The sequence below is a fragment of the Sciurus vulgaris genome (assembly GCF_902686455.1).
Source record: "Sciurus vulgaris genome assembly, chromosome: 5".
NCBI classification, from domain to species: domain Eukaryota; kingdom Metazoa; phylum Chordata; class Mammalia; order Rodentia; family Sciuridae; genus Sciurus; species Sciurus vulgaris.
Window position 1 is genome coordinate 92764789 of NC_136465.1, and position 288358 is coordinate 93053146.

The 288358-nt window shown below is 35.9% G+C and overlaps 4 protein-coding genes across 17 annotated transcripts; 2 read left to right on the forward strand and 2 right to left on the reverse strand.

The window, feature by feature from the left end:
- Window positions 1-7514: 7514 nt before the first annotated feature.
- Window positions 7515-138304, forward strand: IRAG2 (inositol 1,4,5-triphosphate receptor associated 2). Its single transcript, XM_079139884.1, is given in 41 exon segments — window positions 7515-7522; window positions 14417-15018; window positions 16472-16582; window positions 51235-51415; window positions 53634-53704; window positions 53801-53879; window positions 54930-55088; window positions 58951-59068; window positions 61035-61085; window positions 63910-63987; window positions 66062-66118; window positions 67364-67423; window positions 67515-67579; window positions 68578-68677; window positions 71030-71164; window positions 72087-72188; window positions 73102-73265; window positions 83842-83965; window positions 84398-84560; window positions 91180-91241; window positions 92357-92437; window positions 93193-93286; window positions 95095-95242; window positions 96319-96394; window positions 105291-105337; window positions 105437-105501; window positions 105646-105767; window positions 110356-110413; window positions 110965-110989; window positions 111979-112006; window positions 112270-112356; window positions 112358-112387; window positions 112389-112412; window positions 116753-116887; window positions 131776-131923; window positions 132767-132810; window positions 134681-134743; window positions 134841-134890; window positions 135173-135274; window positions 136892-136999; window positions 137798-138304. Coding segments are annotated over 40 exon segments (4233 nt in total). The 5' UTR covers window positions 7515-7522; window positions 14417-14444; the 3' UTR covers window positions 138042-138304.
- On the reverse strand, window positions 138190-219280 carry DNAI7 (dynein axonemal intermediate chain 7). Of its 10 annotated transcripts, XM_079139353.1 has the most exons (17): window positions 219186-219208; window positions 216420-216437; window positions 205245-205349; window positions 200914-201034; window positions 199662-199753; window positions 197522-197623; window positions 189170-189307; window positions 181997-182143; window positions 178840-178943; window positions 176799-177195; window positions 152226-152286; window positions 149761-149921; window positions 147384-147540; window positions 142884-143098; window positions 141088-141255; window positions 139521-139634; window positions 138190-138775 (listed from the first exon to the last, which is right to left on the reverse strand). In XM_079139353.1, the coding sequence occupies exons 4-17, from the start codon at window positions 200933-200935 to the stop codon at window positions 138500-138502; spliced, it is 2154 nt and encodes a 717-aa protein (XP_078995479.1). In that variant the 5' UTR covers window positions 200936-201034; window positions 205245-205349; window positions 216420-216437; window positions 219186-219208; the 3' UTR covers window positions 138190-138499. The 10 variants fall into 10 exon arrangements, with proteins under 10 accessions (XP_078995479.1, XP_078995474.1, XP_078995477.1 ...); XM_079139348.1 differs by lacking the exon at window positions 205245-205349 and having other exon boundaries at window positions 200950-201034; window positions 219186-219280; XM_079139351.1 differs by lacking the exon at window positions 205245-205349 and having other exon boundaries at window positions 219081-219267.
- A 53-nt stretch (window positions 219281-219333) lies between these two features.
- ETFRF1 (electron transfer flavoprotein regulatory factor 1) lies at window positions 219334-228029 on the forward strand. 3 transcript variants are annotated; one of them, XM_079139483.1, is made up of 4 exons: window positions 219348-219532; window positions 223576-223691; window positions 225888-225976; window positions 226058-228029. In XM_079139483.1, the coding sequence occupies exons 3-4, from the start codon at window positions 225926-225928 to the stop codon at window positions 226277-226279; spliced, it is 273 nt and encodes a 90-aa protein (XP_078995609.1). In that variant the 5' UTR covers window positions 219348-219532; window positions 223576-223691; window positions 225888-225925; the 3' UTR covers window positions 226280-228029. The 3 variants fall into 3 exon arrangements, with proteins under 3 accessions (XP_078995610.1, XP_078995609.1, XP_078995608.1); XM_079139484.1 differs by lacking the exon at window positions 223576-223691 and having other exon boundaries at window positions 219334-219467; XM_079139482.1 differs by lacking the exon at window positions 223576-223691 and having other exon boundaries at window positions 219350-219532.
- A 2890-nt stretch (window positions 228030-230919) lies between these two features.
- On the reverse strand, window positions 230920-265708 carry KRAS (KRAS proto-oncogene, GTPase). 3 transcript variants are annotated; one of them, XM_079139469.1, is made up of 6 exons: window positions 265292-265708; window positions 261460-261581; window positions 244856-245034; window positions 243015-243174; window positions 236026-236149; window positions 230920-231568 (listed from the first exon to the last, which is right to left on the reverse strand). In XM_079139469.1, the coding sequence occupies exons 2-5, from the start codon at window positions 261568-261570 to the stop codon at window positions 236030-236032; spliced, it is 570 nt and encodes a 189-aa protein (XP_078995595.1). In that variant the 5' UTR covers window positions 261571-261581; window positions 265292-265708; the 3' UTR covers window positions 230920-231568; window positions 236026-236029. The 3 variants fall into 3 exon arrangements, with proteins under 3 accessions (XP_078995595.1, XP_078995594.1, XP_078995596.1); XM_079139468.1 differs by having other exon boundaries at window positions 265305-265707; XM_079139470.1 differs by lacking the exon at window positions 236026-236149 and having other exon boundaries at window positions 265305-265690.
- Between the last annotated feature and the right edge of the window lie 22650 nt (window positions 265709-288358).

Genomic DNA, 288358 nt, shown 5'->3' on the forward strand with positions numbered 1-288358 from the left:
AACCATGACTTTTCATGCTGCTTTGATGCTAACCCCAAATCATACTGTGCTTCCCTAATTCGTTCTCTCTCGAATTCTCTCCTAGATTATTTTATACTTTCTCTTCTCCCTCAAATGGCTAATACTTCCTTTCTGTGGCTTTGCCAATGTTATTGAATGATGTTATTGAAACAATGAGAATAAATCATTCACAACTCTCTCCGCTTCTCTGCCTATGTGCCACACTCTGTCCTTCCCCTGTGCTGCTGGCTGAACCTGAGCCCTTCCTGTGCACCAGGCATTATCCTGTGAGGACACATTCAAGGACGGCTTCCATCATTACTGGCTCTCCCCTGCATCCTCCGTTTCTCCTCCTGATCGGTCTATTCCTGTAAACATGCTATTATTTCTTCCAACTAAAACAAACAAGCAAAAACTTTCTTAATTACACCTCTTTTTCTCTGCAAGTGTCCATTTCTTTCCCCCTTTTCACAGCACACCCTTAAAAGCTTTCTCCATGTTCACTGACTCTCTTCCCATTCACTTTTGAACACATTATAATGAGCTTGCTCTTATCAAGATCACCAGTTACCTGCTCTCTCATTATTAATCCAGAGTCACTTCCTAATCCTCACTTCCTCTTATCTGTGGCTGATCACCTTTTCCTCCAGCATAACTTTTCCACTGGGCTCCAAGATGCTGTGCTCACCTGATTTTCCACCTACTCTTCTGCTGTTCCTTTTCAGTCTCTTGCTGGTTCTTCCTCATCTTCTTATCCAGACTGGCTTGTGTTGAGGATTCTTCCTCTTTTCCACCCTCCTCTGTTTCTGGTGGGCGGCGGGGGAGGGTGCCTCAGTGACTCCCGTGTTACTAGCCACCCTCATGCTGAGGATGTCCAGATTTTCACCTCTAACTTGAACCCCTGCCTTCAATCTAGACAAATATCCAACTATCTGACACTGCTCCTTCCAAACTCACTCTTCATATTTATTTTTCTTTCTTTAGTATTTAAGGGTCTATAGATACTACACTTTTTGGTCAATTATTTAAATTTTTTGTCTTTTTCTCTAGGGAAAAGAAAACCTCTGTGAGAGCCGGAAGTTGCCCATTTTATTTTCTGGGTATCCAGGACCTGCCTGACAGCACACCGAGTACTCAGTATTTGGTAAGTGATGAATTACAATGGTGATGAACATGATAAACACATAGACTGACAAGGCACACATGTACAATGGAGCTTACTTTTGTACAAATTTTAAAGATAACTACTGTTAAAAATAGTTATGGGTTTTATCCTCAATATTCCTGCATTATCAAAAGTACATTTATGCATGCAGTGAAAACCTTAGAATGGTGGACTACTATGAAAATATGTGAATTCTGTAATTTAGGAAATTCCTACAGTGGCCTTTTAAAGTTGTGATATAAAATCTTACCATTCTTACAATACACTATTTGAGCATGTGATAGTAATCACAAAATTGAGCCAAAGATTTATCAGACTTTGGGGTCATTGATTTTCAGTCATTTACCAGCAGAGGGTGCTACTGATCCACTTTTTTTTTTTTTTTCGTAACATGCGTTTTTTGCTGAACTAAAGGACAGGTTTAAATACTTTACATGACATTATCTTACAAATCTATGTTATAGAAAGTTATAATTGTGTATTATGTGTATGTACATTTATGTGTATGTACATTTGTTTTGTGTTTGTATGTTTGTTTAAATCAGAAATGATACAGCACTATTCTTTAACTCAAGATTAAACATAACTTTGGAATTCAAATTTGGGTCTTACAGAATCTTTCTTTTCAACAGCTATATTGTATCTGGAAGTGTAAATGAATTGTTTTTTATGTAGTCAGTCCTCTCTTGAAAGATGCTGTTTGTTTTCAATATTTTGCCATTTAAAATTCTGTTATAATAAATGTATTTTTATGTTTATCTTTGTAAATATGTGCATGTCTATCTGGGGTAATTTCCTAGAGAAAATTTGGCATTTCCTGAAAAGGAAGGTGGAGCCCCCATCTCCCTATATGCCCAAATACTTTCCAAATGTACTGAATCATAAATGTACCAGAAAAAATTAAAACAAAACCAGAAAACCATGGGAGAATGTTTTCAGGATTTGGATTCAGGAAGACCTTTCTAAGGCTAACAAACTCAGAAACTCCATGAAAGAAGATTGATATGTAAACTGTATTTTAAGAAAATCTGGGCTAGAGATGTAGCTCAGTGGTATAGTGCTTGCTTAGCATTGCAAAATCCTGGATTTGATCCCTACCTCCTCAAAAAAAAACAAACAAACAAACAAAAAAAAAAAAAAAAAAAAAAACCCAAAACAACAACAAAAAAAACTTGTTCATCCCTCCCTCCCATGCTTTCCCCAGTCTCTGATAACTACTATTCTATTTCCAACATCTATGAGATAATTTTTTTTAGATACCACATATGAGTGAGATCATGTAGTTTTTGTTTTCCTGTGCCTGGTTTATTTTACTTAACAAGAAAAAAATGTGTGGGAAAAAAAAAAAAAAAAACTTGAACAAAACTATAAATGACACAATGTGAAAATGTATTTATAACACATATTATGAAGAACTAAATCCCATAATAAATAGCTTTTGTAACTGATAAAGTCTAGCTTTTATAGAAAAATGTCCAAAGAATACAAGCAAATAAGGCATGGAAATGGAAACACAAATGGCTTTAAACACATGGAACCATATTCATAATGGAAGAAATGCAAATTAAAATGATGACATGTCATATTTAGCTTATCAGATTGGCAAAGGTCAAACCATTGTGTTCATGAGGGTGTGGGGAACTAGGTAGACTCACAGATTGCTGGTGAGGCTACATTGGTACAACCTCTATGGAAACCAATTTGGCAACTGCCATCAAAAATTGAAAATGAAAGTGTGTAGTTTCTGTTTTTTTCTTTCCGTCAAATCTGCTTATTTGAATTAGCTGTAGGTAGTTTACAAATAAAGCAAGACATTAAAAATTTAAGACCGGTGTTATATCCTTTGTGTAATGTGAATGACAACCATTTTGAGCCATGGAAGTTAACATGACAATTGAAAGAAACCCAGAGTGTATTAGCTGAAGTCCTTTGGGGAACCTTCATGAAGACACAGGCAGGGTTAAGGGAAAAAACAAGAGAAGCCCTGGGGTGCTGGCTTATGATTTTAGGAAGTAATGACATCCCTAGCAAGGTGCCAGGGAGGGAACAGTTAGAGCCAGGCGGTGACCGCCACCTTAGGGGAGGGTGGCCTAACAGGAACTGTGGAGAGGTACGCATGGTCAGACCTGGCAGGATGGAGCCGGAAAAATGTCCAGGCTTCTCCTCCTCCTCCTGCCCGTGTGTCTTCTGCTGGTGGCTCTGACTGGACAAATGCAAAGGTAAATCAGGGACAAGAAGCCAGATATGTCCCATTTTCTGGGACAGGGAACAAGGACAGATAGACTTTGCTTTGTGTTCACAGGGTAGATCTGGGAGGCCAACGGATTATTTTCAATCAGTAAAAAATATATCTTGATAATATATTCAGGGCCTTACTTTGTTTCTACCCACCCCCCATTGCCATTTTCCCCCCAAAGTATTTCCTTTGTGTTTCTCCTTTTCAGAAGGAACCCTAGACCAGATTGCTAAGATTCCTAGCCCTTTCTTTCTGGGGCAGTATCTTTATGAAGATTGGCTTTATGAAGACATTGCATTTTCTAAAAAGAGCTTCATTAAAAGAGCAAAAATTAAATGTTAGTGGCACTTAGCATACAAGCACACTGAAGAAAACATTATAAGACATAGTGCACTTTCCCAGTTATCCCAGACCTTGGTTTACACCCAAAGATTTAAAATCAGCATACTACAGTAACATAGCCACATTGATGTTTATAGCAGCTCAATTCTCAATAGCTAAACTATGGAACCAACCTAGATGCCCTTCAACGGAAGAATGGATAAAGAAAATGTGGTACATATACACAATGGAATATTACTCAGCCTTAAAATTATGGCATTTGCAGGTAAATGGATGGAGTTAGAGAATATCATGCTAAGTGAAATAAGCCAATCCCCAAAAACCAAAGGCCAAATGTTTTCTCTGAGAAGTGGATGCTGATCCATACTGGGAGATGAGTTGGGAAGAATGAAGGAACTTTGGATTATTCAGAGGGGAGCGAGAAGAGGGATGGGTGGTGGGGATGGGAAGAATGGTAGAATGAGACAGACATTATTACCCTATATACATGTGTAAAAACAATTTAAATAATTAAAAAAAAAAGAAATAGTGCCTTTTACATGGAGTGGGTTTTGAAGAAAAGCACGTGTCAGGTTAGGTCACATGTATACTGGGAAAGGAGGAGTCTACATTTTTTTTTCTTTGTTCTTCCTTCCTTCTAACACCACCTCCAACATATGCTCCCTTCCTCCATCTATATTTGGCTGGACAGAATGGATCAATCATATTTTAATCCTGGTGATACCACCAGTATTTAAAGCTACTATCTTGATAGTCTAACATTGAAGATTGAATAATGGAGAAGAGCATATATGTTACCTATGTATAGGACACCTATAAAAACCTGTATAGAACTCTATATAGAGTATATGTGAATCTATATATAAATCTATGAATCTACATAGGTTTTTTTTATAGGTGTTCTATATATAGGAGTGAGACATAATGGGTTACACAGATTTTTTTTAACCTATTTACAAGATGAGATTTGATGTCTTTGAAATGCCATTCTGAAGACTGGGATAGGCATCCATTCAAGAGTCTCTCATTTTAACAACTCAGTTGCTTTCGGGTCTGGTAATATCAGGGATTCTGTCAGGTCTAGGCGATCCAAGGGAAATGACTTGGCAAGAAAACATGCTGTCATCAACTCTACCTATATTATGTCCAAAACATGAACCAATCTCTTGGGATGTTTTTAAACATTTGACCCCTTTGCACTTCTTCCTGTTGAAACCAAGCATACATGCAGGGTGGGAGAAGCAGTTTCAGTAGACATGTATGTTTCTGGTTGCCTTTGTGAGCACGTTCAGGAGTCACCAGCATCTGATGTCCAGGATATGCCCTCTTCCTTGACCGGGTGTTGTGGGTGTTCTATTAGACCCATCATGAAGTAAATATGAAATAAACAGTGAAATCACCTGTCCATTCAATTCTTTGCAGATCCACGGGGATTTATCGTTCAGGTAATTCCTTTCACTGCTCTGAGAAACATCAGGTACCCTACACTCATTTGAAGCGGGAAGTCCGAATTCGATTTCTCAGACAGGTGAAATGGTCTAGTGGATTTGGAATTTGAATATTATTTCTGGCTCCACCAGAAATAATATGACTAGGAGAGAGTCTCTCTGGGTGTTGCTAGTTTCGGTATCTGTGGATTGATAAGCAGTTCAAAAGCATGAATGTTACGCTAGTTCATTTCATGGGAAGCAAGCTCAGAGAGGAAGGGCCAATTGGTCATTTCTTTCTAGGCATTATATGGTGCTTTCAGAGGACATACAATATCTAAATATATTAAAGGAGTTCAGAAAGATAATTTCTCTCTCTCTCTCTCTATACTTGGGATTGAACCCAGGGGTGCTGCTCCATTGAGCCACACTCCCAGCTCTTTTTATTTTATTTTTTTTATTTTGAGATAGTGTCTCCCTAGGTTGCTGAGGCTGATCTCAACTTTCGATCTTCTTGCCTCAGCCTCCCAAGTTACTGGGATCTCAGGTGCGCACCACTGCACCCAGTCAGAAAGATCTGTAACACTAAACATTACAGTGTGCACACCATGTGCCGCACATTTCTGGTGGCTTTGCATGCATTATCTCATTCCATCCCTGCAGGGACATCATGGCATGATATTGACATAGTTTTACAGATGAAGAAACTGAGGCACAGAGACAAAATTTGTCTAAGATCACAAAGCTAGGAAGAGGCAGAGTTGGGATTTGAACTCAGGTTATTTGAACCCAGGGCCTCAACTTTTAACTACTGTATGCCCTTCCCTCTTATCTGGAGATAGAGATGCTGACCACAAGAATCAGACCATAGATACAAATCTAGATATTGGAAAAAGGAATTTTCAGAGAATCCCAGGTAAAGAAGGGAAGGGAAAGAAAAGGGGAAGAAGGGAGAAATCACCCCTGTTAAAGTCTGTGAGACACTGAAATAAGTACCCTAAGGGAGCTGGCTAGAGCAGCCCCAGGGTGTTATGCAAAACTGCCGATTTGAGAACAAAATGGTTCCAGGGAAGATGCTTCAGGCTATGTGTTTAGAACCCAGATCCTTGTTTGTTTTTTGTTTGTTTTATGGTAGATTTAGCTTTGTTTTTTTGTAGTATCTCTCTTCCAGCTGAACATTATTTCCTCTGGTGGGAACTGGCATTGTTCTGAATCTGTCTGAATTCTACCTATCTGATCTCACTTTCTTTTTTCTTCACTGTTCCACACCACACATCTGTCTCTGTTCCTTCAGACTGCTTCCCCAGGATGTCCAAACTTAGTCCCCCCACTGCACAGCTTTGCCTTAGCCCCCATCTATGCAAAATCAATCGTTATTTAAAGCCAAACTTATCTTCTTTACAAACCTTCAGAACCCACATTGAATTCCCCTATCCCATGGAGCTTAATTTATGCACTACTCATGCACTTCTTTGCTTAAATATTATACTTTGCAAAACTTAAATGCGTGTGTTCTAAACCTGATATGGTCAGGTAACATGCAGAAACAACGTCATTAATTTTTTTTTTTTAATTTTCATTTTTTGGTAGTACTTGGAATTGAACCCAGGGGTGCTCTACCACCAAGTTACATTCCCAGACCTTTTTAAAAATTTTATTTTGTTTTAGTTGTAGGTGGAAACAATGCCTTTATTTATTTATTTATTTAATGTGGTGTTGAGGATCGAACCCAGGGCCTCATATATGCCAGGCGAGTGCCCTACCACTGAACCACAACCCCAGCCCCAATTCCCAGTCCTTTTAAAAAACTTTTTGAGCAGGGTCTCACTAAGTCCTCAAGGCTGGCCCAGAACTTGCAATCCTCCTGCAAGTTTTCGAGTCCCTCAGCCTCCCCAGTTGCTAGGAAAACGGACGCGAGCCACGGCACCCGGCAATGTCATGGTCAATGTTTTAAAACCCAGATAGCACTTGGTTCAGGAGAAACTTTAGAAATTTAAAAAATGACTTTTATGTCATCCTGATCAGAGACTGCAATCCAGGCGATTTTCATCCTGCGGTTGTGACTGTGGAGAAGAGCACACCAACGAGGCACCCACAGCCCCCGCCTGATCTTCGTCCTTCCTACGCGCCCAGCCGCCGCCTCTTGCTCTCGGCCTCAGCTAGAACCCAGGCAGGTGCCGCTGATCAGTGGCCTCCTGCTTCTACCGCCCCGTGCCTTTCACTTCGCCCCACGCTGCCCGCGTCTATAAATTAGCTCCACCCACGCATCTGATCTGTTGGCCTCCCTCCTGTCTTTCTGGTTCTCAGATGATGGTCCTTGGTGCACCGGAAAAGTGAAGTGAAAATAAGTTGGTGAGTTTTCCCTAAGTAAATGACTGAATTTCGGCCCCTGCTGGCGCTCAGTTATTTGAGATCAAGAAAGTGCACCCCTAAATGAGAAAGGACAGGCCCAGATGTAAACTGCCCCGGAGCCTCCTGGCCTCAAACTCGAACTCAACATGTTTGTGGCCAAAACCAACCTCCAGTACCAGACTACAGCAGAGGTTCTAAGGAATAAGTTGAAACTGTGATGCCAGTCTAGAAAGGAGACACTGAAAAAATAGGGGGAGAGGCGATTAGAGGAGAGTAATAAAGCTACGCTCCCTAGGAACCTTGCCTTCTCCACGCGTCCATACAGCTGTTTCCCAATTGGCTTTCAGCAGATACACCATTGTCTTCCATGACCATTTCCAGGCTGATCATTCGGAAAGTGTTGTAGTTGACCGTGAGAACATGGGAACACCTGAATTCTTGGAATTAGAGAAATTTTTCTTCTATAAGAAGAAAACCAAACTTCACAAAACAAGAAGTGAAACAGACCATTACAGGCAGTTTTCAGAAGTGTATGTGTGACTGCTATTTCAGGAATTGTTCCAAAAAGATGGTCATAATGAGGTTTGCGTGACCCAGTCCAGAAGCTTAATATAACAAGGTTAAGGGAATGGTGGGCGGAGAGGTTTCTGGTCTATTCCGGTTTGCATTCATTACTAATCAGAAAAGTTTACACATGAGGAAGATACTGAGCATTTATTAAATCTGCGACTTGTGGTTTGCAAGTCATTTTGATTAACAGCTGCTGTCATTTATCCAAGAAAAGGCAGGAAAAAGCTACTATTTTATCACATAAAATACTAGTTACAATGAGACTGAAAACAGCTTCATTCTGACAAATATAAAAATCAGGGGTTAAGTAGAAAACCAGACTCTGCCCACCCACTCAGTTCACTAAAGATGGCTTTGCTGGGGCATCTCAGTGAACAGGTTTTTCTTAAGTTTGATGAAGAATTCAGTGGTATTTAATCACTAGTGAAAGGGCTGTTATGGCAAAAGGAATCCTTTATAATTGACCTACACATGCATCCAATTTTTTTATATTTATCAATTTAAATTTTTTGTTTTTAATTAAACCACTAAGTGGATTTCACTTAGGTGAGTTATGAAAAATTTGCCTGGATTTCATAATCAAGTATTGAATGATTTTTTAAAAATAATCCTATCAGATCTAAAGCTTGAAAGTTCAGTGTTTAAGAAGTAACATTAGTAAAGGAAGAGAAATATTAGATGGTAAAGGAAAAATAATTGTCTACATAATCTTTCTGAGTTAGATGCAGATGGCTTTCTAAAGAGCTTTTTGAATCATCATGAAATCTACCAACTTTTTCAATGATTCTACTTTTGTACCTCTGTAAAACTTGTGCCTTTTTTTTTTTTTTGCAATGAAATTCAACTGTTTCTTAGTAATTGAAGATAATGGATATTGATCAAACACAAATTATGTCTTTGCAAATGTTAGTATGTAACATTGCCTATATTGTACCTACGTGGTAGATTTTACTCATCCCAAGAAAAACTCCTTTTGGAAGTTAGAACAAATGTTAATTTCTATAAGTCTCAAAGAGTGCAAATGTCTTTGAAATTAATGTTGAACTCTGCAGTTACTCAATGGTGAAAATTGGATATCCTTTAACAAATAGCCTAACTTTAGGTCGGAAACAAATTAGGCTTATTTTATAGATGTGACCAGGCATCACAGACTCTAATTATTGCTTAACAATTTTGGATCAGGCTGAGAGTTGAAAATTGAAGATTCAAGAATTTTTACTATATATGACAATTCATGTATCAATAATAGAAGAGTATTATGTAAGCAAGAAAATGAAACATAGTCAATCAGTAGGAAGAATAAAAAATATTAGTGAAATAAGTAGTGTAATTTGGAACATTGTTTTACATTACATTTAGCTCATGTGAATCCACCTATGAATTCCTATATCAGATTTATAGTTCCACTTTAAAACTTTGTTTCTAACACTGAATTTAACAAACAATATATAGCAATATGCTCCATATATTACACAACAGATGCCCCTAAATGTTTCCCTGTTCTTCCCAAGCTGGGATAATCGCCTACTATATGCTCTCATAGGCCAGAGCTATGTAATTTAGATGTAGTCTTTCAGTTGCTATGTTTAGCTAATAACACACAACACCTAGTGACATTTGAATTTCAAATAAAATTTTTATTTTATTAAAATTTTTTTTTTTTTTTGGTTCCAGGGATTGAACTCGGGGGCACTTAAGTAACCACTGAACCATGTCTCCAGCCTTTTTATGTCTTATTTTGAGATAGGGTCTTGAGGAGTTGTTTAGGGCCTTGCCAGTTGCCAAGGCTGACTTTGACCTCCTGATCCTCCTGCCTCAACCTCCTGAGTCACAGGAATTACAGGCATGTTCACCACATCAAGCTTATTTAAACATTCTTTTCAATGTATCTTTTAAATAAATATATTTTTATTTTTAAATACATTTAAAATTTTTTCTGTGTAAGTATGACCCATGCAATATTTGGGATATACAAATTATAGACAATTAAAAAATTGTCATTGTTTTTCTAAAATTTTGTTGCCCATCTTGGATTTATTTTTATTTATTTTTTTCAAGTTCTTTTAATTTTTATTTTTTCAGGTTGCATTTTGATTCATTTTACACAAATGGGGTACAACTTTTCATTTGTATGGTTGTACATAGGGTAATACTGTCTGTCTTAGTCTACTATTTTTCCTCTCCCCACCTCCTTCTGCCCCATTTTCCTCTACACCATCCAAAGTTCGTCCATTCTTCTCTTGCTCCCCCCCCCCACACCCTCCTCCCCCATTAGGTACCATCAACCACTAATCAGAGAAAACATTTGGCTTTGGTTTTTTGGGTGTGGCTTATTTCATTTAGCATCATATTCTCCAACTCCATCCATGTATCAACAAATACAATAATTTTATTCTTCTTTATGGCTGAATAATATTCCATTGTGTATATATACCACAGTTTCTTTATCCATTCATCATTGAAGGGCATCTAGGTTGGTTCCACAATCTAGCCATTATGAATTGAGCAGCTATGAACATTGATGTGGCTGTATCTCTGTAGTATGCTGATTTTAAGTCCTTTGGGTATAGGCCAAGGAGTGGGATAGCTGGGTCAAAGGGTGGGTCCATTCCAGGTTTTCTGAGGATTCTCCACACTGCTTTCCAGAGTGGCTGCACCAATTTGCAACTCCATCAGCAATGTATGAGTGTACCTTTTTCCCCACATCCACGCCAACACTTATTATCGCTTGTGTTCTTGAGAATAGCCATTCTAATTGGATTTAGATGAAATCTTTGGGTGGTTTCAATTTGCATTTCTTTAATTACTAGGGATGATGAGCACTTTTTCATATATTTGTTGATCACCTGTTTATCTTCTTCTGTGGAGTGTCTGCCCAGTTCCTTAGCCCATTTATTGATTGGGTTCTTTGTCTTTTTGGTGTAAAGTTTAATTTCTTTATAAATTTTGGAAATTGGTGCTCTGTCTGAAGTATGTGTGGAAAACATTTTCTCCCACCCTGTAGGCCCATCTTGGATTTAATCTGGCAATCCTTGTAGTTTACTTTTCCACAGACTGCAAGTTTAGGAAGATCAGATGTTCTGTTTTGCTCATGCTGGTATTCCCTGTGTTTATACAGGTCTTAGCACTTAGTAGGTATTTAATACTGATTGTCTTCCTAAAGGAAGGTTATTAAAATATTTTAATTAAGAATATATAGAGGGGCTGGGGAGATAGCTCAGTCGGTAGAGTGCTTGCCTTGTAAGCACAAGGCCCTGGGTTCGATCCCCAGCACCCAAAAAAAAAAAAAAAAAAAAAAAAAAAAAAAAGAATATAGAATGCAATTGAGGATCAGAAAAGCAGTTCTTGACATTAGAACTTCTCCAAGTGTGTCAACCTTACATGGCAAATATTAAGTCAGCTAAAGCAAATAAGTAAGGGAGGGGATTTATTTTTTGAGATGGGATCTCACTGGCTTCAAACATTCCGATCCTTTTATCTCAGGTTCCCAAGTTGCTGGGATTATAGCTGAGTGCCACTGTGCCTGGCTCAGAGAAATTCCTTTTTAAAGAGAGTCCAAGCAACTACTTCTCCTAGTTAAATTTATTTCCAAGCTTTTAATTTTCAGTTAATGTTTTTTCAAAGGCAATTATTGTAGAAAGCAAGTTAGACTTGTATTTGTGAGTGTTATGGCAGACTGCAGCTAATATTTTCTACTGGGATCTAAAACTAGAAAAGAAGTCTAGACAGAAAAGGCAGGAGATGTTTCCAAGCCATACATGGTGACAGTGGACAAACCTGGCAATCTTTACCGTCCCATCTTGTTGAACTTCCACAAATATTCTGCTCTATATCAGAAAGAGCAAAACAAGTTAATCTTGTGAGGCTTTGTCAGGAGTCGGTGTCTTAAGTGTACTCATTAGGTTTAGCAAAGCAACTGCCAAGCAGGGCTCACATGGGTGAGTTGTGGAAGTTTAGAAAACAGGAGAAAAATGGCTTCAAAAAAGAAATCAAACTGTGTGTTTTATATGCTGAGAATGTTAATTTGGGTTGGGAACCAGTACCTGCAAAGCAAGGGCTCTCATCCTGACTTGGATGAGCAAGAACAGCAGTGTTCTGTGGTGTGAGGAGACGGGACTCGGGGTCCAGGATTCCAGTTCTAGAACCTCTCTTAGTGTCATGACAATCTGTTCCTCAACGCTCTGGCTCTAGAAGGGAGAATGGTCAATACACACTGAGAACGTTGAAAAATATGTAGCCAGTCTTTCTTAAGGCCCTTTGCTTGGCCTGGGGAAGTTGGATGCATCCCTGCAAAGTCGCCATCATAGTCAACACAGATAAATTATGCTGGGTTCACAGGGAATTCTCTTCTGTTATTACCACTGCTTAACGTCCACCCTACCCATTGCATAACTCCTGTTGGAATAAGAGGGAGTCCTCCAGGAGAAGAGGTAGCTGAAGGTAGTTGGGAGCTAACGATCATAGCAGCTAGGGAACAAGTCATCAAGCCTGGTAATTATGTGTATTATATATAATTGCAGGTTATCAATTGTGCCAACAATAATATATGAAAACCACATCATGATTTTTTTTGGTACTGGGGATTGAACTCAATGTCACTCAGTCACTGGGCCACATCCTCAGCCCTATTTTGTATTTTATTTAGAGACAGAGTCTCGCTGAGTTGCTTAGTGCCTTGCCTTTGCTGAGGCTGGCTTTGAACTCATGATTCTCCTGCCTCAGCCTCCTGAGCCACTGGAATTCAGGTGTGCACCGCCATACCCAGCCACATCATGACTTTTTTTTTTTTTTTTTTTTAACATCATGACTTTTGATTTCAAGATTTAGAAGTCTTTTTTAGGAAACAGCATGTATATCCATTTGAAACTATTCAATAATAGAAGACAAAATTTAATTACATGACAGAATTTACAATACAATTTTAAATTTTGGGAGACTTCAGAAAGAGTTGAGTCCAGTGAGAATTCAGAATTTCAGGAGAAAGATAAGCCTTGAATACACAGTATAATCAGGTCACAAAATAAAACTTTGGAGATGGACATTATACTAACTGGTAGGTTCTGTTGGTAGAAATGTCACTGGCTGGAGCTTGTGGTCCTCATATTGAAATAAGTCGAAGCCAGAATGAGAGGGCTTTGAGTGTCTTCTTAACAAACATCCCTGCCAATTATAGCTCTTTCAGTTTCTTTACTGTTTGTATATTGTCTGTTAGATTTTTATAAAGATCTATGAATGCAAATTTTTGTTTAGATGTTAAAAGTTATAATTTTCAAACTTCATAACTATTAAACTGTTTATACTATTTAGGTAAACTTTTGGATTTCTTTCCACATTCCCTAATTATTATCTTCTAAGTCAACTTGTGGTTTTTATTTAAGTCCACAGGTTTTGCTGTGAAACAAAACTACACTGGAGGGGTGGTGGGTGCAGCAAGGTAGTAGAGGGCATGCTCAGCATGAGTGAGGCCCTGGATCCAATCCCTGGCCCCAAACCAAACCTATGCTGAAGGTGCAGATGCTTTAGCTCACATCTTGGAGATATGACCATTAGCAAGTCACTTTACTTCTCTGTCTTATCTGAAAGAGAGTATGTCCTGCGTGGCATGACGGTGCATTCCTGAAATCCCAGCAACTTGAGAGGCTGAGGCAGGAGGATTGCAAGTTGAAAGCCAACCTCAGCACCTTAGTGAGACCCTTTCTCAAAATAAAAAGTAAAAAGGGCTAGAGATGTGGCTCAGTGGTAAAGTACCTCCCAATGCCCCCCTTTCTCCAAAAGGCATGTAAATATATCTGACAGGGTTTGTGTGATGTTTAGACACAATATTGTAAAATGCAGTAAGTTCTCAGTAAGTGAGAACCAGATCAGTGCCAATGATTGTCATTGAAATGAGAGTTGTTACCATCATTGGCATATTTGACATAAGTGAACAGAGATATAGTTAAGAGTTCAGTTTCTGAAACTGCATGTCCTGGGTTCAAATGTGGGCTGTGACACTCATCCGGGTGATTTTGAACGTGTACCTTATTCTCCTCTTGCATGAAAATGGAGATAGTCATAATGTTCACCTCAACCTTGTAAGGACAAGTTGATAAGTATAAAGAGCTTAGTGCCATGCCTGCACATGGTAAGGACTTCACATACATCATCTGTTGTTTTCTGGACAATTAAGTATCAAAGTTAAATGAATGGGAAGTTGTTTAGAGCGGTTGAACATTTTGTCATGATTTCCTCCCAAATCCACTTGAGAAAAAACAGCCTATTGCTAAATTATCACTAAGACGATACTAACTTTTAAAAATGTGTCTGCTTTTGCCTATGATTTAGGCACTTCTGTCCAACTGGTGGAGAGCCAATGATGACTTCTGCAAAGAAAGTAACAGAGAAGCGGCATAACCCGGTGGAAAGCATTTGCAGAAAAATCAAAGCCATTCAAAAGGGAGAAGCAATTTCAAATCCAGTGCGACAAATTATCAAATACCAGTCTAGCTGTTTTGATAGTCCACAGACTAATGCCAAGAAAAACTTTGAGGAGGTGCTAAGGAAGATGACTGCTACTCACATTCCTGTGCAGGATTCTCATTTTTCAAGTTCTGAGAAAGTGGCCACCTTCATTTCCTCTCCTGAAACAGCATCTCCAAGAACCCCATCCATCTCTGACCTGCACTCTCCCAAGAATGCCACGTACACTGTTGGTCTCACTGGTTCTGAAGACATTGCTAGGCTGAGATCACAGAACAGCCAGTGTGATACATCTTTGCTATCACAGGTTGGACCAGGGGAATTCTTCTCTAGCAAGGATTTGAGTAACTATTGCAGTGGAAATAACTCTTGTACCTTAACGCTTGGCTTTGATTCCACCTCTACTCAAAGCTCTAAGTTTTTTACTCAGGATTCAGTGGTGAGAAAACTATCTCTGAATGATGATGGTAAATAATCATTTTTTAATGTTTGTTCTTCTAGTAAATCAAAGAACATCTACTTTTAAAATATCTGAACTTAAAACTAAAATACATTATTAAAGTTTAGATGGACACATCTTTTTCTTTTCTTTTTTGCTTTTGGCCTCTTTATCCTACTAAATATATACAAATAGGGAAAATTGCATCAAGCCCTTAATTAACAGCAGTGAAGGATTTGCCCTAGTGTAACTTGCCTTGAGATTGCGGTATCTCCCCACACGGTAACTCTCAGCACTTACTTAAGCACTTTGGTTAGGTAATGACATGAGAGATTTTTTGGATGAAGGAATGAAGTTGAAAATTCCTATGCATCTCAACATTGCAGCAAGAGGGAGTCACCTTATAAGCCCCAGGAGGCTCATACTCCTGAATCTCAAAATGGAGATGACATCACTCATCTGTAGAACAAAGTGATGTGTTTGAAATATCTTAGACACTGCACAGGACGTGAATGTCAGACTCTTGGTGGGGAAGTATACTCGTAGGTAAACTAAGTGACGCAGACCTCACATTGGAGGGAAGACACCATAGTGGTGGCATAAAACAGGTTGTCCAGGTGAATGGTCCCAAACATTCAGGACACATCTTTTTCTAATTATGTTTGTATATACCCTCACCTTAAAAGAAAATCTGATATTTGAAATCTATTTTATATGCTTCTGATTAAATAAAATCCAGATAGAAATTCTGAATTGTATTTACATTTATATCATATGGTATTTCTCTACTGACCTGGAAGTCAACTTGAATGCCAAATTAGAATGTCATAAATATACAGGTATATGGAAGTTAAAATTCATATAGTTCCAGATGTCTTGCTGAAAGAACTCCTCACATTTGTTTGCATAAGAGTAAAAGAAACATGTAAGAATAAATGGGTTCTATTTCAGGAGCCAAGGAGGTAGACCAGGGAAGATGTAAATTTTTTTAGGCCAATGGAGACTGTTTAAAGAGTCCCTTGTGTAATAGGATCTGAAAAACAAAATATAAAATAGCACAGAATCTGTAGAGTTTCTGCTTTCCTTCTATTTTTCATGAATCTGTCCTACTAGTTGCATTTTTATAAGATACTTCTAGCAGTAAAGCAAAACTTTATTTCCTTCTCCATATATCTTGTTTCCTCCTTTTATAAATTTGTAAAGAAAAGGGGAAAAATAGGAAGAGATCTTTCAAGACAACTTTATGATGCTGGGGATTGGAACTTGGGGAGTTGTGCATGCTGACAGGTGTGCTACGACTGAGTTGCATCCTCAGCCCTCAAGACCACTTTTTTGATGGGTCCATTCCAGCTGAGTAATCAGTATTATGGGCTTCTGTTTATTAAAATAAGGTTTCTTTTGCTAAAATTAAATCCCCCAAATGAGAAGTGAATAATTTGTAGGCTGATAAGCACCTGTATTTGCACTTTTTCTTCTGATAGGATGGAAACTAGGAGCTGATGACGGCCAAGATGTAACATATAGCACCACTAGTGATTGGGAGGAACAGTTACTCACTGGAATCTTCCATGCCTGTGACACAAAATGCAGAGGTAAGTTGAAAACTATCTGCTTAAATGTTCAGGAGTCCTCATGTTACCTGTACTTTATTTTGTAAGAGAAAGGGGAATGGTTCTCCTAGGGGAGGGGGACTCTCTCTCCATGTCCACATATATGGTGGATGCCACCTAGCTTGGGTGTATGATTGGCTGTTCAGGTATTGATTATATCTTTATAATTATTTTTGTTTGTTTTAACAGTGACTTAGATGGTTTTATTGAGCTTACTTATTTTAACAGTGACTAAGATGGTTTTATTGAGTTTACCAGCTGAATTATCAACTCTAAGCATTACTTGGAACTCTTACAGGTCATAAAAGTTGCCTCACAAGAAATCTGTACTTCGGTATACAAAACCACTATCCAACTTTAGGTCAAAACTTAATTTTATATTTTCATTTGATTTTGAGATGTGTTCTTCTAAAAACTTCTGCAAGTGATCTTTAGTATGTAAATATTCATGCTCATTGTCATTTAATGTATTGATAAGTAAAAAGGAGAAAACTAGTCAGAAATTCTTTTGCCTGAGTAACCATTTAATGATTTTTTTATACATCTTTCCACAATTTCCTTTTGATATGACTTCAGATTAATTTTTAAAAACTATGGAAAACTTCAAACATGTAGAGGAGTGGAGAGAATAGTATGAAGATTGTTTATTATATGTGTCTACCAGTTATGTTTCATTTTAATCCCACCCATTTTCATCTCTGCTATTCTGTATTTTGAGGCAGATATTGGGTGTCACATTATTTCATTTGCAAATATTGAAGTAACTAAAATATATCTGATTCTAAACATAACCACAATGTCATGATTATGACTAAAATAACTTTATTATCAAATATTTTGTCACTATTCAAAACTTCTCATTTGTGTTAAATGTATCTTTTTTAAAAAAGTTTTATTGTTCAGCCTGGTGCAGTGGCACATGCCTGTAATTCCAGCAGCTCCAGAGGCTGAGGCAGGAGGATTGCCAGTTCAAAGCCAGCCTCAGCAATGACAAAGCACTAAGCAACTCAGTGGGACCCTGTCTCTAAATGAAATACAAATAGGGCTGGGAATGCGACTCATTGGTTGAGTGTCCCTGAGTTCAGTCCCAAAAATGATTTATTGTTCAAATCAATGTCCAAGAAAAGTCTCTCTTCATTGCAACTGGTTGTCTGCCTTATATGGGTGCTCTTTCTCTCTTTGCTTTTTAAGTTATTTGTTAAACAAAATGACTATTCTGTTCAGTAGAGTTCCCTACAACCTGAAGTTTGATGACTGTATATCCATAGGAACACTTAATTTATTCCTTCCATCCCTTATAGTTAGAGGTTTGAGCAGATACAAGTTTGGTGTTTTGCATTTTGATTTTTGGGAGGCAAGAATTCTACAGAGATGGCGCTACATGCATTTATCCTAAGGCAACAACTGAAGATGAAGACCTAGTTTAATTCTTTCATTAGGTGTTGCAAATGGTGATGTTCCATCATTCTGTCCTACTTTATCAGGTGCAGTACATCTATAATGAGAAACTCTGCCCTGTTTCATCAACTATTTAGCCTACCTAATCTGTGTCCTAAAGAAGCAGGATAAAAACTGGATTGTGTCCCTTTTCCTACCAGTTTTCATAATACTAATAGTGACCTCTAAAGGTTGCTCATGAGGGTATTTTTAAAATTCATTATCTCAGTATATTTGATGTTTTTTTCAGTACATTGTGATTTTTGTTACTGATGCTCATTTTAAAACTCTTTTTAGATATACATGACCATAGAGTATATTTTGACATATTTATGCAAACATGGAGCATATCTTATTCTAATTGGGATCTCCTCTTGTGGTTGTGCATGTTCTGGAGATTCATTATAATATATTCATATGTGCACATAGAAAAAGTCGTGTCAAAAAAATTCCACTGTCTTTCCTTTTCCTATCCCTCTTCCTTTCATCTTCCTATTAATGTCCATCATTGGACAATAGAAATCACCTCATGTTGGCTATAGTGTCATTTGTGGAAGTGGGGACAACTTTTCATTTTTGATATGATTTTAAACTCGAGAAAAGTACAAATAATTTGCACATGCTCTCTATCCAGATTCACCAATCATTTTCATTTGGTTTCATTTGTCTTATTTTTCGTGTATGTCTATTTTCTCAACCCCTTGAGAACAAATTGCAGACATATATTTAGTATCCCAGTACATCAACATGTATTTTCTATAGACAAGGGAATTTGCTAAGATGACCACAGCACAGTTATCAAAGTCAGAATATTTATTTAGCAGTGGTATAATACTATTAGCTAATTCACAATTCTGTATTCAAACATCAGTTGTCTCAATAGAATACGTCATAGTCCTGGGTCAAATCAAGAATCACACCTTGTATTTATTGTCCTGTCTCTTTAGTGTCCTTTAATCTTTAATCAGTAACAATTCCTTAGATTGTCTTTTATGATCTTAAAATGAAGAGAATGAGCCAGTAACTTTGTAGAATGTCTGGTATAGGTATATTTTCTTAATTAGAGTCAAGTTATTTATCAGGCATTCTAGAAGTGATGTTGTGTTCTTAGTACAATGTCAGGATTTTAAACTTTGATTCCTTAGTTACTGTGTTGTCTGCCTGGTTTCTCTGTTGCATAAAGTTATTTGTCCTTTGTAGTTAATAAGTATTATATTGGAAGATACATTCAGTCTACATAAATATTCTGTTTCTGATCAAACTTTTTTGTAGCACTCATTGATAATTCTTGCCTGAATCAATTATTAGGATGGTTACTAAACATTTTTCTTTCTCTACAATTGTTTCTATGTTTATTATTTCTCAATCTACCACATTCAGCCTTTAGGTTTTTGAGTTGGCTTATTTTGCTTAGCATGAGATTCTTCATTTACCAACAAATGCCATAATTTCACTCTTCTTTAAAGCTGAGTAATATTCCATTAAATAGGTAAACCACATTTTCTTTATTCATTCATCTGTTGAAGGGCACCTAGGTTGTTTCCATAGTTTAGCTATTGTGAGTTCAGCTGCTATAAACCTTGATGTGACTGCGTCATGGTAGTATGCTGATTTTAAGTCCTTTGGGTATAAACTGAGGAGTGGGATAACTGGGTCAAATGGTGGTTTCATTCCAAGTTTTCTTAGCAATCTCCATACTGCTTTCCATAGTGGTTGCACCATTTTGCATTCCCACCAGCAATGTATGAGTGAACCTTTTCCCCCACATCCTTGCCAACATTTATTGTTGCTTGTATTCTTGATAGTTACCATTCTGATTGGAGTGAGATGAAATCTTAGTGTGGTTTTGATTTGCATTTCTCTAATTGCTCTTTGATTTGCATCCTCTTATAGCTAATCATATTGAGCATTTTTTTCATATATTTCTTGGCCAGATGTATTTCTTCTTTTGAGAAGTGTCTATTCAGACCATTTGCACATTTTTAAAAGTTGGATTACTTAAGTTTTTTGAGTTTCCTTATATATTTTGAATATTAACCCTGTATCAGATGAATAGTTGTCAAGTATTTTCACCCAGTTTACAGGTTCTCTTCATTAAGTTATTGGTTGCTGTGTGGAAACTTCTAGTTTGAAGTAATCTCATTTGTCAATTTTTGCTTTTGTGTCCTACACTTTTGGGATCCTATCCAGAAAATTATTGCATGTATCAATGTCTTGAAATATTTGCCCTGTTTTCTTTTAGTAGTTTCCAAGTTTCAGGTGTTACTTTTATTAGGTCTTTGATTCATTTTGAGTTGATATTAGTAAGAGGAGAGATAAGGGTCCAGTTCCAAACTTCCGCATGTGGATATCCGGTTTTCCCAGCATCATTTGAAGAGGCTGTACTTTCTTCTGGATATGTTTGTGTTAGTCAACTTTGTGTCACTGTGACAAAAAGACCTGAAAAGAGCAACTTAGAAGAAGGAAAGTTTATTTTGGCTCACAGTTTCAGAGATGTAGGCCATTTTGGGCTGACTCCATTGTTCTGGGCCTGAGGTGAGGCAGCACATCAAGGTGGAAGGGCAAGGTGGAGGGAAGCTACTCAGGACATTGCCAGGAAGAAGAGAGAGGGAAGGGGCCACAGGGAAGAGGAATCCTTCCAGGGCATGCTGCCAATGACCCACCTCCTCCAGCCATGCCCCACTTGCCTTCGGTTACCACCTAGTCAGTCCATTCACACTAGGATGAACTGATTTAGATTATGACTCTCATAAACTCGTCATTTAAACTCTGAATGTTCCTGTGAGAGCACAGGGGATACCACACATCTAAACCACAACAGTGTTTTGGAAGACTTTGTATAGAATCAGTTTCTCTGGGATCTCTATTCAGTTTCATTGATCTATGTGTCTGTGTTTATGTCACTAGCATGGTGTTTTGGTGATCTTGGCTCTGTTGTATCTCTTGAAATCAGGTATTGTGATGCCTCTAACTTTTGTTTTGCCTAGTACTGCTGTGGTTATTATCTTGGTACTTCCATATGAATATTAGGTTTGCCTTTCCTAGTTCTGTGAAGAATGTTATTGAATGTGTAGATCCCTTTGGGTAGTATGGACACTGAAAAAATATTCTTCTAATCCATGAACATAGTCTATCCTTTAGTGTCTTCTTCAATTTTTTTTTCATCAGTATTTTTGTAATTTTCATTGCAGAGATCTTTCCTTAGTGTACTCCCTGATATTTTTGTAGCTGTTGTGAATAGGATTGTTATCATATTCCTATCTTAGCAAATTCATTATGGGTGCATAGAAATTCTAGTGATTTTTGCATGTTAATTTAGCACACTTCTACTTAATTTGTTTTAATAATTTAGTCTTTTGAAATCTTTAGATTTTTTATGGGTGATTTTAATCACCCCTATTTGAATGTATTTCACTTCTCTTACTTAACTGTTCTATTTAAAGCTTCTAGTACTATGTTCAGTAAGAGTGGTGAGAGTGACATCCTTATCCTGTTCTAATCTTAAAGGAAATGCTTTGTTTTTTACCTTTCAGTATGGTGTTGGCTGATCCTTTTCTACCTAACTTTTTTAGGGTTTGAAGGGATGTTGAATTTTATCAAATGGTTTTTTTGCATCTGTTGAGTTGATTTTGTTTTTTTTTTTTTTTATTCTGTTGACATGATATATTGTTGCTTATTGATTTGTGTTGAACTCTCTTTGTATACCTGGGGTGAAACCAACTTGATTATGGTATATGAACTTTTTGATGTGCTGTTCTTATAATACTAAACATAGAATCAGTTTGGAAGAGTTCCCTTACTTTCAATTCTATGGAATAATTAGAAAAATTGATGCTAGCTCTTCTTTAAAGGTTTGGGGAAATTCAGTAGTGAAGACATCCAGGTGTAGAGTTTTTGTTTTTGTTTTCCATTTTTCTTTGGGAGATGTTTATTGCTGATTCTATCTTATTACTGCCCAATTCAGGTTACTTTTGTCATGGTTCAGTCTTGGTTTTCTTCTAAGCTTTTCAGTTGTAACCACATTGCTTTTCATAATGATCCCTAATGATCCTTAGTATTTCTGTGGTATCGGTTGTAATGTCCCTTACTATCTCTAACTTTATTTGGGCTGTCTCTTTGTTTCTTGGTTAGTCTAGCTAAAAGTTTGTTAATTTTATCCTTTCAGGGAACCAACATTTTGTTTTGTTGATCTTTTATATTATTGTTGTGGTGTCTATTTCCTTTATTTGCTCTAATCTTTTTATTCTAACTTGGAGTTTGGTTGGTATGGATTTTTCCAAGTGTTAGAGATGTATTGCTATACTGTTTACTTGAAATATATCTGATTTATTTATTTAGACACTTGTTGCATGATACTTTTTAATATCCCTTTGCTGCAGCCCAGGTTTTGGGATATTGTGCTTCATTAGTCTTGATACAGTTTTAAATTTCTGGACTGACACTATTACCCTATATCCATGGATGATTACACTACTTGTGTGACTCTGCACCATATACAGAGGAATGAGAAGTTGTTCTCCATTTATGTACAGTGTGTCAAAATGCATTCTACTGTCATGTATAACCAATTAGACCAAATCAAAATATTAAAAAAATAAATTTCTGACTTCCTCAATGACCCACTGTTTTCTCAAAACTGTTGTTCACTCTCCATGCATTTGTATAATTTCTTAAATTTTTGTTGTTGACTTCCAGTTTTATTCCGTTGTGGTTAAAAAAAATAGCATATTATTGCAATGTTTTTGGATATTTTAAGACTTTTTGGGCCTCATTTATGCATATTCTAGAGAATTTCCATGTGCATATGAAAAGAACATATATTCTGCAGCCTTTGGATAAAAATGTTCGTAAATTCTGTGACATAAATTTAGTCTGTAGCATGGTTTAACTCTCTCTCTGTTGATCTTTTGTCTGGATTGCCTGTCAATTTATAAAAGTGGGATGTTGAACTCCCCACTACTATTGTATTGAAGCCGCTTTCTCCTTTTAGGTCTAATAGTGTTTTAAAAGTTGGTTGCACCGATATTAGGTGCATACAGATTTCTAACCAATGTATCATCTTATTCAATTGATCCCCTGATCATTATATACTGATCTTCTTTGTTTTGTCTTACTGTTTTTGTCTTAGTCTGTTTTGTCAGATATTTGTATATCTATTTCTCCTTGCCTTAGATTTCCATTTGCTTAGAATATTATTTTCTTTCACTTTCAGTCTGTATGTGTCTTTACTTGTACATGGGTTTCTTATTGACAGCATATTGTTGGGTTGTCTTTCTTTTCTTTCTTTTTTTTTTTTTTTTTTTTTTAATTCAGACAGTCTGTATTTACCAATTGGAAAGTGTAGTCCATTTGCATTCAAGGTTCTTATTGCTGGGGAAGGACTTATTCCTGTTGTCTTGATTTTCTTCTAGTTTTTAATATTTGTTCTTATTCATGTTTCTGTTTTGATATTTACAGAATTGATGCTGTTTGATTATATTTCTATTATGCATCTCTTCTTGTTGTGGGATTTGTATTTTCACATGATATGACAGTAGTTATATTTAAAGACTCTTAAGCATGTCTTATGAAGTGTGTCTGGTGGTCATGGATTCTCTCAGTTTCTGCTTGTCTTGGCGGGTCTTCATATTTCATTTCTTTTTTTTTTTTTTTTTTTTTTTACTTTGTACATTTTATTTCCCACAGAGTTAATAATTGTCTTTTTATTGCTTGGCTTTCTATGTCCTTAATTCAACCTCAGGTCCGCCACCAATTTTCTAATTCCCCTATTAAGGTGTTTGAGTCTATGAGACTTCCATCAGTTTCATGCTGGTGAAAGAGCTCTCTCTGGCCCTCTGCCAGCTGTGGACCAGCTGTCCTCGTGCCTGGTGCATGATGCCATCTGAAAGATCTTCCCACCATCATCCTGGGGATTCTCTCCTTTGGTTCTGTTTCAGTCCCACATCTCTTTCTTTATTGGTTGAACAAACTTCTAGGAGCCTTCTGAGGAACTGGGCAAGAGAATGCAAATGTTTTGAGGTCATGAATGTAGGAAAATGTCATTCTTTTACCCTTATCCTTTCTTAGTAATTTGGCTAAAAGCCTCAGCTGAAAATAACTTTCCTCTAAAACTTGAGGTCATCTCTTCATTGTCTCTTAGATTCCAGCATTGTTGTTAAGAAGCCCAAAGTCTTTATAAATCCTGATCCACTTTGTATAGACCATTTTTTTCCTCCTGGAAGAGTACAGGGGCTCTTTTGGCCAGGATGATGACATTTCAAGATTGTGAGTCTGCTCTTATCCGTTGGGTTGTATTTGGGGAGCACTTTATCCCTGGGAATCCTGGGGAAATTTTGGGGGTTGTTCCCTTGATATCTCTTCCTCATCTTTCTGTTATTACTTTTATGATTGGAATTTGGTCATCCAGAATCAGTCCTCTAATTTCTCTACTAGTTTTTTTTTTGTCTGGGGTTTTTTTTGTGGTGCTGGGGATTGAACCCAGGGCCTTGTGCATGTAAGGCAGGCACTCTACCAACTGAGCTATCTCCCTAGCCCCTCTACTAGTTTTTTTTTTTTTTTTTTGTTTTTGTTTTTTAATTTATTTTTATTGTAAACAGATGGGATACATGTTGTTTCTGTTTGTACATGGAATAACAGCATACCATTTGCATATTCATACATTTTCATAGAGTAATGATGTTTGATTCATTCCATTATTTTTTCCCTTCCCCCCACCCCTCCCACCTCTTCCCTCTATACAGTCCCTCCTTCCTCCATTCTTGCCCCCCTCCCACCCCCCATCATCCGTTTATCAGTGAGATCATTCGTCTTTTGGATTTTTGAGATTGGCTTATCTCACTTAACATGATATTCTCCAATTTCATCCATTTGCCTGCAAATGCCATAATTTTATTATTCTTTATAGCTGAGTAATATTCCATTGTATATATATACCACAGTTTCTTTATCCATTCATCAGTTGAAGGACATCTAGGTTGGTTCCACAGTCTGGCTATTGTGAATTGAGCAGCTATGAACATTGATGTGGCTGTATCTCTGTTGTATGCTGATTTTAAGTCCTTTGGGTATAGGCCGAGGAGTGGGATAGCTGGGTCAAATGGTAGGTCCATTCCAAGTTTTCTAAGGAATCTCCACACTGCTTTCCAGAGTGGCTGCACTAATTTGCAGCCCCACCAGCAATGTATGAGTGTACCCTTTTCCCCACATCCTCTCTAACACCTATTGTTGCTTGTATTCTTGATAATTGCCATTCTAATTGGGGTGAGATGGAATCTTAGGGTAGTTTTGATTTGCATTTCTCTTATTACTAAAGATGGTGAACATTTTTCCATATGTTTGTTGATTGCTTGTAGATCTTCTGTGAAGTGTCTGTTCACATCCTTAGCCCATTTGTTGATTGGGTTATTTGTATTCTTGGTGTAGAGTTTTTTGAGTTCTTTATATATTCTGGAAATTAGCACTCTATCAGAAGTATGAATGGTAAAGATATTCTCCCACTCTGTAGGCTCTCTCTTTGCAATGCTGATAGTTTCCTTTGCTGAGAGAAAGCTATTTAGTTTGAATCTATCCCAGTTATTGATTCTTGCTTTTATTTCTTGTACTATGGGAGTCCTGTTAAGAAAGTCTGATCCTAAGCCAACAAGTTGAAGATTTGGACCTACTTTTTCTTCTGTAAGATGCAGCTCTCTGGTCTGATTTCAAGGTCCTTGATCCATTGTGAGTTGATTTTTATGCAGGATGAGAGATAGGGGTTTAGTTTCATTCTGTTGCATATGGATTTCCAGTTTTCCCAGCACCATTTGTTGAAAAGGCTATCTTTTCTCGTATTTCATTTCTAAAGCATTGCTTTGCATAGGTTAGTAGTCATGGTCAGCTGTTATTTTCTTTCAGTACTAAATCAGTCATTCCATTTTATTTTGGCTTACAGAGTTTCTGTTTGAGAAATATTCTGTTAGTCTGATGGGGACATCTTTAAGTGTTCCTTGACACTCCTATAGATATTAAAGTTCTTTCTGTCTTACACTTTTGACAGTTTGACTATAATATACTATGTAGGGAAGATCTTTTCTGGTCATGTCTATTTGGGGTTTCTTGGATGTCCATGTCTTCCCTATGATTAGGAAAGTTTTCTGCTATTATTCTATTGACTAGGTTTTCTATGCTCTTAACTTTTTTCTCCTCACCTTCATGTAATCTGAAAATACAGATGTTTATTCATTTAATGATGCTGCAAAGATCTTAATATTTTCTTCTTTTGTCTAAATGGAATATTTCAAAAGACCTGTATTCAAGTTCAGATATTCTTTCTTCCACTTGATCTAGTTTGTTGCTGGAATTTTCAACTGTACCTTTTTAGTTCATTTTCTAAGCTTTTGTTTCCAAAATTTCTCTTTGGTTCTTTTCCAAATTTCTGTCACTTTGAATTTCTCATTCATATCTTAATGGCATTTTCCTAATTTCATCTGATTATCTGTATTCTCTTGAGTCTCATTGAACTTTTTTATAATCATGTAAGTGTTTCTTCAGAAAATATTATTTTTTATTGTGTTTAAATAGAGAAACACTACATGAATATTCTACCCATAAATAAAAATACATAATGGAAATTTAATGATTTCTGCCCCCAATATCTCCTTTTACTTCCTTCCCCTGAAGAGACACCTTTCACCCTATTTTGTTCATGGAAACATACATATACATATATTAAAAGGAATTGATTGGTACTGGGTTTTTATTTTGTTTTGCTTTTTTTGTGTACAAAGTAACAGGTTTCATTGGGATATACTCACACATGCACATAACCTAATTTGATCAGTTTTACTCACAAACTTCTCTTAACCCTCTGTTTCTCCAGCACCCACAATCCCATTTTTATACCCGAATGACTTCTTTCTGCTTTCATGACATCCTTTCTTGTTTATCCCTTCCCCTGTCCCCAAGCAGCTTCCACACATGGAGCAAAAACATTGATACTTTTCTGAGTCTGGATTATTTTCTTTAACATGAAACACTCTGGATTCATTCATTTTTCTGCAAATGAAATAATTTCTTTGTTATTTTTGACTGAACAAAAATTTGTTATAGGGGTTGGGATATAGCTCAGTGGTAGAGCATTGTGAGACCCTCGGTTCAATCCCCAAGACTGCATACACACACACACACACACACACACACACACACACACACACACACAAAAAGCAAAAGAAAAACCTCCTTTGTGTATACTTACCACATTTTCTTTACCAAGCCATCTGCTGATGGACACCTAGGCTGATTCCATTACTTGGAAATTGTGAATTGTTTGGTTAAACATGGGATGGGTATGCTTGTATCTCTAAAGTATGCTGATTTTTTAATTCTTTTGGATAAATACTGAGGAGTGTTCTAGCTGTGTCCTCTGATAGGTCTATTTTTAGTTTTTCGAGGAACCTCCGTACTGATCTCCATAGTTGTTGTACTAATTTACATTCCTACCAACAGTGTACAAGTTCCTTTTGCCCACATCCCTGCCAACATTTCTAATTATTTGTCTTCTTAATTGCCATTCAGACTGGAATTAGTTGGAATCTCATTGAAGTTTTGATTTGCATTCCCTAATAGCTAAAGACATTGAACATTGAACATTTTTTTAAATGTAATTTTTGACCATATGTACTTCTCTTAAAGTGTCCTTTAGTTCATTTACCCATTTATTGAATAGTTTGTGTTTTTTGGTTTTGAGTTGTTTAATGTCCTTTCTATATTCTGGATATAAATCCTCCATTGGAAGAGTAGGTGGCAAAAATTTTATTCCATTCTGTAGGCTCTGTCTTCATAGTGCTAATTGCTATGCAAAAGTTTTTAAATGGTTGCCATCCCATTTATTGATTCTTGATTTCCAAGCTTTCAGAGTCTTATTCAGGATGTTGTTTCCTGTGCTTATTTGTTGGAGTGTTTCCTGTATGTTTTCTTCTAGCAGTTGCAAAGTCTCAGGTATTATACCTAGGTCTTTAATCCATTTTGACTTTACTTTTGTATAAGATGAGAGATAGGCATCTACTTTCATTTTTCTAATATGGTGTTATGTTTAGATATGAGATGTCACCCCAAAACTCATGTGTTAATGCAGAAATGTTCAGAGGTAAAATGACTAGATTATTAGAGTTGTAACCTAATCAGTAGATTAACTCACTTGATGGATAAAAATAATTTGTAAAGCTACTGAATTGGATGGTAACTCTTGGCATGCTTCCTAATCACTGTGACTTGAGCATCTTTTCTCTGCCACACCCTTCTGCCACGATGTTCTGCTTTATCTTAGGCCCAGAGCATTGGAGATGTCCGACTATGGACCGAACCCCTGAAACTAAGCCCAAAGTAAACTTTTCTTCTTTTAAGTTGCTCTTGTCAGATATTTTGGTCACAGTAACAAAAAGTGAACTAATATACTTGGATATGTAGTTTTTACAGCATCATTTGTTAAAGAGGCTGCTTTTTCTCCAATGTATGTTTTTGGCACTTCTGTCAAGGACTAGATGACTGTAGCTGTGTGGGTCTGTGTCTGTATCTTCTATTATATTGGTGTATGTGTCTGTTTTTATGCCAGTACCACAATGTTTTTGTTATTATGACTTGGTAGTATAATTTGAAATTGGGTATTGTGATGCCTCCCACATTCCTCTTTTTACTCAGGATTGCTTCAGCTATTCTGAGTTTTTCTTCCACATGAATTTCAGGAATTTTTTTTCTAGTTCTGTGAAGAATGCCATTGGTAATTTGATGGGGATTGCATTGAATGTACAGATTGCTATTGGTAATATGGCTATTTTAACAATATCAATTCTACCTAACCATGAACAGGGGAGATCTTTGCATTTTATAGTGTAATTTAATTTTTTTAAGCATTCTGTAATTTTTCTTGGAGAGGTCCTTACTTCCTTGGTTAGATTTATTCCTAGGTATTTTTAAAAATGCTATTACCAATGGAAGAATAGAATTGTTTTTCTAATTTCTTTTTTGGTGGGTTTAGTATTGGTGTATAGAAAACTTACTGTTTTTTTTTTTTTTAATGTTGATTGTATATCCAACTTTGCTGAATTTGTTTTTCAGACGTAGAAGTGTTTTGGTATATCCTTAATCATCTTCTAATTATAGAATTGTATCATTTGAAAACCATGAAATTTGACTTCTTCCTTTTCTATTTGTGTCCCCTTTATTTTCTTTTCTTGCAGAATTGCTCTAAAATTTCAAGTTAGTGAATAGGAGTGGTGAGAATGGGCATACTGGTTCCTCATTTTAGAGGAAATTCATTCAGTTTTCCTCATTCAATATGATGATGGCTTTAGGTTAGTCTATAAGGTAACCTTTATGATGTTGAGGTGAATTCCTTCTGCCCTTAGTTTCTTCAGGGTTTTTAAAATTATGAAGGGGTGTTGAATGTTTTAAAAGTTTTTTTTTTCTACATCTATTGAGGTGATTGTGTGATTTCTGTCACTGATTCCATTTATGTAGTGATTTAATTGTTAATCACAAAATTTGAATATACTGAATCATCCTTGCATCCCTGGAATGAAATCAACTTAATCTTAATGTGTGATCTTCACATGTCTTTTTTTTTTTTTATTTTTTTTATTTTTTATTTTTTTTATTGTAAACAAATGGGATACATGTTGTTTCTCTGTTTGTACATGGCGTAAAGGCATACCATTTGTGTAATCATAAATTTACATAGAGCAATGTTGTTTGATTCATTCTGTTATTTTTTTCCCTTCCCCCCACCCCTCCCACCCCTCTTTACCCTCTATACAGTAGTTCCTTCCTCCATACTTGCCCCCCTCCCTAACCCTAACTCTAACCCTTCCCTCCCCCCCATTATGTGTCAACCTCCACTTATTAGCGATATCATTCGTCCTTTGGCTTTTTGAGATTGGCTTATCTCACTTAGCATGATATTCTCCAATTTCATCCATTTGCCTGCAAATGTCATAATTTTATCATTCTTTATGGCTGAGTAATATTCCATAGTATATATATACCACAGTTTCTTTATCCACTCATCAATTGAAGGGCATCTAGGTTGGTTCCACAGTCTGGCTATTGTGAATTGAGCAGCTATGAACATTGATGTGGCTGTATTTCTGTAGTATGCAGATTTTAAGTCCTTTGGGTATAGGCCAAGGAGTGGGATAGCTGGGTCAAATGGTGGTTCCATTCCAAGTTTTCTAAGGAATCTCCACACTGCTTTCCATAGTGGCTGCACTAATTTGCAGCCCCACCAGCAGTGTATGAGTGTACCTTTCTCCCCACATCCTCGCCAACACCTGTTGTTGCTCGTATTCTTGATAATCGCCATTCTAATTGGGGTGAGATGGAACCTTAGGGAGGTTTTGATTTGCATTTCTCTTATTACTAGAGATGTTGAACATTTTTCCATATGTTTGTTGATTGCTTGTAGATCTTCTTCTGTGAAGTGTCTATTCATTTCCTTAGCCCATTTGTTGACTGGACTGTTTGAATTCTTGGAGTAGAGTTTTTTGAGTTCTTTATAGGTTCTAGAAATTAGCGCTCTATCTGAAGTATGATTGGCAAAGATATTCTCCCACTCTGTAGGCTCTTTCTTCGCATTGCTGATAGTTTCCTTTGCTGAGAGAAAGCTTTTTAGTTTGAATCTATCCCAGTGGTTGATTCTAGCTTTTATTTCTTGTGCTATGGGAGTCCTGTTAAGGAAGTCTGGTCCTAGACCAACAAGTTGAAGATTTGGACCTACTTTTTCTTCTATAATCTGCAGGGTCTCTGGTCTGATTCCGAGGTCCTTAATCCATTTTGAGTTTAGTTTCGTGCATGGTGAGAGATATGGGTTTAGTTTCATTCTGTTGCATATGGATTTCCAATTCTCCCAGCACCATTTGTTGAAGAGGCTATCTTTTCTCCATTGCATATTTTTGGCCCCTTTGTCTAGTATGAGAAAATTGTATTTATTTGGGTTTGTGTCCGTGTCCTCTATTCTGTACCATTGATCTACCTTTCTATTTTGGTACCAATACCATGCCGTTTTTGTTACTATTGCTTTGTAGTAGAGTTGAAGATCTGGTATTGCAATACCCCCTGTTTCACTCTTCCTGCTAAGGATTGCTTTAGCTATTCTGGGTTTCTTATTCTTCCAGATGAATTTCATGATTGCCTGCTCTATTTCTGTAAGGTACGTCATTGGGATTTTAATTGGAATTGCATTGAATTTGTATAGCACTTTAGGTAGTATGGCCATTTTGACAATATTAATTCTTCCTATCCAAGAACATGGAAGATCTTTCCATCTTCTAAGGTGTTCTTTAATTTCTTTCTTTAGTGTTGTATAGTTCTCATTGTAGAGGTCTTTCACCTCTTTTGTGAGATTGATTCCCAAGTATTTTATTTTTTTCGAGGCTATTGTGAATGGGGTAGTTTTCCTAATTTCTCTTTCTGAAGATTCATCACTTATGTATAAAAATGCGTTGGATTTATGGGCATTGATCTTGTAACCTGCTACTTTACTGAAATCACTTATGAGTTCTAAGAGTTTTCTGGTGGAATTTCCAGGTTCCTCTAAATATATAATCATGTCATCAGCGAACAGGGATAGTTTGAGTTCTTCTTTTCCAATTCGTATCCCTTTAATTTCTTTGGTTTGTCTAATTGCTCTGGCCAGAGTCTCAAGAACGATGTTGAATAGAAGTGGTGAAAGAGGGCATCCCTGCCTTGTTCCAGTTTTTAGGGGGAATGCTTTCAGTTTTTCACCATTTAGAATGATATTAGCCATGGGCTTAGCATAAATGGCCTTTACAATATTAAGGAATGTTCCCACTATCCCTATTTTTTCTAGTGTTTTGAGCATGAAGGGGTGCTGTATTTTATCAAATGCTTTTTCTGCATCTATTGAAATAATCATGTGATTCTTGACTTTAAGTCTATTAATATGGTGAATTACATTTATTGATTTCCTGATGTTGAACCAACCTTGCATCCCTGGGATGAAACCCACTTGATCATGGTGCACTATCTTTTTAATATGTTTTTGTATGCGATTTGCTAAAATTTTGTTGAGAATTTTTGCGTCGATGTTCATTAAGGATATTGGTCTGAAATTTTCTTTCCTTGATGAGTCTCTGTCTGGTTTAGGTATCAGTGTGATATTGGCTTCATAGAATGAGTTTGGGAGGGTTCCCTCCTCTTCTATTTTATGGAATACTTTGAGAAGTATTGGAATGAGCTCTTCCTTAAAGGTTTTGTAGAACTCGGCTGAGAACCCATCTGGTCCCGGACTTTTCTTTGTTGGTAGGCTTTTGATGACTTCTTCTATTTCAGTACTTGAAATTGGTCTATTTAAATTGTTTATGTCCTCCTCATTCAGTTTAGGCAATTCATATGTCTCTAGAAACCTGTTGATGTCTTCGAAATTTTCTATTTTGTTGGAGTATAGATTTTCAAAATAGCTTCTAATTATGTTTTGTATTTCCATCCTGTCTGTAGTGATATTTCCTTGTTCATTCCGAATTTTAGTGATTTGGGTTTTCTCTCGTCTTCTCTTTGTTAGTGTGGCTAAAGGTTTATCAATTTTGTTTATTTTTTCGAAGAACCAACTATTTATTTTGTCAATTTTTTGTATTGTTTCTTTTGTTTCAATTTCATTGATTTCAGCTCTGAGTTTAACAATTTCCTGTCTTCTACTACTTTTGGTGCTGTTCTGTTCTTCTTTTTCTAAGGCTTTGAGCTGTAGTGTTAGGTTGTTTATTTGTTGAGTTTTACTTCTTTTATTAAATGCGCTCCATGAAATAAATTTCCCTCTAAGTACTGCTTTCATAGTGTCCCAGAGGTTTTGATATGATGTTTCTTTGTTCTCATTTACCTCTAAGAATTTTTTAATTTCCTTCCTAATATCTTCTGTTATCCATTCATCATATAATAGCATATTGTTTAATCTCCAGATGTTGGAATAGTTTCTGTGTTTTACTCTTTCATTTATTTCTAACTTGAATCCATTATGATCTGATAGAATACATGCTAGTGTCTCTATCTTCTTGTATTTGCTAACATTAGCTTTGTGGCATAATATATGGTCTATTTTAGAGAAGGATCCATGTGCTGCTGAGAAGAAAGTGTATTCACTCTTGGTTGGATGGAATATTCTATAAATGTCCGTTAAGTCTAAATTATTGATTGTGTTGTTGAGATCTATGGTTTCTTTGCTCAATTTTTGTCTGGAAGATCTGTCCAGTGGTGAGAGCGGCGTGTTAAAATCACCTAGTATTATTGTGTTGTGGTCTATTTGGTTTCTGAAATTGAGAAGGATTTGTTTGACATACATAGATGAGCCACTGTTTGGGGCATAGATGTTTATGATTGTTATATCTTGCTGATTTATGCTTCCCTTAAGCAGTATGAAATGACCTTCTTTATCCCTTCTGACTAACTTTGGCTTGAAGTCCACATTATCGGAAATGAGGATGGATACTCCAGCTTTTTTGCTGAGTCCATGTGCATGGTATGTTTTTCCCCATCCTTTCACCTTTAATCTATGGGTATCTTTTTCTATGAGGTGAGTCTCTTGCAGGCAACATATTGTTGGATCTTTCTTTTTAATCCAGGCTGCCAGTCTATGTCTTTTGATTGATGAATTCAGGCCATTAACGTTCAGGGTTATTATAGAGAAATGATTTGGTTTCCCGGTCATTTGGTTCATTTTTAAAATTTTGTTTATTTATTTGTTTGACACAACTTGTTTCCTCCTTTATTTGACAATTCCTTTAGGATAATTCCTCTCTTTGCTGATTTGCTTCTTTGTTCTTCATCTCTTCCTCATGGAATATTTTGTTGAGAATGTTCTGTAATGCTGGCTTTCTTTTTGTAAATTCTTTTAGCTTTTGTTTATCATGGAAGGATTTTATTTCATCATCAAATTTGAAGGTAAGTTTTGCTGGGTATAAGATTCTTGGTTGGCATCCATTTTCTTTCAGGGCTTGAAAAATGTTGTTCCAGGACCTTCTAGCTTTTAGGGTCTGGATTGAAAAATCTGCTGATATGCGTATTGGTTTCCCCCTGAATGTAATTTGGTTCTTTTCTCTCACAGCCTTTAAAATTCTGTCTTTATTTTGTATGTTAGGTATTTTCATTATAATGTGCCTTGGTGTGGGTCTGTTGTAATTTTGTGTATTTGGAGTCCTGTAAGCCTCTTGAACTTGATTTTCCATTTCATTCTTCAGATTTGGGAAATTTTCTGATATTATTTCATTGAATAGGTTGTTCATTCCTTTGGCTTGTTTCTCTAGGCCTTCCTCAATCCCAATAATTCTTAAATTTGGCCTTTTCATGATATCCCATAGTTCTTGTAGATTCTGTTCATGATTTCTTACCATCTTCTCTGTTTGTTCAGCTTTGTTTTCAAGGTTAAATATTTTGTCTTCAATGTCTGAGGTTCTGTCTTCCAGGTGTTCTATCCTATTGGATATGCTTTCTATGGAGTTCTTAATTTGGTTTATTGTTTCCTTCATGTCAAGGATTTCTGTTTGGTTTTTTTTCAATATCTCTAACTCTTTATTGAAATGATCTTTTGCTTCCTGTATTTGCTCTTTTAACTGTCGATTGGTGCGATCAATCAATGCTTGCATTTGCTCTTTCATCTCATCATTCAATGCTTGCATTTGCTCTTTCATCTCCTCGTTTGCTTCTCTGATCATTTTAATTATGTACATTCTGAACTCCTTTTCTGTCATTTCTTCTGCCATGCTGTCATTGGGTTTTATTGATGTAACATCTAGATTTGTTTGCAGCATTTTCTTTCCTTGTTTTCTCATGTTGTTCAGATATCAGTGGACCGCTGAGATATTGCAGATTTCCTCTGTTGATTTACAATGACCCTGAAGATTTCTATATATATCCCCTCTTAGCCTTCAGTAGGCTGAAGTCTTGGAGGAGGTTGATAATGCGGTGCTCCACAAGGAAGCTGCCTCTCTAGGAGTGGTGGCCTTCAGGTGGGGTATATTCCCTGCTAGTGGGCAGAGGTGCCTCCACTTGTTGACCAATGGTCATCCAAAGGGGACCTAGGCTGTGGGCTGAGGCAAGGCCTGTTTGGGCCTGAGTCTCTGGTTTTACCGTCCTTGTGGGAAACCTCACCCAGCAGGGAAGACTCACCTGGTGGGGAGGTCTCGCTGGTCAGTTTCCTCCTAGAGGTTCCCCTCAATTTACAGCTACTGCCTGGGCTGGGCTGCCTTCCTCTGCAAAGTTTCCAGGGGCCCGGCCCTACCTCCTGGGCCTGGGAGCCTCACCCTTCGCAGATGAATCTCCTTAGGCTGCCCCTCCTCAGAGAATTTGCCCATAGGCCTGGAACCTTCGCTCCGCCCTAAGCCTGTCTCTGTGCGGCTCTTCCACCCAGAAGCCTCCTAGATCCTGGGACCCTGTTCTGCACCTAATCGCCTGGCTGCGTGGCCCCTCCTCTGAGCAGCCACCTGTGGCCCCGAACAATCGCTCTGAGTCCCAGAGACCCGCCACAGGCCTCTTCCTCCAGACAGCCGCCCAGTATGCCGGTGCGGTCACTAGGAGTCCAAGAAACTCACTTCGTGCCTCCTCCTCCCACCAACCACCCGTAGCCCGGGGCAATCAATCACTCCGAGTCGAAGTGACCCTGCCCGTTCCTCCTCCTTCTCCAGATAACCCCCCGGGTGTTCAGGAGCAGTCCCTCTGAGTGGCTCTGAATCCACGTGACCCGCTGCACGGGTCCTCTGGGCAACCGCCTGGAGCTCTGGTGTGGTCCCTCAAGACCAAGCGTCCCACCACGCTTCTCCTCCAGGCAGCCCCCCTGTGTTCAGGAGCTGTCACTTTAAGACCAAACAACTCACCACTCGCCTTCTCCTCTGAGCAGCCGCCTGGAGCGCTAATGCAGTCACTGCGAGTCCAAAGGACCTGCCGCGCTCCTTCTCCTCCTTCTCCTACTCCTCCGGGCAGGCCCCGGGGTTCAGAAGTGGTCAGAGTCCAAACAGCTCGCCACGCAGCCCCTTCTCTGGCAACCGCCTGTAGTTCCCGTATAGTCACCCGAATCCAAGCGGCTGCTCCTCTTCCTCCTTGTCCTCAGGGCAGGCCCCGGGGTTCAGAAGCGTCGTTCTGATTCCAAACAGCTCGCCGCGCAGCTTCTCCTCTGGCAACCGCCTGCAGCTCCGGTGCAGTCTCTCCAAATCCAAGTGGCCACGCTCCTCTCCTCCTCCTCAGGGCAGGCCCCGGTGTCCTGAGTCCACACAGTTCTCCCCGCCACTCTTCCCCCGGGCAGCCGCCGGAGCCCCAGTGGCTGCTCCGAGTCCCAGCGCTGTGCCGAGCGGCCTCCTCTATGGCGCTCCAGCGGGGGGAGGGGCGTCTCGCCGGCAGTTCTACTTCACAAAGTTTCCTGCATTCCGGGACCCCCGTCCCATCCCGGATGCCCCCCCAGGGGGTGAGAGTCACCCGGCTACTTTGAGTTGGTCCCAAGCGTCTCAATATCTCCTCTCTTGAATCCTGAGTTCTGGAGCAACACGTAATGCAGCCACCCTCTAGGCCGCCATCTTGAAAACCTCCACATGTCTTTTTATTTTAATTTTTTTTTTTTTGATGCCAGGGATTGAACCCAGGGGTCCTTAACCTCTGAGTAACATCCTCAGCCCTTTTTAATATTTTATTTAGAGACAGAGTCTCACTGAATTGCTTAGACCTTGCTAAGTTGCTGAGGCTGGATTTGAGTTAGTGATCCTCCTGCCTCAGCCTCCTTAGCTGCTGAGATTAATAGGTGTATGCCACTGTATCCAGTGCTTCATACTGATTGAGGATTTTTATACCTACGTTCACCAAGGGCATTGGTCTATAGTCGTCTTTCTTGGACATGCCCTTATCTGATTTTGGAATCAGATTGATACTGGCTTTGTAGTTCCTAAAAGCTCGGCCCTTGTCCCCCAGCACCAATTCAGTAATGAAGACAAGGTTTTGAGAAAAGGAAAAAAGTTTACTGATTTGCTGGGAAAAGGGAAGCACAGGGAAGTCCTGTTCCAGAGGCCACAGTTCTACTGTCGGGGGAGTAGAGGACTTTTAAAGAGGTCATTCTAAGGCTGCATTTCAGCTGTGCCTCCTCAGGGACCTTAACTCTGGTAACTTTGAAAGATAGCCATTTCTTAGGTCTTGTGATGCCAGTCCCAAAGTCTGAATGTACTTCATTCCTGTAGTGTGTGTGCTTAATGTCAGGCATCTCAGTCTAGGAAGGAAAGAAGGGTAATCTTTGTCAAAGACAAGGTGACTGTATCTGTGTGTGTTTGTCTTTGTGTCATCTGTTCCTTTGGTTTTCATGTCTTTTTTTCTTTTCTTTTTCCCTTCCTTCCTTCCTTCCTTCCTTCCTTCCTTCCTTCCTTCCTTCCTTCCTTCCTTCCTTCCTTCCTTCCTTCCTTCTTTTTTTTTTAGTACCATGCTGTTTTTGTTACTGTAATTCTGTTGTATAACTTGAGGTCAGGCATTATGATGTCTCTAGCCTTGTTGTTATTTGGGATTGCTTCAGTTATTCTGGGTATTTTGAAAGTATTGTGTTAAATCTGTAGATCACTTCTGGTAATATAGTCATCTGATAATATTCTGCCTATTCAAGAACATAGGATGTTTTTAAAAGTCTTCTTCAATGTTCTGTAAATTTCATTATACTAATCTTTCACATCCTTACATTTATTCCCAAGTTCCTTTGAGTTTGTTTTGAATGGAATTGTTTTCTTGATTTTTTTTCCTCAGATTTATTATCAGAATATAGGACAGCTATTGATTTTTGTATGTTGATCATGTATGGATTTACTTTGCTTAATTTATCAGTTCTAGAAGTCCTCTGGTGGAGATTTTTAGGTTTTCTAAGTATAGATCATGTCATCAGGAAACAGATAATTCGATTCATTTTTTTCCTGTTTTAATTTCTTTTACTTTTCTTGCCTGATTGCTCTATCTAGAGTTTCAAAAACTATATTGAATAGGATTGGTGAAAGTGGACATCCTTGTTTTGTTACTGATTTCAGAAGAAATGCTTTTAGTTTTTTTTTTTTGTTGTTGTTGTTGTTGTTGTTCAGTAAGATGTTAAATTCCTTTTGTCCCTAGCTGTTTCAGTGCTTTTAATGTGAATGGGTGTTAAATCATGTTGAAGGTTCTTTCTGCATCTGTAGAGATGAATGTGCTATTTTTGTCCTTAATTATATTTACGTGATAAATTACATCTATTGATTTGCATATCTTGAATCAACCCTGCATCTCTAGGAGGGCAAAAACTTGATTATGGTATATAATCTTCTCAATTTGTTTTTGAATGTGGTTTGCTTATTTTTAAAGTATTTCTTGCATCTATGTTCATCAAGGATATTAGTCTACAGTTTTCTTTCCTTGATGTCTTTATCTGGTTTTGGTATTAGGGTGATACTGGCTTCATAGAGTTTGGAAGGGTTCCCTCCTTTTATATTTCATGGAATAATTTGAGGGAGACTGGTATTGGTTCTTCTTTGAAGGTTTGGAAGAACTCTGCTAAGAATCCATCTTGTTTTATAATTTTCTTTATTTGAAAGCTTTTTATCACTGTATCAATCTGTTTGATATTTGTTTAGATTTGGTAGAATCTCTTGGTTCAATCTTGGTAGAACATAAGAATCTAGAAATTTGACAATATCTTCTGGATTTTTATATTCAAATTACTTCCTAATGATCCTCTGAATTTCTGATATGTCTATGGTGATATCTCCCTTTTCATTTCTCATTTTGTTGGTTTGGTCCCCCCCCACCCCTTTTTCAGTTTGTTTGGTTAAGGGTTCATCAATTATCTTTATTGTTTCAAAGAACAAACTCTTTGTTGCATTGACCCTTTGCACATTTTTCTTCTCTGTTTCATTAATTTCAGGTCTGATCTTAATTATCTCCTGTCTTCCACTGATTTTGAAATTATTTTGTTCCTCCTTATCTAGGTCTTTGAGATGTAGCATTAGGTTTTTGTAACCTATTTTTAAATGTATTTTGTTTACATGGGCACTGAATACTATAAACTTTCCTTTTCAAACTACCTTCATAGTGACCCAAAGCTTTTGGTATGTTATATCACTATGTTTGATTCCAGGAATTTTAAAAATGCTATGATCTATTTCTTATTCAAAAGGGTATTATTCAATCTCCATGAGTTTATGTGGTTTCTAAAATTTGTCATGCTGTTGATAATCTAATTCCATTATGATCTATAAAAGATGCAAGGGATTATATCAATTATTTTGCCTTTGATGACTTTGTGATGTAAATTATGGTCTATTTTGGAAAGGGTTGATGAGCTGCTGAGAAGAAAGTGAATTCATTTATTGTAGGATGAAATATCCTATAAATGTCTATTGGGTCCATTGGATTTATAGTATTTACATCAAAAATTTATTTTTTTAAATCTGGGTGATCTGTGTAGTAGAGGCATGTATTGAAATCATCCAGTATTATTACATTGGGGTCTATTAGAGACTTGAAAGGGATTTGTTTTATGTAATTAGGTGTACTGACATTTGAGGCATAAATATTTACTGTTAAACTTATTTTGTGATTGTTCCCTTTACCAGTATGTAGTGACCCTGTTTGTCTCTTCTGATTAGTTTTTGCTTGAAATATGCTTCGTTGGATATAAGAATAGCTACTCCTATTGTTGTTGCACTCTATTTGCATGAAATATTTTGTTTTCCCATCCTTATTACTTTCAGCATGTGGATATCTTTGTCTATAAGGCAGGTCTCATGCAAATAGCATATATCTGGGTCTTGCTTTTTAAATTGACTCTGCTGGTCTGTCTTCTAATGGAGGAGTTGAGACCTTGTACATTCAGGGTTATTATGCAAAAAATATTTTTTCTTGTTATTTTGGTTCATTTCGTGTAATTAATTATCTTAATTTAAATTTGCTTAACTCCTAGTGTGCTTTATTAGTTCAGGAGCTCTGGTTTGTTTTTAGAAATTCTTTTGTGTTTACTATTTCCTTACATATTTTCTGGATTTTACAAAGTCAGAAATTGAGAAATCACAAGTTATTGGTTTAACTCTAAGTTTGACCTCATGTCTTTCTCTCCATGCTTTTAATAGTCTATCCATATTCTCTGTTAGGTATTTTGATTATGATATGTCTTAGGTTCTTTTTTGATCTTGTCCATTTGGGGTTCTATATACATCCTGTATGTGGATATCCATATCATTCTGAATTTTGGAAATTTTTCTGCTATTATTTCACTGAAAATGTTCTTAATGCCTTTCACCTGTGTTTTTATGCCTCCTTCAATACCAATGAATCTTAAATTTGATCTCTTAACATTCTCTCAGAGTTCTCATATGTTCTGACTATGGTCTTCTATTTATTTTTTTCTTTACTACTTACTGAGTATTCAAGTTCATGTACCCTGTCTTGGAGGCATGAAATTCTGTTTTCTACATAATCTAATTTGTTGGTGAAACTTTCAATTAAATATTTTATTTGCTTTATTGTTTCATTTCTAGGAGTTCTGACTGGTTTCTTTTCAGAATCTTAAAATTGTCTTTCATCCCCTGCATTTACTTAACTTAGTCCTTAGATTCTCTTTTATTTAGTTCAATAGTCATTTTAATAATCAATTTTTGGTGTCTTTCTCTGAAATTTCATGCCCTTCCTTAACTGTGGGTTATTTTATCGGAGAATTGTAAATATTTGTGGACTTGTTTGCCCATTTTCTCATGTTTTCAGAGTTCTTAGATTTTTGTATCTGTTGAGGTATTCCCCTTATTTTTATCAGGGACACTTTTGGTGAGTAGTTATCTCTATTGTAATAAGTCTTATGTTGTTGGTTTATCTTGGTTTCAACACATAGTTTCGGCATAATGCAAGTATTAATTTCACCCTCCAATGTCTGTTGACCATTTCATAACTGCTGACTTAATTCACTCTTGGAGAGCTGCTACAACATTGTGCATTATTCTGAGTCATTGTCTTAGAATCTGTTTTTGCCCAAGGAGTAGATGTCCATGAGTGGATCCTGGGGGACCCCTGCCTCAGTCGTTCCTACTTGAGGTCTGGTTGTATTTGAGGTTTTCTCTTTCCTTGTCTGTGTTAAAGTATTGTTGAAGCTCAAGAAGGATGAGTTTGTGTGGAGTAAAATGCACTATCTCTTGGTTGTGTTGTGGATGTAGCTGAGTATCAGAATCTCTACCTTGTGAGCCTGTATTGACTAAGTTACTTCCTGACACCTCTCAGAAAAGGGGGACATAAATAACAGCAATAACAGAAGCAAACAATATACAGCATTAAAATAAATGCCCAGTAAATTAGTGCAACACTAATTACCACAAAACGAAGAATGGCCGAGTCAGCAATTAAATCACAACAACAAATAGCCACAAACTAGATCCAGCAATAAAGTACACAGTAGGGGTCAACTATACCTTCTATAGTACTAATAACTGCAACAACATGAATGGTGGAGACAGGCATTATTTAAACTACTTATGGTTTATTAAGAGAAAAGAAAATGGGGAAGGCAGGCAAAACAAAGTTTAAAATATTCAAAAAGTAAACAGTAAGAGTTAAAAAATAACTATAAACAAGGAGAAAAAACAACTAAGATAAGCTGAATACAGAAAAAGAGAATCTGGTTATTAAAGAAGGAAGAAAGAGAGTAACAAGAAAAAGATAAATAAAACCGAAACCAACTAATCAATCAAATTCAAAACAAAACAACAAAAACCTTAACCCTCAAAAGATAAAGTAAAATAACAAATGAGTAAAAAATTAAAAAAAAAAAACCTTGTGTATGAACCAGTTAGCCCAGTAATCATGCACATACATACACACCCAGTGGAAAAGAAAAAAAAAAAAAAAATCTGGAAGGGATTGTTTCTGCCAAGGTAATCAGAATTGTTGACAAGGGTAGATTTTCACAGTCTTTATCAACCTGCTCTTTTCATTTCTTCTTGGGTTGTATACCCTCAGCACACAAGGGCTGAGGGTTGTTCTGTCCTTATTTTTGTTTTGTTCACCAAGCTGCCAGCTGTAGTAATCTGGAACTAAATCTGGTTGTAATAACTCTCAACTTCCCTTCTCACCAGCAGAGAGTGGGACAGAATGGGAAATTCTATCAAATGTAGTTTTGTCCAGGCAGACTAGATTGATGTAGTTCTACGGTGGGGCTGATGCAAGGTTCTAAATGGGAATTCCAGCAACTGGGATTTAGCTCTGATCAGACCTTTGAACTTTTTCAGGTGATGTGTGCTTCAGATAGATCAATACACCCTAGGGCCATGCAGATGCCAGTCTCTACTGGGCATCCAAATGTCGGGCGCCTCCTTAGAACTCTACTCATAGGGTGGGTAACCAACCCTCCAAAGGTCATGTATGCTCCACTGCCCATGAATGTTGTCTTTCCAGGATCAGACCCCAATTGCAATTGTGCCTGCCTATCTATCATCTGGACCCTCCATGACTGGTGCTGTGAGTCACCAGACCCAGAGGGAAAGTGAGCTGCACTTCCTTCCATATTTTAAACCTGAATCCTCCTGAGTATAATCCTCTCTATTTTCATTTCAGTTGGTCCCTGCTGGGCACATTCTAAGCCATATGGCAGGTGCTTTCCAGGACAGTTTGGCAATGCTTGCTATGATCTCCCAGGCTCCCACAGCAGGAAACCACAGCATGGCTGCTTTGAGATGACCTCCTGCCTCAGCCAGCTCTGCCCTCACCAGCTGAGAAACAGAGTACTTTTCAAACACCAGCTTCCTATGCAGTCTCTGGTTCAGTTCAGTCAGTTTCTGTATTCCACAAGTTATTCCATGCCAAATTTGTTCACTGTGTTTGTTCCTCTTCCTATCTCTGTCAGCCCTTCCCTCTGTGGTGAACTGGCACCACCAGCCTTGCTCCAAAGGGTTTGTTCTTGTTCTTTGTTTAGAGTTCTCAAATTTGCCTCTATGATCCTCTGTCTAATACTGAATTTCAGTGAATTCCCTCTGTCACCTACCTCCTTGAAAGCAGTAGTCCTGCTTCTAGAATTCCAAGTCACAGAGAGGAACTGGGAAGTGCACCCTCCCTCTAATCTGTCATCTTTCAGCTTCCTAGGCTTTATTTTTAAAAAAGTTGCCATTCTGTATTTTTAAATTGGAGAATTAAGACCATAAATATCCAGTGTTATTTTAGAAAGGTATGTATTACTTCCTATCATTTTGTTTATTTCTAATATTTGATTCATCCCTAGTCCTCATTTGCTTATCCACTCTTAATAAAATTTATTCTTTGCTAAGAAGTTAGTTATTGTTATTTTCTTTTGTGTGTACTATTCCTTTAAGTATCTTCTGCAGTGCTGGTTTGGTGGTCATGAATTGCTTTAAGTTCTATTTTTCTTGAAAGGGTTTTATTTCTCCTTTGATTCTGAGGTACATCTTTGCTGGATATAACAACCTAAATTTGGTAGGTATTTTCTTTCAGGGGTCGGAATACCATTCTATGCCTTCCTGGGCTTTAGAATTTCTACTGAGAAATCTGTTACTCTGATGGGATTCCCTTCATAAGTGACTTGGCACTTTTCTCTTAGAGCTTTTAAAATCCTTTATTCCAGATTTTTTACTTTTTAACTATAATATTCCATGGAAACGTTCTTTTCTGATTATATCTATTTGGAGTTCTAAGTCTCCAGTACTACATGACTATCTCATTACCAAGGGAAATTTTATGCTGTTATTTCATTGAATAAGTTTCATTTGCCATTAGCCCAAGTTTCTTTTTCCTCAATATTGGAATCCTAAATTTGTTCTTTTGATGTTCCAGAGCAATTGTAAATTCTGTTCATAGTTGCTTAGTTTTTCCCCTTACACTAGCTGAAAGGGGTAGTTTATCCACTGACTTTATTTGATTTATTTATTTTTTCATTTCCAATATTTCTGTTTGGTTCTTTTTCAGAATACCTATCTTTATTGAAATTCTTTTTCATCTCTTGTATTGTTTTCCTTAGTTCTTTCCTTAGTTATTTTTTGATTCTCTGGTCATTTTAACAATCAAAATTTTAAGATTATTTGGCATTTCCCCCACTCCAGTATGTATGAATTTGGTTACTAGGCAGTTATAAATTTTCAGAGGTGTATTGTCATCTCATTTTCTCATGTTCCCTATATTTCTATATTGATGTTGCCACCTCTGTTGGTATGGGATTCTCTTTCACTGTCATGTGAGGGTCTTTTTAATGAGTTACTTTCTCTTTACTATGTGCCCCAGGCTGGGGATAGATCTTAGTGTCAAAGCACATACTCTGGAACCACTTTTAGAGGGGAGAAATCATGACTAATAACAGTTACCTCTTACCTCTTGAAAGCATATCTTAACACATAATAACAACTTGTTTAAAATGTTCTCTATAATTCCAGTAACTACAGAAGAGAGGACAGAATAGGCTGAAAACTTGACAATAAAGAATGTAAAATTAAACTACATAGAACATATAAATAAATGGGAAAGAAGGAAAAGCAAAAGAAGAAATGAGACAAAATACAAAGAGTATATAAATGAGGAAGAATAGAAAAACAAATTAGCAGATTTAAGAAAAAGAGAGGGAAGTAATAATGAGAAGAGGAAGACAAAATGGAAGAGGGAATATAAAATGGGAAAGAAGAAAAAAGAATAAATGCAACTAATGAATTAGTGTAAAAAACTGTATGAGCACAAAATTTTATAAAAGAATGTAATAACAAAAAGGAATAAAAGCAACACAGACAATACAGACAAAATAAATTAGGTAAAAAATACTAAAATTCCTGTATGCCACGGTTTTTAAGGTGGATGGTCTTATTTCAGGGACTTGCAGATTCAAAATGTACCAGGTTTTGGGAGAGCTATGTGTTTACTTTCCCCACATGTAGATCAGCATCCTGCTTTGAGGGGGGAGAAAACAAAAACAGACCCCAAACCACATAGAACTCAGGCTCCAGAGTGTATCTTAGTTTTCAACCTGCTGAATGCTGGTCACACACATGTATGCCACTGTTAGTGTGGATTTCTACACCAGCTCATTATGCTTTCTGGTGGCACAAGAGAGGTATACCCTCTCTAGCATGGATGGCTGTTTGGGTGTTTGTCAGCCACCTACTGAAGATGATTACCATAGTCCATACTGCCAAAGTGACTTTGTGAGCTCCTCCAGGAGCCCAGGCAACTCAGACTCCTGCTTGAGTAGAGGTGACAGTGCTGGTGAGTTCTTGACCTTGGTTGGAGGCCTCCCTGGTGGGGGTGACAGGTGTGTGTGTGCTCACATCTGGGAGGATCTTGGTGTGCAGGGAGGAGAGTCCTGCTCCGAGCACCTGATTGCAACCTGCTGTACTTCCATCTCCAGTTGGGAATAGATCCCTCCTTCCTCCTGATAGAAGGGATCTCACTGTACATATTATTTGGAGGACTTTTTCAAAGGCAGTCCCCATGTGCTGCTATCTCCAGAGAAAAACATATGAGAATTTAAGTCTGTAAGCTTAAGCATGACCTTCATAAATGGCTTCCCACCACAACCCTCCGTTCACTATCTGAGATACCTGCTTCTCTTATCGGCCCTCTAGGCAGTGTCTGTATAAACTAAGTTCAGTCTGATTTTTCTTTCTTTGAAGCAATTTTTTCCCAACTTTGCCTCTTTTTTTCTTTTCCTTTTTAATTTTTTTTTATTTTTAGACTGCATTTTGATTCATTGTATACAAATGGGGTACAACTTTTTGTTTTTGTTTCTATGGTTGGTACAATATAGATTGATACCATTCGTGTAATCATATGTGTACATAGGGTATGATGTTTGTCTCATTCCACCATCTTTCCTACCCCTGGCCCCTCCTCCCTCTCATTTCCCTCTAAGTAATCTAAAGCTCCTCCATTCTTCTCTCACCCTCACCCCTCTACCCCCATTCTATATCATCATTCACTTATCAGGGAAAACATTCAGCCTTTGGTTTTTTGGGACTGGCTTATTTCACTTAGCATGATATTCTCTAATTCCATCCATTTATCTGCAAATGTCATAATATTATTATTCTTTATGACTGAGTAATATTCCATTGTATATATGTACCACATTTTTTTTATCCATTCATTGGTTAAAGGGCATCTAGGTTAGTTCCACAATCTAGCTATTGTGAATTAAGCTGCTATAAACTGATATGACTGGATCACTCTAGTATGCTAATTTTAAGTCCTTTGGGTATAGGCCAAGGAGTGGGATAGCTGGGTCAAATGGTGGGTCCAGTGCAAAATTTTTGAGGAATCTCCATACTGCTTTCTGGAGTGGCTACACCAATTTGCAATCCCACCAGCAATGTTTGAGTGTGCCATTTTTCCCACATCCACACCAGCATCTATTACTGCTTGTGTTCTTGATAATAGCCATTCTAATTGGAGTAAGATGAAATCTTAGAATTGTTTTAATTTGCATTCCTCTAATTACTAGAGATGTTGAACACTTTTTGAGCCAAAAACATACAATGGAGAAAAAATAGCCAGTTCAACAAATGGTACTGGGAAAACTGGAAATCCATAAGCAGTAAAATGAAACTAAACCCCTATCTCTCACCCTGCACAAAACTCAACTCAAAATGGATCAAGGACCTAGGAATCAGACAAGAGACCCTGCACCAAATAGAAGACAAAGTAGGCCCACATCTTCATCATGTTGGTTTAGGACCAGACTTAACAAGACCCCCAAAGCACAAGAAATCAAAGCAAGAATCAATAAATGGGATGGATTCAAACTAAAAAGCTTTTTCTCAGCAAAGGGTACAATCAATAATGTGAAAAGAGAGCCTACAGAGTGGGAGAAAATCTCTTCCACATGCACTTCAGATACAGTACTAATCTCCAAAATTTATAAAGACCTTAGAGAATTTTATACCAAAAATACAAAGAACCCAAAAAATGACCAAGGAACTGACAGACACTTTACAGAAGATGATACATAGGCAATTAATAAATATATGATAAAGTGGTCTTTTTCTCCTGTGTCCCCTCTTCTCCTGGCCTTGAGGAGTTAGGTTCAGAATGATACCATCCCTCTTGCTGTCTGTCCCAGTGACCAGAATCTGAATCTCTCCAAGTCTCTCAGTCTAATATTGAGTCTTAATGCATTCCCTTATTTATCCACCTTGCCACAAAGCTGTTCTCCAGCTGTTTCCAATTCTGAACTCTGGAGGATTTGGAACTCTTGGATGGCTTCTTCTCTGCCATCTTGATATCCCCCGTGTGCCCCCTGACATCAACTCTCACAACGAGCTATGTTTGGTGGTGCTGCACCTGTAGTTCCAGCTCCTCAGGAGAATCACTTGAGCCCAGGAAGCCAGGCCAGCCTGGGCAACATTAGTGAGACCCTGTTTAAAAAAAGCCTTCACAATTCCTTTTAACTTATTATGAGGGATTCCATCCATTTCAGTTTCTTTGGGCTCTGTTGTTAGAGAGTTGTTATGTTCTTTTGAAGGCATCATATTACCTTGTATTTTTTTCATATTTTTGGTCTCCTGTGTTGAGATTTGTACATAATCTGCCACTTGGGATGACCCTTCTAAGTGGCTTTCTCCTGAAGATATATCTTGGGGTATCAGTTTGGTCTGTAATATTGGTTTTTATTCTAACCGGGCACCTTAGTGTAGTCTTTCTGTAGTGTCCTTGGCTGTGATTAGTGACTCTGGGTGCAGGGCATACTGCGGCAGAGTTGAAACCCACTGTCTCTGTGGGCCATGTAAGGCTGAGGACATTCTAGTGTTCAGGAAGGTGTGGTATGGTCAGCAGAATATGGGTGGTGCTCCTTCCATGCCTGATCCTACAATGGGAGTGGTGACCCCTGTTGAGTGACAGGGTTTCACTGGGCACTGTTGATGCATTATGCCATTAGCAAGGGCTTCTGGCACTGGCAGCAATGGCAGTATTGTGGAGCTTGAAGAACTTGTCCTCTGATCGGAAGTGGTGTGGGCCCACATGCCACATGGGGAGAGGTGGTGGTGGGAACCACAGCACCCCCTCTGTGGGGCTCACATGAGAGAACCCGTGTGGTATTTTGTTTTTCTTTCTTTGCTGTTGTTCCAGGTCTCTGAATTTTGCAAGATTCTAGTCACTTCTGGTTTCCAGCATTCTTGCATAGTTACTCCTCTCAAAATGCCACCATATGATCAGAAAGGATGCAGGGTGGGGTGGCAGCAGGAATCATGGTGTTCTTCTCTGCTACTTTGTTGGTAATACCTTCCTGGGAGCATGACCTTGGGTGGAGCTGGTTATAGTTGCTCTCTGTGCTTCCTTTGACTGTGCATGCTTGAATCCTTGGAGTTCCTCAAAGCCTGTTCAGCATACCCCTGAGTTAACCAGCAGCAGGAACCATGGTGTTCCCTCCTTGCCTGTCAGTAATAGGCACCTAAGAGGGCAAACACCCTGATATCCCCTCCATTCCTTTCCATGTCACAACACCCATTCCCTACAGTGCAGGGCACCCAGGAGGCCTGGGGCAGATTCACTCTGCTGGGCCCATTTGGTACATGAGATAGTACCTGATGAGCCAGTGCAGTAGAATGTCTGTGGGGGTCTCAGAGATGGGAATAAGCAGGGGTTTCTGACCCTTAATGCTGTCCAAATTCATATGTCCCTTCTATGGTCTCTGTCTGTAGCACCCTGAGGGTTCTCTGGGAGGAGATATGAAATTCTTTTTCAAAGCAAGGCTACTATGCAGATTTCAGGTTACTTGTCTAAGTGGGCTACAAGCCTGTGGAGGTTGTGAAATTTTTGAGCAGCAGGGATTGCCAGTATCACACTGACAGGCATGTTTTTAACTCTTCTTACTCTTACCCCTGCAGAGGGGAAATTCTCCCTCTTCCTTCCAGAGAGCTGGGACAATCTATGCAACCCATGTGGTATTTTGTTTTTCTTTCTTTGCTGTTTTCCCAGGTCTCTGAATTTTGCAAGATTCTAGTCACTTCTGGTTTCCAGCATTCTTGCATAGTTACTCCTCTCAAAATGCTACCATACCTCTGTTACTTTGTAGAAGAGGTGAGTGCTGGGTGCCTGTTTATTCATCTGATTCTCCTAATAACCAATTTTCTTATACTTTTACAATGCATTTAACCAATCCACCTCAACTGGATATTATTATTTTTTCTCTACTATAAACAATACCATATGAACATTTCTTATAGCAAATTATTTGCCTATGTACTTATAGTGGGGCTTATATGTACCCAGAGAACCTGCTTTTACATGGTTTAAAGAATTATTTCTCTGAAGAAAATAAGGAATCATATATACTTATTAGAAATTGAGTCATGCAGTTATGGAGACTGGTCAGACCCAAAATCTGAAGGGTGAATCATAAATCTGGAGGCTCAAGAGAGACACTTCAGGTCATAATAGCTAGGTTCAAGTTTGGAGGTCTGAGAACTAGGAGAGTTGATGGTATAGCTCTAGTCTAAAAATTGGCAGGTTTAAGAGGAAGGAAGAGCCAATATTTTAGTTTGAATCCAAAGGCAGAAAAAACAAACCAGTGTCCCAATTTGAAGGCATTTTCTCATACTCTGGGGAGAGTAGGTCTTTTTGTTCCTATTAAGGCCTTCAAGGGATTGGATGACGCCCCACCTTCATTAGGGAGAACTATCTGTTTTACTTAATCTACAGGTTTAAATGTTACTCTTGTCCAAAAACGCACCATCACAGAAATGCCAATGTTTGACTAAATGTTCAAACACCTTTTCAGTTTTGAGGATAGAAGGTTTAGTGTTTTAGGAGAGGAAAATGATGTAAAGGTATTCTTGTTGGCATTCTAGGTTTTTACTCCCAATTCTACAAATAAGGAATAAAATCATCTCTCGGATTTGCATTAGCAATTATTAGATTATCATCACTGTGACCAAAATGTCTGGCAAGAAAAACTTAAGAGGAGAAAAAGTCTATTTTGGCTCATGGTTTCAGAGATTCAACCAATGGCCAACAGATTCCATTGCTGTGGACCTGAAGTGAGGTTGAACATCATGGCAGAAGGGTGGCAGAAGAAAGCTGCTCAGCTCACGGCAGTTCAGAAGCAGAAGGGTGGGGAGCCACAGACAGGATGTGCCCCCAAGGGCACACCCCCAGTGACCTAATTCCTCTAGCCAAGTCCCATCTGCCTACAGTTAATACCCAGGAGTCCATTCAAATTAAAATGGATTAATCCACTGATTAAGTTACAGCTTCCATAATCATTTCGCCTGGGAACATTGCTGCATTTGTGTGTTTGTTTTGTGTGTGTGGTGCTGGGGATTGAACCCAGGGCCTTGTTCATGCAAGGCAAGCACTCTACCAACTGAGCTATACCCCCAGCCCCAACATTGCATTTGGAGTCATGTTTCCAACACGTGAGCTTATTAGGACATGTCATATTCCAACTGACAGCAATCTTATTTCAGTTTCTAATACTTCCTATCACATCTGAATAACTTGTTACATTAAATTAATATTTCCAATTAATGTATTGTTTCTTTTACAATTTTCTCCTTCATAAGACATTTTCCTGTAGGTCACCATCTACACTTCCTCAAGAGAAGAAGCTTCAATCCTGTAACTTGTCAACCTTCTTCTTATTTTTCCCTCTTGCCAACATTTAGCCAAAGGCAGGCCTTGGACTGAAATAAGAGAGAAGTCTTATGTTTAAAGAAGATTGGTGCATCAGTTACTAACAATTGGATGATTTCAATTTCCATTGTGATGGTAGAATTCATTTAAGAATAACTTGCCCCCACCAAAGTCAAAGTTTTTACTTTAAAGTGAAATTTTATCTAGTGGAAATTTTCCTTCACTGAATGCCTTTTCAGGAAATAGAAAAACAAAACAAAACAAAACAAAACAAACCCCCAAAAAACAGGATTTTGCTCACTTTGTAATTATTAACTGCATATATTATCAATATTTAAGCCTCACAATAACTCTGTATGATTAGTGTCTTTATCCTAATTTCACAGATGAGAGACTGAGGCACTGAGAGAGAAGGAATTTTCCAGTCACATAGCTAGTAATTTCCAGAATCAAAATTTGACACTAGGCCCATTAGACTCCCACCGAAGACCAGTGATCTTTCCTCTGTATGTGCCTGCTTTACAGGGTTATATGATGTATCTCTAAGGTGCAAGGGGCCTAAAAGAGTTCAGCATCCCATTCACTAAAATGCATCTTTTCCCATCTTTCAAAACTAACTTGCCTTTCTTCTTCCTAAGGCTCAGTTGGAGTGAGCAAAATAATAGATTACTTGCAACAAACAACTAGCCAAGATTCTGAAGACATGAGCCTTGAAGAGTTATGGAGCATGCTCGATCCTGAAAAGAGAGACCCACAGGTGGATCTGGAAACATTCCATGCCATCATGAAAGAATGGATGGCTTTGCATAGAAATGAATGGTAATCAGAGTCCCAGCAGATTGTGTTTAAAGGTTCTGTTTTAACAATCCATTATAATTGGTAGCTAATCATTGTTTTCTGTGTCAGTGGAAATACTATAATCTGATGCTTTTAGAATCTCCTGAAAGATGTTAAGCTGATAGTTGGGCACCATCACCAGGATTCGGTATCTTTGTGGCAAAGTCTGATGATTTGTGTCCTAGCAAGTTTCCAGGTAAAATTGCTGCTGCTGCTGGAATGAGCAGTCTCTGAGGAGCACTGTTTTAATATGCTAATTCTGATTGACATTGTTCCTTTATTGTGACTGATGGGCAGCTCGTACTGTATTCTCACTAAGAATTGAGCTGACATGGGAGCCAAGTGAATTATTGATACGATGAAATCTGCAGGACATGCAAGAGTGGACTCTTCTTTTAGGGCAGTAGGGATATAGATGCAGGAAGGCTAAAGGGAAAAGGAAAGGACAGTGGGGCAGGAAAAGAAGGTTACAAAGAGAATGGTGCCCATGACTCAGATGCCCTGGCACATACTAGAGAAGTGTATTTGCTTTTTCAGGAAGCCAAGCTGCTGCTCCTCCTAGCCACCAATCTCCAGCTTTAACAAAAAACAAACGAACAACAACAAACCCTTCAAAACCCTTCAAAACCAAAAAGTAGCAATACTTGCTAGATTTCTGGTAAAGACTTAAGAAAATATGACTAAAATATTATCTGCCATACATAGATTAATAACAAAACCAAGATAAGTATATACAATTTTGCCCATCAATTTAAAGAAGATTTTAAAGGATAACTTTGTTTCATGGTGTGAGTAGGGAGAATAAACCCCCTTTCATGCATCGTTGGGAGAAGTGCAAGTTGGAACAGTTTTTAAAAAGCAATTCAAAATGTGTATCAAACTCTTAAAATATGAACTCTTGCATTGATAATGAAATGTGATAAAAGAATAAACCAAGTGCTTTAATATGTATTGACAGGTTATTTATGATAATGATAAATAGAAGCAACCTAAATATTTAAAAATTGAGTAGTAGATAAAATATATTCAAGCTCCACACACTGAAATCCTAAATAATCATTCAAAATTATAATTTGATTAATATTTGTCAAGAGAAATAGCCATATGGATTTATTTCAAATAATAAAACATAGATCTATATATGTAGCACAATTACATTTTTCTTAAATACAACTATTCATATAATGTTAGAATATGAAGACAGGATTATTTCTGCATGAATTTAAAATTTTTGTTCTCAAGAATTTTCTAATGTTTCTGAAATATGTAGGTTTGATTATATGATGAAAATATCAGTAACTCATGTATAAAACAGATGATAGCAAAAGTAAAAACTTTCATTTTTGTAACAAATTTTAAAATAAAACCATGGAGGGTATTAATACAAAAATATAAGAGCAGAAATTCAGAAAAGATGATGGCTGTGCACATGGGAATAGTCAGCTGGGTTTTGTCCGACCTTCTATCAGACATCTCACACTGAAAAACAATGCGATGTAGGTACAAATTCAGAAAATTTTGTGACTTCTTCAGAGATGGAGGCAAAGGAGTCTGGTGCTTAGAAAGATGTAGTAAAAAAACACAATATAAGGATTCTTTGAAAGGAAATGTTTGAAAATTTGATGTTTTGGGGGGGTTAAAGCTGGAGCTTGTGTACTAGGCAGAGGCCTGAACAGAGGGTGCCCCCGTTTTCAAGAACAATGTCCCAAGTACACTAAGTGTAGGTTCTACCTGATTCTGTGATAAAGGACAATGGCACCACCAGGATATAGCCCAGAGAACTGCTTGTCCGTGCTTCTCCAGCCAAATCTATTAAGGCCTGTGAGCTCGCTGCCTCCACAAGTCTCCATTTATCACTGGAGTCTCTGCCAACGTCCTCCTTCGTCGACATTCTCATTCCCCAACCATATGCTGTTGCTGTCACCTGCTCGTCTCTGTGGACATGTTTTTTTTTTTTTTTTTTTTTCCCCCCTTCCACATCTGATTAAAAGTTTGTGGATTCTGGAGATAATGCCTTCTGCTTCTTTTATATCACCCTAACTACAATATTGGGCACTAAGTAATTGAATGAATAGACGATTTTAAAACTCAGGGGGAAAAGAAAGCTGCATAGAAAGGTACAGAGCATGTCTTAAAAAAATGAACAAAACTTTGGTCTGACAAAGGATGCTAGCTCACTGGTTTTGTGTTTTGGATACAGGGGAGGAGTGAAGAGCAGATTAAGCATCATGGATGACTCTGTTTTTGAACAACAGGGCAGTACGAATTCAGGTGGGTGAGTGTGGATATGTTTCTTCAGGATTGTTCTGCTACTTTCTTGTGGATTAGAGAAAATGGACTTTTTGTTAACTCTCTTGTATATTTCAGTTAAGGTGACCAGAGATACAACAGATTCCATACCTGGAAGCTTTGAGGGTCTGGGTGGAGGCTTGTCCAGTGGAATCTTGTAAGTGTTCTTATGATGCTTTTGAAGTGCCTCAACTTTACTTATTTTCTTATTTATTTCATAGATGCCCATTTTTACTTAAAGTCACTTAACTCTTATTTTTTTAGGAAAGCTAAAATAATTTAAAAAAATTTAAACAATGCTAAACCATCTGCATTAGAACCAATTCCACTAGGAACATGAATTCTTTTAAGACTAGTAATCCAAAACTACCATTTGCCCACTCATGAAAGCCTTCTCCATTAACTTCATAGGTTTTCCATAAAAAAACAAGTCCCATTTGAAGTATAGTTATGATACTAACCTCAAGTTCTTTTGGGGATTATTTTTAAAGCAATCCTTTAATACACTTTAGACATGCGTGGCATGGGCAATTTTATTTTTCACTGACTATGTGAATCTTACATATTAAAGAGGTGTTCCTGTCTCTCCCTTATTTTATCCAACAAAAATGTGGAGTAGGAACCATTTATCTAGCCTAAGAACTGAGAAAAGATAGCAAAGAGAAAGAGGAGTCCTGGCATTCCATGGAACATGCAGTCCACAGTTTCTAAAGGATTAGGAGCTGATGTTGAGGGCAAGAGGGAAACATATATTAACAAAATAATGGGAAAGACAAGTACTACACCGTGCTTACAGGTTGCACATGTAAGATCTAGGAATTTTTTTCCTAGTTAAAGGCCTACTGAAACCCTCTGAGATCCTTTGAAGGAGTATTGCATTTTAAAAGTTCAAGATCTTCCATATCCCAGGTGGAAACAAATGCTTTGGTGTAGAAGGAGGCAAATGTTGGTGGAAAGAAAGAAAGTTGTGGAAGTTGATTTCACAAATGGCAAATACTGAATACCTGACAATTCTGGACAAATTTCTGATGTTATCAGAATATAAATATAAATACTTGTATGAGTAACTACATTTGTGATGATGGTATTTTTGAGGGTAGACGATTTCATAAGAACATTTAAATCTGTTTGGGCTTAACCATATGCCTTATTTCTGATGGGAAGACAAGAGAGATGTTGAGGATTATCCTCATTCTTTCACCTGCAGAGAGATGTCTGACTTCATCACCTATGTAGCAGACCTGCATTTCAACAAACAGAAATTGGAAGTGGAAAATCAGAGGTTTAAGTTGGCATTAGAAACCTTGGAAGAGGCTAACAGCCAGTTAGCAGATGATTGCACTGAGTTGCGTCTTCAGATAAAAAGGTGGGTTACAGCGGGTGGGGGGGTCATACTGGGGGCTTTTGGTTCTCTGTGTTTTCAATCTTTTATTGATATAAAATTCACAAGGCATAAAACTCATCTATTAAAAGTGTACAATTCTGGGTTTTCTGCATATTTAGAAGGTTGTGCGTTCATTACTATTATCTAATTCAAGGTCATTTTCAACACTCAGAAAAGAAACCCAACACCCATTAGCAGCCACTCCTATTTCCTCTCCCCCTCCCTCACTCCCCAGCCACTATAAATCTACTCTGTGTCTCTCTCTCCTACTGGACATTTCACATAAATGGAATTATTAACTTATACACGTGACCTTTTATGTCTGGCTTCTTCCACTTGGCGTAAAGCTTCCCAGGTTCATTCATGTTCTGGTGGTATTGCTGCTTCAGGCCTTCTCATGGCAGAATATTCTTCTATTTTACAGATGTACCACATTTTTTATCCATTCTTCAGATGATGGACTTACTTACACTTTTTGGTTATTATGACTATAATGGCCATGAACATCTGTGTACAGATTTCTGTGTATACTTATGTTTTTAGTTCTCTTTGGTCTATGTGTAGGAGTAGAATTTACTGGGGCATGTAGTTACCTATATTTAGCATTTCAAGAAGTCACCAATCTGTTTTGCATAGAAAGTATTCCATTTTACATTCCTACCAGAGATATTTGGTCATTTCTAGCAATAATGTTCTATTATTGATATCATCTGAGATAGTGTTTTCTAAGACCAGTAGACTTAGGAACCAAGTGTGCATTTGTCCAAACCATTCTATCTGTCAGTTATAATCTTACTCTATGCAAAGTCCTGCACTAATACCATGAGGGATTCATGAGTGATCCAGGCTTAAAATGTGCCTGCCCTCAGGTTCCTACAGCCTAGAAAAATAAGACATGAAAACTTGTTGCTTGATAAAAAGGGCAAAGAACATAAGAGACATTACTGGAAAAAAGTGTTGAACACTGGTAACATGGGTTGGGGGTCATGCTTGAGGGTCAGGAGAAAAGCAACAAACTTCTTACAAAGACTTATGTTTACAGTTGTAGGTGCTAAAATTTTGAACAGCAAAATTCTAGGTTAACTTGGAATGAAAATAACGTACTCCCGCCATAGTTATTCTCACTCTCAAAAGTTTTGGCCATTCATCTGTTGAAGGGCAAAATGGATGGAATTGGAGAGTATCATGCTAAGTGAAATAAGTCAACCTAAAAAATCAAAGGCTGAATGTTTTCCCTGATAAGTGGATGATGATATAGAATGGGGGTTAAGCGGCTGGGGAGTGAGAGAAGAATGGAGGAACTTTAGATTATGTAGAAGGAAATGAGAGGGAGGGGGTATGAAAAATGGTGGAATGAGACAGACATCACTACCCTATGTACATGTATGATTACACGAATGGTACGAATCTACATAGTGCACAACCATAGAAATGAAATGATGTACCCCATTTGTGTACAGTGAATCAAAATACAGTCTGTAAAAAATAAAAAAATAATAATTAAAAAAAATTTTTTGACCAGGCTGGACTAGATCAGGTCAAAGTTTTTGAGGACAAGAATACTGATGTATGTGTGTGTGCATGTATACATGTGTGTACACTCTGTGTATGTATGTATGTGAATAATTACCTCAAGTTCTCTCCACAGTTGGCTTGTTTACTCTATTCATCTATATATAATTCAAATTTGCTTTCTTAAAAGGAAAAACCTATTCTTTGGAGGAGTGTACCAGTCAGAGTTTTGGTTGCAAGCACTAGAAACTGATTGTGATTAACTTGCATGATCAAGAAACAGGTTAGAAAGGATTCAAATAACCCAGAATGAACAGACAGACCGGAGAATCTGCAGGCAGTCATTGTTAAATTGAGCCTAGTATCAACGCTTTTCTCCTTCTTCTAAGCCTTTACAAACAGCCTTGTTCCTTTGGCCTTTCACAGCTTATTTTTGATATTGGATGTTGCCAATAAGCCAGAAACCATTCTTTAATTTTTTCCTCCCCCAGTCTTCCCTCTTACAATAAGAGACTCAGTTAATATTATTGACTTTGTAGTTCTCAAAAGATTGACGTCTGTCCAGTCTTACATCTACCACTTAATTCAAGCCAGCTTTCTTTCACCTGAATCACTACAACAGCCTCCTGACTGGGCTTCTTGTCTTCTGTAAGATGTGTCATGCTGGCAGGAATGTTCTTTGCAGATGCCAGTTTAACCACATCATGCCTCTGCTGTAAACACTTGATGGATCCCTACTGCAATTAGGATAAAAATCTAAATCCCTTCACCAGTTCACAAAGCCTGTTATGATGGGGCTCTGCTACCTAGCTTCTACTCCCCATTTCTACTTTATACTGCACCAATATCTGCCTGCCTGTAGACCCCCGATGAACTTTTGCTTGTGTGCAACGTACACTCTTTCACTGCCTAAGTTATCTGCCTTCTATGCAGTGCCCACAGAAATTGGGTCCACTCCAGCCCTGGTTCTCATTGCGTTGCACAGTAATTGTAACTGTTTTTCCTAGTAGACTGTAAACTCAGTGAGGGAACATTCACATGGCTGGGTACACTTTTTCCTTCTTTAATATCCTGCACAATACCTGGCACAGATTTAGAGCTCCATAATTTACTAAATGATCCATGTAATTCCTTTATTTTTATTTTTTGTTCTAATCAGTTATACATGACAGGAGAATATATTTTGACAATATATTTATACTCCATATTTAAATGGAGTATAACTTTTCTCATTTTTCTGGTTGCACAGAATGTAGAGTTTCACCGGTCATATAATCATATATGCACATAGGGTAATAATGTCAGATTCATTCTACTATCATTTCTACGCCCAAACCCCTTCCCTACCCTTCACTCCCCTCTAATTCAAAGTACCTCTGTTCTTCCCTAGCCCTCCCCCTTATTGTAAGTTAGCATCTGCATGTCGGAGAAAATATTCAATCTCTGGTTATTTGGCATTGGCTTATTTCACTTAGCATGATCTTCTCCAGCTCCATCCATATACTGGCAAGTGCCATAATTTCATTCTTCTTTAAGGCTTAGTAGTAGTCCATTGCGTGCATATATACCACGACCTCTTTTTTCCCCACAATTTCTTTATCCATTCATCTGTTGAAGGGCACCTAGGTTGGTTCCCTAGTTGAGCTATCAATGCAATTTCTTAGGAAGGAAAATATTATACCTTCTTTGAGGCCCTCAGAGAATAGTTTACAATTGGATGAGAGATACGAATGGGTGATTCCATGGCATGGATTGCCAACATTCATTTAAGTCTGTTTCCTGGTGGTGATCATCTAGGTTGTTTCCAATTTTTGCTCTTATGAAAAATGCCCTAATGAACTTTTCTGTGGAATATAGCATGTAGAGACAACTTGTGTTTGTTTAGCTGTTCACCTCCATTAAGGTATGTAAGATTGCTAAGGGCAAAGATCATGTCTCTCTTGTCTTTCATGTTAGCCCTCATACAGGGTACAACACCTGAAATGTAGTATTCAGTAAATACTCATAAAATTGTGTTAACTAATATTACAACTATTTAGGAGTAGGAAAGAACCTTGCTGTTCAGCCAATGATGGATTTCAAAGGAATTCTCTAAATCTTTAGTTTCAGGGATATATTTATATTCCCTCTATTCCCCCTCCCCCATTATACGCTTTCCGATTTCCTTGCTTTTCCAAGGACTGAACAATTAGGTGTATTTTTACTACTGTGGACATCTGATTTAAGTCTTTTGTGGTTTTCAGCTTGGTCCAAAATTAGTTCTTGACTTTCCTTGGTGTCTTTGACGGTTATATTTGAGGCTTTGCTCATTGCCTTTCCCCCACCCCCACAGTGCCCACCAAGCTGTTATGAGAACAAGTCTGTTAAAAGAAGAACTGGAGGAACTGAAAATTAGTATGAGTGCATCAGAAGAGCAGAAGACCTTAATTTTAGCCCAGAAAAAACAATTAGTAAGTCATCAAGTACTGTGAAATTGGTATATAGTTTATATAACTGAAATTCAAGATAGTTTGGGGCAAAAATAAGAAGACAATAAGCTGATAAGTCACTGGTGAAATCTTAGGAAAGTATAAACAAGTAGGATTAAAAATTGCTTTTCTTTTCAATCAAGATTAAATTTCTTTACAAGTGTCTATCATGTTCATAATGGGTTGTAAAGATCTAGATAACCTCTAGAATGTCTCCCGAGGCTGATGGGGAGTTCATAAACATCTGATATCAAAACAAAACTTTAGCAACACAAAAAAGGTTGAATTAAAAAACATTCTGCCAAACTTTCACCTTTTTCTTAGTTCTCTCAGGACTTCCAGGTTAGTGAGAAACTTCGTAAGTCCTTCCTTCCACTAAATAAGCACAGTCCTGTATTTTCAGATCAAGAAGTCATTCAGACTAAACTTTAGCTCAGATGCCAGAGAAATGATTGTTTTTACTGAGAATGTTAGCATTGGTGATAATCTTCAAAATCCTGATAAATTCTAGCATTACTGATGATAGTAAAGGCAGCTGAAAGTCATACAGACTTATTAGTTCTTACCTATTTGTTGAAAAGCGATTTTTAGAGTCTGTAAGTCATTGGGAGGCTTGGTTTTCAGACTGGTCAGATTCTTGTGACCTCCCATAACAAGCACTGCTTCGTTTATCTGAGCTCTAGTCCTAGTAGGAAGATGTGAGGACCAGATTCAATGAGTATCATATGGACTGTGAAAGTCTGAGTGCCTTCTAGGGAAGACAGTATGGGACCACTGGGGAGCTCCTAAGCTGAGGCATCATGGGGAAATGATCACGAGCCCCCCTGGGGAGTGTTCAAGCCCCAACTCCAAGGACTGTGTGACTCCAGGCAAGCCATGGAACTAACCTAAGCCTCAGGGTCTCCCCTAGATACATGGAGGTGACTACCCTACCTACCCTAGGGCTAGGAGAGAGGGATAAGCTTAACACATGTACCATAATCTCCTGTTGTTCTGGGGTCCGTGAATGTTAACTACTACTGGTAAAGATGCAGAGTCCTAGATATAAAATCCTAATTCTTTGTATTTTATAGTGTTTTGTAATGTTGAAATAATTTTTACTATTTTACCTCATTGCTAATCATAGAAATTCTGTGAGATAGAAAAAGAAGTTGCTATATCTTTATATCTTTTAAAAATTTACTAAAGTGATAAAAGTTCAGGTACATCTTGATTGCTCAAAGTCGAGTGTGTAATAAATGGTATAGAATTGAGCTCCAATCTTATGCCAAATACATGGTGTGCATGCATATGTGTTCCTGTGTTCTGATGTCGGTGAAATCCTAGCCTGAGATGTTCTTCCCTTGTTATAAAGGCAATACTTGTTCACTTTATTTTTATAAACAAAGAAATGCATGTTAACAAAGAAAGAATAAAATTCCATAAAATCCTTACCTTAACGTACCCACAAGATTTACTGTTAACATTTTATAAATACACCGTCCTCAAATAGTTTTTCTTCTGATGCTTCTGAATTTGAGGATGTTAATTATAGAAGTTCCTGATGTCCACATGTTGTGGTAACGTTGAATCTGGAAATATCTTGAGCTTCAGATAGGAAGCTGAAACTCATTGTGGTTTCAAGGTGCAATTTAACTTGTTGTGTTGGCAGCTATCTATCATAAATGGATGGTGCTAAAGTAGCAGGGAAAGAAGCCAGGTTGTTCCTTTTATAGTTTTTCATCTTTTTCTCAACTGCTATTCCAACGAATTAGGGAGAAGAGTGACTTCTTTCAGTTCTTTAAGAAACTGCAAGCCAAGGCTTAACCCCATACTTTTAGACTAGGCTCAGTTGTGACATATGAATACCACATTTAAAGTTGATAAAGGAAAATAATGTTAATAGTCTTGGAGGTAAGTATGTGGAATTTTTATAAAACTCTTAAATATTTAACATTTTTTTTTTCAGGAGACAGAAAACCAGGCTCTGATTCTTAAGATCAAGATTCTACAGGAAGAGGTATGTTGAAATCATTAAACACAGGCATAGGTAAACATATGGAAATCAAATGCTCATGGGTTATTGCCATGAGTTAAATAAAAATCATGTGACTCTTCAGGTCCCTCTGGGCCAAAAAGTGGGGTAACATGTCAAATTACAAGTGGAGAAAAGTGGAAGGATTTTCATGTTAAGACAGAGGTGTCTTATTACTTTTGTAATTAACCTTGGAGAAGTGGGATTTAAGAAATTCAGATTTAAGGTAGAATGAAATGAACTCACCTTAAAAATACAAATCAAGAAGGAAAGCTTGGGTTTTTCTAAATTTTTATTACCTTGAATGAGGTGGAAAGATTCTCGAGTCTCACATCTAGATCTTAAATTCACTGAAAGCACTGCCTGGGGAAAACTGTCTTTTCTGGACTAAAAATATTTATTTCACAGGCTTGTTTTGGAGATAATTGATGTGAAGCCATTTATACATACAGTACATATGTTGGGAAGTATTAGTATAATCTCTGGAAAAAAGTATAGTTAAAATATGTGTTTTTAAGCAAAAGAGTTAAAGCAGTGAAAGAACAGATAACTAGTAAATTACTATTTTACAGGGGGAAATTCCATCTAGATATCTTTTGAATATCAGGTATCATGTAAATTTTTTGTTTTGGCTTTATATGAGGCTGTCAAACGTTTATTAAGCCATGCTGAATCTATCTGGAGAGTAAAAATATAAACCATGTGGATATTAAACAAATTCATAATAGGTTGTAAAAGAATGATAATACTGTAAAGAATCCTATATCACTTTCAGAAATGTTACACCTACAAGGCCAGGCATTTGTGAAACTAGTACTTTCCAGTTACATTCCCAATGTAAGAGGTTTATCTTATTGTACCTAAATGAGTGACAGCATTGAAGAATTGTACCAAACCAGTTTAGGATTGAGATGGAAGATTTAAACCTCTTCCTCATGAGATTGCATTGCAACTGTTGAACTATACTAGGATATTCATACAAATGATCCTCCCTATCAAGGTTCCTTTAGGAGGTAAAAATCTGTGACAGTATGAAGAATAACAGCAAAAATGGTTTGGGTCGTGGCCCACATTCATTCACCACATAGGTATTGGGAGTCTTCTATGGGTATGTTTCATTCAAAGTGTTGAGTATACAGACTTAAGCAAAATAGCTCAAGAACTTGTGTCTTTGACAATTTCTCTATGGAGAAAGAAAGGCAAACAGAATTGAGGGAGAGAGGAATGCAATTTAAACTAGATGCTCAGGAGAAGCAGCGTTGCAAAATTAATGCTTTGGTTAAAAACTGGAAAGGAGACTTATCTGTGAAAGCATTCCAGGCAGAGGAAGCAACATACTCTCCAGGTAGCGAGGCTGCAGCCTGCCTGCTATTTTGGAGGGGCAGCAAGGCCAGTGTGTCTGGAGCAGAGTTATGGCAGAGAGCTACATGGCGCCTCATGCTGGCAGTGTAAGGACTCTGGCTTTTATTTTATTACTTAAAAAAATTTTTTTTAAACACAGAGATGGCAATCATTGGAGGGTTTTGAGTAAATAAACATAATCTACTTTGTTTTAAGACCATAATTCTGGCTGCTGGGTCTCTAATCTATTGCAGTGGGGCAAAGAAAAAAGCCAGAAAACTAATTATGAGGCTTGAAGTGATCCAGTCAAGGCTGGTGGTGGTCTTCGATTGAAGCAGTAACCGTGGGGTAGGCCAGAATTGTTCAAATCAGGAAATGCTTTATAATGTAGCCACAGATATTTGTTTTGTATTCAGGAAATAGAGAAAGTGTCTCCTGATTATTTCTAATGTCTCAGTGAAATACAAAGCAAAATCGTTCCCTGAGAGGGAGGATGTTGGAGGAGTTACTGGAAATTTAAGGAAAGAGAAGGGATAAAATACCCTGGGGTTGGATTTTTTTTTTTTTTTTTAATAGAGGATCAGAGAGTATTTTTAGACTTTGCTTTCTGAGGGCCTTTGTCCATTACTCACCTCTGCCCATGTACTATGAAAGCAGCTATAGACAATATGTAAACAAATGGGCAGAGCTGTGCACAAATGAAACTTTATTTATAGAAAAGTGATCAGCTAGACTTCGCCTTTGGGGGATGGGTGGTGGCCGTCATTTGCTAACCCTTGATTTCAGCAAATGGCGGTGTGAATATACCAGGGTTATATGATTTGATCACCAGGAAACATGGAGGCTAAAGGTCATGAACTTAAATTTTGACCAGCCGATTGATTCATTCTTTTGCCATATTTATCCTGAAAGGTGTTGGCCTCAGGTGGGTGGCAAGCTCATTTAATACTAAGACCCAAGGGATGGGCACGGGAACTGAGGCATGTGGAAAGTAGGGATTATAATGATTGTGGAAGAATTTAAATTTGGTAGAGGTTATAAGTTCATGAAACATTTGAAGGGTAATGAAAAGGCAGTAGGATTAATGGGTAGCAGGTTCCAATGGGGACTGCAGGTTTGTTGGTGCTGGAGAAGGTAATCTGGAAGGACAAGAGGTGGCAGTTGAAGAGTGAGGTGCTTCAATCAAGCCTCACAAGGTCACGGTAACTGGAAATAACAAGTTTGAAGCTATGACTATGAGAGTGAGTGGCTGAGGTGGAGTGGCGGATAAAAATGCACTTCTGAGAGTTCTCCAGGATGGTTGTGTTCAAAGGATCATGCTGTCTCCGGAGAACCTCAGCTTTTGTCCCTTAGTTTAAGATGGATTACGATGCTGAAGGTGAAAATACCACCTGCTAAAAGATACTGATTGTGATTCTCTTATTTTCCTTGGTGCCAAATCTAAGAATACCATCTTCTTTTACATTAGAATATTAAGAACATTATGGATATAGATAGACTGGAAAAGAAGATTGAGGAATTGTCTAAAGCTGAGACAGAGCATCAAGTAAGCACTTCTCAAATACTGGTAAAATATTTTCTTCTGTCAAACCAATATTATTCTATGCGGGTGTATGTGACTCAAAGACACAATAACCTGTGGTTATAAGTTCCGAAATTTGCGCTCCTTGAAATTTCTGAATTCTATAAAAGGCAGTTTCGTTTTTTCATTTTTTGGCAACAGCTTTACTGTTATATAATTCATGTACCACAGAATTCATCCACTTGAAGTATACATGTCAATGGTTTTTAGTATATTCGGAGTTGTATAACCATAAGCAAAAGTAAGCTTAAAACATTTTCATCACCCCAAAATAAACCCTTTTTACAGTTATTTCAGTCCTAGGCAACCACTAAATCTATTTTCTGTCTCTCTAGAGTTTTCTGCTCTGGACATTTCATATATAAATGGAACCATAGAATGTATGTTCTTTTATGATTGGCTTCTTCCACTTAATATAATGTTTTTAAGGTTAATCCATGTTATCAGTACCCCGTATGTAAGTACTCTATTTTTTATTGCTGAGTAATATTCTGTTGTATGACTATATCATATTTTGTTTATATGTTCATCATTGATGGACATTTGAGCCATTTCCATTTTGGGACAATAATGAGCCATGCTGTTATAAACATTTGTGTACATGTTTGTTGACCATACTTTTACTTCTCTTTATTATTTACTTAAGAGTGGAAGTACTGGGTCATATGGTGAGTCTATGTTTAACATTTTAAGTAACTGCCAGGCCACTTTACATTCCACCAGCATTGTATGAGGGTGCACACTTTGCCTTCTTGCCAACACTTACTTATCTTTTTAAGTACAGTGTGCTTTCTAATTTAATAGCTTCTGTTTTTTAAAATCCCTAAGTTGGGGAAGATTTCAGATATTGTATATTCTTAATGCTGAAAATGAGAAATAGGAAAAATCTATCCCTGATTAAGAAATGGTACCTTACAAAAATACCTATCTTAGATCTATAAAGTCTGCTTAGTACATACTTTTGTTATCTGCCATATATTCTTATCAGGAAATGGAATCTATCAATAAATTCATGAATATGTCATCATCTCAATAGTTTTTTTGAGCAGTATTGTTTGTTGTTTATGTCTGAACTGATGTACTTCAATTTCCTGTCATTTTCAAGTTTTCTAGCAGAAACCCAAATTTTGTGTGTGAGAATATATATATCATCAAATGCATATATTACAGCTGTTATAATTTCGACATTAAAATTAATTCTACACTAGGAATGGCTACTTGGAAAATGCAATGTGATAAATAGTAGAAAGAGTCAAAAGACATGGGTTCAGACCCTATCTTTTCTACTTGAAAGCTTTATTATATCAAGCAAATAGTTACCCTCCTTGTATCAAGTTTCTCACCTGTTAAATGGAAATCTTTACCTACTCCACACGTTTTTGTGTATTTTTTAAAATTTGGAGGATTATGTGAAAATACTGTTAGAACTATAGAAAGAAATTGAAGTATATAATCAGGATGATGATTCTGCTTTTGGCTTTGCCAATTATTTTTCCAGGTTCTCAATTCAGTCATTATATGTATTTGTCAATTCCATTCTATTTAGAAGTATATGCTACAAGTTTGCTTTTGGTTTTAATAAATTGGTATATTCTTCTTATTTACTTTGCTAAAAGCAATCTTGAACATTACAAAATTGTTTTTAAGAGTTTTCTATATGTCCTTATGGAATCTGTTCATGTCCTATCTAGATTTTCATTTTCACTGAAAAAGTAGACTTTTTACATCCTCTCATGTGTGGAACAGAGGGAAGGGCACTTCTCTGAAGCTTGGACTCACATTCTGGGATCAGCTGACTGTGGCCTTGGGCAAATCTAAATAGTGGTGAACTTTGGCTTTCTTGCTGGTGATGTGAGGTCAATGACCCCTACCTCTAGGGTTGTAAGGCTGGATGTGGAAGTTTGTTGTAAAGTGAAAAACACATGCTCATCATTAAAGATGCTTCAGAAACATGTCTCCCTTACTGAAATCATTTTATGGCACTGTCTTTTTCACAAAACAAAGTCCCAATGGCCTTCCCTAAATTGTTTCTTTTCAGATGCAATTGCACACCTATGAAAATATGTTGCTTAATAAAGATGCAAGAATGCAGAAGGTTGGTATCCCTTCCATTTGAGAATCCTGTGTGGTTGACTAGCTTTCTCCAAATTGTGAGGGAGATGGTCATTTGTATAACTTCACTCCTATGAAAAGATTTTGTTATTATGTCTTAAGACTTTTCCTAAAGTACTTCACAAAAATGTTTGAGTGAAGAATATGGGTGGCTTTTTTATCTGGGCTAAGTATGAACAAATCCTTTCTAAACTCTGGCAGTATTGATCCATATATGCAACAATATCAGTGTGTCAATCTACCAGTGCCTGGTTAGATACTGATGAGACAGTTTTGACTCACAACAGCACAGATGAGTGTGCAGCCATTCATTTTAGGGAAAAGGAATATATTAAAATTATTTGCTACCAAAGTTGATTGATAGATAATATATATCAATAGGTATTCTCTTTATCCTTATATCCTGTGACCATAGCTCATCTGGTAACAAAGGATATCAACAAAGTTGCTGGTTTTGTGTTTTTAAGAGACACAGGAACCACATAGCCTAAGGGAACAAACTTGCACTGTCTTAAGACAGGGAAGTAAAGAAAGAGCAATATTTGTCACTCTTTATTTCCCATCTACATTATGAAGTTTCAGAGGAGATGTTCATAACTTGTTACCTGTGACTGGGATACTGCCCTAATTTTATCCTTCTTCATGCCAGTTCTCTGTCTTCTATGTAATGACATTGGTGGTGGTGGCCGCTCAGTTCCTCCATGACACTGGTCTTTCCACCATTCTTCATTCCTGCCCAGCGTTCATTAGGTATTGATTGAGCACTTCCCATGTGCCAGGTCCCATGCCAGCCTTTGGATAAAATGATAGATCACTAGGCATTCACTACCTGGACTTTCTGATCTTGTGATATTGAACAGTGACATTAATTGAGGTATGGTTTGAACTGGATAAAGTTGGATGACTTGGTAATTCATTGACCACTTACAAGTAAAGGTTTGTTTCCTTAATGGCATCAATAGTTACAATTAAGAATCGCCTTTTAGGATTTGATTTCATTGAACCAGACAGAACATCACAACACATATAAAATATAGTTGCCTTATTGTCCCCTACTTGTGTGTTTTTTAATCACAAACATTGACCGGTTCTGTCTTCAAATAGCAAGACGGATAGAAGATCTCATGACGATTGGCATTCACGATTCTTTGGTTTGCATTGATGATGTAATGCAATTTGGTGAACCCATTTTTTTTTTTTTTTTTTTTTTTTCTGTTGATTCATTCAGAAGGATTTAAGCATAGAAGAGCTGAAGTCGACCATCACCGAGTATGGAAGTGTGATAGAGGTATGCCACGATCTCACGACTTGCAAGGCAGGGCTGTTGAATTCAAGTACCCACTAGAATAACACAAACAACCTAACATTTCTGCTTCCAGAATTTACGAGGGGATAAAAATAAACTGGCTCAAGAGTTACAGCACTTGCAGCAGGAACTCGTCATGTGAGTAGGATTCACTCTCGCCAGCCTTCTGTCTTGGGCCATGGTCCCCTGAGCTGCGTGTAGTGCTTCGTCACACCCCACTCTGTTCTTCAGCACTTGTGTATGCTCCTTTACTTTTCTCCATGGGTGTTCCTTCACCATCCTGACTGTCTTGGTCAGTTTGGGTTGCTGTAAGAAAACACTGTGAACTGAGTGTCTTCAGCAAACACTTGTTTCTTGTGGTTCTGGAGGCTGGAAGTGTGAGGTCAGGGTGCATCAGGATTGATACTAGTGAGGACCTTCCTTCAGGTTGCAGACTGCTGATTTGTTGTATCTTCACAATGGAGAAAAGAGAGCTAACTCTCTGATGTCTTAGAAGGGCACTGATCCCATTTATAAACCCTCTACCTCCATGACCCTACTACCTCCCAAAAGTTCCACCTCCAAATAGCATGGGAGCAGGTATGGTAAATTGTTCTTACCTCTTTCCTGACACACATCATTCTCTGTTATAACCATTGTTTCTAAAGTGTGTAGTATGCTGATCCAGGATCCATAGGAGGCACTCAAATTACAAACGTGAGTAAAGCCAGTGAGTGAGTGAGTGCACACACCTGTGGTATGTGAATGGCAGTGAGAAAGGGGCATTGCCCCCACAAAAGGCAGAGGCAGGCACTCTGCCTAGCTCCAGCTGATTGTTTTATCAAGGCTATATGGACCCCTTATATTAAGGCTATATGTCTACAGCTTCTGACTGTGGAAGGAAAACCAGAAATCTAGATGTTTTAGTGACATTTAGGTTTAAAGTACTGGTTTCAATATTTAAGTGTGACCTACTTGTTGGGGACCTCTTAGGGTCACTAGTCTGCAGCTCCTGGAGGATAGACACTGTCTCCTCTCTGAGTCCCTTGAACAGTCCTTGGTCCACGTGGGCACTTATGGTGATAATGAGTCTTATTTTGGTGATTGCAAACATAATGTTGGAGGCATCTAATTGGACCATTTTCATTTTTTCCAAGAAATGGGATTCAACTGAATGTTAGTGGAGAGTACAATGGGGTAGTCTCTGAAGGAGAAAAGTCTTTACATTATGAGCTCAGCCTAGCTCACTCTGCAGAGGTAAGTCATTTTAATCAGAGGAAGAGCTTTAAAAACTGACCGCTCTGTGTATAACTGACTATTAAGTGAACGTCCAAGGATATTTGTAACATATCTGTTGATAGTTATAGAATTCAAGTCTCAAACCTTTTAGCCTGGGAGAAAGGTTCATTTCTAAGTCATGGCCTAAAGTTCCAGCAAGGCTATCCAGGCTTTTGGGTGTGTGTGTTCTGTGAATTGGGACTTTAGAAATCTTCATATTCTCCATCTTTTTTCAAGGTAATCTACTCGCACTGATCCCTAGCCTAGGATTGTAAAGGCAACAGTGGAGATCCAGGAAGTATTTTTTTCACATTTTCTAAAGCCCTTGGTGTGTATATACCCCAAACTAAGAAGTCCAGAAGTGACACCAATTTCTTTGCTCTAATTGTACCAACCCAATTTTCTTAATTGGAGCACTATGTTATACATGATAGTTGAATTCATTTTGACAAAATCATACAGGCATAGAACCTTATTTCACTCCCAGTGCCTCCTCACTCCCTCCCCCATTCTCCTTGTAGTATATTTATATATGCACATCGCATGATTTTGTTAATTTTATTCCATATTTTCTCCCTTTTCCTGTCCTTCCTTCCTGCCTCAGTCTCCTTTTCCTCCAGTGGGCTTCCCTCTGTCCTTAATGTTAATGTACCCATTTCCCCGGCCCCACACATACACTTTTCCCCCTTAGTTTGCTCTAGCTTCCATATGTGAGAGAAAACATTCATTCCTTGATTTTTCTGAATCTAGCTTATTTCACTCTGTGTGATGTTCTCCATCATCACACATTACTGGCAAATGGATGGAATTTTTATTCTTTGTGGCTTAGTAAAACTGCATTGTGTGTATATGTATGTATGTATATATCTATGTGTATATATATATGTGTATATCTCACATTTTCTTGATCCATTCATCTGTTGACAGGCATCTGAACTGATTCTATAACATGGCTATTGTGAATTGAGCTGCTATAAACATTGGTGTGGCTGTATCACTATAGTATGCTGATTATAGTTCTTTTGGATAAATATCAAGGAGTGGGTTAGCTGGGTCATATAGTGGTTCCATTCCTAGTTTTTTGAGGAATCTCCATACTGCTTTCCAGAATATACCAACTCAATTTTATGATGGCAATTATTACATTCCAAACAGGAACTAGAATTTTTGTGTTTTAGTTAATTTAAAAATGGAAAAATGAATTACTTTAAAAATTTTGTTAGACCCAGTCCTTCACAACATGCGAAGAAACACTCAAAAGCCTTCTTGGGGCTTGAAGTGTTGCACGTGTAGTCCTTTTATTTTCCAGTTCTGTGCTTGTGTTAGGAAATGCTTTATTTAGCAGATTGCTTTCTTTTCTCTGCTTTGGTCTCTCCCTATCTGGACAATGGCTATGTCAGAATGTCCTTCTGTTGACAGCTGTGATATGACCTTGAAAGCAGAGGGAGAATGTCTTTGGGGCAAATGCTGTTAGAATCGCTCCTGCCAAGGATACAAGGGTAACATATGCTGCCTTCATCCAAAGCCATCTCAACAGCCCTGGATGTTCTGCTGAGAGCTATGTTTTTGTGACATTCTGTTTCAAATACTCATCATTTCACTGTATTTTTGAAACCCAGCCAAACTGCCAGACTGAATGAAACTGTGGCAAATCTGCTGTGGCTGTGTGTTTCTATCCCTAGTCCTCTGAGATAATAATGATGTCAAGATGCCAGCCCATAAAGTTCTATACTCCCCAATAGGAGGTTGTCAGCTGGCAAAATCCTGGCTGAGGTTTTTTTCCCTGATGAGTTAGGAAGCTTGCCTTCTAACTGGAATCTGGAAATAAGAGTCCTTGACACTTTCCAACAAACAGTAAGAAGAAGGCTAAATATGTTGTTGTCATACATCTTAAATGTGCCTGAAATGGGCTTTCGGAGCACAGGGAACGTGTGTGCTTTGTGAAGCACCGTGTGAGCATGCCTGTTGTGGATGGGGGGAGACAAAAGAAACCAACCTTATTTCAAAGGGGCATATTGCACATTCTTCCCACTTTTGCCCTCTGAATGTAACTTCCCCTGTTTATTAAAATCAGTGCCATAAGTTTCTACTACCTACACATAAATGCTATCTGTTCATAAATGAGTTTTTCTTTAAAACAAAATAAATATTCAGATGAAAGTATTTTAGGAAGAAAATGTCCACATTCTTTTTAGGATACAGAAAGATTTCACAAGACTGTTCAGAGCTATTTAATGACAATTACATTGACCTGTGAGTATCATTTTCATAAAATAAAAATAGTATTCTTTATTAGGATAACAGTTGTGGGTATTTTGGTAATTGTTTCAGAACAATGATACTGAACGGCAGTACAGTGTAACCAGCTTGTTATCTCTGGACACGGTGATAGACCAAGACATGCTGCTGTTCCTAAGAGAGGCTGAACAAAAGGGAGTGGAGTTCACAGCTGCACTTCAGAAGCTGGTATTTTGTGGCATACCTGTGTCATGACATTTTACTCTGGCTAGGAATATTTGCATCTTAGTGACCTACAAGCACATTTGCTGGGTCCAAATGTCCAATTGTTTCAGAAATCATGTGTGTTGAGACCCAACTTAACCCTACTATGAGAAGACACTCAAGCCTTCCTGAAGTTGATCTTCTGATTCTGGGTCAGTTAGGACTAACAGATTGATCTTGGGCATGATGTCATGAGCTTGTTTTCCCTGTGGGTTCATCTTTAACACTGAAGGACCGAAGACATGGCGTCTGTTGGATAGTTTCTTTCTCTTTGTTTCCTTTTCACTAATGGCTGGTATATCTCCAATTTGATTCCCACCCCACCACCCCTGGAAATTCTAAATGGTTGGATAAATAAAAGATAATATCTTCCTCTTTGTATTTCTAGTCCTTTTCAACAGAGCCTGTTTATAGAGGGAACATACTTTAATGGATGATAAAAAATCATTAAAAAGGGTTGGGGTTGTGGCTCAGTGGTAGAGCACTTACCTGGCATGTGTGAGGCACTAGGTTCGATTCTCAGCACTACATATAAATAAATAAATAAAGTATTTTTGACAAATAAAAAAATATTTTAAAAAATCATTGAAAATGATTGACTCTGTTTAAAAGGGGAAAGAAGATGAACAGAATTTGTTCTGGAAAATGGTCTGTCTGTACTTGCTCAGTATATATACAATGCCCCAAAAGAGTTAGCATGTAAGCTATGGCCACTTCCTCAGATAAAGGAAACTCACTGGGGAACATTCCATAAGACATAAGACATTCCACTAGACACTATCTAGTGGTAGAACTTTGGTATAAATTAATTCTTATATATAATAGCACATGGCTTTGACTTTAATTTCTAGTTAAAGATGTGGAACTTTTTTTTTTTCCTCCCAAGCATGAAGAAGTCTCTGAGGTTGGAGCCTTACTTCATAGCTTCCAGCTGTGGGTAACTAATCCAGAAATTACTGTGAAAGAAAAGTGGGGAAAGCAACTTGCTGTAAGTGTTCTATGATTTTCCTGGTTTTTCTTCTACTTTGGTAATTCAGGTAATACTTATGGACAGTAACAACAGTACGATTTCCTAAGACTCTATTGTGAACTTCTGCCATCTCAGTCTGATGAGTCTGAGTATGTGGGTGAGCAGGAGGGTTAGGGTGCATGGGTGAGTCAGAATGTAAGGATGTATGAACTGTGGTGAAAGACAAGGAATAAAGAAGACAACTGAGTGAAAAAATGTTTTATTTGTTTCTTCCAGAGAACTGGCCAGTCTAAGCCCGGCTTTTCCTTGGCCGATTAAAATTCCCTAGCTTTTGTAGAATGATTATTGTATAAAAGAATCTTCTTCCTGAATCTCCAACTGCTTTTTTTTTCTCAGGAAGTAGCAGAATGGTTGAAAATGGGGACTTCTTAGTAGTTATCCCCAGCTTTATTAGAAAGGAAGCATATAAGAAAATATCTCTGTATCTCTGCTTCTTGACAACAAGACTATTTCCTAGTGTCCATTAGAGTAGGCGTTAAAAAAAAAACCCTCTGGAATATTATTTTCAAACCCTTTTACCAGTCTAACCTTTTTAAAAAGTTGCTTCTGAATATAATAATCAGTAAATACTGATTATATTGCATTACTTTATCCCACTTTGTTCTAGAACAATCATGATGATTGTTGGAACGGTCAAAAATCCACTTAAGAAAATAAATCTCAGTTCTTAACCACCTGACAGGCACTTATTACATATTGTTAAATCAAGATAATCAACTAATCACCTCTGAGCAATTGAGAATTCAGTTATACTTTTGGAATCCAATAGCTGTGAATGGCTTTGAGATGGGGATGTCCATAGAATTTTATATTCCATTTGTCATTTGTTTAATAGTAAAGTACAGAGTGTGTTTTATGACTTTTCTTATAGGAATTCAAACACATTATGGAAGAGAAGCTAAATCTTTGCATATTAATGCTGAAAAGCTTGAGAAATCATAAAGAACCTCTTGATAAAGTATTTGTCAAATTAATAGAGACTTTGAAGAAATTCAGGCTGGACTATTTTTATTTCAGAAAAGAATTTCTTTCCAGGTGATGATCATTTTTATACAAGAAAGCCATGCTTTAAATACAAGACATGATTATGTTTTGGATTCAGCCTTCTGCAAATTGTATTCCTTGGTTTCAGATGACACTTTTTCAGAGAAGACATTCTGTTTGATGATCTTGAATTGGGAAGTGTTACAAAATTTTTCTTGAATTTTTTTGATTCATTGTACACAAATGGGGTATAACTTCTCATTTCTCTGATTGTACGTGATATAGATTTGCACTTTTTGTGTAATCATACATGTACATAGGGTACTGAATTTTGTCTCATTCTATTATCTTTCCTTCCCACCACCCCTCCCATCCCTCCCATCCCTCATTTTCCTCCTCACAATCCAATTCAATGTTCCTTCATTCTTCCCTTACCCCACTACCCCAGTTATGTATCAACATCCACTTATCAGAGAAAACATTCAGCCTTTGGTGTTTTGGGATTGGCTTATTTCACTTAGCACGATATTCTCTAACTCCATTCATTTACCTACAAATGCCATAATTTTATTTTTCTTTATGGCTGAGTAATATTCCATTATGTATATATACCACAGTTTCTTTATCCATTCATCTACTGAAGGGCATCTATCTAGGTTGTTTCCACAATCTGGCTATTGTGAATTGAGCTGCTATAAACATTGATGTGACTGTATCACTGTAGTGTTCTGCTTTTAAGTTCTTTGGGTATAGGCCAAGGAGTGGGATAGCTGTGTCAAATGGTGGTTCCATTCTGAGTTTTCTAAGGAATCTCCATACTGCTTTCTAGAGTGGCCACACCAATTTGTAGTTCCTCCAGCAATGTATGAGTGTACCATTTTCCCCATATCCTCACCAACACCTATTGTTGCTTGTGTTCTTGATAATAGCCATTCTAATTGCAGTGAGTTGGAATCTTAGGGTAATTTTGATTTGCATTTCTCTAATTGCTAGAGATGTTGAACATTTTTTCATATATCTGTTGATTGCTTGTATATCTTCCTCTGTGAAGTGTCTGCTTATTTCCTTAGCCCATTTATTGATTGGGTTCTTTATATTTTTGGTGTTATATTTTTTGAGTTCTTTATAAATTCTGGAGATTAGTGCTCTATCTGAAGTGTGTGTTGTGGTAGTATGAAATTGACTAGTATGTTTTTAATTGCAAATGGTAAACTTGAAAATCTGTGGAGACCAGTATAAAAATTATTTTTCTCTAGAAAAAGAATGTGGAATTATGGAATATAGAATTTTTTTAACCAGAAGGAATCATGGAGAGTCTTTAGCAAACTCATATTTTTACAGAAGTCTGGGGCATAAAGGTGAACTGATCAAGTCCTGAGTTACTAATAGAAGATTAGAACTTGAAGGCAGCCCGTGGATTCCTTCCTCACTGGGCTGTGTTCCATTCTAGTACACAATGCATCACATTGAGCACTACTCAACAAAATTTCAGTTACATGAAGTCATGGGGAATAGAGAATAATAAATGAAAATAACTTGCTTTCTTATCCTTCCTCTAATCTCAACAGTTATGATTATGGGGAAATTCTTGACGTTTTACACCCTGTAAACCACATACTAAACAAAGACAGTGATTATATCTTTTGATGACCATGATACAGTTGCTAGGCCCTACCATACTTAGCATTCACTTGAGAACTGTTTTCTGAATGTACAAAAGGACATGGGTGTATGTTGAACAAAGTAAAACATGTAGATAGAGGTTAAGATAATCTTAAAGAAAATAATGCCAGAAAGTGGCAAATGTAAAGAAAGTAGATACCAGAAAGAGGTTAAGTCTTGAGAAGGAAGTCTTGAGAAATAGATCTTCTGCTTTCCCCCAGAGCGGGTAGCCCAGACTTCCCTGTGGTGGTAAGAGGTGTGGGTTAAGTGGATATGTAGCTTCCTTTCCAGATGCCATCTCCATTTAAAAGAAGCATTAAAATTCTACTTGGCAACAAAGAGCTATTTGGAGAGAAGCCTGAATCATGATCTTCTCTGAGTGAGTGCATCTCTGTGTTGTCCTCTGCACATGTAACAGTCTGGTTTAATCATGGTAGATATCTTCTGTCCAGACATGACTGAACTGGACCTAGTGCTAAAATTTGACAGCTATTTATCTCTAGAGAAGTTCATTAACTTTGTCCCAAGTCACTTAGTTGGAATTAAGCAACGACTGGTATTCAGACCTACATATCTGACTTCAAAGCCTCTTTCAACTATTAATCCCCCACTGCCAACTTCTTAAAATCTGACACAATATTCATTAAACATATTCCTGGACTCGAGCATTGGACAAAATACTCCTTATCAGCATAAAGGGTTATAGCCCATGCCATGCCTTCTGTACATAATTTTGAACAGACAGAACTACAAAGAGGCCAACTTGAAATAATTTGACTGAATTTTAACTATGGATAAGAAACATGAAGTATTTTGTGGGGATGAGGGAGGGAATATTGATTAAAGGTTGATTTCCCCCCCCCCCCACCCTCCCAAGAGCTATTTGAGGAAGAGAAAGCTCCCATAGGTCCCAGTGCTGAGGGACGGAGGGACTTGAGTGGATGGAGGAGAGGCAGTGGGAGGAGGAACTGCTCTCTGAGGGCTGGGTGAGGAGAGCGAGTTGTGATTGGCACACCAACCCTCCAAATGTGTGCTGGAAGCCTGTTCTTTGCTAGACTGCTGCTTCTGCCCTCATTCTCCTCCCCCAGGTGCTGAAAAATGATAGAAAATACGACAGAAATTTCTGCCTCTGTGAAACTAACATGTAATAAGGGAACCCAAATAATAAACATATAATTACAATAATGCCAGAAAGTGGCAAATGATGTGAGGAAAATTAAAGCAAGATAGGACAGAATGTTGGGGCAGGAAGACCTAAATTTAGAAGGAATAGCTGGGAATGTTCTGTCAGAGAACTGTGGGATGTCTGGTAATGTCCTCAGCCTGAAGATGCTGAGACGCAGAGTTTGGAAGTGCTTGGTGCTTGAGCAGCAGCCAGAAGTCTGCTCTGCTGGGTCGTGGTAGGAGGTGGGGTCCGAAACTTAGGCAGGGGTCAGGGCACACACAGACTTGCAGATCATGTTTGAGTTGAGTTTATTCTGAATGTGGTAGAAAGCCATTCATGGGTGGATGAGATGACTGCTTTATGAAAGATCTGCCAGGTGGAGAATTGTCTTTAGAGTACAGAGGGAGAGCAGGAAGAAGTTTTTGTTTTTAACAAAACACCATCATATAAAGACCCTACATAATCATTTTTCTTGATTGTGACTCATTTTTTTCTCTTTGTGGTTAAAAAAGATGTAAAATTTCAGAATACATTGCATCCGGTAAGAGAAAGTAGAGTTGAATAAAGTCTTTATTTCAGGAACGTATGTATATGTGTTGAAAGGTAAGATACTTATTGGGTCATGATCAAAAACAGTCACACAGAGAAGAAAAAAGCCCCAGAATGATCCATAGAGGCGTTGTAAAAGCACCGACGAGGGGTGTAGTGTGGGCCAGGGCAATAGCTGTGAAGGTAGTAAGATCTTACTGGATGAAAACTAAATCCGAGGGCAGATCAGAGCTAATGTGCTGGTAGAATAGATGTGGGGGAGTGCAAGAAATAGTTGTGCTGAACTTAGAGGTTTTGGGTCTGAAAACTACATAAATAGTATGTTAGATGGCAAAGTCTGGGATATAGACAGGATTGGCAGGGGTTGGTATAAAAATCAAGATTTAGCTCAGGACATATTAAGGAGGGATGTTAGATTTAAAAACATGCTCAAAGCTAATACATATACACCTCTTAACATGATAATGAAAATTTCTTTGGGAGAAAAATTTTTCAAAGATTCAACATCTGTTGAATATCTTTAACAGATGGTACCATCTAATTTTTTTTGAAAAGCTATTTCAAATACTGTTATGGTTTATAAAATCCATTATGTTATTGTCTTATAGGTTGAAATATTAGTGATTGAAAATTTTAATATTAAATATGGATTTCTGTTGGTTCATAAGGTCCTTCTGCTTTCTCTTGGAACACAATCAACATTCTCCACTTTAGGCTATTCCTGGAAAAGAAAAAAAGTACATAAAATTGACATCTTAAACAAATCAACCCAGACAGGTAATATCAGCAAGATGATGGAATAGGAAGCCCCGGACCCTCCTTTTCCCTGAGGACATACTGATTCAACAACCATAATACATGGACCAATTCCCTTTCTAAGAAACCCATAAATGAATAAGAGTCTGCAGCCTGGGCTAGAATGAAACCAGCCACATCAAAATCAGTAGAAACATTCAATCCACACTCACAATAATACCACTGCCACACAGCATCAAGACTGGAAGGAAACCTCCAGCTCCCAGTTTCTCTCTGGGGAAGGAAAAAGACCACATGTTCAACATTCCACTGTGTAGGGATCTATCCACGGCTTCTGTCTTACCCAAGTACTGATGGACCCTGGAATACTTGAGATGCCTGGGAGATAGGACACAGAAATGAAATAGGTTGTTAAAATGAGCCTGTGGGCACTTGCCAGACTTCTGTATCCCCAGCTCAGTGCAAAACACTCAGACAAAAAAACCCTAGATCCCAACTTCTCCCCAATGGTGGAAGAAGGAGAAAGTTGAACCACCCATCCAGTGTTTTGGCTTTTGGGAAAGTTAGACCAGAGGACTGCCTTTTGTCTTTATCTGCCTCAGAGTCCTGAGGGAACCCATTATATTCTAAATGTCTGGTGCCTGCTAAAAACCAAAACAGTAGTTTGGACTAGTTATGAATGTTCGAGATGCCCCTGGACCTTTACCTGGACCAAGTGAGAGTTTTCTCTTGTAGAGGCCTGAGCTGGTTTTTCTAAGTAGATAACACAAAAGGATTAGAAGAAAATAATGTATTCTAAACAAAGGGGAAAAATAAATTCCAGAAACTGATCATAATGAAACAGATGAGTGATTTTTCAGACAGAATCTAATGAAGATGCTCAATGAAGACAGAATAAGGACAGAATTTTAACAAAGGATAGAGAATATTTAAAAGTACAGAAATCTTAGCATTAAAAAATACAATAAATCAATGGGAAAAAAAATCAACAGAGGTATTCAACAGCAGACTAGATCAAGCAGAAGATTGGTAAACTAGAATACAGGTTATTGAAAATTATCCAGAGGAGTAAAAAGTAAAAAGAATGGCAGGGTGAACAAAGCTTATGGGATGTCATCAAGAAGAATGACATACATGTGCATTTGGAATTGCCGAGAAAGTGAGAGAAACACACCCTTGGTTTTTATCTACACCTTAGATTGTAGGCCTCAAACAAGAGAAGGCCCTCAGAGAGGTTATTCAAGGAAATAATGTCCAGAACACTTCCCAAATATGAGGAAGGAAGTGGACATCCAAATCCAAGAAACCCTATGGACTGCAAACAAGATAAGACCCAATAAATCCATATCAAGACACATGATCAGATTGCTGAAAGTCAAAGAACATGAAAACAGCAACATGAAAAGGGACTCATCATGTTAAAGGAGATACTCATAAATCTATTAGATTTCTCAGCTGAAACCTTGCCAGAAAGTTCTGCGGTGATGTATTTAGAGTGCTGAAAGCACAAGAAAATGATACCTAGCAAAACTGTCCTTGAAAATGAAGAGGCAGACTTTCCCAGGACAAAAACTGAGGCTAAGGCAGGAGGATTGCAAGTTTGAGATCAGCCTTGGCAACTTAGTGTGACCCTGTCTCAGAAGAAAACGGGGGGGGGGGGGGGGGGGGCAGGGCTAGAATGTGCCTCAGTGGTTAAGCACCCCTAGGTTCAATCCCCAGTATTAGAAAATTACAAGTAACTTAACTATAAAAATGTTAATGGATGCATACTACAAAAAGAAATATTGTATCAATTATGAAAGTATGTGGAGAGAAGTATAGTATATGAGATTGAAAATATTGTACAGCTGTAAAATGTTTTATGTAAGCTCCATGATAACAAACCAAAATACTTTTAGAAGATATACACAAAAAAGGAGAAAGCAATCAACGGAATTCAAAGGAAGAAAGGAAGAGAGGGTCAAAAGAATTATGACACATAGAAAACAACAATGTGGTGACATGGTAGTAAGTCCTTCCCTATCAATAATTAAATGTAAATAGATATCCACAAAATACAGTGACAGAAATTCTAAAATGATGTGACTTAGATGCTATAAGACTCACTTTAGATTTAAGAGCACACATAAGCTAAGAGTATAGGAGTGAAAAATATTGCATGCAAATGGTAAAAGAACAGGGGTGACTCTACTTATATTAGGCAAAATAGAGTAAAAATCTGTCACAGGAGACAAGGTTGTTATATAATAAAGGGTCAATTCATTAGGAAGATATAATCATAAATGTCTATGCACCCAACATCAGAGCACCTAAATATATAAAGCAAGCATTGACAGAACTGACAAGAGAAATAGAATAGATAGCAATACAGTAACAGGAGACTTCATTCCTCCACTTTCAATAATAAATAGAACACTCACAGAAACAATAAGGAAATGGCACACTTGAACAACATTACAGATCAAATGGATCTAACAGACGGACAGAAAATGCCACCCAACTGCTATAGAATATCCTTTCTTCTCCTGGTGCACATTGAACATTCTCCAGGATAGATCACACAGTAGGCCACTAAACAAGTGTTAACATATTTGGGAAGTTTAAAATCTCTTTCTAAACAATACAATGAGACTAGAAATCTGAAGCAGGAGAGCTAGAATATTTACTAATGTGTGGAAATTTAACAAAGTAGTCCTGAAAAACCAATGGGTTAATGAAGAACTCAAAAGGAAAGTTAGAAAATATCTTCAGAGAAATGAAAACAAAGAATATGGGATACAGCAAAAGCAGTGCTAAGGGAAATTTACATGAAAAAAGGAGATCTCAAAAACCTAACTTTATACCTCAGTGAATTAGAAAAAGATCAACTTAAGTGCAAAGTTAGAAGTAAAGGGATAATAAAAATTATATCGAAATAAGAAAGCAACAACTAAGAACTAGATTTTTGAAAAGAAAAGCCTATCAAATCTTCAGCTGTAGTAAGAAAAAAGATTCAAAAGCAGAAATAAAATTAGAGATGACATAACTGAAGCCACAGGAATACATAGAATCATAAAAAAAAATTGTTGGCCAACACACTGGATATGTTAAAACTAATAAATTCTTAAAACATGCAGTCACCCACGACTGAGATAAGTCTGATCAGACCTATAACCAGTAAAGAAGACTGGGCTGGAGATGTAGCTCAGTGGCAGAGTACTTGCCTTGTAGCCATCAGGCCCTGGGTTCAATCCTCAGTACCACCACCGAAACAAACAAACAAACAAAAACAAACCCTAAAAAACCCAGCACCCGATATCAAAGCCAGGTAAACACGCATTAAGAAAACCCCAGGCCAATATTCTTGATGAATTATGAGCAAACCAAATCCAACACTACCAAGTGGTTTTATCCCTGGGGTGTAAGGATGGTTCAATATATACAAATCAAATTCATGTCGAGTACCATGTTGATCAAATGAAGTAAGTCACACAATCATCTCTCTAGATGCAGGAAAAAGCATTTAACAAAACTGTCTTTCATGCAACACAGCAATTGGGAATTGAAGGAAACTAACTCAACATAAAAGTCATGTATACAAAGCCCACAGCTAAGATTTAACGGTGAAAAACATTTTCTGTAAGATCAGGAACAAGGCAATGATGCCTACTTTCATCGCTTCTGTTCTGTTGTACTGGAAGTTTTAGAACATTTTAAACAAAAGGCTTGAAAATCAAAAAGGAAGACTATAAGATTATTTCTATGTAGTTGACATGATCTTAGAAAGCCCTGATGATTCCACAAAAAATTGTATTAGAGTAAATGAATTCAATAGTTTCAGGATACAAAATCAACACACAAAAATAAGTTTCCATATGTTAATAGTGAGTTATCTAAAAGGAAACTAACTTAGAATTGCATTAAAAAGTAAAATAGGAATAAATTTAAACAAGGAAGTGAGAAGACATACTGAAAACCACAAAACATTGATGAAAGAAATTAAAGACAAATAAATGGAAATATATATGTTTATGGATTGGAAGACTTTACATTGCTAAAATGCCCAATACCCAAAGCAATTTATAGATTCAGTGTGATTTCCAGCAAAAATCCAAATCATACTTTTTATAGAAATAGAAAAAAAAAAATCCTAATATTCATAGGGAACCATGAAGGACCCTGAATAGCCAAAAAAGGCTTGAGACGAACAAAGATGGAAGCATTATCCTTCCTGATTTCAAAATCTACAAAGCTGTAGCAGTTATACCAGTATGGTACTGGCATAGTGATGCATAGACCAATGAATAAAGCAGCCTAGAAATAAATCCAGGTATATATTTGAGTACAAAGAATACACAACAAGTAAGGTTAGTCTCTCCAACAAATGATATTGGAATATTGTGTATCTGCAGGCAAAAGAATGAAATCAGACGAGTCAATTTAAACCTATGATCTGGAATTGAAAGAAAATGTGGGGGAAAGTTCATGACATTGGTCTTGGCAAAATTTCTCGGATAGGACACCAGAAACACGGGAATAAAAGCCAAAATGAACACGTGGGATTGCATCAGACAAAAACTTTTCTATAAAGAGACAGTCCTCAGGATGGGAGAAAATATTGACAAACTACATCTGATAAGGGCTTAACATCCAAAATATATGAGAAACTCAAACTACATAGCAAAAAAATTTTTTGTTTTAAGAAAACTTGATTTAAAAAAAATGGGTTGAGTAGACATTTCTCTAAAGACACACAAATGGCCAACAGGTATGTGAAGAGACGCTCAACATTACTAACCATTCAGGAAAGGCAAATATTATCTCACACCCGTAGGATGGCTATTATAAGCAAAAAAAGTTACTTTTTGAAGATACAGAAAAATGCTTGTACATTCCTGGGAATGTAAAATGGTGTAGGCACTATGAAAAAAGGTATGGAGGGTCCTCAAAATATTAAAAACGGAATCCCCATATGATCCAGCAGGCCCACTCCTTGATATTTACCCAAAGAACTGAAATGAGAATCTTGGAGAGAGATTTGCATTTACATGTTCATTGCAGGACTACTTGTAACAACCAAGATGTGAAACAATCTAAGTGTCTGTTAGTGAATGAACAGATAATGTATGTACCATGGAATATTATCCAACCTTACCAAAAAGGGAATTCTACCACATGTGGCAATAATTGTGAGCCTGGAAGACTCTACTAAGAGAAATAAATTAGTTATAGGACAAACATTACACTAGTCCACTTATACAAGCTGCCTAAAATAGTCTAACAGTTTAACTGTCAAAAATAGTTAAACCTGTAGAAACAGCAGAATGGAGCTTGGAGAGGGAGGGAAAGGAGAGTTGCTATTCAACAGGTATAAAGTTTCAGTTGTGCAAGATGAATATGGCGTAGAGACCTGTACAACTTTATGCCTATTTAATGATATTGTATATTTATTGTGTATTTACTGAGTGTTCTTACTACAGTTAGAAAAACAAAACTACCACTGACTAAGCTATTGGAGAATGCTTAGTAGATTGTGTAAGGTGATTTAAGTAATTTTTTGTTGTAGTTGTTAAGGTGTTTGTGTGCCATGATGGCAAAGTATTCTGTGAGATCATTCTTGTCTTCCACGTGGTTCTTCTTGTAACCATGGCTGGGTTTTGCCAATGTGCAATGGGATTCTGAGTGTGTTAATGTTAGAGAGCATGAAAAAGGCCTAAACCTGATGATATCTTTTTCACTGCTTTAAAACTCTGCAAATTTATCATCCCTTTGAGTTAAGGTCCTTATTCAAGTCACATTGTTTCCAGATAAGCATTGATTTGTTGACATGTGGCACAGATTGAATAATCACATTGGCTAATAGAGAACACATACGTTCATATATATTTTGAGGATCAGTATTGGATCCAAATGAGGGGTGACAATAATCCTAAGATTGGTGGAAGGGAAGAAGTAGGGAAGAGCTACAGAAGAGACAACTGCAGCAAAAATGTTCACAGACAGCTTTCATCCACATTTGGGGTGCCTTCCTGTGCCAGTGACACCAGTGTACACCATGATTGACAACCTTTAAGGAGAAAGCATAGGGTCATGAAACAAAGCTCTTTTTGGTTTCCTTTCCCTCCCTCACTTCTTTCTTTCCTTTTCTATAAAGGCTAACTGCAATGTATAAGTATTGCACCTCTCATCCTGACCTTTTTATAGAGCCATCCTCTATGCAGGCCACCAATTCTAAGTACTCTAAATGCAGCTTGTGGGGAACTGAATGTCCCAGTGTAAAATAGGCAACCAAATGTCCTCATCTGTAAAGTCAAGTCTAAGTGATCAATACACTTGTCTTAAAATTCTGTGTTTGTGTAGGATTAATATGTACGTAAATACTGTCATTTTTTCCTCTTATCTTTGAGGAGTTATGAGTTTGAATTTGTTGGTTTCCCAAAGTGACTGTCAGTTGAAATGTCACTAACAGCTTGTGGTTTGGATTGTTTTTTTTTTTTTTTCCCCCTTTAACGCCAGTCAGAAACAACTAGAAACCATTAAACAGCTGCAAGAAGATGCTGTCAACCAGGAAGTCATCCTCAGGCAGAAGCTTCAGGAAGTTTGCTTCTCCAGCAAACGTCTGGAGAAGGCAGAAGAGCAGGTAGGGTGGACTTGACTATGTTAGATTCAGGGCAAGTCTCCTCACATGTCCTTAGGGCCATGAAGTAAAAATGGAGGAGAAACAAAAAAAAAAAAAAAAAAAAAAAAGAGGAACTGTGAAGCTAAGTCCCTAGTGACTGGCAGTGAGCGGAGGAAGTAAGGGGGGAGTTGTAAAAGAGGCGGTGTCAACAGCCTGCTGATGAAAGAGGCGACTTTGCAGAAGGAGGCGACTTGACATATCAAGACTTCTCCCACTGTAGAAATAGCTCAGGCACACCAAGCCCATGCAAACAGCCACGGCAGAAGCGGAGAGGAGGCTTATCACTTCCCTGAGAAGAAAAGCACATTTTCAGTTTCATGTGTTGAGTGAGCGCTCAATTGCTTTCTTCCCTGGCCACACTGCTAAAATCCAGTATTAACTGTACGTATCCAGGTTAAGGCTCCAGATCAGGCCGCCTATTCTGCCAGCGAAAAAACTAAGTCTTTACTGCATAAATTAGAGGAAGCAATTTCAGAACAACGGAACCTCCAAACTATAAATAGTGAGTTATCAAATACTTGCCAGAAGCTTGAGGAGAAGACAAGAAAACTGAAAAGTAAGTAGCAAATATTCATTTATGTCCCAAAGCATTTCATCCTAAAGCGGGGACCAAAGGACTATGGTCAATTGTCTAGATTACAGTTGCTGTGTTGTTACTGAATCTATGACTGGGGAAGGGTTGGGGGAGCAGGCAGGATTGTGGGGCTCTCAGAGAGGTCTGCCTAGTGGTTAGGTACAAGGATTTAACATTAGCTTTCCGTTTGCGTTATTTGTTGTGAGTTAGATTTGTCCATGAGTGTTTTTTTTTTTCTTTTAAAATTAAACTTTGAAATCTCTGAAAGTAAACAAGAAGTCTTGTGTGTATGGGATATTTGAATTTGCAAATTGCTTGCATATTCTGTGAATTTATTAACCAATTTTTACCCATCGTATGGTAGAAATGGCTCTACTTTTTAATTTTCTTCTAAGGGGATTAGGCAAAATAATTATGAATTCAGTGTGTAGCAAAATATTAAGTATGTGTGAAAATATTTAAAAATTGTAATGGTAGTTTACATACATATTTTGCGTTTTAAAAATTGAACATTTGTAATTTTTCTGTCACCTACTAGTGCATAAGCATTTACTAAGAATATATGTGAGAAGATAATTATCAAATTACAAATGTCAGATTATTTATAAACCTGTTTTAGTCTAGAAACAAGTACAATAAACATAAATCTTATTTAGCCATTTATGAGCCAACTGCTTTTGTTCAGCGAGCTTCTTGTTCTAGCAGTACAACAATTGTTCTTTTTATAGAAAGTTATTTGGTTTGAGTAATAAACAGCTAAATATAAGCTTAAGGTTAGCTAGAAATAAAGATTTTCAAGCTTGTGTTTGTTTTGAATTTATTGGACCCTTTCTGCTGTTACCTGAGAAAACTTCTTAAGAACCAAAGGAATTATCTAGTTTTGAAATAGCAATGACTATTCAACATTTGGTTATTATTTTTAAGCCTTTATTAACTTGGTAATTTTCAATAATTTATTAACTTGGTAGTTTTCAGTAATTCTAAGTGTCAATTTATTTTGATTCACTCGTCAGCAATATGAGACATGCTTTCAGTCAGTATATATATTTTATTATTGCTTAGAGGGCACTGGGAAAGGTTCCCTTGTGATTAGAACTGTTCATGTTGCCTAAATAATAAGGCATTTCAATTTTGGTTTAAGACATGTCTGCTTTAGATACTGTCCTCTGTGGATTAGTCTTGTGGTTCAGTTATAGTTATCTTTTGATTAAATGTTATACTCCATAATTTTATAGACTGCTAAGAATTTGTCTTTCCTCATTGCATGGTGTCCTTGACTCTCCTTCTTGGAAGAGTCAACTTTTGTAAATGATCCCAAAGTGAATACTCTTAATATTAATGAACTTGCAATTGTTTTCCAGTTTATTCTCAGGGGTAATTGTATCAAGTATTAGAAGCAGCATATGAAGGCTGCCCTGGGTTGAATGCACAAATTTTTTTCTGCCTGGATTAAGTAGGGTGGACAATTCCTTTCTATCTCAAGTTGCTCATAAGTTCCCTGGATTTATGAAATCCCTTACTTGTTTGGATTTTTTCCTGTCCAAAGAAGGCATACACATCAGGAGTTTGCTTCTAAGAACATTTACTTACATGAAGGTTTTTCTAATCCCTTAAAAGTCAGCCTTTGGGAGAAGAGGGAAATTTTGATAGCCCTTGCTTTTCAAAGTGGACTGTATAGCATGTATTCTCCATAGACTAGGGACAGCAGAGGTGGGGCAGTTATCGCAAACGCATCCACATGCATTTCACCATGACCACTGCCACCACATGCTGCTTCAGTTCTGAATCAGACATTTGAATTCTGAGTCAGAAAAGAAAAATATTTCAACCTACTTAGCTTTTCTGAAACTCTCTGGCTAGTTTTAAAAAACAAAGTGTTTATAACCATTGTTCTCTGATCCACGTATCTTTATCAGCAAATTATGTGTGATGCAGTTGGTTTGTCCAAATGCTCAGGTCAATCACAATGTGTACAAACTAGAGGTGGGATAGCGTTTATGACATTTGATTAAAAATCCTGAACTGAGTATTGACTAAATAGTACTGTATGTTTTTCACCTGCCACAAGGACTGATCTGAGTTATGAAGTGGTCAGAGTGGTTGCTCACCTCCATGAAGTGTGCCATTAGAACTATAAAATTTATCTTTTTTAAAAAATTTATCTTTAGATGTTGATAGACCTTTATTTTATTCACTTATTTATATGTGGTGCTGAGAATTGAACCCAGTGCCTCATAGATGCTAGGCAAGTGTTCTACCACTGAGCCACAATCCCAGCCCAAGAACTATAAAATTTCTTCACATCTAAGTATCTTGCTAATGTAGGCAATATTGGATTTAAAGGCACGTTTGCTTTAAAAAGGAAATCTAAACTTCTTGATCTAGGGTATGTATACGACACATTGGGGCACATCTTATCTACAGGAAACACAGACTAATTGATCTAATCCAAACCACCATCCCTTTACTATCTGCCATCTCTTGTTCTATCTAACATGAAGCCTTTGTTGAGTCACTCATTTAATAGAATGAAGGAATTACCTTTAGGAACGATAAAGATTTCCTTTAGAGATCCCAAGATGCTTCCATATTTCATAATTCCTCATTTGAACATAGTATCTGCACATGAACTTCACTGTTTAGAGTATGGATGTGAGAGTCACATTTAAGCATTCAGCAAAAAAAAAACAAAAAAGAGGGAATTGAGTCAAAGAAAGGGGGCTCTGGGTGGCTGAGACAGTTAAAGATAGCAGGTGTCGGGATAAGTCTGAGGAGAATACCAGAGCCAATTATAACTTGTTCAACAGCTTTGATGAGATAGGGGCCCAAATTTTCCCAATGAAAAAAGTAGATATGCATGAAATAATCTAGGAAGTGTGGTGTAATAGTTGAAGAGCCTGGAATTTGAAGTTAAGCCAGCCTTTGTCCCCACTCAAACTCTACAGAAGAGGAGCTAGGTGAAGTTGAGCCAGTCACTTTACCTCTCTGCACCTCAGGGTCCTCTTCCACCAATGCGGTTGTGATGTGCAACAAGTGCTGTATGGTAGCTAGCACTTGACCTTAGGTGGTATACATTACATGTTCTACTGGAGCATGTTCCTATGAGTGAGTTACCTCTTCTGTGATTATTGGTTAATGCCGAATATCATTTTAGTGTAATAGGGAATTTCTATTGTTTCATTCACTGTCTTCTTGGAAATAGGATCTGGGTTGGAAGGCATAGAAAGGAAAAACCCCTTAGCTTGGCTGCTGAACAGGCACCAGGAGCCCTTTTAGCTTTATTTTGTGAAAATTCAAAACAAGGGTTTGCACCTGCCCCACCCCCGCCCCCCACCCCCTCCCCCTCCCTCCCTGCCCTCTCCCCACCCCCAGAGAGCCTCAACCCCAGCCTTGCAGAGCTCTGCATGGCAGATGGCTTGTTCTCCTTGGCAGCCCTGCTGCCTGAGAGTTCCACTTCCACCTGCATTTTCTTAGCACCCAACCAGCATTGTTCCATTTGAAGGTCCCCAGCATTTTCACTCTGTTGTTTTTTTGTGCATTTCTAATCTCTGTGAGGCCTTTTGAGATGCATGTCTGGGTGATCCATTCTCTCTTCTTAGGTACTAATTATTTAATGATTGTGTTTACTAGACTCTGGTGACAATGTCACATAAGTTTTTTTTTAGTGGTTTCTTCCTAATTTATCTCTTAAGCCCTCTTATTTTTGTTGTCATTTTCAAGTCTTTTCAGATCTTAAGTGCCCTGTCCCATCAGCCCGAGGAATGCACATCAGAACACAGAACTTCTGTCAGAAATTTCCCTTCAGCTACTTCCCAGTTGATGCCCCTCCCTCACCTCCACCACAAGAAGCAGCCACTGATCTGGTCAGGGTAGTTGGCATGTTCTAGAATTGAGCTATACCATATGTACTCTTTTATGTCTTTCCCTCAGCATAATATTTTTGAGATTTATTTGTTTTGTCAGTATAATTTTTTGTTGAGATAAAAGATAATTATCTTTTCCCTGTTATTAGACCTCTGAAGTATCCACCATTTTAAGTTATAATGGCTAAGACTGCCTTGAACACGTGTGTACAGGTCTGTGTGTGGATATAAGTTCCTATTTCATCTAGAATAAATGCCTGGGAACAGAATTGTTATGTCATAGCTGATTGCAGCTCTAAATTTTAAAGAAACTACAACTCTTCCAAAGTGTTGAGCATTCCACGCTTCACCAGCACTTTATGGAAGTGCCATATCTTCAATATCTGATAGTGTCAATTTCTTGTTTTAGCCACTCTACTGACATTTCATCATAATTTTAATTTGTGTCTTTTAGATGACTAATGAGGAGCTCATTTTCATGTACTGAATGGCCATTGTGTATCGTCTCTGTGAAGTGCCTATGTTTTTTCCCCTTTTTTGAATCAGGGTGTTTGTTCTTTTAGTTTCTTATAGTCTGTGGTTAATGAATCCTGATATTTTTAATGCACAATTTTACAGAACATGAGTTTTTTTTTTTTTTCAGTAAGCTATATACATACTATTTTAAAAGTCCATATGCCATAAATGTGAAGCATCATTGGTAACTAATATTATTACCGTTCTAACAATGTTATGACTTTTAATTTTCAAGTCAATTAATTGTAGGGCCTTTGCCTAAAAGCTTCATTGCATAGTCATTTAGAAAGTTGCTTTATCTCAGCAACTCACCAAGACACCTGGTCCCATTTTATATCACAGATGGCAGCTGCAGGGGATGTAGTGGTCATTGCTTTATTTGTTCCTATGCACAGCCTAAATGTCCTAGACACATTGCAAGTCCAGCTCCAAGCAGAAGAATGCAAAGGTGAATGCAAATTGAGGTCATAAACAAGCTTGTTTTACCATATGGAAAATATGGAAATAGTTGCTACTTATTACATAAAACATCTGTTGAAAGAAGGTTTTCAATTTGAATGCTTTGAGATAGACTGTTTCTAAAACCCAGGATCGCCTGGTGGGAAAGCAGATGGGTAATTTAGACAGTGCTATACTAACTCATTATTTCTTCTGAAGCACAAACTTAGTTTGATAATTCTAAGAATTCTGAATTTGTGTTTTGTTGACGCACAACCCTCAAAAACAATGGCCATTTCTGAAAGTGTTGTTGCTGTTTTGAATATAGGTCAGGAGGAGGACAGGGTTTTATTTCTTAGACACTGAATTTTTAAAACAAACTATGAGCTCTAAGTATTAATGAAAAAAAATTTATTACTTTTATAGTTTTGAAATATTTTTAAATGGCATATTTTTTATTGGCCTAGGAGATACTTAGTACTGTGAAATTTAGTTGAAAAATAAACTATCTTTACAAAAATTTGTATAAATATAATTTTACATAGATAAGATTCTATATAATTAAAGATTTTAAAGCCTAATTTTCCTGAAAAATATTTTAAATTATGTACTAATTTTTACACATATTACTAATATATTTTCATTTCTCAGAAATTTTTCAGGCTGTTGAGATATAGAACTGTTGGTCTATAAAATAAGCAGTACCAGATTGTTGTGTGTTTTGGATACCAGAAGATCTGCTGTTAATAATTTTCCTGACTCTTAGTGATTTTTTAAAAAAAAATAGTGGTAGCTATTAATATGCTTCCATCTAGCAGAGCTCCATTCCCTTGTTTAATTTTTGCTTTGAATCTTCTGTGGGCTGAGAAAGCAGCCGAGCTTGTGAGAATAATGTATAAATTCAGAGCCCAGTGTTGGTGATGTGTGAGATTTGCCACGTGAGTAAAGGGCATAAATATCAGTGTCTATTTTGGTTGTTGAAAAGATGTGGGCTATTTTCTCACTCTTGGCTATATTTTAAAGTATAGATCGTCAAATAAGTATGTTACTATTGACTTAAATAGCTATATCCCTCTCCCCCATGGCCCCCATTTCCATTATTTGAGAAATAAGACTTGGAAAAGTTACTGGGAAGCAGATTTTAGTAAGTAGAGAGACAAATATTTTCAATGTCATGGGATATAGCACACTGACTCGACTATCGTCCCATTGGTCTGAACTTGGGTCCATTGCTTGTCATTCATCATCTCAATCCTCTGGAGGTAAGTATTCTCAGGCTTTCGGGTTAATTTATAGAATTCTGGGGTTGTGGGGCCCTAAGTAGGGTTCAAACAGAGGCTTAATGGACAACAGATTTCTGCATGGTGGGAGATTGGACTGAATGACTTTCTAAGGTGTTTTTCTTGTTTTGTGGTGTTGGGGACTGAATCCAGGGCCTGGCACCTGCTAGTCAAGTGCTCTGCCACTGACCTGACCTACATCCCCAGCCCTTGTGTTCTTATTTTAAGATCGAATGATTTTGTGACTCACTTCTAGGAGACAGATCACTGTGTCTATCAAGGTCAATTTTAAATAGCCAACCGGGAGAATGGTTGAGCTGTTGGAGCTGTTTCTCTATTCCCCGAAGTCTTAAGTGGTCAATGCCATTCTAAGAAATCAGTGTTATTCTCCTTTTCTTCAGGGCCCATATTCAAAGCCATTACAATTTTATAAAGCAACGAAATGAGTGAAGGGAAGGGGGTTTAAAATAGTCATATTGAACTGGTTATCAATTCTCTTCTTAGCAACTGGTGAGGTACTTCGAAAGCAGTTAACTGAAGGACAACACCATGGCTTGCTGTTTCAGGTAAAAAAACAAAACAAAACTCTGTGTGATATGGGCTTATTTACTGTGGGAAAGATTTACAGCTTGTATTAGGTTTTGAAGTTATAATATATAATGGTTTTAATCATTAAATTAAATAACCAACTCAGAAGAAAACACTTTGGGAGACTTTGTTTTCTTGTTCGCAAAAAGTTTTGAGCAAAATGAGGGGAGAACTCACATTAGCGAGTGACTCTTAATAGCATCTCCCAAAGAGGAAGCATTCCAGAGTTTGCCCAGCCACTGTATCTGTTAGCAGACAGACGGTTTTGTAGGCACCTCCTATCTGATAGGAAGGGTGTATTCTTTGATTTAATACCATATGCTAAAAATTTTGAGTACCAGGAACAGTTTTAGTGCTTATGTCTATTTTCTTTCTCCTATTTGAGTTAAACTTTCAAATACCTTTCTGTCTGGATATCTCAAGAAATCCATGGTAGACTTGAATATATTTATTTCCCTTATGATGCTTGATGAATCTCCTTTTTGGTTCATAAATGAAGAACATAAGGGAACAGAGAGATTGGCACTGGAGCAAGGAGATGGGTGAGGGAAGAAGAGTGATATTTGCTGATATCTCTTTCCAGGGCATAATGCAGACAACATCTGTTTAAGCAGGAAAAAAAAAAAAAAAATTATTCACATAGAAAACTAGTCTAGGCAGAGTGCCCGAAAAGCCCCTGTTCAGCAGGGGAAAAAAAAAAATGTCTGTATCTAAAGAAGTCTTAATCATTTCAAGAACACCAATAAAATGTTCTATTATAATGTTAATCTTATAAATATGTATCTGCCTTTTGGATTAAGACCACAATTTTATTACTAAAAAAATTTTCATAACACCATTTTACAACTCCAAGTTATGTCTAACAAGCTTCCTTGGCTTCTACCTAATTTCAATGACAAAGCCATTCAGTTTCTGTTTCCTGATTTTTGAGTTTTCTTCCTAGATCAATGAATGGGTAAAATACAATGAGAAGCTTGCAGTGACAAATAGTTTCCGTGAAGTAGATAGAGGGCACCCACCTCTGCTGGACTTTGCATCTTGGACCCTTTCAGTCCTCCATCCCTCAATACACTTTGCCATTTTCTTATTACAGAGATGTTTAGATGAGGAATTTTCTCGTGATGACCCCCTATCCTGCACAGAAAAAATTCAACCATCTCTTCAAGAAAAACTGGTAAGCATAAGCTTTCTGAAATTATTTAGTATCAGTTGCTATGATGAAATAAGAAGTGGAGTTTAGTATGTATTAGTAGCCTGAGGATTCCAAACACAACATACTTTCTTGAAAAGATTCTTTTTTTCCCTCTCTCTCTCTCTCATACGCATACTATCTTTTTAAAAATTTTAAAAATATTTTTACAGACTGTATTTTGAGTCACTGTACACAAAATACAACTTTTCATTTCTACGGTTGTACACGATGTAGATTCATACCATTTGTGTAATCATACATGTACATAGGGTAATGATGTCTGTCTCATTCCACCATCTTTCATACCCCCACCCCCTCCTCCCTCACGTACTACCTTTCGGTTGTCCAAGAAGTAGCAATATATTAAATTTTTTGATTGTGGTATTATAAGGAGTTATATAACTAGACTTGTCCCTCATGCTTATGTCTTTCCTCAAAGAGAAGTCACTTCGTATCAAAGTGTAAATTATTTGTGTTGGTAATGCAAGTATTCTGTTAGATTACTGAACTGTAATTTTTAAATGAGTGTTCTAATTTTGTTCATAATGTATACCTTTTGATTAAAAAGCATGCAATCTTTTTTCACTTGACATCATTTATTTTCTTTCTGACTTCTCTCACAGGACCATTTGAGACCAGTGATATTCTTTCTGCTTTGGAAGATAAAGAAAGTAGATTAGAAACTGTTTTATGTTATATTCCTTTAGACAGCTAATAATACTTGGTTTTCCTTTCAGAAGCGGTGTTACCACAAACCACTCAGTGGTCAAGAGGCAAGAATTCACACTCCCCTGACCTTGAAACACACATGCTGGTATATGCCTCTGCTGGGTGAGCTTGGGTAGCCCCTCCTCCTGCACCTGCTCAGGCATAGCTTTGGTGGGGCGTATTGGGGGCTTTTTTTTTGAAAGGGCAAATAATTCATTAAAATTATATTTGTATAGGAAGAATTGTTGAATACTTGAGTATTTATCCCTGGGTTTGGTCAATCAATATGTATTTGAGTACCTACTCTATGCAAGACAACATATTATGTATAATAAAGAACAAGTCCTAAAATAGCCTACAGATTGGTGGGAGACAAGATCTACACTCAAAGACAAGAAGTAAGAGAGTAGCCCACAGAAGAGGGGAGTGTTGAACCAGGCTTCAAGGGATGGGTTGGGTTTGGAAAAGAGAAAAGTGTGAAAAAAGTATTTCGATGGATGAGAATCAAATGGGCAGATGAAACAGAATAAAAGGAGAAGTAAGAATATAAAAGCCTCAAGTGTTAAAAGAAGAGGCAAAGCTCATTGTGGAAACTAGAGGGTTTTGGTTGAGATGCAGAAGGAGGTTTGAAGCAAAAGCAAGTTGAGGATCCAACTGTGGACTGCAATCGAATGCCAGGCTGAGGAGAAAGAGCCATAACCTAGGAGATGCTCAGCACAGCCTGGGTGCAGCCAACAGCAGAAGTTCATGCTGGTTCTGGAATGCCAAAAGAAATGGGATGCTTATCAAATAAATGTAAGAAGACATTAGAAAGACAGTGATTTGTGGATCATTAAACTACAGAAGGAGAAACTACTACCACCACTGATGGAATTGTCATTTTGTGTCAGGCAATAGATTAGGATTTTACAGAGATTATTTCATTCACGATAGCTCAGAGATAACCACCACCAACAATAAGTCAGCACTTAAAGAATGCTTGCTGTGGGTAACATATCTGTTAACTCATTTAGTTCTCACCACAGCCTTAGGCTGCAGATGCTAATGTGATTTCCATTTTATTTTATTTACTTTTGCTGTGTTGGGAGGAACCCAGGGCCTGGTTCATACTAGGCCAGTGGTCTGCTATTGAGCTACACCCCACCCCTCTATAATTACCGTTTTAAAGACCAGGAAGCAGAGGAGGGGCAATTTGCTCAAGGCCATGATCACTGTATATATACATAAACTAAGGCTCAGAGTGGCACAGATATTTACCCAAGGTGACACAACTGACATTTAGCAGAACCAGGATCAGATCTAAAAAATTGTGCTTGATTGAAAAGCCTTTGTGTTTTCTATTAAACTGCTACTTCCTCTACCCACATAAAAAGATGTTTCCCAAAAAGAATGACTTGTCATTCTTACCTATTTCCTGTACCATGTTTTGATGAAATCTAATCACAATGCCTGATACTTTTCAGGAGTCAGTTGTTCAGTAAAGGACCAGAAAGGAAATATTTTAGGTCTTTCAGGCCATACAGTTTCTGTTGCAACTATTCAACGTTGTTCCTGTAGCACATAAGCAGTCATGGATGGTATGTTCATGGATAGGTATGGCTATGTTCCAATAAAACTTTATTTACAAAACAGGAAACTGGCTAAACTTCCCTGCTCGCTGAAGATTTTTGACCCTCTAGCTTAGGGGACAAAGATGTTCTGTCCTATACCCCTCACTTTCTTTATTATTTTTTTAAAATAAACATTTGGCATCTCCACCGCTGTGTAACCCAGCATCATGGGAGTTTATGTTAAATACTTATAGAATTGGATTGAATTTTGCTTTTACAGAAATGGTTCTGTCAATCAAGTCTTAAGAGAGGAATAATTTATTCTTTAACATGGTAAGAAACAGAAGTTAATCTCTATTTTTATTCCTTTCTGTTCTATAGATGCCTTGTATCTGGATAGTCTTACAGTGATTCCAAGGCCTCAATTGACATCTTCCTCATGTATAGCCAGCCCAACCCATGCTTCGAGTGAAAGACCCAAATATGGAGAAATAAAGGATGGTGCTTTGGATGTGAAGAGACAACACAAGTAAGTTAAAAGAGCATAATTTACTTTCTTATGGAAAATATGGGAAAATTATGGCAATGGAAGGACAAAAGCAGCACTTGGAGATGCAGAAGAGCAAGGGTTATTCAGCACCACTGTGGGCTCAGCGAGTCTTCTCCAAAGGCTGAGTACAGCCCTTTGTTCTCAGTATCTTTTATGCAACACAGACCTCCAGATTTCAAGACCTTCTCTTCAAGTAGCCTTGATCCCTTTTTATCTCTCCAGGCAGCTTTGGTTCCTGCCACAGCTGCTGAGCAAGCATGATTATAGAAGCAGAAACTAGCAGGTTGCAGCTACTAACAGAGAGAAAACAGGAAAAAAGAAACATTTTAGGAAGGAGTTGCTGCTTCACTTAGCCTACTCTTCATGGGTAGCCTATTCCCATTGCCTAACATTTTAATCGGTTAGATTTTCGTACCTGAGATCATAACATCTTTATTGTGGAACTCTCTAATTTTCTGAATATTTAATTGCAAAATAAAGACACTGCTTTTGAATTTCATAATAGTCATTGTAAAATCTTAAGAGACAAATTCAGTTACCTACAATGTTCCCTAGTTTGGGAGGCATATACTAAGGGCATACTACTAGATTCGTTTAGACAAGTTTTGATTCTATTCTCTTCACACTCAAGGTTGACAAGCCTTTGGAAACCTGTCCCTGCCCACCCCCAACCCCCCAATCTCTCTTGATGCTCATTCATGCTCATCTACCTTTTGAAGTGTGCAAACTGATCTTCCTTAGGAAAAATCCAGAAATGTTAGTGGAGTTTGTGAGGACTATCACCCTGATGAAATTTCCTTTCTGTATGAGGATGAAGAAGCCAGACTTTGAATTGCAAATTCTTTATTTTCATTTTTGGTTGACTTTTCTGTTGCCTGTAACTTCTCTCTGATGGAGGTGGAAGCTTTCTTTCCTTCTATCTTACTGAAGCCAGGAACTTAATTAAAAATTTGGTAGACGGGGTGTGAGGTCATGGGAACTATGTCATAGTGTGGTATCTGCTAAAATTTTCAATTTTTCTACCGGTGGTAAGTGACTCTACTTTCTCCTGCCAGGTGCCCTAGAGGTGGTCCCGACCCGGGAGCAGATCTTTCAGGTTGCATCAAGATGAATGACAACCTAAGTATGGAAGTGAGTGCCGTGGCAGATTGCAATTTCATCTGCAGTATTGCCACATGCTGGTCCTCTTCTTTGAGAATTCTTTTTCTTTCCTGTTTTTTTCTTTTTAGTATGTCATGGCTACTTACTAGTACAGCAAGTATGAATCTGATAATACAGACCTCAGATGAATGAGAATTATCAACTTTTGAAATGATAAAATTAAAACTCCGTATTTGGGGACTTTCTGTTCCTTGTGTAATATGAACTTTGGGTTATAACCAGAGGGAGATTTTGACAAAGTGCAGTGAACTTTGTGTTTAAGAGGCAGGCTGGTGTGTGACTTAAACTCACAATGACTGTAAGTAGTGTCTGGTCACATTGATTCTCTAAGAACTGAGGTCAAAGCTACGCAATCTTTGAGGAATTGGCTCTTTATTAAAGATCACAGAGCAAGGCCATCCTCTAAGAGTATCCAGGTCCAGTGTCAGGAACTAATGCTGCTTCTATATTCACAAAGAGGATAAAATGAAATGACATGAGACTCTGGAGTTGTTCAGAGTGCCTTCCTCAGTCTGCAGCCTGAGTATGAGCCCTGTGGGTTCAGTCAAAATGGAGCAGACTGTTCTGTTTTAGGGTTTGGCTATCCATCATCAATCTTTTTTTCTTTTTTTTTAATATCTTCATTGAGATAAAATTCACAATCAAATAATTCATTAATTTAAACTGTTCAATTAAGTGGTTTTAAATGTATTCACATATTTACATATTTGTTCAACTGTCACCATGGTTAATTTTAGAACATTGGGATCACCCCAAAAAGGAATCCCATACCCTTTTGCAATCTCTCCCTATTTCCCCTTCCTAAAGACCCAGCTCTAGGCAATTAATCTACATTCCCCATAGATTTGCCTATTCTGGATATCTCATATAAATGGAATAAAACATATGGTACCCTCTTGTGCCTATCTTCTTTCAATTAGTGTTAAGGTTTTCAAGGTTCATCCATGCCATAGTATGTATGTTGTTAGTACATCCATTTATGGTGGAATAATATTGTGTTGTACACCACATTTTGTTTATCCATTCAGCAGTTTATGGGTACTTGAGTTTTTTTTTTTTTTTGGGCTATTGTGAATAATGTCACAATGAACATTAGTATATAAATTTTAGTGTAAACATAAGATTTTGATTCTTTTGGTATATTTCTATCAGTAAAATTACTGCATCAGATGGTAACCCTGTGTTTAATATTTTGAGGGACTGAAAGATGGATTTCCACAGAGAACATACCAATTTATTTCCTACCAGTGATATCTGGCAGATCATAATTTCTCCACACTTCACTGATACTGCCTTTTTGTTTATAACCATCAGTGAATGCAAAGAGGTATCTCATTGTAGATTTGTTTGTAGTTTCCTAATGATTAATGATGTTGAGTATCTTTGCATGTGCTTGTTGGTCATTTGTATATCTTTTTTGGAGATACTTTCCATGCAGATCCTGTGCCCATTTAAAGGATGGGGTTGTTTTTACTACTGAGTTGTGCGAGTCATTCTTATTCCTTTGAAGTGTATGCATCTGACATCTTTCCCCTGTTCATTAGTACCTGTCTTATTAAGCAACTAAGAAAAAGAAGAAGGAAACAAATCTATTTTGCTATTACTTGACAGTTCTTATGAAGCTTTAATAACGGAAGTTGAGCTTAGGAGCTTACAGGATGTTCAGTTATTAGTAATTTCCCTTTTATCTGGCACTGATTTCACTAAGAAGGGAAGAAACAAACATCAGTTGTGTACCAGGCACTTTGTAGGAAATAATTTCCATGTGCCATATTATTAATGCTCTGCACAACCTTGAGTGGCAGGTATTCTCTGCTTCTTACAAAGGAGGCATCTGACTTTAAGGAAGTTACTTGGCCAAGATCACTGAACTAATAAGCAGCAAACCTGGATTTCAAGATCGGGTTTGTCTAGCCTCAAAGGATTTGTTCTTTTCACAATCCCTCTTCGTACACTGAATTTAGACATTTCAGTCATAATAATCCCTGTAGTTACCTTGAAAGTGGGGTTTTTTTGTTTGATTTTGGTTTTAGCTAAAAAATGTGCTGCCTTATGTATCTAAAAGGATCTCCTAATCCAGTCTTTGGGAGATGGGACTGAGTTGTTTTGTCTGTGCTCTTAAGAATTAGGAGCAATCAGGATCACAATAGCAACTCCTGTCAAATGCTCCCAGAGTGATGAACAGGTTCCCTGAAAGTTCTTGCTGTCCTGTGTTCTCTCTACAGTTCCAGGAATGAGTCTGTTGGCTTTACTTTGTGACTGAAGCCACTGATTCTCCATATTCCTGTTCCAGGTTTCTGCCCCCTGCAGCCTGCTCGCTGTGCTCTCCACCCCTCATCTTGTCCCCTTTGGCCCCCTACTGTCATCTCTGAACTAATAAGCTCTGTTTCTAAGCATTCTCAGTAGTACATATATAGGGAATTAGAATAATATAAAATGTCGAAATACCATAATCCATGTTCATCCCAGCATATACAAAACTGGCTATTTTTTAAACACCTTGGCTTTAAATGATAGCTATTTGTCAGTTTCTGCAGCCACATGAATACAACTTGACCTTGTATTCAAGTCCCTCTTTGGCCTGGTCACAACCCAGCTTTCTACCTTCATTTCCCAATCACTATCCTGTTGTTGTCCCTGTATCAGCCAAACCAGGTTGTATCTATTGTCAGAATAAATCACACAAACATACCTGGGGTGTTTTCTTTGCTCAGAACATTATTCACTTCTCCAGTTGTCAGCTGTCAAGTTCTGTTGACAAGTAGAACTATCCAGCCCCATTTAAAAAAATCTATCGTTTCTTAAAACCTTTTGTGGTAGTATAAAATGTTGGCAGTCAAGCACCTCCGATTCTTTTTGAGGTGAAAATCATAATAGATGGGAGTTTGAGAAATCAGGTTTTCCTCGCAGTCAGCTTACATGTGGTTCTGGAAATACCATATCTCGGTGCCTCAGCTTCCTCATTTCTCAGCTATTTCACTTCCTTTGTTGAGACCCCAGTAACTTTCTGCCTTCCCTTTTTGCCACCTTTCTCCTGGTTGTATTGAGAGTGTTCATTTTTTTTTACATTCCACCTGTATTAACTGATAAGCCTGCTGGAGAGTGCCCTTATTGATCACTACCAGTGTTTCTAGCACTCTGCATGGATGGGTGCACGGTAGCTGCCCTTTAATATTTGTTGAATGCCTCTTTGTTTTGCAGTCACTTCATGTTCCATTGAAAACACTGAGGTTGACACTCTGTGGCTCCTTTCTTTGGAATAGTGTTCTAAGGACTCAAGATTTATTTTCTGCAAACCCCGCCCCCCCCCCCCCCCCATTTATGAAGGAAGCTATATTCTAGCATCTTTATCACAGGGAATGTAAGAAAAAGTGAACACTGGTATTTATGAGAGGATCTTTGAGAAAAGGACTCTATCAAGATTAATGTCTCAAAAAGAACATCTTGGAGGAAAATGATTTGGAGAGCTGTTTGAAATGTTCTTAAGGAGAACCGAGCTTCTTTATGGACCCAGTGGATTATTTTATTGGTGATATTTTGGTGAACCTAGGAGAGAAGGAAATAAATTATTTATAGTCTTCATCTTTTTAGGATTCATACTGAAATACTCACAGGTGAAATATGATATATGTAAGATTGCTTCCAAAAACACAGGGACAGGATTAGTGGGTGAGAAAATGGATGAAACATGACAGGTTATAAGGTGATAATTGTTGAAACTACATCCTGAGCACATAAAACGTTAATTCTATTCTGTCTACTTTTGTATTTATTTGAAATCTATTTTAGTAATGCCTTACAAATTTTATCTCCATAGAATAGGTTTTGGAATTGGGCAGACCTATATTTAAGATGGGCTGCATTAATTAATATGTGAACTTAGACAAGCAGCCTAACCTGTCTAAAATTGCTGGTGTCTCCAGTGGAATAGAGATATTACTTTGCAGAGTGCTTTTGAATATTTCAGTACACACATGGACACAACACACACACATGCATAAACATATGACATATATACATCGACACATATGCATCTTCATGGCCAAATTTTAGCCTGACCAGTTCAAAACAAACCAAGTAGGTCATATTCAGAGGAAGACAGTGCCTCTCAGTGACCTACTTTTCCATTTGCTGATGAATAGGAAGGCCTCTCCTTTTCACCAGGTGCCTTCCCAACATCCAGAAATTTCTGAGAATCACCAGAGGTGTACTCCAGTATGTATCCATGTTCTTCAGGCCTCACCCACTAGTGGGTTCCCAGTAGAGTTTAGTCTGTCCAGAAATTGTGGAACAGTGAAGTTGGTCTCATCACTCCTGTCTCCACTGTCCTTTTTGTTTGCTGTCCACACTGCCCACAGCCCTGCCTGTACCATTGTAGGTTTCCATGGAGTTCTGCATCTGGACCTCTGGTGATCCCACCTTCTCCCTGGTCAGTGCAGAGACCGCTCTGCCTTCTTGTTCCAATGCTTTCAGAGGGGGGTCCCAGGGTGGTGTGGTGTTGGTGGACTCCATGGGGTGGTTGTAAAACTATCTTCTATGTTTGAAGACACACAGTCCAGGAGGGCTGAGAGACAGGGTGGCTCATAGAAGTTTCCCACTGAGTCTAGTGTTAGTGCTTCCTTCAGTATCTGGATCCACTTCCTCAATTCCTCCTCACTCTGGGTAATTTCTCTCTAGGTCCTTAGCCTATCTACCTTCTCTTAGTGGTTGTTCTTATCTCTAAGTCTGAAGAGCAACCAAAGGTTTTCTGGCCCTTTGTAAAACAGTTGGTTATCTACTTGTGTCCCTAAATAGTCCAAGAATTAAGTTCTACAAAAGTTCTATGGCATCAAAACTGGTTCTTCTGCCTGATCTGACTCCACCAAGATATTTTTGTGAAATCCTGGTTCATAGTGTATATTCAAAATAATAGCAGTAGTACTACATAGAATCAGAATTATCAGCTGGGTGGAACTCAGAGGATACCTCATAATAGATCAGGGATCTGGAGATGAATTTCTCTATTTTCCTTTTGGCTATGCAGATTTTTAAAAATCACATACATCAAATATTAAGTGTCATCCCTCCTTTAAAGTTCTTCTTCATGTCATTGCATGTTTATGTGTGAGATACACTATCACTGGGAGAAGATGTATTGAGTCAAAGAACAGAATCTATTTAAAAATACCTCTGAAGACTTTCTGGCCATTGTCCTGTTCTTCCAAGCTGTGCGTAGGTGCTGCATTAATAACCTTGGAGAATAAATAACATTGCCAGTTGCAAAATTGGGACAGGTAGATATTGACTGATAACTGACTATAAATGAGCCTCACCATAGTAGGTGTGTCCTGTAGTCTGAGGGTGTGGTGTTCTTTTATTTAGAAATTGAAAGGAGGAAAAAAGTAAAAACTATGAGGAAATTTAATTTTGTTTGGGTTCCAGGGGTTCTAATCTTTTAAAGTTCCATTTGACATTCTTCTTCTTTTCAAAACATTTAAATGTACATGAGTATAGTTTGGAGTAAACTTAAACAGATTCTTGTTCCATTTTTTTGTTCTCACATTAATCTATTTGATCAGCATCAGCTGTCCAAAGAGACCCAATAGTAAAAATTATATGGGTAACATAAATTTTTATTAGCAGAAGAATTTCTGATCATAAAGTCTAGAGTGAAAGTGGCATTTAATGAGAAGAACAAAGTAATCCTGGAAGATTATCTAGGTTTATTAATTGCCATTACAAATCTCTTAAGTTATTTCTTACTATTCTTCATATTTTTCTACCTATTCATGTGTGTGTGTGTGTGTGTGTGTGTGTGTGTGTGTGTGTGTGTGAATGAAAGAGGCCTGTGTTTGCTGACCCAGCCCATGGGAGAATCTGTCTCACTTTGTTCCATGAGTACCTCGGCTACCCCACCCTACATTAGGTGCTTGCTGTCACGAGCAGATGGGCTGGACCATGGATTTCCATGTAAATGTTATTCAGGTTAATGTTTGAATTGTTTGGTTGGGAGGGCATTCTTCCTGCTTTATGTATCAGCATGTGTTAGATTCACTGACTTGAGCCACTCTTCCACATGTAAGTCTCTCATCTGAGCTTTCTTCATTGATGTCTTGAATACCTGTGGTTTTACAATATTAACAGATCATCCCCTTTACAATTTGTTCAGGTCTCAGAGTTGGTGTGTGTGGGTAGATTCTTCAGCAGGCTTGCTTGGGATGCTGGTTTGAAGAGGGTGACTTTGGATGCTAGAAGAAGAGATCCCACTGTGGAAAGTTTTTGCTGATTAGCCCACCCTCAACCCTCATGCAAGAAATTTGAGTGTTATTATCTACAACTTTCACTAATTAGATCCTAAGTTTGAAACAAAATTTGAGGGAAAAATCCCTCCTTTTCTCTGGTTATTCTTGTAAGAAGAAAAAGTGTTGTTAGATCAAATTTATGAAGTTAGAATTAAGATATGTTGTCTGTGGGTTGTTTTCTGATCACTAAGACTTCCAAAGATTCATAATTTGGGGGTAACATTCACTTGCTTACCTTGCAACTATTCCAAGACAATGAAGAGACGTATGTATGAGGCTTCTTCAGAACCAGATTTATTATTTGTTTAGTCAGTAAGTATTTCATGTTCATCAAACCTCTTCTTCATAAAATGCTTCACTTGTCAGTATAGGAAAAAGAGGGCTTAAGCAGAGCATTATGGCAAATGAGACTCATTCGTAACATAATGGAGGTACATTAGGTTTTTGCTGTAGTTATTGTTTTGACTTTAAATAGGATGATTAATTAGACTCCTTTTATAAAAGTTTTGCAAAATGTTATGTTCCCTTTTCCTCTATTTTGGAGACCAGCTTAGTGACATGACAATAATAACTGGGTTTTCTTTCCCACTCCTTAAATTCAAAAATTCAAATCCATGACCCTGATAGGTACAAGATGAAATCTTTTCTGACAGCTTTTAGTTAGAGTACAATGATATTATTTCAGTCCTCATGTGTTAACAATGTTTTATATTTTATGGAATGTTCAATGGGCTTGATTTTTTTAAGAGATGCAATTGATTTTTATGGAATTCAATACCCAATGAAATTGAAGTATATTTAATTTTATCCAGTTTTTATAGCTTCATTTCATATATATTAAGTTTAGGTAAATAAGCACATAATAATTACTACTACAATGTATTTTAAAAATATAAAGAAAAATCCGTTTTCTACCTAAGATATAATTTCTTTTCAAAATTTAGTTCCTATCACTCCACTCTGTTAATTCTATTCTTTGCATCTGACCTTCCTCTGTGAAGTACTGCTTATCAATTATAAGGTATTTGTTTTATACACATGTCTCCTTGATTGACTTATGAGCCGCTTCAGGAAAAGGCCAATATTTCTGTGTGTCTCCAGGTCTTTTTCCCTGCTCCTGGTGCAAACTGGATCTTTGCTGAAAGTTTATGAAATTAAATTAAACAAGATGTCATGAGGGGCTTTGGTAATACAGATCTGACCCAAAGACCCTTAAAGCAGAGGTGATGGATATGTTAATCAACCTGATCTGATTATTTCACAATGTATACGTATATTAAAACATCACACTGTATGCCTTAACCATATTTATCAATAAAATTTTGAAAGTTAAAAGACATTGATGAAATTTAAAAAGCAGAAGATTGAATGTCACTGAGATGTAAATTCTTGTTTTAAGTTTGTAAATATTTCTAAGCATTTGAGGTGAACACTTTAAAAGTTTATATTTAAATCATTTACAAGTCTATGACAATAGTTGGAAAGTCTTAGGTTAATGTATGCTTGGAATAACTTATTTACAATGGAGAGAACACTGCATTTAATTGGATCTGAGTTTGAAGATTGGCTCCACCATTCTGATATTCTTGGGAAATTGCTTTAACCACTGGTCTTATATATGCAAGCAAAAACTTACTGCGTATAGTTTTTGGGAAAATTAGGTAAGATGATACAAAAAAGGGTTTTTATAAACTTTAATGTGCTCAACAGCTGTAGGCTTCTATTTATACTGGGCAACTACAAATTCAGCAAACTCTTTCTAAATCTTTATCTTTCTGTGGCTATGATAAATGTGTTCATGAATAAATTCTAAATACTGTATATGATAAGTGGCATACCTACGTAGAACAACAACAGTTGGCTGTGGCAGTTAAAAAGTTCTGTGTTTGATTATGGAATGTATGTGTGTGTCTTCATTTTTTCATTGTCTGTACAAGTTTCTGATATGCCTAAATTATATCAGTTTCAATTTATTACAATCTTTCTAAATACATAAAAATGAAAACAAAGTTGTTAAATAAGCTCACTATTAAAAAGGAAACTATGTTGCTACCATATCTCTTTTTGAAAGAGAAGAAGTATACTAACAAATTCTAATGTCCTAAAATTCCTTCCAAACTGGGAATTCTTGCTAGAAATTTAGAGATTCGAATGAGACTTTCAAAAACTTGCCCTGGCAGGCTGCAACCACAGTCCTGTGAAGCTCTTTTTGAATGCCAGGTGACAGGTGTTGTCTTAGATGTAATCCCTCAGATCTTTGAGATATGGATTAAGTTTAAAATGTATGATTTATCTAGCTTGGTGCTTGAGAACAATTTCTATCACCTGGTCAAAAGTTTTACATTGAGTAATGGTCTCATAAATAGAAATATTTTATATGCTAACCTAGAATGTTTTGTTCAAAGAAAATTTAAGTTCATAAACTCTGCCTTTTGAATTAAATTTCGTTTGTCCAAAAAATTGTCTGGGTTTTCCTAAATATCAGACTCATACTTAAAATCAGTAGATAAAAAATAAGTATAGTACTTTTGGAAATGGCAGCTGTTGAATCATTGAACTTGTGTATTTGTGTTTTCTCCCTCCAGGAGAATGGTGTGGAACACTTGGGTTCTGAGGACCTGCCGCAGTCCAGGTTTGCTCTTGGTGTTGTGTGTGTGAATTTGTGTATTTTGCTCATTTTAAAAAGATTTGAATCTAACATACTAAAATGTTTCTTCTACCCTTTTATTAGAAAATATCTCACACTACCGTCACCTGGACATACTTCCTCCTCAGAGAGTACTGTAACCTCAAGTGGTGAGTGGACTTGGAAGAGACATTGAAAAAAAAAAAAGTATAAGTTTATGTTCTGAAACCTGCTGAAATGTGTGCAAATGAGACTAGCATAGGCAAATTCTCCTTTGCATAGGAGTCATGCTGACAGTTTCTTCCTGTTGGTAGATTCTGGATCAGAAAATTTGAATATGGCTTCTGGTGGCCTTGACTGTAAATCACTCTGTGGGAAAGAGGAAGAAAGATCAGTGTCTTCCATGACAGAGATCCAAGGTAAGCTGGGTTCAAGAGTAGCTTCATTCTAATACGGGAGGCAAACCTGTAAGCTAGTGAAGTCTCTGTCTTTAATAGCTTAGCAATGTTATATTAATTCTTTTAAAGGAATTTTGAAGACAGAAGGCGAGTATGGAGAAAAGTCCAAGTACCATTTTATTTTTTGGTTCAATTTTGTAGATGGAACAAAAACAATATATTGTGATGGGGCTTAAATATTTCCGCTGACAGACTGAATGGACACTGCTGGATTTCAACTGTGGCACAGATGTGATGTCACTTAGGAAATTCTTAGAATCCTAGGTTAAAAGGATGGACCATTAAGCAGTGGTGCACTCAGAAGGCAAGAGAACTGGATGATGTTAGATCCTTTCCTGCTTCTCTACTCTGAAAACGAAATAGTTCTTAATCATCTTCAGTGAGATGTTGCTGTAGTTGACCCCCAAGGGAGTTGTAGACTCTCATTCCTACTGTAAAAGGGGAAAAAATGAAGGAAAATCCATTCTGTTGTTTGAACTCAACATTTAAATTTGAGATACAAGTGCTAAATTATAGTAGTCCTAAAATTTCAGAAAAGGAATTTGTTCCATGGGTTAAGTAAAGAATACACATTACACCTTGTTAGGAAATATTTTAACCAAGATTGTACCAAGATACCATTCTTTACCTGTCGAATAGACAAAAATGCAAAAATCGATTATATTCTGTTGATTAAATCATAAGAGAAAAAGGCACTCTCATACATTGCTGTAGGAAATGTAAACTTTTGTAACAAATATGGCTATAATATCTGTGAAAATGTAACTCATATCTATCAAAATGTAATGCTGATGCAGCAATTCAGTGTCTGGGAATTTATCCTATAGATACATGTGCACACATACTGAATGACATGTGTAAGCTTCTTTGTTGCACATTGTTTGTAATAAAATATTGACAACAAGTTAGCTATTAATGGAAAGCTGTAGGATGGCATATCCATGTAATAGAATTTTAATATGCAGGTATAAAACATATATAATGAGAATTTTTCATACAATACTATGAAAGGACTACTGTTTCTAGGGGGAAAGTATAGAAAATGTGTATTGTATGTAAAATTTAGTGAAAAGAAGTTTCAAAAAATTTTTTTAGTTGTTGATGGGCTATTTATTTATTTCTATGTGGTGCTGAGAATCAAACCCAGTGTCTCACACATGCTAGGCAAGTGCTCTACCACTGAGCCACCACCCCAGCCCAAAAAAGAGTTTTTATGTTTGCATAAAGTATTTCTGGAAGGCTAGACAAAAATTAATAACACAGTTGACAGACAAGAACACCAGGTTTCTGGCAGGTATTGATGAGATGAAAAATTTTTTACTGTAAAACATGTATTTTTTTAAATTTATGGATCATATGGACTTACTATCTGTCTTAAAATTTAAGGAAAACTAAAACAAAACACCTATGGGGAGAAATGTGTATCTCCAAGGAATCTGGAGATCAGTTTTGTTTTCCTTTCATATAAATTTTTAAAACACAACATATGCTTTAAATATATTTTCCTTAAAAAGAAAGAAAGGATACCCTATCTAGCTGCTCACCTCTGTGTCTGCACTGAACTAATGCAGGACAAAGGATCCTGTGTACAGCAATGACAGTGCAATCACACCAAAATATGTGAACATCACAAAAAGGCATGGCATCAATCTAAAATGTACCTTTTCTTTTGATCACATATTTAGAAATGTGCATGTAGGATATCACACGGTTATCAGTTTTGCATATGTAATTTTTAAAAGCCTGTTTGCCAAGCTATAAAAAGTTAAGTTACTAATTGTTCATCCTTCCTTCATCCAGTTTCTATTATTATGCCAGTAATGCTTTCAATAAAAAAGGCCGTATTCACCTTAAAAAAAAATTAGAGAAAAACCAGCCTACTGTTTGAAAGGTGGTTTGTGAGTGTTCCTTTCGGTCAAGCAGTCTTAGGTGGCTCAGTGTCCCCCAGGGGCTTCCGCGCTCCTTCCCCGACTCTGAGTTGTGGGCCTTCATGCATTTTGTAGTACCTCCATTTGTCTCATGCTAAGGCTTTTGTCTTCCTTGGTCTGCCAACATTGCTACACTCTTCCTCTTTTCTTGTTACTGCATCCCCAATGGTTTGCTGTGTTTCCTTTTTCTCATAGGCACCAGGTCCAGATCCTGAGAAGACTGCATGCCAAGACAACTATGAATAAGGATAAAACTGTATCAAATCTGGTAAGGAAGTACCCACATGTGAACAATAAAGTTGAAATATTACGGTGGTACAACTGCCTCTTTCATGTGCAAAGTACTCTTAGAGGCATTCCCAGTTTATCCTTTGAAAATTATGAGGTTAATACCATGAGCAGTCTTGAATATGCAGTCACATGGCAAAGCCCTGTAAGACATAAGGATAGCTATAAATGTTTATAGAAAAATGTTAAATTCCTTTTGTGAAAGATGGGATTTATTCTACCTGTATGAATTCATAATCAAAGGGTAACTTGTAGACTATGGATCCAATTCCATGATTCTTCAGGGATCTTACGCATGTATTAGTCCCTCTGTTGTATGTGTAGAGTGTGTGTGTGTGTGTGTCTTTCAGCATGTAAGCATTATTATATGTAGGCCCTTTTGGTTGCAAGAAACAGACTCTTGCAAACTAATCAAGTGAAGAGGAGGTTATGACATGGGTATATATGGGTGATAAATAAGGTAGAATAAAATGTTATGGCCTTCCAGTCGACAGGAAGTGGGACAATGGGGTATGTGATCTGGTATCCTTGGACTGGGTGTGAAGTACATCTAGGGTGCAGTGCTGGCTAGCACATGCTGAAAGGGGTTCCCCCTATAAAGAATGAACAGAAGGAAGTTCAACTTCTTTAGTTTTCCATAGTAGAATGTTCTGAGAAAAAAAATCCTTCCCATTGTAAAAAAAATCACTTTAAGAAATAATTCATTAGGAAAACATTGTTGAGGAAGTAGAACTGACAAGAATACGGTTGTGATAGATAAGATAAGGGACGGAAGTAGTTTGGACTTTGTGAGCATGGAGAAAAGGAGATGAATTTGAGGTATCTTAGAGGATGGAATTCTCAGCAAACTGACTTCCATCAGGCATGTGGGAAAGGAGGTACCCAGGTTTTATGGATTAATAAGAATGAATAGAATAATGTGAGGGAGGGGGAAGAACTGAATTTGTGAGATTAAATAAGATCGGTCTGAGGTAAGTTTCAGATTCATATGAGACACTGGTAGTCTCTAAGGAGATTTGAAACATACCTATGTACCCACGTTCATAATCTTACTCATGTGACTTAGGGACAGAAGCATGTTCATGAGTTATCTGCAGAGAATCCTGCAAATACGTGGGTGAGATTTTCCAGTGACTCTGGCAGGCAGGCAGGGAGCGCTGAGGACAATAACAGTATCTAGCAGAGAAGCTGAGGGCCAAGAGACCAGGAAGGAAGATCCACAGGACAGGTCGAAACATCCTCAAGAAGGAGGGACTTATAAATTGTTTATGATGCTACAGTGAGGTCAGGTCACATGAAGAGGGAGGATGATCATTGGATTTGGCACTAGGGAGGTCACTGATGAGAGCAGTTTCCCTGGAGCATTGGGCATGGGTTAGAGTAGTGGATATGATCATGAGGGGGAGATGGACTGGATTCTGGAGCCAGGCTGTGGGGGCAGGGGAAGTGCTGTGGCTGGGAGGGGTCATGGGATTGAAGAAGACTTGAAAAAACTCAAAAGTATCCACCTGTGATGACAGCAAGCAACACTTTACCTTTATTATTACATTTATTACAGTCTATTGAAACCTACCTTTTAGTTGTCTTAAAAATTATATAGCATAGTGTCAATGACTCTACCAAGGAAAATTTGTCTACTTCGACTTTTTAGTGGATAAATTATTTTTTCTGAATTTCTCATTTCTTTTGAAAATGTCTAATAATATCATAAAAATGGTTGCATACTGAGTCCCTCCCATGAAAATTTCCCAGGCAGTACAGCACAACTCTGTTGTTATGGGCAACCATTGTATACATGTGCAATTTATTATGTATAGAACAGTTGGTCAATGGCCTAAAAATAAACTTATGTGAAATTAAAACCTTACACAACACAATCTTAACAGTATCTTTGCCATAATTTCTTCCCCAAAGCCAATATAAGAAGCCACATTAGATGGCCCTAGGTTACCCCCCACTTCACCTCTCCGTTCATCCATCCATTCAGTTCTATCTCTCCTCTTGCTGCAGCCATGCTGGTCTGCAGACTTCCCAACTTTCCACGTTGCCCTGCCTCATCCCATTCAGAACACTCACTTTACCTAAGCCTCACTTATTGGCAACTAATCCAAGTTTTGCTTTGTGATAGCCTGTGTCATGTTCAAAGCTTTTCATGTTTGTGTTCTTTTTTGCCTCAGCTAGATTGGGAACCCCCTTAGAGGCAAGTCTTGTTTTGTTTTTTTCTTAACTCTTCTTACAGTTTCCCTGAGCACTGTAGAGTAGGATTAGGAGAGGACAGGAAGCAGAGAAATAATTGCTTATGAAGAACTTCCACTCTATGTACAGCAATAAAATTGCCTTATGGTTTTAGGAAGCCAAAGAGGAATCCCAAACAATAGAAGAACATAGAAAAGAATGTGCTTCAGGAGGTAAGGAATGTGTTTCTATCAACTCCCATGTGTACTTTTGGTCCCTGTGGCTATTTTTGTAGCTGTAGTCTTTACTGAATAAAGACGTGCCACTGCATCCCAGGATAAGGTCAGCAAGAGGACCTAATCCTGATTCCATTTGTATCATTGTCAAAAAGCCACATTGATACTGCATTGACTGTTCAATCCCAGAGGACTTGTAATAATAACTATGCTGCTATTGTGTAACTAAGAAGCAAAACCCATGCATGTTGGTAGTAATTAATTCTCTACTTAGTTTTTTCAATATCACATCTAAAAGCAAATAGCCAATATTTTCAAAAATAATACCTAATATGCTTCCCTCCCTTACTAGGGTGGAATAGTGGATAGAGTTCAGGCTGTCAGGTCACACAGACTCTGGTTTGGAACCATAAAACCATTATGTGATAATTATTTAATTTTTAGTCTCAGTTTCTCATTTGCAAAAAGAAAACAATGTATAAAAAGTAAGTCTATTTATAGAGAACAGGCCATATACTAGTCCTGGGCTAAATTCTTTTCTTGCATAGTTTTAGTCAGTCCTGCAAATGTGAGGTGAGCTACCCTGTGGCTCATTTTTCCCAGCCTGTGAAATGCAGACAGGTAGTGTCTGCCACCGAAGCCTTGCTGTGGAGGACTGATTGAATGATTTAATATGTAGGAAGCACATAGAAAAGGGCCTGGCACAGCAGTTCTCATAAAAGTTAGCTATTACATCAAAATAATATTCTTATCATGTAGATGGTTTAACAACGTTGTTTAGTCCCTGAGCCCAGTCTGTAAGAGCCAAAGTGTGGCTTTAAATCAAGCATTATCAGTTTTAAATTCAATGATCTTATTAATATATTGTCCTGTGCAACTTGTCATAAAGAAAATCCTAATATATATAAAGAGCTTTGCTCTGGAATTGGCATACTGTAAACCTTTAAAGTCATTTTTATTGTTATTGTTTTCCGCTACTAGTATACTATTATTTATTAGTACTCTGCTATTACTATTACTACAAACTACTATTCCTGCCAGTGTTGCTGTTAACATCTTGATCCAAGGAAGGACCAGGATAACCAAAGGAAGTAGCATGTAGCATGGGATCTAGTAAAACAAATATTCAAATGCAAAGAGGAACAGATTGTCCCATGTCTTGACTCTGATAATCTTCAGGTTTCAAAGAACTACTAGAGATGTGAATCTTGATACGTATGCCATGATCCCCATGGCTTCAGCATAAAATTATCTTATAATTTAAGCAAAACACATTAGCTGGCTATCATCTCATATATATTTAAATAAAATGCCTTCAATTTAGTAGAGATAGGACAATAACAGCATTTAATGAAAATGTGCTTTCATGTGTCAAGCCATCTTAACCAGAGTATTTTATTGTCTTTTGATAGAATCTGGTTTTTCCCCTGTTTCCAGTAACCCCATGAAATCAGTTTAACTTCAGACAAAGTGAAAGTAAAGCTTTCTTCATGTTTGTAATTTCACGTTTTTATTTTTCTGTTGGATTATGTCCTGAGCAAGCCCTTTGTCTTATCCCACAGCACGTCTGCTAATGAGAAAGAGGTGGAGGTAAGTTTCAAACCTTTTTCCTTTTTAAAAAATAGCATTTCAGACTCACCTCTTACAGTGGCTTCATGCTTAGCATAACACACGTTCAGATATGTTTGGTGTCTGTTTGGCCTGACGGTGATGAAGTGCAGGTATGGGCCTATGCACGCTGATGTTCTATTGCTGGAGGAGAAAGGCAATGTCTCAGGATAATACTGTGTAAAATTGAAATGTTCAACCACATTTAACTTTCTCCCTTCACCCTCACATTATTTTGACAACAGGCAGAATTTCTCAGATTATCTTTGGGATTTAAATGTGACTGGTTTACATTAGAGAAACGAGTGAAGCTTGAAGAGCGATCCCGGGACCCTGGCAGAAGACAATTTGAAGAAAGAAATCAACTAACTGTTTTAAAGCTCTTGGAGTATGAACCAGAACATTCGGAAGCTATACATTTGATTGTATTTTAATGATGTTTTCATAGTTACATTTGAGTTTACTTGGATGATGAAAACCTACACATATGCTAAACCCTGCCAAAACAAAATGTGGATAATAGAATTCAAGATCAGGCCAAACTGAAAGGTTCACTAATGGGAGAATATCAGTAATAATAATAAAAAATACCTTTTGAAGTAGGTTGCATAAGTCATCTGCCTTCTCTGGATTTTCATATTGATTTCAGGCAGAAACAGAGAATAAGAAATAAATAATCAATTTTAAGCTTTATAAAGGAAACATCTATTCCATTTATGGTTAAACTGAAGAAAAATGTTACTTAAGTCTTGCAGACTTGTCACTGGAAAGTACTGAGAGAACAATGAGGGTGTGAGGAAGGATACAACTGTTATCCTTCCATCTAATGAAGTTCTTCAAATTTAAAGACAGTTTGGAAATTAAGGAGCTTCATTTGGGTGAAGAAAATAAAATTGGGAAATCATATTAAAAATTTTTTTTGCATAACATGAAATTTGCTATCTTAATTTTAACAGTATAATTCAGTAGTGTTGAGTATATTTAAATTTTCCAAAACACATTGTCCAGAACATTTTCAGCTTTCAAAACTACACCCTACACCCATTGACTCCCATTTTCTTCTTAACCCAACCCCTTAAAAACCACATTTCTACTGTTTCTATGAATTTGACTGTTAGATATCTCATATAAGTAGGTGTGCAATGATATTCAGATTGTCAAACTGTCTTATTTTAGTTAGCAATGATTGTCTTGAAGGTTTCTGTGTTACAACATGTGATAGTGTTTCCTTCCTTTAAAAGGCTGAATAATATTCCAATTTATGTGTATACCACCTTTTGTTTATCCATCCATTTGTGGACATTTGGGTTGCTTCTACCTCTTGCCTGTTGCCAATAGTGCTGTTAGGAACATGGGTGTTCAAATATCTCTTCAATTCTTTTGAGTATACACCCAGAAGTTGAGTTTGCTGGATCGTATAGTGATTATATTTTTAACCTTTTGAAAACTGACCCCCATATTGTTTTCATAGTGGCTGCTTCTCATTTCATTGTCACCAACAGTATTTTGTTCAATTCTTCACCAACTCTTGTCATTTTTCTGATTTTATAATAGCCATCCTCATGGGGTGCAAGGTGGTATGTTGTGGTTTTTGATTTTCATTTCACTGATGATTAAGTATATGGGCATCTTTTCATATAGCTTGTTAGATATTTGAAAGTCCTCTGTTCATTTTTAAATTAAGTTATTGGGAGTTCTTGTTGATATTAATTCCTTTACAGTTATATTCCTTTAAGTTACATTCTTAGAATGCCTTTCCACTGTATTGATTTGGTCCTTTGATGCACAAAAGCTTTTGACATAGTCCCATTTGTCTCTTTCCATCTTTATTGTCTATTCTTTTGATGTCCTATCTAAGAAATTATAGCTAAATTCAATGCTATGAAGCTTTTCCTCTGTGTTTTCTTCCAGGATTTTACTATTTTGGAGTCTTACTCTTAAGTCTTCTACCAGTTTTGAGTTAATTTTTGTATATGGTACAGAGGATGGGTCCAATTTCATACTTTTCACATATAAATAGCCACTTTTCTCAACACTGTTTGTTGAAGAGACTTTCTCTGTTGTGCTTTCTTGGTACCTTCTGAAATATCATTTGACCACATGCATGAGAGTTCATTTCTGGGCTCTCTATTCTATTTCATTAGTCTTATATCTGCTTTTTTGGTGCTGGGACTAAGCCAGGGGTCTCATGGATGTTAAGCACATGCTATACCATTGACATATACTTTGAGGCCCACATTTCCCTATTTCTGAAAAAGAAAAATGTCATTGGGATTTTACTAGAGAAAGCCTTGAATCTGCAGATTGCTTTGGGTAGGATGCATGTTCAAAATTAGATCTACTGATCTATGAGCACAGGATATCTTTCATTTATTTGTCTTTAATTTTTTTCAGCAATGTTTTGTAGTTTTCAATATACAAGACTTCTATCTCTTTGATTAGGTTTATTCCCAAGTATTATACCCTTTATTATGCTATTATAAATGGAACTGTTTTCTTTCTTTTTTTTTAAGTTATAGATGGACGCAATAACTTTATTTATTTTTATGTGGTACTAAAGATCAAATCCAGTGCCGCATATATGTTTGGCAAGTGCTGTACCACTGAGCCACAACCACAGCCCTGTAATTGTTTTCTTAATTTCCTTTTTGGAAATTGTTAGTATATAGGATAGCATATAGGGATACAGCTGATTTTTTCTGTTGTTAATTTTGCATTTTTTTTTTGTTAATTTTGCTGACATTATTATTCTAACAGTTTATGTGAAATCAGTGTTTTCTACACAAAAGATCATGCCATTTGTGAACAAATTTTTTAATTTTTCCTTTCTGATTTGGGTTCTTTTTATTTCTTTTTCTTGCCTACTTGTTATGGTTCTAGTAGTAGTGTTCTAGTATGTTGAATAGAACTGGTGAGGGTGGGAATCCTTGCCTTGTTCTTGATCTTAGAGGAAAAGTTTTGTCTTTCATCATTGAGTATTATGTTCATTGTGGGTTTTTCATGTATGATTTATATAATTTCCTATTCCTAGTTTTTTATACACTTTCTTTAAATCACAAAAGTGTTGAATCTTACCAAATGCTTTTTCATCAATTGAGAAAAACATGATTTTTGTCATCCTTCCTGTTTGTGTCATATTATATTGATTGATATTCACATATTGAACCATCCTTGCATTCCAGAAATAAATCCCACTTGAGCACGCCATATAATACCTTCAATATGCCTTTGAATTCAGTTTGCTGGCATTTTGTTAAGGATTTTTTTTTGCATCAATATTCATCAAGGTTATTGATCTGCAGTTTCTTTTCTTGTCCAGCTTTAATATGAAGGTAATGGGGGTCCTCAAAGAATAAGCCTGGTACTATCCTTCATTGTTCAATTTTAAAAGAGTTTTTAAATAATTGACATTATTTCTTCTTTGTTTGTTAGAATTCCCCAGTGAAGCCATTTGGTCCTGGCCCTTTCTTTGTTGGGATGTTTTTGATTATTGATTCAATCTCCTAACTAACTATGGGGTCGTTCAGATTCTTTATTTCTTCATGATTCAATCTAGCTTGACCATATCTGTTCTGCTTACAACTAATATCTGTTCTTCCCTTCCCAACTGGAGGTGGTTAATTATTTATTTTTGCACTTCCTTTTTATGTTACTGGGGATGGAACTCAGGGCCTCACACATACTAGGAAAGGGCTCTACTGCTAAGTCACATTCCCAGTCCCTGGAAGTGCTTATTTAAATTATCATAGGGAACTGCATGTGTGACAGTGGTGACCATTCTGGTTGGTTAACAACTCTCTGGTTGCAGCTTAAACATATATGTATGTTTCAAAAGTGACTGCAATTCATTGAGCACCTACTGTGTGAAGAGCATTTGACATCTATTACCTTTCATATTACTCTATCCTAGGAAAGGAGTTGTCAAATTTCATCTGATTGATAGAGAATTAGAAAATGAAAAAGACTGACATTTTAACTTTTTCAGAATTATGTAATTTATGATGAATGGTGCCTCATAGTCTTTTCTTTTTTTCTGGCAACACTTGTTCTTAATGATATATAAAATAATGGCATCTCCTATAATTCATAGTGTTTTCAATGTGGCCATGTTTTAGAAGTTTGATGACAATCATAGGCTAATGAGAGGTAGATTCTTTGCTTCTAAATCTGTTCTTCTCTAAATTCTGTCTTTACCCTAGTGAAAAGGATGGTCCTTCATCAGGAAGAACATCATCTTAGATAAAGGTCATAGGTTTTTCAGGGAAATATATTCATGAGGCAATAAAGACATACTCACCTAGCCAGCCCAATATCATGTTATCAATCGAAGAGCAAGTGTACTAGTCAGAACCAGTTCCAACTCCACCGTTCTGCTACCTTTCTCAAAATTCATATGATACTTTCAACTCACTTCTAAGCAAAATCTCTTTAGTATTACCAATTAATGATATCCCATTCTATTAACCATAGAAGAAAGATATGAATGTACAGGAGGGAGGGGCATATTTGGCAATTATAAAAAGAATGGGTCAAGAACAGATCTAAAAGATTGTGTGAGCATTTGTACTGCATACCTGTTAGCCAGCAATATTTTGATATCATTCATTATTGTTCTTTGTGCTTCTTTTTAATGCTCCACCAAGATAATTGAGATTAGACTTAGTGTAAGAATCTCTTGTTTAATGCTTATGTTCTCTATCTTTTAATTAAACTTTTCTTTCTGTGCAGTCTTTAACACCTTTGTGTGAAGATGACAACCAGGCCCAGGAAGTCATTAAGAAGCTGGAGAACAGTATAACATTTCTCAGCCAATGTGCAAATCGAGTAGCCAGTAGGGCCGAGATGTTGGGAGCCATTAATCAGGTATCTTGTTTCTATTCCTTTAGGTATAGTGAAATTAAAGGACTTATTTTTCCTGAGACTATGGATTATACTTTCTTGGAATAAGTTTTTAGGAATACTTTGTTATGTAAGGTGAGCATGTTTAATGTTGAAAGAAAGGAATATACAAATAAAAATGTGAAGAAAATTTCTACTACTAATAGTAGGGGCAGTGTCCGTCATTATAAATACTGTGATATATTCTTCTAGACACTCCCGTCATACTTGTTTATAATCTACCTCCATTTAATGTTATAATCTGTTTTTTTTTTCATTCAAAATGTAGCATAGATAACTTTCTATGTGATATAAATGTATACACACCTATCACCATTTTATGATATTCTCTGTTGGTTAAATAGTTATGACTCATTTAAATAATTCCTTATATTTAATCATTTCTGGATGTGCTTGATATTTTGTTTTTATAAACAATGATACAATTAATGTCCTTTTACATGTATTTTTGTATACTTTGTGCATAGAGAAGTAGAATTATTTCAAAATTTCTTTGTGGGAAAAACTGAGGAGACTTTAAAATAGATATTAAGCAGACTTGTTAACATTTATTTTCCTAAGTCAGTATTTTTTGGTGGTAGTTTTAGTTTGATCATTTGTTTTCCATTTATATGTCCTAATTCCTTTTAACCCCTCACTAGAGGATAATATCTTGTTTTATTTTTACTGAGGTTATGCACGCACATAGCTCTTTAAAAAAAGTGAAGTAACTCTCTAAACCTTATTCCAATTTTCCATGCTTTAGGGCAACAACTTTAAACTCCTTGGTTCTATTTTATATTTCTAAATAACATGTTTATGCTGCCATTTCAGGATTTCTTTTTGTTTTTGTTTTTTTTTTTTTTTTTTTTTTTGATATTGGGGATTGAACCCAGGGACGCTCTACCACTGAGCTACAGCCCTGCCCTTTGTATTTTTTATTTTGAGACAGGGTCCTGCTGAGTTGCTGAGGCTGGCCTGGACCTTGTTGTCCTCTTGCCTCAGTCTCCCAACTCTCTGGGATTATAGGCGTGCACCACCCATCTGGCTATTGATCTGTTTTCAGTTTTAGGTATCATCTGTTGCTTTCCCACTATGAAGATGAATATGTAGTTCCTTTATCAATCTCTTTCCCCTCACACCTTTTGCCTGTGCCTCAGTCTGTGGTCAGTCTCTCTTCTTTCCTGACGAACTTCAAACTCCACTGTCAAATGTACATAGTATTCACTGCCTTACATGAACCTTCAACACTTCTCCCTTTCTTGTTTCATTTTTCTCATTTAGCAGACCCAACCTGTTTAAGTCCACTTCTTCACCTGCTCAGGGCTACATGGCTGGAAAATAGCACAACCCTGTGCCGACCAAGCCCTTGAACTTCATCATCGCAAGCCTCAAAGTGGGTCCTGGGGCTTCTCATCCTCACTCTCCCTCCCGCCTAAGTACTGTCAATTTTTCACTGTCTCCTCTAACCACCCTCACGTCCTCCCCCATCTTCGCTGTCAGAGGATGACTTTGCTTCCTACCTTGCTGAAAAAACATAATAGGCAGGAACTGCCACACACCCCAAACCACTAGCCTCTGAGCCCACATACCCTGCTTTCTTTCCTGTTTCGGAAGAGGATTTGTCTTTCATCCTATATACAGGATCCCATCCCTTCTAATTACTCAGGTACAAGGGCCTCAGTTCTCCCAGATTGCCTCTGTTTCAGGAATCAGACTGGTCAAGAAGCGGCAAATGGCACGTGGAGAGTGGGAGAACTCAAACTTTATTTTACACTGGCAGGCCCAGCAGAGACAGACTCCAAATTCTGAGCTCCCAGCTCCAGTTTCTTACATTTATAGGCTATCTGGTGCCACATGGAAGGCCCTGCCCCTGCTCTCTAGGGAACCATGTTTACAGGAAGAACTGGCTCCTCTTACAAGGCCTTTGATAAATCTCTAGCCTTGGACCCAAAGTCTCCACAGGGGCAGTTATGCTTTAAAGGAAGGTAGTTAGATTCCTGGAGGTAGTTATTTACAATCTGAAAGGAGGGGCCCGTGTTGTTAATTAGGTTTCCTGAAGAAGGGCTGACTAAAGGGGGAGGGAACGCTCCCTTTCCTAGGCACTAGTTTTCAGGTCGCGTTTTTATGGTTCGTTTCACATCCAGGCCTAGTTTCGTCATCCGTCATACCTCCACTTCAGTTTTTCCCGTTCTGTGGGATCATTCCCCTCAGGCTGTTTGGGGCCTGTCTCAGTGGTCGAGTGTTGGTTCTGAGTTCCACTCCTGTGCCATGAAAATAAATAAGTAAAGAAATTTTTAAAAAGTACAGAAAACACAAACTAAATATAAACACAAAGACCTTTGGTCCTACCCCCCTGTTTCTCTGTTCCAATTTAGAGCGAATCTCTTCTGTGGAATAGTACTCATTGTGGCAGGTCTCTTTCTTCCCATTCTTGTCTAAAGCCACTTTATAAGCTTCATCAAGCTGGTTTTACCAAGGTCTCCAAAGACCTGCGTGTTACCAAATTCAGTTTCCTAGCCCTCAGCTTCCTTAACTTATCTACAAGCTTGTTTCGGTGGAGACCCTCTTCTCACCTAGCTTTCAGGTACTACATTTTGCTGGCTTTGGTCTTTCCATCCTGGGCTGCTCTATTCTGGGCTGGTTTGTGGTTCTATCTCTTCTCCCATGATGAACTATGGGACTCCACTCTCGCTTCGGATTTCCTCCTGTACTGCATGCGTCCCCTTATGATCCCAGGAAGCTAACTGATGACTCCAGATTCCTGTGTTTGCTTAATCCTCTTCCTGAGTTCCAGACTAGAATACACTGTTATGCGTCAACATTTCCACTCGGATTAATGAATGAATACCTCACACTTAACATACCCAAATCTGCCCCACCCATCATCTCCTGGCCTCAGACATGGGCACAGATAGAACTCCCCTTGGGGGTAATTCTAGTCACCTTTCTTGCTTACCATACATCCAATTTTACGGAAAATCCCTTTGGCTGTACCATCAGAATATATGTAGAATTCAACCACTTATTTCCCTCTCATGACAACCACCTCTGTCTAAGCCACTATTATCTTTCTTCCAGAAGGACAGTCACTTCCAAAATGGTCATCCTGGTTGAAGCAAATTCCAGTCCCTCCTCCCAACAGTCTAGTCTTTACAAATCAGCCAGAGTAATCCTACGAAAACTTAAAAGTGATCATTGTACTTTTTGATTCAGAGTTTGATAGTGGCTCCTTACTTTACTCTGAATAAAAACCACTGTTAAAATAAAAGGGTCTACAGGATTCCCTTGCCTTCTGACCTCTTGCACTTTATCTCCTGTGACTGTCTTCCTGGATTATTGCACAAAACAATGCTGTTTCATTGCTCTTCATCAGAAATGTCCCACATGACCATCTCCGGCCCCTAAGTCTACCTGTTCCCTTCCTCTTGGTAGCTTTGCATCTCAGCTGTCATCTCAAGTCTTGTTCAAATGCCACCTTCATACAATAGCCTACCCTGGCTGCCACCTATGTAACATGTCAACCCCTCTCTTCTCCAGTCTCATCCCTCTTTCATTTTTCATCGCACTCACATTCTAACATACTTACGTTTTACTGGCACCTTATTTCTTGTCTGCCTCCTTCCACTAGAACATAAACTCCATGAAGATAGGAGTATTTCTATGGTTTATTGCTATAGCCCTCATGCCTAAAATGTGCCTCATGCATATTAGGTAGTTAATAAATATTTGTTAAATGAGTGAGCAAAATCAACAACCAAAATAGATTAATTGGACTTCAACAAAATTAAAAATTTGTGCATCCAAGGACTTGAGAAAGTGATACTACAACCTCAGAATGGGAGAAAAATACTTGCAAATCATGTATTTTATAAGGGACTAATATCCAGCATATATAAAGAACACTTACAACTTAATAGAAAGCTAAATAATCAAATTAAAAAGTGAGTGAGCAAAAGACTTAAATAGATATTCCTTCAAAGAAGATAGATGAATGCCCAAACATGAAAGGATGCTTAACATTCTTAGTCATTAGAGAAATGCAAAATCAAAACTATAGTGAGATATAATTTTGTACACATTAGGGTGGCTATTAATTTGAAAAAAAAAAAACTGTGGTGTATATATACAATGGAATATTATTCAGTCATAAAGAAGAATAATATGACATTTGCAGATGAATGGATGGAATTGGAGAATATCATGCTAAGTGAAATAAGCCAATCCCAAAAAACCAAAGGCCAAATGTTTTCCCTGATAAGTGGATGATGATATATAATGGGAGTGAGGAGGTGGGGGGTGAGTGAAGAATGGAAGAACTTTAGATTATGTAGAGGGAAATGAGAGGGAGGGGGGTACAAAAAAATGGTGGAATGAGACAGACATCATTACCCTATGTACATGTATGATTACATGAATGGTATGAATCTACATTGTGTACAACCATAGAAATGAAATGATGTACCCCATTTGTGTACAATGAATCAAAATGCAGTCTGTAAAATATTTTAAAAAAAGAAAAGAAAGAAATAGAAAAAATAGAGAAGTCTAGGGATACAGTTCAGTAGTAGGATATTTGCCTCACATGTGTAAGGCCTCAGTTTGTTTGACTGCCAAAACTGTAAGAAAGAAAAAAATAAATAAATAGTGTTCATGAGTGTGTGGAGAAATTGCAAACTTCATATGTTGCTGAAACAAAAGCAAAATAGTCTAACCACTGTGAAGAAGTGTGACAAGTCTTCTAAGAGTTAAACATATAATTTCTATATGATCAATTCTGCTCTTAGGTATATAACCAAAAGAAGTAAAAATAGGTACTTAAGCAAACACTTGCATGCAAATCTATCACCGTGAACATTTTGAAAAGCCCATCAATGGATGAATAGAAAAATTGTGTTACATACTAAATAGTTTTATTTAACCTTTACAAGGAATGCGTTCTGATATGTGCTACAATGCAAAACATGCTAAATGGAAGAGGCTAGATGCATAGATCACATATTGTGTAGTTTCACTCACATGAAGGGCCTAGGATGGGAAAATCTGTGGAACCAGAGGACAGATTGGTGGTAGGTAGGGACAACAGAGAATAACTGCTTCGTGTGTATGGGGTCTTTATTTTGGGGTAATAAAAATGTTTTAGAGCTAGATAGAAGTGATAATTACACAACATTGAGAAAGTACTAAATGCCACTGAATTGTTCATTTTAAAATGGTAAAGTTTATATTTTGAATTATACATCAGCATAAAAAATGAAAAAAGTACAATGAATGTACTTTGTGTCCAATTCAAAAAACTTTTTGAGACAGTTGGGGAATATGAACGATTTATTTTTATTATAATTATTATAATTAAAATAATTATTATTATTTTATTTTGGCTCAGAAGATTGAAACCAGGGGTGTTAACCACTGAGCCACATCTCCAGGCCTTTGATTTTTTTATTTTGAGGCAGGGTCTTACTAAGTTGCTTAGGGCCTTTCTAAATTGCTGAGGCTGGCTTTGAACTTGTGATATTCCTGCCTTAGCCTGTCCAGCCGCTGGGATTATAGGTGTGTACCACCTCGCCTGGCCTTGAACTACTAATTATGTGATATTAAGGTGCCTTAGTTAGTTTAATGTGATCATAGCATTTGTGGTTCTTTAAGGACATGAATTCCTTTATTATTTCTAGATCCTCACTGATGTACTTAAGAGGGAAAGTATATGATGTATTATCACATATATTTTGAAAAAAAATTTTAATGGGAAAGAGGTGAAACTCACATTGCAAAAATATTGATGGTTCTTGAAGCTGGACAGGTGTGTGTTGTCTACTTTCTGTGTCTGCTTGGAAATTAAAGTGATAAAAAAATCAGAGACTTAAGTTAGTGGATGAAGAATGTTAGATTGACATTTGTGTACACATTACGACCTGACTAGTAAATTCTGGTCCCAGTAGTCTCTTAAGAAAACTTTTACTTCTCTGCAGAAATTCATGTTCTTCCTTTTTCTTTGCGATGGTTGTTGTTTGGTACTCTACCTGTCTCTAATTCATTCTCAGAACCTAAAGAGCCTAGGTCTCTCAGCACACTTAAACTCAGTGGGTGCTCTATCAATTTCTTCTTCCCAAGTTACTCCTCCTGGGTTTTTTTGACCTGCTCCAGTCTGGATGGGTTGCTCATTAGGCTTGCCACTAAAGTCTTGGGAACTCTGTGAGGATTTCTTTCATTTCTCTGTTGAGTTGAACCCCATTTTCTGAATTCCTTCTCTCCATCTTGCTAGTTTCTTTTTTTTTTGGGGGGGGGTGGGAAGTAAACATTGTGAGATGTCATAATTAAAAATGTCTTTATTCTTCCACTTAATAGGTAGTCTGGCTGGATGGAGGACTTGAAGACAAGAGAAAATGCCCACTAGGGTTTTCTTTACATTATTCCGTTTTCAATTTAGGTCTGGTGTTGCTATCAAACTTGAGGTCATTCTGACCCTTGAAATTTTACTTCTTTTCATCTTCTAGAAGTTTAAGGACCTCTCTTTTTCCTACTGGCCCTTGTGTGGGTTTATTCTTATCCACTGTTTTAGGCCATCAGGGGTCATTTTCAAGCTGGCAAGTTTTGATTATGGGAAAATTCCTTTTTTTTAGAATTTTTATTCTTAGTTGTACATGACAGTAGAATTTATTTTGACATATCATACATACATGGAGTATAACTTCCCATTCTTGTGATTGTACATGATATGGAGTTACACTGGTCATGTATTCATATATGAACATAGGAAGGTTATGTCTGATTCATTCTATTGTCTTTCCTATTCCTGTCCCCCTCTTCCCTTCATGCCCCTTGATCTAATTCAGTGAATTCCCCCTTCCCCACGCTTATTGTGAGTTAGCATCCGCATATCAGAGAGAACATTCAGCTTTTGGTTTTTTGAGATTGGCTTATTTCACTTAGCGTGGTAGTCTCCAGTTCCATCCATCTACTGGCAAATGCCATAATTTCATCCTTCTTTATGACTGAGTAATATTCCATTGTGTATATATATATATATATATATATATATATATATACCACTTTTTTTAATCCATTCATCTGTTGAAGGACACCTAGGTTGGCTCCATAGCTTAGCTACTGTGAATTGAGCTGCTGTAAATGTTGATGTGGCTGCAACCCTATAATATGCTGATTTTAATCCTGTGGTATATACGTAAGAGTGGGATAACTGGGTCAAATGGAGGTTCATTCCAAGTTCTCTGAGGAATCTCCATACTGCTTTCCAGAGTGGCTGCACCAATTTGTTAGTCCCCACCAGCAGTGCATCAGTGTACCTTTGTCCACATCCTCACCAATGTTTGTTGTTATTGTTTTCTTAATAATTGCCATTCTGACTGAAGTGAGATGAAATCACAGTGTAATTTTAGTTTTCATTTCTCTAATTGCTAGAGATGTTGAACATTTTTTCATGTATTTTTTGACTGTATTTCTTCTGTGAAGTGCCTATTCAGTTCCTTTGTCAGTTTATTGATTGGGTTATTTGGTTTTTTGTTTGTCTTGGTGTTAACTTTTTAAGTTCATTGTATATCCTAGACATTAATGCTCTCTGAGGTGCATGTGATAAAGATTTTCTCCCATCCTGTAGGCTCTCTCTTCACATTCTTGATTGTTTCCTTTGCTCTGAAGAAGCTTTTTAGTTTGATTCATCCCATTTATTGATTCCAGATTTACTTCTTGTGCTTTAGGAGTCTTGCTGAGGAATTCAGTTCCTAAGTCAACATGAAGGAGATTTGGGTCTAAATTTTCTTTTAGTAGGTGCAGGGTCTCTTGTCTAATTCCTAGGTCCTTGATCCACTTTGATTGAGTTTTGTGCAGTGTGAGAGACAGGGATTTAATTTCATTTTGTTACATATGGATTTGCAGTTTTTCCAGCACCATTTGTTGAAGAAACTATCTTTTCTCCAATGTATGTTTATGGCACCTTTGTCTAGTATGAGATAACTGTATTTATTTGGTTTTCTCTGTTTCTTCTAGTTTGTACCATTGGTCTACATGTCTATTTTGGTGCCAATACTATGCCATTTTTGTTACCATAGCTCTGTAGTATAATTTAAGGTCTGGTATTGTGATATCACCTGCTTCACTTTTCTTGCTAAGGATTGCCTTAGCTATTCTGGTTCCTTATTTTTCCAAGTGAATTTCACGATTTCTTTTTCTAGTTCCTTGAAGAATGTCATTGGGATTTTAATTGGAATTCCATTAAATCTGTATAACACTTTTGGTAGTATGGCCATTTTGACAATATTAATTCTGCCCATCCAAGAACATGGGAGGTCTTCCCATCTTCTAAGGTCTTCTTCAATTTCTTTCTTTAGTTTCTATAGTTTTCATTGTAGAGGTCTTTTACCTCTTTTGCTAGATCGATTACCAAATATTTTATTATTTTTTTCTTTGAGGCTATTGTGAATTGGATAATTTTCCTAATTTGTTGCAGTTGATTCATCACTGATCTTTAGGAATGCAATTGATTTATGGATGTTAATTTTACATCGTGCTACTTTGCTGAACTCACTTATGAGTCCTAGAAATTTTCTAGGGGAGATTTTGAGTTTTCTAAAGATAGAATCATGTCATTGGCAAGTAGGATTAGTTTGAATTCTTTTTCTATTTCCATCCCTTTCTTTCTTTTGTCTAATTGCTCTGGCTAGAATTTCAAGGACTATGTTGAATACAAGTGGTGAAAGAGGGCATCCCTGTCTTGTTCCAGTTTTTGAGGGAATGCTTTCAGTTATTCTACATTTACAATGATGTTGGACTTGGGTTTAGCATATATAGGTTTTATAATGTTGAGGTCTGGTTGTACATCCCAAGTTTCTCTAATGTTTTCAACATGAAGGCATGCTATATTTTGTCAAATGCTTTTTCCACTTCTGTTGAGATAATCATATGAGTCTTGTCTTTAAGTCTATTGATGTGATGAATTACATTTATTGATTTCTGCGTGTTGAACCAACCTTCCATTCTGGTGATAAACCCCACTCAATCACGGCACACTTATTTTAATTTTTTTTATGTTATTTGCTGGATTTGATTAAGAATTTTTGCATCTATGTACATCAGGGATATTGAACTGAAGTTTTCTTTCCTTGATGTCACTGTCTGATTTTGATATTAGGGAGAAACTAGCTTCACAGAATGAGTTTGGAAGGGTTCCATCTTCTTCTGTTTCATGGCATAATATGAGGTGGTTTGGTGTTAGTTGTTCTTTGAAAATCCAGTAGAACTCAGTTGAAAATTCATCTTGTCTTGGGCTTTTCTTTCTGGTAGGCTTTTGATGGTATCTTCAATTTCTTGGCTTGAAATTGATGTTTAAATTTTCTGTGTACTCCTGATTCAATTTAGGTTGGTCATATGTCTCTAGAAATTTGTCAATGTCTTTAAGATTTTCTATTTTATTAGAGTATAAATTTTCAAAATAGTTTCTTATCTGTATTTTATTAGTGTCTGTTGTGATATTTCCTTTTTTAGCATGAATTTTAGTAATTTCAGTTTTTTCTCTCTTCATTAGCATGGCTAAAAGTATATCAATTTTATTGATTTTTTTTTTTCAAGAGCCAACTTATTGCTTTGTTGATTTTTTTGGATTTTTTTGTTTGTTTGTTGTTTCAGTTTCATTGATTTCAGCTCTGATTTTAATTATTTCCTGGTCTCTGCTTTTGGTGTTGATTTGTTCTTCTTTTTCTAGGGCTTTGAGATGTAATGTTGGGTTATTTAATTGTTGATTTTCTACTTTTTTTAATGTATGAGCTCAATTCAATTAACTTTCCTCTTAACTCCGGCTTCATTGTGTCCCAGAGATTTTGAAATGTTGTATCACTATTGTCATTTACCTCTAAGTACTTTATTTCATTCCTGATTTCTTCTGCTATCCACTAGTCATTCAATAGCATATTATTTAGTTTCCAGGTGTTAGAGTACCTTCTATTTTTTATTATCGTTGATTTCTAATTTCATTCCATTATGATCTAATGGAAAGCAAGGTATTATCTCTATTTTTCTTTGTATTTGCTAAGAGTGGCTTTGTGGCCTAAGATATGGTCTATTTTAGAGAAGTATCCATGTTGCTGGGGAAAAAGTATTTTTGGTCCCTGATGGATGAAACGTTCTATATATTTCTGTTAAGTCTAAGTTATTAATTGTATTTTTTAGTTCTATACTATTTTTATCTAGTTTTTGTTTGGAGTATCTCTCCTGTAGTAAGAGAGGTATGTTAAAGTCACCCAGTATTATGGTGTTGTGGTCTATCTGATTTCTGAAATTGAGAAGTGTTTGTTTGATATATGTAGATGCTCCATTGTTTGGGGTATAAATATTTATGATTGTTATGTCTTGTCCTTTTATAATTACCTTAAGCAGTGTGAAATATCCTTCTTTTTCCTTCTGATTAACTTTGGTTTCAAGTCCACTTTATATGCTATGAGGATAGGGGCTCCTGCTTGTTTACAAGATCCATGTGAGTTATATGTTTTTCCCATCCTTTTAACCTTCAATCTGTGGATGTCTTTACCTATGAGGTGACTCTCTTGGAGACAGCACAGAGTTGGGCCTTATTTTTTAATCCAGTCTGCCAGTCTATGTCTTTTTTTTTTTTTTTTTTTTTTTTTTGGTACCAGAGATTGAACTCAGGGGCACTTTACCACTGAGCTACATCCCCAGCCCTATTTTTTGTATTTTATTTTGAGACAGGGTCTCACTGAGTTGCTTAGCACCTCAACGTTGCTGATGGCTAGCTTTGAACTTGCAATCCTCCTGTCTCAGCCTTCTAAGTTGCTGGGATTACAGGCATGCATCGCTGTGCCCATCTAGTCTATGTCTTTTGATTGATGAATTTAGGTCATTTATATTCAATGTTATTATTGAGAAATGATTTTTTTATTCCCTGTCATTTTATTTCTGGTTTTTAATTTGACTTAGTTTCTCCTTTGCCTATTCATCTAGATAGTTCCTCCCTTTGCTGATTTTTACATTTATTTTTCATTTCTTATTCATGAAATATTTTATTGAATATGGCTTGTAGTGTAGGTTTTCTAGTCGTGAATTCTTTAAACTTTTGTTTATCATGGAAAGTTTTATTTCATCATCAATTCTGAAGATTAATTTTTTTGGGTATACTTGGCTGACATTCATTTTCTTTCAGAGCTATATCTATATCTATATCTATCTATCTATATAGATAGATATAATTCCAAGACCTAGCTGAGGGTCTGGATTGAGAAATCAGCTGAGGTTCGGATTGGTTTCCCTCTATTACCAGTCATTTTTCTCTGGCAGCTTTTAAAATTCTGTCCTTACTTATTCCATGTCATTCTCATTATAATGTGCCTTATTGTGGGTCTGTTGTAATTTTTGTACATTTGGGGTCCTGTAAGCCTCCTTTATCCAATTTTCCATTTCATTCTTTAGGATTGGGAAATTTTCTGATATTATTCATTGAAAAGATTGTGTATTCCTTTGGTTTGTATCTCTGAGCCTTCATCTATCTAATTAAATCTTTAATTTGGTCTTTTCAGGTTATCCCATATTTCTTGGAAGTTCTGTTCATGATCTCATAACATCTTTTGTCCATAGTCAACTTAGTCAACTTTATTTTCAAGATTATATATTTTGTCTTCATTGCCTAAAACTCTTCTTAGTGATCTAGTCTGTTGGTGATGCTTTCCATTGAATTTTTAATTTGGTTTATTGATTTCTTCATTTTGAGATTTCTGTCTGCTTCCTTTCCAGAAATCTATCTCTTTATTAAAGTGATATTTCACTTCCTGTATTTTCTCTTTGATTTTACTCCTTACATTGTCCCTTACCTCTCATATCAGTTTAACTATGTACATTCTAAACAAATCCTCTGACATTTATTCCACTGTGGTGTCAGTGGACTCTCTTATTGGAGTATCTTGATTTATTTGGGGTTATTTGTTCCCTTCCTTTTTCATATTGTTTGTGTATCTACCCATCTAACAACATGGATCTGAGGCAGTAGATTTTCTGCCCTGCAGATGTCTTGTGTCCCTCAAGGTTTCCTGTACCTCACTGTTTAGGGGGAGACAAATAATAGTAACAATCAATGCAAACAACATACAGCATTAAGCCAAATAGTTTTTTGATTTGACATCTACAATTCTATCATAATGAACAGAAATGATATGATCACTTATTGCCTACAATAAAAACAGTAAGTTTGCAAAAGAGTTTATAATTTTAAATGATGGACAGGAAGAGAACAGAAGTAACGTGGGATATAGTGATTATGAAAGAGGAGGAGAGAAGATAGAAGTAAAAAAAATTAAAGGTAGCATGAAAGAGAACAATAGAGATTGACTTTCAGTAGAAGAAAAGAGAATAGAATCAAGGGAAACAGGTGAGAGAAAAAATATAAAGGAATATTTAAAAATTAAAATAAAAATAAAAAGTACAAAACAAAACTGACATAGGCTAGTCAAACATCATAGTCCTCAAAAAACTGATCCATGAAAAATAAGACTTCAATAATGCTGGAAATGAAAAAAATACAAATATAAATATGATAAATGTCCATGAACCATTAAGTTCACAAGCAGAGAAAAGAGAGAAAAATATCTCAATGAAAAATTAAAGAATTCTTTCCACTGGAGTTCAAAAGATTCTCAACTTCTTAGCAGTGTTAGGTGGGTTGGTCTGGAGCGTGATGCCCCACCCTCCAGGTTAATTGCTGGAGTGAGGGTGTTAATCCCATAGGTGGAACTCCTGGAGGCAGGCCTAGGATTAGCAGACTGAATTTGCTGAATGCCAGTTTTTCTGGAGGTTTTAAATCAGTGCTCCTCCAGGGCCCCCAATTGCTGGTCCACACTGTAAGACTGCACCTTAGTGATCTCACCTGGATTCCACTTTTGTGGTATAGGAGCCAATTCTTAGTCCATTACATCACCTGCAGACCACATGTTTCCTGGTCTTGGGTTCAGTCTCCAAACTCCCACCCCCCATCTTTTTGAATTCTTGGCTATGCATGTCTTTCCCAGTCAGTCCTGCAAGAAGCAGGGTTAGAGGGGGAATGGGAGAGCCAAGGTGGGTTTCCAGAACCAATATTCCCCTGTGTAAACCTTTCCATATTTTTCTCCTGGTAAGCGCATGCTGTCATACAATGTGGGTTTGCCAGGCCCATATTTTAGGCTAAACTTGGGTTTGCCAGGAATCACCTCCCCCTGATGCCAGTTCCCATGCTATGCCTGCAAAATGTTTCCTTCCTTTCTCCTCCACATGCAGCTTGGAGAGTTGGGGTTTGTTTTCTGCAATAGGATATTTGCAGAAATATCCTATTATTCAGGATATAATAATATCCTATTATTATTTCAGTTAAGTCAGCTGTTGTCTTTGATTTCTAAACTCTCTCCACCCAGACACACCACAGGACTCCTAAAAATGTGGGTTTCTTAAATTCCCTTTTCCCTCTGCTTTGCTCATGGAGGGACCACTGTGGTTGGTGCTTCTGGCTGTGACAGTGGCTGTGGTGCTGAGATTTCTTCCTTAGTTTAATATAGCCAACCTCCTGAGTCCCTGATCCACTTTGAATGTCCAGTATTAAATTCCAGTAAAGTCCCCTCCTGTGTTTTTTTGGTTGTTTTTTTTTTTTTTTTTTTTTTTTTTTTTTCCTCATCCACCTTGCTGAGAAATTGCCTAACTGCTTTCTTGATTTCATGACACAGAGCAGCCAGGAAAGTAACTTCCTTATACCGCCATCTTGAAACCTCCCTCAGAAAATTTTGATTTTTATATGTTGTTGAAGTTTCCTCCTATACTTTCTTGAATTCTTCCCTGTTCTTTGGTTGATGGCATCCTCTGAACTGATCCTCTTGAAACTACCTCTTAGTCTTTTTGCTCTAGATATAGGGAGATTTCTTCAACCTTACCTAGAAACTTTTTTGACATACTTTTTATTTCCAGAAACACTAATGTTTCTTTTAAATATCTTGTTCTTATTCTGTGGTAATTATTCACTCTTTGAAGATATTGATGGTTTCCTTGATGCTTGCAGTCCAATTTTCTTGCAATCCAATTCTCCCAGGGTACCCTGTTGTGTGTTTTGATTTCCTTGGTGCCTGCTGGATGCTCTCCACCCACATCTGGTGCTCCACTGTGGAGCTGTGTTGAGTAGGTCAAAATTCTTGATGACATTGAGCTTCACACAAACTAGAATGCTTCATTGGGGTACCCCGATGTCTTTACCTAAGAACTTTCATCTTGGAAAGTTGGATTCCCCAGCGAAAAGTCTTCTAGCTGCTTGCCTGAGGGTAGAACCTGGGTGCCAGTGTTAGGAGCTAGAAAGAGGAATAAGGTTGAGAGATCTCAGAACTCAACATGTACCCAGACTTTTGTGTTCATCTGTTTTCAGTATGATACCCTCTTCACAATCTGTAATTTCCTAATCCACAGAACCTCTGTTTTCCTCTCTCTAGATATTTAACCTGATTGCCTTTTACCACAGTGGTTATGGGAAAGGTGCTCTGCTGACCAGAGGGGATCCGATCTGTGGCTCTATCATTTTTCACAGACCTACTTCTAGAAGCACCAGTTTTAAGCCTTTGAGACTTTCTGCAGTTGGTTCTAGGCCATTCTTGCAGCCTATTTTAGGGTCTAGCTTTCTCAACTCTTAGTCATTTATCATGAATCCTTTTACTCTCCTGCTTTTATAATCTTGCTATGATAGCCTCTTCTGTTTGCCTTTGAAGACTCATCTCTTCTTAAAAAATACATTTGACATTTTAGTTGGATTTACAGATAGAGTGAAGGTAAATGTGTTTTTAATCCCCATCTTTTAACTGAGTGTTGAGAAAAGTATTTTCAATGTGAATTTTCTCTTTTCCTACTAGGAAAGCCGGGTTAGTAAGGCAGTTGAAGTGATGATTCAGCATGTAGAAAACTTGAAGAGAATGTATGCCAAAGAGCATGCTGAATTAGAAGAGCTGAAACAGGTTCTCTTGCAGAATGAAAGGTCTTTTAACACTCTTGAAGATGAAGGTAATAAAACTTGAAGATCATAGTATTAGTTACATTTTTCTAACATTCTCCTCTTTCATCCTCTTACTGTATTGTGGGTCTTTAGAATAAGACTCAGAGGTAAGATTGTATTAGAAAAATAACTTACTCCTATTACACAAAAATGTTAGAAAACAGATTGGAAGGCCCAAAAGATTTATTGGGCCTGCATCAAAAATTCATCAAAAATTTACTTAATCAATTTAGATTGCTGAGATGAGAGAGTATATTTAAGTTATCTTACTGACAGTAGTTGTCTATTCAGGATATGTAACAATTGGCTCTTTCTCCACATCTCAAGTAAAGATACAAGAGCTTAAATGACCCACACTCATCAACAATGGTTTTGGATTCCTCAGAGAAAGAATGACCCTGCACAGAAAGCCAACTGATGGACTGGAAAATAGACAGATGAGGCTATGGAAAATATTTTAACATACAGTTTTTATAAATCTTTCAATGATTTTTTATTAAAGTGTGTGAACATTTCTAAGCAGAATTCTTATTTTAATAATGTTCCCCCTTCTGGAAAAGTAATCATATTTGATAGTCTTCTAATCTGCCCTCATGGATTCCTTTTGTCACTGCCCTGTGCTTATAGGCATTGTAGACATCTGCAGTGACATGGAAGACTGTTTTCCATTGGTGAAGATGGTAATTGTTATGACTCACCAAATAAAGGAGAAATAGTATTTATGTTGCTCAGTAGTCTCTAGAGTCTAAATATTTTCTGGCCTTTGTTTTACTTTGTAAAAAATGTAGACAATTGTTTTAACATTAATTGCACATGGGATTTCTAAAATGTGCAAATGTTTTTCCTTGTAGATGACTGCCAGATTAAAAAACGTTCAGCTTCTCTGAACTCTAAGGTAATCATTAATTCACTTAATCATTTAATAAATATCACCAAAATGACTTTAAAATATTCTTTGAAGTTACATGCCTTTAAATGTAAACCACAAAACAGTGATTGTAATTCATATGCATGTATATATGTGTGACCTTATTTAGATAGTTCATAAGGTATGCTTTTATACTACCTGCTGTATTTGTATATCAATCAAATTTGCCTGGCAATATGAGAAAAGCCAGTTTAGCAATATTTTCTATCACATGAATCAAATTTGGAAATAGGCAATGTGACAGTAGTAGGGCCAATTGACCAAATCCTTACAAGTCTCCTTTCTTGCTGCTTTGTTACCCACAGCCCTTGGAATCATCCTCATGGTCTAAGATTGCTACTTCAGATGTAGGCACCACAGCCTCATCATTATGTCAAGTCATTACAAGGAAAAGAAAGACAAGTGTTTCCCCTCCTTGTAAAGACCCTTCTTAAAGTCCACCATAGCATTTCCCTTCCTATCCACAGTGAAAAATGAGATAATAAAGTATTGTTTTTCTTCTGGAAGCTATATGCCTTGCTAAAAAACCAGTCTTTAAATAAGGAGAGGAGAATGGGATATTTAAGATCAGTCAATGACTTACCACAGCTTCAAAATCAGGATTCACAGATTTACAAAATTTTTAAGAATTTGAGCAAGTGACTTTAAAATTGTTCCATCTAAATCTTTTCCAGAGAAGCATAGAAAGTGATCAGTATGATTAAGTAGAGATAGAACTGTGATTAAAAACCAGGTTTCTCAAACTGCAATTTGAAATTCTTGGGGTGCTCAACTAACCAGTGAAATTCAATTAGGGATGACAATTTAAGAACTCACATAAAACTTCTTAATTTACTACATTTAAAATATTTTTACATCTTTAAGTTGCACTTAATTAAAACCACATAATACTAAATGTTATTTCTGGCTCAAGACTCAAGGCAGATGTGTAAGCATCTATTCTATAAAGGATCATGACAGCTTAGTCATCTGGAATCCAAACACTGTGATCTCACAGAAGTTGAGATTGGAATGGTGGTTACTGGAAGCTTGGGAGAATGGGTAGGGGCATTAATCAATGGGCACTAAGCTATCATAAGATAAGCACAAGAAGTTCTGGTGTGCTGTTGCACAGTAGGGGGACTATAGCTAACAGAAATGTACTATATATTTCAAAAAGCTAAAGGATTTTGAATGTTTTCGCCATCAAGGAATGATGTTTAAGGAGACAGTTTAACCTTATTTAAAAATTTCCCAGTGTATGTAGGCATGAAAATATTACATTCCTCTGTGTGTATGTACAATCTTTATGTAACAGTTTAATTAAAAAATTGTGAAATCCTAAGTAGAAAAAATGAAATTAAAAAAAGCTATAATACAACCTACAAGGTACCTATTTATCTCCTCTTGAATTAGGAAAATATTTTAAAGCATAAAACAAAGATAGCAAAAAAGAAGAATGCATTTGGCTAGATTAACAATGAAAAAATTTTCTTCTGTAAAAATAAAACATTAGCAAAGATCAGCAGCATGAGCAGTCCATTCTCAGAACAGATATACACCTCCAACAAAGGAAAACAACATTCCATGTTACTAGAAGCCAAATAAATGAAAACCTAAGAAACTTTATATCACTTGCTTTATTGGCAAGAATTATAATAGTATTGTAGAAAGTAGAATATAAATTGGTAAAATATTTCTGAAATGCAGTTTGCCTATAAAAAATCTTTTAGAATGTCTCCTGTTCAACTCAGTGGTAGTCAAGTGCATGGATGTGTATATACATGTATATGTGTGTTGCATGTAGGGAATAAAATATTGAGAATTTTCTAAATGTACATTTATCCCCTTTGGGTAGCCATCTTCTCTCCGAAGAGTGACCATTGCTTCTTTACCCAGAAATATTGGAAATGCAGCAATGGTAAGTGTTTTTAATCAAAAGTACATTAATTTTATGTGAGAAAATATTAACTTCACTATATACATATCATTTTTTTTTAACATCTGAACTTCTAAAGGTTGCTGGGATGGAAAATAATGACAGATTCAGTAGGAGGTCCAGCAGCTGGTAAGTGTGATTTTTGTGGTTGCACTTTTGGAACCTTATCATTTTATAATGGGCTAAAGTAAATGAGCATTTGAAAAAATAGTGTAACTTCTTATTTGTTCAGACCATAAACAAAAGTAAAAACTGGAATATGAAGATTTTTAATAGGAAATGAGAGTTAAGTGAATGTGCCAAGGAAAAAGTTTAAAAATGTAATTTTTGTTTTGATTTAAACAGTAAGAAATAAGTTACAATGGCTACACATACATTTATTGATATGCAGCTGTTCTCTTCTTTGTTTAGGCGTATTTTGGGGTCAAAGCAGAGTGAACACCGTCCCTCATTACATCGATTTATTAGCACCTATTCCTGGGCAGATGCTGAAGATGAAAAATGTGAACTGAAGTAAGTGTATTTATTAACATGACATGAGCTGAGGCATAACAATGGGGACCACTATGGTTCCATGGAGATGAGATTAATGCTGCATCAAAAAGATAGCTCATTGTGAAAGATTTTATCAACCCTATAAAGCATTCTACGAAAGTTATTTGTGAATATATTTACCCTTTTAGCTCTCACATTGGCAAGTTTTGTGGGTCTAAGTTAGAAAAGTCCTTAAAATTTACCCAATTTGCAAAGATAATTTTTTTCCTGTTCAGGTGTCTGTCCTCAGTCAATAAAGGTCAATACATAAGATGAATCCCACTATCCTGTATAATTACAATGCACTAATTACAATGTTAAAACATGAAATATATAGGATATATATTTGTATATGTATGAAAGATAGGAATATATGTGCCTCATTCATTTACATAAATGAAGAGGAGAAATAAAACTACACCATTGTCTCTATATCTAGTAAATTAAACAGTATATTGTTTACTTCGACAGTGAAAGGTAGAGGGCAAGGAGGAGGAAAGTGAAGAAATGCTACCTCTGTCCTTGAGAGATTAAGACTACTTGGTCTCAGTTTTCTCATCTGTTAGTTGAGAGATCTTAATGAAATGCTTTCATGGTCATTTTGAAGTACCTGCCAATGTGATAGATAATATGCTCAATCCTAAGCGATGTAAAAACAATCTGATGTTGTGCCTATCCTCAGAGTCTTCCTATTTTTCTAAATCCTGGGAGCCTGTAGCCAAGGGAGTTGGGGGGAAGAGGTTCCTTCAAAAGGTTAAAAACTAAGAAGTCTTTGTAAACAAAAGACTGGCTCCTTGAGAAACTTACAATTGATTTTGCCTTTGGGGCCTTGTTTCCTTTATGTTTCCTGCAGATGTGTGACTGGAAAAAATTTTTTAAAATATTAAGACATAGTTTCCTTTGGCAATTGTGAGGGCATAACACATTTGGGATTTAAAAATTCAAATCCAACTAGGAACCATCAGTGGACATTATGATGATGAAACAATTAGGTTTTGTTCAGGTGCAGGAACCCCTCTTTAGATAATGATTTAAAATACAGTGAAGTCAAATGCTATTTCCCAGTCCACTGAATACGAGTTTAACTAGCTTAGCATCGAGAATATTTTCATAAATCTTTTAAGAGTTTCAGAGAAAGAGAAGAAATGACACTTTGATTTTATTCCAAGTAATGAGAAATTTTTTTACTGTATTTCAAATGAAAAGAATTAAATGTAGATACATTTATCCTCTTTATAAAGTATGGTTAAAGATAAATATACATATACACATATATATAAAGATATATATATCTAAAGATATATATGTAGAGAAAGAAATTACAGTAATATTGGTTGATTATATGTTTTTGTTTATTCCTTTTGTGTATCTTTGGTTCATATCTCAGTTTTCTACATAAGCATTTACTATTTTTCTATATAGAAGTTATAGGAATTTAACCAAATTTATAAGAATTTAATTTTTAGATATCAAATCTTCATAAAGCAAAACATATATTCATGTACCCCTTGATTTATACAGCAAGCTTAGCAATATCTTATAAATTATAACATATTATCATTAGTTTCAATATTTAAAAACAATACTTATTCACAGAGCTAAAGATGACTCAGAACCTCCTGAAGAAGAAATAGTAGAAAGGACAAGGAAGACAAGCCTTTCTGAAAAGAAAAATAATCCATCAAAGTGGGATGTCTCTTCCTTGTAAGTTGTCTGCTTGCTAAATGATACTTGAGTGGAAAGGGAAAGGCAGGGTTAACAGTAGTAATCAAATTACTTTACTAAAACACATGCCAAATTGTTAAATTTAAGATGAGTAACAAACTTTAATCTACTATAGTAGTTATCCTTGAACATAGTTTACAAGAGGCAGAAGAGTTGATAGTGTTAGGAACTAACTCTGAAACCAAATAGCCTAGGCTCAAATTCCAGCTCTCTTACTAGCTGTGTGACCTGGGCAAGTACATCCATTTATAAGTATCAGTGTCTTCGTTTAGGAACTAGAGATGACAGCAGTACCTATATCATTGTGCTGTCCTGGTTAAATGAACTGGCATCTCTAAGATGCTTAGTACAAAACTTACTTTTAAGTAAGTTTTGGTTTCTGGTATTTCTAAAAGAATGTTTGCAGTGAGAAATGACATGTATGTATACACATACATAAGAATATACGCATACAACCTGTTCTACCAAGTAAATATTATTTTGGTTCCACTGTAGGAATAAAAGTTGCTTTACCTGATTGAAAGAATAAGATGAATCTGTGTAAGTACTTTTTAGGAGTTGATGCCTAAACCATATAATTTCCAGGTTCTCAGCAGAACACATGTAATTCTAAGGGGCAATGTGGGGCCATGGTATGCCTCAAATCAGGAGGATACATCATAAGGCAGTGTTGGTGGTGTGTAGGTCAGATCAATGGCTTGATTGGTGCTGTTAGCAGGAGTATTTCTAATAACAAATAATTGTGCTTACCCACTTCTGTTTGTGTTTTCCTTATAGTTATGACACAATAGCTTCCTGGGCAACAAATCTCAAGACTTCCATCAGGAAGGCTAACAAGGCCTTCTGGCTTTCTGTGGTGTTCATTGTACTGTTTGCAGCTCTGATGAGCTTCCTTACAGGCCAATTTTTCCAAAAGTCTGTGGATGCTGCCCCCACACAAGAAGGGGACTCCTGGCTCTCTCTAGAACATATTTTGTGGCCATTTACCAGCCTCTGCCACAATGGGCCACCACCAGTGTGACTGTAGTGCATCCTGATATCTTGAGTTTTAATGTTTCAGTATCTGAACTTGATAAATTAGTAACTTTTAGCTGGGAAAGTATAGCACAAAACCAGAGGTTCTCAGAATAACTGTAAAATGTTTTACATTCTCACTTTTTGCAATCACCTTCCCAACTAAACTATAGGGAGGAGAATTTGCCTATATTTTAATGAGTTCTTTGAGAAAGAAAGATATATTGTTTTGCTAAAATTTATCTAAATAAAGATCCATTGAAATCTTCATACAGTGAAAGCTGAAATTCTCAATAGCCCAAAGGAAAAAACCCACTTTGTTTAAAATAAAATTTGAATATAAAATACTATTCAATAATTTTAATAGCCTGTTTTAAAATTATTCACTTATTACACTTTGAAATATACCTGATTTTCCTCGCAACATGCTTGATTCTTCACACTGAACAGTTTACAAGTAGAGATTTAAGAATAGCTGAGCAGTCTAGTAGAGAGTAGCATATAACAAACAGAGTCAATAAATTGGCAGTTGGAACTATTGATTTTCTCCATTGCTTCCCTGGAAGCAATATCCTTCATCATGTGATACAGAGTGGAATGAAACTCAGTTCCTTCTTGAAGTGCTTCCGAGAATGACTCGCTCTCTTCATTCATCTTGAGTCTTTGTGCTCTGTCACCACTAAACATTAGAAGGACCCAGTTAGGATTCTCAGTAAGCTCTTCAGTTGGTTGTTCCCTCACCTAAAGAAAATTAGTAAAGTTAGCAGTTCCTCTTTTATTAAGGATTTTTGTTTGAGTACTTTTTGAATTATTTTTGAACCATGAAACTATATCTTGATATTTATAGAGCTTATTCGTGTATTAATTCATGCAAAAATATTCAGTGCCTATCATGTGACAGGTATTGTTGTAGGTGACGGGGATGTAACAGTGAAATTCAAGAGGGAGATAACTCACATATATTAATAACTGGAACAACAAAACCATGCCTTCAAGGAGCTATTATTCCAGTGAGAGAAATAAGAAGAAAAGTTTGTGCTAAAATATTCATCAGTCAGGAACTGGGAACATAGCTCAGTGGTAGAGCACTTGCCTAGTATGCATGAGGTCCTGGATTTGATTCCCAGCACTTCAATTTTTAGGATTTGATATCATGTCTGTCAGACAACAGTAAACATGTCTTCAGTTAAATCAGAGGGCTAATCCACTCAGGAGTCTGTGAATCACGTATATGTTAAAGTTTTCCATTTGTTTTTGAGTCAGTGTGAAGAGGTATATGAAATCCTGAGCATTTGATGCCATAGTGGACCACAAAGGCGTTATCTTTACTTAGGTAGGTCTTATATTTTTGATTAGCAAAAAAATTTTTTGAAGGCTAATTTTTTTTAACCTTTTTAAGAGAAGTTATGGTCTACAGTCACTTAGATCTTGAATACTTTTACCTTCTTTTGGAAAACAAAGTTTTATGGGCTTTTGCATACTATACCTTAAATATGACTTTTGTATAATGACATACTATATTCCACTTGCTCCAACCAAATGCAAATGCAGAACTTAGCAGGGCCATTTGTCGATAAGCTTTCATTTCTACTGATGTAGTCTGTAAATATAAACAGAACTGAGCCTCCCAACAAGTCTCCCTTCCATCCTTAACACAAGGATCCATTTAAAATTTTAAGTCAGATTATATGACTTCTCTCTGAATATTTAACAATGGCTTTCTTCCCTTTTTCTGAGTAGAATCCAAAGTTGTTAATGTCTACACAGGCCCTCTGTGATCTGCCTCCACCACCACATATACCCCATCAGCTCTTTGGCCTTATCTCTTCTTCCTTTGCTCTCTCAGTTCAAGCTCTTTGCTCTTGGTCCAGTCCTGGCTATTTCAGGGTTCTTGTTCCAGTTGTTCTCTCTGCCTGGAAGTTGCTTCCCCAGATCCACTTTTGACTAAATTCCTCACCTTCAAGCTTTACTCACATCTTACCTCTGAGTCTTCCTCCCCAGCACACTCCTCGATACTGCACACTGCCCAACCCCACTATTCCTGATCTTTTCCTTTTTGCATACTACTTTTCACCTTTTTAACTTTTACAAGACCATCTCATCTTTCTTTCCCTCTAAAGAATGTAAGCTTCACAAGGGCAGAGGACTTTGTTTTCTCACTCATTTATCCTAATATTTAAAGCAATGCCCCTGCCATATAAGTGTTCAGAAAAAAAAAAAAAACATTTAATATTCTGAAAATAAACAGGATACTACATTTGTCCTAGTAGTTGCTACAGGTAATTTGAGTTAACATTTTTTTCTATGCATTTAGGTAGATACCTTTCGCTGTATGATTACTGCCAAATGTTATATGAATGTCTACCTATATTGTTTGTTATTTTCTGGAGTATTCATCAACACATTCTGGAGCATGTAACTCTTCTACCTACAAAGACATTTGTAAGAAGCACTTGTGTCTTCATATATCACAACTGTTTACTAAACATCTCGTTCTAGGAATATGCTAGGTGCTAGAAGAATCAAAGTTATTAAACAGCTGCTCTCCTATGGCTCCCCAGGTTAATGTGGAGGGATCTTACTTAAATCCCTATAGGTAACAAGGAGCACACAGACATGGAGGCTCTGTCAGGAAACCAAAGGAAGTGGCTTGGTTTATTGATGGTCTTTTTATGTGTTTAATTTTGTCCCACTTACTGTGTTTGAGAAAGGGCAGAGTTACTCTCTTAAATCTTAATGTATTCATCATGGAAAAGGAAAGAAAATATGCAAAATGAGAAGAAACCTGGGCAACTTTTGCCCTAGACTGACCAGCCATGGATGTGCTCCACTTGCCAATATGGAGATCATGCTACAGGTATAATTCTTGAGGGAGATTATTACATACATAAGAAGACTCTGGATGTCTCATCTTTTCACTTATTCTTCCTAACTTTAATCCTGTATAAGTGAATCTATAAAACTCACAGTGGACCTTAGGACTTAAATGAAACTATGAATTTGCCAACATTCTAAATGTCCACTACATTAAATTTGGAAAGATTCCTTCATACCTTATTGTTCATAACAACATAAAAATGAGAGTATCCAGCAGGGAAGATATTCAGTCCAGCTTCTTTCAGAGCAATAATGAAAGATATAGGACTCATCCATTTTCCTTCCAAAATAGAGATGTGTTCTTTGCCTTTTAGTTTGATTGATGCTAACATGCAGAGGTTTTCCTGAGTTAAAATAAGAAAACAAACTTTGATTAAAAAGTGAAAGAAATGACTTCAGTATCATTCCAGGTCCAGCCTTTAGGTTATTTCTGTAGTTTTTAAATGGTCCCATCACTATATTAAAAAGAGTGCAGGGAAGATATGTGTTAGGTCTTTTTTCTGATCTGAAATGGTGTCACAAAGTCCCCATGTTACCTTTATCAATTTACTCTCTATAGGCTTCATTTGAATAATTGATTGGACTAAAGATCTTCAAATCCTCTCCTATTTTATGTTATAATCTGAAAATATGGAGTATGTTCATGTTGAATTAAAATAGCTATTAAAACATAATTATACTTTTAGAAATTATTCTTAATTCTTTAACATAAAACTTAATGATACAAATCATCCAGTTTTAAAGTTTGGCAAACTGGCAATTTGAAGATGTACAGAGTTCATATCTCTCAGCAGTTTTTTTTCCCTAAAGGTTAGTATATCCTATTTAACCCAATATGTCTAAAACATTTCAAATATGTAATCAGTATAAAATTGAGATGATTTGCATTTTTATACTAAGTATTCAAAATAAGATATATAGTTTATAATTACAGCACATATTAATTTGGACTAGTCACATTTCACGAGCTCAATAGAATAGCTAGTATGTTAGTACAGATGTACCTTTTAAGTCTGACCTGAAAATGCATTCTACAACACTTGGCATTTCAGTATTCATGTGCATAATGGACACTGAAGGTGTTCATAACTTTCCATCGGTCTAGAGTAAGAGTCTGTTCAGGAGTCTACAGTGCTGCTGGGATGGCATAAGCACAGAAGCACGGAAGGGCTCAGAAGCCCTGAAGGGAGGCCCCCATTATAACCCTCTCGTGCAATCTTAGGAAGGTCACTTAACCTCCTGGCCATTTTGGGCCTCAAGTTTCTCTCTAAAATGTGATGGTGGATCACAAATGTTTTAAGGGCCATTATAGCATTGACAATCCTGAGCATTTGCTCATTCCATCTTGTTTTAAAAGTAAGCTTGATAATATTTTGATTTTCCTGCAATTGTCATAAGGAGGTTTAAAGAATCTTGAAAAAAAAAAAAAACTTCATTGAGGTATATTTTGTATATCATAAAATTCACTTATTTCACATATACAACCCAATGGTTTTTAGTAGTAAAACTATAAATCAGTTTTAGAACATTTTTATCCCATCCAATAAAATCCCTTACACCCATTTTTAGTTAATTTCTATTCTCAGTCCCTTGCAGCCACTAATCCACTTGTCTTTAAAAATTTCAGACTGTGTAATTTCTGACTGATGAGCAAGAAGTCATTCAGAGGGAGACCTACCTCAAAAGGGATTACATATGGTTGGATGATAATGATCAGGGAACCTCTGTAGGGTGGATCAAAAACTCAGATTCATACCACAACCAGGCTTGTCGGTCCATTCATTGATCTAATCCTAGTAACTTTAGGGTGCAGATTTGTTTGAACCTTACTACTTACATGTCATTGCCTAGTTATTCAATTAATATCTCCTTTAGAAATGTTGACTCAGAACAGTCTGGATGTAATTACAAAAGACAATATACAAATCAGTGACACACCTGTATGCACAGACTTATTGTAACAGTAACTCACCTTAATTTGTATCTGAATCTCAGTAAATATTGTAGTCACAGTCAAAAGTACATTGTTAATTTCAAGTGGTCTTAATTCCCATGAGTGGAATGGCATGTTAATATGAGTGTCCTGAATCAAGGTAACAGGGCCAAAAGTTTCCAGGCTGAATGATATAAGTCTGTCTTCTGCATCATAAAATACATTACTGATGCCATCAGTTCTCCAATGTTTACCTTTATAGTAAATGAAGAAAGTGATAGTTTCATTTTTTTTTCTATAATAAGATGAATGAAACCATCTAAATAATCCCAGTGTGTATAAATTGATCTTTATATTAAGAACAGAAGTTCAAAACTAAGCCAACTTTTCTGGGAGTTTTTGTGCCTCTAGGATCAAGTCCAAGCTCAGCAGCGTGGTCTGTTAAGACCTTCCAGAGTGGAGCTTTGACACTGGCTTCGTCCCTTGCTACTTTGCACACCTGTTTTCAGCCCTCCTGACGTTGACTTCTGCACCTTTGCACATGTAGTTCTTTCCTCCTAGAATACTCTTCCTCAACCTTTTAGAGAAACTATCTTCACCTTTGTTTTAAAAGAACTTTAAAATTCACCTGTTTTTAGTAAATAAATCGTCATTAAATTTAACCAGTTGTATTACCATTACAGAATCCACTTATAGAACAGTTTTATCTCCCCCACATTAAGATCCCTGCGTCTGTTTTTTGGTGTGTGGGTGTTTTTGTTGTTGTTGTTGTTTTCCTGGAACTGGGGATTGAACCCAGGGGCGCTTAACCACTGAGCCACATCTGCAGTCCTTTTTTGTATTTTATTTAGAGACAAGGTCTCACTGAGTTGTTTAGGGCCTTGCTAAAGTGCTGAGGCTGGCTTTGAGCTCGCAATTCTCCTACCTCAGCCTCCCAAGATACTGGGATTACAGGCATGTGCCACTGTGCCTCGCCAAGATCCCTATGTCCATTTACAATTCTTTCCCACCTTCCTGTCCCAGGCAGCCATTAATATACTCTGTGTCTCTAAAGATTTGCCCTTTTTGTATTTTTCATATAAATGTAGTCATACAATATGTGGTCTTTTGTGTCTCTTACAACTCAGTAAAACCCAGTTTAAGGTGGGAAAATGATTTGAATAAACATTTTGCCAAAGAAGATGTATGAAAGACTAATAAGCATGTTTTTTAACATGATTTGTCATTAGGGAAATACAAATTAAAACTGCAATGAGGTACTACTTCCTGCCCACTAGAAAGAAGACAGATAATAAATGTTGGCCAAGACATGGAGAAATGAAACCATACACTGTTAGTAGGCAGGTAAAATGGCACAGCACTTTGAAGTACACTTTGGCAGTTTGTTAAAAAGCTACATGTAAATTTACCCCTCAACCCAGCAATTCCACTCTTAGGTATACACCCAAGAGGAGTGAGAACTGATGCTTCCACAGAGACTTCCATGCACACATTTTTTTTTTTTTTTTTTTTTTTTTGCTTCTAAAACCCTGTTCCATAGCCATCCTATGAGAAGGTCACTGTCGTGTTCTGCAGTACTTTGTTCCAGCACCTTACCATGTAGTGTGGCAGTGTTCTCCCGGTGTGCCCTTCCTACAACTCTGAAAACTCCCAGAAGAAGAAAATACACTCATTTGTCTCCATATATTTATGGTATAGCATATTTATAGGATGGATGAAGAATTCTCTACCCAGATGTTCTCCATTTCCACTCCATTCTCTTTCCTCTTCTCACAAAGAAGCTTCCATTGACTAGTTTTTGCTCTTAAAATCAGTATAACAAATACAATTACACTGACAAATACTTTTTGCTACACTAGCAAAAATAATTTGTAAAGGTAAAAAAATTATTGCCTATAAATCTCCAAACATCCAAGCATAGAAAACTTCCCCATAGTTTAAAATTTTCTGGGGTTGTAATAAGTTATTGCCAATTAGTGTAGTTACATAAAGTTGACATAATTCATATTTCCATGAATTGTGTAAGATAGCTTGTCCAATTCTAATTCAGTGTGTATAATTTAAACATGATATTTAGGAACATTTCTATGAATGTGACACCTCTAAAGCAACAAGAAAGAAGGAATGAACATAATTGTTCATTTTGATGTATTGTAGTACATTTGTTAAAAATGTACTTTTCATGTAATAAACAACTTCTAGAACATAAATGTATGTGGCTTTGTCTACACAAGTGAAAATGGTTCATTGGAGCATTCATAAGAAAAGCTTAAACCACAAAATATTAATATTTACTTCTTTTGGTATGAGTTCCTAATTTCTCTGCCCCTGTAACTAAAGTGGAATAGGGCTCTGTGCCTTAATGATCTTATCTGTTCCCAAGTAGGTAAATCCTTTCAAAATGAACAGATGAAAAACAATCCTAAAAATAAAGCTTCACAGTTTTTATCTACGTTCTCTAAACTACATCCACAAATTTACAAGAGGGGACCCTCTCAAAATTCAGCCATCTGACCATAAAAGAAGTTTTTGGTAGTAATTATCTAATCATTAGCTTATATTTTTATTTGCACATCTGACTTTATAACTGTATTTTAATAGTGTGAGTAAGCAACAATTTCCCATGTTTCAAGAATCAAAAATTGTAAAATGGCATACAGTGACTAGTCTTCCTGTGTCAGGTTTCCTATTTGCCTATTCCCCATCCCCAATACTTGTTTGCAATTTATACATGATGAATATTAAAAGATTAATCACCCCAATCTGAATTGTTTATAAGACAGTGAAAGTTGTTTTATGAAGTCTTTGAGATGTTTTCATTCATTTCTTTTTTTAAACAATGATATAACCATAAAGTAATTATTCATAGATTATGACAAATTAACAATTTAGGAACTAAAAGTAACAAAATTCACTAAACTTTAAAATTCCAACTCTATTCATTTGTATCGAAAGCAAACAACAAAGACCCTATACCTGACGTGGAAATATACAAGAAGAGAAAAGCAGCTTACAGACTGTTTTCTGTTCAATTTGAGGATTAGTATTGTCACTTTTTTATTATATAATCACAAAAGCTGACTAAGCAAAGCAACTTTAAGCCAAAAAGCAATGCTGGAGATGCCACAATATCAAACTTCAAATTATACTACAGAGCTACAGTAACAAAAACTGCATGGTACTGGTATAAAAACAGAAACACAGACCAATGGTACATAATAGAAGACAGAGACAAACCCACACAGATACTGTTGTCTGATCCTTGACAAAGGTTCCAAAAACATACATGGGAGAAAAGACAGCCTTGTTAACAAAGGGTGCTGGGACAGCTGGTTATCCATATGTAGAAAAATGAAACTAGACCTTTATCTTTCACCCTGCACAAAAATCAATTCAAAATAGATAAAACACACAGGAATTAGAAACCTGCAACTCCAAAATAAAATGTAGGGTTAACACTCCAGCTTTTGGGTACAGGCAACAACTTTCTCAATAGAACCCTTAAAGTTAAGGAAATAATACCAAAAGTTAGTAAATGGGACAGCATCAAATTAAAAACCTTCTGCAAAGCAAAGGAAACAATTACGAATGTGAAGAGAGCACCCACAGAGTGGGAGAACATCTTTACTAGCTACTATTCTTCCAGAGGAGTAATATCTTCAATATATAAAGAGTTCACAACGCTTTACACCAAAGGGAAAAAAAAATCAATAAATAGGCAAGAGAATTAGACACTTCTCAAAAGAAGAAATACAAATGGCTAGCAAATATATGAAAAAATGTTCACCATTAGCAATTAGGGAAATGCAAATCAAAACTACACTGAGATTTCATCTCATATTAGAATGGCAGTCATCAAGGATATAAACTATAATAAAGACTGGAGGGGATGTGGAGAAAAAGGAACAAATTTACACTGTTGGTAGGACTGTAAATTATAGTACAAGCACTATGGAAATCAGTGTTGAGAATCCTTAAAAGACTAGACATAGAACCACCACATGACCCAGCTATACCACTCCTTGGAATTTATCCTAAAGAATTAAAGTCATCATCCTATAGTGATACATGCATGCCCATGTTTATAGCACAATTCACAATAGCCAGACAATGGAACCAGCCTTGGTTTATCAACGGATGACTGTATAAAGAAAATGTGGAGTATGTGCACAATTAGGTTTTATTCCTCCATAAAGAAAAATGTCATTTTCAGAAAATGGATGGAACCAGAGACCATCATATTAGGTAAAATAAGCAAGACTCCAAAAGTTAAGGGTCATATGTTTTCTCGTGCATCTGGAAGCTAGAGAGGAAACAGGAAAAGAGTTGGAGTTGATCTCCTAAAAATCAAAGGGAGATCAATAGAGGAAAGGGACCAAGGAGTGGGAGGAGAGGGGAGGAGCTGAGGAGTGATATTGGCAAAATTATGTTGTTATATTGTGTGCATGTATGAATATGTAACAAATCCCATCAATATGTACAATTATAATGCACCAATAAAAATGTGGGGAAAAAAAGCTGGCTAAGGCATTGTTGTACCTTCAGCATCCCACCTTACAACCATAGGATCCTCGAAAAAGATCACTTTCTCATGAACCTTGAGCGTGACCTCTATAGGCGGAAAAGTGCTTTCTGCTTCAAAGTCTTCCACGGTTTCTGGAGGATATGTGAATTTCTGTAATCCTTCTTGGAGTATCTTTTAAAAATGACCAAAACACCACCAAGTTAGAAAGTGACTAGTAACAGTTGAAGATGTAACTATTACTGAGTAAAATGTAATAAGCACTACAGTTTGGTTCCATTTGTCTATAGCCTGACTAGTAAATGTCACAACAAAATTGAGAGAGAAATGATTGAGGGAAAGAAATCAATAAGTTTGGCTGTAATTATAGAACTTCCTCTGGGCCAAGTTCTGTGCTAGAGCTTCTCCATCATTCTGTTCCTCAGAGCAATCCTGCAATGCCTGTATTTAACAGAGAAGGTAATTAAGACTTAGAGAAATCAAGTCACTTGCCAAAGGTTATAAGATGACTTCAAGGAGGTTCCAGATTTATGGGACTCCAAATTACACAGTCTAAAACCTCGGTAAAGACATTTAGGTAAAAAGTATAGAAACCTTTCAAGAAGTATAGAAATGAGAGGGTGAAAGTAAAGCCCACAGCAGATTTTTGTAGGATAAGGAATGTAGCACAGAAGCATCTAGGGAACAGAGGAAGATTGGTTGGGGCATAATTGTAAAGGCAGTAAGGGGTTATTGAAAAAAAACCTGGGAGAAAAAGGAAGAAGGCCTCTTGGTTGCAAACGAAAAAAATGGGTGTGAGGGAGGATGTTTTGGGTTCCAATGCAGAACATGAAGTGAAGTGGTGGAGGGACATCCTGACAAAATGCAAGAACATTAGATAAGGAGTTATCTAACATTATAAAGAGTTTTGAAGGCCTTCCTTCACTATCCTTTTTTTGGGTGGTTCCTCGAATGTGGAAGGAAGATTCGAGTACATCCTTTGAGGTACTTACATACCAGATGATCTAAGTCTTGCTTTTTTAAATGAATTCTTATTTGTGGGGAGAAAGGGGAAAGAATGGCAATATCAAAGTTAGTTGGGTAGGGTGGGCCAAAAATAATCTCATATGCATAGCCCAAGTATATGTATAGCACATAAATAAATATATGTTTATCTGTGGTATTAATAATTTATTGGGGGTGATAAGGAAAAAAAACTGTCTACAAAGGCTCCAAACAACAACAAAAAGCACTGAGAATACTTCTCTAAATAAAATAATGCACCAAGGTCTTTAATGGATGGGATTGTATGTGAGAAGTAACTGGTAGTCTGTGTACATACTGAGCTATAAGGGAGAGGAAGAAAGAGGCAGAAGGAAAAGGAGGAAGGGAAGAAAAGTAGGAGTGGACTATGACAGCATAACTTGGAATATATGGGAGGAGGTGCTGGATGTAGCCACCATGAGGTTAGAAGAAACCAAGTCAACACTAGTGAAAGTGATACTACTTATAAAACAGGAGTGTAAAACTCCTTGAAAGAAAATATAGCAACTGCCTTCATCAGTATTCTTACCACTCAACGCATGTTCTGTGAATGGCAGCACCAGCGTCACCTGAATCAGTGCCTCTCAAATGTTTAAGTGCATGCGAATCATCTGTCAATCCCATCTTGTCAAAATGCAGATTTAATAGATCTGAACCCACTCAAAATGATGCGTTTCTTAGACATCCCCTCGTGACTCCCTCGCGGCTGGTTCAGTGCTACTGGATCACACTTTGTACACCAATGGTTCTCAAACGTTAGGGTGTGTTTTGTTAAAACGCAGATTGCTGAGCCTCACCATTAGAGTTTCTGATTCAGTAATTTTGTGGTGGGGCTCATGGATTTGCATTTCTAGCAAATTCCCAAATGATGTCAGAGGTTTCTCATGCTTCTGTTGAACCACAGATCTAGATGAATCTGCAAACTGTGGTCTTTGAGAAATTCATTCCACCACTGATTTTTGTAAATAAAGTGAAGTAGAACACAAACATGTGCATTTGTTTACAGACAGTCATTCTAGTACTATAAAGAGCAGTTTTGAGTGGTTTCAACAAAGCTAGTCTAGCCTACAAAGCTGAATATATTTACCACCTGGCCTTTTACAGAACATGTCTGCCAACCTCTGGTCTCATCCATTATTATTAAGGCCAATTCAGTATTTTCAAACATTAGTGATGTAGGTTTACAACTAAGTCAACATATGTGAATTCTAGTTTTAAAATTCATATTGTTTTAGAATCCTTTAGTGTCTTTTAGTTATTTTTTATTCATGCTTAATCATGTCACAGTTTATTAGATGTTGAGATCATTTGAAATGAAGTAAAAGCATAAGCAACTATTTTACTTATGTTTATATTAAAGAATTTACTCACTTGCACAATCATCCAACCTTTCACTGGTTTACACTGTGGGGGAAGCTCCAAAATATCCAAGTGGTACACTCCACCCAGAGTTGTAAATTGACATAAATCCACCTCATTGTCTTCATAGATATCTGGCTTTTCAGTAGAATTCTCTATCAGGAACAACTGTGCTAGAAGTAAACAGATGAATACCATTTCTAAATAGGTCACCATATTTTTGTATTTTCTTATGAAAGAAATGAAAAAATTCTAATATTGATAAAGGAAGGTTTTGTGTGAATAGCTAATAAGGCTTTGCAAAAACTGCTTAACACAACTATTCACAGAGCTAACCATGGAGATGGGAATACAACTATGTAATGGTCAGGTACAGGGAAGGGCTCTATTGATATTTCTATACCAACATTTTAGGAATATGCATATGATAAGCATGTGTTATTATTAAAAATATAAAGATAAAAATTAACATGAACATACATAATTATCAAACTTTTTTTTTTATGTTTAACAAGTATTTATTGAGTTACTTCTCGGTTCTAAGAAGCACTGTCTGGGGTTACAGCACTGAACCAAATAAGCAAAAAAATTATGATCTTTGTATAGCTTTCCTAAGGGAGAGATAAATGAGTAAAATATTTATCATATATAAAACTGCTATGGAGAAAAATTAAAAATAAAACCCTTTCATGAAGTGTGGTACTTTTTAATAGGGTCCAAATTAATTTCTTAAAATTGAAAATTATGGTGCTAGAACTCCAAAAGGAAAAAAAAAAAGTAAATTTTGGTCTATGTATGAAATAAAAGTGAAATTTTTTCAATTAAAATAGGCTAAGCCCAAAGATAAATAGGGATGGAGGCTTGAAAAATGAAGAAACTGGATTGGATAATACCTGTTTTTCAGAAATCCTGTGGGAAATTCTATGATTCCATTATCCCGGTATATAATCAGAGGCAATATCGGGAGTTACATATCACAGAGACTATTCCCATCCTTCACCAAAATTCTTTAAAAAGGAAAGTCAGACCACTTAAAGATTTCACCCTTTATTAGCTATGTGATCTTATTCAAGATATGCTAATTAACATCATGTGAGTTTCTTCAACTATAAAAATGGATATAATAGTAGCACCTAATAGAATGAGCTGATACATGTAAAGAGCTGGTGCTAGAAACACAGTGAAAATGCAGGGGCTGCTAGTGTTATTTATTTTTGCAGCTTTTCTTTCCCATAAAAGGAAGCACACTAGGATGGCAGGGAATTTCATCTGTGGAAATCATGCATTGAAAATTAATGGAAATAACCAAAGAAATTTTGAATTAAGTAACGTCCCTTTTTTTTTCCTTGTATACATTCATTCAATGCACTGTCCTTAATTTTTAAATGTATTTAATTAATTTATTCACCTAAAAGGAAAACAACAAAGAATCCTGTGGTTATATTTAGACTATTATGACACAGATTACTTGGGGAATCATACATAGAAAACCATGGTATTATTGACAGAAGTTCAATAACGACTGTAGTGTCATATTTGTAGTGGGAAAATTACCCAGGAAGGGTTACAGAAAAAGTATATAGACTCAGCTGACAGCTAAACCAAAGGTGTATTAGAAAAAAACGAAAAAGTAGACAAGAGGCTCAACATTAAAAAATATGCTTAGAAATATATAGAAAATAGGTTCCTTAAAGGTTATCAGGGAAGATGCATACTGATAAAGGTCAATGGAAAAGATAACTATAAATATCAAACTGAAAGATTGACAAATTATCGGATTCAGTGGTACATGCCTGTAATCCCAGTGACTTGGGAGGTTGAGGCAGAAGGATTGCAAGTTCAAAGCCAGCCTTAGCAATTTAGTGACTCCCTAAGCAACTTAGCAAGACCCTATCTCAAACATAAAAAATAAAAAGGGCTGGGGATGTGACTCAGTGGTAGAATGTCTCTGGGTTCAATCCCCAGTAATAAAAAGATAACTAAATTTTTTAAAAAAATAACAAGTTAGTCATTGCTATCCTTTATATATCCAATTGATATTTGCCAGGACAAGATTAAATTGTAGTCACTCAAAAGTGTAGAGAAATTTCTGATGTGTATGTGTGCTTGTGAAAGTTCATTGCATCATTGTATATAAATAAAAAGTGGAAATAACTTTAATGCTATCAATAGGGATTTGAATAATATTCCATTATTGGGTGGAATTATACAGCTACTAGAAAAAAGTGAGGTTATATGTTCTTACTTAAGAGAATGTTATTTATTTAGAATGTGCATTGTGTTCTATGTACATCACAGAATATTAAGTGGAAAAGATAATTTTCAACTAAAACATTTGTATGATGTAATTCCATGATTTTATTAAAAATCTAAGGAAGAACATGAGACAGTAAATAAATTTATTAACATTGGTTTCCTCAGGGGAGAAATTATGAAAAAATTTCACTTTAAATTACTGAAAATGTAATTTAGAATACCTGCTGAAACTGATTCACTTAATAATCTTATCTCCAGTTCACCTTTTATGGCTTCAGAAGTCTATAAAAAGAAAACACAAGGACAAAGCATGACTGTTAGCGTCCTCTTTAGCCCAGAGTCATTTTCTCCCTGTTCCAATCCCCACTTCAGATGTCTGCTACCTAGCATAATGCCGGAACAATTACAGTATTTTTAAAAGAAATTAAAATGAGAGTACAACTCCATTGAACTTCACAAGGCCCAGAGCTACCCTGTGCTAAGAACAAGCATGAAATATAGAAACTGGAAGCAAGGCAAGTTTTAAAAATATTATTAAGGATTTCAAGATAGGTGGATAGAGGTGCTGAGACCTCATCAACTCCTCCACAAAGAAGAATCAAAGTAGCAGGTGTACAGCCACATTTTGAAGTAATTGTGGTAGAACACAGGAAACCAGCAAAACAGAGACTGCAACCTTATAAGATTTATAGACCTGGGACAACAGATAGTAAGAGCAACAAAATATCCTGGCATCTGCCACACTGGCTTCAAAGCTGGCAGAGGGCATCTCTCCATTTGCAGAGGGATAAGGGTGAAAGAGAGTCCCAGCAAATTATCAGTGTGGATGCTGGCAATCCTACCTACTCCAAAGTTCCAAAATTCTTACAGGTTTGCAGCCCATTTAGAGAACCTGAAATCTATACAGCAGACTTTTTAAAAAAAAAAAAATTATTTTTATTTCTGTAAATGAATAAATTCTCTGTCTCCCTGAGGGGAAGCAGTTAATAAATAAATAAATGGAGGAAGGAAAGAATGAAATAAGGAAAATAACAAAAAAGAGAGTATAGAAAGAAAAAAGTAAGAATGTAAGATGAAAGAGAAAATTTCAGCATTCTCATCTGTAAGTTGAGATACTGAAGTTACTTCCCACAGTTATTTCAAGTTGATATAAATTAAGATGTAAAAACCCAGCGTAGTATAGGCTCTTAATAAATGCAAGTCCCACCCCTTATCACTCCAGACACACTCCTGTCTTCTTCACATAATGCTGTAACATCCCAATGAAAAGTTAGTATCAATAGGCATGATTAATAGTAATGATGACGATAATGATAATAATGGCAATGGCTGCTTCCGCTTTTATGGAGTTCTATTATGTGTCAGAAATCGTACTTCATGATTTAGATATATTATTACTAGGACTAAAGGATATAATAACTAAGAGCACTCAGCACAATTAGTGAATATTTTTCTTTCAAGAGTTTATTAATTTTCTTTTAAAATTCCTTTTGTCTTCTCTGGCCCTTTTTTACCTTTTTAAAATAATTTTTGTAATTTGTTCTAATTAGTTATACATGACAGTAGAATGCACTTTGACACATCACATATAAACGAAATATAATTTCTCATTCTTCTGGTTGTACATGATGTAGAATCATACAGGTCGTGCAGTCATATATGTACATAGGATAGTGTCTGATTCCTTCACTTCTCTCTACCTAATTCAAAGTATGTCTATTCTTCCCTAACCACCCCCAGCCCCTTATTATGAATTAGCATCTGCATATCAGAGAAAACATTCAGCCTTTAATTTGGGGGGATTGGTTTATTTGGCTTAGCATGATATTCTTCAGCTCCATCCATTTACCTGCAAGTGCCACAATTTCATTCTTCTTTAAGGGTGAGTAATATTCCATTGTGTACATGTAGTACATTTTCTTTATTCATTCTCTGTTGAAGGACATCTAGATTGGTTCCATAGTTTGGCTGTTGTGAATTGAGCTCCTATAAACATTGATGTGATGGTGTCACTGCAGTATGCTGATTTTAAGTTCTTTGGGTATCAACCAAGGAGTGGGATAGTTGGGTCAAATGGTGGTTCCATATTATTATATTTTTAAATCTACATAGATCTTCTTTATCAAGTTGAGAAATTTATCATCTTGTTTTTCTGAGAGCTTTTATTGTCAGTGGGTATTGAATATGGACAAATTATTTTAATATATCAATTAATATGATCATTTGGTTTTTCTTCAAATATACCATCCATTCATGTTCAAGATGCTTATTAAGAAAGTCAGTGAGCCCAGCGCAGTGGCACACACCTGTAGTCCCAATGTCTCAGGAAGCCGAGGCAGGAGCATCTTGAGTTCAAAGCCAGCCTCAGCAACTTAATGAGGCACTAAACAACTCAGTGAGAGCCTGTCTCTAAATAAAATACAAAAAAGAACTGGGTTTGTGGCTCAGTGGTTGAGTACCCCTGAATTCTATCCCTGATACCAAAAAAAGAAAGAAAGAAAGAAAAGAAAAGAAAGTCAGTGCACTAAAGTGGTAGAGATATCTGGTGAAATATTTCTTAAAAACAAGATAATATAATACTTCCAGAAGATCAGAACTCTTAGAAACAGATTCCAAAGAAAATAGATGGAACACCTGATGAAGAATGTAAAAGAATTAGAAAACAGCTTGAGATCCAAGAGAATACTAATGAACAGTTAAATGAAACTAGAAAGACAATGCAGGATATTAATGAGAAATTCAGTAAAGAGACAGATTTTGAAAATTAAACAAATCCTTGAAATAAACAGTTCAGTAAGTCAAATAAAACATTTAGTTGAAAGCTGTAACAACACACTGGATCAAGTGGAAGAAAGAATGTCTGAATTTAAAGACAGGTCTTTTGAAATATTCCAGTCAACTGAAATATCCCAGTCAGACAAAAGATGAAGGGGTTGGGGGAAAGGAAAAGGAAAATATTAAAGAATTTTGGGAAACCATTAAATGAACAAACAGCTGTATCTTTGTAATATGCAAAGATGAAGAGATAAAAGTCAAGGACATAGAAAATCTATTCAATGGAATTATAGCACAGAACTTTAGTAATCTTGGGAAAGAAATGGACATCCACATACAGGGGGTTAACAGTACTTCAGATAAGCCAGGAGTAGTGGCTTGTCTATGGTCCCAATTATCCAGGCTGAGATGAGAGATTGTAAGTTTCAGGTCAGCCTGGGCAACTTAGCAAGACCCCATCTTAAAACAAATGAAAAACACGAGCACAAAAGATCTTTACCATGGTATATTAAACTAAAATTATCAAAAGTACAGGACAGCTGGGCATGGTTGTGCATGCCCGTAATCCCAGTGACTCCAGAGGTTGAGGCAGGAGAATCCCAAGTTTGAGGTCAGCCTTAGCAACTTAGCAAGTCCTGTCTGAAAAATAAAGGATGGGGGTGTGGCTCAGTGGTTAGTGTCCTTGGATTTGATACCTAGTATACAAAAAAAAAAGAAAGAAAAGAAAAGGTATAGGACAAATAATTTTTTAAATCACCAAATTAAACTTAATGGCAGTCCAAGTAGCACATTTCTTGGCTGAAGGAATGGAATGAATTGATATATTCCACTCCTCAAAGAAAATAACAACTGACCTAATTACTATTCCCAGCAAGGCTATCCTTCACAAATGAGAAAGAAATAAAGACATTCGAAGATAAGCAAAAGCAAGGAATTCATGACCTTTGGGACAACAGTCTCACAAAAAATGCTTCAGGTAGTCCTACAACCAGAAATGAAAGTAAGATAACTAGCATTAACAGCATATGAATGTGTAAATCCCACTTGAAGAGTGGATACACTAAAGATAAAAGAATCAAACATTATCAATACAATAAGCCATCAAACCAGAAAGGTGAACAAGAAGGGAAAGAATAAAGAATATTCAAAACAACTAGAAGAAAATCAACAAAATGACAGAAGTAAGTTCATACCATTTAGTAATAACCTAGAACATAAATGAACTAAATTTTCTAATAATAGATTCGTGATGGCTGATGGATTTTAAAAAATATACTGCCTGCAAGAAATTTACTGTGCAAGTAAAGACTCAGACTGAAAGTGAGGGATTAAAAAAATATTATCCCAAGAGTAAAAGGAAACCTAAAGTGAGCAGGAGTAGCTATAATTATATCTGACAAAATAGACTTTTGTAGCATGGTGGTGCATGCCTGGTATGTTGGTACACTAGTGTAATCCCAGATACTTGGGAGACTAAGACAGAAAGATTGTAAGTTCAAGGTAAACCTGGGTAACAGCAAGATTCTGTCACAAAATAAAAATTTCTAAAAAGGGCTGGCGGATGTTGTTTAGTAGTAGAGCACTCCTATGATGTGTGAGACACTGGGTTCAACATTTATCATTGAAAAACTAGTCTGTAAGATGAAATTGTAAAAAGAGACAAGGTAGGTCACTATATAATCAAATTATAAATTCAAGAAGAAGATACCATGACTGTAAATCTATATGCAGTTAATATCAGAACATCTAATTTTATAAAACATATCTAAAGGGATATAGGATCAAAAACAATGGGGAAGTTTAACACCCCACTCTCATCAATGAATAGATAATCTAGATAAAAATAAACAAAGAAACATCAGAGTTAAACTTTACTATAGATCAAACAGACTAAATAAACATTTGAAGAGCGTTCCACCCAACAGCTGCAGCAATACACGTTCTTTTCATATGTGCATAGAACTTCACTTAAAATAGACCATATATTAGGCCACAAAATAAGTCTGAGAACAAATTTAAAAATATTAAAATCATATCACTTTTTATTTTCTAACCACAACTGAATAAAACTAGGAGTCAACAACAAAATTTGAGAAGTTTAATTTGAGAAGTCAAAAACATATATGGACTATAAACAACACACTTTTGAATGAGCAGTAGGTCTTTAAGGAAGTCAGAAGATAAATTTTAAAATGTCTTAAATGAAAATGGGAACACAACATAACAAAACCTGTACGGTGCAGCAAAAGCAGTGCTGAGAGGTATATTTATATCAATGAAAACCTATAAAAAAGGAAGATTTCAAGTAAACAATCTAATGATACATCTCAAAGACCCAGCAAAGCAAGAACAAAGCAATCTAAAATTAGAAGGAAAGATATAATAAAGATCAGCATAGAAATAAACAAAACAGAGACAAAAAATAGTGCAAAAGATCAATGAAACAAAAAGTTGGTTCTCTTAAAAAATCATCATAATGATGTTCATTAAAGATATTGGTCTGAAATTTTCTTTCCTCAATGTGTGTCTGTCTGGTTTAGGTATCAGGGTGATATTGGTTTCATGGAATGAGTTTGGGAGGGTTCTCTCCTCTTCTATTTCATGGAATACTTGAGAAGTATTGCAATGAGCTCTTCTTTAAAGGTTTTGTAGAACTCGGCTGAGAACCCATCTGGTCCCAGACTTTTCTTTGTTGGTAGGCTTTTGATGACTTCTATATCATTACTTGAAATTGATCTATTTAAATTGTGTATGTCCTTCTGATTTAGTTTAGGTAATTTGTGTGTCTCTAGAAACCTGATGATATCTTCGAGATTTTCTATTTTGTTGGAGTATAAATTTTCAAAATAGCTTCTAATTATGTTTTGTATTTCAATCGTGTCTGTTGTGATATTTCCTTGTTCATTCTGAATTTTAGTAATTTGAGTTTTCTCTCTCCTTCTCTTTGTTAGTGTGGCTAAGGGTTTATCAATTTTGTTTACTTTTTTCAAAGAACCAACTTTTTATTTTGTCAATTTTTTTTATTGTTTCTTTTGTTTCAGTTCTGATTTTAACTATTTCCTGTCTTCTACTACTTTTGGTGTTGCTCTATTCTTTTTCTAGGGCTTTGAGCTGTAGTGTTAGGTTGTTTCTTCAGACTAACAAATAAAAAAAGAGTAATGATGCAAATTTAAAAAAATTAAAGATGAAAAGGGAAACATTAAAACTGATACCATGAAAATACAAATCATTTTTAGGGATTATTTTTTAAAAACTATATGATAACAAGTTGGAAAATCTAGAAGAATGGGCAAATTTCTGGGCAAATATGACCTATCAAAATTGAACCAAGAGAACATAAAAAAATCCAAGCAGACTGAAAACAGTAAGGAGATTAAATGACTAATTAAAAGTCTCCCAAAGAAGAAGAGCTTAGGACTGGGTGAATTTTATTGATGAATCTTACCAAACTTTTAAAGAATTAGAACAATTTATTCTCAAATTATTCTATGACCTTGAAATGAGAGAACCCCAACTCAACAAAAAAAGAAAACTGTAGACCCAAATTCCTGATCAATACAGATACAAAAATCCTCCACAAAATACTAGCAAATAAAATTCAAAAGCATTTATCAAAAGGACAATATGCTATGATCAAGTTGGAAAAATGGTTCAACATGGACAATAAATATAATATTTCATATCAACAGGATGAAGTACAAAAGTGTGTAATCTCAACAGATGCAGGAAAAACATTTGATAAAACTCAACATCCCTCATGATGAAAGCCCTGAACAAATTAAGTATAGAAAGATCATATCTCAACATAATAACAGCTATATACAGCAAACCCATAGCCAACATCATAGTGAATGGGGAAAACTGAAAGTATTTACTCAAAGGTGTCCACTATCACCAGTGTTATTCAATATGGTACTAAAAGTTTCAGCCAGAGCAATTAGGCGACAGAAAGAAATTAAAAGCATACAAATAGGGAGAAAGTCAAATTATCCCTTTTCACAGATAATATGATTCTATGTGTAGAAAAACCTAGACTCCACCAAGACTATTAAAAAAATTTCAGAAAAGTGGAATATAAAATTAACATACAAAAAACAAAAGCTTTTCTATACCCCAATAACAAATTTTCTGAGAAAAAAATAGGAAAGCAATTCCAATTCACAATAGCTATTAAAAAAAAACAAAACCACCTTAGGAATAAATTTAACTCAGGAATGAAAAATCTCTACAATGAAAACTGTAAAATACTGATGAAAGATATTGAAAGGGGAAATACCTCCCATGTTCATGGTTTGAACAAATTAATGTTAAAATGTCCACACTACTTGAAGTGATCTACATATTCAATGCAATCCCATCAAGATACAAATGATATTTTTAACGGAATGGAAAGAAAAAAAACTACTAAAATCATATGAAAGCACACAAGACCCTGAATAGGCTAGGCAATGTAGAGCAAAATGAACAAAGCTGGAGGTATCATAAAACCCACTTTCAAGACATACTGCAGAATCACAATACATAAAACATCATGGTATTGAAATTAAAACACATAGTTCATAGAGAGCTCAGAGGTAAGTCCACACATCTATAGCCAACTGGTCCTTAACAAAGGTGGCAAAAACACACAGGATAAAAGATAGCCTTTCCAATAAATGGCTCTGGGGAAAACTGGACATCCATATCCAGAAGATTGAAACTTGACCCCATCTCTCTCACTGTTAGAAACTCAAAGTAGATTAAAGATCTAAATGTAGGACCTGTCGCTCTGAAACTCTAGAACAAAACGTACCTGAAATACTTTAAGACATTGGTAATGAAAAAATTTTCTGGACCTGACTCCAAAAGTGTAGGAAAGAAAAACAAAAAATGACAAATGGAATTACGTCAACTAAGATGCTCCTGCACAGCAAAGGAAACAATCAACAAAGAGATTACTTTCAGAATGGGAGAAAATATTTGCAGGTAATCATCAGATAGAAGGTTATTATCCAGAGTATTAAAAACTCAAAAAATTCACAGCAAGAAACAAACAATCCAATTAAATATGGGCAAATAATCTGAATGGACACTCTCAAAATACTAATGATAACAAAGTATGTTAAACAATGTTCAGTCATTAGCCATCAGGGACATGCAAGTCAAAACTACAATGTAATACAATCTCACCCCAGTTAGATAGTTATTATCAGAAAAACAAAAAGTTCTGGCAAGGATGTGGAGAAAATAAACTCTTACACACTGTTGGTAGGAATAAAAATTAGCACAGATACTATGGAGCTTCCTCAAAAAATATAATCTACCATATGATTCAGCTATCCCACTCCTAGATATATAGCAAAGGGAAATGAAATCAACATACAAAAGAAATCCTACATGCCCATGTTTATTGGGACACTATTCATAACAACTAAGATATAAAATCATTCTACACCCCATCAACAGATGACTTGAAATGTATAAATACAAAATGGAGTATTATTCTGCCATAAAAAATGAAATCCTCTCATTTACAACAAAATGTATGGAACTGGAAGATATGGTAAGTGAAATAAGCAAGACAAAGAAAGATAAGTATCATATATTCTCTCTCACATGTGAAAACTAAAAGAAATTCACATGAAAACAGAATAGTGATTACTAGGGATAGGGAAGGGTATGGGGCAAAGGGGGTAGAATGAGGGTACCTGGATATGATCTATGTATACTTCATGCATGTGTGATTATATCCCATCTAATTTCTTAGTATGTATAACTAATATGTTAATAAAATGTAAAATTGTTCGGTTTTTTATTTTTGTTACTGGTATAGAACCCAGAGGTGCTTTACCACTAAGTCACATCCCCAGTCCTTTTTACCATTTTATTTTTTATTTTGAGACAGGACTTCACTAAGTTTCTTAGAACCTCACTAAGTTGCTGAGGCTGGTCTTGAATTTGTGATGCTCTGGCCTCAGCCTCCAGAGTCCCTGGGATTACAGGCATGCACTACTACACCTGGCCAAAAAAAGTAAAATAATTTAAATTTGCATTTGTTTGAGTTTGATAATCAGCTCTCCTACAGAGTAATTACAAAGCCTGATTTGGGGTAAATCTCTCAAGGCAACGAAAGAGGCTGACTATCAAACAATGTAGATGATACTATCTTATTGTTCTCAAGTGTAGTAAAAATACCATACTCCATACCATACTATTAAAAACTCAAAACATTCACAATAAGAAACAAATAACTCAGGTGAGGTTTTCAAGATAGAATAGAGGTCACTTTCCAGGCTGCTTCAAGGCATGAAACCAAGAAAGCAGATAGGCTGCTTCTCAGCAAGGTGGATGAACCAAAAAAAGGTGAGGGGGGACTTTCCTGAATTTAATACTGGACACTCAAAGCAGATCAGGGACTCAGGAGGTTGGACAAAATAAAATGAGGAGGAAATCCCCAGTGCCACAATCACTGCCACAGCTAGAGGCACCAACCAGATGTGACCCTCCACAAGCAATTGGAGGACAAGGGAATTAAAGGAACCTGTATTTTTAGGAGGAATGAGGCATGTGGGAATGGAGAATTTAGAGGTCAAAGACACTGAAAGGTGCACTGCACAGTATCTTTGTACAGGAAAGAAACCACATCTCACCCAGTGGTGTGTGGAGGACAGAGGAAGGAACCATTTTGCAGTTGTGTTAGGGTTCAGCAGCTGAGGGAGCTGAATTCTGGCAAACCTAAGTTTAGTCTGAAATACAGAACTGGCAAACCATACTGCACAACATAGAGTGTTCCTAAGTGAAAATCAAGAGGAAAATCAAATGTGGAGAGAGGTTTATATAGGACACAACTGGTCATGGAAACTCACCCAGTTCTCTCCTTCCTCCTTCAATCTAGCTGCTTGCAAGACCTGCTGGGAGAGATGAGCATGACCAGGAATTTGAAAGGGTGGGGGCGGGAGAGATTGAGTTTGAAGATGAACCCAAGACTAGGAAACTTGGGTTCAGACTAAGAATTGGCTCCTCCACCGCATGAGTGGAACTGAGGGAATATCACAGAGGTGCAGGCTTCCAGCGTGGACCAGCAATTGCTGGGCCCTGTAGGTGTACTGATTTAAAATCTCCAGACCAATTGGCATTCACTGAAGAGCCTGGAACCTACCTAAGCCTAAACCCCACCTGCAGGAGTATGGCCTACAGATCAACTCTCTCACTTTAGCAACCCTACCCTGAGGGTGGAGCAAGCATCATACTCCAGACCACCTTACCTAACATTGCTGAGAAGGGAAGCTGAGAATTTTTGAACTCCAAAGGAAACAATTATTTAACTTTTCATGAAGTTTTTTTTTCTTTTCCTTTTTCCTTTTCTCTGTTTAAGTGTGACTTTAATGGCTCATAGATATTTATAATATTCATATTTTTTCTCATTTCTAGCATTATTGAAGACTGTTATTTTCCATGGATAAGTTTTTTGAGGACTTTGATGTTTGATTAGTATATTTAAGTTTTATTTAATATTTTTATATTTTATTGTTTACAATTTTACTTTATATTTTTTCACTCACTTATTTGTTTCCCTTGATTCTATTTATCTTTTTTCTTCCACTGACAGCCAATCTCTATTGTTCTCTTTCATGCTTCCTTTAATTTTTCACTTCTATCTTATCTCCTCCTCCCTCATAATCATCACATCCCACATCACTTCTGTTCTCTCCCTGTCTACCATTTAAAATTATAAAACCTTTTGAATACTTACTGTTTTTATTGTAGGCAATAACTGATCATAACATTTCTGTTTATTATGGCAGTTATCACTGTAGACATTATAGTAGGAACTATTTGGTTTAATGTTGTATGTTGTTTACATTGGTTGTTGCTATTATTTGTCTCCTCCTAAATGGTGAGGTATGGAAACCTTCTGGGACATGATAAGTCTATAGGGTAGAAACTCTACTGCATCGGATCCATGCTCTTAGAATAACAGATGTACAAACAACAGATGTACAAACAGATGAAAAAGAGAGAAACAAATTGCCCCCAAACAAAGATACTCCAAGAACAGAATCCATTCACACTACAGTGGAAGAAATGTCAGAGAAAGAGGTTATAATGTACATAGTTAAATTCACCTGTGAGGTAAAGGACGATATAAGGAGAGAAATCAAAGAGAAAATACAGGAAGTAAAATATCACTTTAATAAAGAGATAGAGATTTTGAAAAGGAACTAGACAAATCCTCAAGATGAAGAAATCAATAAACCAAATTAAAAATTCAATTGGAAGCATCACCAACAGACTAGATCACCTGGAAGACAGAATTTCAGGCAATGAAGACAAAATATACAATCCTGAAAATAAAGTTGACCATGGACAAAAGATGTTAAGAAACTGTGAATAGAACTTCCAAGAAATATGGGATAACCTAAAAAGACCAAATTTATGATTTATCAGGATAGATGGAGGATTGGTGACACAAACCAAAGGAATGCACAAGTTTTTCAATGAAATAATATCAGAATTTCCCAAACCTAAAGAATGAAATGGAAAATCAGATAAAGGAGGCTTACAGAAACCCAAATAAACAAAATTGCAATAGATCTGCCCAAGCTGCCATAGAAAAATGACAGGTAACATTTAGAGGAAAACCTATCTGGATCTCAGCTAATTTCTCAACCCTTACCCTCAAAGTTAGGAGGTCTTGGAATAATATATATCAAACTCTAAAAGAAAATGAATGTCAGCCAAGAATTCTAAATCCAGCAAAATTAAACTTCACAATCAATGAAATAAAAACCTTTCATGATAAACAAAAGTTTAAAAAAATTCACAACTAGAAAATCTGTACTATAAAGTATGCTCAATAAAATATTTCATGAAAAAAAAAAAGAAATGTGAAAAACAGCAAGGGAAGAACTACACTAGAAGAACAGACAATCAAAGCAGAAACTAATTCATATTAAAAAACAGAAATAAATCAAAATGGCAGGGAATAAAAATCATTTCTCAAAACTAGCATTGAATGTAAAAGGGCTAAACTCATCAATCAAAAGACACAGACTGGCAGATGGGATTAAAAACAAGACCCAACTATATGCTGTCTCCAAAAGACTCAACACAAACTGAAGGTTAAAAGGATGGGAAAAAAACATCATTCACATGAATCTTATAAACAAGCAGGGATCTCTATCCTCATATCAGATAAAGTAGACTTCAAACCAAAATTAATCAGAAGGGAAAAAGAACATTTCATTCTGCTAAAGGGAATTATAAAAAGGACAAGACAAAACAATCATAAATATTTATCCTCCAAACAATGGATCATCTACATACATCAAAAAAACCCTTCTCAATTTCAAGAATCAAATAGACCACAACACCATAATACTGGGTGACTTTAACACACCTCTCTCACCACTGGATAGATCCTCCAAACAAAAACTAGATAAAGATACTATAGAATTAAAAAATACAATTACTAATTTAAACATATATAGAATATTTCATCCATCAAGGACTGGACACATGTTTTTCTCAGCAGCACATGGATTCTTCTCTAAAACAGACCATATCTTAGTCCACAAAGCAACTCTTAGTAAATACAAAAAAAAAAAAAAAAAAAAAAAAAAAGATAATGCTTTGTATTCTGTCACAACATAATAGAATGAAATTAGAAATGAATGATAAAAAATAGAAGCATTCTAACATTTGGAAACTAAATAATATACTATTAAATCCAATGGATACCAGAAAAAATCAGCAATGAAATAAAAAGTACTTAGAAGTAAGTGAGAATAGTGATACAACATATCAAAATCTCTGGAACACTATGAAGCCAGTGCTAAGAGGAAAGTTCATTGCATTGAGCTCATTCATTAAAAAAGTAGAAAGTCAACAAATAAATAATCTAACATTACATCTCAAAGCCCTAGAAGAAGAAGAAGAACAAATCAACACCAAAAGCAATAGAAGACAGGAAATAATTAAAATCAGAGCTGAAATCAATAAAATTAAAACAAAAAAAGACAAAACAAAAAGTTGGTTCTTTGAAAAATAAATAAAATTGATAAACCCTTAGCCAAGCTAATGAAGAGGAAAGAAAACTCAAATTACTAAATTCATGATAAAAAAGGAACTATCACAATGAACACTACTGAAATACAGATGATGATAAGCAACTATCAGAATGACAGTTGTTGAGAACACAAGCAACAATAAATGTTGGCAAGGACATGGGGAAAAAGGTACACTCACACATTTCTGGTGGAAATGCAAAATAATGCAACCAGTCTGGAAAGCAGTATGGTGATTCCTCAGAAACTTGGAATGGAACCACCATTTGACCCAGTTATCCCTCTCCTCGGTTTATACCTAAAGGACTTAAAATTAGCATATTACAGTGACTCAGTCACATCAATGTTTATGACAGCTTTAATTCACCATAGCTAAAATATGGAACCAACCTAGATACCCTTCGACAGATGAATGGATAAAGAAAATGTGGTATGTCAACATGATGGAATATTACTCAGTTTTAAAGAAGAATGAAATTATGGCATTTGTTGGTAAATGGATGGAGTTAGAAAACATCATGCTAAGGGAAATAAGCCAAACCCAAAAAACCAAAGGCCAAATGTTTTCTCTGATATGTGGATGCTAATTCACAATAAGGGGAGGGGGGGGATAAAGCAGAGTAGAGTTACCTTATATTAGGTAAAAGGGAGTGAAGGGAGGGGAAGGGATATGGGGATAGAAATGATAGTGGAGTGAAACAGATATTATTACCTCATGTACACATATGACTGCATGACCGACATGATCCTACAATATGTATAATCAGAACAATGAGAGATTACACTCTCCTTTTATGTATGATCTGTATAAATCATTCTGTCATATAAAATGTATAAATGCATTCTGTCATATAAAACAAATTAGAACAAATAAAATTTTTTAAAGTTAATTTAAAACTGGTCATTTTCAGTTATCAACTAACAAAAATCTTATTCTTTAAAATGACTTCAGTATTATTTTCAAATTTAAATGTCCAATATAAAAATTAAAAATTTTTATACTCTAATAAAATATAAAATCTTGAAGACACTGACAAATTTCTAGGGACATATGACCAAAACAAATTGAATCAGAAGTATATAGAAAATTTACACAGATCAATTTCAAGCAATGAAAGGGAAGATGCCATCAAAAGCCTACCAACCTTCCAAAGTGGCTACACCAATTTGCAACTCCACCTGCAATGTAAAAGTGTGCCTTTTTCCCCACATACATGCCTTATGGCATTTGCAGATAAATGGATGGAATTGGAGAATATCATGCTAAGTGAAATAAGCCAAACCCAAAAGACCAAAGGCTGAATGTTTTCCCAGACAAGTGGATGATAATATATAATGGGGGTCGGGGGTTAGGGGTGAGAGAAGAATGGAGGAACTTTAGATTACATAGAGGGAAATGGGGTGGGTATGAAAAATGGTGGAATGAGACAGACATCATTACCCTATGTACATGTATGATTACATGAATGGTATGAATCTACATTGTGTACAACCACAGAAATGAGAAGATGTACTCCATTTGTGTACAATGAATCAAAAAGGAAACCCTTCCAAATTCATTCTATGAAGCTAGTATCACCCTGATATCAAAATCAGACAAAGGCATCAAGGAAAGAACACTTCAGACCAATATCCCTGATGAACATAGATGGAAAAATTCTTAATACTGGTAAATCACATACAAAAACATATTAAAAATATAGTGCACCATGAGCCCAGTGTTTATCTCCACTTCACAGAAGAAATACAGTCAACAAATATATGAAAACATGTTCAACATCTCTAACAATTAGAGAAACGAAAATTAAAACTACACTGAGATTTTACCTCACTCTAGTCAGAATGGCAATTATCAAGAAAACAAGTAACAATAAATGTTGGTGAGGATGTGGGGTCAAAGGTACACTGATACATTGCTTGTGGGACTGCAAATTGGTGCAATCTATGTAGAAAGCAGCATGGAGATTCCTCAGAAATCTTGGAATGGAACCATCATTTGACCCAGTTATACAACTCCTTTGTATATATATTCAAATGACTTAAAATCAGTGTACTATAATGACATGGCCAAATCAATATTTATAGCAGCTCAATTCACAATAGCTAAGCTATAGAACCAGCCTGGGTGCCCTTCAACAGATAAGTGGATAAAGGAAATGTGGTATATATGCACAATGGAATATTACTCAGTTATAAAGAAAAATGAAATTATTGAATTTGCCAGTAAATGAATGGATCTGGAGACTATCACACTAAGTGAAATAAACCAATTCCAAAAAACCAAAGGCCGAATGTTGTCTCTGGTATGTGGATGCTAACACACAATTGGGGGGGGGGGATAGATTAGTATAGATTAGACAAAGAAGAATGTAGGGAAGGGAGGGAGATGGGAATAGGAAAGATAGTAGAATGAATCTGACATTACTTTCCTATTTCATGTATGAATACACAACCAGTGTAACTCCACATCATCTGCAGTCAAAAGGATGGGAAGTTATACTCCATGTATATATAATATGTCAAAGTACATTCCACTATCATGTATAAATAAAAGAACAAATAAAACAATTTTAAAAAGAAACAAATAATCCAATTACATATGGGCAAATAATCTTATTTTTTGTCTTGATCTGCCAGTAAGTTACCTCTGTGACCTAGAACAAGACATTTAAGATAATAAGCCTCAAATTCCTGAGCAGTCAACAACATATTTGGTACTTAACTGTGTACTAGACGTGTAACTCATCTTGTAAACAATTCTACTAGAAAAGGAAATGGAAGCTTAGGGAGATAACTGTTTAATGGGAGGGATAAAATAATGAGTTAAAAAACTCAGCATATGGTAAAACACTAGATAAGAGTAATATTTTTATAGAAATTTGGTGGCTGTGTGCTAATACTTGAAAACTATATGATATCCAGAAAATTCCTTTTGACCTCAGATACTATCTATATTTCTGCATCACTAGAATGACCTTCTGCCAGAATTCTAACCAGAAACTCAAGCCTGTTAATTCCAGTGTGTCTCCATCAATCACCATACACAAAGTCAGACTTAGCAGTTACCTTTGTCCTTACTCTCATCAGCCTAATGCCCAAATTTTGTCTTCCTCTTGATTGGCATTAATATTATTTTCTGCCAACCCTTTCCATTGTGCCTCTGAAAATTCTCACTTAGTCAAGGAATGTTTACAGATCTCCTAAATTGCATAATCATAGCTAGACATTAGGAATTAAAAAGAAAAAAAAACTGACTTAAGAAGTTTCCAGTTTATTGGGGAAGCAGGTAAATAAATAGGTATAACATGACTTTGTAGGTACGGAAGGTAAGGGAGCCACAATTTCCCAATTCTGTGAGAAAACAGGTAGTTGAAAATAAGAAACATTACCTAAAGATGGTAAAGTTTGAAATAAATATTGAAAGACAATTAGGGCTTCACCAAAAATGGTAAGAGGGAATTCCAAATGTGAGCAAAAGGCATAAGGCAAAACAGAGGGTGCCAAGCACCCCATTCAGTCAGGTATGATTGGAAGGAGGCATGTTAGGAGAGTATAACCATATGAGTCTGGAAAGATGCGGGGCTTACTTCATGGAGAACTCTGGATACCCTCCGAAGACCAGGATTTCTCTTGTGGGTAAAGGAGAGATCATAAAAGGCCTTCAATAGAAAACTAACATGAAGAAACTTGCATTTTGAAAGAATATGCCAATGGTCAGCTGATGAATGGACTGTTCAGTAAGGATTACAAGTCCAGGGTGGAGAGATCTGGGCCACTAGGAGCACATATGAGAGGAGATGTGTTGGTAAGATCAGCATAATTGATTAAACATAGATGTCAGGAGAGGGAGAGATGCCAGTGGTTTAGGTGATAAGTGGAGAATGTTAACAGTTAACAAGAAAAGAAGGAGAGACAGGTGTTGGGGAAGAATCATAAATTCAATTTTAGAGATGTTGATTTGAGGTGCCTGTGAGTCATGTAGGCTGCCTTTATTTACCTTTAGAAAACAAGTTGTATTTCTTACAGGAAGAATTATCATCATTAAAAATCTACCTCCTATACAACCATAGAAACAAAAAGATGTGCCCCATTCGTGTACAATGAATCAATATGCAAAATAAAAAGATAATTTAAAAAATACCACATATCAGATCAACAAGTTAGTCAGGCTAATTCCTGTCTTCCAAACTTTGAGAGTTCTTCAAACTTTTTACCTTGAAGAACATTAGGAATTATTCAGAGTTTTTCAACATACTTTTCCTTTTATCACCACAGTATGTCGGCATGCAACAATATCTTCTGTGTTGTCACACGATAAAAAGAATAATCCTGAATTTAACCCATGGCTTCACATAATTAAAAAAGTTTTTTTAATTTTAATATTACTCAAGCTCAACTGACTTTTGAAGTTAGACTTCTTGATGAAGGAAGCATCGTTGTCAATTTATAGTCTCATGGAAGCTCCTTCACCTTGATGATTACTCTAGAATGTTTTTCTGTGGTTGCAGTGTAGGAGCTGCTGTTGTGTAGATGCTGAAGTCTCTCATAAGTCCATGTGTTTATTTTAAGGCTTGGTCCTCAGGGTAACACTATTGGATGCTGCTGTAGACCTTCAGAAGGAGGGTCATTTTAGATGGTCCTTAGGTCCTGGAGTGTTTCCCCAAAGAGGACTGTGGAGCCCTAACCCCTTTCCCTCTTTGCTTCCTGGCCATGAGGAGAGCAGTTTGCTCTGCTACACTCTCCTTGCCATTTTCAACTGGCACCCCCGTCAGAGGCCTAAAAGCAATGAGTTCACCCATTGTGAACTGGAACCTCTAAACCAGGGCCAAAATAACTTTTCTCTTCATAAATGGATTATCTCAGGCAATTTGTTTTAGAAAGCTGCAATAACAAGTCTCAAAAAATGATAATCCAAGGTTCAATGTTTCAGCATACTGAGCCCTTAGAACTAAAAGAAACTGAAAGTCCTAAGCAGCTCCTGCAAAACCAAAAGTCCCTCTGACCTTCCTTTGACATCCACCCATCCCAAGTTCAGGGAGAGGCTTTTCTGTGAAGTTCCCTTATCTACCTAAAGGCCAGATCTGCCAAAAAGGAACACAATTGCTCTCTGTTCTCTTACTGAAATTTCATCAGTCAAGGAAGAAGAATTTTGTTCCAGGCCATTGTCTGCACTTTGGTCCCATTCGTCCCCCTAAAAATCATTCCCAACCCCGTAAATGTCCTACCTCCCTCACTTTCCTCTTCCCTGTGAGGTGAATGTTTAAGCTTCTGGCATCTTGGCCCTTCTTTGAGTTTCAGATTTTGTTTGGCTCCTGTGCACATTTAATATGTATGCTTTTTCTCCTGTTAATCTGTCCACAGTTTATTTCAGCAGACTCAATTATTGAATCTTTTAGAGGGAAAGTTTACAGCTGTGTCATCAGAACACACTCCTGAACAAAACTTGAACTTCAGACCTCATTTGTTGACAATATAATCCTTCACAGTTTTATACATTATAAAGCTCCTGTGTTTGTTGGCACTGAAGCTGAAAAAGTACTCCTTTATTCACATTTTCATCATGATTTATATCTGGTAATGGAAGCCTCTTTCATCATGATTCTTTTACAAAACTGGTTATTTTCCATGTATTTTTTTCTAGATAAACTTCAAAAGTGTTTCTTTAGACTTGACAACTGCCAACTGCAATTTTTACTTGAATTGCACTAAGTTTATAGGTTTATAATAAATCTATAGTAAATAACATTTTCAAAAAATAAGATTACTGGGAAAGGTTAATAAAATATGAAGCAGAGAAGGTAGCTAAAGTATAACTTTTCAAAGGCACTTTGGCTCAATAAATAGGGAAATTGGCTTATAATATGGAAGAACTTCATGGAACGCCAGAAAAGTTTTTCATTGAAAATTGATAAATGCACTCATGTTGTATCATATAAATTCTTTTAATATGTGTGCAATCTGAATTTTTATGAAAACAATCTGACTCATGAATAGGTAGGTTAGTGAAAATCAGATAGAGATTCCAAAAATAGATTCTAGAATCTACTTGGAAATTTACCATATGGCATTTGAGGTCAATAGAAGGTTTATAGGGTAAATGTATTAAGATAGCTGGCTAAGATTCACAATAAAATAAATTTAGATTCATTCTTCCCATTTTAAAATAAACTCCAGATAGTTAAAAGATTTAAATACACAAACATAACTAAACCAATCCAAAGCCACAAAAATCATAAAAGTATCCATAGGGAATACAGGAGACTGCTGACACCAACTGTAATGAAGTAGGTGGTGCTGATATCGCATAGCTGCAAAACGTCAGCGCTGAACACTTTACAGATATGATAGAATGTCTCAAACTTTATTATTCATTGAAAGAACTACATAAAAACATTCATTGATCTGAAATCCAGTGAAAGATAATTTAACTAAGACTTCAGAATAATTTCTTGACAAAAGTCAAAGATGAATTTTGAAAATATAGCATTATTTGCTTGACTTGGATGAAAGCAATGATTATCCTGAATCTGATAACGTCTCGTTCATTCCTGTGGCTTAAGCACTGCCTAGAGACCAATGTTCTCAAATTGCAGTTACTAATGCTTTTCAGGCCACACACATTGTACACTGGTTGCCTCCAAAAGTGCAGGGCACAGCCAGCACAAGAAATTTGTTCGTGGTAGTTGCATCTGACATTCCTCTGAACTCTCGAGGAAATGTGTACTTGGCATTTCCATTTGCATGCCCCAAACTTACTATGACCCAAACAAAGCTTATTTCAATACCACCATGAACTGGCTCACCCATTCTTGTCCTTCTCAGTACATTGTACCACCTTCTACCTAGTTGACAAGATGTGTTCATTTTAACTACAAGACATATTCCAAATGTATCCATTTTCCCAGGACTTTTACTTATTGTCACCTTTGCCCAAGCCACCATGACTTTTCATGTTTTACCAGTACCACTAAACAAGATACTATGGTTTTTACTCTGGCTTCTCCCAATTTGTTCTCTAACAGCAGCCAGAATCATCTTTCAAAGCCATACATCTGATCATGTCACTCTTCTACTTAGTCTTTTAATGGCTTCCTGTTGTGTTTACAATTAAAACCCAACTTCTCATGCAGGCCTGCAAGGCCCTGCTCTATCTGGCCCTGCCTTACTCTCTGACTTCATCACACTATGTTCCTCCTTGCTGGTAGGACATCAGCGCTTTGCCCTACTTCCTGGTCCTCATTTCTACCTGACAACTTTTGCAGTAATTTTAATTGTGTCCTAATACTATTTTCACCTCAGTTATTAGCTAATTTTTTCTTGTCATTTGGGTCTTAACTTATAAATTACCTCAGTGGACAGGCCCTCACTAACCACCCAATCTAATATATCACCACCACTTTAATCCTGTTCATGGCATTTATTAGTATCTGGTATTTTCTATTTTTCTTATTTATTGTTGGCTTCTCCTGAATTGTACATAAATTTTGAGAGCAGGAAATTTACTTGTCCTTTCCCCACTGTCTCCTGAGGGCCAAGAACATAGAAGCAGGCACTCAACAAATATTTGTTGAGTAAAGAAAAAAGAACAAGGTCCAAGTTATGATCATAGAAATGCACTGATAAAGTAAATTTGTGGAAAGTTGAAGGTTGTTGAATGTTAAGGAACTTTGATACTAAGTTTTTTATATGGACTCTGCTCATGGATTTTTTATTTATCCATGATGATGCCAAGAAATTCCCAAATCTCTAAGGCTATTTCATGTATCCATACCTTTTGTACTGACCAGAATATCTTCCTTTCCTTCTTATCTAAATTAATGTTATCTTATCAGAGAAAATCTCTAATCTGCTCCCTTGTTTTTAATTTGGATTCAATTTTATCTCTTAAGCTTCATGCATAATCTTTCTCATTGTACACATTAGAATTTACGTTAACAGTTTCTCTTCTCCACCAGAAAAACATGCTCACACTTAATTCCTTGTAGCAAGTATTTAGTAAATATTTGGCAAATAAAATATGTAAACATTATATATAATATTTATGTTAAGCTCTGTCTTAATTTAGAGTATCAAAGATAAAGACTAATTTTAACTTGAACTTTTTCAAAAGTTCAAAGACATATATTCTATCATATACAGCCCTTAAATCATTATTTCTGAGGGTAATTATTATTTTTTAAATTTTCATAAATAAGTACTCTTAATTTAGGCCTTTCTAAATTTTTTTTTAATGGTCTATTAATTGGGAAGACAATACCTCCTACTGTATTATTAGTAATACCTATTTAAATTAACTAAGACATGGTATTAAGAGCCCTCTAGTGGCCAAGTTCTCAACAGGCTCCCCAAAAAGAAACGACATGCCTACATTCTTCCACTGTAAAGAATTTAATTTTTTAAGCTAACCAAGTATTAAATATTGGTTATTTGTAATTACCTCATGTAAATTATAATTCAAGTCTCCGAAGTCATAAATTTTTGTATTACTAAACCACATGTGCATTGTAATCAGTTTTCAAAGACATAAAGATTTGAGAAATATTTATAAAATATACCAATCTAAAATTATGGAGGTAAACAAAAAAATGTAAAATCAAATAAACTTTTCCTCTAAAACTCAAACATAGAGCTGGGTGCAGTGGTAATCCCAGCAAATTGGGAGGCTAAGGTAGGAGAATTGCAAATTCTAAGCCAGCCTGAACAACCTAATCAAACTCTGTGTCAAACTAAAAAGTGAAATGGGTTGGGGATGTAGCTTAGTGGCAGAGTGCCTCTGAGTTCAATCTCCAGTGCAGAACAACAAAACAATATGAAAAAAGAATACAAAGAAAAAACAAGAAGTAAATCTGCCTATTCATTTTATGAGTAATCTTTAATTTACACAGAATGCATTTTTACTACACACAAAAATAGTGTTATGAATGACAGCATTTCCATGTGCCTGTGATTTTAAAGGAATACAAATTCAAACACTGTACCTAAATATGACTGCAAATTTAAGAGCCCCAGTTGGAATGTAAGGAGCAATAGAGGCTCACACAATGGTGGGAACGGTCCTCTTCTCACCATGTTTTATGTTGGGTCACTGCAAGAAGAGGGTTCCTATGGACAAGCTGAAAGGAAAGAGAAATGATCTCCAGCACATGCAGCTCCAATGGGAAGGGTCTTAAGTGCCCTTAAAACACAGAATCATTGTGATGGGAGTATAAGGGGTTAAATCCCCTGATATGGTGGCTCGTCCTACTGTAGGGTGCTTACAAGAAATCGGGATCATTCATTTCCTTCCTTCATTCAATAAATAGTCACAGAACCCTTATCGTTTAACAGGCCCTGATCTATGCACTGCAAATGTGATGTTGATCAATAAATTCTTACCTGCAAGATCATACTTTAGTGTTTAAGAATTCTAATACCATTATCACAAAATAATAAGAGAACAGAGGAGGGGCATGTAATTTAATCTGAGGAGACCTTCATAGATGTGAAATTTAAGCAAGACTTGAAAGACAAGAGGAAGTAGGTAAAGTGGATGAGGGTAATGAGAAGAAGAACTTTCACAATGATGAGAGGCAAAAGTGCAAGTGCAGCTGCACAGGCAAATTGTCAACTTTACCCCTTTAAAAGCAAAACAGGAAGTAGACTGTTTCATTTCCTGTGAGGAAAGTGCCTGCTTGGTACTTACTTATTGAAAATAAAAAACACAGAAGTGTATACAGAGGAAAAAAATCACTGAGAATAAACCACCCTACTGCCTTACTCTCAGGCTTCTCCCCACCCCCAAAACAGTTTGGTGAAAAGCCTTCCAGGTTTTTTTTCCTACACATTCACTCACAAGTAGTGTTTTTTGCTCCTCACAAAAACTAAATCATATTTCAAATAGAGTCCATAACTTAAAAAAATTTTAACAATACATCCTAGGCTTTTTTCCATATAAAAGCATGTAAGACCTATTTCATTTTGAATAGCTGCTTGTATTTGGATATTTTAGAATTAATTTGATCCATGGAATTTTTGCTACTATAAAAAGTAAGTCAAAGAACATCATGACATGTTTATTTTTTATTTATGTACCATTATTTCCTAATTATAAACTACTAGTTTATATAGTGCCAAAATAAGGATTGCACAAGTTTACACTGCTAACAACTGTATGTGAAAACCTCTGAGTCTCTCGTGCTCATTTTGATAAGAAACAATATAGTTTGGGTTCTATTTTTATCCCTTATTTGAGTTTGTTTTCATATTTTTATCAACCAGCTCTGTTCCCCCCCCGCCCCCGCTCCACTGTCTGCTCACATCTTTTGTTTAATTTTATGTTAAGAAATTTTCTTCTGATTTATACAAATTCTTTATATTAGTATATTAACACTTTGTCATATATTGTTTCATAGTTAGGTTTATTTGGCTACAAAAATGTTGAAATCTAATTAATCTTTCATTCATGGTTTTGGATGATTTACTGATTAGACAAACCTTCATAGTAAAAATTTTTTAAAAAATTCCTATATTCCCTTCAAATATTTTTATTATGTTCTTGAGTTTTACATATTTTTATATTTAAACTTTTAATCTGATTTTTAAATTTCATAAAGAATTAATATTTATTTCATTTTAAATCAAAGTTAGTTGTAAGTGCCCATTATTACATCAAACTCATCCTTTCTAAGCTCAAAGTCTGGTACTTCATTTGTTATAGATGTTGAACTTCCTGCTTTTACCCACCATTTTTTCATCTCCCACCTCTGTGATTCCATCTAATTATCTTGTCCTCCTTTTCTGAGCTGTTGTCTTTACAAATGCAGTAATTTTTGCTCTGCATCTACGCAGATCACATAAGGTAGTTCACACTGCTTGACATCTGTGGCAGGTGTAGGTCCAACTAATGAATGCTGAAGTCTGCCCTCTCTCCTTGCTTGGAGGTGGAGGACTGCTTTTTGGCTATCACCCCCACCTCCTCCTCAGAAGATGACTCTACCCTCTTGCCTTGGAATAATGTACTTTACCACTACTACTGGATTCTTCTGCTTCTGTGGAAAACTTACATACTTCAGCCTTATTCCTATTAGCTTTTTCAGAATACTATGGGAGTTTTGTACCATACACAGAAGCTAGAGTAAAATAAAGGAAACAGAAAAGAAAGAACAAGATAAGATTAAAGATAAAGAAAAGATCAGTAATGTAGAAGAAAGAGATTGAGAGGCAGAATGGAGGGATGGGAAAGGGGAGGTAATGAAGAATGAATTCTTAAAAAATCTTATGTGCACATATGAACACACCACAGGGAATTTCACTTTTTGTATAAGTAAAAAGAACTAATAAAATACAAATAAGGAAGTCTAGTAGAGTAGACGAAGGCTAACAGAGGAGGAGAGGGAGAACAGGAGGGAAAAAGGAGAATCATAAACAAATCCAATTACATGCATGTACGAGTTTGTAAAAAAAAAAGAGAGAAAAAAAAGCAGAAACCAATCAGAGGACAATGATTATTAAATTGCTCTAATATAGACAAAGATGGCTAGTTTTGAGAGAGTAATATAATGTTTAAAGAAAATCAATTTTTACTTTACAAAATTCTCAAAACAAAATGCTGAGAAAACAAGAGTAATCTAAGATAATTCTTCAGTTTTATGAAAGTATTTACTACAAGTCTGTATTCAATGAAAAGTTCTCTTGAATGAGTTTGAACTACATAAAAAATATACTAAAATTACATGGCTTCAGAACTTTCCAGGAGTGTACCTAATATAAAAATGAGTATCCTGTGCAGAACTTTAGACTGTTGAAAGCCAGTAGCTCAACTATGGATAGTGACTCTTAACAGAAGGCAAGAAAAGAAAACGTGCATTCAAAATTGAAGCACTGGCAAGAAAGTGACTTTAAGATAGTTTCTAGTTGTTTAGAAAAAATTTTGGAACAAAGGGAAATTAACACTTATTGAACAATGAAAAGAATATGCATTTAAATGTGTCCTACCCTTTGTGCTTCAGTAACACCTTGTTCTTCAACTTTTGTTTCATCCTCATAATTTAAGTTAGAGTCACTTGCTTGTGCTTTATACTCCTCCTGATCCTCTCGGTTGACAGGTTCTTCTATAGTCTTGACTTCTATAGTCTTGACTTCTATAGTCTTAGATTCTCTAGTCTTAGATTCTCTCGTCTTGGATTCTCTAGTCTTGGATTCTCTAGTCTTGGCTTCATCTGTGGCAGCCTCAGTCATTAGGAGACTGTTTTCTTGTTCTGTTCGAACAAAGTGCAGTGGAGTAACATGATCATAGTGAGTATGTAGGAGACGGAGAGCAATGTCACTTGTTGCCAATATCCTTGGAATTTCAAATCCAATTTGTGTTCCAGCAAATTTGACACTTTTGTACCTGTTAATAATTCATTTTAACAAGAAAGATGAGATACCAGGGAATTCCAGGTATATTTCAAATTTATTCTTAAGCAGCATTTCTCTCCATTTCCATTTTGCTGCCATTTTGAGTCCCAATCATACCTGTTTTATTGGCAGCATTTGGACCCAATTGCTGATGCTGTCCTTCTCAAACACCCTCTTGATCTATAACCCCACACCCAACTCCCTCACTTCCAGCAGCACCTTCAGTCTCCTGTGTATTTCCTTCCTAATCATTGTTAAAATGTTGGCATTACTCTATGCTCCACCCTAGGTTCTCGTCTCTGCTCCCTCTATACATACTCCCTGGATGGTATTGTTTCTGTGACCTCAATTTCTGTTTATATTATCAGGAGTATTTAACATAAGTTTTACTTTTCCTGGCATGGGCGGGGGGAGAGGAATCTCTGAATAAACTTCAATAGGTCAAAATATGCTCTTCTATATGTGTGAACATATATAATTATTTGATGTTAAAAAAAAATCTATGACCTCCAAAAAAATTAAGAACCACTGGTTCATTATTGATGACTCCTCAAAACATACTCCACCTTAGATTTCTCTCAGCACTTTCAACCACTTTCACTTTGATATCTCATACTACTTTAAATCCAGCATCAAATTCATCATCTTTATACCATTACCCCACCATCATCAATAAAACAAACTTGTCCTCCCTCCACTATTCCTTATTGTACTAAAAGATACCACCTAATTCTCTTCTTAAACCTGGGTAATGAATACAGATCTATTTGTTTTATCTTTATTCCTATAGAACTATACAGATTAATTTCCTTCACTCTTCTATATCTGACATATTTTCCAAAAGCAGGTTACATACTTTCTCTGATTAGATTTAATCACAGTATTTTGTAGTGAGTGGAACTTAAGGAATATTTTGCTCCTTTCTTCAAAAAAAAGTTTATTTTCATACTATTAGTCTTTTCAGAGCTGGAACCAGAACCCAAGGCTTCTAACTTCTATTCTGATAATTTCTGAAATTTATAGTCATATACTCAATTAATTCACTGCCACACTAACTCCATTAATTTGAAATGTTTAATACCAAGCAGCAATCAAGTGATCAGGAATTTGTCATCATCACTATCATTCCTCAGAAAGATGTTTCTTCGTTGAAAGTACTTGGGGAAACATTAAAAATTATCTAAAAAATAACCAATGTGAAAATCTATTACTTTTAACATTTTAAAAAGATAAATACGTGTTTTTGAATGTTCCATATTGCCACGTAGAAAGTACTCACCACATGTACTCTTGGGACGAGGGGGCTTAGGTAAATAAAAAAAAGTGGGGAAACCCAACATTTATTGATAGTATATCTACAGTAGATACTATGTCATACTTTTTATATGCATTGATGCTTAATCCTCAAGCACGTCAACTAGTAAGTCAAGTTATAGAGGTATTATTTTACTGATGATGTACTGAAGCTCAACAGGCTAAGTAATTTGCCTAGGGTAAATGGCAAGTTACTTAGCCATTTACAACTCCAGTTGACTGACTTCCTAATATACTTCAAAGTATACCATGCTGTTATGCAAGAGGCCTGCCAGTGATGATGTGACTCTATCTATAGGGAAAATATTACCCATCCAGTTACCTTGGATTCTTCTTCAGGTTTGCCCACACATATAAGGTAACATTTTCATCTTGAATGACTTTTTCCATATTCCCACTGTCCAAATCTGCTAAAGTACTAGCTTGCTGTAAGGAAAAAAAGAAGGAGGAAGAAGAGGCATAGGGAGAGGAGGAGGAGGAGGAAACACATATATGTCCAGAGTCCTACTAAATTATACAACTTAGACCAGTTCTTTCATCATTTATGTATTAGATTCCCTTCATTAATTAACTAAAAGAATAACCTTAGTACAAAGAAGTTTCAATAAAAATGACAAGGAATTAAAAAATTTCTCCTAAGGATGCAAATATTTATGTAATTAAATATACCTCTCCTTTTTCTACTCAGTTTTTCTTAAGGTGTCTAATAATTAAAATTGTTCCTAAAGGACCGGATGTGTAGCTCAGTGGGAGAGTACTTGCCTAGTGTGCGCAAGGCTCTGAGTTTGATCCCCAGCACTGCAAAAAACAAAAAACAAAACAACAACAACAGAAAACAACAGTGATCCTTTATTCCCAGGTAGCATCTAGGATGACTATTGAGTTACCCTTTTTAATTTTAACATCAGAATCTTGACTTTTCATTTGAAATTTATACATGCTTCTTTCTCTGTCCCTTATTAAGATGTAAACTGTGGTCAGCCTATCACAAACACACAGTCTAGAAAGCACAATATCTAGTTCATGAAATCCAGATCAATCAACTGTTTTGCTACTCCAATGCTTATCATCTAACATTAAACACTTAGAGATGATCTCAAGAATTTTAAAGACTAATATAGTTTGAGTGTCTACTGCTCAAGAAATACACTGTCATAAAGGGGTTAAATAAGTCAATATATAGTGTATGGCTATAGTACAAAAACTTGAAGTTTTACAAACTGTACTTGTTGCTAATTTATTTTAAAAAGTGATTATTCCTCCACACTTATTGTTTTCTGTAACATTAACTTTTTGAAGAATCCAGAATAGTTTCTCAGAATTGTTCTAAACTGTAGATTTACATGATTATTTTCTCATGATATTGTTTAACTTACTCCTCTATCCCATTTACTTTTTTGTGCACTGGAAAGTCTAGGGATTAAACAATTCAGATCAAACACTTTCAGCAAAAAAAAAAAAAAAAAAATGTCATATCTCAACATCATGTACCTCCACAAGACTGGGATCCTAATTAGAATAAGATATATTCCATGCTTATATATCAAAATATATTTTTCTGTCATGTATAACTAAAAAGAACAATTTTTTAAAGGCATCATAAAGAAAGTTATATCATGTTCCTCATACTCCATCCAAGCAGGATACAACTGATGTCCAACTATTAATGATAAAACTCAATCATTTGGTTAATATCTCCCTTGCTGCAAAATATATTCGTTTTGTTTTTTCTGATTGCTTAGTAATCTGAGGTCCAATACTTTGGTACTATGAGAATAACGTGTCCCTTAACAGCTTTTCACATTGTCATTTAGGTAGCTCTTAAGGATCCTTATCTCAATCAGTTATAACATTGGGGATTGGAAAATGGTCATTTTTCTAACTGATCTTTCCATTTTTACTTGGATGGTATTCCTCTATGAACAATTGTTCATCTCCCATCCCATTGCTCTTTTTGAAGGATCACCACAGATTCACAGATTTTTATTTATTCAATGTGTCATAATTTACTATAGTCATTATTCTTTCTGCTATTAAATTATTCCAGTTTTGGCCAGTGAGACCCCTTTTAAGCTGGTCCCTGTCTCTTTGATATGACCCCTTTAATCTCTTAAGTGTTTGCTTGCTATCTAGCATAATAAGGTAATGCAGCCTCATCTTTTACTTTTCCTGCTCCAGACTTGGAATTAGCTATTTACTACAATTAGTCTTGGTTCTTTTTTTTTTTTTTAAGTGCTAGGGATTGAACCTAGAGCCTCCTGCATTCTAGGTAAATGCTCTGCTATATCTCCAGTTCTCCTAGTTACTTTTTATGCAATAAAATTTACTTCATACTGATATTTCTATTTCAAATTTGATGTTATATAAAAGATTGGAAAATATACTGTACCTCTTTTAAGATAAGAATCTTTATCTTTATTACTAGTAATCAATACATATTTGCTCACCTCTTTTGTCCTACAACACACATAACAGGTACAGAATTATAATATGAATAATAATGCTAACAATAAGCTTAGTAAAAGATATTTAGTGAAAGGTTTCTTTGCAGTATTTTTAAAAATTATAAAATATTCCACCAAACTGATACAAAGGACTGTGTTCTAAATAAAAGGAAAAACAATAAAAGGGGAGTACAAAGGACCTAAACCAATGTATGACTGTAGATTATTCTCCTTTAAAAAACAAACTAAAACAAAATAGCTATAAAAGCCATTCGTGGGAAATTATAGAATGTTGAACATGAGAATTATGAAATTATTAGTTTTCTTAGGTAAAACAATTATGGTTATTAGTGTTATTTGGGGATGAAATGTAATAATAACAATTTTTAAATGGTAAAGAAAATATAGAGATAAAGCAAATACTATCAGACATTTAAATATTATTGATTTTTTAATATATCAATTATAGCTCAGTAAAGACAAAATCTACATAGCATATGGGGATTCATGGAACTACTCTTTACATTTCATGTTCAAATATAGTATTTTCAAAATAAAAAGTTGGAGAAAAATAGAATAATAATACTTGTGATTTTGTGTCAACTGATTTACTTAGAGTGAATTTCTAATATTGTTTTGTGAACTTATTTTCATGGTGAACTTAGTAAGCTTTGGCAAGTATCAGAAAATTGACTTTAGTTATATGGATGATATTTTATTTCTTTAAAAATGTTAACAGTTGGGCTGGGGTTGTAGCTCAGTGGTAAAGCACTTGCCTGGCATGTGTGAGGACCTTGGTTCAATTCTTAGCACCACATATAAATAAATAAATAAAATAAAAATCCATTGACAACTAAAAAATATTTTTAAAAATGTTAATAGTTGCTATATCTGGATAAATATGTGTGCTTTAAGTTATCACTGATTTTTCCATAACCTTTTAATATTTTAAGAAAAACACTGAATTATTTTATTGTATAGTATAAAATTTTAATTTTTATAGAAGTTAATATTATAAGGAAAATTCACACATACTCTGAGAAGTATTTCTGTGGCTTTGTTAAACTTAAGATGAAGGAGCTCCTGAAGTTGTAGAATTGATCCTTGGTATTGTATTATATTTTGGTCTTCCAAATCAAATGGTGGCGTTTCCATTAAAATCAATTTCAATTTTTCAATTAACTGTAATGTAAAGAACATTTAAATTAATCTGCTGAAAAACAGTCAAATAAAAAGTGAAAAGGAGGATGTCATATCACTTTTCATTGAGAAACTTTTTCTCCTCAGTAAAACATGTAGAAATCCCTCCTGTGTTTTAAGATCATGAAAAATATTTCCTCCCAAAGTATTTTTTAAATATTCTCCACTAGGTGTAATAGAGCTTTCATTTGCAAAATGACAAATAATGACAAATTTTGAGTTCTTTAAGACTGTGGAACAATAGGAATGTTTTAGTGTATTTTGTGTTGTTATAGCAGAATACCTGAGGCTGGGTACTTTTTGAAGAGTGGTAGTTTATTTAGCTCACAGTTCTGTAGGTTCAGAACATGGCTCGAGCATCTGCTCCACTCTAGTGATGGCCTCACAATGGTGGAAACACGTGTAAGAGTGGCACATGCAGAGAAGGGGGTCAGAGGCCCTGCCACACTCACTTATAACAAACCGTTCTCAAGGGGACTAATCCAGCTAAGCTTTGGAACCAACCTAGGTGCTCTTCAACAGACGAGAATGGATAAAGAAAATGTGGTTTATATACACAATGGAATATTAGCCATAAAGAAGAATGACTTTATGACATTTGCCTGTAAATGGATGGATCTAGAAACTATCATGCTAAGTGAAATAAACCAATCCCAAAAAGCCAAAGATCGAATATTCTTTCTGATATGTGGATGCTAACTCACAACAAGGTGGGGAGGGGAAAGAATAGAAGATTAGACAGAGGGGAATGGAGGGAAGGGAGGGGGAGTAGGAATAGGAAAGATATTGAAATTAATCTGACATAACTTTCCTATGTACATAAATATATGAATACACCACAGTGAATCTCGACATCGTGTACATCTGCAAGACTGGGATCCTAATTAGAATAAAATACATTCCATGTTTGTATAAATATATCAAAATAGAGTCTACTGTCATGTATAACTAAAAAAGAATTTTTTTAAAACTCTACTACCTCAAATATCACAAGACTAGGTACCAAGCTTCCAGTACATGAAACTTTGGGGATAGACCACATCCAAACCATTGTAAAAAATAACAAAAAATATGACAATAACAATAAAAAGGGGGCAAAGGAGGAGGAGAACTATCAATACTGACTACCATGTATTAGAAATTATTCTAAATGCCATAAAGTTTTAATTTATTCTTCATCATAACTCTATGAAGTAGGTATTATTGTGCCTATTTTATAGATGAGGATACTGAGGCCTAGCATGATCAAGGAACAGAATTTAATTTGTTTTTGGAAATTTCACTAACTTTATGTTTTATTATTTTTAATACTCATTTATTTATTTAGAATGCATTTATACATTTTTATAGATCATACATAAATGGAGTGTAATCTCTCATTGTTCTGATTATACATATTATAAGATCACATTAGTCATGCAGTCATATATGTACAAGAGGTAACAATGTCTGTTTCACTCTACTATCATTCCTACCCCCATACCTCTTCCCCTCCCTTCACTCCTTTTTGCCTAATATAAGGTAACTCTATTCTTCCTTATCCCCCCACACCCTTATTGTGAATTAGCATCCACATATTAGAGAAAACATTCTGCCTTTGATTTTTTGGGTTTGGCTTATTTCACTTAGCATGATATTCTCTAACTCCATTTACCAACAAATGCCATAATTTCATTCTTCTTTAAAACGGAGTAATATTCCATCATATAGATATACCACATTTTCTTTATCCGTTCATCTGTTGAAGGGCATCTAGGTTGGTCCCATATTTTAGCTATGGTGAATTGAGCTGCTATAAACATTGATGTGACTGTGTCATGTGCAGTATGTTGATATTAAGTCCTTTGGGTATAAACTGAGGAGTGGGATAACTGGGTTAAATGGTGGTTCCATTTCAAGTTTTCTGAGGAATCTCCATACTGCTTTCCATAATGTTTGCAACATTTTGCATTCCCAACAGCAATGTATGAGTGTACCTTTTTCCCCACGTCCTCACCAATATTTATTGCTGCTTGTGTTCTTGGTAATTGCCATTCTGATTGGAGTGAGATGAAATCTTAAAGTAGTTTTGATTTGCATTCTTCTAATTGCTAGAGACGTTGAACATTTTTTCATATATTTATTGATCGATTGTATATCTTCTGTGAAGTGTCTGCTCAGTTCCTTAATCTATTTATTGATCGGATTATTTGGGGGATTTTTTTTTATTAAGTTTTTTGAATTCTTTATAGATCCTAGAGATTAATGCTTTATCTGAGGTGCATGTGTTAAAGGTTTTCTCCCAATCTGCAGGCTCTCTTTTCACATTATTTCTTTGGATGAAAAGAAGTTTTTTATTTTGAGTCTATCCCATTTATTGATTCTTGATTTTAACTTCTTGCATTTTAGGGGTCTTGTTAATGAAGTCAGATCATAGGCCAACATGGTGAAAATTTGGGTCTACTTTTTCTTCTAGTAGCACTGACAGAGATACATACAGAAAATTTCTAAATTAAGAGATGCAGCAGGGGCTAGGGCTATACCTTAGTGTTAGAATGCTTGCCTAGCACATGTGAGACACTAGGTTTGGTTCTCAGCACCACATAAAAATACATTAATAAGATAAAGGCAGGCTGGGGAGATAGCTCTGTCGGTAGAGTGCTTGCCTTGCAAGCCCAAAGCCCTGGGTTCGATCCCCAGCACCACACACACACACACACACACACACACACACACACACAAATAATAATAAAGGCATTGTGTCCATCTACAACTAAAAAAATTTTAAAAAAGAAATGCAACATAGTGGTGTAATCCTGGCCACCTCTTCTTAGTAGTAAGATCTTGGCATGTTATTTAACATCTCTGCCTCAGCTTCTTTATTTGTAAAATGTGGCTAATGGTGCCACCTTCATGGTACAGATTACACCATGTATGAGTGTTTTAAATAAAAGTGACTTTGGAAATTGGTATTTACCATGAGGTGCTTTTGTTACAGCTGTTCACATCTTTTCATACCTCTGGTAGCTTCCTGCTTTAGTTTCCCATGGCTGTGAACACTCTCTTCTTCTGTCTCCTGTTCTACTTACCCTTTTCCCATCTTTCCTACCATTTCTTACTTGTACTTCTGTACTCCACATTCTTATCACAAGAAGATGCCCCTCCACTCAGCTCATTACTGGTAGACTCTAACGTTCCTTTTCACCACTCGCTGCTAATTGCAAAGAACCAGATTCCTGAACTGGTATCATGCCTGGCAACCTCCCTGATAGGATATGCAGTGGCAAGAATACTGTGTGATGAATTCATTAGCATTCAAATAACTCAGAATATAGGGGAGGCTCTTAGGGATGTTGGAGCTCAGAATGCCATACCCCAAAGTATAATTTTTTTAAATTATTATTTTTTAAAAATTTTTTACAGACTGCATTTTGATTCATTGTACACAAATGGGGTATATCATTTTGTTTCTATGTTTGTACATGATGTAGATTCCTACCATCTGTGTGTAATCATATATGTACATAGGGTAATGATGTCTGTCTCATTTCACCATTTTTCATACCCCTCCCTCTCATTTCCTTCTACATAATCTAAAGTTCGCCCATTCTTCTCTCACTCCCCACACCTCCACCCCCATTATATATCATTCTCTACTTATCAGGGAAAACATTCGGCCTTTGGGTTTTGGGGGATAATCTTTGGCATGCTGAGCACCTTTGAGCTGAAAGGAATTGGAAGACCTTAGAAGCTGCCTCAGAACAAAGGACTTTCTAGACTTTTCTTGTTCACCCCCTACCTTACCCCAGGCACAGGGACTCACTGGAATTGAGGAAGCCTTCTCCAAAAGAAATGAAATTGTCTTAAACTCCCTCCCTGAGAATCTTATTCAATAATCAGGAAAGATTAACCACTGAGATGTGAGAATTAAAGTCTTTCACTAACACCCAGACAAGTTTTCATCTTTTTCTGAGGGCACGTCCAAGAAATTACCTGCAAGACTATCTGCACAAGACAATTGCCATTCTCCTGCAACCTATCATATGTTCTGATCCATCCAGTTTCCAAAGAAAATTATTTATAAGCTAATTTCTGTCTCCTGCATTTATTCATCTTCCTTAAATCACTTATTATTCCTCAGAATTACCTACATCCTTTGTCCTTCTCCCCTCTAAAGAGGTATAAACAAGTTTTGGAACATCACTGGGTTATTGGATAATTACTCTCTAGTGACTTATCTGTGCAGTTTAAATGTGTATGCCTTTTCTCCTGTTAATCTGTCTATTGTTATTCCAGCAAATCTTCAGAGTGAAGGAAAAAAATCCCACCACCTCTCACACCCCAGCAAGGTCTTTGGAAAATCAAAGTTCCATTCAAGGTCTCACAGGGAACTGTTAACAAGTCACAATCAATCTTTATTTATAGGTGAAATGAATCTCAAAAAACCTTGTTTACCACATTAAATCAGGCACACAAATTGAGTTTAATAGTCTGGATCCTTATAACACGGAAAGTAAACAGCAGCAGCAGTGAAACAGCATCAAATTTGTGTGAGACACTGAAGCAAAAAGTATTACAGGATAAGAACAGCAGTGAACTCCTTCTAGTATCTATTATTATGTAGGTGTGTTTAAATGTTAATTTTCATTTATCCTAACTTGCATGACAAAAGGAATTTATTTCACTTCTGCCCCTGATTCCTGGCATACAGCTTCTAAAAACCCTTGGCATTTCCTGACTGACAGGGGTAAGAGGAATTGTTTTTTGTTTTTCATAGTAAGTTCTCTTTAACCATACCTGATTTTCTGCTTTTGCGGTGACTCTTGGAGGATGGGGGCTGGTTGTCAGAGGAAGCACGGTCATTTTAAGGTTGGAAATTTCAGCTCTACTCCTCAGCCTCAAGGAAGGGGAGAAGAGTTGAAGATTGACTTAATCACCAATGGTCAATGACTTAATCAATCATGCCATGTACTGGGGTCTCCATAAAAACCCTAAAACAATGGGGTTCTGAGAGCTTTGGGGATGGTGAACACATTTAGGTAGTGAGAGGGTTGCACACTGTTTAATCAGCTTTTTTGCTGCTGTGACTAAATGACCTGACCAGCACAACTGTAGAGGAAGAAGAGTTTATTTGAGGGCTCACAGTTTCAGAGGTCTTAGTCCATGGAAGGCCAGCTCCATTCCTCAGGGCTTGAAGTGAGGTAGAACATCATGGTAGAAGAGCATGGCAGAGGGAAGCAGCTTGCATCATCAGGAAGCAGGGAGAGAAAGACACTCCACTCTCCAGATACAAAATATATACCCCATAGCCATGCCCCAATTCCCTCCTCCAGCCACACCCTACCACTTCAATTGATCCTATCAGGGATTAATTCACTGATGGGGTTAAGACATTTACAACCCAATCATTTCTCCTCTGAACCTTCCTGCATTGTCTTACATGTGAGCTTTTGGGTGACACCTCATATTCGAACTATAATACAAACCTAGAAAGGATATAGGAATGTCCTTATGGACCCTTCCCACATACTTTGCCTTATGATTTCTTTACACAGCTCTTTATTCCATATCCTTTCTAATATCCTCCCTAATAAGCTGGGTAGACAGAAGTAAACATTTGCCTATATTTTGTGAACCACTGTAGCAAGTTACCACACCTGAGAAAGAGGTATGGGAGCCCTACTTATAGATGGCTTCTGTAAAGTACAGGTGGCAACCTGGGACTTATGATGGAAGAGGAGTGTAGACTTGTGGGATGGAGTAAGGACTCCTGTGGGGTATGTGCTAACTCTAGGTAATGTCAACATTGAGTTGTAGGATACCTGATTGGTGTCTCAGAGAGCTGAAGAATCGGTTGGTATGAGAAACCTCACACACATTTGATGTTAGAATATTCGAAGTATTAAAAAGAAACAAAAAAGATTTTCTTTCTTGGAATTTGAGGAATCATATCATTCAGTTCAAGAAAATTGTCAGTCATTGTCTCATTGAATATTGCCTCTTTACTACTCTCTATTGCCTTCTTGTATTCCTCCATGTTTATAGCCTGTCTTACTCTATTATACACGTTAACTGCTCTTTTATATTTTCCACCTCCTTAATTTTGTGTTGCATTCTGATAAATTCTTCCAATTTCATTTAATAAATGATGTTTCCCAGTATTTTTAAGTGCATCATAAAGTAGAAGCTTCTTAGGCTAGCCTATCTATTCTATTAGCAAAAGTAGAAGTTAGGATATTCTTATTCATCTTTGTACCGCCTGTGCCTGAGAGTAGAGACCTGGCTTCTTGTAAACATTAAAAACTATGGACACTGAATTACTGAATAGTAGATGTGTTAATTAGGTTTTCATCATTGTGACAAAATACCAGAAAATCAACTTATAAGGATAAAAGATGTTCATGGCTCATGGTTTCAGAGGTTTCATGAAATTCAAAATTCCCTGGTTCCATTCCTTTTGGGCCTACAGCAGAACATTACATCAGAGAATGATTGTGGAACAAAGCTGCTCTCCTCATTGCAGCTGGGACCCAGAGCAAGAGAAGAAGGAGCCAGGTTCCCTAACCCCTTCAACAGCACACCCCCAGTGACCTAACTTCCTTCTACTAGGCCTCACTTCCTAAAGTTTCCAACACCTCCCAGTGGTGCCACAGTGACTACCAAACCTTCAGCATCTGGGCTTTCAGGAGACATTAATGATACAAACCATAACAGTAAATAATACTAGCTGAGGACAAAAATCACCCACCTGTACCCAAGTTATCTACATTAATGAATACAACTTGATTTTTTTTTTTTTTTGTCTCAGAAAAATGTTTCTCATTTATGTTGACTTTATTTAAAGTAGCAAGTGATGGTTAAGAGTTGTAAAAAGAAAAAAGAAAGTGAAAAGTTTACCAAATCTCTCTCTGTACCCAAGTGTTTAGAAGTAGAAGTGTTACTAACAGGCAAATAATATAGTTAATTTTTAATTAATATCAGACTTCTTGTAACTTAATTTATATCAAAGGACAATACTTAAATACTTACGCGTAGAACTAATTTACTTTTCTCGATCACTTCTTCAAAAGTCTGATTTGTTTCCTCTTTCCACAAGCTAATAAAAGTATTCATTTCTTGGGCTATTGAAGGATCAGGACTCCCATCACATTGAAGGTAGTGTTTCCACTGTGGAATAAAAATGTTTGAAGGTTGACTTTGAACATTCAGCCAAAGTTTAAATTACTTCTTTTTGGAAACCTGAGTACTCGTAATCCAGTTTTTCCAATTTAGACAAAAGTTTTTGATGATTTTAATGAGTAACTTGATATAAACCAAATAATAACTAAGTAAATAAAGTAAAATAACCAGACTTTTTATCCAAATAATTTCCAATCTTCAAAATTCAGATAAATAGAAGTTCTATTTACTTTCATATTTTCATTTTTCAAACATTTGAGCTGGCCATGGAAGGGCACACCTGTAATCCCAGCTACTACAGAGTCTGAGGCAGGAGGAGCCCAAGTTTAGGCCAGGCTCAGCAACTCAGAGAGACCTTACTCAAAATAAGAAATAAAAGGAGTTGGGGGCATAATAGGTCAGTGGTAGATTATCCCTGTGTTCAATCCCCAGTACCACAAAGAATAAACAAGCAAACAAACAAACAAAAACCTATTTGAGATACTCATTACCACTGGCATTTTAAGAATCCCTCTATTACTTTTGCAGCCTATGCAAATTTTACATTTGAAATAATATTGCAGTCACAATTTTTACTTCAAATTATACCATAATCATTTGCCTTATTATAAGCTAATTTTATGTAACACCCCTCACCCCCTTTTTGTTCAAGCTCTTGCTGAGTGAGAATTACCAAAACAGGGCATCATTGCTACTCTCAGTCATGATCATCCTGAATTTTCAATCACAACATGCTATTTATAGGTGACAGCATACCCATGATCATGCATTTCTTTTCATTACAGCCAAACAGACCTTTCAGCAATCAACAGATGGCTACATGTAGACAGTTAAGACTCAGAAAATACAGCACACCAGGGAGACTACAATGGTAACCATCAGAAGGATAATAACAAAAATTTGAAGGGTGCTCCTTACCTAGGGTCTCCATAAGCCAAATCAAATGATCAAAAAATGAACCAATGAAGAGTCTCTTCATTTTAACTAAATAGCCCCTTTGTTAATGTTTCTCAATATATTTATCTATGTATGACAAAAGTATTAAACTGCATAAACTCCATAGCCAGATTTAATTAAAATAAGGAATGAGAATAAGAATTTGGAATGGCCTAGAACTCTAGTTACAATATCATCCCACCAAGCAATGACAGCAGGCATAAGCAAGAAAAAATTAAGAGATATAATATTCTCATTACAATGGGGAGTCCTGTTCAGATGTAGATGTCTACATTTCTGATGTCATCTACTTCTAGAGAAACTTTTCCTTACCCAGCTTTACCTTACAGTCTACAACAGGTATACAGTTAGAGTCTGCAGGGGATCCCCTTAAATTGTAAGATACAGACCCGAGATTCAAGGCTCTGAAACTTTATTATGGGGTAGGTAAAGAACTTGGTATAATTCTTTCCAATGAGGCTCAACAACTGCATTTCTCTGGATTTCATTTCTGGAAGATTAGTCTTGAGGTTCTAAATCATGAAAACTCTTGTTTTGATCAGTTGATGGGTCACAAAGAGTTTCCTTTATCTAGTGAAAAATATTAGAATAATGCTAGAAGCCCTGCAGTACCCAATCATATTGCAATTTAGAAGAATAGGAGACACAAAGGACTGACAAAGGACATAGCCCTTCAAATAACTATGTCTGTTATCAGTAAATGGATGGAACTGGAGAATACCATGCTAAGTGAAATAAGCCAGTCCCCAAAGTCAAAGATCAAATGTTTACTCTGATATTCAGGAGCTAAACCAAAATAGGGGGAGTAGACAAAGAAGAATGAAGGGAAGGGGGAGGAATGGGACAGGGAAAGACAGTGGAATGAATATGACCTAACTTTCCTATGTACATATATGAATATAGCACAGTGAATCTCACCATCTTGTATATCTAAAAGGCACTAATTTAAAAAAACCCAAAATAATAGAAAAATCAGTAGAGTACAGGGAAGGGAACAAGGACGAGGGAGGAGGAGAGGGAAGGGGAAGTACTGGAGACTGTCTTAGAACAAGTCACATTCCATACTTTTTAAAATTATGTCAAAAGGAATCCTAATGTTATGTATAATTAAAATGAACTGATTTTAAATAAAAAAATATAAAAAATGCTATTATCTTTGGCCACAGCAATCCAACTGACTTTGTCAATTTAAATTTTTAAAAATATTATTTATCCTTTCACCTTCTCCAGAAAATTGAGGATTATGGGGCCAATGTTAATGCTATTGTACTTGCAACCTTGTTTGTTTCATAATTTACCCAATAAAATAGGTCCTTCAGTCACCAGAGATTTTTTTCAGGAATGCTTCATAAAGAAAACACTTTTGAATAACATTCTACCTACTGTTATAACGGCCTTCCAGCATGGAAAGCTTCTGTACCATCAGAGAACATAGCCTATTCAAGAACATATTCATATCCCACTGAAGATAGCAGCTGAGTGAAATTTCTTTGTAAATATATAAGTGGTCCATCAGATAGCAGAGATGTATTACATGAAGTATTGTCCTCTCAGGATTATTGGCTTGACAAAACAAAGACTGGCAATGAACCACAGCAACTTCAGAGAGTCATCATACCAAGATTTTCCCTTAATTTGTATCATTTTGTCTACTCCATGATAAGTTATAGAATGCAGAACTTTCAACAATGAGATCTTCAAAGATTAAGGGACGTCCAGGCAGCTGGCTGGGCACTGGGAGTCTACACTAAATATTGAATTTACATCCCTTCAAATATCAGGTTTGTTTCTATACCATTCATTAAAAAGACCACAACAGGAAATTTGATTTAGATCAACTTAAAGAGTTCATTCAAACTGCACATCCCAATAATCTCAGAATTGGCTAACCCAGTTTGAAAGTTAGTCAAAGCATTTTTCTGGTCTTCAGTCAACTTCTGTTCCATCTAATATTGGATAGCAGTCTTATGAATAGCCAATCTCTCCATGAGAGTCCTAGAAATTCTTACTAACACCAATAGTAGTATCTCAAAGTTATCAAAACTTATATTTGTTAGAGTCCCTTTTATGAGTTTTCTTGAAGATAAAACATTTCAGGCCAGAATAACTAACCATCTGAGAAATTACAAGACTCTAATGACCATGAAAAAGATCTGATGGTTCATTACAAAAGGATGCAATTGACACGGCAATATATTTGTTTGGTGCTGGGGATCAATTCCAGGGACTCATGCATGCTAACCAAGCACTCTACTACTGAACATTTCCAGCCCAATTTTGGTTACTTCTGCTGCATATATTTTAACATAATCAGAATTATGACTGGTTGCATTACATCAGGAATATCATAATTTAATGTTTTTCATACAATATTGGGGGAAAAAATCAACAACATATTCATGCAAATACACCCAAAGATTTACTATTATTTGACAATGCTTGCCATATAGTTTAACATGTCAAATAAGTTAAACTAGTTTAATATATTTCTTTCAAAGTTAGTTCAAACTCAAAAAACCTAGTCTAGGACTTGATTTGGGGGAAATTTGTCAAAAATAACAAAAATTTAGAATTCTCTGATCATAATAAGATCACATAGATCATTGTGAACAATAGTCTTTCATTTAACCAAAATGACAATCAAAATACATTAGATGCAAATACAGAAAACCATATAGCTGTAGGGAATATTCAAGTTACTCAAAAGAGAGGGTTCAGTTTTCCTAAGTAATCAAAAGACCTAATAAAGTTCTATTTCCTATTAGAAGCAGAACAATTCTTCAAGAAAGTCTTATTATTTTGGCATAGGGAACAAAATTCTGTATTTTCATACTTAGACTTTTGACATCAAAGTACAATTCTTAGAAGAACTTAATAATTCTACTTTTAGTTAGCTTGATAACAAAATACTTTTTACAAGATTTATCTTTCACAAACTTTTTATAATCTTCTTATGTTCTCTATGATTTGTCATCTATAAGTATGCTACACTTTTCCTCATTCATTTTGGAAAGACCATTCTACTTTAAACCCTCAAATTGCTCTTTTCCCTTTTAAAAAAGATCTCTCATACCTTACAGCTTCACCCACCAAAAATATTTTCCTCGTATAAGGAATTATTTCAAGTTTTAATTACTTCATATTAAACTTTAACTTGTAGTACCCTTAATTTCTAGTGAAAACTTGGAAAGCAAGCAACTTCAGTGTTTTGTATTAGCATTTTGTAGATGAGCACCATTTTATAATTTTTAGAAACATGGTTCCTCATAATACAATCATTTATTTCTATGTTTATAACAGACCTAAATACACCTGGCTTATCTAAACCATAAAAAACAAGACTTTCCACTAGAATTTATTATTATAAAACAGTGAGACAAGCGCTATTTTTAGTACTAAACAAAATAGCTGACACAAGGAGTTCAACTCAACCATTCATCTATTTGCAAATACTAGTGAGTAGACAAACCTCTTTTTCTTCATAGTACTTGGCATAGTTACCAATTTTCTGTTTTTTTCTTACCTGTACTGTATATTCATCTGTTTCTCTTATGACATTCAAGAAGAGAACTGTATCTACCTTGCTTGCCATTATATCCCTGACCCTAGAAAAACATTTTACACATAGATTGTAAAATATATGTTAAGTATATGTATTGATTATCAGTTTTGAACAAACTGTCATTTCATTACTCAGTGTTTTCCAACTACACAAAGACACATTCCATATTTTACCAATGAGCATAATAAACAGCTATTTTCTCATCACAACAACTTGTATTCCCCTACCTGCAATTGTTAAAAGTAACCAGGAAGTCTCTCCTACTAGTCAGATCACATTTATCCTGTCAGGTTATCCTTCTCCAATACACAACAAAATCAGAATAGATAAGGAGGCAGTTTCTATATTTTATTTCAAAATGACTCAGACATTTTGTAAATTATCTTCCACTTAGTTCACCACAACATGACTCCAAGACTTCAAGTCACTAAAGATTCCTGAAACTATGACAAGTTCATTTACGGTCATCTCATTTTTATGTACAATGAATACATTTGTTTAGGATATGCTTAAATTCTTCTTTAAACAAAGCTAGTCATTGAAGGAGTTATAGAAACACTGACCCAAAATATGTCTGTTTAGTGTATTAATTACCAAAAAATAAACAGCACAAGGCTTTCTAAATTCTCTTTATCTGAGTGAAGACAGAGTCTCTGAGGAACTCAATTGTTATCAATCCCCTGAAAATTAGCAAGAGAAGGGGATTTCATCATAACCAGACAGACTATGTTACAAACCATCTTCTATTCCAAGAGCCCATTCATATTCCTCCAAACTATCTACTCTGAGGATTTTTTTCCGTCATTTCCTGACTATTTAATTCATTTTGGGAGTCCAGTCACAGCAAGCTTGCCCTTTTCTTGACTTACCTGTTTGATTAATGCCCTAAGTGATCATTTGCTCCCTCCCTCATTGTGATCAGATTTTAAGCCCAGATACCATCATCTGCCAGGAAGAGAAGCAGGAAGCCTAGTTAAGACAAAATGGTCAAAGATGAAGCCTGTTACTTGTGTAGGCCCAAATATTATTGCCTTCTGTTTTGTAAAACCCTCTAATGACTTAGGCCTTCCTCTTTTGTTTTGTAGAGAAGGAGACACCCCCTAAATGGAGACTTTCTCATAGATACATATTCCCCTCACTAAAGATTGATCTCAAAGTAACTAAAAATAGGCAGCTTCCCAGTACAACCTATGATTTTTGTTTTTGTTTTTGTTTTTGTTTATTTAACTGTTACTGAATTCAGGGTAGGACCTACATTAACATATAGGGCAGACTAAACATCTTCCATTCCTGACTTAGGCACCCTACATTATTTTTCTGAGCTCACGTCTTGAATCAAGGCATAAAGGTGACTTAAAAAAAAGCGCATCCTGATGATTTCAGCTTCTAAAGAAACTCCTTTTTCTCATTTAGTCTTTTAAAGACCTCTGTGTATTGTTTATAAAATAATAGTTTTAAAAATATTCCATTGTTTGTTGGTTTTTGATTTTGCAATTTACCCCACAAGAATGCAATTTTGTCCAAATTAAAACTTCTTGTTGGTGGCCATTGTAATCCCAATTTATTTCTGGTAAGATTTGTCCATTTCTCAAAACATAAATGTAAATTCTTATACACAAAATTGACTGGAGTAACAAATGGAGTTCTAGGCCTGGGACCCTTTTGTTTCTGATTAACTGAAGCAGGCACCACAAACCCCACAATGTTCATAGGCATAGAAAGTGCCTTAATTGGCTGAAGCTTAGTCAATTGTTACCACAAGCTGACCCTTTTTATCACCCCAAAGTTATGTTCTCTCTCACAGAATAAACTATACCTGGAAGGAGTTCAGAAGATGGAGTTCTAGACTCCATGGATCCAGATGAACCCACAATTCCCTGTCTTTAACTAATCTTACCTATCCACTGAACCCTGTTCTATGTTTTCTTATCTGACTCAGTCAGACACCTGAGGTTTCTCTATAGAACCCACTCTCATTCCTTCTGAACCAGTTCATTTTCTGGCTGACCTAGCCAGATGCCTGAGACTTCCCTACAGGACTTAATCTGAATCAAAAAATTTGCACAAATTCAGCTCAAAATACAAATCTGAGAAGCTTCAGAATCCAAGCGAGAACTTACCCACACCCATAGATGGAGCAAAAACACAATGAGCACAATGGGCTTGGGGAGAACCCATTCCTGGTTACTTGAGGCTTCTAGGGTCATGGGAGCTCAGCTTCAGATCTAGCCACTGCACCAAAACCACTAAAAGGGACAATTCCTTAGGCCAATTACGTCAAGCAGAATTCATTTGAGCAAACAAACAAACAAACAAACAAACAAACAAACCATGATTCTTGAAACAGACTGCTTCTTGCACAAGAGCAGGTTCTAAGAACTCAAGCCAACAATGTTATCACATAGCATTTATAGGAAAATGGAAGTGAGGCATAGAAAATGACATAACTGGCTGAAGCTTAGTCAATCAACCAATCAAGTACTTATAACTTAATTAGCTACAAAACCTACTGAAACCAACCAAAGCTCAGTTACTATGATTAAATTCTGTACTGGTTTTGTTTGAGGGGTCCCATGTGGGGTCCAGTTCAAATCCTTGGCTTTCCACACATTTTACCCAACACAGTTTTATATTAGAAAGACATAAACCTCATGGACCGTGCTCTGCTTCAATCTTTTCTCCTGCAGCCTGCGCATCTCTGTCAGCCCTCACAGAATTGAAGAGAGTTAGGGTCTTGCTCTGGATCAGACTTTGGCATAAAGGAATGTTATGACTGGTTTGGTTTTCCATCCAGACCTTAAAACTTTCTCTATGTCAGGAACAAGAATGTTTTGCTTCATTATCATTTGCATGTTCACTAAAGTAGTACTTTTTAATTTCCTTCAAGAGCTTTCCCTTTTCATTCCCAACTTGGCTATATGACACATGAGGCCTAGCTTCCAGCCTACCTTAGTTTTGTACCTTTTTCACTAAGCGGAATCATTTCTAGCTTCTGATTTGAAGTGAAGAATGTGCATCTATTCCTTCATTGAACACTTAGGGGTCTTTATTCAGTTATTAATTGACCTAATTTCAGTACTGTTGTGTCTCAGAAAATAGGGGGCCTAAGGAGAGGCAGAGAGACAGAATGGCTGTCAGTGGAGCAGGTAGAGTATACACACATGTATCAGTTAAGTTCACCATCTACTGTGGGTATAATTCATGGCACTCCCAAACACTTAGAATAGTAACATCAAAGATTATGAATTTCAGATATAATCATAATAGGTATAATAACAATAAGGTTTGGAATAATGTGAGAATTAAAAGATGTAACACAGGCAACAAAGTAAGCATATGCTGTCAGGAAAACTGCTTGACATGATTTCCACAAATCTTCAATTTGTAAAAATTGCAATATACAATAAAGTGATGCACAACAAAATGAGCTAAGGTCTGTATGGATTCCCAACAACTGAGTTGTAGTCAAGGGTATAAATATTTCAAGTATAGTATCATTCATTGACAAATAGCTTTCTACAAAGTTATATCGGTAAACTTTGCAATGAGCAATAGATTTGTCAGACTGCATTTTATATGCAAATTTAAAGTTTCCTAGGATCAAAATGAATGTCAGAGTATATACACCTTCCTCTTCTGATCACAAAAACTAAAAAAAAAAAAAACCTCAGAATTATTCTTACCTGAGAAAGTGATCTAGTATCTCGTTTCAATTTCTCTGCTTCGAGAAAACATCCCTCTAATAAATTAAGTTCTCCAAGTTCTTCAGTTCTCCTTTGTAGATCCTGTTGCATAGGGATAGATACATAGATACATTGATGGTTATTTAATTTCAGTTTTATGTTTCACAAGTAGCATCTAAAATTTATTTGGCTAAGTATATGATTTCAAAATGAACACTAAAGTTAGTTTGACCACAAAATCTGACATTTCAAGAAACATGAGATTTTTCATCTGAAACTGGTTTCCAAAGTCTCATCTGCAGAAATTTTGGTGGGTCCCCAAAACTCCCTTGGGATCTATGAAGTCAACTCTATTTTCACAAAGATTCTAAGACATTATGTGTCTTTCACAGTATACATTTTGCACTAATGGTGCAAGATGATGTAAAACTTCTGTTGTCTTAACAAATCAGGGCAGTGGAGTCCACACTATAGTCGATGTGGGGGGGGGGCAGAGCAGTGAGAAAAAGGAGCCAGCTTCACATAGGAATTACTTGACAAAAGGGTAAAAATTATTAATTTTACTAAATCTCAACCCTAAACAAAAATCTTTTTAATATTCTGTGTTTTACAATGGGAACTATGCAATAAAACACTTCTGCTGTATGTCAAAGGACAAAGCTGTCTTAAGAAATAACACTTATGCAATAACTTGAACAGTATGGCAGATATTCTCTCAAAAATGAATAACTGAGAACATCATTTCAAGGACAATTCAAAATATTTATTTCAAACAGTAAAATTCAAACTTTCACAAAAAATTCAGATTTTTAAAAATCACTATGAGTTTGACAGTTTCTCAACCCTTAGAAAACTTTTGATTTGATTGGAGATATTAATATATGTGATTTTTTATAATTAATAATGAAATACACCAACATTTGGAAGGAAATAATTCAGTGAAACAAACTTTTTCCAAGCATGCAATGTATGATATTGCAAAACCATGCATAGAAACATGATCTATCCAGAGTGTAAGAGAGCAGTATGAACAGTTCTTTGATATGGTTTCAGATTACACATTAGGAAATTACCATTTCTTAAGCAGATATAATGGCTCATGTCTGTAGTCCCTGCTCTTCAGGACAGGAGGTGGGAGGACTATTTGAAGTCCTGAGTTTGAGGACATCCAGAGCAACCCCAGTGAGATCTCATTAAAAAAAAAGAGGAAGAGGAAAAGGAAGAAGTAAAAGGAAAAGGAGAAAGAAAAGGAGGAGGAGGAGGAAGAAAAGAACTACCCCTTGTTAACTTCTGGTAATAAAATCAAGAACATTCACAATTATATTCCTTCTTTTCTCAACTGCATATCAGTGTGAGGCAAGATTTTCTTCATATACTTGAGTTGAGATACCACATTAGAACAGATGAAATACTGAAGTTGACATGAGAATCCAGGTGTCTTCAGTTAAGTCAGTTAGTAAAGAGATTCAAGAAATATAAATGATGCCATTCATTTCCCTAATTTAAAAATATATAATTTTCTTTTAAAACTATACTCTTTTCTATAAAATATGTTAATGTGTTTACTTGTTTGTTAAAATTTATTTTTATTAATGTTTGATGCCTATTAATATTAATATTTTTAAAAGTATCGGTTTTAATTTCTAGTATTGTAAATATTGGTAGATGTTATTCATGAAAGCAAAAGATCCTTGGGTGCTTCAGGTTTTTAATACTTTAATGGAGTTTTGCCTTGAGACTAAATGTTTCAGAACTACTAGTCTAAAAGATTCTAGTGAAAAAGGGTAGCAAAGAGAATTTGAATATTTTGAATTTTTTTGGTCCCCGTTACATTTGAATGCAAAATAGATTTATGCATTCTGAATGGTTAGGAGCATAGGCTGTGAAGCAAAATTACTTAGGTTTCAGTCCGTCCTAGTTCTACCACTTACTAGTTGCTTAATTTCTCTTCAATTTCCTTATCTTTGAAATGTAGGTAATAATGTCATTCATTTTATGGTAAGAGTAAATGAGTCGAACCAGTTCATGTAGGACTAAATGCTACTGGTAACTATGCGTTGGAAAAGGCCATTGGATGGCAACAGATCTGATACCCACTGAGTTTAAGACTTCTCTAAGAATATTACTAATGTTTATTTACTTTTTCTTCAAGTTGATGCCACTTTTCACTCTCAATTCGCTGTTTCTCAAGTTTTTCCAGTTCTTCTTTCTCATATTTCAAACGGGCTTCCTCTAAAGAATCAAAAGATAAATAAATAATCTCAGTGATTAGCTCACTTTTTTTTTTAAGGCTCTTAAAATTACTCTAAATATTGTCAAGAAGTACTGTAAGACTTTATAGAAGATACAACCTTTACTTTGTGGTAGAAATGAGAAAAATGTTAGCTTTTTTCCTTCAGGAAAGTAACATGACTCCCAAACTTTCTCACACACACAAAAAAAATGTGTTCATGATGATATTTTTCTTCTCCAAAGCTTTTATAGCAATCCAGTAATTATTTTAACCAATAAAATACACAGATGTATCATGGTTAATTAGGGGAGTGAAAGTCTTCAGAAGACATCCATATCTACATTCACCTCAGGAATTACTTTAACTTTCCTTACTCTCACAATTAAAACAAAATATAAAATATATGTTGAAGAATATGAATTTAACCTAATATAATAAAACATTCCTTAAGATAAAGATGCTGATATTGAATTCTTATGAGTCATCTAAAAAGAATTTAGAAGATGACATAAAAAAGTCAGATGGAACCTGAGTCTTTTTAAAACATGAATATGAATCTGATGATGTTCTTAGTGCTAAAATCTATAGCCACTAGCGATATTCAGAATTTTTAAATCACTTTTTTGATATGTTAATTAGTAACACTTTTATTAATTTTTAATTGAAAATGAAATTGGTATTTGGCAAATATTGTTAAACTGCAAGAACTTAAACTTTTGTATTTCTTGCTAGTGTATATTTCCAATCTTTAGTGAACTGAGTTTAAGAATTCTTGCTGTACAATCAACAGCAAATGTCCCTAATTTTATCAATGAATAAAAACACTTCAAGACAAGGGTTGACAGAATTAGCAAATAAAAATGCAGAATGATCAGCTGAATGTAAATTTCAAAGTAACAATGAATTTTTTAAAAAAGTTTAAGTCCCAAATATTGCACCAGGCAAAGTATCCCTAAGTTAGGCAATTTCCATCTGAAATTTAAATTTAAATGGACTCCTTTATTTTATCTGACAACACAACTTCAAGATATCATTGAATATAATTGGTTTGTACCAAGTAGTAGGCACCCATTATAAAATAGGTTTAAGGTAGAAAAATTAAAGAATTCTGAAAAATGTTGACTGGATTATAGAAATACCAACCTATTGTTAGTATTACCTGTATATAAAAACAGTACCATTGTTTATTTTGTACCTTCCTCTTTTCGTCTCTTCTCCTCCTCCTCTTGTAGCTGTTTTAGTCGCTCAGCTTTGGAGATTTTCTTTTTCTTACTGCCAGACTTAACAAAGATCACAACATAATAAGAGCTTTTAGCAAGCACCCAAGTCACTTAAAAACACACACTTCCTCAAATAGTAATTATGAAAAACATTTTGTTTTTTAAACAATTTTTCATGTATTCACTTAACAGATTAGGTTGCTTATTAATGCAAAGCCTTGATTCAGTGCATTGAAGGACTATATCTGAAAACAAATAAACATACAATTCTTTAAAAGAAGAAATGAGTAGCTATTGTCATATCTAAAAAAGCAGATTTCAAGCAAAAGTTAATCAGAAGAGACAAAGAAGGTCACTAAAGACTGGAAAAGGGAGCAGTCCAAAAAGAAGATTTAATGATAGTAAATATATATGCCCCCAAAGAACTAAAATCAGCATACGATAGTGATACAGACACATCAATGTTTATAGCATTACAATTCACAATAGCTAAATTATGGAATTGATGCGGGTCACTAAGTGAATGGATCAAGAAAATGTGGTACGATTTCACTCAGCCATGCAGAAGAATGAAATTATGGCATTTACTTGTAAATGAATGGAAGTAAAGAATATGATGCTAAGTGAAATAGGCCAGACTCAGAAAATCAAGGGTTGAATGTTTTTTCTCATATGTGGAAGCTAGAGCAAAATAAGGAAAAATGGAGGTAAGGGATTAGATATCATAGATATATAGGGAAGATCATTGGAGTAGTAGGAGGAGATCAAGAAGGAAGGAAGAAGAGATAGGAAAGTTGAAATAAATGTAACAAAATCACATTATGTGCACATATACATACATCACAGGAAATTCCACCGATAGGTGTGTGTGTGGAAAGCACCAGTTAGGGTGGCCAAATATACGAGCAAGTAGAGAATCAGTGGAGTGGAGGAGTTGGATAGGGGTAAGCAGAGGATGGAACAGGGACTGGATGGAGTGGGTCAGAATCTATGCGTGTATGGTTTTGTCCAGATGAACCCAGATAGTATGTATGACTATAATGCTCTAATTAAAAAAGAGAAGGAATTAGAGTAATAAGTATATGCAATTTGAATAATTCTCATACCGTCCCTGTATCTTCAAATGGTACAAAAGAAAAACCTCATCTGATTGTTACAAAGAATAAAGCAAAATATATGTAAAAATCATTTGAAAACTGTACATCCATAAAAGTAGAATGTACTTTTATGACTGATAGATAACACAGAGAGTTATTTTGCAAGTTCAGAGGAAGAAGAGATTATTTTCAATTGTGGGACTCAAGTGAAATGTTTACAGAGCACGAGGTATTTAAGTTTGTGATCAAAGGATGTTAATATTCAGGGGAAGACATCCTAAGAAGAGGAAAATACAGGTGCAAAATATGGAGCTGGAAGAGCACCGGATAACCCAACAAATTCACCGGGTTCTGGGAACACTCACAGAAGAGGTGGCAAAGGAAATGAGCATGGGAATGAAGGTTAAAGCGTATGCCATTATTCTAAGAAAAATGGAAAACTTCTAAGTTTTTGAGGAGTGTGGCTTCTAAAAATATACTTTGGAAAATTAACCTTATTGGGGAAAACAGTTTTAAAGAGGATACATTTTGACACCAATTAAAAAAGCACAAAAAGACAAATATTGCATTTCTAATTTATATGTGAAAGCTAAAAAAATTGACTTCATGCATGTACAGAGAGTAAAATAGTTACCAGAGGCTGGGAAGTGTAGTGGGGAGGGAGGGACAGACAGAGGTTGACTGGCAAGTACAAAATTACTGTTCTATAGGAGAAATAAGCTCTAGTGTTCTATAACACAGTAGGGTGACTATAGTTAACAATAATTCATTGACTATTTCAGCATACCTAGAAAAGAGGACTCTGAATGTTCCCAGCACAAAGAAATGATAAAGGAGGTGATTCTTGTGTTATTCTTATTTGATCTTTACACATTGTATACATTTATGAAAGTATCACACTGTACCCCACAAATATGTACAATCATGTATCAGTTTTTAAAAAGTTACACCCAAAATAATTGTGATAATTTTTATTTATAGTTTTCTTATGTATCCCTAATTTTTTGTTTTAAATTTTATATAAATTTATGCTTTATGCATACAATTGGGATTTACTTATTTTTATTGTTGCAAAGCACATACAGTGTAAGACGTAACGTTTTAACCATTTTCAAGCATACAATTCAGTGGTTTTAAGTATGTTAACCAGCACCAATTTCCAGAACTTTTCAGCATCCCAAAATAATATTTTGTACACATTAAATGAAACTTTTTCCTGCCCTGGAAGAATTGGTGTAAAAATTAAATTTTTTAACTTATCTTTGAATGAAGAATTAGCTAATAAAGACTCATGGACCCAGAATTTTCTTTCTGGGAAGACAAACCATTGATTTAATTTCTTAAATGATCATAGACCTATTCAGGTTTTCTACTTCTTCATTAAAATAGCTTAAGTTATTTTTTTCTGGGTGTTTTTAAAATCATGCCTCCCTTTTTGCTTTTGATATTTATTATTTATTGCCCTTTTTCTTGATATGCTTACTATAAAATTGTGAATTTTGTCAGTTTTTCCAAAGAAATAAATTATACCTTGTTCATTTATTCAATTATTTTATTGAATACCTTAAGAATCTAACATGTGCTAGTCATTTCAGATATATAAGTATACAAACATCCTTGCACATATGAACTACATTCAAATGGAAAGAGAAAGCAAAAACAAAACTTAAAAATAAATTATAAAAATAATAAAATATTTTAAAGAGGGATAAGAGTCAAGGGACTCTAGACTGCTAGAATAGTTGTAGATAGATGAATTACAATTTTAAGTAGAGTGGTTAGGGTGGGCCTCATAGAGGTGATATGTGAGCGAAGACTTAAAGGACATGAGGTTACTGATCCTCTCAGTTGGATGTTTTCTAATGCTTTTTGTGTTTATCCTTATTTCCTTTCTATTTCTTTGAATTTTATTCTTTTTCTTCTTAAGAGGGATACTTAGTTCATGAATTTTCAGTATTTATCTTCTTATACAAGTATTTACAATTACATGATTTCTTTCTATTGCTTTAGCTATATTACACAAATTCTTAAGTATTCTCCTTATTGAGTTAAAATTATTTTCTATATTCCATTCTATTACCTCTTTTAAAAAAAGTTTTTAGTGATGCATTACTATCCTATATAATAGTGGAATTTGTTGTTATGTATTTGCACATGCAGACAGTAACCATTATGTTACCTCTGGACCAACTTTAGAATGTTTTAAAAGTTCCAAATTTCACTACTTATTTTAATAAGCAATAGTTTCAAAAGAAACATTTCAAAATAAATATATAAAAAAACACTTCCATAAATAAATATTGGCAGGTGTGGTAGGGTCCCTAAATAAGATTAAAAGTAAATTTCTTTAGGCTCACAGATGGGAAAATGATTGATTACAGCTGGAAGCTTGGTCTACAAGAGTCATTGATCACCACTTGAATCCAGACACATACATACGGTGCAAATGATTTGGCAACCAATTGTACAATGATCTATTTATATGGCATCTGTGATATCCTTGATTAAAACTATGGAAAGTTCAAACGGAAAAACCAAAAAAAAAAAAAAAAAAAAGTTCCAAGCATATTATGTCTTCCTGATTATACCTTATTCCTTTACGTTTTAGCTTAATATTATGCTCTGAACTGTTTCCATTTCTTGAATTTTAAACCTAGTTGTATAGTATATTTGTCAACTTGGGGGAGAAAAGTATATATTCTTAAAATTCCCTAGTTGTTGACTGCAATGTTCTAAATACATATAATTTTTTAGATTTTTTTAACCATGTTGCTCCAATCTTCTAAATTCTTAGTGATTTTTAATGCTTGTTCTATCAACTACAGAAGGAGAAAATCTACCATGTTTGTGGACGTGTCTATTTCTCCTTACAGTTGTCTGAATTTGTGCATTGTATATATCAAGCCTTTGCAATTAGGTATACACAAATTAAAGTTATATTTTATGTGCTAATCAAATATATCTCACAAATGATCTTCTATTTCTAGACATGTTTTTAAACTTAATGTCTATTGTGTCTAATATTAATATGTCTAACAGTTTTTATTTTTCTAGCACTTGCATAGCATGACTGTATAATTTTATCTTCTACTTTTCTGTATCTTCAATATATTTTTGTATTTTTGATATATTTGAGCATTAATAAACTATCATATTTTGGAGAGTTATCCTACCTTCTTTTTGTTTTCTTTCTTGACATCTTTCTGATTGTCCTTCCACTATTTCTCTCTACTAGTTTGGAAGTTGCACATTTTGTTTCTATCATTTTAGTGGCTACTCTAGAAAATCAACAAATATACCTACTTTATCAATATCTTTAGCTTCCTACCAATCAGTACATGAACTTTAGAACATATTAACTCCTTTCCCTTACCCAATTACACATTATCATAAATCTTTTTATAATAGTTTTATTGAGATATAATTCACATGCCTTACAATTTACCTATTTAAAGCATGTGCATTAGTCAGCTTTCCACTACTATACCAAAATACCTGAGATATTCCCCTAAAAAGAGGGAGGGTTTATTTTGACTCACAGAGTTAGAGGTTCCAGTCTTCAAATGGTCATTTGGCACCATTACTTTTGGACCTGTTGCAAGGCAGTACCATCATAGCAGAAGAAAGCTCATCAGCTCATGGCAGCTGATAGGAAAAAGAAAGAGGGAGAGGAGAGAAGGGGAAAAGAGGGGAGAGGAGAGGAGAACAGAAGAAAAAGAGAAAAGAGTGAGAGGGAGAAGAGAAGGGGCTGGGGTCTCAATATCAAGAGCATGCCCCAGTGACCTAATTTCCTTCTATTACGCACCTCCTACTAGATTCCACCACTTCCCAATAATGCCATGGACTGGGAACAAAGCCTTCAACACATGGGTCTTTGGGAGACATTCAAGATCTAAACTATAGTATAGGACTATATAATGACTTTTAGTTTATTCACAGAACTGTGCAACCATCACCACAAACCATTTTAGAACATTTTCATCACCCCTAAAGGAAATTCTACATATAATGGAAGTCACTTTTCTTTTTTTCCCAAACCCCCAGCTGTTGGAAACCACGAATCTACTTTCAGCTTCTATATATTTGCCTACTGTAGACATTTCATACAACTGGAATTATACAAAATGTCATCAATTGTGACCTACTGCTTTCATTTAGCATGTTTTCAAGGTTCGTCCATATTATATATCATGTATCAATACTTCATTTTTATGGCTGAATAATTTTCCATTGTATTTTGCTTATCCATTAATAAACTGGTGAATATCTGCAGTTTTTTTTCATATATCTTATTTTTATTGTTTTTAAATATCATGTAATGATTATTATTGTATACCTTACACATATAATCTGCTTTGCAGTGGCTTTGTTTGTGAGAAAATGTTTTTATTTTGCCATTATTTTTGAAAACTATTTTAGCTGCTACAGAATTCTAATGTGACATTTTTTTCTAACATATTGAAAACATTCCACTCTTTGGCTTCCATTATGAACTATTACAAGCATAGTTCAAGTTTTTTCCAGTTTTGCAAATGTCCTCATGATAAAACCAGGGAAGCGAAACAGGGATTAAAAACAGTTCTGGTGCATCCATTATTTCTTTGTTTCTTGTCTTCACTCAGGTTTTTTTCCTGATAATTTCTTACTATGTTATCAGCTCTTTAGTGCTTTTCAGATGATAGTTTTGATCTATATGTATAAGTCAGCATTATTTATTTATTTATTTTTATTTTTTAAAAAATATTCTTAGTTGCAGAGGGACACAATGCCTTTATTTTATTTTTATGTGGTGCTGAGGATCGAACCCAGTGCCTCACACATGGGAGGCAAGCGCTCTACCACTGAGCTATAGCCTCAGACCAGCATCATTTATTAACTTTTGGCAGAAAGAGTGGTCCCTAGAAATTTAAGTCCAATAAAATGGAAATGGAAGGATCAAAATGATATGTTATTATTTTTTAATCTTATCACTTTCATCAAAGACTTAAAATTTCACATTTAGTTCGAAGCATTAAAAATTTCTACCATTTACCTGCTTGACAAAGTCCAGTCATCAAACTTAAACCAACTGGCCATATCAGATTCACTTTCTATCAGAGATAATTGGTCTTCATTTTTTGGTATGAATGAATGTGTTAATATGCATCCTTGTGGCAACCTATCCCATTTCTGATTATGTGCCAGGTATGAGATGACTTATTATACATTGCTTTTTAAAAATACAATTTTAAGGTTAAGTATGTAGGTCAGTGGTAGAGGGGAGCCTAGCATGCACCAGGCCCCAGTTTCCATGCCCAGCACCTCAAAAAAATAAACTAAAAAATTTTAAATGCAGTTTCAGTATCCGGAACCTGATACTGTTTATATTCTGGTACTAACACTGAATGTTCCATGAAAATCAGGACTCAACTTTTTGGTAACCAAGGCCTGTTTGCAAATATAGTTCCTAAATGAAAACAGGATTTCAAATACAGATATAAACAATAAGGTTTCTCTTTTGCCCATTCATAACAATTTCATACCTGGAAGTACTTAGGCTACACTTTCAATCAATTCAAATAAAATAAATTCAAACAAATGTGTTCCAAGTTTTATAAAATCTTATCATAACCATATTTCTGAACAAAAATTTAAATATCAAAATTCCATTAATAATGCCATTTTCTTCATTGAAAGTCACAAATTATAAACTAAGAATAATGAGAATCATCTATGCATTCACTGATTAGTAAGTCAGTTCTTCCCATGATCTGATCAATGTCTTCCACTATTGAATGTATTCTATGAAGTACAGTGGTTTCTGAAAAAACATCATTAGAAGTGCAGTGATGTATCTTTAAATAGTGCACCAGGTTTTGTAATTTTTCTCTAGTCTTCAATTTTCCAGCCTTTGCAATGAACAATACTCATTTAAATTACATGAGGTTTCAAAAGACAACTTTAAGGTCTGTGTTAATTTATTACTCTCTTAACGATTTTACTGATACTTTAATCTACATTTTAAAAATTAATGGTATTTCTTGTAGACCAGATGTTTTATCAACAAAGTATAATCTCATGGACAACACCACTGAACAAAAATTATCATCACTACCACCATTTCACACTACAATATATATGAATTCAGAAAATTTCAATACTTCTCTTGACACATTCTACCACTTACACGGAGAAACAGTAACAAGAAGTCTTTGATACCTTGATTAAAGAAAGCTTTGCCAGCACCAATATCTTTAGTTTTCTATGTTTTGAAACCACAGACCCCAGGCAATGAACCAAAATAAGATTTTCAGTGCATAAGAGGCAAGCTTTTATTTTAGTACCAGGATTATAATAAAAGGGAAAGATGAAATGATAAAAAGGTAGGACTTTACTATAATATTTTCTCAGAAAAAGGTAAATATTGAAGTTGACTATCTAAAAATCAATTTCCATAAAACTGTTCTTTGTATCCTTAGAAAACTTTGTGTAGCTCTGGGAGTACCTTTTACTTCCAGAAGTTCATAGGTTTTCCTCAGTTTGAAGTCTTCTGACTGAGACTGTTGTTGTAATAACTCCCTACAGGTTCTCCTACTTGTTTCCCTACAGTGAATTTTCCATATTGCAGCTACATTGACCCTTTAAAAACATAAATGGCCTTAAAAACATAAAGCCATTCTCCTACTTACAACTTTCCCAGGCTACTAATCACACCCAGGAAGAAATTCAAATATGTCAGCAGGCCTACTTGGCCATGAACTACAAACTGGCTCTGCTTAACAACCAACCCTTATTTCACCTTTCACTTTCTACCTTGTTCATTCCATTCCAAGTACACTGGCACCTTTACCAAGGTCACTTCCAACCATGGATCTCTGCAACAACTGCTGCTTCTGCCTAGAATGCTTATCTCTCAGCAAGCTATTGACTTACTCCCTTGATTTATCTAGATTGCTTTTCAGATTTTACTTGGTTAATCACCCTATGTTAAACAGCATAGGGTAATCCACTATACTGTAACCACCACACTATAACCCACATTTTTCATTGACCTCTTACTTGGCTTCCACCTATCCAAAGCTACCTTAAATTATATTATTTATTTCTCCAATCTAAAATAGAATATAAGCTTGATGAGTTCAAGAAATTGGCCTTGGGGTTTCAAGATGGCGGACTAGAGGGTGGCTACATTTCATGTTGCTCCAGGACTCAGGATTCAAAAGAGGAGATATTGAGAGACTTGGGACCAACTCAAAGCAGCCAGGTGAGTCTCTCCCGTTGGGGAGGCGTCCCGGATGGGGTGGTAGTCCCGGAACGCAGGGAACTTCGTGAAGTAGAGCTGCCCGGCGAGGCACCCCTCCCCCTGCTGGAACAGTGAACTCGGACAACTGGGAGCTTTGTAGAGGAGGCCGCTCAGCACAGCGCTGGGACTTGGAGCAACCACTGGGGCTCTGGGTGGCAGCCCAGAGGAGGGGCTGCGAGAGCTGTTTGGACTCAGAGCGACCACTCCTGAGCACCGGGGACTGCCCGGAGGAGGAGGAGGAGGAGGAGGAGGAGGAGGAGCAGCGCGGCGAGGCGCTTGGACTCGGAGCAGCTGCAACAGAGCTACAGACGGTTGCCAGAGGAGGAGATGCGCGGTGAGCTATTTGGACTCAGAGCAACCACTCCTGAACACCAGGGCCTGCCCTGAGGAGGAGGAGGAGCGTGGCCGCTTGGATTCGGAGTGACTATACCAGAGCTACGGGCGGTTGCCGGAGGAGGAGCTGCGTGGCAAGCTATTTGGACTCAAAGCGAACGTTCCTGAACACCGAGGGGGCTGCCTGGAGGTGGAGGAGGAGGAGGGCGGTGAGTCGCATGGACTCGCAGTGACAGCGTTGGAGCTCCAGGCGGCTGCTCAAGGAGGCGGCGAGTGGTGAGTTGTTTGGATTCAAAGCGTCCGCTCCTGAACACCAGGGGTCTGCCTGGAGGAGGACTGCGGTGGGTCGCTTGGTCTTGAGTGGCTGCACCAGAGCTCTGGGAGGCTGCCTGGAGGAGGCGTGCAGTGGGTCACGTGGACTCAGAGCTACTCAGAGCAACTCAGAGTGACTGCTCCTGAACACCCGGGGGGCTACCTGGAGGAGGAGGAGGAACGGGGCAGGTCACTTGGACTCAGAGTGACTGCCCAGGGCTACAGGAGGTTGGCGGGAGGAGGAGGCGCGCAGTGAGTTGCTTGGACTCCTAGTGACCGCACTGGAACACCGGGCGGCTGTCTGGAGGAAGAGGCAAGCGGCGGGTCTCTGGGACTCAGACCAATTGTACGGGGCTCCGGGTGGCTGCTCAGAGGAGGGGCTGCATAGCCAGGCTTAGGGGTGGAGCAAAGGTTATAGGACTGCAGGCAGATTCTCTGAGGAGTGGCAGCCTAAGGAGACTCGTCTGCAAAGGGTGAGGCTCCAGGGCCAGGAGGTAGGTCTGGGCCCCTGGGAACGTTGCAGACGAAGGCAGCCCAGCCCAGGCAGTAGCTGTAGATTGAGGGGAACCTTTAGGAGGGGAACTGACCAGCGAGACCTCCCCACCAGGTGAGTCTTCCCTGGCGGGTGAGGTTTTCCCACAAGGACGGTAAAATCAGAGACACAGGCCCAAACAGGCCTTGCCTCAGCCCGCAGCCTAATTCCCCTTTGGATGACCATTGGTCAACAAGTGGAGGCACCTCTGCCCACTAGCAGGGAATATACCCCACCTGAAGGCCACCACCCCTAGAGAGGCAGCTTCCTTGTGGAGCACGGCACTCTCAACTTCCTCCAAGACTTCAGCTTACTTAAGGCTAAGAGGGGATATACTAGAAATCTTCAGGGACATTGTAAGTCAATAGAGGAAATCTGCAATATCTCAGCGGTCCACTGATACCTGAACAATATGAGAAAGGGGAAGAAAATGCCCCAAACAAATCTAGATGTTACATCAATAAAACCCAATGACAGCATGGCAGAAGAAATGACAGAAAAGGAGTTCAGAATGTACATAATTATACTAGAATACTTATACTAGAGTTCAGAATGTACATATATACTAGAAATCTTCAGGGACATTGTAAGTCAATAGAGGAAATCTGCAATATCTCAGCGGTCCACTGATACCTGAACAATATGAGAAAAGGGAAGAAAATGCCCCAAACAAATCTAGATGTTACATCAATAAAACCCAATGACAGCATGGCAGAAGAAATGACAGAAAAGGAGTTCAGAATGTACATAATTAAAATGATCAGGGAAGCAAATGATGAGATGAAAGAGCAAATGCAGGCACTGAATGATGAGATGAAAGAGCAAATGCAGGCATTGAATGATTGCACCAATCGACAGTGAAAAGAACAAATACAGGAAGCAAAAGATCATTTCAATAAAGAGTTAGAGATGTTGAAAAAAAACCAAACAGAAATCCTTGAAATGATGGAAACAATAAACCAAATTAAGAACTCCATAGAAAGCATATCCAATAGGATAGAACACCTGGAAGACAGAACGTCGGACATTGAAGACAAAATATTTAACCTTGAAAACAAAGTTGAACAAACAGAGAAGATGGTAAGAAATCATGAATAGAATCTACAAGAACTATGGGATATCATGAAAAGGCCAAATTTAAGAATTATTGGGATTGAGGAAGGCTTAGAGAAACAAATCAAAGGAATGAACAACCTATTCAATGAAATAATATCAGAAAATTTCCCAAATCTGAAGAATGAAATGGAAAATCAAGTTCAAGAGGCTTATAGGACTCCAAATACACAAAATTACAACAGACCCACACCAAGGCACATTATAATGAAAATACCTAACATACAAAATAAACACAGAATTTTAAAGGCTGTGAGAGAAAAGAACCAAATTACATTCAGGGGGAAATCAATACGGATATCAGCAGATTTTTCAATCCAGACCCTAAAAGCTAGAAGGGCCTGGAACAACATTTTTCAAGCTCTGAAAGAAAATGGATGCCAACCAAGAATCTTATACCCAGCAAAACTTACCTTCAAATTTGACAATGAAATAAAATCCTTCCATGATAAACAAAAGCTAAAAGAATTTACAATAAGAAAGCCAGCATTACAGAACATTCTCAGCAAAATATTCCATGAGGAAGAGATGAAAAACAAAGAAGCAAATCAGCAAAGGGAGGAATTATCCTAAAGGAATTGTCAAATAAAAGAGGAACCAAGTCGTGTCAAAGAAATAAATAAATAAATAAAATTTTAAAAATGAACCAAATGACTGGGAAACCAAATCATATCTCAATAATAAGCCTGAATGTTAATGGCCTGAATTCATCAATCAAAAGACACAGACTGGCAGATTGGATTAAAAAGAAAGATCCAACAATATGTTGCCTGCAAGAGACTCACCTCATAGAAAAAGATACTCATAGACTAAAGGTGAAAGAATGGGGAAAAACATACCATGCACATGGACTCAGCAAAAAAGCTGGAGTATCCATCCTCATTTCAGATTATATATACAATGGAATATTACTCCGCCATAAAGAATGATAAAATTATGGCATTTGCAGGCAAATGGATGAAATTGGAGAATATCCTGCTAAGTGAGATAAGCCAATCTCAAAAAACCAAAGGTCAAATGATATCGCTAATAAGTGGATGATGACACATAATGGGGGGAGGGAGGGGTTAGTGTTAGGGTTAGAGTTAGGGTTAGGGAGGGGGGCAAGAATGGAGGAAAGAAGGACTGTATAGAGGGAAAAAAGGGGTGGGAGGGGTGGGGGGAAGGAAAAAATAACAGAATGAATCAAACAACATTACCCTATGTAAATTTATGATTACACAAATGGTATGCCTTTACGTCATGTACATACAGAGAAACAACATGTATCCCATTTGTTTACAATAAAAAAAAGAAAAAAAATGATTTGAAGATGTAAAAATAAAAAGAAAAAAAAAAAGAAATTGGCCTTGTGACTACTCACTAGATACCTTGAACACTATTAAACTTATGAAATAAATGTTTTTCCATGTTTTTAAGGACTTACATACAAGGATTGTATATGGTGGTAGCAAAAAATAGGGATAACATAAAAATCAGTACATATTTTCAATGGGAAATGATGCAGCTATTAAGTGGTATGAGATAATCTCAGTGTGCCAGAACAAAACTGTTCCCATTATACACTTGTTCTATTTAGCCTATGATGTCATCAGATTTAAGATGCACTTTAATTTATTACTAGCAAATAAAGGAAATAATGCCCAAGATGGTAATATAAAAGTAAACACACACATACATAAAGCTGAATACAGGTGAAGACAAACAAACCCATAACATGGGATGGTATAGTGAGGAAATTTGCATCTCAACACAGACTGGATAGAAGGAAGAAAAAAATTTCCCTAAGAATTTAAACCACAAGCCAGTTCATGTGGATTTTCAGTCTGATGCACAACATTAGTTTGGTCCAAAACCCTTCAAGAAGAATTAAATTTAGAGTAGTAAAGGTTGGTAGTGAGGCCAAGTGACTGACAGAAGATAATATCCTCTATGGAAGAAATGGATGTCACTGAAGAACTACAAAGAAAGTAATATACTATCAATTATAAAACATATCTCAATATCAGTAATTTTAAAAGGTAAAAAGAGAGTATAATTGAATAAAATAAAACATTAATAAGTGAAAACAAGAAGATGCAGAATGTACCCCTATGTGGGAAGAATAGGTGTGTGTGTGTGTGTGTGTGTGTGTGTGTGTGTATGTGTGTGTGTGTGTATACTCTTTAATGTTTAGAAAATTTCTGAAGAGATATGCAGTGATTATTCTAGGAAGGCAGGCTGGATATCTTGGGTAAGAATAAAATTTCCACTTTTATGCTATTTTAATTTTATACCATATATATTTATTATTGTTTCCTTTAAAATACTTTGAATAATCAGACAGTAAATATATCCTTAAATGTTTTCCTAACTCTACTGAAAATATGAGGTATAGACTCATCCCAAAACCACAATCTGATTTATTTCTTGCTTTGGTTTTCAAATTTCATGGGAAGAATATGACCATCTCTAAGAAAAATAATACTATAAACAAAATAATCCAAAAGATTTATTTAGCACCCATGCATTCATTATGCTAGTGTTTCAATATGGATTGTTCTTCTAAAACTCATGTTAAATCTGCTGAGTTATTAAGAGGTGGAAACTTTAAGAAGTGAGTAGGGCTCTGACTTCATCAGTGGATTTACCAATTCATATAATTATTGAGATAGTAGCTTAAGGAATTAATGCATTATCTCAAGAGTGGGTCTGGTATAAAAGTCAATTTACTAAGTCCTAACGTTCCTTGTTTCTCACCATGAGATTATCTGCACCAAACTGGGGTTCAATCTTGGATCAAACCATGAGCCAAAGTAAATGTCTTTTCATTATAACATATCCATTCTCTGGTATTGTATTATTAGCAAGAGAAAACAGACTAAGACATAGGATTAAGCACCAAAGTAAACAATGAATTTTCAGACTTAAAATAATTCCTCTAAGGTTTCAGAATTGGACCAAAAAGAAAAGTCCACTAAACCACTGACTGATTGAAGAGATACATAGCACCCTCCAGAATGCTTCCCTATTAAGAACTTTTCCAGATCCTCCATTAATTTTGTTCAGTTATATTCACAATCTGTAAAAGAGTATGAAGTTGGTAGTGGGGCAAATAACTGACAAATGCAAACAAAGAAGGCAGGTAATAGTATTTCTTGAAGAAATGTTTAATTATATAAATAGCAATTGCACATTTATGCAAGGTTTTCTTCCAAATAGTCAAGGACCCAAATGTTTTTAAGTATTGGCAGGTTAAATGGAGTTTCACATATTTATTCAATAACCATTGATTAAATTTCTACAAGTGCCAGGCACTATACTAAATGTTATAGATATAAAAATAAGTGAAATGCACCCAACTTCTAACAGCTCACTGATACAAATACATAATTCCAATAAAATGATATGATTTATAATTTAGGTATGTACTAATGCATATGCTGTAAGAATACAACTGTTCTTTGATAAAAGTTGGTGATTGGTCCCAGGCCCCTAAGCATTTCAAATGCATGTTTATGCCCCTTATATAAAATAGCATAGTACTTCTATATCACCTAAGCATATCCTCTCATATACTTCAAACTATCTCAAGATTACTTATAATACCTACTAGAATATAAATACTACATAAATTGTTGTTATACTGTATTATTTAGGGAATAATGACAGAAAAAAAGTTTGTAGATATTCTGTACCAACAAAATTTTTAAAAACTTTTATCATTTATAGTGAAATATTCAAAGTCATTTCTTCTAACTTTTGAAATATACAGTGTATAATTGTTATATATAGTCACAATTTTTTAGAAATAGATTTCTAAATTGTGGTTGGTTGACTCCATGGATGCAGAACCTATGGATGTAGAAGACTCAATTGTATTTGAGTCTGCAAGACAGAATGGTGGAAAAATATATGAAGAAATGACTCTTAAGAAATGCCTTAAAGCATGCATTCCAAACCTAAATAAATCCCTGTTGGGACCAGGTAGGTAAATAAAGCAAGGAATGTGTCCATGATCAAGACTATGACAAACGGAAGACTTTTTGCATCCCTAAAAGGGTTAACTGTCATTGATACAAACCAACTGTTGCCTTATAGGACTGTATGCCCAATATTATCAGAATTCTAGTATTTCATGAAAAGATGGAAAGCAGATTTTTGTGCAAAAACAACTGATTTTTTAAAAGGAAAAAACACACTTTCAGGGCAAACAAAATATGTTTATGGGTTAAATCTGGTCTGCCAGTTAAGAGATTTAAACTAAAGTATAAATCCAAAAAGTAAAGAGAAAAAAAGAGCATTATAGACACATAAGAGTACATCTTTTATTGGACTCATATTTCAACCCAGTACTAAAAAAAAAATAAAAACAAAAACTACAACAAAATAAAAAAAAACACGAGGAAGTGTTAATCCATTTAAATTCATGTTAATTTGGGGTTCACTTTTAAGTCACAACAGGTTTTATAAATAAATTTTTGTGTTATTCTGGGAAAAAGAAAAAAACAAAATTTTCTACAGCAGAAGTAACAAAAAACCTCAAATCTAGACACAATAAAAAATAAAGGATATTTTTAGTATCTTTATAAAATTAGAAATATCTTTTTATGTCAAATTTAAAATATGTTTGTAAGGATTATTCCATGATTTAAATAGCATTAATGTATAAAAAAGTAAGCATAGTAATCTTATACACTATAATAAAACTAGAAATTAGTTTAAAATCCCATAAGAATTCTGAATGAACAATGTGCTCATAAAATAAACTATTTTGAGAAAATAGTTTCTACATACCTTTTTTTCTTTGGGACCCTAGAGGTTGGAAAACAAAAGAATTGTTAAATTTTAAAAATAATTCAGACACTTTTAACAAAAGTACCATGATTATGTAAGATGTCAAAGTTAGGAGAAGTTTGGTAAAGAGCTTAAGAGGACTCTCTGTATCATCTTTGCAACTTTTCTGTAAATCTAAAGTTATCCTAAATTAAAAAGCTGTTTAAAAAATAATTTAGGTTAAACAAAAAAACACACACACAATTTGGACAAAACTATAAGCATGTACTACAGGAAAAACTAAGATAGTTCATCCATAAGGGTATCTTTTGTACATAAGTTTTTACAATATTTTTAATGACAATTAATCAAGGATCCATATTTAATGAAATATTCTATCACTAAACTGAGTGCCAGTCAAGAAAATACTAGTTTAAAGGGTTCCAGAATTAATGGTAGTGACTAATTATTGGCACTAATATCAAATTTGCAAGTGTAGAAATGATATCATAAAGAAATAACCTTTCTGTATAATAAGATGGATTGGTTTTATTGAAAGGGAATTGGTTATTCAAAGCAGGCAAAGCTATGAAGATTCAAGTTTCTATTCAGCAGTGTGCTTTAAAGAGATCTATTCTTTTCTGGACATTATTTTGGAAAGTACAATATTTCGATAAAGATTTATAATTACAAGAATTTTCAATAACACTATTTGTTATTGATAAGGCTATGTACCCATCAGATTTCTGGTAAGGAATTTGAAGGAGATCATGTGATTATAAGATTATATACTTGACATATTTGAAAAAATTATACATGGGAAATACTGGTTCAAGCCATAAGATTATCACTATACAATATAAATGTTAAAATTAATACATTAGATTTCATCTTATTGAAAAGTATATATATTTTACTGATTCACCAGATATTAATTAATGCTTTATACATAAGGCAGTCTGAGGTGCTGGAAACATACAGAAAATAATAGAGATTGATCTCATGTGGTTTTTACAAATGGGTTCTATTTTTGTTATAATATTTGCTATCAATTAATAGTAACATGTTCAATTTGAAGAAAGTACTATATAGCAGAATATATAAATAGGCTTGCTCCTGTTCTTGAGTAGCCCTGTTTTAAACATGGGCAAATTGTCATCTCTCGTGAGTGCTTCTAATATGAAACAGGTTAGGGTTAAGTTCCTCCTGTAAATCATAAGAGCCATTATGCAGTAAAGTAGTTCTCAAAGTTCAGAGGGCATAAAAATCATCTGGTAATCTTTCTTAGAAATGCATATTCTTGCACTTAATTCCCTTTCCACATTATGATTCAGTAGATGTGATGGATTGAATAGTATCCTCTGGAAATTCATATGAGGAAGTCCTAATCCCTTGTATCTCAGAATTTGACCTACTTGGAAATATGGTCACTGCTGACTTGTTAAATTAAGATGAAGACATACTGGAATAAGATTGGTGTTATAAAAAGAGGAAACTTGGACACTCATACAGGGAGAATATCATGTGAAAAATGAAGTTATGTTGCTACAGATCAAGGAACTACTAGAAGCTAGAAGAAAGGTCTGAATAAATCCCTCTTTAGGGTCTTTAGAGAAAGTATAGCCCCCTCTGATGATCTTAGAGTTTCAGTCTCTGTAACCGTGAGACAACAAATTTCTACTGTTTAAGCTACTCAGTTTGTAGTACTTCATGGCACCCAATACAACATATTTGGAGTTGAGTGGTTTTTGTAATCTACATTTTTAACAAGTACTACAGGTTTATTAACATAAAAGCTCCAGAGCCACACTTTGAGAAATATTGCTAGAAGGATCTAAGAAGAAACTTCACTATGCATGCAAAAGGAACAAATAGGTTCTTTTTGTTCTCCCAATTTACCAATAGTTTTAAATTGGCTTACCCATTTGTATTCTGCCAGAAGTGCTCTCCACTATTTCTTCCCACCACTTGTGGAAACTCACATTTATATTTTAAACAGGTTGAAAAATCCAACTCTTTCCTATCTCCCTTCCCCCAATTTAATCATTTCCAACTTTGTGTTACTCCACTTTAGACTCTCCAATTGTTAGTTATAAAGTTGTCCTGAAGTTACTTTGTTTTATCTGCCTCCCATTAAATAATTAACCAAGTAATTATATTCTCCACTTCCTCTGATTTTAATCATAGATGATCTCCTGATGGAAATCACATTTAAGAAAATGGGAAAAGAGATCATCTCATAGTTACATGTTGGTTTGTCTCCTTGGTGAAGACTTGACAGCCGAGTACACAAAAACAAAACGAGAAGCTTTATTATATTTAATTAATGCAGATGACTACATTGAATGATAAAACAATTCATACTCCTAAGAAATACCACACAGAATAACTTTTCAGAGCACAATAGATTTATCAGTTTTTAATTAACTGCAGAAGAGATGTAAATACATATTTGCCAAATTGGAATAAGAAAGCAAATGAGTAGGAATGTCTATTATTGGAAGTTATTAGGTTGGAGCTGTTTTAAGTATAGCAACAAGTAAGATTAGGACATGTTACCATTCTGACCATCTGTTTGCAGAAACTAGTTGGGACTCCCACCTGTCTGCTGGACAGGACCCCAAGGTCACTAGTCAGGAGAAACGGACCCTCCCCGGGCTACGGATTCTTTCCTAAACTGACCCGCTCCTCTCTGAAATATGACGGACTCTTGTCACGTCACTCAACACTGATGAAGCTGAATTAAAGCTCGCCTTTTGAACCATGTCTCTTATTTTCCCCTCTCACCATGAGGAGGCAAGCACGACCTTCACAGTCAGCAAAGCCGGAGCTCGGTTGTGAACCAACGCTGCCGGGTTGTCAAGGCGACAGGCACCGCCCACTTGCGCAACATAGGCGGAGCGCAGGCCCTCCCATTCCGGCAGGGGAACTTCCGGTCGCCGACCTTCCCACCCCCGCCCCCCCACCTTCGCTGACAGGTTGCCTCAGCTCTACCCCGCCCAGCATCGCGGTGGAGGAGCCGGGAAGTCGGAGCGGCCAGAGGCATTTACGGCTGTGGCGTGCCGGAAGGTGCCCGAGTGCAGCCGCCAGGGCGTTTTGTTGTTTTCCGGATTCTGGGGTCTGGAGTTGGTGAAGTATGACTGGGCAAGAACCCCTGGGTGTGGGAAGGGGTCTCCGAGCGTCTTCCGACGCTGACAGTCTTCTTGCCTAAAGTGTGTCGGGGCGAATCTTTCTGGGAGGGGTTCGAGAAGGAAGGGAGCGGCACGCAATTGGGTCAAGCGACAGGCACCCTAGTAGGCTACCTGGGCCACCAGAGTTTAGGCCACCCAGGGGACGCAGCTCATTTGGAAATTTGGATAGGAACAATCGATTCCAAGAGGGTTGGTTACTTTGAGATGAATGTAGTCCAGAATCTTCTCTCTGCTCATGGTTCTGTTTACTTTCCGTGCAAAGTACGTTTCCCCTTCCCTAAGGGCAGCCCTAAACAAGAACTGGAAATGACTTGAAGCAGTTGGTGGGCAAAATACTCCTAACAGTTGAAGACTGCTGAGGCCCAGCAAGAGTTATTTGCCCAAGGTCACACACTTAATTGTGTTAACTAACAGCACAACCTTCATAATTTCAGTCCCCTCCACACATGAAGAAACACTGGCACCCCAAACCAACAAGAAATGAGAAGAAATTAAGTGACACTTATTTTTATAAAGCTCCAATTTTTCTCTGTGATTTTAGGACCTGTCTAAACCCTGTTTTATCATGACAAGCCTGAAGTACTTTAAAACTATTGCACTATTTCTCATCCCTGAATTCTAATTTTAGAATGTTCTATACCTTCCAAAGTCGTTGATGAAATGTATTATTAATTTTTTAAAAAAAGTAGTACTGACAGAACTAGCCTTTGTGGGTAAGCATTATAACCCCCATTTAACAGAAGTCTTAGTGTGCAGTAGTTATTACATCTCACCTCCCTCCAAATGCTGGTAGCTAGATAAAAAACATCTGTTGTTTTCACTGTTGACTTCATTGCGAGCCCTGTTCAGCTCAATATAGATATTTGGTATTGAAGTATGCTTTTGTTTTGAATTAAACAACACTACTAACATTTAATACAAAACCTTAGCCAACTCTTATGGACTGATGGAGCAAAGGAGGTATAATGGTAATCCCAAGTTACTTTAAAGTGGTAGGACTCTAGGGGAAAGAATTTTCTCAAGTTCTCTATTAACCTCCTTTCCTGGGAAGAGGAATTGCATAGAGGTGTTGGATTCCAAAATGTTGGTCTCTGTTAATACAAGTCACTATGCCATAAGGGATTATACTCATGAGCTTTATCATCTTCTAGTACTCTTTGTACAGGTTTTGTAAATGGTAAGAAGGTCTACTCCCAGTATCTGTTTACCATCAGACAGGTGTAGCATCTACCTACCCTTCTAAATATATGTATCCACAACTCACTTGTATAGAAGACATTTTCTTTGCCAGGCATTAAACAGTCTGTACTTGCAATTTGAAATTATATCTGTCCATTTAATTTTGAATTATTTGAAAACCAAATGGTTCTGTAACATTCTTAAGAATAGATCATTCTGGTAATGACCCTGCCCCCAAAAAGTTTTTAATTGAATACTTTAGTTGTTGTTATGCTGAGTTAAATATACCCTGATTTCACTCCCTTCCAGAATTCTGTATCTTCCTAAAGGGGTATAAAAATTAATTGGAAATTTGGAGAGATTTTGACAGCAGTAAAACTGTAGACACTGGAAAACAATGAATAAATGTGACCTAGCACACTAGAAAAGCCCAATTTTCATCACCACAGTATTCTTAAAAGACACTGGAACAGGGGCCCTGGAATTGGAGATAAAGAATGAAAATTAAAGAGGACTAAGTGAAAGCAATTTGAAAGACACCTCTAAGTAACTATACTCATTTCCACAGAAGACTGGAGGTTTATTTCTGGCAAAGCAATGCTAGGGCATCCTCAAGCATACTATAATACATGAGTAGCGGTAGAGTTTAGGTATACATAATGCTAAATGCAAGACCCTTATTACTCTTTCTTTTAAAGGTTCAGTAGGCTGATCCTCAGAGATTGGTAGACGGCTCTGGGGAACTGAGCAGCCCAAGAGAAACAATCCAGGATACTAACATCAGAGGGTCCCCAGTAACCATTCAACCATAGATGCAGATCTAAAAGACATTTTGTTCCTAAAGAATGAACAGAAAAAGATCACCAGAATTTTTGGAAGAAAGCTCAGAATGATAGAAATAAAAAGTCAGGGAGGAAAAGCACAATTTGGAGTAAAACAAAATTTCAACAAAGCTAACAGTGAACTCAAAGAGGGGAAAATGTTTGACTTTCATTATATGTTTATTATGTGAGTTAGCTCATAAACCACTAATAAGAGAATTTTGTAAGTATTAGTGTGGAAGTAATTTTGATTCCTATGTGAGTCTTCCCTCCTAAAGAGGAGCCAGAATAACAGATATATTAACATCAGCAAGGAACGGGTTTTGCTTAGCCGCTACACTGGCAGCAGGTACGTTTTAGATATACTATTTTAAATTATAAAATAAGAGCTTATACCCAGTACTTCCTCCCCAGGGATGTATACCCCAAGATATGTGTAGCTGCTGAATGGAGGCACGTTGAACACCTACCATACTAATTGGCATCCTGATAATTTGGCTAGATCTCTGCATACATATGTATCTTAGTGTCTTACCAGCATTTCTGTTTTACTAAGGCAAAACTGGCATTAATTTGATAGATATGTATACAACTATGAAACCATTACCATGATCAAAATAAACATATCCATCATCCCCAATGACTGCCTCATTCATCTTTGATTCCCACCCTGGTCTCCAGCCCTCTATTCCCATCCTCAGACTATTATATTATTTTTTAGTATTTTTAACATCTCTGTTGTCTCTTGCTATGCTGAGAGAGATCTAAGGGGTTCAAATTAACTGCCCAGATACCATTTCTGATTTTGAATAGTGTTCTGGTTTCAGTTGTGTAGAATTTGAGGTATCTGATTCAAACCTGTATATCCCATAGCCTCTTATTTTTAATGTTTTTGCAAGATGAAAGTTTTTCAGAGATACATATATCATGTAATTTAAAAAACACCTGTGTTCTTAAAACAGGAGACTGAAAAAAATTAATAATAAAAGAGTGCTTAGAGGTTATAGCAGAAAGGAAAAAACTTGATAGAATACTTGGAAGTTTATGATGAGAAAATCTCTCAGAAAATGGAGTAAAAAGAAAAGAAAAAAAGAGGCCTTATTTGGAATTTCACATACCCAAATAAATAGGAGTTCCAGGAAAGGTGAAAAGGGGAAATGGAGGACAGGGGCAGGAAACCAGTAACAAAATCAATTTCCACAAGCTTCAAAGTATCTAGATTGCAAAGGCCAAGTGTATCACAGTGAAAGAAAATAAACCCATGTTAACACATTATCATAAAATTTCAAAATCTTCAAAGAAGTCTCAAGTTTCTGAGGAGAGGAAAAAAATACATCATGTATAAATAAACGATCATTATCCAGACTGCTTTGAATTTCTTAATAGCAGTGCTGGAAGTAAAACTACAGGTGAGCAATTGCTTCAAAATGTTGAAAGAAAAGTTGTTCCCAGCTTATAATTCTATACCCAACCAAACTAGCAACCAAATATAAAAGTGCCTACTCATTTTTAGACAGTCTTATTTGCCCCCTGTATGCCCTTAGTTTTAAAGGATTTGCTCTACCAAAACAAGAATAAAATCAGAAAAGGGGACACTTTGGAATATGGAAAGTAGGATAGTCAAAATAGAAGACAAAGGAATTTCTAGGATGGCTAAATTACATACTAGCACAATAGTTGTGCCTCTTGATTTGGAGCAACCAATCCAGAATCAAACTCAGATTGAGAGCTGTCTACCAAGATTTCTTCTGCCATTGAACCCTCTTTTTATGAGGACATTATACCCAGGCAAGTCTGGCAGATTCTTACCAGTACTTGCCTTGTCTTGATCACATGGAAATGAAATATCTGCTCTCTCCTCTGCTCACTGATTGAACTAAGGACACTCATTTTGCCTTTTGCTTCAACCTGTTCCTGGAAGCTGTTGTTGGGCTTTGGTGAACTTAAAGCAAATAATAGTCTTTTCTTCCCTATCCTATGTAATAGCCAGAAATCAAGTGTCAGTTTTACACCTGATTTCCACAGTCTTCAGTTATGGAGAGCTGAAGATTCACTCATGACATTGTTAACTACTTCAGAAGGGACCCTTAAATCCTGGGAAGGTAAAGCCAGATTAGGACTTCTGGGCTATCAGTTAGTAACAGGATTATTTCCTCTGTCCTTACTCAGATTCATGCTTTCTGCTATAATTGTCAAAACTAAATATATTATTTAGGGAAGTGTTCATGGTTGGGAAAACTATAAAGCAAGAGTAATTTGCAAGTCATTAGTGGTTATCGTGGTAGAGATGGAGAAAGATGCAGTTAGAGAGGAACATAAGTCTTCTAAGATGTTATTATTTCATAACCTGAATGACTTTTTAAAATTTGCATTTTATGCATTTTTTCCCTAAGTATAATAGATATAAAAATATAAGACAAAAATGCAGGAAAGCACCAACGCCCTGCCTTTCAAATTATGAAAGATGTAAATTTTGTCAAAAATGTCTAAATGTCAAGTGGGGGACAGGTGAAGTCTTAATGAGAATCAGTCTTTAGGACTGAACTAAAAGAAAAGTAATGGGAAGACTTATTTAGCACAATTATTTTTAACTGAATATGGTGCTATAATTTTAATTTACACTTTCTGCTAGTTAACTATAAAATTAACTTATGTACAAAAAAAACTTAAAACAAGTTGCTTCCTGTGTGACCTTCAGAATAATTTAGTCCAAAAGACATTAAGTGGGCATCTTAAGGAAGGGGAAGAGAGATAAGGGGTTGGTAAGGTAGTAACCCAGCAAAGGGTATTGGAGCTTTAAGGAATGAAAAAGTTCTCTGGGGGTAGGAGGGATTTGTGTATAACAGCCTACCATGAAGTGAGGAGAACATTTCTTTGGATAGAGATGGTGGTGGCACAGGTTGTTGGATTTGGAACAAGGTGAAACTTCTAGGAAGGGGGAAGTGGCACAGCGTCTAAGTTGTCTGAGCCTCAGAGAGGAGAAAGGAATGGGGAGAGCCAAATGTGGGATGGTGGCACTAGGTGGCAGAGCTCAGAATAGTGTGTGCTGAGTGGTGACAGAAGAATTTGATTGCCTAGTGGGTGGAGGGATGATGATCCACAAAGCAAATTTATTGAGGATAATGAGAACCAGATTTCTCATTGGTAGACAAGAGTGTTAAAACTATGTAAAGGGAAAAACTAAAATGAAAACAAACCCTTTAGTGTTGGAATTTAATGTTATCAGGTTATATAGAGATCAGTGTAAAAATAATTGTATATGTATACACATACCACACTTAAATCTGTATGTATATACATTTCCAACTTTGCCCACTTAAGAGGTTCTAGGAGTAGACAAACCCACTGTAATAGCACTTGTAGCTCCTATATCTTGGTTTCTAAGATTTTTCATCTAAGCAGTAGTTTCTAAATACCATTGTCCACTGAAAGACAAAAACTAGGTACCTTGGAGAAGTAACCTTGAATAACACCACTTTATCCAGTGATCAAAATTGAAACCACAAAAGAAAATCTTGGAATTATGTCCATCTGATATGATGCAATGTTATAGGGATTTTATGACTTAATTCCAATAGCCTTAACTAGTGGGAATTATTTTGTGTTTAGGCTATAAATGGTGCCTTTAAAGAGCTTCTCCTTAGTAGCAGTAAGATTACACAGAGAAGCATTTTGCATGTAATTACTGGATATTGCTTACTCCTCATGACCACCCTTGGAGGCCTTTTAACCATCTAACATATTGCTTATCTACTATTCACTACCAACCTGTTTTACTCACATACCCAGTTTCTTTTAGTTTTTAACCTTCCTCTGGAGAATACCCTTCTTGGATAGAGTCCTGATTTGATCAGGACTCTTAATATCCTCCAAATAGATCTGGCCTTGCCTTGAGAACAGGGTAAAAAGAATTTTCCTTTTGATAAGGAAACCGAAGCTCAGAAGTAACCTGTTCAACATATTATGCAGGTGGGATTAAAATCTAGTTCTCATTCCACTGTGTAGTAAAAAGAGGTAGAGCTATGTACTTATAATCTGTTTTCTCATTATCCTCTCTCCTTTGTAGAACCTGTCACCAAGTTCTTGTGTGTTTATTAAATCTCCCTTAGGAGTAGTTTTATCTTACCTGGTAAGAGTACATTATCTTACCTGACATGTTCATAGCTATATCTCAGCACCTTGAACACAAGTGCTACTTATCAAAATGTTAAAAAAGTTACCATTTTCCCAGTGTACAAGGTCTGTCTTATTTAAAATTACAGTGGAGTCATTTGTAAAAAAAATTTCCTTTTCTTTAGGTATGTTATGTATAAAAGTGGATTAATTTCCATATTAAATGAAAATGGCCAATTCTTTAAGAGGAGAAGTACTGAATCTTTATAAAAATGTAAGTAATTATGTTGCCAGTTTTATAAATGTTATCATATAACCTGGATTGTTTGGAAATATATAATTTTTCTTTTTCAAGCTGCTGTATCTTGGACGGGACTATCCAAAAGGAGCAGACTATTTTAAAAGGCGTTTGAAGAATGTTTTCCTTAAAAACAAAGATGTGAAGGATCCAGAGAAGATCAAAGAACTTATTGAACGAGGCGAATTTGTCATGAAAGAGCTAGAAGCCTTATACTTCCTTAGGAAATACAGAGCTATGAAACAACGCTATTATTCAGATATTGACAAAACTAAATGATCGTTAGTACTACAAATCAGCTGAAAAATCAGTACCAGCTGTTTGTGTATACCAAATATTTTAAGCTAGAATTGCAAGACATACATGTATAAAAAATACCTGAGCTGTCCTGCTGAACCAAAATTAGTGTTTCAACCCTTTTAACTAAGAGCTGTATCCACAATCTTTTATGCTCAATTTTTATTAAAATAACAATTTAGTTATACTACCAATTATAAATTAAGAACCCAATTTTCCAAGAAATAAAATAGTTTTCTAACTTAATAGGTTTTATAGTCTATTACTTTTAGCCAATTTCTCCCTTATGCTGACTGACAAGAGAATACCATTTAATAAGCAAAATAATTTCTTACATATTCATTCCCCTTAACTTTTGGAGTACCTTTATTATTGATACATTAAAGCACATATTAAAGGATAATTAAAAAATAGCCCCCAGTAATGATTTAAACGCAGTTCTAGAAATAACAGATATGATACTTCTGACCTTGAAATAGCCTCCCAGTGATGGGCATTACATAAATTCAGTTATTTCCATCATTAACTTTGCTGTTAACTCCCTTGGGCCTTAAATCATTTGTTGTGGATCAATTACCTTCTTTCACAAATAACAACATTCTTTTTTGTCATAAAGCAGATTTGTTTTGCATCTACTTCTACGCGAATTAACATGGCAGTGGGCCTAACCCTAATATGAATTTAAGTTCAAACATTACATAATTTTCTAGCAACTTCTATAAACAAAGAACATTAATAACTTGTAAAAGCTATAAAAAGGATCCACTGGTATATATTAGTATCTACAGCTTATAAAATATTCCATATCAATTGTGGAGCAAATGTTTAGAATGTCCATGAAGAAATACACATTGTCAGGAGTTGTGATATAGCTCAGTGGTAAAGCATTTGCCTAACACATGAGGCCCAGGGCTTGATCCTCAGCACTGCAAAAAGAGAAGAAGGTGGTGGGGGAAGATTACAAAGAAATAAGAAAGACACACTACCATAGTCACCATAACTATTTTTTATTACATTACAATAATTAGGAGCAGTACAGTTCATGACAAAAATATTACAAATTTCAGATCACTTCACAGCACATACTCCTATAAACATTTAAAAGTTAATTTTAATTAAAAGAGTGGTCATTTTTAAATTTAACATTTGATATGACCAACATTCCTAGGTCAGCGCAACCAAATGATGGAAAACAACTGGATCACACTGCATATGTCCCACAAAAAAAGCACAATGTACAAAATGTGCATGTTTCAGTTTACACTATACAAAAATAGTTAAAATACATTCCAGGTAAACATGTTACATTAAGAAATAGTAAGAAATTGGCACTCAAAGGAAAAATGCAAAAGTATTTTCAACATGAAAACACAAGACAGTGGAACTGGAAACTTTTCAGATGAAACATTATATAACCCATTTTGCTCTACTGGGGTGGCAGGGGTGGACCTTCTGAAATTGACATTTCTGCAGTAATAACTTTGTTTTTCCTAATTCATCTAAAATGCCTATCATCATCCCAAACAGGCACTTTAAACTATTAAACTAAAACACAAATCTTAAACTAGCTATGACTATTCTTCAAGAACTAATATGTCTTTAGAAAGAAATAATTTTCATTGACAATTTCACAGCTACCAGTTTTAAGTTAATCACTGTCTCAATGTAGAATTCATGCTACCCAATAGTAACATAGAAGTTATTAATAAATTCAGCTTTAAAATAACTGCTAGGTTCTTAAAACATTTATCAAGAAATTATAATTTTTTTGACAAATGGGAAATTATTTCAGATAATTTTTACTGTATACAAAATAAACCCCCTAAATATGTGTGTATGTGTGTGTGTGTGTGTGTGTGTGTGTGTGTGTGTGTGTGTGTGTGTGTGTGTATTGTTTGGGGGAAAAATGGTTAGAAGATTAAAAAAAATCACTAGAATAAAAATGAGATGAAGTTGTGCAAACTGTAACTTAACATGCCTCACAATGTTTGTATAAGGACAAAATTGTGCAATGGTGGCAAAGATTTTTGATAACCTATAAAAGTCAGGTCTAAATTCCTATGCAGTGTGACTCAGTTAATAGAGCCTAGAATTCCTAATTGAGAACATTCACTCAAATTATACTACATATGTCTGCTATATTCTTCCCACAAACGTTAATGTCTAAGACTAATTTAGCACTATTTTCCAACTTCAAGAATTTTTATCTTTAAGGCTGTAGTAATTAGGTAACATTTACGTTTATTTCTAGAAGTCTGTCCTCTTAAAATCTTTACAAAACAGTGTTAAACCATTCAAACATAATAAGAGGATAATTACCACTACCTTAAAAAAATTTGCCCAGCTACATCAAGAAATTCAGGAGTCCTAAGCATCCTGAATACTGCAATTCCTGAATTGTCCATTTCCTTCTCTGTGTAGAAACAAAAGGTATTGCATAAGTCTTAATATCCTACCCAGTGTTCCTTGAATCTGTAGTTTAATAGAGCATTTCAGAAATCATTGATTTTTACACAGAAGTTTCCTTTTCTGTGAATTAGCTCAGGCACCTGTTTTAATTGTACCCCAATAAAACTATTTTAGAAGTCAATATTTAATTTTAAAAGTCTATTTTAATTACTTATACAAAAAGAAAACTAGAATATTACATACTTGGGAATTTTTACTCCTTTAAAACAATGAAGTGATTACTTATATAATGTTGCTGGATTAAACAGTTACACTAGAATTACAGAAAGACACCAATTGTAGAATTGAAGAAATCTGACAGACCAAACCCCCTTTTTGCCAAACAAAAATGTGCATTATATGTCCACCTCTGGGTCATCTGCTGAAAGCTTTACTAAGGTATTACAGACCATTCCAGCACTCCTTAAGGATAAGGAATTATGTCCCTTTGGGGATACCATATCTCCAGTGCCTTGTATGGTGGCTGGCATATGACAGGCACTGAATAAATATTTGTTGAACAGATCAGTTTTGCTAAAAAGTAAGCTTTATGAATAAATTTCAAAGTTTTCACTGTAGGAAGGTTTTAGTTATTAAAACAATGGAATGTATCATTGTTACCAGGATAATCCTAGATGTACATTTGAGCACTACCTTTATTAAGTTCTCCTTCCACTGGATAGGGTCCTGTCTGTTCACAATAGGTTTAAAAATTGCTACTTAATCACCAATGGACCAGGCAGTAAAGACATCATGTTCAAAGGATCAAGATTAAACTGCTACAGCAACTAGCTGAAAATTAGCTGTCATGTCCAATCCCATTATGGTATCTGTCAGATTATTTTGAGCCTGGGGGGGAAGAGACAATTTTGATGTACCTTAATGGGCAAACTTCATGGAGACATCCATAGCAGCAATAAAATTTGAGGCTACGGGAATTAAAGTACTTAAAAAAGATGATTCAATTCATGTGGCATGTGGAAGAGTAGACAGGCAAAGTGTCATTAATATGGGAAAACGGATATTCAAATATAAACTTCACCTCTTGCACAATTTTGCCCTGGCACTGAATACAGGTAAAAAGTTACAGATTGTGCTGAGCTTGACAAATAGGTATATCTTTATGTAAACAATGTAAATTACATAGATGTAAAGCCTTTGAAATAACTTCTTTAAACATGGACAGTCACCTGCCCAAAATTAGAGTTCTAAAAGACATTTATCTAGAATCTAACATGTTTTCCTCCTAGTCCAGTGATATTTTCATCTCACTACACCATCTCACTTTAAATATTTTAAATTAAGTAACACTTCAAATGCACTGTAAGAACTGGACTTTATTATTTTTGTATTTTCAAAGCATTAGATATTCTTAAATATGGATCAGACTTGAAAAGCACTTATGAAATGTTACTTTAGCCAGGGTTGAACTATAAAAGTAGACAGTTTGAAACTTTAATTCATTGCTTAAAAAAAAAAAAAAAAAAAAAAAAAAAGGAATGTCCTGGCACCTTCCCACCCCCCAAATTGTAACTTTTAAGTCCATATTTAAAAGTAATTAAAAAAAAAAAAATAAAAGTGATGCTCTTGATTTGTCAGTAGGACCATCACACAGTGAGAATGCATCTTGTTGAGCTATCCAAAGTCTCCTGGTCCCCATTTTGACCAACCAATGCATGACAATGCTTCATGACCATGGGGATACAGGTCCATGCTATGAAACTCTCAGTGAAGCTTGGTCTCTTCAACACCTACTAAGCTAAAACTGGCTCAAATAATCTTTAATATCACTACCAGAACTAAAACTATTTTCAAAGATTGAGGTTCAAGAAAGATTTACAGTTAAGAAAAAACAATCTGACACAGGGAAACTATATTTAATTCCTATGAGAATTTTTATACATGTTAAAATTGTTTCATTATAAAAATTTAGTAGCATATAAATATAGCCCCCAAATGGTTGCTATAATCCCCATTTCATACTGGATTTGCCTAAACAGGAAAAGCTAGGAGTCTTACAGTTAATTTATCTAATGTGGAATGTCAATGGCCTTTTAATATTTTCCATTACCTTACTTTTTTTCTATTTTTTTTCCTTTTTATAGAAAAAATATAATCTTTTTAGAATAATGACCATGACTAATAGCAGTGGAAAGGGAGAGAAAGCCTTTGTGAACAGTGTCTGTTTACATTCATGAAGGATGACAAACTATAAGACATAATGTCTAGATGGTAAATTGAAAGGAAGCCCATAAACTTGTGATCCTTCAATGTTTTAGTAAAACCAATCATAAAATCACAACTGAAGTTATAATTACTAATTAATCCATTTATGTAATTAGATAAAGTACAAAATAGGGATGATTCAAAAGTTCATTAATCTGTTTCACACCAACGTTCACAATTGGTAAGAAAAATAGGAAGTAATCAAATTGCATGCACCAAAAACCCCAAGATGTAAATCTCAGGTATTCAGTTTCTTTTTCACAGGCATTGCTAGTTCAAAAACCAAAACTCAGGGAATACTGGCACTTAGAGGGAAAAAAAAAGTTTCCACTGTCATTTTAAAATAAGCATTTAAGATAAAAGCTAAGTTTGCATGGAACAGAAAAAAATTAAGTAATGCTAAAACAAATGCTAATAATTTAGTGTAATGTACAAAAATTACCACTTAAGTATGCCTTAAGAAAAAAGTACAAATTGTATTTACATAATTATACACTTTGTCTTTGACTTCTTTTTCTTCTTTTTACCATCTTTGCTCATCTTTTCTTTATGTTTTCGAATTTCTCGAACTAACGTATAGAAGGCATCATCAACACCCTGAAACACAGAAAAAGTATTAAAATGTGAATAGATATATATATAGTGGTGTGAGGTAAAAAGATGATGGAATTCCATTAATACAAATGTTAACATTGATAAAAAATAGATACATGTTCCAGTTTTCTTTCAGCAATTAAATACATCAGACTTTTGAGAATTCTTTGGCAAAGAGTAACTCTGATTTTTATAAGGGACAATGATAATCAAGCTTAACAAATGACTGTTTTCTCAAGGAGAACTTAATTTGCTACTAATTTTTCCAAATTGGTAAGTCTTAATCATCAAAATCAAAATGTGTGCACGTATGCATGTGTACGTGACTATGTATGTACACTTATTTGTCCCTGAGTTTCTGGACTTTAGATATATGACATAAAACTAGAAACTATTTGCATAGTTTCATAAATCCTCATGACAATATTTTATTTTTGGTTCTATACTTATATAAAATCCTTTGGATTTAAATAATTTTACCAAGAAATAAACAATATCTGGACATATTTTCTCAGCTTTCAAATAATGTGTTCAGGTACTAGTTTCAATTTGTATAAAAGAGATCTAAAGTAACCCTCAATAAAAGATAATACTACTTTGAAAAATGTAATACTTCTGATTAGTGGAGAAATGAGCTAAATCATCTGAATTGTGTGGCAGTTTACCAACATCAAAGACATTCTCTTTATTGTTTTAGTTTGTTTAGTAAATAAGATATTCAAAGCTGGCTATATAAATACTTATCTTCAAAGAATTTTTACCACTGGTCACTGAGTCCTACATCTATCTGTGATCGAAGCAAGGTATCTCAATCGGTTTTGGCTAAAACATGACTTTAAGTCAGAAAAATTTTCAATCTACTAATACATAATGTGCAAAGTACTGTTCTGAAAGTGGTAGCGGAATTGATTTAATCCTTTAATAATTATTCAAGATCCACGTATGTAAATTTTCACCATATTGCCACTAAAAAATAAACATAAGTAAAATAAAAATAAATTTTAAAGGGAAAAAAATATGATCCATTCTTTTTTGTAAAAATCTGTTCCACCTAGTAGTAACTATAAAAAGTAATTTTGTTAGCATAGCAATGCTTCCAAACATAGACACTAGAGGGAGTCTTATGAACAATTACTCAATGAATTGTCATATAAATCAAGCCACTTTAAGAACAATGATCAAGTGTATTTTTACCATTGTAATTATCTATTGAATATTACAAATTGTATAAATATCTTGAAATAATTAAAAAATTTAAGTAAAATAATTTCTCCTTTACCATATACTGAGATCCTTAACAACATATTACTTCAAAATAATAAGAAAAATTAATTCAGGGCTTTTTCTTTGAAGTTACATTTAATTAATTTTTACAGATCTATGATTCAGAAAAATATGAACAATATTTTAAGAGGTAAACACAGAGTGGCAACGAGAGGTTTGCCCCGTTCAAATGAATAGCAGACGGCTTTGATAAAACCCAGTATCACTGATCTGAATACTAGTAAATAAATGTTCTCAATAAAGTACTCAAGCTGCACTCATTGAGGTTTTCCACTTTCTACAATACAAATATCTGCTTTTGTTTCTCCCAAAGAAGAAAGGAGAATAAAGGACTAATTACATGTTTATCTCCCTTCTTGCTATTCTTCTCAACATGTATAGAGGGAAAATTTTCCAATAACATAATGACCATAACTCACTTGACAATTTAGAATCATAAACCCTTAGAATTAACACTTGAAAAATTAGAATCATAAAATGGGATGGAATCTTAAAAAGATCTAATCTCAATGGAGTAGAAGATGGTAGGAAGGAAAGGGGAGGAAATACAGAATGAATTTGACAAAATCATGCTATGTGCATGTGTAAATATACAGTGATTCTACCCTTAAATCTATAAAGCACCAATTTAAAATAAATTAGTGAAAGGAAAACCAGTGCAATAAAGAAATGGGTATGGGGGAGGGAGGTTGGGAGGGAAGAGGGGGACACCAGGGATAGAAATGGAGTAAATCAAATTTCATGCATGTATGTTTCTGTCAAAATAAATCCAACTATTATGTGTAACTATAATGCCACCAACAAAAAAACAAAAAAGAATAAGAGGATCTAACTCTCTTACTCTTCATGAATTAATTCCCTTTGAATACAGTCTTATGTAGTCTATTTCAACAACTTTTATAAGAAGAAAAATGGAAATAGGATTACAATGGTAAAGCAGAAAAAATGAAAAATCATGAGATGGATGGAGAGAAGATACATTCTAATGTAAGAATAATATCCAAGTATTTAAGAAACAATGAAGACAGAATTTGGTAAAATGTTCACTGAACTCTACAGTAGATAATTTCAATTAGGGTAATGTCACAATTAACCTAAACAGGGCAGTGACTTCCTTTTTTCCTATGGGAACTAATCATACACACATGTAAAAGGCAAGCAATATCCTAATAATTACTTGTTTTAAACCCATCTTTTTCAATACTTAGTAAAACTGACTTGCATATACTTATCACTATCAAATTTTTCTAAAAATATTTTATCTAATTTAAAATTTTTATAAGCAAATACATTTTTTATAAATGCTATCCATGTCTACTAAAAAAAATCAATTATTTGACAGTTACACTAGTTACTGTGAACACTGCATGAAAAAATTAGAAATTTTAGTATACTTCTGCACTTGTTTTGAATAGAAAGCATGAAACAAATATTATTCCAAACAGTTCTATTTCAAAAAATAATGAGAGAAAATAAAAACTTAAAACGTCCTTAAATCTGTTCATATTACTTCAAAACTATGATTTCAAATTGCAACTTTACAACTTCTAAAATTAAAATATTGCCTTATACAATGATACTTTAAAAATACTGCAATCATAAATCTCAATTAAAAATTGTCATTAATGCTTTATTTCTTCTGAGTTGGATAGATCAGTGTACACATAATATTGAGAATGAATCTACAATTCATATTTAAACTTTTGGAATATATATAAATTGTTTCACACCTAAAATTCATATAAACTTTTAGTTTAATTAGCACAAAAAAGGATATCCTAGCAGTTTGGAAAATTATAATCTTATTTCACATTCTTAACAATATGCAACAAAAATTTAAGCTTTGGCATTAACTTATGTCACCTACTTAATGACATATTTGCTGAGCAAGATGGAATATCTGATTGTTTAGAAAGAAAAGTGAGATTCCACTAAATAAATGTTTGCAAGGTAGTTACTATATGCCAAGAATATCACAGACAATGGGTATGCAAAGATTAAAAATACATGGTTCTGGCTCTGCTAAGATTCTACTGTCTAATAAAGGAATAAAACACAAAAGATTATTTAGATATAACATGGGAAACACATAACAGTTAAAAACAATACACTTGAAATGGACAGGAAAGGCAACATACTCTGTCTAACCAAGGATCTGAAGGGATTTTTACAGAATAGGAAACTGGAAAATTGTAAATGACTTAAGTATTAGCTGATTAACATGGGTAGGGATAAGAATATTGGCATTCCAAACAACAAACAAAAGCCAATATGCAAGGAACGGTATGAAATAACATGGTGTTTGTTTATGTAAGAACAAAAATTCAGGCAATATGACTTTTTAGATATATGGCCAAAAGAGACTGGGAAGAGAAGTGGGAAGGTGTTAAGGATCATATATGATATGCTGTAGAACTTGAGATTTTATTCCACAGGTGATTTAGTAACTTAGATTTAAAGGTAAGAGTATGACATATCTCCATCTGCACAGTAAATGATGTTGGTAACAAGTTTTACAGTCCCAGCAAGAAATCAGAGGGGCCTGAATTAATGATATAACAAAGACAAAAGTAGTATTATCACAGGAATTTATGACTTCTTGCAAACAGGTGTGAAAGAGAGAGAGTCAAGAGTCATCCAACATACAACTCCCAGGTTTCTCACTTGAATAACAAAGTGCTGTTGTTGCCACTGAATTAGAGAACACAGGTAGAAGAATAGTTACTTGCTTGTGCAATGTTCAAAAAAGGAAAAACACAGAAAAGGTCCATTCCCCCATTCTGAGTCAGTCAATTTTATTGTTCTATATCAGTTCTGATATTTTTTCCTGCCTCTGAGAAAAAAAAAAATTTGCTCATTTTTTTCAAAACATAAGTCTGATTTTCCTTAAAAATTAGGTTATCGGTTCCCAAATGCTTGGCTTACTTAAGACTAATTAAATTATTAGAACTGATGCCAAATGTAGATTGGTCTATCATAGTGATCAAAACAATCTCAATTATAATTATTACTCATTATTCAAAATAAAAGTACTAATTATGGAAACAAATAAGTTTTTTATCTTTTAATACTTCAAATTAGAATACCATACTACTTTTAAGTAGTTCCAAGTGGTTGCTATTTTGTTACCTTTGAAAGATACCTGCTTTCTGCTAAAATTAATATGCTGAACTTACCAGATTACATTAAAATGCATTTTTTAATTTTCACACAGCCAGGAGTCTTTTCTTCTTTGCTGATTTTTTTCAATCTGTATTGTCGGATCTCTCTCACCAATGTATAAAAAGCATCCTCCACTCTCTGCATTGTAAAACACAACTTCTTAAAGTCTGTTTCATTGGTAATAGTAATTTATTGGGAAGCCATGTGCAAGTAGTTTGAAACTATGAGCTTTACCTGAGAATTTTCTCTTTTTAACATACATCAGATTGAATAAAATTGAGGATGCAGTTTTAAAATATGGGCTGGAACCTGGTTTGTTCTTAAAAGTCATTTTTGTTTTCTAATGGAATTAGAATTTTAAAATAATTTTTAAGTAGGAAATTAGATTAAGAAAAAAATACATGTATTTCTTATCTGTTTATCAACTGATACAATAATTTTATTGTTTGCAAGGTGTGGAATTTAAGCCTAAACTGAAGTTAGGTTGCAATTATTCCTCTGACTTAGTGAAAACAGGTGATTTATATACCACTGATTCCCACCAAAGACTAAAGTGGGGAGAAAAACACTATAATAGAGCTGTACAGCTATTGTTAAAATAAAAACACTTCAAAAAGCATCTTGCAAAAAAGGTTAAGTCAAGAGACTGGATTTTCAAGTTTTCAATTCTTTCTATCAGTTTCTAAGTAAAGTTCACAAGTAGAATTGATTCTGGGACCTTTGTGGATGGAAAAAACTGTATTATTTATATTAAAAGTTAAGAAAGGGCTGTTTGCCAAAATACTGAAATGTCATGAACTGTTTAAGATATACACACAAAGCAGGAGCAGTGCATTTTGTATCCTTACTACAACTCTTTAAAAAAGATTGCAGAACAGTATCCAAATAAACTGGCTTTGTACCTTCTATTTTAAGGGATTTTTTTTTTCCAGCTTAAGGTCATGGTAAGAAAACTGTAATGACAATTGCAATGATTTATAGCCATCATGGATCTAGTTTTTCATCTTTCTCAGCCTAGAAAAGTAGGCAGTAGCCTAAGAGGACAAAGTGTTCAGTTAAGTGTACTACTAGTTTATCCAGAAAGACACCACCAAAGTAGCTTATATCTAAAAGAGAAATGCAGAGAAGTATCAATCTATGTAAATTAGCTCAAAAGATATATTCATTCTTCTAATGAATGTGTTTAGAAAAGCTGGTGTATTTCTCTGCACGTTTAATTTAAAGCTCTTCATTTCATTTTCAGAATGACTACTTAACTTTGGGAACTGAAATATTTTAAACTGGTTACATCAATATTTCTGTTGAACCAAGTGTGACAAAATGGATCCAATACCTAAAAAGCTAATATATATCAAAGTATGACTTCTCGTTTTAAATTCAATCAGGCACAGAAAAACAGCCACTAGGTATTTAGTAAGCTAACAACCAAGGTTTAATTTTTGTGTGCATAAGTCTTCTGTCCACCTACTCCTACAACAGCTAAGAAAAAGAAACGCCGATTCTTTCAGGAATATTAATTTTTACAAATCTCAAGTGTTTATTAAGAACTGCTTCAGCAGTATTCAGTAATTTACCTATAAAGCTTTAAAATTCATAAAATTAAGTTTCAGTTAAGCAGACATACTTTAAAAATATATTAAATAATGTATCATTAAAATAATATATATCAAGTTTCTAACATATACTATATATATATTTCTATTCGATGATGTTGTAACAAAAATTATAGCCCAAGAAAATCTTATTTTTAACAGAATCAACTAGCTAGCTAGGTCAACTAGAAATGAAAATTTCTAAGTGTTTTTTGAAATTGTTAAATACATTGGCGTTTTAAGTTAAATTCCCATGTGTATGTGCCTATAAGTTTTAAATACTTTATGCTTATCATTAATTCTCAAAAGGAAGTTTTTATTAATTTATTAATAAAATTAATTTTGTCTTTGAAAATAGTTAGAAATATTTATTAAAATAATTTAAGACGTTAAAATTAAAATGACTTTTAAAGCATGCAAAACATAGTATGAGTTCTGTCACTTGATATTTTCACAACTCATTCTTTCTCAAAAAATCAATGCAGAAATCAAATAAATATTTATAGATATATAGATACAGACAGGTGTACACAAACCAGGTAAAAGCTCATATTTTCTTAAAATTTTTAAGGATGTAAACTTTTATTCCTGTTTACAAAATGAAAGTTGCAAGGTCATTGTAGAAACATGCTATGAGGGGGAAAAACAGGGAAATGGTCTTCTACTGATTTAGCAGAAGCAAATCTGATTATAACACTTCTAAAATCAATTTTAATGTGCCTGTTTTTTCAGTGTGAGCATCCCCATCACCAATACCAGACTATATGATTTTTGTTTCCAGCAATGCAGAGAGAGAATTGGAAGCCAATAATTAGAGAATGTTACCCACCACCAAGAACTGTCAGGACCTCAGTAGCTGAGATAATTAACAACACTGAGAAGTAGTCATTTCAGAATGGCTTTTTCCATTTCTGAGTTTTATTAATATGAAATCTAGATTTTTTTAAAAAAATCATTATTTACCATATTTTTTCAGACTTAGTTATTTCTTGATAATATGCTTCAAAGCCTAACTGACTTCCAAAGAACACGAGATTATTATTTATCCTTACCATACCTAGGCACTGGCTCTTATTTTTTTTTTCAGTTGTAGATTGACAAAATACCTTTATTTATTTATTTTTTGTGATGCTGGGGATCGAACCCAGTGCCTCACCTGTGCTAGGCAAGCGCTCTACCACTGAGCCACAACCCCAGCCCCAACTGGCTCTTATTTTCAAAAACTGCATCTAATATACAACTGTAAGACAGAATACTGGTTTCTTATTCCAAAATTTGTTGATAAGTTTTTAAGATAAAGTATAACTGAAACTTTATGCCCACTGCAACTAGTTGCTAAGTTCTTAACTGGCACTTAGTGATTTAGCCTTGGAGATATAGCTTATTGCCACAAATACTTTCAAATGTCACTTATTAAAGTCTAAGAACAAATGAAAATATTCATTTAAGAACAAAACTATACAAGTTTAAATATGTAACTTTTTAAATCAAGATCCTGTAGAATCTATAAAAATTCTTGCAAATTTCAAGAAAAAACACATCGAATACCCTAACTAAATACAGATATGAGTGTATCAGTCTTTGTGGGGGAATGGAAGGAACAAGATGTATTCTAAAAAACAACTTTGTGCCAAACTATAAACCATTTTAGCACTGTTCAAATAAAATACCAGTATATGGGAGGCTACACATGGTATACAGTTGGTGTTCTAATTCTTTAGTCAGTTTTATAAAGCTAAAGTTCAAAATATTTGTGATTTGTACACAAAATCAACTATTAAACAGATAACAGCACATGAAGTTTTTGTGTGACTGTTAAAATAACTTTATAGTAAGCTTTCCTGGAGGTCTTTTAGCAACTAATTTTATCTATCTAAAAATTAACAAATTAATCAGTAGACATTTTTAAGTATGGAAAACTAGTGTTTACATTATGTTCAAATTGAGGCTACCAGAATGCAAAAAGCTTAACCACCAGTAGCACATACTCTGGGAACTCTGCCTCTGTCATGAATTTTACTGAATCCTCCCCACTTTTGATTTTAGCTGACTGGAAAACTCACAGCTAATTCCCATCAAGGTTTCAGTTTCAACAGCCTTTGGCAACTTCAATGCACTGCCCAAAGGGAAAAGAAAAATCTGACAATTACAATTCCAGATAATATGGAAGTAGCAGTCTACATATACCAGGAGCACAGAAACCACATATGGCATACTAGCATAGAATACTTCTTTTTGCTTTCAAATGAAGACTAAAAAGACTATACAGAATTTAAAAGAATGACCAGGTAATGGGCATTTTAAAATCACAAAGTTGGTAAAAATATATTCTATAACTCTTATCTTGAAAAGTACTACAGTAAATTTTCTATTTTTCTCTCATAAAATATATGTTTTACTTTAAAATTACTAAGGTTAGCCTGTATAATTTAAGTTGAAAATCTGGCCTAACTTCTATTGTTTTAAAGTTATTCAGAGAGTCAGGGATTACAACCCACAGGCCAAATATAGCCAGAGCCTGTTTTGTATTATACACAAGCTAATCATGAATTTTACATTTTTAATGGGTTATAGGAAAAAAACAGGAAAAAAGAAATATGCAATAGATACCCCTTGGTGGCCCTCATCCCAAATATTTGCTGAAGGGCCTTTTATAGAAAAAGCTTGCTGGCCCTTGACTGATCTCTAAGAACCTCTAAACAAATGTTCTGTACCTACTAACCTAAATATTGTTTTTGGTGTTCATATTTTAAGCTCATGAACAAGACCAAAAATTAGGGTATAAAATAAGTTGCTGATAAAATACAAAAAGGATACGCAGATTTATTTTATCAAATAACAAGTAGAATAATAGATGAGTAACAAAATATTCTGCAAAAGGTAGGGCTTCAAATTTTCACAAAAACTGGCAGTGTACAATTTATTAAAATGTGCATATTTAATATTATAATCTCTAAAATTACTTGGAATAGCTCTTTAAATAGTTTTCCCAAAGCATGCGAATACCAAGTTAATTTAAAGAAAGGAAGATGAATAAACTCTTCAAAGCAAATTAATTTCTAAGCAAATCATTAAGTCCACTTAATAAAAAGGAACAGAAATTAAAGATCTAAGTTAGAGTTTAGCAACATACATAAAGACATGAATAAAATGGGACAGAAATACAGGAAAGGCTGTGTATTATGTTAAATTATCTCTCTATATATAGATGATCCATATAAATTTCCACAAAGTTTAAAGGAATCTACTTCTATATCATACACCTTCAAAAACAGCATTTTATTTTTTAAAAAGGCCACAGAACAATATAAAACCTGAAAATCTATTAGAAAGCCACAGCCAGGCACGCTGACACATGCCTGTAATTGAAGTTATTGGGAGGCTGAGGCAGGAGGAGCACAAGTTCAAGGTCACTTAGCAAGTTAGACAACATAGCAAGATCCCAGCTCAAAAAATAAAAAGTACTGGAGAGTCAATCCCCAGTACCACAAAATAAATAAAGGAAGCCACATAGTATTCTTATCAATTATAAATGCTGTGGTACATTAAAGCATTAATGTCAAGCACCAAGAACAAATTAGTACTTCTGAAGTAGTAATCATACAAGGAAAGGAGACACAGCTACTTTATTAAGCTGAGCAACACTGTGATAATCAGAAGTCTCCTTTCACTGTTTTCTACTGCCTTTCTATTCAAAGTGTGGTGCTACCCAAAGTGTGATCTGTGAAACAAATTAACATCATTTGGGAGCTTGTTAGAAATGCAAAATCACAGGTCTCAATCCACTGAATTAAAATCTGGATTTTAGTAAGTCCAATTGATTTGTATGCATATTAAAGTATAAGAAGCACTTCTCTATTGCACCCCTTTATACTAGGCCATCTCATGTTTTCTCTATTCTTTTTTTTTTTTTTTAATGAAATGTCCACCAGTCTAAAATGCATCTTTTAAAAGTTATAAGTAATGTAAATATAATATTAAGCATTAATAGTGGAATCCAGGTAGTAGGTGTGCAAATGTTTCAGTACAATTCTTCCAATTATACATCTGAATTTTTTCATAAGCAAATATTAGGAGAAAAAGTTATAAATATATAATCAGGTTTTCTGAAATATCTTCTCTCCTGAGGAAAAAACAAGGAGAAACGGTCAGAGAGATCAGTAAAAAGAAGATAAAAAACCACACCTCTTCCCAGTCTCTGATACCCGGGAATGCATTTGAATGAACCTGAGTTCTTCCAAAGTGAAGTAAAGTGATATATATATATCAAGTCTTCCTTTAAACTATAAATCACGTGTTAGTAAAACTGCCACAGAAGAGATATTTATATGGTGGTCAACTATAGAATTCAGTTTTAATCTCAAATAAAGACGTTTATTCACTGTATACCAAATGTGTACAACTAGGAAGAAGTACATATGATCTCCTGCTAGAGAAATCAAGATATATATATATATGCCAGCTGAAAAGTTTACATTTAAATTTTACCCACTTACAGTAAAAATTTCTAGATGCCTACTTTTATACATTTAAGCATGTAATGAGTTTTTCATAACTTTTTTTTTTTAACTCTTGGCATTCAAAGTTTTACAAAATTTTGTTTTGGGCTCCTAGGTATCATAACCAGAAAAAGCCCCAAACAAATTATGAACTATAAATCAATCAATTAGTATATGAAAGTTATATTCCCCATCTTCCAGAATTTTTTTACTCTATGTTAAAAATCATATAAATAGGTTAAATAATACCAACAGAAATTACCTAGTAAAAAGTTGTTTTTTAAATGAGGATGATTTTCCAAATAAAATTCAGGTTTCATCTGCCATTGGTTTTTGTCAGAACAATGCACCAAATAAGTAACTGAGATTTGTTTACTTTCCAAATATTCCCCTTGCTTTAATGAAAACTTTATCCAAAAAATATCCTCAAAAATATCTGCCAAAGCAAAAATTTTCAAATACAACAAAGAACCATTTGACATAATAATCTTTAAGGTGCTTCTAAAATAGGAAACTCAAATTGTTTCCCTGTTCTTTAACTGAAAATTTTTCTGCATTTCTTGAATCCAAAGTGTTAAGATGTGTTCAGAATTGAAGAAAAGTTTTCGACGTGAAAAGAAATCCAAGCCAAAAACAGTATCATGGACACTGAATTAAGAAGCACTGTCTTCTTAAGAGAACATTCACCAAATATTTTTTTTAATTTCCTATTTGAGTGTAAGGAGAAAAAACAAATCTGATAAATCATTTTAAATGACTTAACATATAATACCAATCATACTATCAGATATGTTTGTTAATGCTTTCAAAATGATGCAAATTAGGATATATATTAGTAAATTATGATTAATGATAAAATCACTTGATCTATTTTGCAGAAAACAGATGTGTATTTATTCTAATAACACTTACCTGTCTTGTCTTTGCTGATGTTTCAATAAAAGGAATTCCATAACTTCTTGCTAAGTCCTGAGCCTGCTTTGTGTCTACTGTTCTAGAAGGCAAATCACATTTATTTCCTACTAGGACCATAGGTACATCTTCAGAGTCTTTAACTCTTTTAATTTGCTCTCTGGGGAAGAAAAAAGTTAGAGGCATTAGTAAAACAAAAATCCTACAGAAACTGTCCACAACTTTTGCCTTATAATATTTGGCTGAATGAATACTTTCCATATGATTTCCAATTTTCACCACACCAAATTTTCCTTGCGTCGTCTTCTAGTTATTTTCCTTCCCTCTTGAAAGATCAAATAACTACAGAAGTAGAGTTAAGACTATAAAATAGGTTCATATGTAGATAAATCATGATAAAACATAAAATACTGAAAAGTGATAATCTAATTTAATAACTATAATCTTGGCAACATGTATGTGGCTAAATGTGTATGTATATAATTGAAAATATTTTTACCCAAACATGAACTAATAGCATTAAAGTAACTTTCACACTTGTTTCTTCTTCCTTATCTGTGGGTATACATTCCAATACCCTCAGTGGATGCTCAAAATTATGGATAGTACTAAAGTCATATACTGTCTTTTCCTATACATACATATTGATTATAAAGTTTAAAATTTATAAATTAGGCACAGTAACATAGTAACATTAACTAATAAAACAATAATTAATCTACTGCAATAAAAACTATTTTAAATTTTTGAATTGTTTAGTTCTGGAATTTTTCACTTAATGGTTACGGACCACAGTTGAGCGTAAGTGAAACCTTGGAAAGTGCAACTGTGGATAAGGGGGTACTACTATACTCTCAAAAAAAGTGATAACTGGAAAGACTTTGATTTTCATATGGACAACACTAACGTTACTATATTTCTGTTAAAAGACCTATGTGGTGCTAATTTAAATTTGTGGTATAATTATATTGTTTCACAATTTTATGTTAATTTCAAACATGCAGCATGGAAAAGGTACATTAGACCACAGAATCAGAATGGTTCAAATTCCCAGTTCCTTTACTTAGCTGAGTAAAGCTGGATAAATTAAGAAATTTCATCTATTTTCTACTTTTTAAAAAAATACAAAAAATACAACCACCCAAATTTTCTCTTATTACTACAGAGTAAACATACTATAATAAATGTTCTTAAATAACTAGGCTAACTCACAGTAATATAACACAGCTAGAAAGTGGAATATTTGCTTAATATGCAGTTATATGAAAACTGTAAACTCAAGGAAACAACATAAAATATACTTAATATAATAGTTACTTTTATGCAGATTTGTCAGATTCACTAAAAACTACAATTGTCCTAATGCTTCCAATTTTTACAAAATCTAAGTTGTATTTAAAAATAAATATATATGGCTATCCTTTATTCAATCCAAGAAATTCTACATTAAGCATTCATAATTATTTTAAAAATCATTCATGTGGCACTATTTCAAATCACCTTTCATATTTGTTTTTGATTTTCATTTTTATGATGTATCTAAAAAGTTCAAAGTCTTGTTTCCCTAATGTAGAGTAGTAAAAGAGTACAGAAGGTTCTGGAGTCAAACAAGCGGTAGATTTCAATCCTAGTACTAGTACAGTCTATGCAAACTGGAACAAGTTACTCAACTTCTCTAATTGTCAAAAACTTCATTTGTAAAATGGAATGATTACCTACCTCTCAAAAATTATTTTAAAATTTAGGCTAGATCATACAGGCATGGTAATTAGCAAAAACTCAATGAATGAAAGCTGTAATTACTTCTCAATGCCAATTTATTATATTTGACTTAAACCCACCTATAATGGTGAATATCTTCAAATGATTTAGTATTATTTATGGCAAATACACAAAGAAAGCCCTCCCCAGTCCTCATGTACTGGTCCCTCATCGCACTGTACTCCTCTTGACCTGCTGTGTCGAGAATATCCAAGAGACAGGTTTCTCCATCAATTACTACTTGTTTCCTGTAGGAATCCTAAGAAGGGAGAAACAGTCTGGATTATTTTAGTGCACCTTTTAAAAAGGTGTTATATACAACTCAAGGAAAAAAAAAAAAAAAGACAAAACAACCCCATTCAAAATGGGCAAAGGACTTGAATAGGTATTTCTCCAAGGAGGAACAAATGGCCAAATAAAGCACATGAAAATATGATCAACATCATTGGTCAATAGGGAAATGCAAATCAAAACTGTAAGACACCACCTACCACTCACTAGGATGACTATTATTTAAAAACAAACAAAAACACCAAAATAACATGTGTGAGTGAGGACCTGGAGATACTGAATCTTTGTACTGATCTGGTGACAATGTAAAGTAGTGCAGCCATTATGGAGAATGATTTCACTGTTCCTTGATGGCTAAATGGTAGAATTACCACATGACCCATTTCCATTTCTAAGTATATAGGCAAAAATAAAAGCAGAGACCCAAACAGATACTTACTTGTATACCAATGTTTACAGCAGCATTATTCACTATAGCCAAAATGTAGAAATCTAAGTACACATTAACAGATGAATTGTTGAACAATATACATATTATATATATGTAAAGAAATATTATTCAGCCTAAGAAGGAATAAAATCTGATACACATTACAACACAGATTAACCTTGAAAATACTATTCAAAGTAATATAAGTCATACACAGAAGAACAAATATTTCATGAATCCACATATATGAAACACCTAAAATAGGAGAATTCATACAGACAGAAACAAGAGTTAACAGGGGTGAGGAAAGGAAGATTAGGAGTTACTGTTGAATTGGCACAGTGTATGATGATGAAAAAAGTTCTGAAAGTAGATAGGTATACAGTGCTAAGGTTACACAACATTGTGTATATACTTAATGTTACTGAATGGAACACTTAAAAAATCACTTGGCTATTGTGATATATTTTATGTATATTTTACCACAAAAAAATTTAAAGGTGTTACCTGGTCAACAATGCAAAAGTATATATTACTAACAAACCTATCTATAAAAAATAATTACTAAAACAGGATTGCTGACCAACTCTATTATTCAGATGACTGAGATGAACCCCCCTCAAAATCACTCAACTTGCAAATAATGGTCATGCACTGAACTTTATTTACAAAGACATATACAAGCAAATAAATAGGATTTTAATGCCCATGTTCACTTCCAGATGGTATCTGAAAGTATTGATATGGTAATACTATAGTTTTAAAGCTTGGGAAAAGTACCTAACTGCCAGATAGCATTTTGATATAGTATTTCTGTGGTAATAACTATAGTTTTAAAGGGCATTGTTTCATTTGCAAATAGAGGGTTCTTCATTACATAGTCTTAAACTATTCAATGGTAAGAGCGAAGGGCTGTGGGTATAGCTCAGTGGTAGAGGACTTGCCTAGCAGGTCAAAGACCTGGATTTGATCCTTAGCACTGGGGAAAAACAAGAATGGGGTGGGTAACAGAATCTTGAAATGAAAATCTGATTTTCTTCTGACTTTTAAGTAATATTTGTACCTAAAATTTCATACACTCCAAAACAGGAGTCAAAAAATAAGCAAAGGGGAAGGCATAATGTAAAGTTATGGAATAAGAGGCAGTGCTGATAATGGGTATAATGTATAAAGATCTTATTTCTTATTGTTCCATGCATGGGTAACTATACTTAAAGTGTCCTTAGTTCATGCATTACTTTATTGACTATTTTACCATTTAAGAGATCAAGAGAGGAAGGTATCATTGAAAATCATCTTTTTTTGGTAAATGTTAAAAATTTTACAGGGTAAGGAGAATACAAGATAATATAATCACATGATCCCTATAAATATGGATACATTGTTATATAAAATGTAACTCTACACATATTAAGGAAACTGAGGTAAATATATCAAAATACTTTTTAAAAATTTGAGAGATTTATTTCTTGCTTCTCTCTCTCTCTCTCTCTTTGGGGCTACATGATACACTGAATATGTTTGCTTAGTGTTTATTTATTTATTTAGGTCCTGGGGATTGAATCCAGAGCCTTACATATGCTAACCATGTGCTCTACCACTGAGCAGGTTCACCTGTAGGCCCTTTAGATTATTTTTAAAAAGTAGAAAGAGTACCATATTAGACTATGATCTTTTGCTTAACTTTTAAAGCATACTATATTTTCCAAATTGCATTTAATAATAATCTTACCAGTCAGGATAAAAGGATGGATACTGACTTTCTAAACAAGAAGTTCTTGATTAATATTTTGAATATCTGGTTGACAATTAAATTACTATTTGAAGGAACTCCTGTAGGTTTTAAATTAAGAACCAGTGGGTTTCTGTTTTGTTTTTGTGGTGCTGGGGACTGAACTCAGGGCCTCACATATGCTAAGCAAGTGTTCTACCACTAGCTATACTCTCAGTGTTTAGCTATACCCTAAAACCAGTGTTTGAAGAATAACAAAAGAGCAGAAATTGGCAGTACAGTGTCTTAGTCAATCCATTACTCAGGTGTGGCTCAAGAGTATGTAAAACTAACCAAAAACTTGTTCTTTACCTATTGCTGTTAACTCTCTTTTCTTATCAATACTAACTAAAGTTAGCTTAATAGCTGATAGTTAGTTCCCTTAGTCTTCAAATTTAAAATATTTCACAATAATGAAGTTAAGCATAGAGTATGGAGCCACACAAAACTACTTAATACAGAAGGTGTGGCTATGGGATTTCTCACCACCTCCCCTCATATCATGCCTCCAAGAAGTACTTCAGTAAAATCCTACTCAACAAAAATTTCAAACACTGTTTAAAAAACTGTATAATGTGGAAAATATTAGCAGTTTCTTCACACATTACATAAGATATTTCCTTGATGAACATTCCACCAGGAGGACCAAGAAACAGGGAAAGTGGTCTCATTCCTATTATCTTATCCCTTTCAGATCCTTAAAATACTGACACAAAAACTCCAGAGATTATGTAACAAAGACCCATGTGGCTTTTTACAGAAAATTTTGCCAACACGTTGCAGTAAGCGAATAACTTTTCACAAATATGAAGCATGCTTTATTAACATCATTATTTATTCCCTTCATACTTAAAAAAAATCACCTTTAGTACTTTGTAAAAGTACAGGCTGATAAAGCTTAACACATTTAAAAAAGATTTTACAATGAAACCGTAGTCTATGATGAAGCAAAGAAAAGGATCCAAATTTTACATTTTAAATTAGTGCTATTTCTAGACTTGCAAATAAGTAAATTTTAGATCAGGTACATAAGTTATGGATATCCTTAGGAAACTAGTATAAAATAAAATCACTTAAATTCAATCAACATAATGAAATAATAAGTAAGTTTTTGATGTATACCCCTTGCTCCCAAAATGCCATTCTTTTCATCTACTGAAGCAGTATAATCTTTTCTAAATGAAATGTACCATGCTGGCAAGAGTATATCATAGATGAAATTAAACATTTCTGGTAAATAGCACAATCTCTTTGGAAAGTAATTACAATATTTATCTAAAGCAATCATAGCCTTTGACATAACATAACTTACAGTAAATGATCCTATGGAAATATGGTTTATTTAAAAAATGATAGAGATATACTTAACATGGCATCCTAAACTGTCTTAAGAAAAATTACAAACACCTAATACTAACCCCACAGTCTTATACCATTTATCTATTTTCAAAATATACCCTAAATCAAAGCACCTACCATAATTATCATTCCTTAGTTGTCTCCCAGTCTCAGGCAATCTGTTCTAGCAATTGTTTCCTGGCAGAGATTCCTAGGATGTATTTTGCTTATAGCAGCAAATGATTTGTATTTAATGTAGATCATGACACTTGTTCAAAGTTCTCCCAAACCATCGCCCTTCAGGCTTAAAAATAAAATCCAAAGGATTATTCCTTCCCCAGCATCTCTGATGTTTCCTTCATAGCATGTATTAAATTTTAAATTAGATATTTAATTCTGTAATTGTTTAAGTCTATCCCCACCCCCCCAAAAAAACTAGGCTTTGAACTCGTAGATGGTAGGGTTTTTATCTGTTTTGCTCACCACTACACAACATGTGCCTAAGTCCTAAACACTGTAGGTAAACAATACCTGTCTGCTGAATAACTAAGTGAATCCACTCACGGCAAATATATACAAACACCAAAAAGAAGTATAAATTTCTATTAAAATTATAAGCTGATGTAAACAAATTTTCAGCTGGACCAACTCCTCTGAAATATTCAATACTGAAGTTATCACACTATTTGAAATGAACCCACACAACAAACTTTCCTGTTGGCAATGCATTAAGCTTGTAAAGGTAGATTTTTAAATCTCTCAAAAATTCATTTTTAACACTTTTCCATGTTTTCTTATAAGTCTTATAAAAATACATGAGTTTAAAACATTGAAGTTTTTTAAACTACAAAATACTAAGAATAATAGTGTCTTTGATCAAGTTCTATATAACATGAAAACTTGTATGTAAAAAAATAGAGATTTTAAAACACTTAGGAAAAGACAGAGAATAAGACTGGGGCAAGTATGCTGGGGGTCTTCAACTGTACTAAGTTTTGTATCTTGAAAAACAAAGAGCTAAACTAAACGTAACAAAATGTTAAGACATGACAAAGCTAATTAATGCATACATGATATACTCTATTAATTTTCCACAGAGCAGTAAGTGTATACCTGTTCATCACTACTCACTATCAAGGATTTTATATTTTTATTTTTAATTTCTGTTAGTGTGATAGGCTAAAAATTCTTATTGCTTCAATATCAATTTCTTTGAGGAACAATAATGTTATATAATTTTTTCATATCTTCAGATTTATTGTCATCACCTATGTCCTCTGCATTTGGAATTTTCATATTTTTTACAAAGACTTACCTGGAGACCTACTAGGAGGAATTTCAAAGCTAAAGCTAGGTCTGGGGATATAGCTCAGTTGGTAGAGTGCTGGCCTCACAAGCACAAGGCCCTGGGTTCAAATCCCCAGCACCAAAAAAAAAAAAAAAAAAAGAGAAAGCTAAAGCTAAATTATTCACTCTTCTACAAGATTTCTGAATTCATTACAGAACAATGTGTCCCATATTATTGTTAAACCATCAAAGGTTGTAGACAGATCTCAAAGTAACCTAGAAACATGCAGTAGCCTGGTGTTTGGGTGTGGATGTGAAGTATTCCCCAAAAACTCTCCTGCAAGAAGGTCTGGAGGAGAAATGATTGGGTTGTAGGAGTCTTAAACTAATCAGTGAGTTAATCCCCTGATAGGTTATTAACTGAGGGTGACTGAAGTGGTAGGATGTGATTGGAGGAAGTGGGGATTTAGGGCATGGTTTTGGGTATATATTTGCATCTGGCAAGTAGTGTCTTTCTTTCTGCTTCCTAATCATCACTTGAGCTATTCCCCCTTTGCCACACTCTTCACCATGATGACCTGCCTCACCTGGAACCCTGAGGAATGGAGCCTGCTGTCTATGGATTGAGATCTCTGAAACTGTGAGCCCCTAAATAAACTCTTTCTCCTCTCACAGTTGTGCTGGTTGGGTCATTTAGTCACAGTAGTGAAAAAGTTGACTAAAACACCTTGTATGTTAGACTAATAATGGGGAAATTCTAAGTGCCACATCTTGGGCTAAGCATTACAGTTTAAACATCCCTAATCTGAAAATCCAAATTCAGAAATGCACGGATACTTTTGGTTACAAGTATTTCAGATCAAAGATACTCATTCTGTATATAGTTCCTGGTGGAACTACATCTAGTGGAAAAGAAATGAATGTAAACAAATAACTGAAATAAATATTAACACCATATGCAGGATAGACTATAATGGTGACACAGGAGAGATCAACTTCGTGTGAATTAAGAAAGACTAGAAGGCAGGGTCATTCCATGCAGGAAGGAGCAAAGAAAATACATGAAAAACATCAAACTGCATGATGAGTCTATGGAATCAAGACTTTCACTATAATTCAGCTTAGAGAAATATAGGTAGAGAGCAAGAAGTAAAATTGGGGCACTACAGCAGAGGCATCTTATACAGGATCTTTAATGCCAGAATTAAGGATTTTGTACTTTGTCCTATGCTATTATCATTGAAAGGTTTTTAAGTAGAATCAGACTTACCATGCTCACTATTAGTATAATTATGACAAAATTATGGCCCTCCCAGACACTGCCTCAGTACATCCACTTTACAAGCACCAATTAAATAGCAGGAGGCACCAGGAGCAGTGGTGAAGCAATACTTCCACAGACGGTTAAGCCTTGCAACTTGGCCCCTTCCCTGAGCTTGTAGTTCTAATAACCCCCAAATCTTCCCTGCATTCCTGGAATCCTAGAGGTAATGGCAACTTCTTGATATTACTGTATTACCTTAGTGTTCTCCCTTTGCTTTTCAGTCTTCTAATGCCTAAATAATCCTCTACTTTAGTTCATGTTGAAATATCTAGGGTGGTTTGTTTTCCAGATTATACTTTTGACTTCTATAAGTGTTAAAACAGAAAAGGGGGAGGAAAGGAGAACAGAGACTGGAAGATAAATTAGGAAATTATTATAAGAAATGACTGAACTTGAACTATGGTAGCAAACACAGCATGGATGGAGAAGGTTGAGCAGATGTGAGAATACTTAATGGATAAAACTGACAGAAATTACTTTCCTATAATGCCAATAGGAGTATCAATGGGTGCAACCTCTGTGGAAATAAGTTGGCAGATCCTCAGTAAGTTCAACACAGAGCCAACAGCAATTCTACCTCTGGACACATACCCAAGAGAACTGAAAGTATATGGTCACACAAAAATTATACATGAATGTTGATATCATCATTATTCAAAAGTCAAAAAGGGAAAAAATTCAAATGCCCATCAACTAATGAAATGAAATAAACCAAAATATGGTATGTCTATACAAGAGTATTATTTTGGTCATGAAGGAATGAAGTACTAATATATGCAATGCTTGATCCTGAAAACATTATCCTACATAAAATCCAGACACAAAAGGCCACATGCTGTATGATTCAAATTGTATGAAATATTCAGAATATACAATGTATACAGATACAAAGTAGGTTAGTGGATTCCAGGGGCTGGTAAAAGAAGAATTTGGAAAGTGACTGCTAGTGGGTGAGAGGCTTCTTTTGGGGGTGATGAAAGTGCTCTAGAATTAGAACATTTACAGGTAAGCATTCCCTAATCACTAGGGTTGTAATGGCTGCACAACTTTGTAAATATACTAATCACCAATGAACTGTACACTTTTTTAAAGGTTAAATGTTGTTTTGTAAATTAAATCTCAATTTTAAGATGGGAACAGAGCTTGCCATGCACCACCCTGGTGCTCAGACCAGAAGTCTAGGCTAGTGAAAAACCTGTGAGTTTTCAATCTATGGGCTGCTGGTATTACTCTACTTACTCGTGGTAGACTTGGCAAACCACTTAATCGCTAATGTACTCTAAGTCATTGTTCTCTCGTGTACAAGTGGGTAAGTAAACACATGCAGAACTATATGCCCAAGTTAGATTAAAGATGACGAAATCCTTTTATAAAAATGAAAAATGCTACAAAAAAATGTAGTGGGCAGGCCACTGGCTACTACAACTGTAGAGAAACAGTAACCTATAATTATAAAACCACTAGACATCTATTGTTGGGATAATTTTTGAAAAAGGGGTCACATTTCAAAATACAATGGAGCTAGGCAAGTTCTGGAAATGGAGTGCTAAAATGAATGATTATGAAAGAATTTCTGTTTAGAGAACAAAGATATTACAGAGCTTGTTCTCTTAATTAAATATTGAATTTTAGTTTAGGAATACAGAAAATAAAATGTGTACTTTCTAAAGACAGAGCTACTATTACTTGTATTTATATATATTTTAGTTTTAGACGGACACAGCAACCTTTATTTTATTTTACTGATGTTTTACGTGGTGCTGAGGATTGAACCCAGTGTCTTCCACATGCTAGGTGAGCACTCTATCACTAAGCCACAATCCCAACCCCTGTCATTACTTTTAAAACTATGAATAAACTCAAGAAAAATCTACATGACAATTTTTTAAAATAAGTATGTTATGAACACAGTATTTGTAACCTGTTGAAATCACATGACATTCTCCCACAAATTATTGCTTAATGTCAAGTAAAACTATAAGACTAGAATGATCATGTATCTAATCTTAATAATTATAGATTCCAGTATAATTTTTGTGTTTTATATACCTCCCAGTTACTCTTTAATTGGACTTGATGTCAATTTCCATAATGCAAGAGTACATATGCATTATCCAATTTATTGAGGCTTTAGAAAGAGGAAAGTATGCAGTAGAATGAATCTGACATAACTTTCCTACAGTGACACAGTGAAATCCAAAAAAAAAAAGAGGGAAGTATGAAACAATCCCAATTGTACCTAATACTTTAGTACTCTTTGCCCTCTCCAAAATGAATATTTCTTTCTCCCCAACTCCAATAGTATATGCTTGTTTTTTTAATTGAAACATCACAGAAAGAGAATTAAGTCTTGTTTTTAGACATATGGTATTCAACACAATGTGCTGTGACTCAGCTTCACCGATATAGTGGGCATTTTTCAGTGTTAGCACACAATACATTTACCTACTTGTTTTCAATAACTGCATAATAGAATTATATGGGCATGTCATCATTTACTTCACTCATTTTCTATGGGTAGCATTTAGATTATTTCAATTTTTTTAAAATATCATAAATAGCAGTGTAAGGAATAAATGTTATTTAAAACTTATGAGTTCATTAAAATCATGAGTTAATTATTCTTCTTCACTTTTCTCCCTTTTTCTTATGGTGAGAACCTTGGTTCTATGATATACAGAACCAAGGTGATATAATAGCAGTGTGAACATTTTACACATTACCCAATTAAATTCTTGGGACATCTTCTAAGAAATGGAATTACCTGATCAAAGGACATGCGGTTTTAAATCTTGATAAATATTTCCAAACAACCCCCAGGAAAGTTTTAAGAGCTTACTGTGACTACATCATAAAGAAGGCACATTCTACTAAGCGGGTGGTACACACCTGTAATCCCAGTAACATGGCAGGCTGAGCCAGGAGGATCCCAAGTTCAAGGGCAACCTCCACAACTTAGCAAGACACTGTCTTAAAAAAATAACAACTGTTTGGGGGGATATAGCTCAGTTGGTAGAGTGCTTGCCTGCAAGCACAAGATCCTGGATTCAATCCCCAGCACCACAAAAAAAATAAATAAAAATAAACAACAACAACAACAACGAAAGAAACAGGATATAACCCAGTGGTAAACTGCCATGGGTTCAACCCACAGTACCAAAAAAAAAAAAAAAAAAAAAAAAAAAAAAAGTGCACATTTCTTCATATCCGTTTCATGATATGTTAGCATTCTAATATTAGCCAATGTAAAAGCATAACAACATGTTAGTTATTCTTTGAACTTTATCATATTAATGATTCAACTTTTTATATGTTTATGTCATTTGTTTTTAGTTTTGGTAGACAGGTTGACTATATTTAGCTCATTTATCTTCTAGCTGGATGTTTGCTTTTTTCTAAATTAGACATAAATTGGCTTCCTGTTATATAGGCCAAATAGTTTTCAGGTATCTTGCATTTTTGTTAAAGACATTTGAATTCTTAGACACCCAGATACCTTTTTTTTTAAATGTTTTCCTTAATGTGTTAAAGATACTCTAAAAATGAAAAAGAATTACTACTTTTCTCAAGGAGAATAATAGTTAACCTTAATTCTACATATAAAGAAACTACCTCATGTTTAATTCACTCAATCTGGATTTAAGATGACATTAATCATTTTTTATTTCAGTTATATACAGTTTGACCATTAAAGTGTATATATCACAGAACCAAGGTTCTTACCATGAGAAAAAGGGAGGAAAGTGAGGCAGAATAATTAACTCATGATTTTAATGAACTCATAAGTTTTAAATAACATTTATTTATTAGCTTTCTGATTTTAAAGCAATGACATTCCAGCAGCAATAAACACCTAACATCCAGATCTTGATTCCTAAATGTCATTCTTTTAGGTTAGTTTTATTTATTTGTCATAAATAAGAGATTTTCCTTATTTATGACAGATGCCAATTAATTAATGTAGAAGTAATGACAGTTAGAAAATTACCATTTTGCAACCACTATGGTAGTAATTAATTCAGGCAAGAATTATCAGTGAATGCTAGATCCAGTTGAGTGCAAATATACTAGAGAACAGATTACTTCCAGTTTCAAAGTATCTCCTCTCAGTCTTTATTAGTTTTAAAAGACTTACAGGTAATCTTTACAGAGAGAAATCTGACAAACATCACCTTAAGCAAAATAAATTATGTATGTATATATACATATATGTATATACACACACACATCAATGTTATCATCCACAATAGCACAAACCAGCATCACATATAATCCTGATGTGATGCAATGAGGAGGTCATAACATTCCTCACTTAGCATCCCTGCCAAACTGTTGAATCTGATTCTGTTCATAAGGAAACAAATTAGGAGGACATTTTACAAAACAACTAGCATGAAACTCCTTGAAAAGTGCCACTGGTCAAAAAAGAGAAGAAAGCTAAGAAGCTGTACAGACTGAAGACTTTGAAGAATGACAACTAATTTTTCATCCTGAATCAGAAAAGAAAACAACTGCTGTAAGGACCTTCTTAGAATAACTAAAATGTGAATATGGACTATGAGTAAAGTATTTATCAGTGTTGAATCACCTCAATTATTCTGTTGTGGTTGTACAAGGAAATATTCTTGTTACGACAGGTTGGCAAACTTTTCTGTAGAGGGCCAGAGATAAATATTTAGAGCTTTGGTCTCTGGCATAACTACTCAATTCGTTGCTATAACGCAAAAGCAGCCTTTGACCAGATACAAACACACAAGTGTAGTTATACTCCAATAAAACTTCACTGACACAGACAGCAGGCAGGATACAGATCTTAGAAGGTAGAAGTTTAACATGTATAACATTCTCAAATAGCTCAGCAAGAATACAGGATATAGTCATGTATGTGTGGTGGATCTATATCATTAGGATACATAGACATATAGAGATATATATCTGTACAAATATATGTAGCTATCTATATCTATCTAAATAGAAACAGATATAGAAAGCAACTAAGGCAAAACATTAACTAGGGAATCTTTTTAAGGGCAACAGTTACTCATTGTACTTTTCCTTTCTGCCACTTTTCATTTGACTGTTAAAAAATTATCTAAAGTACTTGCTATATCCCTTCTTAGTCCTCAAATGTTCTAATTTTTACTAATACTACCGATTTTATTATATTAAGATCATAATACTATAACTGTTCCACTGTGAGACAACAAGAATACGAGATGCAAGAAATTGAATGCTATCCTCAAGTACAGAACCTTGGATCACCACCTTAAAACACTGTGAAGGAGAGTCAGCTTCATGAAGGCAGGGATATGGTCTGTTTCTCAATGTATTTCCAGCCCCCAGGAAGTCTGTACAATACAAACTGGACACTGAATAACATTTTCTGAATTAAGGAGTTAGCTGCACTGTTAAAACCAGAATTTCAAGAGATGCCAAACCAGAAAACATATTTTCCTTTTACCTATTTCCATTGAACTTCCATTTGTATGATTTCAAAGCTTTGTATATATAAAAATTCAACACAGAATACTACCTGTCCAATGAATTTTTAAATTCAATAAATACTCAATATTTAAATAATACTCAATATTTAAATTGACCTAAAAATCAGCAGTTAAAAATCAGCTGCTCCACAACTAATCTACAAGACTTAAAAATCTACAGAATGTGAACCTTCATAGTTTACTGTTTGAATAGACCCTTCCTAACATCCCCTTACAACAAGGCTTTTAATAGCAGAGTAGCTCCAGAGTGCATGCAAAGAATTCAGAGAGCACCCTGTAGTTTTTGGTCCCTCTTTACAAGTAGGCTCAATCAGCATTGCCAATGGAATCACCCTATGTTCTCTTACAATGCCAAAACTCTTTTCTAAATATAATCACCTACTTATTTAGTTAGGCCTAACGAGGTCACATGATAAATTTTATATCACTATTAGCAGAGTAAAACATTTAAACCTAAAAAAAATCAATTATCTAAAATAGAACTTTTAAGTAAAACTGATATATTTACAAACTGATATAACAAGAAGACCATAACCAAGGTTAAAATTAAAAAAAAAAAAATATATATATATATATTCAAATTTAGGGTTTCATTGTTATTTTATTATAAAGTGAATAAGTTACCAGTAGAAGGGCACTCACAAAGGGGGAGAAGCTGGCCACAGCCTTAAAAAGAAATGCACTTAGAATTGCTGTCAATATTTTAATTTAGAAACAATGTTTTAATATAATGGTAGAATAAGCAATACGGTAAAATTTAAATCTACATTATTGGAAAAATACAAAGTTTACCTGAGGGACATGAATTTGACAAAGAGATACTTATATTAGCACATACTGGAGTTTCAACCTCAGAACTATAATATATGAGTTAGGTAATTCTTTACTGTATACTACATCAAGTTTAACAGAATCCTTGGTCTCTTCCCTATATGTGCCAGCAGCTGCCCTCCCTCCCCAAGTTGTGATAACTAAAACTGTCTCCAGATGATGCCAAATGTCCCATGAGGAACAAAGGTACCAGCCAGATCCTCACTGATGATTACTGACATACATACACATATACACACACACATATGCAAAATTAGAAAAATAACAGGTTACAGTTACTTTTATAAGTTACAGTTACAGTTATACAGGCTCTTATAACATTCTTCCTATATTAGTTCCATTTTTTACAGTATAAATTATCTTATTCTACAAAATAAAATGAATTCTTAATAATCATTGAAAGGCCAAAGAAACAGAGAAAATTGGCAAACCTTGGTAATAGCTAAAGCACTGAAGATGGAATGAATTGGATCCAGTTTATGAATCCACTCTTACTGAGTAGGAAACTGTTTCATCAAAGGGGCATAATGTGGACTAAATTATAATGCCACATTAACAAAGTATGCAGATATCAAAAAAATATAGCCTGAGAAAATTACTTGCTGTATTTAGGTTTTACTAGCACACTTGTAAGAGAAAACTCAATATACATTGCTAACTGACCAACTGATGTCTGTGTCTTTAACTACCTGTATTTTCTTCTGCCAAATTTTACCCTGGGAAGAAACTTTCAATGAACATGTTTTTGATAACAAGTGACTTCTAAACTGTAAAAACATGTTATTTCTAGCCAATGTTTGTGTTGGAGACTTGTAAGTTTTTATACTCTTGCCCCACTAGCAGGTATTTCATTATTTTTGACACTTGTTGGTAGACTTCATAAAAGATAAAAAATAAAACCTTTCAGAACAGGGGCTGTGAGGCACTGGGTTCGACCCTCAGCACCATATAAAAATAAGTAATCAATAATAAAGGTATCATGTCCATCTACAAACTAAAAAAAATATTTTAAAACATCTTCAGAAGAGAAGACATTATATGTATATACCCTCAAATATAAAATCACTCCATGTGCCATGCCTAATTCTAATTATATCTCATTCATTAATTAGTAGGCTAAGATCAATTTTGGTACATTGATAAATCTGAAATTGGGCTACATTATTAAATATTTTCTTTGTTTAAAAGATTACCTATTGTTCACTTTCCAGTTATACTGGGTATAGTGGAAATTTCAGAAAAATCCAAATTCAAATCCTATCATTATGAACTGAGTCACCTAGGCAATTAAGATCTCTCAGAGAACATTTTTAATGAATAAATGAAATAACATGGATTATCCTCCTAATCTACCTTGTAGAGTAATTCTTTGCAAATTATAAATCATTAAAAAAATGGCAGTAATTTGAATTTTTAAAAAATTTCTTTCCATTCTTTTAATGTAAGAAAATTGAGTGAATTCCAAATGGGTAAAATCTAGGCCCTTTCTAATTTTCTCTATGACCACATTATTCACTAATCAAAACCTAACTGCAGCAGTGAAATCTCCTATCTTCTTTTTAAGTTTTTATAATAACATGAAGTCAGCATTTTTATTCAATCAACTCTCTATAAAACTACTAGGTTTTCTTGTCTTTCTTATACTTGTACTACACCAAGAACTTCATGTGTTACTTCCTTCAGAAACTTACTGTAACCTGGCAGATAAAGGGATAATCTCAGATATCTTTCCCCAGGTGGCTAAGCTAGGTGAGGGAATGTCCAGTTTCAAAGTTCACAGGTAATCAATGCTTCCCAGAATCAAGTGTTCGGCTTGGCAGAAATCATAATTAAACTTACTTTAAATTTATAATTTTTTGTCTACCTTACCCACAGATAACACATTAACTGTTGGCTCTATTTCTTCAAGATTATAATTACATTTTAAATTTTTTTTTTTTTTTTTTTGGTATTAGGGATTGAACCCAGAGGTGCGTAACCACTGAGTTACATCCCCAATCCTCTTTATATTTTATTTTGAGATAGGGTCTCCATAAATTGTTTCAAGTCTCACTAAATTGCTGAGGCTGGCTTTCATGAACTTGAGATCTGCCTCAGCCTACCAAGTGCTGGAATCACAGGTGTGCCACCACCACGCCCAGTGCATTTTAGCAATTTGGACAAAAGATTTCCTAGCCTATTTCATCACATTGATGCAGTTTATGACCTCATGCTATGCACTTCATATAGCATTCATGACTTCTGACAGGAAACAGAGTGTATTGGAATTTCTCCGATTTTTAGGGATGATGGAAAGCAGTTCTGCTAAAAACATCTTCCATATCCTGGAAAACTTTCATGCTTAACTTGCACTCTCTTAATACTTCCTTTTACATCTGATTTAAATGGTAGCTACACCAAGTGACCCTGGATTTGGAACACAGATTGAAGTGAGTAAACTATTCCATCATCTTCAAAGAAAAAACCAAAACTATAGCACAGCACTGAACTGACTTGTCAAAATACTTAGAGACTATTACATAGGAGGTCCACTTCAATTAGATTGTTCCCCTTTACTAATGGAAATTCTTAACAGGAAGTCAAATAAAAGTTGCTTCTGTTTACAACCAAAATTTTGCAAATAAGCATAATTTCTCCTTTTTTTAACTATCAAAACTATTTGACATGTCCTTATGAACCGTATCTAATTAATCCCCAAAGTTCTAAACATTCTCCAAGACCACAATGCCCTAGAATCTATCTCATTGTCAGTGTTTCTTCAAGACATTACATAACACAGACGTTATTAGGGCATTCTGACCTGTTCTTGACTCCACAGCCTGAACTTAGAGAAAGATCTAGACAATACTTCAGAACCATTTTTAAAAATGGTACATTAGAACAAGAATAAAAGTTAAGAGATTAGGATTGTTTAAACTAGGGTAAAGATGCCCAATAAATAATCTAATAATATTAGGCTATTTAAAAGAAAATGTGATGCTTTTATTCTCACCTTCATGTTAAATTTAATATGAACCTTCGGATTATGTCCAAGATATGCTAATGGTTACCTTCTAAAAATGAGTTAACAAGGACAATTATGGAATATCCCCCCTGCATGTCTTTGGGATTAAATAAATCCTTATCTGCTTAGGATAATTTAACTCTAGTGTTGCCAGAAGACAGTAGGAAATAAAACCTGAATTCTCAGGGTATTTTCTATCAGGTCTTTATGCTATCATTTTGTTGTTGGTAAATTTTCAAAAACTAAAAAAACTCTGAAAATAATCCTTAAAAGTTCGTTAAACAAATTGTATTTTAAAACAATCCTAACATTTCCTTGAGTAAATTTAAAAAGGACTGCCAAGTAAAGGTAAGGATTGGTAGTGGTACCTTTATATAACACCACCTCAGGCAAAGAATAAGTTTTTAAAAATGTACCAGGTAGCTGCAGATTTTCCCCTCAACTTCAATGCTGAGGGGAAAATATTAATGAAGCTAAAAAAAAACAAAACCCATCAAATGACTACATTCTATCAGTAAAATTCAATCTAACTTCTATATATAACTCCAAAATACCAAGAAACCTATAAAAATAAGTTATATTTAAAATATGACTTCAAGGTACACTTAGATATGCAAATTCACATCTTTACCTTCTCACAAAACTCTCAAATGCACTTCCAATCAAAACGCACATTAACTGTCAGAGTGAGTATCATGGACCTTAATATTTTCCACCATAGTCTCCCAAGAGAAGCAGGTTATATATAACCCAAGGACATATGAAACCCAAGGATGTTTCAGATAATAACTCTCAGTATAATTACCCCGTAATAAGTACTTACAAAAATTATCAGAGAAACTTCTTTTGGTACCAAAGGATGGTCCTAAACAAGTAATTTGTATAATATTAAAACAAGGTTTACCTCTATTGTAGGATCATATTCATCCACAAAGTGATTCTGAATTAGCTGTATCGTCAAGGCACTCTTGCCTACGCCACCAGCTCCAACTACCACAAGTTTATATTCAGTCATTTTCAGCAGGCCTTATAATAAAAATAATGAAAATTTGACAAAATTAGAATGTGAAGATGCATGAGGTTAATACTCTATCAAATATTCTATCAATACCTTTTAATAAAAACTCACCTTTATATGGAAAGTATTCCAAAATTTAATGATGAAAACTTCAGTTGACTACAGATGTGTATTCTAATGAACTACACTTTATTTACAAACTACCTCATCAACGTTTCAGAAAAATGCACACAGAATACATGGCCAGTTCTTTTATTTCATATTCAGAATGTTCTGTCTAAATAGCTAGACTGCTGTTCTGTAGCAACTAATGGCTCTCAAAGGAACGCATCATGACTTTCCTAAGCACAAGTATCTCACACAGTGCTCTATACCCCCACAGTCACACCCACACAAACATGTTGACAGCTGTCCCCACTTCTATACTAGCAGTACTCCTAGTTAACTGGCCTCTAACTTAGAAGTAGATGTGCCAAGAGTGTCTTTGTTGGAGTCAATAGCTATAGAACACTTTTTAAAAGCATCATCAGAATAGTTCTGGATAAGTACCAAGAATTACATGGAGGTCTAGTGTCAAAGTTAGACTGTGCCATGAGGAAATAAAAATTTGGATACTGAAGAAACATTTGATGACATTTTAATCTGTAAAACATCTGCAGAGAAAAACAAAAGTAAAAACTTGGAGAATTTTGGATTAACTATTCAGTGCAGGTGATCTGATCATCAATCATAGTATAAAATCCTAAACGTTAGTGCTGAAAAACAGCACTTCTGTATGAAAAATATAATTAAATAAAATTCAGAGATAAACACTGCTTTCAGTAAGAAAAAAAACCCATGAAAATGTAAGGAACTGTTTCTCAGTATCTACCTGATTTTAACTCTGCTTCTGGTACATCCTCTCTCAATAGATTCAATAAACATTGACAATTTGTAGAGTTAATAATCACAAGACCAAAAACATGAGATATTTTAGATATTTCTAGTTCAAACCTTAAAAACAAATAATTTTTATTTTCTTTCCCTTATGTAACACAGCATTATAAATAAGAAGTGAAATGCAGAAAAAAAATGGCAGTAAATGCACAATTATTACAGGATAAGTAAGAGATCAATGAACTGGGTATATGTTTTAGATAAAAATTAAATAATGCAGCATCCTATTGAAAAAAAAACAAGAATTACCCAAACAGGAAAAAAATTGTTTTTCCATTGTACTAACCTCCTCACCTTACTCCTAATATGCCTCAGAAAGAGCACCACAGGCTTGGAAACTATTCTGTCACACACTTAGAGTATAGTTCCCTGTCCTACTCTCTGTCCCGCCTATCCTTACATGCTGCTTTTCTGCAACCATGATGATAGCTAGTACAAATGCATCTTACCCTGTTTTCCCCATGTTTTACTCCAAATGTAGGCCATGGCAAATGGGAGAAATGAGGAGAATCATTCAAAATGTGTCCTCTAGCTCCCTGCCAACTTTATCTCCCCAAACTGGCAGCCTACAACAGGAACCCTTTGAGTCCCTAAGAGTTGGGTAGGTGGTGGGAGTCCCTAGAAATCAAAACCTCTTTTCCCTATCATTCATTTCACAAGTGTCTAGTAGAGCTTTCTAGGCTGTGTGATCACAATAGATTGAATGCAGATGCAGATATGAATATCAAGATGTCTCCCATTAAGGCACATAATTAAACAGATGTGATAAAGTGTGAACACCATGTCACTCTTCTCACTAATTTGGTTTTGCTTTGGGAATTTTCTTTTCATAAAAATTTTTACCAAGTAACAGGCTTATTATTTGCTGTCTAAATAAAACATTTTACAATTGTTTAATTAATATGTAAATAATTGGTAAAACCCCAAAGATTTTTGAGAATCTCAATTTTAAAGAGGGTACAGAGGTTAAGATCAAAAAAGTGTGCTAGTTTAGGATATGCTGAGGATGGATACTGAATTAGAAATTATCTGTATAGGAATGTGTGATCAAAGCAACACACACCTTCTGGTCTAATTGTTTATGCAGTTGTGACCTGGAGGTAGGTTTAAAAACCTTGAATCAGGTTTCTAAAATCAAGTATATTTAAGTCCACTAGAAGGAGCTTGGTTTCAAAGTCTTACTGAAGAAAGATCAGAGACCAGAAAGGGTCTCCTTACCCTAAGTTTAGAAACACAAGCAAGGATTATAAATGGGAGGGGAACCCAACAATTTTGTTATAAAAGAAACAAAAAAAAAAAAAAAAAAACTTGTTATAAAAACTAAACTACCATCAACCTATTAATCTCTTAAACCAGTAAACCTTGTGGGTATTAGGCTTATTTGATGTCTATACTCTATCATGTGTAGGAGTCAGCATTTTGGACCTTAGTCACTTAAGAGTGACACCAATCAGGGTTAATTCTGAGATGATCATTATGAACATACTTTTCCTTTTGTACTTCTTTGTAATGTGTTCCATTAAAATATAACATGTAACATTGTGACAATTAGAAAAATACCTTTCCTGAGTTTAACCCCTTGCTTTGATGGCTATCAAAGTTTAACAAGGCTGCTTAGGAATTCAGCTGTAACATGCATAGGCCTACCAGGATTTATTTCAGATAGTTAGCTGGCCAACTGCTACAATTAATTCTTCTTTTAAGTCAGTTTTCAAAATCCTGTAAGCCCTCTTTAGAAGTACTGCAATAACTCCTGGGATAGAGAACAATTTGTAAGAATGATATAATGTAGAGAGAGATGGGTAGGGAAGGGCAAGAAAAGGCAAATTAACTTCAAGTACTACTTTAGCTATTGCTGTCTGCAATTCAGCTATCAAGGAAAAAAGATGTTTCTGCTGTTTGGGTTTTCTTCATGCGTTTTAACTTGAAAAAAGCAAAACAGACCTTCTGGGATTAACTTTTTGCTTTTCACTGTGGGTCACAGCCTTACATGTAGGGTGTTGGCCACCTGTTCTTCCACCACCATCTCTACCTCCACCTCCTCCTTTGTGGCCACAGCAATGTCACAGCCCATACATGGGGGAGGGGAGCAGTCAGGAACTCAGCGGCAGATGCATTTTTTTTTTCCAAACACAATAACCTCAAACAGTGTTCTCTGAGCACTTTTCTATGCTCTTCCCAAACAGACCTCCCCAATGACCCCACACATCCCTCTAAACATTGAAAAGGGCCATTACCCGTCCAGCCTGCGCTCCAGGGAGAAGTTTATACCCAGTCGGTGAGATGCTAGATGCAGCAGAGAAGGCTGTACCGAGGCAGCCGAGCGCAGGGCAGGGAGGAAGAGGTGCGGGAGCAGAAAGGGGAGAGGGAACGACGACGAGGGGGAAGGGAGGCGGGAGCGCAGCGGGTAACCTCCACCGCACCCGACCGCCCCGAGGGGCAACCCACCCAACCGCGAGTTTCTTCCCCGCAGCCTCCAGCCGCGGCTCCGGGGAGGAGGAAGGAAGGGGTTCCCCGTCCAGGAAGCAGCACGAGCGGCGACTGCCTCTAGCCTCACCCTCAGTCCCGCACCACCTATTCCTCACTCCCCGCGTCGCCGCGTCCCCGCGCCTCCGCCTGCAGACTGCCCCAGCCCCGCCTGCCCTCTGTGCCTTGTGCCCCGCGCCCGCTGCCTGCCCCTCCCGGGACCCCTAATTCATTCACTCGCCGCCGGCCCCACCCGGCGCCGGCGAGGAGGGTCGAGACCCGGGTAGGGGCCCAGGAGGGGCGGTTCGCGCCCTACCTCTCTCCCGCACCTGAGAGCCGCCGAGCCTCTGGCCCCCGCCGCCGCCTTTAGTGCCCGCGCCGCGCTCGCTCCCAGTCCGAAATGGCGGGGGCCCGGAGTACTGGCCGAGCAGCCGCCACCGCCGCCGCCGCCGCCGTCGCCGCCACCACCACTGCTGCCTCAGCCGCCGCGGCCGCCGCCTAGGGAAATCGAGCTCCGAGCACACCGATGAGTTCGGGCCGGGCGGCCGCAGAGGGCAGAGCTATCGATGCCTTCCGCGCTCGATTCCTCTTCAGACGGGCGCACGGGAGGGAACGGCTGAGGGCGGTGTGGGAAGAGCGAGGAAAGGCTGCTGAGAGCGCCGCCGGGGAGGAGAAGGGGGCCGGGCCGGGCCTGGCGGGCGAAGGTGGAGCGGAGGCCGGCCGGCGGAGGAAGGGGTGGCTGGGCGACGGAGGTGGGAGCCGGCGGGCCGGGAGCGAGCCTGGGCGGCGCCTCGGCAGGAGGAGGGGCTGCCAGGCCTACGCGAAGCCCGCCCCCGGGCTGTAGCTGCAAGGCAGACCCCGCAGCAAGGCGCTCGGACCCGCGCGACAGCGGCGCGCTGCGCGACCCCACGGGAGAGACCGTAGCCGTGTGGCCGCACCGCTGTCGCGTCTACACTGAGAAGCCACGAAAATCCCGCCACCTCAGGGGTCAACCTGCACTTGCGCACGTTCATTTACTATCATTTACTGCATGTAATAAACATGCAGTCACCAAAGGTGGGAGGTGACTTCGGTGGCTTGGGGAGAGCCTAGGCGGACAGTTCCCATACCATCTGATTGTCATCAGCCTCCACAGGACTGGGAACCTAGCCCCAGGCCCAGACAAACGCGACAAATCCTTTCTTTGCTAATCTTGGGATGGGACGGAGGTTTTCTAATTTTTTTGTTATTTTTCTGGGTATTCTGAAGCCTGCAAAAGGCCTCTCAACAGAGACCACGTATGTACCCACCGCCCCTGGAAGCACCAGCAGAAAGGTGTTTTTTTGTTGTTGTTGTTTTGTTTTTTTTTAAGTAGACATGCCCTTGATAGCATAGACCTGCGGAGAGTCATTCATTAGAAGACTGAGATTAATCAGTTAACATTCAAGGAGTTAAGACATTAAACAAGGGGGCGATTAAACATGCATTTGTGGAATCTGCATTAGAGGCAAGCACTCTACTACTGAACTACACCCCAGCCCCAAATGAGATCTTGATGATGATCTTTGATATTGGAACTCCCCCACATCCCCCAAATTTGGGAGAGTTTTAAAATTGAGACCTAGCAAACTAGCCCCATAACAAATATGACCACCCAGCTGGGTCTCTACTTCCAGTTCTGTCCCTCTGCCCACATCATAAACCAACAATAAAACAGTTATTTTAAATCCCAGCTATTATGTTCGCTAACCAAGGCTTTACATCAAATGTCACCCTTTCGTTCTACCCTTATATGGGCTGCAAGGCTTCTTTCAAGCCTCCCTCTCCTAGCACCAGGTGGGAGGCAGAAGAGACAAGCTGAAGACAGGGAAGGGAAAAGAATGTGCCTACTCTTTGTCAAGTATTTGCTAAATGTTTTGCACATATCATCTGATTTAATTATTACAACAACCCCATGACTTAGAATAGTTTTCACTATTTTACAGATGAAGAAAGAAATTTAAAGAGGTTAGAAGTTGGACAAGTTCACAGTTAAGGATCCTTCTTGTCAAATCATTTCCACTCTGCTCCCAACTCCCAAGTGGCTCCCATCCCACTTAACATAAGAGCAAAAGTCTTATCATAGAATTGTTTGATTATGTAATGCCCCCTACCCTCTTATTTTTTCTGAATTCTTAACCTAGTATTCTTCCATACTACCATATTTATACACTAGTTACTGGCCATTACCTGAAAATATCAGGTAGGTTATATGTCTCAGTGAAGATGCATTTGCTGCCTCTCTTCTGTCACTATATATGAACAAAGCGTCCTCTGTTACCTACTTTAAGTCTTTGTCAAATTTCTTTTTAAAATGAGATCTTTTTTTAAAAAAATCATTTGTCAACTCTTTTTTAATTTGTTTTTATGTGTTGCTGAGGATCAGACCCAGAGCCTCATGTGTGTGTGCGAGGCAAGCACTCTACTACTGAACTACATACACCCCAGCCCCAAATGAGATCTTGATGATGATCTTTGATATTGGAACTCTCCCACATCCCCCAAATTCTGTCTCCCTTCCTGTTTATTTTTCTCCATTAGCACTCATCACTTTCTAAAATACTAACCTATTTAGGTTGCTTTCTAATCTCTCTTGTGTTTCTCTTATCAAAATATAAATTCTACAAGGGCAATGATTTTTTTTTTATTTACTGCTAAATTTTCAGTGCCTGCAACACTTCTCTAACACAAATATGGCACTTAACGAAGATTTATGGAATGTTAAATGAATGGATCTATGTACCTTCCTTCTAAACCCTGTGACTCAAAATCCTTAGAGTGCTTTAAACCATTCAAGTTACTTTCTAATAAACCATATCCTATGGAGACTAGAAAAGTATCTGATACATAAGAGGAACAGTGAATTTTTGTTGAAGGAATGAATTTGTACCTACTTATAGATAAGTTGCTTTGTGTCCATTCTTAAGCATAGATCACAGATGTATTTTGTGCATTTGCGGGGAGGGAGGTTAGTGCTAAGATTGAACCCAGGGCCTTACTTGTTTAATAAGAAAGATTCTACTAAGTGATCTATGTCCCCAACTCTATTTTGTGCAACTTCAAGTATATTTTCTCTTAGACCTGCAAATACAATGATTTCGTAGTTCTTGGTGTTTCATAACTCTTCAAAGGACTACAACATAGAGAAGAGAAAAGCTGTATGTATTTTTATGCTGATTATAAAAGTTCTGGCATTAGCAGAAACCTAATCCATCCACATAGTCTCAGTTATCTAGGTTCATGATTCCTAAAGTTAGTCTGCATCCCATTGTTTCTGCCCTGCACCCTACAGCCCAACTTTACCTCATGCTTTCTCTCTCCTTTCTTTTCATTCCCACAGAAATTTGTACTTCTGCTATGTCAGGCCTTTTCACCATTTTGTCCTGGGACTTTCTCAAAAGCAGCAGCCCCTGTCCCTCCCATAACTTTCTCTTCCTTTCCTCAACACAGAGCTTATAGCTGTGGATCTCAGGGGAAGTGCTTCCTGAATCTTCTTCCATGTTTACAAAAATGTGAGTTCCTAGGCTTCTCACCCAGATATTCCATTTAGTTGATATAAGCTGGGGATTTAACCCAGAGGTACACAAGCACTGAGACCATCCCCAGTCCTGTTTATATTTTATTTAGAGACAGCATTCACTAAGTTACTTAGAGTCTCACTAAGTTGCTGAGGCTGACTCTAAACTCACGATCCTCCTGCCTCAGTCTCCTGAGCCACTGGGATTACAGGCGTGTGCCACCACACCCAACAGAAATCTTAATTTTCTGGAAATTAAATTAATTTTGTGGAAATTAACCATCTGCACATCAACAAACTCATATCTACATACTAAAGATCTTGGTGACTGCCCTTTCTACTGTCTTGGGGTTCTTCTTCCTCAAGACTAGAGATTACACTAAATGGTCTGATTGGCTCTCCCCTTCTGTTCTCTCCCCAAGAACAAGCACATAGGTCTAAACTGTTATCACAATGGGAAAAAGAAGAGGGAATAACAAAAAGTACAAATGGGATTCTGGGCTTGCTGTACAACAAAACCATAGTTTCTAGCCTCTGCTGTTAGATCTTTTAGAAAGGTGCTACATACACACAAGCACATGAGCACAGCACTGTGATCTGCTTTATGAATACCACACTGGCCCTTTCCTTTATGGAATATCCAAACAAGAGGAATATCCTTATGTTACTTGGGCTTTTAAGAGGTATGAAGTGTCAAGCCAGACCCAAGGTATTGCAAATGCTGAGGATTTGTTTTGAAGAAATGAGAATGCCTTAGAAAACCTTATCATCAGCCAGAAAGCTGATGTTCAATCCAAGAAACTGTACTTTTTGTGATCTAGCAGTGAGCTCTGGTGTCTTACTCCTCCCCTCTTTAGTATCTATTTCCTGTAACTCTAGTAATTCTGCTCATGAATCAGCATCTCTGTGCTTCTTTTTCATATAGTCTCTGCTTCTGCTATTTGTGCTTCGTGACTACTTTCTGTAACCTACATACAGACTCTGTCATTTACTATTGTATTAGCTTTTCATGACTGTGATGAGCAAAACAACTTGGACGTGGAAAATTTTATTTCAGTTTATGATTCCAAAGGTTTCAATCCAAGGTCAGCTGGCTCCTTGGTGAAGCCCGAGGTGAAGCAGAACATTGTAAGGAAGCATATGGAGAAGCATCTCATGGCAGCCAAAAGGCAGAGAAAGAGGATGGGGCCAGGGACAAGATAAAGCCCCTAAGGGTGTTTTCCCAAGGACCCACTCACTTCAACTGATTCCACCTCCTACATTTTCTACCACCTTCCAATAATGCCATTAAATTACTAATCTATCAATGGATTAGTCCATTGATGCGGTCAGAGCCCTCATGATTCAATCACTTCCCCAAAGCCCCACCTCTAAACATTGCCCCCAAGCCTTGAACACACAAGCCTTTGGGGAATATTCCCCAGATCTAACGTAGAACAGTTATTCAATAAAGAAGGGACTTTATGGGACACCATTTTTCTGATGGGTGGCTGCCCATTGTGTCTGACTAAAAGACCATGCACAGCCTTTGTATCTCAATTCTGAGTACAGACAGTTGTAGCCATATACTAACAAGACCCTGCAGGGAACTTAAGCAGGAGGAACCACCTATGAATGTTCTCATGGATTCTACTTCAGTATGACCTGTTTTTCTCAGCTGAGAAATTTGCACAGATGAATAGGTCCTATCTAATTCACTTTCCTACCACATTATCTCCTCTGTACACTTATTTCATTAGTCTTCATATTCCCTTTTTGCTTATCTGTTTTCCTCACTAGGTTGTAAATTCATCAAGGTCCCTGCCTTATTTAACTCTGAATTCCCATGCCTCTTAGCATATATAGGTCCTCTATAAATATTTATTGAGGTGAATAAAATTATAACAAAACTTCAGGCTTGTCTCTTCATAGTCACTTCATTCTCATTTAGTCAATTTCCTGGACCATTTTAAATTAATATCCCATAATCATTGCAAATGTCTATCTAAAATTCCCATCTTATTCCTCTAAGCTAATTTCCTCTCCTAGTTCTTTCATTTTACCTAAGTGGGATCATGGTCCTTCAAAATAAACTTAAACACTTGAACGCTTAATTTTTAATTTACTCCCCATTCAGATTGGTTACAACTCTTTCAATTACACTTTCAAAGAATTTTCTCATTTCTGCCTCTTCTACATTCTTTCTTTCCAGGTTGCATTTCTCGTGAACTACATTTATGGCTAACTTCCCTACCTCCTGCCTTTCTTCTTTTCAATTCAGGCCATATGCTATTGCCAAAGTAATCTTAATTATGTATATCTTTCATCATCATCATCAAACATTTACTCTGCATCTACTCCATATAGGCTGCACGCACAGGGTATAAATTTTAAAAGTGCAAGGAGGTATAAGCTAAGTACCTAATAAATACCTAAAGATGATGAATACTTAGGAATTACGGGGGAAATGATCACTAGTCTCAGTTAAACCTTCATTAAGACTTAATCTTGCTTACAAATCTTAAGTAACTTCTTATATCCAGCTGAATTAAGTCCAAATCCTTAGTGCCCAACTTTTGAGAACAGCCATAATCAGACATCATTCTGACTCTGTGACTTTATTTCCCAACTTCTCCAAGCAAATGCTCTCCCCTCCCAAGTGAATCCCCTTTCTGCCATGAAAATAGGATATCATATTTCTGCTCTTTTTCTTAGCCAGCTCCTTTTTTCCTCCCTCTTTGCCAAAATTCTTCTCCATTACAGATCTAATCCAACCTTCTCTCTGAAGGCTCTGTTAATTACACCATCTCTTTTTTATTTCTCCATTATTTCATATGAGTTAATGACAACACCCCAAGTCAATTTTAACATCCTAGAGGCAAGAGATGTACCTCAGGTGTGTGAACCCTACCCACCCATACCAGCCTACTTCACTGCAATTACTCAATAACTACATGAATACACATAATGCGCTTATCAGCAAGGTAAACATGATGAAAGAAATGTTTGAGGAAGATTAGAATGGCAGCCGCATGCAAAAAAAAAAAAAAAAAAGGTCAAAAGGAAAAAAGACTTCAGGTAAGGTGTTTTGTGAATAGCAGTGGCAATGCTGCACTGGCTTAATTTACTAGTCCTGTGAGCTAGAACAAATCCATTAGTGTCTGCAAGCTTCAAGTGTGAGGATGGAATAACAGTTGCTATTTATAAAACTCTTCCTATGAACCAAACTTTCTATACTATATTAAACAACTAAATCTATTTCATATCTGTCCACTTCTTGTCTTCACCACTACCACTTCAGTTCCCCAGGGGCACAGTCAGCAACGAACACATCTCCTTGCTTATGTTCTTGATCCTCCCCTCGGAGCAACTGGACTTATTCTTTTACAAATTCAATGGATTACATGACCAGATCAAGATTTTCCATGGCTTCTCATTGAACTCAGAATAAAATTTAAACTCCTTCAAGCCATTTCGTGACCTAGTTTTTGCCTATTTTGATCATACCATATAGGATCCTCATGCTTACTAGGCTATAGCTTTACTGGCCTCATTTTTCTTCCCAGTGCACACCAAAGTCACTCTCTCCTTTGACCTGAAATGGCAGTTTTATGAATGGATTCTATTCCTGCCAGAGATCCTCTCTTAGTCTCTCTGATTTCAGTTGATTACCACTATTTTACTGAGAGCTCCCCAATATGCGATATAAATCAGCATTCTCCACTCAATATATTCCCTAATTTCTACCTTTCCACTAATCTCTGTTTAATAGGGTAGTACATTTTTTTCTTTTACTAAATGCTTTTCATATTGGATTCTGTCTTCTCTGATCATTTATTTGTTTGTCTGTTTCCTTCTCTGAAATATAAATTTCACTGAATCCTCAAGGCCCAGAGAGAAACATGGCATATAGAAGTCACTTAATAAATATTTGTTGGTAAGTTGCTATAAGGATAAGAGCATCCAAGACTAAAAATTTAGACTAAAAATCTACTCTAAATGAAGACTCTGCAAGTCAATTTCAATCTCTCACTTTTGTTCAATGTACATAATATAATAGTACTTCATTTAGTATTTCTTTAATTTCTGAGAATATTAAAACTCAGAAATATTTTAAAAAGTCATTTCCTTCTAATTTCCCCCAAAATGTGTTATTTGGATTATATACTAGTTACAAATCTGAGTTTCCTAATTTTTGTTTCTTCTTCCTAATCTCAGGGGTGTGAGGTGCTTTTATCCCATTCATGGTAATGCGTATTTAGATTGTCATGTTCTGCGTGATGACTTAGTGGTTAACAATGGACCAAATAGATGAGGTATATACCATTATAGCCTAGGCATGTATATACTAGGTTATGCCATCTAGGTTTGTGTAAACATACTCTATGATGTTCAAACAAAAATTAAATCACATAATAATCCATTCTTAGAATGTATTCCCATCATTAAGTGAAACATGACTGTAGAGTTGTATTTATGTGCATCAGTTCAACATTCTGGAGTCTAGGGGCATTAATTCTTTGGAAACAGATTTCTCATTTAGAATCCACATGCCCTCAGTTGAATGAAGCAAGTTACTGTTTTTCTAAATTCTTCTAAACCGTATGGAAGACCATTCTGATTTGTTAAATCACTTATTATCAGTGAATACAGAGAGATTGTAAATGAAAACATAAATGACTGTTTCACTTTATTCTGAATTCTTTTCATGAATAATTTTAATGTCTATGTAAAATAATCATATAATTAATGTAGGCCCAAACTTCAGCAAACCTAAACATTATTATTTGTCACAGACCCTTAAGGAGGGAAACCTAATAAGTAACACTTTTCTTATTCATTCTCTTGTTCAATAAGTATTTGTTGAGTGCTTCTTATTTGCCAGAAACTGGATACCTGAGGTGCGTTGATGCTTAAAACAAACAAAACTCTCCACTCTGTTGGATCTCTTTTCTAAAGCAGTGGTCTTTAGGCTTTTTGATTTCAGGATCCTTTCCCATAAATAAAACCACATGTTAATACATTATTATGAAAATAACTGCTTTTTTGGTGGTACTGGGAATCTAATCAGAAGGTGATTAACCACTGCAATGAGCTATATCCCAGCCCTTTTTTGGGGAGGTGGGGTATTGGGGATTGAACTCAGGGACACTCAACCACTGAACCACATCCCCAGCCCTATTTTGTGTTTTATTTAGAGACAGGATCTCACTGAGTTGCCTAGTGCTTCACTTTTGCTGAGGCTGGCTTTGAACTTAAGAACCTCCTGTCTCAGCCTTCCAAGCCACTGAGCATTCCAACCCTTTTACTTTTTATTTGAGACAGAAATTTTGCTAAGTTGTTCAGGGTGGCCTTTAACTTGGGATTCCCCTGCCTCATCTCCTAAGAAACTGAGATAATGACATGCAGCGCTATGCCCAGCTGGCATTGTCTTTTTAGAACAGCTTTATTGAGATATCATTCACATGACATAAGATTCACCCATTTGTTTATTTGTTTTGTTTTTTGAGATGGGGCATCTCATTGCATTGTCCAGTCTAACCTCAAATTCCTAGGCTTAAGTGATCTTTCTGTCTCAGCCTCTAGTGCAGCTTGTGACAATAGAGGCCACACCACCATGCCTGGCTAATTGACCCATTTAAAGTGCACAATCTAATGGTTTTTTAGTATGTTCAAAGAATTATACAACTATTGCCACTATCAATTTTAGAGCAATTTATCATCCAAAAAACTTCGAAACTTGGTCAGTAGTTATTCCCTCATTTCCCACTCCTCTCATTTTCTCACCACCCAAACCTGCTGCCCAACCTTTGGTACTCACTTATCTACTTTCTATTTCTCTATGTTTGCTCATTGTGGACACTTAAAAACATCCCTTCTATCTAACTGTAACTGTATATATCCTCTGATCAACACTGCCCTATTCCCCTCCCCCAACCATCCCAGCCTCCAGTGAATGCCATTCTGCTCTCTTCTTCTGTGAGATCCACTTTTTAAAATTCCACATAAATGTGAGATCATGTGCTATTTGTCTTTTCTACCTAGCTAATTTAGCTTAACACAATGTCCTCCAGGTTCATCCATGTTGTCATAAATGATAGGATTTCATCCTTTATAATAGTACTACTGTATACATATAAACATTTTCTTTGTCAATACATCCATTGGTGACCACTTAGGTTGATCCCAATTTTTGGCTGTTGTGAATAGTGCTACAAAACCAAAACAAAACAAAAACATGAAATTGCAGTTATCTCTGACATACTGATTTACTTTGGCTACATGCCTGGTAGTGGGATAGCTGGATCCTATGGTAGTTCTATTCTTAATATTTTGAGGAGCTTCTATAATATTTTCCCTAATGGCTGTACTAATTTAGATTCCCACAAATAGTTAATAAGGGTTCCCTTTTCTCTGTATCCTTGCCAGCAATTATTATTTTTTTGTCTCTTTACTAACCATACTAACCATATCTCCATTCTGTGAGGAGATAGTTCATTGTACTTTTGATTTGTATTCCCATGATAATTAATGATATTAAGCAGCTTTTCACACACCTGTAGTCCATTTATATGTCTTCTTTTTATAAAGTCTATCCAGGTCTTTCCAAGAGTGGTATCACTTTAATATGTTAGCAAATCATTTTAATGTCTTGCTTTCCAGGAGCTAGATTCTCATATTTCCTCTGGCATTTTATGTGTTTAGATATCACACATAGCCTCTGGAAAATTCTGATGTACAATCATGAGAAATATGATAGCAAAGAAGGAAGATATCATTCCATATTATTATGAATTCTGTATAATATAGGTTTGACTTTGCAGATCACCTGCAAAGAAAGATATTAGAACCCTCAGATTTGCCTGAACCAAACTTTGAGAACTGATAGTCTACAAAACACTATATTAAAATTTTTTGCTAGTAAACCAGAGACAAATGTAATAAAGACCAACAAGAACTAACTTTTCTAAAAAAAACTTTTTCAGAAAAGACTGAATTTCTAATAGACAACATCCATTGATAATGATCATCCGGAAAAAATTATTGCTAAGGTAACACAGACACCCAACTGCTATTCTTTCTTGCACTAATTGAAAACTTTTGTTTTTAGGTTAGTCTTGTGTTCCTGAAGATGGTGAATTAGTTACAAATTAATTAATTAATTAATTAATACTAATTAATTTAACTTTCCTGCTCCCTCCCTCCCTGCCTTCCTTCTTGCCTATCTTCCTGTCTCCTGCCTTTGTCTCTTCCTTCATTAAAAACAAACAAACAAAACAAAACAAAACAACAAAAACAAAAGCACCCAAACTTTGAAACTGCTCAGGTTTAATTTGATCATTAAGCCTTGGTCAGCTCCATGAAGCACCCAGCTCTCAGGACATCATCACCTAAGTTACCTCACACTCGTTGTATTCCATCCCCTGATATTCAAGGGTATCACAATAAAATCTGGTCCCTGTTCAACACCTTTGATGAGATGAGTTTCCCATCTCATTCAAAGATAAAGCTCTCAAATGACCTACAAGGGGCCCCTTGGCCTTCTGATCGCATGCCCTTTTTTCCCTTGTGATCTTCTGTTGCCACATTGACCTCTTGTTCTCTGAACATACCAGGCACACACCCACCTCAGGGCCTTTGTATGTGTTATTCTCCCTACCTTAAGGGTTCTTTCCTCAGAAATTCATGTGATTTTCTTTCTCACCATCTTCAGCTCTTGGCTGAAATGTGAAATGCCACTTTCTCAGTAAGGTCTTCCCTAACCACCTTATTTTTTAAAAAGTTACTTTCAATCCAGAACTTTCTCTTCCCTTTATCTGCATTCTTTTTTCCATAGAACTTATCACCATCTGTCATGCAATATGTTTCACTCACTTCTTTGCTCACAGTCTGTCTTCCCCAAACTAGAAATGAAGCTGTGCAAGAGCTGGGATTTGTGTCTACTTTATTTGCTGTGGATTTGCCATCACTAGGACACATAATAGTACTAAAAAAATATTTGTTAAGTGAAACAAGTGAAGAAATCCTAAAATGCACTTTGACATGTGTAAGGATGAATAAGAATGTAATCAACCAAGAAAACATGCTAAAGTATAATAAATATGTATTTCCAGAAAATTATCTTGAAACAAACTATTCTATCAACAAACAAGGACAAATATATTCCATTCAATGGTTTCTCCTGCCTTCAGAATATTCTACAGCTTATGTTGTTTTTAAAAAATTAGTGGTAGGACTACTAAAATGAATTCTGCTCATATATAAAGTTGTGAGCAGAGTGCACATTCTCCTCATGATGTTATGTGTGAGAGAAGGAACTTAGACACCTTCGAACATATTTAGAATATTTCTTGTTTACTCTTTATGGTTTAGAAAAGTTATTGGCCTGAAATCAATTTTAACAAAACAAAAAAGAAATCCTCAATAACAAATCTAATTTTCTAAATGAAATTGTTGTGATTAGGTATGTTTACATATTATAAAACCCAAGAGCATATACTGTGCAATTTTTGCAATTTTAATAGAGTTTGTAAAGATAAAAGTTCAGAAAAGAAAGGTAATACGAATGGAAAAAAACAGTAAGAATCTATGTCTAACAGACTGGGAATGTGCACAAGCATGTGGGTGGTGGGGGGTATGTTGCATATGACAAATGCTTGATGGTGATGGCATTATCGAGTCTATAGCTCTCAACTAAGCAAAGTGCTGAGCTGTGTTTATTTGTGAGGACATTCATAAGTCATTTATAGCTCCTACTGAAGTACTTCATACTCAATGGATGCAGTGACACACACCTATGATCCCAGCAACTCCACAGGTTGAGGCACAAAGTTCAAGGCCAGTTTCAGCAAATTATCCAGCTCCTGTCTCAAAATGAAAAAATTTAAAAAGGACTGGGGTTATAATTTAGTGGTAGAGTGCAACTGGGTTCAATCCCCAGTACAGCAAAAAAGAAAAAAAGAGAAAAAAAAGTACTTCATACTGAAGTTGACTTTACAATTTTTAAATTCACATTCAAGGTTATCTCTAGCACAGTGCTTCTCGAGATGGCTTGGATTATCTTGTGCTTTCTTGAGTGGGAGTAGTAACCCGTTCTTATGGGAGTGTATTATGAATGTGATTATCCTCAATTATTTGTGTCCCAGAGAGAAAAGACTGAAAATCATTGGTTTGCTTCTTTCTCTAAGGAAAATCAGAAACCTTACAAAATAGAGAAAAAGAAGAAAGAAAAGAAAAGCTTTGATACCATTATCGATAATCTTGTTGGACCATCTTTTTAAAATATTTCCAGTGTGAAACACTTGAAAACCATTCATCATAAGCATGGCTTCAGATGGTTAGATGTGGGCTGCTATGTTGCATAAAAGTTCACAGGGTGAAATGTGAGTTTATAAAATTCCAAATGGTGCCATGTTTTGCATGGAGATATTAACTCCATATCCAAAGTTAGATTGCTTTTGGTTTTCTCTCAAATCTAAGAATTCTCAGGGCATTTGGGGTAGGGGGGAGTATTAATTATATGGCTGTGAGACTGCTTTGATTTCAGTAACATCTCTATATAGAATAATAAACAATGCGTGAAGTGCTTATTATTTTTCCTTATGCACTATGAAGAGACAAGCAGCTATGGAATGTGCATCTTGTATGCTATCTCTTTGCTATAAATTAAAGAAGATGTGAAGTGTTGCTGTGATACTTACCTACCATGAAGAGATGTAATAAATAAATAATGAAAATGTGTGTAAATACAAGATACTAACACAAATACTCAATAGCAATGATGAAAAGTGTGCAGTTTTACAATGATGATAACATGTATTATTACTCATATTTTCCACTAGATTCTTAATTGCCCCACTATGATTTCTCTCTTCAATCCACTTATACTATTTCCACATTAATCCTGTTGAACTACAATGTTGACATTTCTCCCTTATTTAGAAATCATAAATGCCTACAGCATAAATACCTGCAGCGTGAAACTCGAACTTGAATCTGCTTTTCCAATCTCATTTGCCATTAACAGTTCCCTTAGGGGCCTTTCTTAAACCTAAATATCTTAACTTTCCCACTGGCCTTAAACCTAACCATCTTTACTTTCCCACTGGCCTGGCCAGTATAATTTTACTCACTCCCTGGAATTCTTATTTCCAGGAAGAATCCTGCTGCTAAGGACATACCTCTCAAATGTGTGTGTTTTGGTAGGGAGGGGCTTTTATTTATTTGTTTTTCCATATTTTTTACTGTGAATCATAGTTATACATAATGGTGGGATTGTTACATATCCATACATGCACACAATATAACAATCTGATTTAGTTGATATCATTAGGATGGGGCTTTTTAGACTTTGGGGAACAGGCACACCCAGAAGGCACTATCTAATTAATAGGAATATATTGTGAAATTCTGCAGGGAAATAAAACAGAGAATAAGATAATGTTTCAATAGCCAAATCAATTGAGAAAAGAACTTCTATGAGGACTCTGTGGTGGTTGGGTCCCTCCAGGCTCAGAAGCTCTACAGATGTGCTCAGTTAACCATTGCTGTCTGCTTTCCTCAAGCAAAATATCATCAGATGCTCCTTGTTCTACTTTTCTACTATCACAGTGACTTAGCAACCTCCATCTCTGCTTCTTAACTCCATCCATGTCACCAACAAATTCACTCTGTCTGTATGGCTCATTCAAATTTCTGGAATGTGAACTTGAGCAAACAAGCCATCTAGTGACCTATCAGTATTAGACTGTTGTGTTGAGTAGAACTCATGGCTCAAACACCAGAATTGGGGTATATGATATATGCATAAAGAAACAATTCTGAGGGGCTTATCTTTGAAGGTGAGTATATCAGAAAATTAAAGCTTCCTATCAGGTAGAACTTTATTTTAGTCATATGTATTTGTTTTCTAGCCCCTACTTGTTTACAAGCTCCTTGAAGACATAACTGTGCTCCATTCATCTTCGCACCCTCCACAGAGAATTGCTTAGTACTTGGCACAAGGTAAGTAGATGCTCAATAAAAATATGTTAACAGGCAACCAGATTAAACACTGAATATAAATCCTATCCTAACCAACAAAATGGTGCAAAGTGTAACCTGGCATTGGTTACTCTTCAAGACAGTTATATGTTCTTAGTAGAATTCACGTTAAAATAATTTCACAGTTCTTGACTATATATCTAGCTAGAAGGGTGCAAAGCCAATACCAAAGGTGCGAGTAAAGGTGGGGACATTTGTCAGTTTGCTTTTTTATCCACTGTAGAATATTCTATAAACAGTTTTATAAGATGTCACTGGAGCCTAGGGCCCCTACATATACAAGAAATGCTGAAATACCAAGTGGTGTTTTAAACATATTAGAAAAGAATTTCAGGGTGGAGCAAGGAGGTGAAACAAAGTTTATACCCATAACTGCATTTCTAGTCTCCTGTGATTTGGCAGCCATCCAGAGGGGCCAACAAAGATTTAGATGATATTTTTAAAATCAGAGATTTACTAATGCATTTTCTGTTTTACCTTTTTTCTCTATCAATGATTTGTTGTTTGTCCTTTTTTAAACTTATCTTCTGGTTTCTAAATCTAGGTAGCAGAGCTATGCTTATATAAAACAAAGTATTTTTGTTTGTTTTTATTCTCTCTCTCTCTCTCTTTTTGGGGTGGGTACTGGGGATTTAATCCAGGAGTGCTTTACCACTGAGCATGCCCCTATTCCTTTTTATTTTTTATTTTGAGACAGGGTCTCACCAAGTTGCTGAGACTGGTCTCAAATCTGTGATCCTCCTGCCTCAGAGGCCTCCTGAGTTGCTGGGATTATAGGCATGCACCACTGTGCCCAGCTTTATTGTCTTTAATACTATTCTCCCAAGACTTTTAATTGCTATGTTCTTCCTCAAATTCTTTCATTAAGTTTGAGCTTATACTTTGCAAGACTTCCTTATTTGTCTAACACAAATTATCCATAATTGTATTCTCACATTTTTGATATGTGCATAATTATTTTAGTAATGATTCTTCCTTGAAAAACACCAATAAAGAAGAGTCCATAAAAATGTAAAATGTTTATGTAAAATCTCATTTTACTTTCAAATAACTTATCAAATATGAATGCTTTCACCCCAAAAGAAAATGATTTATTTGCTTTTCCTGCCTGATTACCTCGATGTGTGAAAAGAGAAACAAAATCATTTTGTCATACATTTAGCTTGAAATTTTTTCATTAGAAACATTGCTGCTTGAACTGAAAAAAGAAGAGGAATGAATGTTACATGTACAGTAATAAAATGTTTATGGATGTATGAAAAGGCACTAGCCCATGTTCAAATTTGAATAATTTTAGTCTAAAGCATTAGCAAATTAAAGAAATGAATATTTTGCCTTTCTATTGGAAAGAGAAACCAGGATAATTTCTTCCAGACAACTCTCTTTCTGTATATGATCCATCACTTTTAACCCTCTTGAGTTGACTTGAAAAATTATGCACATTGCTTCCATATTAAATGTTTTGCTGCCCAGGAAATGTAGGCTTCTGTGGCGTAGCTCCTCAACATTATACATAATGTATGACCACTGCTAGCCTCAATGTATATTGAGCAAGTCTTTGTTACAAAGCATCTGTGCCATTAACAGAGATAAACAAAGTATCCAAAATTTTACAAACCACTCTTCATTTCCCATCTTGAAAATGTTAATAATCCAAAAGGTTCTTCTTGTCTATTATTTGCAGATTAAGCAACATCACTCATGTGTGTCAACTAATATCAACAGCATAGAGAGAGCATTTCAAGAATCTCAATAGAGTACACCATCCGAGCATTGCTCCCGTAGGAATCTGTGCAAGCTAACTATATGCTTAGAGTCAGAGTTATCCTTGCAGTTGAAATTTTCTCTTAAAAATATTTTTTAAAAAGATAGAACACATGTTTTACATTTTTATTTTTATTTTTTGCTGTGTTGGGGATTAAACCAGCACATGCTAGGCAAGCACTCTACACTGAGCTGCATCCCCAACCCCAGAAATTATTTCATAACAGCACAACATAGAAAGCGCAGCTAGCAACTGAGCTTGGCTCTTATCTTCCTTGCTCACAACATTTAAAGTAGGAAGATGTAAAAGACTATGACAACCTCACTTCTGAATTCAAGTTTTTTCTCTGATAGGAAATTTTCTTCTATCTGGAACAGTTTTCAGAAATTAGGTCTTCCTAATGAGTAACCCCTGGACTCCCTACCTCTGTTTTTTTTTTTTTTTGGGGGGGGGGAGGGTGGGTATTGGAATTGAACTCAGGGGCACTGACCACTGAGCCACATCCCCAGCCCTATTTTATATTTTATTTAGAGACAGGTTCTCACTGAGTTGCTTAGTACTTCGCTTTTGCTGAGACTGACTTTGAACTGGCGATCTTCCTGTCTCAGCCTCCCAAACCACTGGGATTACAGGCATGCGCCACCATGCCCAGGCTACCTCTGGTTTTATTGTTCCTAAGGACCTATACCACTATTTCTTCTGTTCTGCTTCTGTACCTCACTCTAACAGTTGCTCAGAAAGGACACTGCCAACACCAATGAGAAAAAGAAAGGCAAATATTAACATTATTTACAAAAATTTACATTTAGAGTCCAATGATAGATCATAAAAGGGAAATAGACATATTAAAGGCCAGTAATGAAGACAAACAAATTAGACACATACTAGCGGCAACTGAGAACAAAAAGTTCAAGTTGACTCAAAAAACTGTGTGTGGGGGGGTGTTTGTGTTACTGGGAATTGAACCCAGAGGTGCTCTACAACTGAGCTATATCCCCAGTCTTTTCTATTTTTTATTTTGAGACATGGTCTGGCTAATTTTCCCAGGCTAGCATGAAACTTGAGACCCTCCTGCTTCAGCCTCCCAAATAGCAGGGATTACAGGTATGCACCCACCCGGCTGGTACAACACATTTTGTCTCCCAAGCAGAACTATATGGGTAAGAGATAGAAACATTTCTTTCATTACTCTTCTTGTCTTACTACAGTCTGTGGAAAACTGGGGAGACCAAAATTCTGCCAGCCTTCTCAAACTAACCCAGGACTGTATCTGGGTTCTTGCTGCCACATTATTATCTTTATGGGATTGCTTACTATCATGTAATCTTCAATTTACTAGTGTAAGCTTCTTTAGGACAAGACTCGATTCACTGACTTGTTAATTCATTCATCATTTAATGAAAATAAACTTAATGTCTACTTATAATGTTAGTCATTATATCAAGTTCTAAGGATAAAGCAGTGGGGGGAAAAAAGACAACAGAATCCCTGTCCTCGTGTAACTTATTGTCTAGACATTTAGCATTCTGATGCTTCTCTCACTTGCTTAACCATGTGTTCCCCATTCATTGATATTTCTTGTCCCATCAATGTTTTGACTCCCTGACTCTTTCAATCCAGTCTTGCTTAGTGCCTGGTATTCAATAAATAATTGTTGACTTGAATGACTACCTCTCTGTGTTCAATGGAAATACTGCCTGTAGCATTGGCGATGGTTTGGATATTGTTTGAGTGTCTCCTAAGTTCATGGACCGAAAGCCTTTCACCTAATGTGGTGGCATTGAGGTGGTGAACCTTGAAAAAGGTAGGGCCTAGGGCAAGGTAATCAGGTCATGGGCTACTTCCTTGGAAGGGGATTAATGCTGGTATGGTGGAGTGAGTGAATTCTCACAAAAGTGGGTTGTTATAAGTTCAAGTCATCCCAAGGTTGCATGTGGCCTTTTGTTTCTCTGTTATATTGTGATATAAAGGCCAAACAGATGAGGCAGACTGATCTTGGACTATTAGACCGCTCTCTGTAAGTCAAATAAACTTATTTTCTTTATATATCATCCAAGTTTTTAAACAAAAACTTTTTGTTGTAGTCAGGTGGTTTTTTTGGTTTTTTTTTTTTTTTTTTTTTTTTTTTTGCCACTGTGACCAAAAGACCTGGCAAGAAAGATTAGAGGAAAAGTTTATTGGAGACTCACAGTTTCAGAGGTCTCAATCCATAGATGGCTGACTCCATTCCTTAAGACCTGAGATAAGGCAAAACATCATGATGGAAGAGTGTGGTGGAGGAAAGTGGCTCAGGACAAGGCACCAGGAAGCATCAAGAGCTCCTCTCAACAAAGACAAAATACATACCCCAAAGGCACACCCCCAGGGACAACCTCCTCCAGCCACACCCTAGCTACCTACAGTTATCATTCAGTTAATTCCTATCAGGGGATTACTTTACTGATTTGGTTAAAATTCTCATAACCTCTGAACTTTCTTGCTTTGTCTAACACATGAGATGTTTTGAGACATCTCATATCTAAACCACAACACTTATTCAAGCCCTTATTCAAGATATGTGTAGATATCTCCCAAGCATCCCTTGGTACAGAAGCTGTTTTGGATGCTCAAGTTACACTAGTTAACAGGACAGATGCAGTCTTTGCTCTGGCTAAATTGGGTGCCTAAATTTTAGGCAGAACCATTCTAGCAGTTTGCCATTGTCTGTCCCATAATGGAGTGGAATGGGTCCTGGCTTTGAAATAAGCACAAGTGGCTGGGCCATTCTCTTTATGAAGCTGCTGAGGAAGAATTCAGTTACTGTAGTTAAGCTCTCACATCATTCAGAGGTGCAGGATCACTCCTGGCTTTCCAGCAGTGTGCTCTTTGGCTTTTCTGGTCTGGACTCTAGAAGGTTGTCTCTTTTAGCTGCCACGCCCTCCTTTATTTGAGTTCTTCCTTCTCCCTAAGCCTAACTATGCAGTAAGGGACTTTCTCCTTATTAGCCTCTTTGAGCATTTATTCACTTAAAGGAGCATATTTTAAAGCAATGCAAGTTAAACAGTCTGGCTAGTGAATGGAGAGAATTTTTAAATGCCCCATGTGAGGGCTGTGGTAGTGAGATTCAGGTGTTAGCTCTCAGCAGCCCTCAGATTGCTCGAGCTGCCGTCGTAAGATCAGTCCTGCCTCGGGAGCAGTGAGCCCCTGCACTTTGCTAACAAGATCTCAGCAAAAACGATGCCTGGTCATTATCGTTCATTATTAATATAATGAATTAATGATATATACCCATTGTATTTCCTAGAGATCTCAAGGGAAAAGGAGGCATTTAGTTATTCATTCAAGACACATTTATTGGGAGCTCTTTTGTTCTAGGCATTGGTTGAGTGGCAAAGCTAGAACAGTGAACAAAGGGCAAACCCTGTTCTCCCTAACTGCACAACCCAGCCGCAAAATAAAGATCCCTGTCCACAAAGCAGTTTCTGTATCATTATAAATTCTATATGCAACAAATGGAAGGAAGCAAGGCATAGGTTCTGGGCCTTAAAACTGAGAAACGGTTTATTGTTAGGTCCAGTGGATCTTTTTTTCAGATTCCGTGCTTTAAAAATTCATTTTAAAATTCTCTTTTCTTCAGAGAATTTCCATTGACCAAGGAAATTTTTTCATTTGATTTTTAAAATAAGCTTTATATTTTAGAAATTTTAAATTTACATAAAAATTGTGGAAATTGGGCTAGGGTGCAGCTTAATGGCAAAGGGCTTGCCTAACATGTGGGAGGAACTGGGCTTGATCTTCAGTACTGGAAAAAAATTATGGAAATGGTGCTGCCTAGTAATTTGGAATATGTGAGTTTTTAAACAAGTGACTTAATCTATTCAAGTCTCAATTTCCTTATCTGTGAAATGGGAAATAAGAGTTGCTTGCATAGATTTTTTTTTTAAATAAGAATCAGAGATAATTTTTATAAAACATCTTATTCTTGCTAAATGTTCAAAAGAATGTTAGGTCTTTCTATTTTCCCCTAGCTATATGACTAGGTTTGGTTAAAGACTGTCATTCCTAGATGTATAAGCCATTTATTTATGATCTTTCAGTCTCTGTGTCATCTGTCCAAGGGACACTTTGGCAGTGTCCATATCCCTAGAGGGTCCTGATTACACTGTGTTCAAGGTCAGAGCCAGTCTAGCATTAGAAAAAGAAAATTCTTGCTCTGGGAATTCTTGCCTATGTAGCCATTAAATCACCGTCATTTTAAAAGACAATTGACATACTTAGTAGGCTACAAGAAATTAGGATTACAATCTTTCAAATTTTTTAGAATGCCAGATCCATAGCCAACTGAATTTCTCCTGAAACAAATTTGATCAAATGACTCACTAATAGTGAAACTAGCCAATCGGCCAATTGGGGATTACTAAAAAGATTTTCAAGAAAGCATCACCTATACGGCTTCATGCTGTGCTGGAAAATGTGCATGACTAAATCACAATGTGTATATTTTAAAAAAACTTTTATTTTTTATAAAACTTACTTTTAAAAATGCTCAGATTAATTATCATAGGGAACTAAAATTATTTTAATAGCAAATACTTTTTAAATGTTAACAATATACCAAGCACCATACCAAGGTCTACACATGTTCACAGAAGGCTCACCACAGCTCAGTGAGGAAGGTGTCATTACCACATCCACTACACAGTGTAGATGTCAAAAATGACACTAAGGCTGGGCATGGTGAAATATGGCTATGATCCCAGCAGCTCAGGAGGCTGAGGCAGGAGGATTCCAAGTTTAAAGCCAGCCTCAGCAACTTAGCAAGGCTCTGAGCAACTTAGTTGAGACCCTGTCTCTAAATAAAATATATTTAAAAAGGACTTGGGATGTGGCTTAGTGGTTAACCTCCCCACTTCATTCCCTAGTACAAAAAAAAAAAAAAAAAAGACACTGAATTTTGATTCCAGAGTATGCTTTCAACCCCTTAGACGTGACTATGTTAGGAGGTTTTCTTGAGTTAATAAGAGAGAGCAATTAATACCTCTGCTATGTATTATGCTGATTGCAAGGATAATGGATGAAAGGATAGATGTGGACCCTCACATAGTTTAAAGCACAGGAGAAATGAGACAATCATGAAGTGAAATGAATTGGTAAAGTCTGATGACTATTATAGTCTTGTAAGGATAAGAATAGCTTTCAAGGGAGTAGGGTCAAGGGTAGTTTTATATCAGCTGAGCTCTCTGGGTCACTCTCAGATTTAACACATTTCATTAGAAATTTTGGTTCTTGATTATATGTTATTTAGTTTATAAGCTTATAACCCTTTAACACCCCAGTAGTTCTTTTTTTCTTCTTTTTTCTTCTCTCTCTCTTTCTCTCTCTCTTCCCTTTAAAAAAAAGTCTAAATTAAGAATATGATTGGTTGGTTGTTTACTTCCTTATTTTCCATCAGTTTTTAAGAATTTAAATTATTGTGTTTTTGTTTAGAACTGGAAGAAAGGGAGATTACGCGGAGATTACTTTTTTCTGTTGCACAAAAGAAGAAAAAATACTTGGTGAAGTGTGAGGCGAACTACTGAGGCCCTTTAAAGAAGATATCTAATTCAACGTGTTTCTCAGAAGACAGTTTTGCTGTCCAAAAACATTTCTGAGCTCAAATACTGTTGAATTTTTAAACATTGATTAATTCCTACTAAACAATACTAAATTATAAAATGAATCAGAAATATTTCCCTTGAGACCATTCGAATGTTAAAAAGAGAGTTTTATTTAGAAAATCATTTTGTTTTTGCCAAGCCCATGATATTTGAAAAAAAGTTTAAGATATTTTGTGAAACCCCATATCCCAAGGGATTCATCCATCTCTCCCAATTTGTAATAACATGTATTTTATTTCCACACCTAAACTTATTCAGTAGGGGCTTTTTCTAGAATTTAAGGGGAGTGGGGGGAACAACGAGCAAACCAAAACTTCAAAACAAAAGAGAGAAAAAGCTAACAAACTGACAATCCAAACCAATGTGACTTGTGGATTTGAGACTTAGTTTGCAGGTTTTGCTTTTGCTTGTAAGAGTTTTTTGAAAATACTAAAAGCCACTCTCTAAGGAGTTCCTAGCATGTTCCAGGCACTGTACAAGCTTCTTTCCATTGTGTGTTAGACTTTTTCTGGGTGCAAAGAACAGAAAAATGATCACTTGGCTCAATTAAAACACAAGTGTTTTTAAAAAGGATATAAGATAAATAAGTAGGAAAAATAGCTGAAGTTCTCATTGGCAGGCTCAGGGAAACAAGAGTTCGTTTTAGCCACTCAGCCTCAACTGAGCAACAGCTCCTATCCTAGTAGTATCCAGTAGCCTAACTACCCTCTGGTGACCTCATAGGAAATCTTGGCTCCTGGCCATGCACATGACTCAGCTCTTCTGTCTGTTTCTTTCTACCTGCTTATTTTTCCAATTATTGCTACTGACTATACTCCTCTCACTTTCCCTCCACCTCATAGCTTTGCTTACTCACGCCTTCTGTTTCCTGTCCTCTTTCCCTCCACTTCCGCATTTACCCAATGCCAGCCCTCCCTGGATATTCCCTACTCAAACTCTGCAAGACACAGAAGCACGCTCCTCCTGGGCCAGGCTGCATCATAGGCCACTGGTCCTCAGGTCTCGTTGCTCCCTGTCTAATCAGTAGAGCTATGTGGAAAAACAACAGCAGCAGCCTGGTAACACACCCATAGAAGGCACCTCTCGCAAAGAACCACTCTGATGGTTTTCAGAAGGGAGCAGTGAGACCGCCCAAGCGAATGAGTCTAGGAGTCTTAAAGGCCTGCACACATTTTTTTGTTTAACTTTGAAACTCAACAAATGCACAGTGTTTGCATAGAGTCTCCTTTCATCATCTTTGTCATCATCTTACCTACCTCGTATAACAGTATCTAAAGCTTGACAAACATTATGTTCCAAAAGTGTGTCACTCTGCTTTGTCAAACACTCTTGTTAGGAAAGAATGGCTTGGTACATGAAATGGGGATTGTTGATTTTAGAAAGACTAGAATAAGGCATCATGGAATCATGCTATAGTTTTCAAAC

What these genes read in the sequence shown, in the direction of transcription:
- ETFRF1 (XM_079139484.1), top strand. Translation starts at nt 225,926, where the DNA reads ATGAAAATGGCCAATTCTTTAAGAGGAGAAGTACTGAATCTTTATAAA. An exon ending in TACTGAATCTTTATAAAAAT is followed by an intron (nt 225,977 to 226,057) that starts GTAAGTAATTAT and finishes TTCTTTTTCAAG; the next exon opens with CTGCTGTATCTTGGACGGGA.
- DNAI7 (XM_079139348.1), bottom strand. An exon ending in AGATTCAGATACAAATTAAG is followed by an intron (nt 141,256 to 142,883) that starts GTGAGTTACTGT and finishes ATTTTAACTCAG; the next exon opens with GAAAACCTCTGCATGTTAGC. An exon ending in ATACAAAAGTCATATTTAAG is followed by an intron (nt 138,776 to 139,520) that starts GTATAGTATGCA and finishes AATTTTCTTTAG; the next exon opens with GTGAGGGAACAACCAACTGA.
- KRAS (XM_079139469.1), bottom strand. Translation starts at nt 261,570, where the DNA reads ATGACTGAATATAAACTTGTGGTAGTTGGAGCTGGTGGCGTAGGCAAG. An exon ending in AATATGATCCTACAATAGAG is followed by an intron (nt 245,035 to 261,459) that starts GTAAACCTTGTT and finishes CTCCCTTCTTAG; the next exon opens with GATTCCTACAGGAAACAAGT. An exon ending in GAAGATATTCACCATTATAG is followed by an intron (nt 243,175 to 244,855) that starts GTGGGTTTAAGT and finishes TTTCTTCCCCAG; the next exon opens with AGAGCAAATTAAAAGAGTTA.